The sequence below is a fragment of the Bos javanicus genome, chromosome 2 (genome assembly GCF_032452875.1).
Source record: "Bos javanicus breed banteng chromosome 2, ARS-OSU_banteng_1.0, whole genome shotgun sequence".
NCBI lineage: Eukaryota > Metazoa > Chordata > Mammalia > Artiodactyla > Bovidae > Bos > Bos javanicus.
In genome coordinates this window covers 9289791-9578148 of record NC_083869.1, presented here as the reverse complement: position 1 = coordinate 9578148, position 288358 = coordinate 9289791, and positions in this window count along the sequence as shown.

Below are 288358 nucleotides of genomic sequence, written 5' to 3'. Positions count from 1 at the left end.
GAACTCTAAACACTCAACCCCCAAAAAACTGTTAGAACTACCAAATGTATTCATTAAGGATACAAAAATCAATGTGCTGTAATTCTATATACTAAAAATGAACTATCAGAAAGAGAAATTAAGAAAACAATCTCATTTACAATTGCACCATAAGGAAAAAAAAATACTTAGGAATAAATTTAACCAAAGAAGTGAAAAGCATGTACATTGAAAAATGTAAGACACTGATGAAAGAAAGTGAAGAAGACACAAATGGAAAGATATCCTGTGCTCATGGATTGGAAGAATTGATACTGTTAAATATCCAAACTATCCAAAGTATTCTACAGATTCAGTACAGTCCCTATAAAAATTCCAGTGGCATTTTTCACAGAAATAGAACAAAGAATCCTAACATTTGTTTGGAACCATGAACCCCAAATAGCGAATCAAGCTTTAAACAGAAAAAAAAAGCTGGAGGCATCATGTTTCCTGATCATACGGTATTACCAAGCTATATAATTTTCAAAATACTATGGTATTGGTATAAAAACAGACACATTGATTAGTGGGACAGAATGGAGAGATTAGAATAAATACACATTTATGGTCAAATAATACACACAACAGAGAATATACAATGAGGAAAGGAAAGTCTCTTCAATACAGACTGGTGCTGGGAAAACTGGACCATCATGTGTAAAAGAATGAAGCAGGACAATTTTTACATCATGCATGCAATCAACTCAAATATATTAAATACTTATACATAAGACCTGAAACCATAAAACTCCTAATACAGAGTTTTAGGCCATGGCCTAAAATTTTAGTCTTCATGCCAAGAGGCACATGAAAAGATGCTCAACATCACTAATAATTAGAAAAGTGAAAATTAAAACTACAATGAGGTATTACTTCACACTGGTTAGAATGGCCATCACCAAAAAAATCTGTAAACAATAAATGGGAAATGGAGTGGAGAAAAGGACATCCTCTTAAACTGCTGATGGTAATGTAAATTGGTATAGCCACTATGGAGAATAGTATGGAGAATACTTAAAAAACGAATAATAGAGCAACATATGATCCAGCAATCCCACTCCTGGGCATACATCCAGAGGAAAAAAAGCATAAACCAGAAGGATACCTGCACCCCAATGTTCACTGCAGCACTGTTTACAACAGCCAAGACATGGAAGCAACCTAAATGTCCATCGACAGAGGAATGCATAAGGAAGATGTAGTACATATATATGATGGAATATTACCCAGTCATTAAAAAGAATGAAATAATGCCATTTGCAGCAACATGAATGGACCTAGAGAGTGTCATACTGAGTGAAGTAAGTCAGACAGAGAAGGAGAAATATTGTATAATATTGCTTATATGTGGAACCTAAAAAATGGTACAAATGAACCTGTATATTTACAAAACAAAAATTGAGTCACCAATGTAGAAAACAAACTTATGGTTTCCAAGGGGGAAAGGATAAACTGGGAGATTGGGATTGACTTATACATAATACTGTATATAAGAAAGATAACTAACAAGAACCTACTTTATTGCACAGAGAACTCTATTCAGTACTCTGTAGTCACCCTGCTTATTTAACTTACATGCAGAGTATATCATGAGAAACGTTGGGCTGGAAGAAGCACAAGCTGGAATCAAGATTGCTGGGAGAAATATCAATAACCTCAGATATGCAGATGACACCACCCTTATGGCAGAAAGTGAAGAGGAACTAAAAAGCCTCCTGATGAAAGTGAACGAGGAGAGTGAAAAAGTTGGCTCAACATTCAGAAAACCATGGCATCTGGTCCCATCACTTCATGGGAAATAGATGGGTAAACAGTGGAAATAGTGTCAGACTTTATTTTTTGGGCTCCAAAATCACTGCAGATAGTGATTGCAGCCATGACATTAAAAGACACTTACTCCTTGGAAGGAAAGCTATGACCAACCTAGATAGCATATTGAAAAGCAGAGACATTACTTTGTCAACAAAGGTCCGTCTAGTCAAGGCTATGGTTTTTTCAGTGGTCATGTATGGATGTGAGAGATGGACTGTGAAGAAAGCTGATCGCCGAAGAATTGATGCTTTTAAACTGTGGTGTTGGAGAGGACTCTTGAGAGTCCGTTGGACTGCAAGGATATCCAACCAGCCCATTCTGAAGGAGATCAGTCCTGGGTGTTCTTTGGAAGGTCTGATGCTAAAGCTGAAACTCCAGTACTTTGGCCACTTCATGCGAAGAGTCGACTCATTGGAAAAGACTCTGATGCTGGGAGGGATTGGGGGCAGGAGGAAAAGGGGACGACAGAGGATGAGATGGCTGGATGGCATCATTGACTCGATGGACGTGAGTCTGAGTGAACTCCAGGAGATGGTGATGGACAGGGAGGCCTGGTGTGCTGCGATTCATGGGGTCGCAAAGAGTCGGACACGACTGAGCAACTGAACTGAACTGAACTGAATGACCATTATGGGAACAGAATCTAAAAAGAGTGGATATATGTATAACTGATTCACTTTGCTGTACAGTATAAACTAACACAACATTGCAAATCAACTGTACTTCAATAGAAATTTAAATAAAAATAAAAATATATAGTAAGCTCCTTTATGGAAGTGCAAAAATGATTTTTTGGATCTGACACCAAAAGCAAAAGCAACAATATAAAAATCAACAAGTGGGACTACATCAAATGGAAAAGCTTTTATTCAGTGAAAGAAACAGTTAAAAAAAGGCAGCTGACTGAATGGGAGAAACTAGTTGCAAATCATATAACTATTCACAGTTAATATAAAAATATATAAAGTACTCATACAACTTGATAGCCAAAAACCAAATAATGCAATTAAACAATGGGTAGAGAATGTGATTAGACCTTTTTCCAACAAAGACATACAAATGACCAACAGGTTTATGAAAAGGTGTTTTATATCACTAACCACCAGGGAAATACAAGTGAAAGCCACAATGAGAGTGCGGAGGTCTAACCACTAGACAACCAAGGTCGGTGAAAACCACAATGAGCTATCACGACGTGTGTTAAAATGGGTATTATAAAAAAAGACAAAAAATAAGTGTTTGTGAGGATGTGGAGAAAAGGGAAAACTTTTACACTGCTGGTGGACTTGGAAATTGGTGCAGCCACTATGGAAAAAGTACAATGGTTCCTCAAAAAATTCAAACTAGAGCTACTATATGATCAAGCAATTCTACTTCTTTGGGTACTTATCCCAAAGAAAACCAGATAACTTATCATTTATCTTTAAATATTTGCACCCCTCATTTTCACTGAAGCATTATTTACAAGAGACAAGACATGGAAGATGATTGCCAGAAGTAGGTCATGAGGGATGGGTAAAACAGTTGAGTGTGGTCAAAAGTTACAAACTTCCAGTTAGAAGATTAAGTCCTGGGTATAAGGTACAACCTGGTGGCTATAGTTAATGATAGTGTGTTGTATATTTGAAAGTTTCCAGGAGACTAAATCTTAAAAATTCTAATCATAAGAAAAAAATGTAATGATGTATGGTTTATACACACATAAACCCATAACCATAAAACAAATACATACATAAAACAAATATAGCAAGCTTGAAAACTTATTGAGATAATCATTCTGTAATATATCAAATCACGAATCAAGATTGCCAGGAGAAATATCAATAACCTCAGATATGCAGATGACACCACCCTTATGGCAGAAAGTGAGGAGGAACTAAAAAGCCTCTTGATGAAAGTGAAAGAGGAGAGTGAAAAAGTTGACTTAAAGCTCAACATTCAGAAAATGAAGATCATGGCATCCGGTCCCATCACTTCATGGGAAATAGATGGGGAAACAGTGGAAACAGTGTCAGACTTTATTTTGGGGTGGGGCTCCAAAATCACTGCAGATGGTGACTGCAGCCATGAAATTAAAAGACGGTTACTCCTTGGAAGAAAAGTTATGACCAACCTAAATAGCATATTGAAAAGCAGAGGCATTACTTTGTCAACAAAGGTCTGTCTAGTCAAGGCTATGGTTTTTCCTGTGGTCATGTATGGATGTGAGAGTTGGACTGTGAAGAAAGCTGAGTGCTGAAGAATTGATGCTTTTGAACTGTGGTGGTGGAGAAGACTCTTGAGAGTCCCTTGGACTTCAAGGAGATCCAACCAGTCCCTTCTGAAGGAGATCAGCCCTGGGATTTCTTTGGAAGGAATGATGCTAAAGCTGAAACTCCAGTACTTTGGCCACCTCATGTGAAGAGTTGACTCATTGGAAAAGGCTCTGATGCTGGGAGGGATTGGGGGCAGGAGGAGAAGGGGACGACAGAGGATGAGATGTCTGGATGGCATCACTGACTCGATGAACGTGAGTCTGGGTGAACTCCGGGAGATGGTGATGGACAGGGAGGCCTGGTGTGCTGCGATTCATGGAGTCGTAAAGAGTCAGACACGACTGAGCGACTGAACTGAACTGAACTGAACTGAAGCTGTACATCTAAAACTAATACAATGCTTTGTGTCAATTATATCTAATTTCAATAAAAACAAAAAAGCATTAAAATACTTAGAGATAAATTTAACCAAGCAAGTAAGAGATTTGTACAATGGAAACTAAAAGGCCTTGATGAAAGAAATTAAAGACACAAATTAAAAGATATTCCATGTTCCTTGATTGGAAGAATTAATATTATAAAAATATCTATAATACCCAAAGCTATCTATAGACTTCATGCAATCTCTATCAGATTCAAATGGCATTTTTTCACAGAAATAGAGAAAACAATTGTAAATTTTATATGGAACCACAAAATAGTCTGAATAGGGAAATAAATCATTAGTAAGAATAACAAAGTCAGATGCACCATACTTTTGATTTCAAGCTATACTACAAAGCTATAGTAATCAAAATAGCATGATACTGGCATACAAATAGACACATAGGCCAAAGGAACAGAAAAGAGAGCCCAGAAATAAACCAACCATATATGCTCAACTAATATTTGGTAAGTGATCCAAGAATACTCAATGGGCAAAGAATAGTCTCTTCAACAAATGGTCGTTGGAAAACTAGATAACTACATACAGAAATATGAAATTTGACCCCTGTCTTAGCAATGGCACCCCACTCCAGTATTCTTGCCTGGAAAATCCCATGGACAGAGGAGCCTGGTAGGCTGCAGTCCGTGGGGTTACTAAGAGTCAGGCACAACTGAGTTACTTCACTTTCACTTTTCACTTTCATGCATTGAAGGAAATGGCAACCCACTCCAGTGTTCTTGCCTGGAGAATCCCAGGGACAGAGGAGCCTGGTGGGCTGCCGTCTATGGGGTCGCACAGAGTCGGACACGACTGAAGCGACTTAGCAGCAGCAGTAGCAGTTACTCTGCTCACAAAAATTAACTTGAAATGGATTGAGGACTTAAACATAAGACCTACATAAAACATAATACTGTAATACTCCTATGAGTAAACATATAAAAGAAGCTCCTTGACACTGGTCTGGGCAATGATTTTTTTTTTTTGATCTGACACCAAAAACTCAAGCAGCAACAAAAACAGAAATCAACAAAAGGGACTATGTCAAATACAAAACACAGCAAAAGAAACAATCAACAAAATAAAAATGCAATGTCTGGAATGGAAGAAAATGCTTGCAAACCTTATATTAGATAAATGGTTAATATCTAAAATAAATAAAGAACCCATACAACTCACTCAAATAGCCAACAGGTATGTGAAAAGCATTTTCCACAGTAGACAAATATGAAAACAGTCTAAGTCCTTGGCAACAGATGAATGAATAAAAGATGTGACATATATATACAAATGCAATAGAATATTATTTCATCATAAGAAAGAAGGAAACCCTGCCATTTGCAATAAGATGGATAGACCTTGAGGGTATTATGCTAAGTAAAATAAATTAGACAGAGAAGGACAAATATTGTATGATATCACTTACATGTGGAATCCTCAAAAGCCAAACATAAAAACAGAGCAGAACAGCAGTTACCAGGGGTTGTGGGGTGGTGGTTTGGGGATATGTTATTTAGGGGTACAAACTTGCAACTCATAGATAAATAAGTCCTGGAGAGCTACTGTACAGAATAGTGATTATAAATAACAATATTATGTTATAAACTTCAAAGTTACCGGGATATTAGAATTTAAGTATTCCCACCATGAAAAAGAGACATTAATTATCTAATGTGATTTACGCTATAGTGGTAATCATATTGCAATATATAAATGGATCAAATAAACATTTTGTATACTGTAAACTTACACAATGTTATATGTCAATTATATCTCAATAAAAATAAAATGTCATTTGCAGTAACTTGGATGGATCTAGAGATTATCGTAGTAAGTGAAGTAAGTCAGACAGAGAAAGACAAATATCACATGATATCACTTATATGTGGAATCTAATTAAAAAAGATACAGATGAGCTTATTTACAAAAAAGAGACTGATATCGAAAACAAACCTATGCTTATCAAAGGGGAAATGTAATGTGGCAGAGGGGAGGGATAAATCAGGAGCTTGGGAGGAACATACACATATTACTATATATAAGATAGATAACCAACAAGAACCTACTATGTAGCCCAGAGAACTCTGCTCAATATTCTATGATAACTTAATGAGAAAATAATCTAAAAAAGAATGAATATATATATATGTATAACTGAATCATTTTGCTGTACATCTGAAACTAATATAATACTGTAAATCAACTATACTCCAATAAAATTAAAATATTATATCTCAATGAAAATAAATTTAAAAAATAAAGAAAATGGAACTTAGATAAAATTTAACTGTGGATTAGAAGGTTTACTCAAGTTTAATCACATAGTGACCTTCTGTTCTCCTGTCTTAAAAACAAGCTGCTAAAGACATACATTAGTAAGAGAGTATGAATTTCACTATTTACTGTCTACTAAGAGCCTTTGGCAGAACAGCTTTTCATTTCACAATTCTATGATGAAATAATCTGATGCTATGCAACCTTTGGCATGACTCTAAATCCCAAGGGATGGAGATGTTGAATAAAATTAGTTTTTAGAAAATATAAAATGCTAGATATATATTTCTCTGACAGGAAAGTAAAAGATCTAAAGACTATCTAAACTCATGTCCTATATTGAACACATATTTAGTATGTCTAGATTGATCCCAAATGAGTGTTCATAGAAACTCTTAAGTAGTGATAGAAATGCAGGTATGTGAGAAAACAATATAGTCCTCAGATAATTAAAAATGAAGTTATTAGTTTGGATGATTTTGGCAGTAAATCATAGCTATAAAATTATTAAGTGAAATATTTTAAAGCTCTTTGGTATAGATGAAAAAGCTAAATATGGTATAGATGAAAAAGCTAAAAAGCTAATATAAATGATTACCAACTGTAACAAACAGCAGGAATCTGGCACTTTATCCTTTCAACTCTCTTTTTTTCTCAAACTTTAAACTTTTTACTTTGTGTTAGGGGTATAGCTTATTAACAATGTAGTTTCAGGTAAAGAGTGAAGGGACTCAGCCATTCATATATATATATCCATTCTTCCCTAAGATGCCCTCCCATCCAGGCTGCCACGTAACAGTAAGTAGAGTTTCATGTGCTATACAGTAGGTCCTTCTTGGCTGTCCATTTGGAATATAGCAGTGTGTACATTGCCTTCCCAAACTCCCTAACTATCCCTTATCCCTGGCAACTATAAGTTCATTTACTAAGTCTGTGCATCTCTTTCTGTTTTGTAAGTAAGTCATTTGGATCATTTCTTTTTAGAGTCCACATGTAAGGAATGTCATGCGATATTTCTCTTTCACTTTCTTTTAAAGTATGTATGGCCTACAAAAAGTTTTCTCATGATATTTAATAATAACCATCAGTTATTAAAAGTACCTACTCTGCCAGTAACTATTTTTAGTTATATGTTTAATCTTCATTAACTCCCTCATAGAAATTGCTATCAGCATTTCACAAATTGGCAATTGAGGATTATGTAGAACCCATAAAGCTAATAAAGAATGAACTGGTCATGAACTCAGGATTATCTGGCACCAAAACCTATGGCTTTTCCCTTTACACTGGAGCCTCAAGGGAATTTTCAGCTCACCCACTCTGCACCAGCCCTGCCTGTAATCCTCCCTTGATTACTCAGCAGCTTTGAGCATTCTTTACTTTCACACCCGATTTGGTCACAATTAAGTGGGAAATCTTCCTGCACTTTTAAAGGCACTAGCCTAAAGCCAGTGCTCTGGGACAACCCAGAGCAATAGGATGGGAGGGGAAGTGGAAGGAAGGTTCAGGAAATAGGGGACAAATGTATACCAGTGGCCGATTCATGTTGATGTAGGGCAAAAACCATCAAAATATTGTAAAGTAACTGTCCTCCAATTAAAATAAATAATTAAAAAATATAATCATATTATAGAAAAAAAAAAGGCACTGGCCTAGCCTCTGCTCTTTCTTGTTTTACATTTTATAAAGTTATATAATAATTATACCCTGAGTCAGTTTCCACTTTTCTCAATTTCCTTTATCCATAGAGCTAACTAGAGAGTAGAGAAGATTCCAGACTATATTCAGGTTTGTTTGTGAGTGGAGAGGATAGAGGCTGAAGATGATGGTAGAGAATACAAAGAGATTGTTGATGGACCTTCTGAGCACAGCACAGCATTGAGGATCTTGTACTTGCTATGATATTAACAAGTATCCTTTGATTCATTCTCCTTTTGGTCCCTGTGTTGATTCCCCATTCCCCTGTTTCCCAACAAATGGAGGATGGATGCTGTGCAATGCAGGGTTAATTTCTTCCTGGATATATGCCATTCAACAGTTCAGGAGCTCAGCTTGTCTGATTGTTTGCAACTCCATGGACTGCAGCACACCAGGCTTCCCCATCAATCACCAACTCCTGGAGTTTACTTAACCCCATCTCCATCGAGTCGGTGATGCCACCCAACCATCTCACCCTCTGTCATCCCCTTCTCCTCCTGCCTTCAATCTTTCCCAGCATCAGGGTCTTTTCAAATGAGTCAGTTCTTCCCATCAGGTGGCCAAAGTATTGGAGTTTCAGCGTTAACATCAGTCCTTTCAATAAATATTCACGACCAATTTCTTTTAGGATGGACTGGTTGGATCTCCTTGCTGTCCAAGGGACTCTCAAGAATCTACTTTAACACCACAGTTCAAAAGCATCAGTTCTTCCACACTCAGCTTGCCTTACAGTCCAACTCTCACATCCATACATGACTACTGGAAAAACCACAGCTTTGACTAGAAGGACCTTTGTTGGCAAAATAATGTGTCTGCTTTTTAATATGCTGTCTAAAGATGATGCTGTGAAAGTGCTGCACTCAATATGCCAGCAAATTTGGAAAACCCAGCAGTGGCCACAGGACTGGAAAAGGTCAGTTTTCATTCCGATCCCAAAGAAAGGCAATGCCAAAGAATGCTCAAACTACCACACAATTGCACTCATCTCACACGCTAGTACAGTAATGCTCAAAATTCTCCAAGCCAGGCTGCAGCAGTACATGAACTGTGAAATTCCAGATGTTCAAGCTGGTTTTAGGAAAGGCAGAGGAACCAAAGATAAAATTGCCAACATATGCTGGATCATCAAAAAAGCAAGAGAGTTCCAGAAAAACATCTATTTCTGCTTTATTGACTATGCCAAAGCCTTTGACTGTGTGGATCACAATAAACTGTGGAAAATTCTGAAAGAGATGGAAATACCAGAGCACCTGACCTGCCTCTTGAGAAACCTATATGCAGGTCAGGAAGCAACAGTTAGAACTGGACATGGAACAACAGGCTGTTTCCAAATAGGAAAAGGAGTATGTCAAGGCTATATATTGTCACCCTGCTTATTTAACTTATATGCAGAGTACATCATGAGAAACGCTGGGCTGGCAGAAGCACAAGTTGGAATCCAGATTGCCGGGAGAAATATCAATAACCTCAGATATGCAGATGACACCACCCTTATGGCAGAAAGTGAGGAGGAACTAAAAAGCCTCTTGATGAAAGTAAAAGAGGAGAGTCAAAAGGTTGGCTTAAAGCTCAACATTCAGAAAAAGAAGATCATGGCATCTGTTCCCATCACTTCATGGGAAATAGATGGGGAAACAGTGGAAACAGTGTCAGACTTTATTTGGGGGGGCTCCAAAATCACTGCAGATGGTGACTGCAGCCATGAAATTAAAAGACACTTACTCCTTGGAAGGAAAGTTATGACCAACCTAGATACAATATTCAAAAGCAGAGATATTACCTTGCCAACAAAGGTCTGTCTAGTCAAGGCTATGGTTTTTCCAGTGGTCATGTATGGATGTGACAGTTGGACTGTGAAGAAAGCTGAGTGCCGAAGAATTGATGCTTTTGAACTGTGATATTAGAAAGACTCTTGAGAGTCCCTTGGACTGCAAGGAGATCCAACCAGTCCATTCTAAAGATCAGTCCTGGGTGTTCATTGGAAGGACTGATGCTGAATCTGAAACTCCAATACTTTGGCCACCTCATGTGAAGAATAGCTCATTGGAAAAGACCCTGATGCTGGGAGGGACTGGGGGCAGGAGGAGAAGGAGATGACAGAGGATGAGATGCCTAGATGGCATCATCGACTCGATGGACATGAGTTTGAGTGAACTCCGGGAGCTGGTGATGGACAGGGAGGCCTGGTGTGCTGCGATTCATGGGGTCGCAGAGTCGGACATGACTGAGTGACTGAACTGAACTGAGTTTGGTCATAATTTTTTTCTGAGGAACAAGCATCTTTTAATTTCATGGCTGCAGTCACCATCTGCAGTGATTTTGGAGCCCCCAAAAATAAAGTCTCTTACTGTTTCCCCATCTTTTTGCCATAATGTGATGGGACTGGATGCCATGATCTTTTTTTTCTGAATGTTGAGTTTTAAGCCAACTTTTTCATTCTCCTCTTTCACTTTCATCAAGAGGCTCTTTAATTCTATTTTGCTTTCTGCCATAATGGTGGAGTCATCTGCTTGTCTGAGGTTATTGATATTTCTCCAGGCAATCTTCATTCCAGCTTGTGCGTCATCCAGTCCAGCATTTCTCATAAATAAACAGGGTGATAGTATTCAGCTTTGACTTACTCTTTCCCCTATTTGGGACCTGTCTGTTGTTCCATGTCCAGTTCTAACTGTTGCTTCCTGACCTGCATGCAGATTTCTCAGGAGGCAGGTCATGTGGTCTAGTATTCCCACCTCTTGAAGAATTTTCCAAACTTTGTGATCCACATAGTCAAAGGCTTTGGTGTAGTCAATAAAGCAGAAGTAGATGTTTTGCTGGAACTCTCTTGCTTTTTCAGTGATCCAGTGGATGTTGGAAAATTGATCTCTGGTCCTCTGCCTTTTCTAAAATCAGCTTGAACATCTGGAAGTTCATGGTTCACCTACTGCTGAAGCCTGGCCTGGAGAATTTTGAGCATTTCTTTGCTAATGTGTGAGAGGAGTGGAATTGTGCAGTAGTTTGAGCATTCTTTGGCATTACTTTTCTTTGGGATTGGAATGAAAACTGACCTTTTCCAGTCCTGTGGCCACTGCTGAGTTTTCCAAATTTGCTGGCATATTGAGTGCAACACTTTCACAGCATCATCTTGGAGGATTTGAAATAGCTCTACTGGAATTCCATCACCTCCACTAGCTTTTTTTGCAGTGATTCTTCTAAGGCCCACTTGACTTCACATTCCAGGATGTCTGGCCCTAGGTGAGTGACCATACCATTGTGATTATCCGGGTCATGGAGATCTTTCTTGTGTAGTTCTTTTGTGTATTGTTGCCACCTCTTCTTGATATCTTCTGCCTCTGTTAGGTCCATACCATTTCTGTCTTTATCATGCCCATCTTTACATGAAATGTTCCCTTAGTATCTCTAATTTTCTTGAAGAGATCTATAGTTTTTCCCATTCTATTGTTTTCCTCTATTTCTTTGCATTGGTCACTGAGGAAGGCTTTTTTACCTTTCTTGTCTTTGGAGCTCTTCATTCAAATGGGAATATCTTGCCTTTTCTCCTTTGCTTTTAGCTTCTTTTCTTTTCTCAGCTATTTGTAAGGCCTCCTCAGACAATCATTTTGCCTTTTTGCATTTCTTTTTCTTGGGGATGGTCTTAATCACTGCCTCCTGTACAGTGTCACGAATCTCTGCCCCTAGTTCTTCAGGTACTCTGTCTATCAGATCAAATCTCTTGATTCTGTTTGTTATTTCCACTGTATAGTTGTAAGGGATTTGATTAAGGTCATACCTGAATGGTGTAGTGGTTTTCCCTGCTTTCTTCAATTTAAGTCTGAATTTGGCAATAAGGAGTTCATGTTCTGAGCCAGAGTCAGCTCCTGTCTTCTTTTTGCTGACTGTATAGAGCTTCTCCATCTTGGCTGCAAAGAATATAATCAGTCTGATTTCGGTATTGACCATCTGATGATGTCCATGTGTAGAGTCTTCTCTTGTGTTGTTGGAAGAGGGTGTTTGCCATGACCAGTCCATTCTTTTGGCAAAATTATGTTAACCTTTGCCCTGCTTCATTTTGTACTCCAATGCCGGATTTGCCTATGACTCCAGGTATCTCTTGACTTCCTACTTTTCCATTCCAGTCCCCTTTAATGAAAAGGACATCTTTTTTGGGTGTTCGTTCTAGAAGGTCTTGTAGGTTCTCATAGAACCATTCAACTTCAGCTTCTTCAGCATTACTGGTTGGGGCATAGACTTGGATTACTATGATATTGAATGCATTGCCTTGGAAATGAACAGAGATCATACTGTCATTTTTGAGAATACATCCACATACTGAATTCTGGACCCTTTTGTTGACTATGATGGCTACTCCATTTCTTCCAAGGGATTCTTGCTCGCAGTAGTAGATATAATGGTCATCTGAGTTAAATTCACCCATTCCAGTCCATTTAGTTCACTGATTCCTAGAATGTCGATGATCACTCTTGCCATTTCCTGTTTGACCACTTCCAATTTACCTTGATTCATGGACCTAACATTCCAGGTTCTTATGCAATATTGTTTTTACAGCATTGGGCTTTATTTCCATCACCAGTCACATCCACAACTGGGTGCTGTTTTTCTTTTGGTTCCATCTCTTTATTCTTTCTGGAATTATTTCTCCACCATTCTCCAGTGGCATATTGGGCACCTACATACCTGGGGAGTTCATCTCTAAGTGTCCTATCTTTTCCCCTCTTCATACTGTTCATGGGGTTCTCAAGGCAAGAATACGGAAGTGTTTGCCATTCCCTTCTCCAGTGGACCACGCTTTGTCAGAACTCTCCACTATGACTCGTCCATCTTGGGTGGCCCTATACAGCATGACTCATAGTTTCATTGAATTAGACAAGGCTGTGGTCTATGTGATAAGTTTGATTAATTTTCTGTGATTGTGGTTTTCATTTTGTCTGCCCTCTAATGGATAAGGATAAGAGGCTCATGGAAGCTTCCTGATAGGAGTGACTGAGCAGAAACTGGGTCTTTTTCTGATGGGCAGAGCCATGCTCAGTATATCTTTAATCCAATTTTCTGTTGATGGGTGGGGCTGTGTTCCCTTCCTGTTGTTTGACCTGAGGCCGAACAGTCGTGGAGGTAATGAAGATAATGGAGACCTCCTTCAAAGGGTTCTGTGCGTGTACTGCCACACTCAGTGCTCCCAACCCTGCAGGCCCACCGCCAACCCACACCTCTGCTGGAGACTCTTGGACACTCATGGGCAATTCTAGGTCAGTCTCTTGTTGGGTGATGTTCCTTTCTCCTGAGTCCTGGTGCACACAAGTTTTTGTCTGTGCCCTCCAAGAGTCTGTTTCCCCAGTCCTGTGTAAGTTCTGGTGGTTCTATGGTGGGGTTAATGGCAAGCTCCTCCAAGAGGGCTTATGCCATACCCAGGTCTGCTGCACCCAGAGCCCCTGGTTCAGTGGCAGGCCACTGCTGATCTGTACCTCTGCAGGAGACACTCAAACACTCAAAGGCAGGTCTGGCTCAGTCTCTGTGGGGCCTCATGGTGTGCACAAGGTTTTGTTTGACCCTTGGAGCATATCTGGTGGGTATGGGGTTTGATTCTGAACATGATTTCATCCCTCCTACCGTCTTGCTGGGGCTTCTTTGCCTTTGGACGTGGGGGATCTTTTTTGGTGGGATCCAACATTCTTATGTTGATGGTTATTCAGCAGTGAGTTGTAATTTTGGAGTTCTCACCAGAGAAGATGAGTGCACATCCTTCTACTCCACCATCTTGTAGACAAGATATATGCTGTGATACCATTAAACACCTTAAAAATTGCTTTAAATATATTATATCATCTATACTTTTCTTCATCATGATTGAAATGGTTTTCATTTTAGAAAACACAGTATTCACTTACTGTAAAAACATTGCTACAATAAAAAATTAATATGTAGTTACAGTAATTTGGTTTTTTTTTTCTGTGTAGTTGAATCATGGAAAGAGAAAGTCTTGATGTAAATATTCAATTATATTGTTCATCCATTGATCACAATGAGACACTTTGACTGATAGAATAAGAGCCTGTTATTTGTATTGTATTTAATCTCTTATAAACAAAGAAGTCTATTGTAGAGATTTGGAAGTATTGAGGTTGGGAAAGCCAGTTGGTCAAATTTCAAGAGGCCAAAATGTTACACAAAGTAGACAACATTGGTGATTTCATCCTGGTTCAGCATAACAGATTCAGAGACTCAATCTTGTCAATACCCTACAATTAGTCAGATGTGTTGGATGACTCACACTGACTAAACTCACAAGAGACCAAAGTATATAAATCAGAAAGCCAGTGTATTATTTGACAATTGGAAATATAACAGATAACATAACCCAACACTCCTGTCTTTAGCCAGAGTGTTCTGTTTTACAAATAACCAGAAATGTGCTTGGTGCACATGGGAACATTATGAGTGACAAATTTGATCTGAGGGTTTAACAGAATTTCTACAATAGAAATAAATTCTACTCGACATTGCTTAGGTGGGCCAGTGCCAGTGTTTGTCTTTCAGGTCCTATTGGTGCTATACTCACAATTTATGAATTTGTTTTTCTTTCTATTTTTTAAAAATAAATTTACTCCTATTACTATCCGGTTTATTTTGGAACTTATTCAAATGATATTCTAAATTATGGTACATATAAAGACAAAAGTTGTATTTGACCACTGTAGGGGAAGATTTGCATTTACATAGTTCAACAACAACTATATTTACTCAGTGAAAACCTACTTGGGAAATCAGATTCTCCAAATATTGTCAAAGATGTGTTCCTAGCTAGTCAAGTCCATAGGCTATCAGTAGCTATTTAAATGTGTCAGAATTGACAAAACTATCAAAAAATTATAAATAAAAGGAAAAGAAGTTCATATTATGTTGGAAAACAAATGTAACATGTAGTTTAGAAAACAGATATGACATATCTACTATAATTCCAAAGCATACATGACATTAAAACTTAAAGAGAAAACTCCAAAATTGTCAATCACATAAATATTTTGGTGTAAGATAAATCAGTCTTAAGCTACAACCAAAGGAATTTATTTACTTAAATGCCCAATAAAGGAGCTCATTATGATTGTCTTACTGAATGGAATCATCCTACAAAGAGCCACATTATGTGTGTGCCTATGTGTGTGGGGTGTGTGTGTGTGTCTGTGTTAGTTGCTCAGTCATGTACAACTCTTTGCAACTCCATGGACTGTTGCCCACCAGGCTCTTCTGTCCATGGGATTCTCCAGGCAAGGATACTGGAGTGAGTAGCCATTCCCCTCTCCAGAAGATTTTCTAATACAGGGATCAAACCCATTCTACACTGCAGTCAGATCCTTTACTGTCTGAGCCACCAGGAAAATGCAAAGAGCCACGTAGTTATGCTGTAACTATAGGCTTCCCTGGTGGCTCAATTGGTAAAGAATCTGCACGTAATGTGGGAAACCCTGATTCGATCCCAGGTAAGGACAATTCATTGGAGAAGGAAATGGCAAACTCCTCCAGTATTCTTGCCTGGAGCATTCCATGGATAGAGGAGCCTGGAAGTATCTACAGTCCATAGGATCTCAACGAGTCAGACATGGCTGAGTGACTAATATACACTCTAACTATAAGCAGTTGCTATTGTAAAATAATATCTAGTGTTAAATAATTTTTCTCGATTCGACAAACTGGTGGAAACTAGAAGAATGTATTTTGGAACCAGGTAAAATTGTTGGAAATTTTCTGCCTTCCCTTCTTCTAACCCTGACAAGTGGCTTGAGTAGGTAAACTTTAGAGAAGAGGAATCAATTCAGTTCAGTTCAGTCCCTCAGTCATGTCTTACTCTTTGCAACCCCATGGACTGCAGCACACCAGGCCTCCCTGTCCATCACCAACTCCCGGAGTTTATTTAAACTCATGTCCATTGAGTTGGTGATGCCATTCAACCATCACATCCTCTGTCGTCCCCTTCTCCTCTCACCTTCAATCTTTCCCAATCAGGGTCTTTTCAAATCAGCTTTTCAAGTCAGCTCTTCCCATCAGGTGGCCAAAGTATTGGAGTTTCAGCTTTAGCATCAGTCCTTCAAATGAATATTCAGGACTGATTTCCTGAATGAACCAGGATGGACTGGTTGGCTCTCCTTGCAGTCCAACGGACTCTCAAGAGTCTTTCCAACATCACAGTTCAAAAGCATCAATTCTTCGGTGCTCAGCTTTCTTTATAGTCCAACTCTCACATCCATACATGACCACTGGAAAAACCATAGCCTTGACTAGACAGACCTTTGTTGGCAGAGTAATATCACTACATTTTAATATGCTGTCTAGGGTGGTCATAACTTTTCTTCCAAGGAGTAAGCATCTTTAAATTTCATGGCTGCAATCACCATCTGCAGTGATTTTGGAGCCCCCTCAAAATAAAGTCTGACACTGTTTCCACTGTTTCCCCATCTATTTCCCATGAAGTGATGGGAACAGATGCCATGATCTTCGTTTTCTGAATGTTGAGTTTTAAGACAACTTTTTCACTCTCCTCTTTCACTTTCATCAAGAGCTTTTTAGTTCCTCTTCACTTTCTGCCATAAGGGTGGTGTCATCTGCATATCTGAGGTTATTGATATTTCTCCCGGCAATCTTGATTCCAGCCTGTGCTTCTTCCAGCCCAGCGTTTCTCATGATGTACTCTGCATATAAGTTAAATAAGCAGGGTGACAATATACAGCCTTGACATACTCCTTTTCCTATTTGGAACCAGTCTGTTATTCTATGTCCAGTTCTAACTGTTGCTTCCTGACCTGCATATAGGTTTCTCAAGAGGCAGGTCAGGTGCTCTGGTATTTCCATCTTTTTCAGAATTTTCCACAGTTTATTGTGATCCACACAGTCAAAGGCTTTGGCATAGTCAATAAAGCAGAAATAGATGTTTTTCTGGAACTCTCTTGCTTTTCCCATGATCCAGCAGATGTTGGCAATTTGATCTCTGGTTCCTCTGCCTTTCCTAAAACCAGCTTGAACATCTGGAATTTCATGGTTAATGTATAGCTAAAGTCTGGCTTGGAGAATTTTGAGCATTACTGTACTAGCGTGTGAGATGAGTGCAATTGTGTGGTAGTTTGAGCATTCTTTGGCATTGCCTTTCTTTGGGATTGGAATGAAAACTGACCTTTTCCAGTCCTGTGGCCACTGCTGAGTTTTCCAAATGTGCTGGCATATTGAGTGCAGCCCTTTCACAGCATCATCTTTCAGGATTTGAAATAGCTCCACTGGAATTCCATCACCTCCACTAGCTTTTTCCTAGTGATGCTTTCTAAGGCCCACTTGACCTCACATTCTGAATATATGCACTGAAAAAAAGGGTAGAATTCATTTATTCGTGTTAAAATTCACACCCATAAAAGGATATTTGCCTGTACTGAAGCCTGCTTTTTTCTATATACTATGTTTTACAGGTCAGTGAAAAATAACCTATTTTTCCCCTGTGGAAAGGTCAATGAAGCCATCTTAATTTGTTTTATTAATGCCACTGGTTTACTCTTATAGATTATATTATTTTACATTTTATACATGAAAATGTGAAATATACCTTTTAAAAATACATATAAGATAATTTTTAGGTTTATTTCAAGAGTTATGTTGTATAATTTGTAAGCTGAATCATCAGTGCCTGGCTAGTTCTTGTCTTTTAAATATAAGATTATCTTAAATTAAGCATTTGACTCACAACTTTCTCTGCTCCAAGTTTTGCCATCTCCTTGGCTAACATTCGAGTCCATGTGGATGACCCATCTGGCTTTTGCTCAGGTCCTTGATTTCCACATCTTCAGTGACCTTTACTTCCACAGCACTGCAGCCAACCATTCCCTCAACCACACCCAGGACCTTTTCAATCACTCAATTACTTCCCCTTTAAAATGCTAAAATCAAACAACCAGGTCTCAACCGCATGTATTTATAGCTCACTCGTTCTCAGCCCAGACTATATATTAGAGAAACCCGAAAGATCCTGATGCCCAGGTGAGGCCATATCCCAGATTAATTCAATCAGAATTTCTGGACTTTCTGGAGGTATAATAGAAAAAGCTGCTGCTGCTGCTGCTGCTAAGTCGCGTCAGTCGTGTCCGACTCTGTGAGACCCCATAGACAGTAGCCCACCAGGTTCTCCTGTCCCTGGGATTCTCCAGGCAAGAACACTGGAGTGGGTTGCCATTTCCTTCTCCAAATAGAAAAAGCAGTAGATCTTAAAGTTCCTCAGGTTAGTAATATACCTCCAAGATTGAGAACCACAGTTTTAACACTTCCATTTTGTTGCTCACTATACCTGTTTGTGGAACACTGGTCCCGCAGCTGTTGCCAATCCACATTTCTCTCATTTTTGCTCCTCTGCCTTTGTTTCATTCCCCAGCAGGCTGTCAATCCTGGACCAACCTGATAGTCTCCTGCCTGGACATGTAGGTGGACGGCTGAGCACTGGTGGAAAAGAATCAAGTCATGTCACAGGACAGGGTCTTTCTTTTCAGTTGCCCCTAGGATCTCAGTCTGAGAAGGCAATGGCACCCCACTCCAGTACTCTTGCCTGGAAAATCCCATGGGTGGAGGAGCATGGTAGGCTGCAGTCCATGAGGTCACTAGGAGTTGGACACGACTGAGCAACTTCACTTTCACTTTTTACTTTCATGCATTGGAGAAGGAAATGGCAGCCCACTCCAGTGTTCTTGCCTGGAGAATCCCAGGGGTGGGGGAGCCTGGTGGGCTGCCATCTATGGGGTCACACAGAGTCAGACACGACTGAAGTGACTTTGCAGCAGCAGCAGCAGCAGCAGCAGGATCTCAATGATGCCAGACGAGCCTCATTTTGCCAGTTATTTTATGCTCCCTTTCTCCACAATATGTAAAATATGTCTCACTTTTCTTAAACTACAAACTATATGGAATTATGAGTTCAAACTAACTTCATTTCTCCTGAAATATCAAGCATTCTCATTTTTTCCCCTTCATCTTTCTTGTTTATTGTTTTGTATCTCACAAATGGTATTTTCATTTAATTGGCAGAAATACAAACATCTCCGGGGAATCCTTCTTGTTTCTCTCCCTCCTTATATCAAAATCCCCCAATCATGTGGCTTACATATTTTAAAATTTGTTCTGTTTCTCAGTATTGCTACTGTTATAACCTTACACTGGGTAAGCATGTACGCTTTTCTTGGATGCTGAAACAGACTCAGATCTGGTCTCTTTCCAAGCAGTTGTCTAGTGTGAGATGCCTAAATGTCTAGCAGTTCATCGGTCTTACCGTTAGAATATATTCCACATTTCAGAACTTAAAGGCCCTCCCAAATCCGTCCTTCATCTTTCTCTGCTGCCTCATATCATACATTTTACAAAATCCTATTGCTTATAAAACTTAAACATTTATCCAGTTTTCAGTGCTGTTCCCTCTGCTTGGAACGTTTTTTCTTCTTCTCTTTCACTGGCTCAGCTTGACATTATTTACCCTGGGAAGTTTTCTCTCACTCTGTCTGGGACTAGTGGCCTCTCTACTTTGTTTCATTCTTCCTTATTCTTTTACCTCTATCATAGCTCTTATGCATTGCTTTGAAACTAGTTTTTCCCTTTATGTTCATTTCCCAAGAAACTGTAAGGACAGGGACCATAATAGATTTTAATATAATGTAACATAAAATAATATAATGTAGGTTTTCATCATCATAATAAATAATTGGTCAAATTCAAGGGAATATTCAAATACTTTTAATGATATATAAAAAGCCTGGCTAGAACGCCACAGAATTTCATAGTATAATAAAACACTCAATAGAGGACTATAAATAATAATAATGAAAATCCTGGAACTCAAGTGAAAATTACTTTGGTGGTGGTTTAGCCACCAAGTCCTATCTGACTCTTGCAACCCCTTGGACTATAGCCTGCCAGGCTCCTCTGTCCATGGGAAGAATACTAGAGTGGGTTGCCATTTCCTTCTCCAGGGCATCTTTCCAACCCAGGAATTGAACTCGGGTCTCCTGCACTACAGGCAGATTCTTTACCAACTGAGCTACAAGGGAAGCCTGAAAATTAGTTTAGTGATCTCACATTCATGTTTAGTTTTGAGATCTTTTTCCATATTTAATCTACAGAGCATGATCTGCAACTCACCCAGATGATCACTAGACAGAGAGAGAGAAGACAGCAAAGTTTATTTGAGATCTGAAAATCACCTGAAAAAAATCCTCTGGGTCAATCTACGTCCTTATTTGCTAAATGTAAGCAACAAAGAGTTTGGAGCTAGATAAACCTGTATGTGAAACTTGGATCCACTATCAACCAATTGGATGAATTACTTAAATCTTAGTTTTTTCATCTGTAAGATAATTAAGATAATTAAGCTTGCATTACGGGGATGTCATGAAGGTTAAATTTAAAAATATATATATATATATATATATATATATATATATATATAAATGCCCAATATAGTACCTGCTAAAGCAGATACTTGCTCCATGCTTTTATTTTTACAACGGTGCCTCAAATACTATATTATTTTGGATTAAAGGATTATATCTCTAGGAATTCCCAGTTAAATGTAAATATAGGATATGAGGTAAACATTTTAGCTTCAATTAATGTATGTGTGTGTGTGTACTTACATATTCACCTCTGAGGTGGTAGGATACTGAGAATTAAACACTAAAGAAATGGATAGAGTACTTTATGGGCTTCTGACATGTATGAGGGATGATGTGATAAGTATGAAATGTAGGACACTGATTCAGGGAAGGTTTAAACATATTTTAGTCCTGCTGCTGCCAAGTCCCTTCAGTCGTGTCCGACTCCGTGCGACCTCATGGACTGCAGCCTACAAGGCTTCTCTGTCCATGGGATTATTCAGGCAAGAACACTGGAGTGGGTTGCCATTTCCTTCTCCAATTTTAGTCCTAGCCCCATAGAAAACTTTGGTTTCTTAGAAAGAAGCAAAATAAAGACTCAGTGCTGAGGCTTAGGAGCAATGCTGTTGGACAGGGAAGAGTATATCTAGATAATCCTCAACCTCCTTACATTAATTTCATTAATTTTTATTGAGGTATAGTTGATCCACAATGTGTTACTTCAAGTGTATAGCAAAGTGAATCTGTTACATACTTGTATCTATCTATCTGTGTATCTACCCAATCTTTTTTAGAGTCTTTTCCCATATAGGCTATTACACAGAACTGTATTGTATTGAGTAAAATTCTCTGTGCTATACAGTAGGTCTGTACTGGTTGTTGATTCTATATCCATTGTAGTTGTTCAGTTGCTACGTCGTGTCTGACTCTTTGCAACCCCATGGACTGTAGCACACCAGGCTCCTCTGGCCTCCATTATTTCCTGGAGTTTGCTCAAATTCATGTCCATTGAGTCGGTGATGCTATTTAACCATCTCAGGCACTGCTGCCCCTTCTCCTTTTGTCTTTGATCTTTCCCAGCATCAGAGTTTTTCCAGTGAGTCAGCTTTTCACATCAGGGGGCCAAAGTATTGGAGCTTCAGCATCAGTTCTTCCAATGAATATTCATGATTGATTTCCATTAGGATTGACTGGTTTGATCTTCTTGTAGTCAAAGAGACCCTCAAGAGTTTTCTCCAACACCATGATTTGAAAGCATCAATTCTTCAGCACTCAGCCTTCCTTAGGGTCCAACTTTCATATCCATACCTGACTACTGGAGAAACCATAGCTTTGACTATATGACCTTTGTCAGCAAAGTGATGTCAGCAAAGTGATGTCAGCAAAGTTTTTTAGCATGCTGTCTTGGTTTGTCATAGCTTTGCTTCCAAGGAGCAAGCATCTTTCAATTTTGTGACTGCTATCACTGTCACAAGCAGTGATCTGGAGCCCAAGAAAATAAAATCTGTCACTGCTTCCACTTTTTTCCCTTCTGTTTGCCATGAAGTGATGGGACTAGATGCCAGGACTTTTGTTTTTCTGATGTTGAGTTTTAAGCCAGCCTTTTCACTCTCTTCTTTCACTCTTGTCAAGAGTTTAGTTCCTCTTTACTTTCTGCCTTTAGAGTGGTATCCCCCGGCAGTTTTGATTCCAGTTTATGATTCATCCAGCCTGGCATTTCACATGATGTGCGTACATGTGTGTGTGTGCACAAACGTGTGTGTGTGTCAGTAGCTTCGGTTGTGTCCAACTCTTTGCAATCCTATGGACTGTAGCCCAGCAGACTCCTCTGTCCATGGGGTTCTCGAGGCAAGAATACTGGAGTGGGTTCCCATGTCCTCCTCCAGGGTATCTTCCTGACCCAGGGATCGAATCTGCATCTCTTAAGTCTCCTGCATTGGCAGATGGGTTCTTTCCACTAGTGCCATCTGGGAAGCCCATGGTGTACTCTGCATAAAAGGTAAATATGCAAGGTGACAATATACAGCCTTGTCGTATTCCTTTCCCAATTTTGAACCAGGCCATTGTTCCATGTCCAGTTCTGACTGTTGCTTCTTGACCCACATACAGGTTTTCAGGAGACAGGTAAGGAGGTCTGGTACTCCCATGTCTTTAAGAATTTTCCAGTTTGTTGTGATCCACACAGTCAAAGGCTTTAGCATACTCAATGAAGCAGAAGCAGATGTTTTTCTGGAACTCCCTTGCTTTCTCCATAGTAGTGTGTATATGTCAACTTCCTTAAATTTTTTTTTTTTATTTTTAAACTTTACAAATTGTATTAGTTTTGCCAAATATCAAAATGAATCTGCCACAGGTATACATGTGTTCCCCATCTTGAACCTTCCTCCCTTCTCCCTCCCCATACCATCCCTCTGGGTCGTCCCAGTGCACCAGCCCCAAGCATCCAGTATTGTGTATCGAACCTGGACTGGCAACTCATTTCATACATGATATTATACATGTTTCAATGCCATTCTCCCAAATCTTCCCACCCTCTCCCACTCCCACAGAGTCCATGAGACTGATCTATACATCAGTGTCTCTTTTGCTGTCTCGTACACAGGGTTATTGTTAGCATCTTTCTAAATTCCATATATATGCGTTAGTATACTGTATTGGTGTTTTTCTTTCTGGCTTACTTCACTCTGTATAATAGGCTCCAGTTTCATCCACCTCATTAGAACTGACTCAAATGTATTCTTTTTAATGGCTGAGTAATACTCCATTGTGTATATGTACCACAGCTTTCTTATCCATTCATCTGCTGACGGGCATCTAGGTTGCTTCCATGACCTGGCTATTATAAACAGTGCTGCGATGAACATTGGGGTACACGTGTCTCTTTCCCTTCTGGTTTCCTCAGTGTGTATGCCCAGCAGTGGGATTACTGGATCATAAGGCAGTTCTATTTCCAGTTTTTTAAGGAATCTCCACGCTGTTCTCCATAGTGGCTGTACTAGTTTGCATTCCCACCAACAGTGTAAGAGGGTTCCCTTTCCTCCACACCCTCTCCAGCATTTATTGCTTGTAGACTTTTGGATCGCACCCACCTCCCAGAATACTGGAAATAAAAGCAAAAATAAACAAATGGGACCTAATTAAACTTAAAAGCTTCTGCACATCAAAGGAAACTATTAGCAAGGTGAAAAGACAGCCTTCAGAATGGGAGAAAATAATAGCAAATGAAGCAACTGACAAACAACTAATCTCAAAAATATATAAGCAACTCCTACAGCTCAACTCCAGAAAAATAAATGACCCAATCAAAAAATGGGCCAACGAACTAAATAGACATTTCTCCAAAGAAGACATACAGATGGCTAACAAACACATGAAAAGATGCTCAATATCACTCATTATCAGAGAAATGCAAATCAAAACCACTATGAGGTACCATTTCACACCAGTCAGAATGGCTGCGATCCAAAAGTCTACAAACTTCCTTAAATTTTAACTTAGATGGTTTTAGCTGGTTTGTCTCAGTTGGTCTTTGAGAACCTGAAAGGAAACAGATTGAAGCTGCAGGTCTCTGTATCGTGGAACACTTCTGTGAGTCTGGGCCCTTTGATAGTTTTGTGACAATGATCTTTTCTCCTGCCCCCTTTCTTTGGGGATATCAAAGTACATATATCTGTGGAAATGACTCACTAAAAATGTGGGCCTTGGCTACAGGTCATTTCTAGTTAAATCCATCTGAAGAATTGTGTTGCCTCCTTTTTATCTTGCACCCTTATACCAAGAAATTTAGATATTTAAAAATATGCATCTTGAAAGGAAAAAGAGGAAACACAAAAGTAAATTTTTGATATTTTTATTGTTACAATGAATTTCTCTTTCAATGAATTCTTTTTAGATGTGTAGGTATTGATATTACATGAGTTCTAAGAAATAGTTATAATCTAGCTAGGTTTGGGAAATTTCATTAAAATCCTTGTTGACAATAAGGACCTACTATATAGCACAGAGAACTACATTTGATATCTAAATAACCTATAATGGAAAATAATTTGAAAAGAGAATATGTATATATATATGTACACACACACACACACACACACACACACACACACATGTATAGGGCTTCCTTGGTGGCTCAGCTGGTAAAGAACCTACCTGCCAATGCAGGAGACACAAGAGAAGCAGGTTTGATCCCTGGGTTGGGAAGATCCCTTGGAGGAGGGTATGGAAACCCACTCCAGTATTGTTGCCTAGGAAATCTCATGGATAGAGGAGCCTGGGAGGCTACAGTCCATGGGATCACAGAGTTGGACACGACTGAACTCACATGCATGCATACATATACATGTATAACTGAATCACTTTGCTCTATATCTGAAATTAAAACAACACTGTAAATCAACTATAAGTTTTTTTTTTTTTTTAATTCCTGTTGAAACTCCTATGTAACATTTACATTTCATTTATCTGTCACCAGAGGGAGTAAGAACTCTGCTAAATGTTACATATTTTCAAATTTTTCCAAGAACAGTTGTATGAAAAGTATCCCCTTGAGTTATGATAAAATGATTTCTCTTTTCCCTAATCCATCTAGGAACTCCTTTATTAGGTGTGATTTTGAACTGATATATCTGAATTATATAAGCTAATTCATAAAAATATTAGAATCTATAAAAGATAATTTTGTAAACAGTCTGAAAAGGTCTGAATGCAATTTTTATACTATTTGACTAATATGCCGAAGTTAGTCATCATGTTTGCAACATTTAAGAAATTGTAAACAAAGCTGTGACTTATTAATAGTGGTGCAATATAATAATGAAATATATTGCAAAAGTGAAAAATAATATTGAGGAAAATCTGAACTTTCTTTCCTAGAATGTCTGTAACCTATGACAATTTTCTGTTTTCTCATCTGTTTTCATTGCTTTTAAAAAAATGCTGTGTACTAAGACTCTTGAGAGTCCCTTGGACTGCAAGGAGATCCAACCAGTCCATTCCGAAGGAGATCAGCCCTGGGATTTCTTTGGAGGGAATGATGCTGAAGCTGAAACTCCAGTACTTTGGCCACCTCATGAGAAGAGTTGACTCATTGGAAAAGACTCTGATGCTGGGAGGGATTGGGGGCAGGAGGAGAAGGGGACGACAGAAGATGAAATGGCTGGATGGCATCACTGACTCCATGGATGTGAGTCTGAGTGAACTTGGGAGTTGGTGATGGACAGGGAGGCCTGGCGTGCTGCGATTCATGGGGTCGCGAAGAGTTGGACACGACTGAGCGACTGAACTGAACTGAACTGAATGTACACTCAGTCATTTCATGTACCTTGATACTCCACAGATTATTAGATAGTTTTTGGAGTAAAAGCTTAAAACATCTCCCATGAATAGTGCAACATTGCTGAACTTGAAAAAGTTTTTAACAAAATAAAAGTTTGCACAGTCTCCTTTTCAGAGTTTAGGTTTTAAAAAAAGTCACATGGATGTTTGTCTTATGTTCTTTGATAGAATGAATATAATTTCCCTTGAAATTATTGCTTCTTCTTGCTTAGGTATAAAGTAAAAATACCATCTAGTAGCTATTTAAGGAAAGATCTCCCAAACTTAATATTGAATGAGTCATATATATGCTCTGTTTTATGAGTATAGGATATAAATTATGAAGAAGTGATGCTACCTTTTTTTCAGGTTTATTATAAACTATAGATTTCCCCCCACTCAATTAGAAATTCTTAAGAGGCTAACACATGGAGAGTAAAATGTAGTGTGTTAGTCTCTCAGTCATCTCTGACTCTGTGATCCCAAGGGGTAGAGCCCACCAGGCTCCTCTGTCCATGGGGTTTTCCCGGCAAGAATACAGGAGAGTGTTGCCACTGCTTTCTCTAGGGGATCTTCTCCACCCAGGGACCTAACATGGGTCTCCTGGACCATCTGAGTCAACGGGGCATCTAGGATAACACACAGAGAGCAAGATATTCACTAATATGAAATAAATTATGTGGCTTAATATATTAATCCTTTCTTATTTTTTTGATTAAATATACAGACATTAAATGGCCTAGAAATTTTGTTTGTTGGAATATGTGTAAAAATTATTCAGTAAAAATGCAAGCCTTGGCTACAAGTCATTTCTTGTAAATCCATCTGAAAATTTTGCTGCTTATGTTTTATCTTTAAACTTTAGTTTTGCAGCAGGAACTATGATCTTCAAAAGAAGCACTTGTTATTGTTTGTAATGCCTTAGCTATGACACATGTCAGCGAACTCAGTGCAAACTTCTGGGAATCCTGAGAAACACAGTGCTTCCCCACTCCACCCACTACTCCTGGTTTCCCACAGTTTTTTTTTTTTTTTTCTTTCTTTCCCCTCATGTGGCTTAAATTGATGAGAATGTGAATACTAAGGATCATTTGTAATAAAAACTCGAAAGGAATGACTTTAAACATATAACCTCAGAGCAGTTAGATCACACTTATTTTACATGGAAAAATACAAGTATACTTTTATCTTAATAGCACAATTCTAAAGCCTCATGTTACTTAGTGAGTTACTGATGTACTAAAATTATCTTCTGGAGAGGATTTCATTACTTATACTATGTTATAAATGTAGGATAGAATACCTATATAGAGAGAGTAGCTATAGCACTTAGACTTTGTTATGTCTATAATTTTTGTTATTAAACTTGTAAATAACAAAGTTTGAGGTTAAAGAATATATGAGAATTTACCTCATGCAAGGCAAGAAAATTTTACAAAGAAAAGTATAAATGTAAATTCAATTTAATTTGAATTCAACAATTTATCCCATTTTTCAATTGTCAAAGAGGCATATTTGAACACCTACCTTTGCTTAATCATTTTAACCCAGTTTATTTAAGAGAAATTCAAGCTGATTTACATAAATATAAGTAATAGAAGAGAAAATCATTTGAAGTTAGTAGAAGAGAAGAAGCAAGGAAGCAAAAATAAGATGGAAAAATGAATTGAATATTTTATAGAAAATAAATGTCCTGGCATTTTATACAGTTGTTATTAGAGATTATAAATTGCTTTTTCATTTTCTAATAGCCAATGAGAAAGAAAGAAACAAAACAGAAAATTTTATTCCTTTAAGATAGAAATAACCCAATTTCTCTAGAAAAGCACAACTATTTATGATATTGAGAGCAAACAGTATTTCTCCTTTGGGTTCTCACCTTGTAAATTAATTAAATAAACCCCCCCAACAACATGTTTACAGTGAATTTCTACTCTCTTGCAGTCTCACACTAAGCACTAGGGATTCAAAGATGATTTGACTCAGTTCATGCTCTCAAGGGACTTGTGATCTAGCTAAGGGGATAGACACATAAATATATAATTAAAATACAACACGGTAAGTTTTATGATGCAGGTAAAAGTATTGCCAGAGAAAATATCTTCAATGAAGAATGAAATTTTTTTGTTCTTATTCAATAATATACAATGAGAAAAAGCTTTTTCTTCCCATGTGTAATATTTAATTCTACAGCTACATGCCCTCATTGCTTTATTCTTGAACTAGTATCATAGTCTGCTGACCTTGCCACCTTCAAACTATTTCCTATATTGCTTCTAGATATTCACTGGACTAAAGCTCATAAATGATTTGTGATTTAAAATTTGTTGCCAAATAAATTTCAAACTTTTACCTTGTTAATTCTTTATATGATCAGACCACAAATAATACCCCCATAAATTATTAACTTTGTTGAGAGTATTCAGTTCAGTTCAGTTCAGTCGCTCAGTCGTATCCGACTCTGCGACCCCATGAATCGCAGCACGCCAGGCCTCCCTGTCCATCACCAACTCCTGGAGTTCACTCAGACTCACATCCATTGAGTCAGTGATGCCATCCAGCCATCTCATTCTCTGTTGTCCCCTTCTCCTCCTGCCCCCAATCCCTCCCAGCATCAGGGTCTTTTCCAATGAGCAACTCTTCGCATGACGTGGCCAAAGTATTGGAGTTTCAGATTCAGCATCAGTCCTTCCAATGAACACCCAGGGCTGATCTCCTTCAGAATGGACTGGTTGGATCTCCTTGCAGTCCAACGGACTCTCAAGAGTCTTCTCCAACACCACAGTTCAAAAGCATCAATTCTTCGGCGCTCAGCCTTCTTCACAGTCCAACTCTCACATCCATACATGACCACTGGAAAAACCATAGCTTTGACTAGATGGACCTTTTTTGGCAAAGTAATGTCTCTGCTTTTGAATATGCTATCTAGGTTGGTCATAACTTTCCTTCCAAGGAGTAAGGAAAGTTAATTTTAATTTTAATTAAAAAACTTTAAATTCATAGCTTTTAATTTCATAGCTGCAATCACCATCTGCAGTGCTTGAGAGTATAAATAACTTCAAAAGATAGGTTTTGTATTTTTTCTGTTTCTTGTTGACTCCCACTGCATGGTATGTGATATGTGCTTGAATATATTTGTGAAAAGCAATGGATAAATGAATTCAGCTGGTTGAACAATGCAATGACTTTTTTAGTCTTTCTGTTATTAAGCATGTTAAAAATATCAAAATTCACTTATGTTTTTAAATTTTCTATTACAAAAATGTCTATTAAGTTTATAGTGAAATTCCCTTACTAATATTATATTTTGTGACTACTTATGAAAGAAATTCATGTTTAGATTTACTAGAAAAATTATATATTCTTTCACATATAAAAATACACTATAAGGTCCGTCATTTCTATGCCTATAACTATAGTGTGTTTGTAAGTACGTATGTATACAGACATTTTAAATATTATCAGCTTACTGTAAAATTAAGAGACTTCAGAATGATTTCAAACTCAGATCAATATTATTCTATGTATATCTTAATTTGTGTCTAAGTTAAACAATGGTTAGCAACTTGAAGATTTTTAGCACAGCAGCCAAGTAAAGATCACATCCATATATTTGATACATAAGACATTAAATATTGAATAACAGCAGTAATTTAATGCATTGTCTTTATTTTATAGCCCTTTTAAAACAATCATCTCCTTTTAAATGATATTAACCTCATAGATAGATTATTCAAGGAATACTGACCAAAACAGAAATAGTAAACCTTTACTTCACAGTTGGCTGTGATTAATTAAAGACTAGAGACCTATTTTCTGAAGCTGTTAAATCAGAATTCATGGATTTAACTGTGCTTTGTATTAGCAAGCTGTGATTTTGTGAAGAAACAAATTTTGTGAATTTTAGCTGATTTCTAACATTGATTAAGTGTTATATATGTGACATTTGGATTAGAATTACTCATTCATTACCTAACAACTATTGTGCACCTTCTGTGCGCTTGGCATGAGACAAGTGCTGGGAATAGGTACACGATTTATGATTTCATGTCATCTTCAGGTCAAGTATAAGGATTTCTCACAGGGTGTTTTGGGAGCCCAGATGAAGGGAGGAGGACTGGGGAACGATTCTAGGAAAAGCCAGTGTTCCAGCTGCTTAGGAAGTATAGGAGGTCACCAAAGAAGAGAGGGAAAGCACGATGGGGTAGAACAGCTTGGATTGGGTAGGGGAATTAGATGCCCTTTGACCTTGCTAGAGAACACACTGCTAAATGAGTGTCAGTAATGAGACAATGGTCATTTATTTATGTATTTATTTACTCAACAAAGTATTTAACTGAAATTTATTATTTAGTTTGTTATTGAGTGATGTCGATTATTCATCAGGAACTGCTGGGGATACCATGGAGAGCAAGATATACACAGTTTCTGCCATCATGGAGAGTCCTATCATGACTCTGGGATTAGATCATGGACGACTCTAGTGGGAAATCAGAGAGGCTGTAATTTATCTTGTCAGCAATGGGAAGCTGTTCACGTAAGTTTAGTCAGGAGTGTGAGTGGGTCAGACTTGTGTTTTAGATGAATTACTGTGGTACTGTGTAAAGTGGGCCTATTCAGAGGAAAAAATATTTACTTATGGGGCCACTGCTGTAATACAGTTAAGATGTGATAAAGACATTAACTTGGGCTTCCCTCATATCGCAGTCGGTAAAGAATCTGTCTGCAACACAGGAGACCCGGCTTCAATTCCTGGGTTGGAAAGATCTCCTGGGGAAGGAAATGGCAACCCACTCCAGTATTCTTGCCTGGAGAATCCCATGGACAGAGCAGCCTGGCAGGCTACAACCCATGGGGTCGCAAGAGTCGGACACGACTTAGCAACTAAACCACCACCAAAGACATTACCCAAGACAGTGGAAATCATGAGAGTTAGAGAGTAACCTATTTGGGAATTAGGATATAAAATGATAAACTGATGACTGCTTGGTGGGAGGTATGACGGAGAGGGAGGAGTTGATGACTCCTTTGTGTTTCTACCTTTTTTGATTAAATGGATTGATGATATCATCACCAACCAAGAATAGGAGAATTCAGTTTAGAAAATAAACAAAAAATTTTTTCCTGATAGTAAACCTCTGAAATTCAAAAGAATAGTCTGAAATCTATATAATATTTGTGATTTTCAAATATTTTTGACATTTTTACTTTTCTTCTCTAAGCAATGTGGAATAAAATGGTGAACATTGTATAAGAATAAACATAAGAGATTATTGGAGTGCTTAGACCTTCTATCACCACCCATAAACATCCATGAAATTATTTAACTGGGCCTTCAAAACAAATATCTGCTATCACATTGTAATTTGTTTATTGTATGTGAATTTTGCATTAAAATCATAAGACAATAATATTTAGTTCCTTTTAAATGGCAAAAAAATGGAGAGAAAAAAATGTATTTTTAGCTTAAGAAAGTGACACAGTTGGAATAAGAATCCAAGTGGTTTCTGCTTCACTGCTTTTTCCAAACAAAATTTCCTGCCTTACTACCTCATAAACTGCATATCTCCATTTCACATAATTTTTAATTAAGCTTTATAGCCAAGTTGGCACTTGTAATCCTTATATTCTGATAAGTGACATGGAATTGTCTAAAGTCCAATCCTGTTTTTTAATGACGTTAGTCTAAAACTTGAAACCTTATGCAGCTCTTCTAGTAGTTATTCTTTTAATCTATAATTAACCTGTTTCCATAGGAGAATTTATTTATATACTGTTCATACAATAACTTATTACTCTGGGTATCTTCTATTACATAAAATACTTTGAAATGTTTTTAATCCTTGAAAGAGTCCTAATAGTCTGGTTGCAGTTACTTAATAGAGTCAGGAGTTTAAATTTGAGATTGTAGTTACACATCCATCTTCCATATCTTGCTTCCTATCACAGAAATTTTTTTGAACGGGTTCCTGGTGCTATTTCTGCCATTTGCTTACATATATTCTGTTCCAAGAGGGCACACCCTGTGAGTGTGGGAATAAAACTTGTCTGGGCAGAGACTCCAGTGCTGCAATTATCTTACATGAAGCTATTGGCTTGCTTGATTTCTCCAGAGAGTTTGGTAATGTAGCTGAAGAATACTCCTCCTTCTGCTCTGCTCTCAGCCATGGTTGTTTTTTCAATGCGCCATTTTCCATCTTAGTGAAATTAGCTCACCTCTAACCTTGAATAACATGAGCCTTCTAATTCCGACCCATGGCTGAAATCAACTTCGGAAAGACTTTATAATAAGAATTTTAGAAGGGAAGTTGTGCTTTTCAAAACTGCCTTGTCAATTGGAGTGCTTCTGAAACTTCAAAATTCAAATTGTTACTACCAGAGAATACTTTTTTACCTTGTTACATTATAGAAAAGGGAAAACATTTGCTAACACAGAACTAATCTATATTTTTATTTATGTTTTTCATTTAAATTATTAAGGTTTAATTGAATGGAACTAACTGGACATGATTTTAATGCTGCGCATGCATGACTACTAAGCTTTTAGGGCTAGGTGAGTGTATCATAAGCGATTCCCAAATTGTCCATTTTTGGCATTCAATAAAATGCAAAATTATCAGTGCCTAGTATTGGAGCTTGGAGAAGGAAATGGCAACCCACTCCAGTGTTCTTGCCTGGAGAATCCCAGGGACGGGGGAGCCTGATGGGCTGCCGTCTATGGGGTCGCACAGAGTCGGACACGACTGAAATGACAGCAGCAGTATTGGAGCTAAAAAGCAAGACTGAATTATTACTATGACAGTAAGCACAGATGCTGGCTGCAGGTTCACTGTGTCCAAGTACCTGTACTATCTCCTTTAATCCTCAAATATGGCAATATTATGGTAGAGAGGCGGTATAAATTCATATTTAATTGATGAGCTCTGGAGGCAGGTTGTTTGAATTCTGACTCTGCAATTTTTAAGCCATGTGACCTTGGTCAAGTTACCTAACCTTTCTGTGCTTTAGTTTCCTCACCTGTAAAGAAAGGTGATGACACCTCACATATTTTGGGGAGGATTAAATAAGTTATTTATTGAATGAACGAGACCTGGAACATAGTAAATGTTCAATAACTGTCAGCTATTATTATTGTCCTATTAGGTACCTTACTTGAGATTTTATAACTTATAAATACTGGCATTATAATAGGAAATCTGAGCTCTTGAACATCACAGCCAGTGTGCTTGAACACTAGCCTTTGTTATCTCAGTAATAAAGAATACTGGCATAATTTTGAGAGCACCTTCAGGTACAAAATGATGCAGCAAAGTAATACAATGGATACACAAGACTGATCTTTTCCCGGTAAGAGCTGCCTGGCCTTTTCTGATCTCAAGGGCAATGGATATTTTTGTGAGCCAATGATGGGCAAACGTTCATTTAGGTCATGGGAACACAAAAGCAAATTCCCTATCCTCCAGGAGCTTATGGTGTAGTGGGAGAGACAGAGAGGCAAAAAAAAAAAAATTATTGTAATTCAGTAAAATAATGATACAATTACTGTTGTATCACTGACTCAATGGACATGAGTTTGAGCAAACTCCAGGAGATGGTGAAGGACAGGGAAGCCTGACGTGCTGCAGTCCATAGTGCTGCAAAGAGTTGGATACGACTGAGCAGCTGAACAATGATGACACGATAGGAACTGCACAGTATCCAGAAGGAGCGGCCTCTGCTGCTTAGTGAGCCATGGGATAAGTCACAGCATTGGAGCGGAATCTGAAGGATGAGCAGTGGCTTGTCAGGTGGAGCAGATAACGAAGGAATCTAGCAGATGCAGAACATGTGAAGCTGAGGAATGCGGAGAGAGCCTGGCATTGGGAACAATCCTTAGAACTGTTTAGAACTGTTATAGAGTAGAATGTTTTCTGGTGTGGAATGTGGGGCATGGCAGGAGTCAGATAGGCAGGCTGGTAGAAAGCTTCTATATGTCTCTAGCTATGTTGGGTTTTTACTGATAAAGGAGTTATCAAGTTCCAGGACCAAATCCTGCTGAAAGTAACTGCAGATACAAACCGAAGCTGGCAAATTCCCAGTAAATTTTTTTGTTTGTTCAATTAATAGATTTTATTTTATGTCATGTCACCTAAAAAGTTATTCACAACCTAAAAACTGAGAGTTGTTTTATTTGGCAGGAACTTTTAGGACTTTAAGTTAGAGAGGCAGCACCTCAAGTAACCCTGAGGGAACTACTCTGAGGAGGTGAGGGGGGAGCTAGAATTTATAGGAGATTTGCAACAAAGGGCAATAGCCAGAACATCAAAAGATTACTGTTAATGAAAGAAAACCAGATATGTCAAGTTAAGGAATTTAGCACTTTTCTATGTATGGGAAGATGTGAGAGTCTGGACTCACTGAAATTATTCCTGTAATATGCTCCTCAGCTATTTGGGGCCAGCATGCTACGTTTTCATAGCCTGAGTTTCCTCAGGTCTCACCATATTGCAGAATTTCCACTGTATTAGATGTCATATTTTCTTTATCCATTAATTCGTGGATTTACATTGTTTCCACATCTTGGTTAGTGTGAAAAGGGCTGCAATGAACATGGGAGTGTTAAAAGGCAATGTATGGAATGGAATAAAACACTTGCAAACAATATATCTGATAAGGGATTCATCTCCAAAATAGAGATGAGTCAACAGCAAAAAGACCCAAAAGTCAAAAGATAAAAAACCTTAACAAGGTGATTAAAAAATGGGTTAAGGATTGCATAGTCATTTCTAAAGATTTTTTGATGTGGACCATTTTTCACTTTCACTTTCACTTTCATGCATTGGAGAAGGAAATGGCAACCCACTCCAGTGTTCTTGCCTGGAGAATCCCAGGGACAGGGGAGCCTGGTGGGCTGCCATCTATGGGGTCACACAGAGTCGGACACGACTGAAGCGACTTAGCAGGAGCAGCAGCATTTTTCTAAAAGTCTTTATTAAATTAGTTACAGTATTGTTTCTGTTTTATGTTTTGGTTTCTTGGCAAGAGGCATGTGGGATCTTAGCTCCCCGACCAGGATGAAACCTGAACCCCTTGCACTGGAAGGTGAAGTCTTGACCACTGGACCATCAAAGAAGACAACAAATGGCATATGAACAGGTATATGAAAAGATGTTCAAAGTCATCAGTAAAATGCAAACTCAAACCATAACAAGATATCACCTCACACTGTTCACAATGGCTATTGTGAAAGAAAACAAAAAACAAAAAACATTAACTTATTCTAAGTGTCTCTTAGAATATAAGATTGTAAGCTCATTATGTGTGTTAATTTTCTTTTAGAAATTCTATCTCCCTCTACCCTCTTATTTTTCCCCTCTCCCCTTTCCCCACCCCTTACTAACTGGTATGATTATTTCCACTCATCTCTCAGGTTTTCAGTTCAGATTGGGATTATATCAAGGCATTCTGGGCTTTTGCTCTTGAGTGATGTTGAAGACATGATTGATCTACATGCAGAACAACTGGCTGACTTCAGTTCCATTTCTGTTGGCATTAAGTCTTTTCCCTCATCAGCTCCAAGCAGCAGAACCTTCCTCACAGCAACCCCCCCCCCCGCCCCCACCCTGCCCTCTTTCATTAATGGGCAGGGAAGCCACACTCAAGCCCCTACCTTCAGTGAGTTTGTTGATATTTTTCAGAGGTCACATTTTGTACTTCCTTCCTAGGAGACCTTAGCTCTGAGCTGCCACTTCCTGATTTTGATCAGTAGAATTATTGGGTTGGCCAAAAGTTTGTTTGGGTTTTCCATAACATCTTCTTGAAAAACCTGAACAAATGTTTTGGCCAATCCAGTATCTGTGTTACTTTAGTCCTAGAGATGTCTTCTTATTTTCTCTTTTGCATTTTATTTTATTTTACATATTTCTGATTACTTTTTAACAGAATTTATAATCAGTAATTATCTATTTATTTGTCTTGAAGATAAGCATAAAATTTTCATCATGATATCTTATTTACTATAGAAATATTAATGCTTGAAAACCATGTCACCCTTTAACAAGTTTTCTTGAGACATAATTTGATAGATTATATAATGATATATTAGTTTTAGGTATATAACGTAATGGTTCCATATTTGTGCATATTGTAAAATGATCACCACAATAAGTAAGTCACCACACATATTCACAAATTATTTCCTTTGATGAGAATTTTTAAGATTTACTCTCTGAGCAAATTTCAATATTATTTCAATAATGTGCTATACAATATTATTAACTATAGTCATCATGCTGCACACTGTACTAGTTATTTCTTTTATAACTGGAACTTTGTACCTTTTGATACCCTTCAGCCATTTCACTCACCATCCACACCTAAGCTCTGGCAACCACCATATTTGTTCTCTGTATCATGAGCTCACTTTTTTTTTTTTTTTAAATAATCCACTTATAAGTGAGATAATAAGGCACTGCTATTTGTCTTACTAATTAATTTCATTTAGCATAATGCCCTCAAGTTACATCCATGTTGTCACAGATGGCAAGATTTTCTTTCTTTAGTGGAAGAATAATAATCCATTATATGTGTATATTTATATGTATATGTATGAATTCAGTTCAGTTCAGTTGCTCAGTTGTGTCCGACTCTGCAACACCATGGACGGCAGCATGCCAGGCCTCCCTGTCTATCATCAACTTCTGGAGTCTACCCAAACTCATGTCCACTGAGTCAGTGATGCCATCCAACCATCTGATCCTCTGTTGTCCCCTTCTCCTCCTGCCCTCAATCTTTCCCAGCATCAAGGTCTTTTCCAATGAGTCAGCCCTTCTCATCAGGTGGCCAAAGTATTGGAGTTTCAGCTTCATCATCAGTCCTTACAATGGATATTCAGGACTGATTTCCTTTAGGATGGCTGCTTGGGTCTCCTTGCAGTCCAAGGGACTCTCAAGAGTCTTCTCCAACACCCCAGTTCAAAAGCATCAATTCTTCAGTGCTCAGCTTTCTTTAGAGTCCAACTTTCACATCCATACATGACTAATGGAAAAACCATAGGCTTGACTAGACGGACCTTTGTTGGCAAAATAATGTCTCTGCTTTTTAATATGCTGTCTAGGTTGGTCATAACTTTTCTTCCAAGGAGTGAGTGAAGTCGATCAGTCATGTCCGACTCTTTGCAACCCCATGGACTGTAGCCTACCAGGCTCCTCAGTTCATGGAATTTTCTAGGCAAGAGTATTGGAGTGGGTTGCCATTTCCTTCTCCAAGTAAGTGTCTTTTAATTTCATGGTTGCAGTCACCATCCACAGTGGTTTTGGAACCACCCCCACACACAAAAAATTCTGTCACTGTTTTCACTGTTTCCCTATCTATTTGCCATGAAGTGATGGGACCAGATGCCATGATCTTAGCTTTCTGAATGTTGAGTGTTAAGCCAAACTTTTCACTTTCATCAAGAGGCTCTTTAGTTCTTCTTCGGTTTCTGCCATAAGGGTGGTGCCATCTGCATATCTGAGGTTATTGGTATTTCTCCCGGCAATCTTGATTCCAGCTTGTGCTTCTTCCAGCCCAGCGTTTCTCATGATGTACTCTGTATATAAGTTAAATAAGCAGGGTGACAATATATAGCCTTGACATAACGCCTTTTCCTATTTGGAACCAGTCTGTTGTTCCATGTCCCGTTCTAATTGTTGCCTTCTGACCTGTATGCAGATTTCTCAAGAGGCAGGTCAGGTGTCTGGTATTCCCATCTCTTGAAGAATTTCCCCCAGTTTGTGGTGATCCACACAGTCAAAGACTTTGGCATAGTCAATAAAGCAGAAATAGATGTTTTTCTGGAACTCTCTTGCTTTTTCGATAATCCAGCAGATATTGGCAATTTGATCTCTTTTTCCTCTGCTTTTTCTAAATCCAGCTTGAACATCTGGAAGTTCATGGTATGTATTTGATTAATATATATACATATATATATTAAAGATTTATATATGTATATTGAAGATTTTAATGAATTTGCTAATGAGCATGGAAAGATTTATATATATATATATATATATATATACACACACACACACACATACACGCACCACATTTTCTTTATCCATTTATCCATCAATGGATGGTTAGGTTGTTTTCACATATTGGCTACTGAAAATAATGCTTCAATAAACATGGGGTGCATATGTCCTTTCAAGTTGGTGTTTGTGTTTTCTTCAGACCAATACCCAGAAGTGGAATTGCTGAATCATTTGTAGTAGTTCTATTTTTAATTTGTTGAGGAATCTCCATACTGTTTTCCATAGTGACTCCACCACTTTACTGAATGTAAGCTTCTTGATACAAGAACTTATTCATTTATATCTCACTGCTTTCTAGAATAGTTCCTTGGATATAATTGGATTCTGCAAACAAAATCCAATCCAATACCAGTTTCTTTATAAACTGAGTAAATAAATAAAAGTTTAATATACAAAAGGAATTTCTATATTTCAAAAGTTTTTAGGAGCTAATTTGAATAGTTTCCTCTTACTTCCTGTTATTCATTCTTATATCGTCAACCTCACCCTTCCTTCTGAATTGCCTCCTCATATTAGGAACATGATCAAGTAATTCCCATGTTAAAAAGAAAATCTCTGAGGATGCTTTAAAATGAATGGATTTTAAGTTGATGATAAAGCAAACTATAATACCACATATGTACATGTAGAGGTTTTAAGATAATTGAATTGATAATAAAAGTGCTAAAATTACTTAACATGTAAACTTAATAACAATCCATTTTTCTTGCCTGTTGATTCATTTTTTTGAGCCTATTAGTTTATGAATAGATCCATAAATTGGTAAAAAAAAATCACATTGCATATTTAACCCACATGGAAAATATCCATTTACTTTTACACTAAAGGATAAAAATTTATAGCCATGAGTTAAACCTCTTTATAGAAGTTGGGTACTGATATTTTTGTGAGTGGTTACTTTTTTCACGCTCACTCACAAATTAATTAAAATCTTTAATTCACATTTTAATTGAATTTCAGAATGACAGTTTGACTTTTGATTTATATATGTTTTGACTAAGAAATTTATTTTTGTTCATAAAATCTTTTCAGAATCACTGTAACTTAGGTGTCATATGAGGAAAATTAATTTAATTTAATAAAGCATCTCAGAAATAAGTATATATAAATTACTTTGTTGCTTTATAATCTTTAGAAACTTGTTCCTTTCACTTGAAAACAATTTTCTCCCAGAGAGTGTTATATCTTGGCAAGGATTAAATAAATTGAATCATCTGAGATTAGATTTTGTTGAAAGGTCAGGATGATTTTAGATTTTAAAAGTTATGAAGTTTCAGTCCTGATTCTATTATGAATTTATTAAAATTCTATTAGAAATTTATTAAGGTAAATCATGTTTGTCCTTTACCTGATGATAGAAGAGGTTACTTTTACATTAAATATTGTTTGTGTACAAGTAGGATATATTTTTAAAACATGCACACCAGACACACACCCCATTTTACAACTTTAAAGATTTGCTGTTTGGGTGAGTGTTAATCATTTCTAGGAAGAAACTGGCAGCTAAATAGACAATAGCAGCTACTTAGACAATATGTCTAAGTAGACAATAGATTTCCATTTTTCCATCCAGAAACATTTTTCCTACATAAATGTTTTTTGTTTTACTTTTTACAAATGCAATTTTTTGGTTAAAACATTATTTGAATGGGTTTTCCATTTCATATCCATATTCTTATCTGATTTGATTTTAATAATGACAGAATCTGAAAGATGTTTTTGTAGTTCATTATAATATTTTTTAAATGCTAAAAATACTTTTTATTCAGTTTTCAAAGTTAATATACTTTACTTATTATAGTGAAGTAATAAGGTGATTTGGGACAAAGTATTGCCTTATTTTAATAGAAAATAGAATTGAGAATTCACAAGGTTTATTGCTATGCTACTACCTTATTTTCAAGGACACATATACAGAAGTCACTCATTTATGTTGTATCCTTTAACATCCCTTGGTAATTCCTAGTTGTCCTTAAATCTCTCTCCATAGAACATCACTATTTTCCTACTGTTACCACATCCCATATGCTTATCTAAATAAAAGTAGAGAGTTTCTGGAAGTAGTAAAACCAATAATAAATTTTTGTCTAATAATCCAGTGCTGTTAGATAACAGCTTACCAATGATTAGAATAATTTTGTATAGAGGGCCATAGGGAGGATGATTGAAGGCAGGAAAAGAGGTTAAAGTTTGAATAAGGTTTAACTTTTTCTGGGTCTAAAATGAAAATAGAAGTGAACCAAAACAAAATTTCCTGCCTTAACTTGCCTGTGCAACATGTGACTATATTTACTTAATCTTTCATATGAGATTTTGTGGTCTTACTCTGTAGTTCTCAGTATGTTCTTAGAATTAGAGATATTATGATAACTGGTTATCAGAGTGATCAACTAATCATTCTTAGGCTTTTGTGTATTTGCCTGACATTTGCTAGCTGATGGTTTCATGTTTAATTGGATAAAAATGTGTTTTCCTGATAGACAGCTTTAGTTTGTATAAGCAGATTTCAAGATTTTTTTCTGAGTATTCAGTCAGACATCATTTCTTTCATCTTGGAGTCATATTCTTGAAAAGGTGGATGGAGCTGTAAAAGTTTTAGCCAGAAGAACAGATTTGAATGAAAAGGCAATTAAAGAACCCAGTGTTGCTCTGCCCTGAGAGGGAGGGGAAGCTTCTATCCTAAATAATGAAGAACTGCTCCTGATCACCATTTTTTCTTAAACAGAGAAGAGGACAGAGGCTGATAATATATTTCTGCCTGTAATATATTTCTGTAATATATGTCTTTTACACTTTTTAATATATGACTCAGAGTTAACAATACATGTTGTTGGTGTCAGAGCTGACATAGTAGAGGTGCAACGGTTTTTGTTCAATAATGCATTATAGTCTGCATGTATGTAGACAAAATTACCACATCATAATATGATGAGCATGGAGGAATCTCTTCTTTCTACAGAGCATAAAATTGCATATTCATTCCAGATATTCTTTCATATAGCTTGTTTGATGAAGAGCAAAGTACACTGATGCATGATGCTGAACCCAACACAGCAGTGGCTTTATGGGTTAGGACTGTGAGGAAAAGAATGGCTATGCTTGGCTGTTCTGAACACATTTATCTTCTAAAAAAGCTACAAGAATAGTACTGTTCTTCTAAAAGCACTTCTTTTATTTTTCACTTTTAAGGATTTAAAAAAAATTTTTTTTCTTCATTGTTTTACAATGAAGTTTTCATCTTAAATGAACACCAAATATTCCCTCATTGCTTGTTTATGAATGACTTGCCAGTGTCTCTGTCCAGTCAAGTTGCTTTATCCCAAAACAATGAAACATTTCTGCATTAGACTGTGTCTTCCTTAATAAAGAATCCAGCCTTAATATTGAAAAGATTCAGCATTAAAATGCATGCCAAATATACTGCAAGGCATCTGGCTTTATTATTATTAGTATTCTAAGTGCTATTTTATTGACCTTTAGGAGGCTTTTCTCTCCTTAGATTGCAAAAGAGGTTTTCTACATTTTGATCTAATTTCATTGGTTTTCTGACAATGTAGTGCCAGATTTTATAAGGTAATTCAGTTTTTCATGATGTAGTGATAAAGGAGTAATATACTCCCAGAACCACCTGAGAGGAAGCTAGATTTTAGAAGGATTGTACTGTAGTGTGGGGATGCCAGCAGACAAGATAAAAGGACAAATAGTATCAATTTCAATCTTTATCATCCTGATAGATAAAGAATGTTTTTGCTGTTCATTCACTCAGTTGTGTCTGAGTCTTTGTGGCCCCATGGACCGCAGGACACCAGGCTTCCCTGTCCTTCACGTTTCCTGGAGTTTGCTCAAATTCATATCCATTGAGTCAATGGGTTACATCTAACCATCTCCACCATCCCCTTCTCCTGCCCTCAATCTTTCCCAGCATCAGGGTCTTTTCCAGCGAGTCAGTTCTTTGCATCAGGTGGCCAAAGTATTGGAGCTTCAGCTTCAGCATCAGTCCTGCCAATTCAGGGTTGATATTCTTTAGGATTGGCTGGTTAGATCTCCTTGCAGTCCAAGGGACTCTCAAGAGTCTTCTCCAAGGTCAATGGTAGTAGCTAGTTAGCATTTCTCTTATCATGAACTGAGATGGATATCTTTTCCTACTTTTTATATTTAATTTTATGGGCAAACTGTATGTTCACAGCCTTTGCTTGTTTTTACATTGAAAAAATATATCAGTTTTTTTTCTTATTGAATATTAGGAGCTATTTTTATTTTAATAACATGCAAATTGCAAATTCTTTCCCCAGTCCCTTGTTTTTTGACTATCTCCATGGTACTTTTTGATATATATAATTTTTGAAGTCAGATCTTCTTGATTTTGACAGAGAATCAAAATGTGTCATAGTTTTGTGTCATAGTTTAAAAGGGCTTTCTGAGTTTAAAATAATCAATAATCAAGTGGATTCTTCTTGTAATTTTATAGTTTCACTTCCCTATTTAAATCATGTATTCATTTTGAATTTATCAATTTGAATATATACAATAGAATATTACTTAACTCATCAGTGGCCACATGATTGGAAAAGGTCAGTTTTCATTCCAGTCCCAAAGAAGGGCAATGCCAAAGTGCGGGGAGTGAGCTCCGCCCGTGGCAAAGGTCATGAGGAAGGAGGCTTGGCATGCGCAAAGGCGGGATCAAGCCTCAGGAGTCTCCCTGGAAATTCTCGAGCATCTACCCCCAAAACCAGAGTCTGCCTACTTTCTGCTTTCACCTACACCTCAGACTTTACGGGGGGGCTGTCCCCCACTACCTCTCTCTGAAACAAGAGTTAGCTTACAGCTCCAGTTAATAATTTCTGGGTGTGACAGTGTTTCAACCTACAAACTCCTTTGGAGATCCTCTAGCCTGCCTGAATAGGTTTTTCCAGCCACATGTGATTGCTCAGAGCCTCCCAACTGTGAGAGGCATGAGATGTTCTAAACTGTCTAAATACAGATTCCTTTGAGCAGTTAAAAGATTGATTAGAAATTGTATTGGTGAAGGGTTTTTCACTTGTTGGGCCAATGTTTGCTGCTAAGTCTCCATATCCCTTACCTGCTGTGTCCCTGGCAGTGTATTGATTAATATAATTGGTGTAAATAGTAGCTTTAGTGTTTGTAACCTGGGACCCTTGACTTAATTCTTTTTCTTGTTATAGCCCACCACACCTTTGCTCTGTAGGAATGCAACTTTATCTAATGCTTTTGGAGGGTGGCGCTTGACTTATCACCTTTAGAGAAAAATAAGTTTTCTGAAGAAAGGGTCTTAAAATGTTAACAGGCCTCCGGGCCAGAAGATGATGCAAATCACCTAAACTTTTGCATATCATATGTTTGCAGGAAGAAAGCCTAGCTTACTGCATGACTCTACCCCTTCCCCCATTATCCTCTATGCATAACTTAAGGTACAAAAACTACTTTGGAAAATAAAGTGCGGGCCTTGTTCACCGAAACTTGGTCTCCCCATGTCGTTCTTTCTCTCACCCTCTGGCTGAATTATTCAGCCTCTTTTCTTCACTGAATTTTCCTACTGAGCTATCCTTATTCTATTACTCTTTATATCCTTAATTAACGTTTAATTAAGCAGTTGTTTCCTGATCCTCGCCGACGCCGTCCCCGCTTCGAATTCCCTGGATCCACCGGGGCTGGACCCCGGCACCAAAGAATGTTCAAACTATGGAACACTTGTGCTCATTTCACATGTTAGCAAGATTATACTCAAAATCCTTCAAGCTAGGCTTCAGCAGTATGTGAACCGAGAACTTCCAGATGTACATACTTGGTTTCAAAGAAGCAGAGGAATCAGAGATCAAATTGACAACATCTGTGGATCATGGAGAAAGCAAGGAAGTTCCAGAAAAGCATCTGCTTCTACTTCATTGACTACACTAAAGCCTTTGACTGTGTGGATCACAACAAACTCTGCAAAATTCTTAAAGAGATGGGAGTACTAGATTACCTTACCTGTCTCCTGAGAAACCTGTATGTGGTTCAAGAAGTAACACTTAGAATTGGACATGAAACAACTGACTGGTTCAAAATTGGGGAAAGAATATGACAAGGCTGTGTATTGTCACCCTGCTTATTTAACTTTTATGCAGAGTACATTCTGTGAAATGTTGAGCTGGATGAATTACAAGTTGGAATCAAGATTGCTGGGAGAAATATCAACAACCGCAGATATGCAGATGACACCGCCCTTATGGCAGAAAACAAAGAGGAGCTAAAGAGCCTTTTGATGAAAGTGAAAAATGAGAGTAAAAGAGATGGCTTGAAATTCAACATTCAAAAATACTAAAATCATAGCATCCAGTCCCATCACTTCATGGAAAATAGATGGGGAAAAAGTGGAAGCAGTGACAGATTTTCTTGGGCTCCAAAATCACTGTGGATGGTGACTGCAGTCATGAAATTAAAAGATGCTTACTCCTTGGAAGGAAAGCTTTGACAAACCTAAACAGTGTATTAAAAAGCAGAGACATCACTTTGCCAACAAAAAAGGTCCATATAGTCAAATCTATAGTTTTTCCAATAGTAATGTGAAAGTTGGACTCTAAAGAAGGTTGAGTGCCAGAGAATTGATGCTTTTGAATTGTGGGGTTGGAGAAGACTCTTGAGAGTCCCTTGGACAGAAAGATCAAACCAGTCAGTCCTAAAGGAAATCAACCCTGAATATTCATTGGAAGTATTGATGCTGAAGTTGAAGCTCCAAATACTTTGGCCACCTGATACAAAGCACTGACTCATTGCAAAAGACCTTGATGCTGGTAAAGATTGAAGGCAAAAGGAGAAGGCGGCGGCAGCAGATGATGGTTAGATAGCATCACTGACTCAATGGACATGAGTTTGAATAAACTCTTGGAGAAAGTGGATAAAAAGGAGCCTGGTGTGCTGCAGTCTGTGGGGTCACAAAGAGTCAGACATGACTTAGTGACTGAACAGCAACAACAACAACATAAAAAGAATGAATTATTGCCCTTTGCAGCAATATGGACAGATCTAGAGATGATCCTACTAAGTGAGGTAAAGCTGAGAAAGAAATATACTATGATATCACTTATAAGTAGAATCTAAAAAGTTGATATAAATAATCTTGTCTACAAAATACAAATAAACTCACAGACATGTGGTTACAAAGGAGAAAAGGATAGGTGGAGAGATAAATTAGGAGTTTGGGATTAACATATACACAGTACTATATATAAAATGGACTTCCCTGGTGGCTCAGATGGTAAAGCATCTGCCTACAGTGTGGGAGACCTGGGTTCAATCTCTGGGTTGGGAAGATCTCCTGGAGAAGGAAACGGCAACTCACTCCAGTATTCTCTCCTGGAAAATCTCATGGACAGAGGAACCCGGTAGGCTACAATCCATGGCGTTGCAAAGAGTCGGACACGACTGAGTGACTTCAGTCACTCATGTATAAAATAGACAAACAACAAGGTCCTACTGTTTAGCACAGGAAACTGTATTCAATATCTTATAATAACCTAAAAAAGCTTCCCAGGTGGTTCAGTGGTAAAGCATCTGCCAATGCAGGAGATTAGGGTTCAATCCCTGGGTCAGGATAATCTGCTGGGGGAGGAAATGGCAACCCACTGCACTATTCTTGCCTGGAAAATCCCGTGGACAGAGGAGCCTGATGGGCTACTGTCCATAGGGTCACAAGAGTTGGACATGTCTTAGCAACTAGACAACAACAGAAATAACCTAAAATGTACAAAATGTGAAAAAGAATACATACATAAATATATATAATGGAATATCTTTTCTGTATACCTGAAAGTACCACAACATTGTGAATCAACCATAATTAAAAAGTAAAAATTTTACAATAAATTTTAAAAATTAAAAAATCATATCTATTTTGAATTTATCAAGGTATAGGATATGAGGCATGAATCCAGCTTAATTATTTTTTTCTAGATAGCTACTTAGTTGTCCTAAACCCGCTGTTGTATAAATCATATAGGTTCCCCAACTTGTTTGAGATATCCCTTTTATACACTAAATTTCCACATGCATCTAGGTATATTTCTTGACTTTCCATTCTATTATTTTTATTATCCTGTCTCCCACACTTAAAAAATGTGATGCTCTAAGATTTGCTTTAGTATAGGATAGTCAGTTGCCCACTGGAGTTTTCCTGAATAGAGATCAAACTGAGTAGTGGATTTGCTGAGTTGTAGATTCTGCTCACCTTCTGATATACTAGATAATTTCCAAAGAATTTGTACCAAATCAGCTGAACAGTAGTCTGTGAGATTTTGTAGTTTCACATATGGAGATTTATGACTTTAATGACAATCTAGTGGGAGTAAAATGATTTCTTATTGTGATTTTAACATATTTTAAAAATTGCTAATGAGATTATCTTTTTATAGGTTTTTTAAAAAGTGTTTCAGTTTCCTTTTTAATGAAATGTCTGTTTTGTTTCTTGCTCATTTTTCGCTTGAGTTTATTTTCTCTTCCTTATTGATTTTTAGGAGTTTTTTGGTATGATGTCATTTTAAGTAATGTTTTTTCTAGGAAATGGTCAGTTTCATTTTCCAATATTGTCAAAAGCTTTTAATAGTGTTCTTTTATTAGTCTTAAAAATTCTGCCACACTGTAGATTTATGCCTTTTATCTTAATCAGTTATGTTGGTGTATTGTCAATTTCATTAACTTTTCAAAGAATAAGGTTTTATTTTTGTTTACTATTACATTGAACTTTGTTTTCTGTATTATTAATTTCTGCTCTTTCCTTATATTGAATCATCTTCATAGTTTTTTATATTTTTTCTTTTTCTACTTTTAAAGTTCTATCTAAATTAGTTTTCAGTCTTTCTTCTGTTCTAATATCAAAATTTAAGACTGGGTTTACCCAATCCAAGTACTAACCATTCCTGACCCTGCTTAGCTTCCGAGATCAGACAAGATCACACATATTCAGGATAGTATGGTCGTAAAGTTGCTTTCTTATATAATTATTTTCAATACTTAAGTTATTCAGGTGGTACTTTTTTTTTTAATGGAAGCAATTTCATTTCTTTTCTGAGGGTCTAAATCACATCTTCACAGTAGTATTTTGCATATCTTTGCTACAATGACCACGTTTTGGGGGAATACTTATCTTTTCTTGGCTTTGATCTCAGTTGGTTAGTAGATTCTGATTTATAGGTGCATATGTTTACTTTTAAAAAATTATTTATTTATTTTTTTATGGCTGTGCTGGGTCTTCATTGCTGTGCAATCTTCTTTCTAGTTGTAGCGAGTGGGGGCTACTCTCTAGCTGTGGTGCACAGGCTTCTCATTGCGGCAGCATCTCTTGTTGCAGAGCAGGGGCTGTAGGGCAGGTGGGCTTCAGTAGTTGCAGCACGGTGCTCAGTAGTTGTGGCTCCTGGGCTTCAGAGCACAGGCTCAATTGTGGTGGTGCATGGGCTTAGTTGCTCCATGGCATGTGGGATCTTCCTGGATCAGGGATTAAATCCGTGTCTCCTGCACTGGCAGGCAGATTCTTCACCACGGAACCACCAGGGAAGCCCTCATGTGTTTACTTCTAATTTTGCTTAGGCTGACTGCTTTGTCTGATTCTATTTCCTGTTTCCACTTACTGGAAGGAAGTGGGCAGAACAACCCACCCTGAGGGATCTATTAGGAGATTCCCCTCTTTTCTTGTATGTTTCAGTCATGAAGCAACTGTCCTACCTCTCTGTCCTAAGATGCAAGGAATCTGTTGCTTCTCTTTGGGTAAGATGTAGGCATCGTGGAAAGGCTGATCATTATCCATGCTCCTTTGTTTGCCTCCTGGTCACTTCCGCATCTGAAATACTGGGTCTTTTTGTGTGCAAGTGTTTGAAGCTTCTCCCACCTTAAAACAAACAAAAAAAACACCAAACTTTCTTCTACAATTTTTTTTGGAATATAAGTGCTCAGTCATTTCAGTCAGTCTGACTCTGCAACTCATTGGACTGTAGCCCGCCAGGCTCCTCTGTCCACAGGATTCTCCGGGTAAGAATACTGGAGTGGGTTGCCATGCCCTTCTCCAGGGGAACTTCCCAACCCAGGGACTGAATCCACGTACCCTGTACCTCCTGCATCGCAGGCAGATTCTTTACTGCTGAGCCTCTGGGGAAGCCCATTTTGGAATCTAGTTTAATATATCTTAGTATTGTTTGTGTTCTACAGTGTTGTCCCTACAGACTATTTTATTCCCTTTACCCTAACAGGCAATATTCCTAAGGCCTCTTTACAGACTCCTTGAATGCACTGATTTTTAAGGAGACAATATAATAGTTGAGAATATAATGTTGCTACTTACTATGTGATTATGGAAAGTTGTTAATGTCAATTTCCTATTTGTCAATATTGGTATAATTACAAAATATAACTCATGAGTGTTAAATGGAATGTATCAGAGCCTGATACATAGGAGGCAGTCAGTACAATGTTTGTTATTAACAGTATCTTACACTTCTTCCTCAGGCTAGAAATAATTTGAATTGGAGTTGATAAAATTTGGTTAGAAAATAACTTGCTAGATTTAAGTAACTCTGATATGCAGGATTTTGAATAATGATTGGATTTACAGATTTTCTGGATTGTCTTTTCAGTACACTGTCTTTTCATTTTGTTGGCCATAAAATCATGGGTGAGATATATATATATATATACACACACACACATAGTATATGTATAATGTATATGTCTATTAATACATAATAACTATTTGAGTTTTTTTGGTTCTAAGTAGTAGAAACAGTCTTTGAAAAAGGACTTTTTTAAAGGATAAAACATCACTCACAGAACCAAAGGAAGAGATCAGTATTTTGCACCCTGTTCCATAAATATCAAATTTGGCCACTGTCAATATTCTATTCAATACTATAAAAGGAAAATGAAATGAGTGTTAACTTACACAATGCACATATGTACATATGATAATACATATTCAGAAAGTGGGAGAATAAACATATAGGCTAGAGTTCTCATTTTTGCAGATAGACAAGGTAAATTTCATTTTGCTTTTCCTCTACCTATTCCATGTTTCTCTTCCATTTGGACAGGATCCTGGTTTTCTTGGTAGATTTTTCTTAGTGATATGATCCAATCCTTCATTTTTAATAGGACTCAGTGGTCCTTTCTGTATATGCTTGAAGCACATTCACTGATTATCATTACTGTACAACAATCCCCCTGAGTTCTATCCTAATTCTTCCCAATCCCGACTATAGAGCAGAAATCCTGTTTATTCTTGATAGTCAATATCAAACAATAGCATAGCTGTAATTTTAAACTCTTTGCCTAGAGACAGGATAAAATCAAAATAATCAGGATACAGCCTCTGTTTCTCACTCAGAGAAACCATTATTGTGTTCATTAGTATACACATATCTTCCTTGGGTACTAAAACTTATAGAAAAGCAAATCTCTGGGCTCAAAAGCAAACAGTTGTCATGAAGAATACTAGATACAATTATAGGAGCCTTGTCTGCCCTGTTTCCCCTTCAAACTAAGACTTGCACATTTTTGAGAAACAGAACCATGTGTATCAGTCATTGATTTAGAGAAAATAACACATCCTGTAAGTCAGCATACCAAACTTACAAAAGTCTTGTCTGCAAATTGATAATGCAGCTAAGTTTCCAATAAGGCATTTGGCTATTCTATAGGATTATTTCCTGTGGACATCAGCTTGCTAATTTAAAAATGTGAAGCTGGTACTTTAGTTGAAGGCAGTATTTTATGGGTTGCTTCCTTGGCAATGAAAAAGTCACAGTTTAATTGAACAATTACCAGATAGCTGCTTGTTTCCTTAAGACATCATGTTTGGCCACTACTGCTGGTAAATTGGACATTAATAACAATGACTCACATTCACACTCAGCTTATACATCTGGGTTATTAAGGCTCCATTTATGGGGACTGATGTTAGAATGAGGTACAAATATTTTCATGATCTGGGCATTTTCCAAGTATTCTACTCACACACTTTTCTCCAAGCCTCCTTTCCTTCAATTTTTTAATCATCTCACCAATTCTTTACCATCTAGCCAGATATTGGCCTCTAACTGCCCAAGAATCGGAGTAAATTCTTGCCTTTATGGTAGAGTACCAGAAAGTATTCTGCCAAATGCTTTGTCCAGTGGGAGTATTTAAAGTGTTATTTGTAATAATTCAAAGGTATCAGTAATCTCTCTTAATATTGAGACTATGTGAACATACGGGTATGTCTCTGTATATGTCTGTGTATAAACATGCACCATTAGGATCTAAACAGAACATTATATAATTTAAGAAGAAAATCATAAAAAGGAATAGATTTGGGGCTATGGAATCAGAGCATCTAGTAGATTGTGTTTCTATTAGTAGAACCAGATGATTTACATATATAAGTAGATGATAGGAAGGCTACTGTTATATTAAAAAGTGAAGAGTAACCTTCTTTCACAGATAGCAAAGAGGCACATTTTGTATTAGCTCACCGGTCTGCCACTCAGTGCATTTTTGACAACTTAGGGTTAACACACCCGAAGGCAGTTTAAGTCCTAAGAACTACTGAATAAATTCTTTGAATTAATTTTATCCTCTATTCTGGTTCTTATTTTTGAGTTCACAATTGCTTTTAATTTTATTATATTTTTTCTTAAGCTCTAGACCCATTGGCAACTCTTACATGACATAAATGCTTCAAAAGGTTTTAACCTAGGGAAATTTTTTTTTTTTTCTTTTCATGTGAACATATTCTACCATTTTAAGATATTTTGTTTAGAGTAGATGCATTTCAGCTGCACATGTTCAGAAAACCTCTTGTGCCTATCGAAGGAAGAATTCCAGGGCAGAACGATAATACCTATGGTCTCGCTGAGGCTTAGAGTTTTCTTTCCCTTTGAGCTGCGCTTTGTTAAGAAATACTCTCCATATTACAGAAGAACAGGGCAAATGAGATCCCTAGTGAACAGTTTTTTTCTGGTAGCAACTTTATTGAGATAAATGATTTATATTCCATATAATTCATCCTTTCAAGTGTACAATTTAATGATTTTTTTCATATATTCCATACCAAACGTATTTCTATTATGATAGTTTTAAAAAATGAACCCAAGAAAATGGTGGAGTAGGAAGATGTTGAGCTCACCTCCTCTCCAGAGACACCAAAATTATAACTATTTACAGAGCAACTCTCATCTATGAGAATGAATTGAAAACTAGCAGAAAAGATTTTACACAACTGAAGAGATAAAGAAGGAATCACAATGAGATGGATTGGGGGGGTGGAGGTGTGGTATAGTCAAGACCCCAAATCCATATGTGATCTACAAAAGGAAGAATAATCACTATTGCAGAGTTTCTTTGTAAGGAGCAAGGAGTCCAAACCCAATATTAAGTTCCCAACCTGAAGGTCCTGCGCTGGGAAGATAGCCCCAGGACATTTGACTCTGAAGGTTAGCCAGAGGGCTATAGGAAACAGATTCAACCCCAAAAGGGCATGCACCCAGAGGCAGTAGTAGAAAAGGACCCTAGTCAGACCCACTTGCTGAACTTGAAGAGGTAGGAGGCAGCTGGGGATGTAGATGCATTTTGGGGAGATACCGTGAGGGCACTGCACTAGGAAGCACATTTTGGAGTTCTCCCTGCAGCCTTTTAGTGCTGGGGGATTACCCACATACCAGCGGGCCAGCCTCAGCCCTGGGTTCCCCTGGGGCTTGTATCCAGCTGCACAGGGATCCAACTCTACTCATTAGCAGGTCAGGAAACTGTGAGTAAAAATATTTAAACATTTGTTGGTGTCAAATGTCTGTAGACAGGAAAGTCTATCATTTCTATATTTCTATTATGTATGTAGTTTTTGAAAACAAAGCAAAAATACATTGTAGCACCCTGTCTACTCTAATTTTCACTTGATTCTACTGTTAAACTTTTAAGGACTTCCATGGGGGCCCAGTGGTTGAGACTCCATGCTCCCAATGCAGGGGCCCTGGTTCAATCCATGGTCAGGGAACAACTAGATCCCACAGGCGGCAACTAAGAGTTCTCATGAGGCAACTAACACCTAACACAGCCAAATAAATAAGTAAATATTTAAAAACTTTTAAACTAAATACTTTTGATTAGAGTGGTTAATATTAAAAGGTATTTTCATGTTAATGAATTAATAACTTAATTTCTAAGTCAATGTTTTAAGATTTCTAAAATGGAACATGATTTTATACCATTTTTTATTTAGAGAAACTGCTTTAATATTTAAGTTAAGCCAGAAAAATTAATTCAAATTCTAGAAAGTCAAGTACCTTAAGCTTTGTAAGGCAATTTTCTCTTAAAGGTTAATATAATTTAAAAGTTATTTTTTTTGTCCCTTAATTTTTTTTATTGTATTGTATTTTTTAACTTTACAATATTGTATTGATTTTGCCATATATCAACATGAATCTGCCACAGGTATACACGTGTTCCCCATCCTGAACCCTCCTCCCTGCTCCCTCCCCGTACCATCCCTCTGGGTCGTCCCAGTGCACCAGCCCCAAGCATCCAATATTGTATTTTAAATTATATTTTTAAGGTTATAATTTAACAATTTACATCTATCTACCAATATTTACTGACATATTTTACATTTATTTTGCTCATTAAGGCAGTAAAGTTACATAAATCTGGTGTTCATAAAAGTGTTGATATTTATAAAGCTCAAAGAAGTAATCAAAATGTGAAAGCAATGCAAGCAAATAAATTACAATGAAAAGAAAAAAAATTGTACAATTTGCTTATATAATAAAGTAAAATAGAAAATTCCACAGGTTATCTAGTTTAACTAATTTTTACAAGTGTGAATTATTTATGGTCTATGTAAGTAGACAAGCATACAGGGAACAGTAAAATCCTGACTTTATTTTGGACTGTTGCCTTAAGTAATAAATATGAAAGAAAACTGCTGTAGCTTTAAACAATTTACAGAGGCTCTCTGAGTAACTGTATCTCACTGCCTTCTTCCTCACTTGCTTGTTATCAATGAAGAGGGAAGTGTGGTCAGAATTCAGAGCTACATCAAGGTTGACAGGGAATGCCTCAGAGATCCAGCACTATGAGGCAGACATTTTTAAAAACATTCTTCTTTATAAAACAATCACAGTGCGTAGATAGTAGTCATCCAATAAATATTTCTAGTGATTAATGAATAGGTTGGGAGTGAACTCCAAGGACCCTTGACAATTAGATTATGAGTTGCCTCTAGCTCCCATCAAAGAGAAAGAGGCTTTGGAGCACATACTTGGCATTATCCCTGGTGAGAAGTTTATTTTAAAAATGCTTCCTTTTAATAAAAGAAAGTTTCAAATGAATTTTTTTATAGTTTGTCCCACACATGAATTTTTCTTTCAATGATTAAGTAGTAATATCAAGAGCAGTAAGGTTTATAACTTTTCTGACTTCAGAACAATTTAAAAAAGAAGCATATTTACTCATCCTCCTATTAAAATTTAGATCACTGCTGTAAAAAAGATGTATGCTCTGCATTTACGAATTAACAGCCCTCTCCTTAGACAAATAGTGCAACTGTACTTTATCATAATTTTACGAAGTTGAGTAATGAATAGACTTTTGTGTTTCTTTCCACTTCCTAAGGGTCTGTCCTTTCTTTTACAGTTTCTTATCAAGGCCAGCAGACATCCTACATCTGCCTTCAAACCCTTAACAGGGGTTTGAAGTTAAGAGGTGCTTCATATGGGGTTATCTCGCTCTGCTTCTTGCAGCCTAAGTCAAATAGTTCGACTGTAAAAAACACTAAAAATAAATAGTATATTGTCTCGTGCCTTCGCTTTCTCTTCCTTTTCTAAATAAGAGCTGCATTGTATGGCATGTCTGTGGAATTTATAGTTTCCTACCATGAAAGAAGTGCTAAGTAGATCTTTACTAGTCTTCAGATATCCTGGATAGTTCAAACAAATGTGGCATTTGTATTTGGAAGCAGCTACAACTTTAAGTGAGTGAAGTGATTTGGTAGAATATTTTGTAAAATTTCAAAAGTATTTTTTCATTCTTTGACATAAGTCATTCTGTCCACTCCTGAATTAAGACAGAAAACTGGGAAAACAGCATAGCTAAAAGCTCTTGTGTAGGACTACTCAGGGTTGGGAATTATCCCGAGAAGTTTTAAATCAGTCTACCTAGTTGAGTTCAATCCTGGAAATCATTCAGAAAAAAGATCAAAGAAATTATTGATTTTCCTAGCAAATGTTTTTTTCCTCTTTTACTTTTTTTTTTTAGTTTTTAGTGGTATTCTATTAATGCAAGCAGCATCTGTTTCTCTTAGTACAGGCATCTGTGACTAGCCTTAGGAGAGGTAGTCTGCATCAGGAGGGGTTTATATATGCTCTAGTTCTGGTTCCTTCCTGGCTAGCCATCATCCCCCAACCCCAGGGCACATTAGTGTCTCTTGCAGTCTGCTCTTCAGTGAGGTGAGAAGACAAATCTCTCTTCTGTCTGTATGAAACAGTTGTCGCCATGTATCTGTACATATTTTGAAGTGTAATTTTCTATATGAATATTAGTAAGTAAAGGTAATGGCAACCCTGAACAGTATGGTCATTGTTTTTGTCCATATGGATCTGCTGGTAAGGCACCAATATTTGGCAGGTCCTTTGAGGAAGGGTGTGATAAATGCAGCCCTAAGAAGAGTGCTGTCATATGTCATCCTGAAAAAAAAAAAAAAAAAAAAACAACCCTCTCCTCAGCAATCCAGGGCTGAAACTCATCCCTGACTTCAGGCACCTCAGAAGGAAAAGGTGCAATGGTGAATTAATGGGAAAAAAAAATCACAAGAAAGACTATGTGATAAGCGGCCTGATGTATACTTTTCTTCTTCCCCTTTTCTCGAAAGGCAGGTTGTATATAGACTCAAGCTTTCATAGCTTGTTCAAGTAGGAATTACCCCATTTGTAGCATATTTTGGTGCTGTATCTACATAGTATGCATTTAACTAGGTCAAGTGATTTCTCAGTGAACTCTTTATTCAAGAGTTAGATCCAAAGGGAGCCAAACAGATGGTATGTGTGCATCTGGCCTTCTCTTACAGGGTGGTAAACAATTACCAATCTTACCAAGTCTATCGTTGATTCTATCACTATTTTTAAAGCAAATGTCCTCAACCCATTTGTTATACATACATAATTTAAGTAAAAAAATTTTTTTTATAACTAAGATTTTAAAAAAGCTTCAGTGATAAGCAATTTTTTTTTTTTTTAAGGCAGGATCCAAGAGATTTAAAGTCTAGTTTAATGATCGTCATTTCCCTTAAGGTCTTCCTATGCAAGACAAAGGGATTGGATTAACTGATTTCTCCTTGAGACTTTTCTCCTATTAATTTTGCCTGAGTCTTTTAATTAGTTTCATGGTCTCTACTTTAAAACCTATATAGCTTGTAGGAGAAATTTTTATCCAATTAAGTAGTGGAAACTCTTACTAGGTGGGGAGGAGGGCAGGTGGGAAGAGCTCAGAGAAGGCAAGGGATATGGCAATGAATTTAGGGCAGTTCTATGGTTATTAAAAGGTCAATCTTATGGCTCTGGTAGAAAAAGTGATTTAAAAAATACAGAAATTTCTAAACAGAAAAGCTAAGTCAGAAAAATTTCGGTGCTAATGCTACTCCTGGTTTGTTCCTTTCCTAGGTTTATGACCTGTGTTAGTGATTTCTGATTTGTTGCTCAGCTTCTGCTTCCTCTCTGTTAGGGAAAGTAGAGCAGGATTTTTCAGAGACTCACATGGAATGTTCTCTGGCAGTATAGTGGAGGAAGCAAAGCAAAACTGATGTAACAGTAACTAAGTAGCCAGACAAAGGTGGTCCCTTTCTCCTGCGTCATCTCTCTTTATTTCCAGCCTATCTCAAAAGCTCTGTCCTGGATCACTCTCACTGTGAACCTCACTGATTTCCTTTGATGCCTAGGCTATTTCCTTTTCACTGACTTGGGAAGTTTTCTTCCTGTGAATCCCATTAGGATTACTAACCAATAGGATAGCAGGCGTGGCCTCTGCTTAGCTGCTCTTCAGGGCGTTTGCTCTTAGGCACTGCGGTTGGACCCTCTGGCCCTCAGAGAGTGAGTGCGCCTCCCTTACTGTTACTAGGACCCTAATTTTCCCACCCTAGGCTTCAGAGCCCTCACTCCCACGTGTGGACAAAGCAACAATTCAAGAATATCAAACAGTACTGCCACCAATGATGAAAATCAATAGCTATTCTGTAGAGGAGGAAGAGATATACTTGAAAAAATTCTTTGAGACCTAACAGCTGGAGCAGAGAGCTGGAGGATTTTTGAGATGGTGGTAAAAGGGAAGGGCTGCCACCGGGGTTCCAGGCAAGATTGTGTGTTGGAAAAATTTGACTTTGGTATGACCCCATTTATCTATTGGACTTGTCTTTATCAATTTTATATTTTTATTCCAAATCTTTCCTCCTCTCCCAATGACCAAGTCCTTTAGTTCTTTAAAATTTACTAATTTAATCATCAAAAAAATCTCTTATCACCTGTTTTCAGTTATAACTGTTTTCTTCCCTGTTTCATCAGTACTCCTATCTACAAGATTTGCTTATCTCAGTCATTCATTGAAGTTAAGATGGCAATAACTGGTAGAATTATTCTGCCAGAAGAATATTTCATTATAGAAGAGAACACTACCAATGTGAATAAGACTCTAATTTACAGATTTGTGTCCATAGGAGATTCTGGGTATGTGAAAGCTTTCTGTGCCTCTTTCCCTATCTCAGGGGGTTGGCCTATCCCTCTGGGTTGTATCCTCCTCAGGTAGTTTCCAAAGAAAGAAAATACATGAAATGGACATTGCTATGAAACATAACAGTTCACATGCATGCCTGACTCCTCTTCACATTTCCGGGTAGTTCCACACCCTTTCGTCATTAACCTTGCCAGTCTTGGCAGTTCTATTGGTAAGATAAAAGGAAATCATTCCAGACTTATTGCTCCTATTCTAAGATGTGGGTTAAATTGACATAAACTTTCCAATATTTATTTTGTGAATGAAGATTACTCGGTTAAGGTTTTATTCATAACTATTAATATTTACTTAGAATGGCCTGGAATCTGTACATTACTTTGTTTACAGTTTGAAAATTTGAGCATTTAACATTTCCTTTTATTTCCAAGTAGAGTCTTAGAGGGATTCTGACAATTTTTACTATAAAAATTTGGGCTATGCTATTTCTGGTAAAAATAATCCCACAATCTGCTATATACTTCACATGCTGCTGCTGCTGCTAAGTCGCTTCAGTTGTGTCCGACTCTGTGCAACCCCATAGACGGCAGCCCACCAGGCTCCCCCATCCCTGGGATTCTCCAGGCAAGAACACTGGAATGGGATGCCATTTCCTTCTCCAATGCATGAAAGTGAAAAGTGAAAGTGAAGTCACTCAGTCATGTCCGACTCCTAGTGACCCCATGGACTGCAGCCCACCAGGCCCCTCCGTCCATGGGATTTTCCAGGCAAGAGTACTGGCTTGGGGAATTTTGAGCATTACTTTGCTAGCATGTGAGATGAGTGTAACTGTGTGGTAGTTTGAACATTCTTTGGCATTTCTCTTCTTTGGGATTGGATTGAAAGCTTTTCCAGTCCTGTGGCCACTGCTGAGTTTTCCAAATTTGCTGGCATACTGAGTGCAGCACTTTCACAGCATCATCTTTTAGGATTTGAAATAGCTCAGCTGGAAATTCCATCACCTCCAAATAGCTTTGTTTGTAGTGATGCTTCCTAAGACCCACTTGACTTTGCACTCCAAGATGTTTAGCTCTAGGTGAGTGATCACACCATTTTGCTTATATATGTCATTAAGATCTTTTTTGTATAGTTCTTCTGTGTATTCTTGCCACCTCTTCTTAATATCTTCTGCTTCTGTCAGGTCCATACCATTTCTGTCCTTTATTGTTCCCATCTTTGCATGAAATGTTTCCTTGCTATCTCTAATTTTCTTGAAGAGCTCTCTAGTCTTTTCTGTTCTATTGTTTTCCTCTATTTCTTTGCATTGATCACTGAAAAAGGCTTTCTTATCTCTCCTTGCTATTCTGTGGAGCTCTGCATTCAGATGGGTATATCTTCCCTCTTCTCCTTTGCTTATCACTTCTCTTCCTTTCTCAGCTGTTTGTAAGGCCTCTTCAGACAACCATTTTGTCTTCTTGCATTTCTTTTTCTTGGGGATGGTTTTAATCACCACCTCTTGTACAATGTTATGAATATCCGTCCATAGTTCTTCAACCACTCTATCAGATCTAATCCCTTGAATCTATTTGTCACTTCCACTGTATAATCGTAAGGGATTTGATTTAGGTCATACATAAATGGTCTACTGGTTTTCCCTACTTTCTTCAATTTAAGTCTGAATTTTGCAATAAGGAGTTCATGATTTAGCCACAGTCAGCTCCTGGTCTTGTTTTTGCTGACTGTATAGAGCTTCTTCATCTTTGGCTGCAAAGAATATAATCAATCTGATTTTGGTATTGACTGAAATCAGTGATGTTCATGTGTAGAATCTTCTCTTGTGTTGTTGGAAGAGGGCTTTTGCTATGACCAGTCCATTCTCTTGGCAATACTGTTAGCCTTTGCCCTGCTTCATTTTATACTCTAAGGCCAAATTTGTCTGTTATTCCAGCTATCTCTGGACTTTCTACTTTTACATTCCAGTCTCCTATGATGAAAAGGACATTTTTTTTTAATTGATGTTAGTTCTAGAAGGTCTTGTAAGTCTCCATATAACTGTTCAACTTCAGCTTCTTTGGCTTAGTGGCTGCGGCATAGACTTGGATTACTGTGAATGGTTTGCCTTGGAAATTAACAGAGATTATTCTGTCATTTTTGAGATTGTACCCAAGCACTGCATTTCAGACTCTTTTGTTGACTGTAAGGACTACACCTTTTCTTCTAAGGATTCTGCCCACAGCAGTAGATATAAAGGACATCTGAATTAAATTCACCCACTCCAGTCCATTTTAGTTCACTGATTCCTAAAATGTTGATGTTTACTCTTGTTATCTCCTGTTTGACCACTTCCGATTTACCTTGATTCATGGACCTAACATTCCAAGTTCCTATGCAATACTGTTCCTTATAGCATCAGACTTTACTTTCACCATCAGAGACATCTACAACTGGGCATTGTTTCTGCTTTAGCTCAGCCTCTTCATTCCTTATGGAGCTATTTTTCTGCTTTTCTCCAGTAGTAGTAGCACCTATCAACCTGAGGAGTTCATCTTTCAATGTCATATCTTGCCGCCTTTTCTTTTTTTTATTTATTATTTTATTTTTAAACTTTACAATATTGTATTGGTTTTGCTATATATCAACATGAATCTGCCACAGATATACATGTGTTCCCCATTCCGAACCCTCCTCCTTCCTCCTTCCCCATACCATACCTCTGGGTCATCCCAGTGAACCAGCCCCAAGCATCCAGTATCGTGCATCGAACCTGGACTGGCAACTCGTTTCATATATGATATTATGCATGTTTCAATGTCATTCTCCCAAATCATCCCACCCTCTCCCTCTCCCACAGAGTCCAAAAGACTGTTCTATACATCGGTGTCTCTTTTGTTGTCTAATATACAGGGTTATTGTTACCATCTTTCTAAATTTCATATATATGCATTAATATTGGAGAAGGAAATGGCAACCCACTCCAGTGTTCTTGCCTGGAGAATCCCAGGGACAGTGGAGCCTGATGGGCTGCCGTCATGGAGTCGTACAGAGTTGGACACGACTGAAGTGACTTAGCAGCAGCAGCAGCATACTGTATTGGTGTTTTTCTTTCTGGCTTACTTCACTCTGTATAATAGGCTCCAGTTTCATCCACCTCATTAGAACTGATTCAAATGTATTCTTTTTAATGGCTGAGTAATACTCCATTGTGTATATGTACTACAGCTTTCTTATCCATTCATCTGCTGATGGGCATCTAGGTTGTTTCCATGTCCTGGCTATTATAAACAGTGCTGCGATGAACATTGGGGTACACGTATCTCTTTCAATTCTGGTTTCCTCAATGTGTATGCCCAGCAGTGGGATTGCTGGGTCATAAGCAAGTTCTATTTCCAGTTTTCTAAGGAATCTCCACACTGCTCTCCATAGTGGCTGTACTAGTTTGCATTCCCACCAACAGTGTAACAGGGTTCCCTTTTCTCCACACCTTCTCCAGCATTTATTGCTTGTAAACTTTTGGATTGCAGCCATTCTGACTGGCCTGAAATGGTACCTCATAGTGGTTTTGATTTGCATTTCTCTGATAATGAGTGATGTTGAGCATCTTTTCATGTGTTTGTTAGTCATCTGTATGTCTTCTTTGGAGAAATGTCCATTTAGTTCTTTGGCCTGTTTTTTGATTGGGTCATTTATTTTTCTGGAATTGAGCTGTAGGAGTTGCTTGTATATTTTTGAGATCAGTTGTTTGTCAGTTGCTTCATTTGCTATTATTTTCTCCCATTCTGAAGGCTGTCTTTTCACCTTGTTTATAGTTTCCTTTGTTGTCGAGAAGTTTTTAAGTTTAATTAGTTCCCATTTGTTTAGTTTTGCTTTTATTTCCAATATTCTGGGAAGTGGGTCATAGAGGATCCTGCTGTGATGTATGTTGGAGAGTGTTTTGTCTATGTTCTCCTCTAGGAGTTTTATAGTTTCTGGTCTTACATTTAGATCTTTAATCCATTTTGAGTTTATTTTTGTGTATGGTGTTAGAAAGTGCTCTAGTTTCATTCTTTTACAACTGGTTGACCAGTTTTCCCAGCACCACTTGTTAAAGAGATTGTCTTTAATCCATTGTATATTCTTGCCTCCTTTGTCAAAGATAAGGTGTCCATAGGTGCGTGGGTTTATCTCTAGGCTTTCTATTTTGTTCCATTGATCTATATTTCTGTCTTTGTGCCAGTACCATACTGTCTTGATGACTGTGGCTTTGTAGTAGAGCCTGAAGTCAGGCAGGTTGATTCCTCCAGTTCCATTCTTCTTTCTCAAGATTGCTTTGACTATTCGAGGTTTTTTGTATTTCCATACAAATTGTAAAATTATTTGTTCTAGCTCTGTGAAGAATACCATGGTAGCTTGATAGGGATTGCATGGAATCTATAGATTGCTTTGCATAGTATACTGATTTTCACTATACTGATTCTTCCGATCCATGAACATAGTATATTTCTCCATCTATTAGTGTCCTCTTTGATTTCTTTCACCAGTGTTTTATAGTTTTCTATATATAGGTCTTTAGTTTCTTTAGGTAGATATATTCCTAAGTATTTTATTCTTTTCATTGCAATGATGAATGGAATTGTTTCCTTAATTTCTCTTTCTATTTTCTCATTATTAGTGTATAGGAATGCAAGGGATTTCTGTGTGTTGATTTTATATCCTGCAACTTTACTATATTCATCGATTAGCTCTAGTAATTTTCTGGTGGAGTCTTTAGGGTTTTCTATGTAGAGGATCATGTAATCTGCAAACAGTGAGAGTTTTACTTCTTCTTTTCCAATCTGGATTCCTTTTATTTCTTTTTCTGCTCTGATTGCAGTGGCAAAAACTTCCAAAACTGTGTTGAATAGTAGTGGTGAAAGTGGGCACCCTTGTCTTGTTCCTGACTTTAGGGGAAATGCTTTCAATTTTTCACCATTGAGGATAATGTTTGCTGTGGGTTTGTCATATATAGCTTTTCTTATGTTGAGGTATGTTCCTTCTATTCCTGCTTTCTGGAGAGTTTTTATCATAAATGGATGTTGAATTTTGTCAAAGGCTTTCTCTGCATCTATTGAGATAATCATATGGTTTTTATTTTTCAATTGTTAATGTAGTGTATTACATTGATTGATTTGCGGATATTGAAGAATCCTTGCATCCCTGGGATAAAGCCCACTTGGTCATGGTGTATGATCTTTTTAATGTGTTGCTGGATTCTAATTGCTAGAATTTTGTTAAGGATTTTTGCATCATGTTCATCAGTGATATTGGCCTCTTGCTGCCTTTTCATACTGTTCATGGCATTCTCTAGGCAAGAATGCTGAAGTGGTTTGTCATTCCCTTCTCCAGTGGACCACATTTCATCCAAACCCTCCACCAGAACCCATCTGTCCTGAGTGACCCTACACGGCATGGCCCATAATTTCATTGAGGTAGACAAGGCTGTGATCCATGTGATCAGTTTGGTTAGTTTTCTGTGATTGTGGTTTTCATTCTGTCTACCCTCTGATGGATGAGGACAGGGGGCTTCTGGAAGCTTCCTGATGGGAGGGACTGGCTGTGGGGAAAACTGGGTCTTCCCCTGGTGGGCAAAGCCATGTTTAGTAAATCTTTAATAACATTTTCTCTTGGTGAGCAGGGACTATGTTCCCTCCCTGGCCTGAGGCCAAACTATGGTAGGGGTAATGGAGACCTCCTTTAAAAGGATTTATGCCAACAGCTCCCAGGACTGTTGTAGTCAGTACCCCAAAACCCGTGGCAGGCCATTCTCAACCACTCCTCCACCAGAAACTCCCTTGCACACACAGGCAATTCTGGCTCAGTCTCTTGTGGGGTTAAATATCAATAACCTCAGATATGCAGATGACACCACTCATTGCATAAAGTAAAAGGGACTAAAGTGCCTCTTGATGAAGGTGAAAGAGGTAAGTGAAAAGGCTGACTTAAGACTCAACATTCAAAAAAGGAAGATCATGGCATCCAGTCCCATCACGTTATGCCAAATAGATGGGGAAACAATGGAAACAGTGACAGACTTTATATTCTTGGGCTCCAATATCACTGCAGATGGTGACTGCAGCCATGAAAATAAAAGAGGCTTGCTTCTTGGGAGAAAAGCTATGATGAACCTAGAGAGCATATTAAAAAGCAGAGACATTATTTTGCCAACAAAGGTCAGTATAGTCAAAGCTATGGTTTTTCCAGTAGTCAAGTACAGAAGTGAGAGTTGGACCATAAAGAAGGGTGGGCGCCAAAGAATTGATGCTTTGAACTGTGGTGTTGGAGATGACTCTTAAATGTACCTTTAATTGCAAGGAGATCATATTATTCAATCCTAAATGGAATCAATCCTGAATATTCACTGGAAAGACTGATGCTGAAGCTCCAATACTTTGATCACCTGATGCGAAGAGCTGACTCATTGGAAAAAACCCTGTTGCTGGGAAAGATTGTGGGCAGGAGGGGAAGGGAACAACAGAGGATGAGGTGGTTTGATAGCACCATCAACTCAATGGGCATGAGTTTGGGCAGGCTCTGGTAGATAGTGAAGGACAGGGGGGCCTGGTGTGTTGTAGTCCATGGGGTCACAAAGAGTCAGACATGGCCAAGAGACTGAATAACAACAATGTAAATTTTACGATTAAATAAATCATATAATACAGATGCTGCAATACATCAACATTTTTAATACTTGTGCTATTGTTCAATGTGAATACATTTTAAGTATTTATCTAACTTATCCTCCCTTTTTGGATATTCGGGTTAATTTAATTTTCCTGGTATAAAGAAAAATCCATAAATTTTGCATTACTACTCTTATGTCCTTAAGATAAATTCCTGGAAATGGAATTTTGGGTCACATAGTAAGCCTATTTTTACATCTATACCTATATCATTATTATTAATATCTATTTCTGAATCTGTGCTTCCCAGGTGGTGCAGTGATAAAGAATGCACTTGCCAATGCAGGAGACTCGGGAAACAAGGGAAAATGCAAGGAAATTCCAGAGAAATATCTACTCCTGCATCATTGACTATGCTAAAGCCTTTGTGTGTGACTGTGTGTGTCACAATAAACTGTGGAAAATTCTTAAAAAGATGGGAATATTAGACAACCTTACCTGCCCCCTGAGAAACCTGCATGCAGATCAAGAAGCAACAGAACCAGACATGGAACAATAGGCTGGTTCCAAATGTCAAGGCTGTATATTGTCACCCTGCTTATTTAACTGCTATGCAAAGTACATCATGCAAAATGCTGGGCAGGATGAATCGCAAGCTGGAATCAAGATTGCCCGGAGAAATACCACAACCCCAGATATGCAGATACAACTCTAATGGGAAAGTGAAGAACAATTAATGAGCCTCTTGATAAAGATGAAAGAGGAGAGTGAAAAAGCTGGCTTAAAACTCACCATTCAAAGACTGAAGATCATGACATCTAGTCCCATCACTTCGTGGCCAAAAGATGGGGAAACAGTGGAAGCAATGACAGACTTTATATTCTTGAGCTCCAACATCACTGCAGACATTGACTGCAACCATGAAATTAAAAGAGACTTGCTCCTTGGAAGAGAAGCTATGAAAAACCTAGACAGCATATTGAAAAGCATAGACATTACTTTGCCAACAAAGGGCAGTATAGTCAAAGCTATGGTTGGACTAGTAGTCATGTATGGATGTGAGAACTGGACCATAAAGAAGGGTGGGTGCCAAAGAATTGATGCTTTGAACTGTGGTGTTGGGGAAGACTCTTGAGAGTCCAGTGGACTGCAAGGAGATGAAAACAGTCAATCCTAAATGAAGTCAACCCTGAATATTCATTGGAGAGACTGATGATAAAGCTGAAGCTCCAATATTTTGGCTACCTGATGCAAAGGACTGATTCACTGGAAGACTGATGTTGGGAAGGAGTAAGAGCAAGAGGAAGAGGGACTGACAGAGGATGAGATGGTTGGATGACAGCACCAATTCAATGAACATGAGTATGAGCAAATCTGGGAGATAGTGAAGAACAAGAAGCTGCAGTCCATGGGGTTGCAAAGAGTCAGACACAACTTAGAGACTAAACAACAACAACATGAGACATGGGTTCGATCCCTGGGTCAGGAAGATCCCATGGAGGAAATGATAACCCATCCCAATATTCCTCCCTGGAGAATTTCATGGACAAAGGGTCCTGGCAAAAATTTGGACATGACTGAGCACGTGTGTGTGAACATTTCTGAATCTATACCTAAATCTATAACTACATCAACATAAACAAACAATACTTCAAAAAAAATTACAGCATTTCTATACCCATCAATATAATATGACAAAGCAGTGGATACTTCCTTTTGGACCTAATTAATTAATTTTTTCTGTTCTGAAGTTTTAAATGTTTGTAACATTTCACCTATTTTTGTTTATCTTTATGGTTTCTGCCTTGGTATCATGCCTAGGAAAACTTCCCCTTACTTGACTGAACAATAATTCTATTTTCTTTACATGCAGAAAAACACTTTTCATGGCTTCCCCAGCATAACAAATTTAATTTGTATCACAGAAACAGCTAGGCATAGATGGAAATAGTACTCTTACTTTTTGGTAGATTAACTGGGGAATCTCCAGTTAGGAAATTTCAGTTCAATTGATGTAACATTTATCCATATATTTAAAAAAATACTAGGTGGATCAGAATACTTTAATTGGATGAGATAGTTCAGTGGGCGTAAATTATCTTACATGGTTTCCCCTACCCTAGACTCTACTCTTAATGGACAGTTTGGGTTTTGTGAGGTGGAGAAGAGGGAAGTTAATGTTAGGGACAGAGTAAAAGGATAGAAGAGTAGCATTCCGTACTGGGAGTAAAAACGTATATAAGGGAAAGGAAATGTTTAAGAAACATTTGATTTCATTAAAAAGGTATCAAATCTTGCATCATGACCTCAATCATTGAATTTTACCAGTTAATTTTTCATACTGTGTGACTGTTCAGATAACACATAGTCCTTCAATACTTGGACTTAGGAGTCCAGATACTCTGTCTCTCCCATTCCCTACTACTCTAAAGTTGAATGTGTGAATTTTTAAAAAATTGTGACTAAATACTCTCATTTTCTTAATTTGGAAAATTTAGAGTAGGTTAGGATTTAAAGTTCTCTTTTGAAGAAGAACAACTTTAAAATTTAAGAAAAATGTCAATGTTCATGCTCATTATCCTGAGCAAGTAGAAAAAAAATCATGAGGAAAATGCCCATTCTAACAAGAGATAAAAATTACCAAAAATATCTTATTTACAAAATCCCAAGTTGAAAGGTTACTGGTAAGTCACAATTAATGACACTAATTCTTCAGAACAGAATAATGTTAACATCATAGTTCTTAAGAAAACTCAGATACTAGTAATTGTAAACAAAAATAATCTAATAGCTACAAGGCCTGGTTCTAAAAGATCTTTTTCTGGCAATGGTATTTAAAGAGAGTAATAAAGAGGCTCCTCAAAAGATGGAAGCAAAGCTTAAACTATCCAAACAGAATTTTAACTAGTGGATGATTAACATAAAAATATGGTATTTTAATGATTTATTTGTTCATTCAATAAATATTTACAGGTTTTATATACTATGCCAAACCCATTTTAAGGATTTGGCCCCTATATCAGAGAAAAACATACTGACCATATTAAAATATCCATAACCTTTCCAGATAAGTTTTAATGGCCTTAAAATAATTGTTTTTCTCTTCAGATATCATTATTATATCTTGTTTTTTAACCCCAAATTTAATATAAATATTTATATTTATCATAACCCCCCTTCCCTTGTTATGAATATGTGTTTTTCAAATGAACTGAGATATTATCATAAATTATAGTTTAAAGTAGATTTTCTTTATTGACTCCCACCTCTCTTTAATAACATCTTGGCAATGTTGTTAATCTAAGGATGGAATTCTGTTGTTGGTGTTATATAAAATTACAGGACATCATAACAGTCCCACATTATACTTAAGAGTTATTCCATTCTCCCAAATGATTAGGGAGAATGGCATTAAAACATATATATATATATATATATATATATATATATATATATATAAAAGAGTTATTCCATTCATTGATTGCAGTTAAGAGGAGATACAAAAGAGAAGCCAGTTAGGCAACATATGTCTTTAAGTGGAATCCGCCTGCCACGCGAGAGACCTGGGTTCGATCCCTGGGTTGGAAAGATCCCCTGGAAGAGGGTATGGTAACCCACTCCAGTATTCTAGCGTGGAGAATCCCCATGAACAGAGGAGCCTTGCAGGCTACAGTCCATGGGGTCGCAAAGAGTCAGATAGAATGAGTGACTAAGCATAGCATAGCATAGCATAGTATAGCATAGCATAAGAATAAGATGGAGTCCAAAGTATCATAAATATGAAAGTATATACTTTAATTGAAATCTACTTTTTTTGTTGTTGTTCAGTCACCAAGTCGTGTCCAAATCTTCACGACCCCGTGGACTGCAGCACACCAGGCTTCCCTGTGCCATTTTTGGCACATAAGTGTAAAAGTATTTTGAATTCGTATATATTCAGATCAGATCAGATCAGATCAGTCACTCAGTCATGTCCGACTCTTTGCGACCCCATGAATCACAGCACGCCAGGCCTCCCTGTCCATCACCAACTCCCAGAGTTCACTCAGACTCATGTCCATCGAGTCAGTGACGCCATCCAGCCATCTCATCCTCTGTCGTCCCCTTCTCCTCCTGCCCCCAATCCCTCCCAGCATCAGAGTCTTTTCCAATGAGTCAACTCTTCACATGAGGTGGCCAAAGTACTGGAGTTTCAGCTTCAGCATCATTCCTTCCAAAGAAATCCCAGGGCTGATCTCCTTCAGAATGGACTGGTTGGATCTCCTTGCAGTCCAAGGGACTCTCAAGAGTCTTCTCCAACACCACAGTTCAAAAGCATCAATTCTTTGGTGCTCAGCCTTCTTTACAGTAACTAATTATATTTGATGATCACATATAAAATAGAAATAATTGATGGCAAGTTTCATAGTCACTGCAAAATTGTAGAAAAATAAAAACTTATTAAAAGCACTGTACTCAAAAGTGTAGGAGTTACAAGAAATTTGAAAAATTGGACTTTTATTAATAGTCTCACATACCTGAGATAAAAGATTATGAACTGAAAATAAATGTTTAACACTGTCAAACTCTATACTGTGAGTCCTTGTTTTCTGCTTTCTCTCAATTCGTTTTTTGAGCGAACTGTTCTTTTACCATTGTACACTCTGAATCAGCCCAAAACCTGGTTCATAGCAGGTGTGCAGTAAATATTTGCTAAATTAATGAAAGTGTGGGAAAATAAATGGAAATTAAAAAAACATAAGAATTGGCAATAGCTTTTTATTCTAAGTTGTAAAATGTGGATTAAAACACCCTTTTTGGTACAGCCATTTTCTAAGTAGCATATTATGTTCTTGATTTACTTCTTAAATTTATTGTTGATTAATTAAAATTAATTATCTGAAAAAAGATATTAGCTTTTCCCTTCATGGAAGGGCATGGATTTCTCTAAAGTTTTTTGCATGTATTTCTTTAATTTATTATCAAATAGATCACCATGCTTATTTAACTTATATGGCGAGCACATCATGAGAAACGCTGGGCTGGAAGAAGCACAAGCTGGAATCAAGATTGCTGGGAGAAGTGTCAATAACCTCAGATACACAGATGACACCACCCTTATGGCAGAAAATGAAGAAGAACTAAGGAGCCTCTTGATGAAAGTGAAAGAGGAGAGTGAAAAAGTTGGCTTAAAGCTCAACATTCAGAAAACAAAGATCGTGGCACCATCACTTCATGGCAAATAGATGGAGAAACAGTGGAAACAGTGACAGACTTTACTTTTTTGGGCTCCAAAATCACTATGGATGGTGGCTGCAGCCATGAAATTAAAAGATGCTTACTCCTTGGAAGGAAAGTTATGACCAATCTAGATAGCATATTAAAAAGCAGAGATATTACTTTGCCAACAAACGTTCATCTAGGCAAGGCTATGGTTTTTCCTGTGGTCATGTATGGATGTGAGAGTTGGACTGTGAAGAAAGCAGAGCACCGAAGAATTGATGCTTTTGAACTGTGGTGTTGGAGAAGACTCTTGAGAGTCCCTTGGACTGCAAGGAGATCCAACCAGTCCATCCTAAAGGAGATCAGTCCTGGATGTTCATTGCAAGGACTGATGTTGAAGCTGAAACTCCAATATTTTGGCCACCTGATGCTAAGAGCTAACTCATTTGAAAAGACCCTGATGCTGGGAAAGATTGAGAGTGGGAGGAGAAGGGGATGACAGAGGATGAGGTGGTTAGATGGCATCACTGGCTCAATAGCCATGAGTTTGAGTAAACTCCGGGAGTTGGTGATGGACAGGGAGGCCTGGTGTGATGCAGTCTATGGGGTCACAAAGAGTCGGACATGACTGAGCTAATGAACTGAACTGAGATATTAATAAAACTTGTTACTTATTAAAGTGTGTCTTAGTCATTCAGTAGTGCCTATTACTTATTGAAACAACACAGTAAAAAGTTATATTTTAAGAGGCTAGTGGTATAACTGTTTTATTAACTACCTTCAAATTAGATTTCAATGAAATCAAGTCTCGAAAGTGGTTTTCGATTAATACATTGTGGTTTAATCCCACAATTTCCTAACATCTATTCATTGTGGTTAAGTCGTTCTTAAATCTTTGAGAAGATGGCATAAAATAATGATGACTTATATTTACATTAAAATACATGAATAAATAGATGGATATATTTATATGCGTAATATAAATTTAATATCATCAATTTGGGTGATAATTCATTATAGCAGTCAGCACAGAAAATACCTTTTAATTCACCTAGGATCTAGATGATGTGTCTAGAAAAGGAAAATCTAAGAAACACTTTCTGCAAATAATGACCAAATAATAAAACATCTTATTTAAATATCTGATCAAATTTATAAAAGTACATTTCTCCCAGTAACCTTTTAATTTTTTTGTGTGTGTTAGTGAAAATCAATGAGCATTTTATTACCTACATGTGCCTTCATAAAATCAGCTTGGATATTTATAGAATGAACCAAACATTGACTGACCCAATCTCCTCATGACACATCTGCAGAAATAAAGAAAACACAAGGCCAACCGACAAGTGTAGTAAATATAACATGCATGTCCACCTATGACCCACCTGTTTTCTCATGCTGTGCAAAGTAGATGCCAATCTTGGGTCATAAGAAGCTGTTGCAGTATATATTCCACAAAAGCCTGAAGCACAGGCCTCCTTCTGGAGGCATAAACGTGTGTGACGATGTCATCATCTAATTGCTTTCCTCTGCAAAAAATAGATGATAACCTCAAATAATGTGACTAATTTTCTATTATTAACCTCAGATCATTTGGTTTAATTTCTTTATTCATGAAATGAAACTTGACATTCAAAATCTTTAGTTTCGTTATTTGCTCAGGTGTTTCCAATCAGGAGAGAAAAGATATTTTGTCAAATTCAAAAGAACTTGATTTATGAGATATGAAAACCCAAAACAGAAAGCAACTCAGTCACTCTGGCATTGTTTGCCATTCAGCTATTAATGCTTCTTATCATTGATTGCATTAGCATAAAAGTATCTTTAAGCTAGGATAAAATTGCTTAGAAATACACACACATGGAAATGAATGCACTTAAAAAGTGGTGAAATTGGATAGCATTTATAGTCTGCTGCTACTGCTAAGTTGCTTCAGTCGTGTCCGACTCTGTGTGACTCCATAGACGGCAGCCCACCAGGCTCCCCCATCCCTAGGATTCTCCAGGCAAGAACACTGGAGTGGGTTGCCATTTCCTTCTCCAATGCATGAGAGTGAAAATTGAAAGTGAAGTCGCTCAGTCTCTTCGCGACCCCATGGACTGCAGCCTACCAGGCTCCTCCACCCATGGGATTTTCCAGGCAAGAGTACTGGAGTGGGTTGCCATTGCCTTCTCCGATTTATAGTCTAGCTAACAGTATTAAATCAAGTTCAGTTTCCTGATTTTGATATTGTTCTATAGTTTTATATGATGAACTATTAGGCAAAGCTGGTTGAAGGGTATAAAAGACTCTGCGCATTATTATTTTTCTAATTCCTGTAACTGTGTAATTATTTCAAAGTGAAAAGCTTTAAGAAAAAGACATCTTCTTGGGAGGGAGCTTATTTGATGAAAATGTCCCTGGATCAAGAATTAGAAACACATAAGCCTTGAGCAAGTCACATAACCTCAGGTCTATGTTTCATTCTTTGTAAAAATGTAGTGAATGGATTAAAGTATTAGTGGGGATGCTTTAAATTTATAATTAAGATTCTAATTTGAACAGCAGAATTGATGAAAAACTTGTGGTCCAGAAAACCTTTTTCAGCTGATCAAAATTTTTCATAAAATAATTTTCTAAAGGTAAGAATATTTGAAACAAAACTGCTCTAAAAATATAGCCATTCAAGTGAATAATATTTCAGGAACTTTTACTATAGTGGCTGTCTATATAAGTGAGAATATCCTCTGGAGAAGGAAAGGGCAACCCACTTCAGTACTCTTGCCTGGAAAATCCCATGGATGGAGCAGCCTGGCGAGCTATAGTCCATGGGCTCGCAAAGAGTTGGACACGACTTCACTTTCATTTTCATGTCCAAACACACTCATTAAGCTATACTTGTCCTTACAGTCTGCTAATGTAGGTAATCTGTTAATGTTGTAGCCATGTTATTAAAATTACATGTGATAATAAAAATTTCACTAAATTTTAGCCCATATGAACACGAGAGATTAAAAAAAGGATGTCCTAAAAATGCACATTTTACAAAGTTCAAAATTTTCAATGTTTAATTTTTAGAATAAAAATTTTCCCATCATTTATTTTTGAAAGTCATTTTTAGAAATGACGCTCATAGCACTTTCTGAAAGTCAGTAACTGAATGTACATTGTGCCGTTTAATCCTCAACACAAAATAGGAAATAGGTTTTATTATTCCCCAAAGGATGCAAGCAGAGTTTACAACAGTGACGAAGATTTTTACAGCTGCTAAGTGGTGGAGCTGAGAGAAGACTTGTCTGACTCTCAGTGTGATGCTCTTTCCGCTGAGCCACTTTGTCCCTGAAGTATGAGGATATAAACTTGCCTTTGCTGCACAACTTTGTTCAATCTTTCAGGCATCTATTGTCTACTGTAAATATGTGCTCCTGAATCCCATGAATTCTTAACCTAGCCACACATCTTTCCAGTTTGTACTGTAACTTGTTTTCCAATTTTTGTTACTTCTTGTAGACATAGGATCAAGGTTAAATTTTCATGTATCAATTTTCAGATATTCAGTTTTAAATCCTCAAGTTGAGTTCATTTCCAGACACCGGTAAAGCATAGCATTTAATGGTGTAGGCTTTGGAGACGATAGACTTAGAATGAATTCCAACCAATGTTATTTATTGAAAACTTGTTAAAATGCTCAAAGTCCTAATTTCCTCATCTGTTATAGAAGGAATTGTATTTACCTCAAAGGGTTATTACGAGTTAAATGAGTTCACTTAAAAGGCTTTACATCCTGACTGGTTCATGCTACTCACTGATGGCTGTGATTATTGTTCTTAAATAATACATGAATAGTTAGATGGAAATGTGTGCCCTGTGAATCTATTATGTAATTGAAAAAATGTTATGTTGTATTAGTTTCAGGTGTACAGCAAAGAGATTCATTTATACATATACATGTATTTATTCCTTTTCAAATTCTTTTCCCATGTAGAATATTAGTGAATATTGAGCAGAGTTTCCTGTGTGATACAGTAGGACATCACTGATTATCTATTTTAAACATATCAGATATACATGTCAATCCCAAACTCCCAATCTATTATGTAATTTTATCACAGACTTGAAAGCAGAAAATGTATTAATAAAATAATTTCAGTTTTTGGAATCTCCCAACTTGGCCAAATCTGAAAATTTCCAACTATGTAGTGAATTATGGATAATAAATCTATTATTAGTGTTTTTTTAATGTGAAAAATATATGTCTTCAGGTGAAATTTCACCTCTAGATGATCCATAGCTTTCTGATCATTTAAGGGTTCGTTGCATAGGGCTTCCCTAGTAGCTCAGATGGTAAAGAATCTGCCTGCAATGCAGCAGACCCCTGTTCAATCTTGGGTCATAAAGATCTGCTGGAGAAGGGATAGGCTACCCACTCCTGTTTTCTTGGGCTTTCTGGTGGCTTAGCTGGTAAAGAATTTGCCTGCAATGTGGGAGACCTGGGTTCTATCCCTGGATTAAGAAGATCCCCTGGAGAAGGGAAAGATTACCCACTCCAGTATTCTGGCCTGGAGAATTCCATGGACTGTATAACCCATAGGGTTGCAAAAAGTCAGACACAGCTGAGTGACTTTTATAGGCTGAGCGACTTTCATAGGCCTAAGGTCAAATTATACTGCAAAAGGAGGGGCACGTTTGTATTACCAGCCTCCATGATTGTGGGGAGATGCTTTCTGTTCTTTAGTTTGCCTTAAGGAAGTCTCTATACCATTCTGTGGGATTCCCAATACATAGGACAAGCCAGAGAAAAATTCATATAAGGATTTGGATAGACTCTGTTTTGAAGACAGGGATGGTTCTAAAGCATCTGACACCCTGTTGGATTCAGTTCTGCAATGTTGTATTTCAAGACCATTACCTTTATAAAAGTCCACATTGCGATGTTATAGTTGGATATTATGTGGATGACACATAAGAACTGAATCATTTTCTATAACATCTTGGAGTCTTACAGAGCCAACTGAGTAAAATCATAACAAAGTGTCTCATAATAATAATATCTTAGAAAGATCAATATTTCAGTGATACTCACATTTTAAACAGGATATGAATTTCTATAGTGACATTCCAACTCAGTAGGAATTAAGATAAAGTGACGTTTGAGGTCAACCTCATCTTTTAGAATAAGTAGTGAAAATAAATAATCTGAATAAAAAAGACTTTCATATAATCTTTCTGTTCTAACAATTTCTGTTCTGTGTATGTGATGTATTTGCTAAAGAATTTGAAATTATAAGAAAGTTTCTCTGGTAATTGAAAATATTTTGAAATATTTGATGATAATGACACTAATGACAAAATGAAAAGTAAGCGAGGAGTTGATCCTTTCATCACACAGTTAGGTACTTCTCACTGTGATTTTGGATCTTAAATACAATCATTATATGATCAGAAACCAGAGGGAAGCAAGCAATACAAAACTGTATGCTAAGATTTTTGAATCAAGAAATATGACTTCAGTAATAATAGAAAATAAGAATATGTTGTTATATGAACTTCTGTGCATATCAAAGTTTTTTTGGGGGGGGTTACATAGAGAATATGCACACAGATATCTTGGGAAGAAAACTCTCTAATGTCTGCTAGAGTTATACTAGTAAGTGTTATCATAATCAAAGAAAACAATAACATTTTTGACAGATTTTAGTCATAAAAAGTTTTTGGTATATAAAATTTAACTATTGGAATTTAAACCTGGAAATTACCATAGAATTGTGATAGTACAAATTTAGTGCAAAATTTAAAAAAACACATCAAATTACATAGCAAAACATAGTTAGATGTGTTGCTAGGTTTTTAGAGTTAAGAGAGCTATTAAAGAGTAATGTATACATTTATATATATAAATGTATATAATATATACATTTACAAAAAGATGATGTAGGATAAATATCAACACAAAGAAGGAAAATCTCTTTAATAATGGGAACAAAGTAAACAAAAAAGAGAGATTATGTCACTATTTAGAAAAATTTCAGAGAGAAATCTCTAGCATAAAAATCCTAAAAAATATTTGTCTATTTTTATACATATAATAATGATGTATATATGTTCCTTAAAGATATCGTCTCATCCATTCAGTAGTTGCATGCTAATATCAGTAACATATTTTCCAAAACCACTAATTTGGAAAGAAGGGTGCACCCCAATGTTCACAGCAGCATTATTTACAATTGCCAAAGTATGGAAGCAACCTGTGTCCATCAAAAGATGAACAGAAGGTGTAGTTCATCAAAAGATGAATGTATATTTGTTGTATATATACAATATACACACACATGTGCACACACACACAATGGAATAATACTTAGCCATAAAAAAGAATGGAATTTGCAACAACATGGACAGACTTGGAGGGTCTTAAGCTAAGTGAGGTGTCAGGCAGAGAAAGATAAATACTGTATGATAACACTTTTATGTGGAATCTAAAAAATAAAACAATTTAGTAAATATAACAAAAAAGAAGCAGACTCACAGATCTAGAGAACAAACCAGTGGATACCAATGGGGTGAAGAGAGGGTGGAATGGGCAGAATAGGGGTAGTGGTTTAGAGGCATAAATGACTGTGTATAAAATAAATAAGCTATAGGGACGTAGTACACAACCCAGGGCAAATAGCCCATAGTTTCTAATAACTATAAATGGAACATAAGCTTAAAAGTGTGAATCACTGTGTTGTACACTTGAAACATGTATTTTACATCTACTACACCTTCTGTTTTATTGACTATCCCAAAGCCTTTGACTATGTGGATCACAATGAACTGTGGAAAATTATTGAAGAGATAGGAATATCAGACCACTTGACATGCCTCCTGAGAAATCTGTATGCAGGTCAAGAGCAACAGTTAGAACTGGATATGGAACAACAGACTGGTTCCAAATCGGGAAAGGAGTACATCAAGGCTGTATATTGTCATCCTGCTTATTTAATTTATATGCAGAGAACATCATGCGAAATGCCAGGCTGGATGAAGGATAAGCTGGAATCAAGATTGCAGGGAGAAATGTCAATAACCTGACATGCAGATGACATCACCCTTATGGCAGAAAGTGAAGAAGAACTAAAGAGTATCTTGATGAAAGTGAAAGAGGAGAGGGAAAAAGTTGGCTTAACACTCAACATTCAGAAAACTAAGATCATGGCCTCAGGTCCCATCACTTCTTGCAAATAGATGGGGAAACAATGGCAACACTGAGTGACTTTATTCTTTTGGGCTCCAAAATCACTGCAGATGGTGACTACAACCATGAAATTAAAAAGGTGCTTACAGCTATGACCAACCTAGACAGAATACTAAAAAGCAGAGACATTAGTTTGCCAACAAAGGTCCGTCTAGTCAAAGCTATGGTTTTTCCAGTAATGTATGGATGTGAGAGTTGGACTATAAAGAAAGCTGAGCGCCAAAGATTTGATGCCTTTGAACTATGGTGTTGTAGAAGACTCTTGAGAGTCCCTTGGACTGCAAACAGATCCAACCAGTGCATCCTAAAGGAAATCAATCTTGAATATTCATTGGAAGGACTGATGCTGAAGCTGAAACTCCCAACACTTTGGTCACCTGATGAGAAGAACTGACTCACTTGAAAAGATCCTGATGCTGGGAAAGATTGAAGGTGGGAGGAGGAGGGGACGACAGAGGATGAGATGGTTGGATGGCATCACTGACTCAATGCACATGAGTTTGAGTAGGCTTGGGAGTTGGTGATGGACAGCGAAGCCTGGCTTGCTATGGTCCATGGGGTCACAGAGTTGGACACAACTGAGCGACTGAACTGAACTGATACCTCAATAAATATACACCTGGGTTTCCTTGGAGACTCAAGATGGTAAAAAAAAATGTGTCTGCAATGCAGGAGACCTGGGTTTGATCCCTGTGTTGGGAAGATACCCTGGAGGAGGGAATGGCTACCCACTCCAGTATTTTTGCCTGGAGAATTCCATGGACAGAGGAGCCTGGAAGGGATACAGTCCATGGAGTTGCAAAGAGCTGGACATCACTGAATGACTAACACTTTCACATATCTCAATAAAAACAATAAAAGGAAGAATGATGTGTTTTCAATTAATGTTTCTAAACATCAAAACTGATATGCATTCCATTTTTACCAATTTCCTTAAAAAATTCTCCTCAGTGTTGGGGACTACTTCTGCCTGAGTTTAGTGATTCTCAGGATTTAGGGGAGAAAAAGCTAATTAATATTATATTTTATTCATATATTTAGGGATATATATCTATAGATTCTAAATATGTAAATAAAAGAATTTTTGCATTGTGTTATTATAATCATCTAAAATCATTTATGGAATTGGCAGGGAACATTGATAAATATATAAATTGAAACAATAGCAATCAGAGGAATGTTAGAAGAATGTTACATGAGACATTTAAGACATGGAAACTATAAGAAATTACACATAAATGTGATTGTTTTGACTTCTTAACTTATTCTAAATAACAATTTGAGTTAGCTAACATGGAACTGTGACTGACAAATTTTATTTTCAGCAGGAGGAGCAACACTGAACATTTGCCTTAAAGATGGCCCAGGTTGCTGCTGCTGCTGCTAAGTCGCTTCAGTCGTGTCTGACTCTATGCGACCCCATAGACAGCAGCCCACCAGGCTCCCCCATCCCTGAGATTCTCCAGGCAAGAACCAATACAATATTGTAAAGTAATTAGCCTCTAATTAAAATAAATAAATTTAATTAAAAAAAAATACTGGAGTGGGTTGCCATTTCCTTCTCCAGTGCATGAAAGTGAAAAGTGAAGGAGAAGTCGGTCAGTCGTGTCTGACTCTTCGCAACCCCATGGCCTGCAGCCCACTAGGCTTCTCTGTCCATGGGATTCTCCAGGCAAGAGTACTGAAGTGGGTTGCTATGCCCTTCTCCTCATTTTTTCTTTGTGGTGGGAGAGATTAGCTATATTGTTATTTTAGAAAAATTGCATTCCTTTTCTCTTTTGTCACACATACACACCCTATGTCTTCCTGTTCTCCCCCCCATATTTTTATATTATTTTTTGAATTCTTTTTAATATGCCATATATTTGGTTTATTTGTTTTATTACTATCTTTCTTATCTAGAATGTAAACTCCAGGTCCAAGGATCTTTATCTGTTTTGTTAATTGATGCATTCCAAATATCTAGATGATTTCTGTCTCATCATAATCATTTAATAAATGATTATGTTAATAAAATCTATTAACTATTTGAAGTGCAACAATGCTTTTGTTAATGTCTAGTTATTAAAATCTGTAAACTGAATTACTCTTGATGCATTACAATACATGTGGGAGTAATCAAATACTAATCAACAAATTGCATTTTTAACAGGGTGCGTTACTACTCATAAAGGCTTCTCCGGTGGCTCAGCAGTTAAGAATCTGCCTGCAAAGCAGGAGACCCAGGTTCACTCCCCAGGTTGGGAAGATCCCTTGGAGAAGGGAATGGCTACCCACTCCAGTGTTCTAGCCTGGAGAATTCCAGGGACAGAGGAGCCTGATAGGCTATAGTCCATGGCGTTGCAAAGAGTCAGATTGGACTCAGCAGCTGAGCACCACCAGCAACATTTCTATTAATAATGCAGAATCTTCTTTTCTGGTGTTCTGCCACAGCCTCTTTCCACCTTCTCCACAGAAGTAGCACATAACTGTTTTTCCTTCACTGATTTCTGTGTAACAAATCTCCCTCTGCTTTTCATTTATCCTTTTTTAAAGACCTATATGCTCCTCTTTTTGCACCAAAGTCTACTCTATGAGAGGGTAACGGTCTTAAAAAGGGAATTCCTAGTTACATTCCCTGACTCCCAGTTTTCCTTAAAAATGTCTGTGTATGAACTGAAAAATTCAAATAAAATTTTTTTACACTTCTGGAGGATTTGAAATGATATAGAAACATTGTTAAAATGTTGATTTAATTTTTGTATGGTTTTATTCGGACACAGAGTATCTTTCTCTTTAACAAAATTTTTTCCACCTCCAAATCTACTCTTCTGTTAATTCAAACACTAGATGTCTCTCTAGTGCCAGTCTCGTTTTGCTACCCACAGGGGCTAGCTTAGCCTAGAGTTACTTATGCAGGATTTCAGAGCAAGGAGACATTTATTACGAGAAGTCAGGGGCACTCGTGTCCTGTAATGTGTATCTTCTTAGATTCCATGTGTCCTTGTGGCTAAATTTTAGCTATGGACCTCTCTGACTTACAGATATGACTGATAATGCTATTTTCCATTTGCATTGAGGTAGAAAATACATGGAAGCCTCTCACAAGTATTATTTAATTTCATTCTGTTCTCACAGTAATCTTGAAAGCTAGATATTCTGATTATCTCAACTTTTACAACTAAAGAAACAGGACCACAAATGTTATAGAATATTTATAAGTTGTCATAGCAACCACTGACTGATCCCATGTATGTGTTAGTCGCTCAGTCTTGTCTGACTCTTTGCGACCACATGGACTCTACAGTGGGCTCCTCTGTCCATGGAATTCTCCAGGCAAGAATATTGGAGTGGATAGCCCTTTCCTTCTCTAGGGGATCTTCCCAACCTAGCGGTCGAACCTGGGTCTCCTGCATTGTAGGCAGGCTCTTTACCAGATATCTAAGCCACCAGGGAAGCCCTGAGAACTGACCCCATACTCACTCACTGATTCTGATTCGACATTTTTTGATCATTCCTCTGAATAAAACTGTGTTTGCCTAGATGAGCACTTTTAGAGGATTCTTTATTACATATATTTTGATGGACTGTGGGTCAAATATATCCCTCCATATACCATAGCTTTGAATATACAAAATATAATCTGGATCATCTTTCAAGGCAGATGCTAGTTTTTTCCTTTCCTTTAGTCATATGAAGGTGTTACAATTTATTGCATTTAATTCTTTCATAAAACCCTACTAGAAGAACAAATGTTTTCACTAATACTTCTAAATTGGTTTAAATGCTCAAATAATATCTAGGGGTAAAAATGCCCCCCCTCCCTTTAGTCTGAACCTTGAGTAACCCTGGTTTCTGATTAACTTTGAAGAGGTATACGTGTGAGGCTACATTCCTCTGTGTACTTTATTTGCTGCCAGGAGAAACATTTAATTTCCTGGTGGGAGAAAATTATCTTTAAAGGAAGAGTCCCATTCTTTCTATTGTTACTCTGAGGTTCCCTGGATGCTTTCAATCTCAGTAAAATACAAATAAGAACTCCATTAGGTTCTGGTTAAATAAATATATATAGGAAATGTTCCTTCTCACTAGTTTGTGTATTTTACATGATAATGAATCAGTCCTCTTCAGATATGTTAGTAACACCCGCCCATTTTGCAACTATATTTTAGGAAAGTTTTGGCTTTATTACTTTTCTTAAAAAGCACATTAAAATATAGAATGGTATAAAATTAACTGTAACCTTTGATCAGCAGTTCTATGTACTTTACAATTAAAGATTTAACAGTTACATATAAAACTCATAATTAATTTTAAAATCTTGTGCAAGGAATGAACAGGAGCCTGCTACTTACAAGAGTTTAAAGTCCTGAACACTCAGTAAATCTTCCAAATTTTCTTCTTTAATATGAGAGTAAATGTTGCTTTTAAATTAGAAAAGGAGAAATATGATCATTTTTTTGTCCTGAAAACATAAATAAAAGCTGTCCATTTCCATGAACAATTCTGATTTTTATTCATGTTTTACTTTTATGTACAAATTATTTTAGCCATTGGCCAAGAATTTAATGATATTATTTTTACAACATTCTTGGGAGTTTTGACTTATTTTTCAAGTATTCCATGATGTAGATTCCTATATCTTCTTTTTCCTCCTCCTTTTATATAATGGATTTAGGTCCCCAGAGTTGATAGGCAGTTTGCCTGGTAGTCAAGACAATGACTGGTATTTGGAGATAGACCAAACTGTTTGAATTGTTTGGAGACAGACAGTCATTGTTTGAATCCTCATTTATTGCTAATATGATCATGGAAAAATTACCTAGCTGATCTATGGCTGTGTTTCCTCATCTACTAAATTTTATTAAAAACACTCAGAATTACAAGACTGGTTGGAATGATGAAGTGCAGTAATGTGTGTGATGCATTTAGCTGAGAGCATCAAATATGGTGAGTATTTAATAAATGGCCTAACTGTCATTGGTGGCGCTTCTCTAGAAAATCATGTCAATTCCCATACCTGGTTGATCTCTTATCTAAACATTACATATTGTTACTTATTAGTCCATCAATAAAAAACATTTAAAATGTCTTTTCAGAGAATATCATAGTGAAGCTAAGATAAATGTGTTATTAATACACACCTATGATCTTCTCAGGGGAATACATTACAAAATTGTTAAATAGTTTGATCACTCTCGAAAGACCTTATTTTTAGGAATCTATAAAATTTAGTTTCATTAAAAAGTAATGCACATAACATTGTAAGTGAGCAATAATTTATTCAGCTTCACCCCAATCATAGCTGGAGTGGCATTTGCATATCCTCTATCAGTCACTTAATGGAAGTGCTTTTCTTTAAAAGAAGAGGAGTCTGTTAGAAAGACATTGTTGTGCAACACCATGATGCATCGGTCTTTAGCCTTCAAAATACTTGACTGAATAGGAAGAGATATAGAGGATAAAAAGGAAGGAAATGAAATACTCATCATATATATATAAGAGGCAACAGGGTTAAAAGACGAGAAAAGGAAGCATGAGGAAAAGAGCTTAAGTAAAGACTAGAATGGACAAACAGAATTGATTGTCCTACTAATGTTTTTAGTGGCAGCAAATTCAATAACTAAAGCTTATCTCTCCTCCTGAACACTAGCGGTTTTGTGTGCAGCAAACATAGAGAACATTCTCTGTTCCTCTATGAGTTGTCTTCTATGCTCCCAAGTAACTCATATGAAGCAAAGAACTGATATCAACAGTCTCCTGAATCTGAAGTGGAAATATTTGATAGTACCTGTTAACCATATTTTTTGAAATATATGATGTTAACAGACAAGTTATATCAGAGATTAATTAAATATTTTACTTTTCACAATAGTATTTTTGATAATATGCTACTGCTACTGCTAAGTCACTTCAGTCGTGTCCGACTCTGTGCAACCCCATGGACGGCAGCCCACCAGGCTCCCCCGTCCCTGGGATTCTCCAGGCAAAAACACTGGAGTGGGTTGCCATTTCCCTCTCCAATGCATGAAAGTAAAAAGTGAAAGTGAAGTCACTCAGTCGTATCCGATATCTAAAACCTATTTTCCAATAACACAATTGTCTACAACTTAAGAACATGAGGTTTTATCTAGAGAAAGAAGGATAGATAAATTTGAGTCTTTAATACTTTAGTTTTAGACTGCTGGAGTCATGAAGTGTTTTGAAGTCAGAAATGGAATATCAAAAAGATTTTAATAAATAAAATATTGCTTTTTATTTTAGAAATATGATTTAAAATATTTTAAAAGACGGCTGAGTAAGGCTGATGAATCATATGATCCTCTACTTTGAAATTATTTTTTTTTTAAATTATTTTGTATTGAGTATAGCTGATTAAAAATGTGATAGTTTCAGGTAAACAGTAAAGGCACTCGGCCGTACATATACATATATCCATTCTCTCCTAAATTCTCCTACCATACAGGCTGCCACATAGCAGTGAGTAAAGTTCCGTGTTAGGGAGTTTGAGATGGACATGTACACTCTGCTATATTTAAAATGGATCACCAACAAGGACCTACTGTATAGGTCCACATGAAATTATCTCCAAACGTATGATATAAAACAATTATTTTCAGCAACTTGGAAATATTCTGTTTAAAAATACTCATTTTTCTTTCTCTTCTTTCTCGACTTTGTCTCCCTTCTGATTCAAATCTTAAAAGAAACTGAAGCAAGTAACATTAGTTGATTTGCAGTACTTTATAACTAAATTTCCCCTCTAGAGATGTAGTTTCGAATGCACTTTAAGTCACAAGTGGAATGAGTCAGATGACCTCAATTTGTTCTTCTGTGACTTTCTGTGTTGATTTCAGAATGACCTTTGCCAAACTCAGTTTGGGATGAGTCCAGAGATGAAATAACAGGAGTTGAAACCTTTTTATTCAGATCATGGCTTTAGCTACTATTGATATTTTCAGAAAGTCAGTCAAAGCAAGAGAACAGGAATCCAATCATGGAGAAAACCAAGGTGTACCTGCAATCATAGTTTTTTTTGTGTGTGTGTGTGTGTGTGTGTGTGTGTGTGCGTGCATGTGCATGCATGCATGTGTGTGTTTACAAGATTACAAGTGATATTGAAAAAAATTTTTAACAAATTCATTTAACACCAAAATGGGATTTTGCATCCTAGACATTTAATAAGATTGGCTACAGAGGCTGTCTTGGTTAGTTTGGGCTGCTATAACAAAATGCCATACACTGGAGGCTTATAAACAATAGAAATTTATATCTTACAGTTCTGAAGGCTGAAATACAAGATCAGGGTACCGGCATGGTCAGGTGAGGGCCTCTTCAGGGTCACAGACTTCTCATTGTGTCCCCCATGGTGGAAGGTGGCAAGAGAGCTCTTTAATAAGAGATGGGGTTTCTTTAATAAGAGCACGAATTCCATTAATGAGGGCTCTATCCTCAGCACCTAAGTATCTCCCCTAAACCCACCTCTTACTATCATCACATTGGGTATCAGAATTTTAGCATATGAATTCTGGAGGGACACAAATATTCAGACCATAGCAGAACCTGACATTTGAATACATGTTTAAAATGTTATTTCAGATCATCAATAAAAAGTTAAATATGTGAATATTAAGTCATTTAAGTATATTGGTTTTACACTATATAAGGAGAATACAGGGAATTAACTGATAAAAGTCATACTTGGATATTTAGCATTTTGATCTGACACTACTAAAAAAACAAACTTTTATCAATGTATAACTAATTCATAGAAAGAGATTACTGAAGAATGTGTAGATATGAGGAGAAAATTTAAATCTGTGCCATATGAAGGAAGTAAAGTCATGGGAATATATATAGTAGTAAGTTTGAAATAGTATGTGGGCCTAAAAGACTGAAGACTGGAATTTTAGTGTCTAAGTGGGAATGTGGGGATAGAGCTTCAACAAAGACAGAATCTGTTAAGGTGTGCTTTATGTGAAAAGGGTCTCTCTAAGCTTTGTTACCAGTCTAAGGAAATAGTAAGGAATATCACTTTTTTTTTAAGTTTTGAATTATGGGTAAGAAGAAAAACCAAGTTACCCTAGAGAAACTGAAAACCCAACCCAAGGCCAGACTTTGACATTGACTTCTTATATGAGACATATATTTCTACTGGAACTCTAGTAGAAACAAAAATAGAATTGGTAATTCTATACCTTCCCAAACTATGATTTAGGTTTATTGGTTTATAGAGAAGCAACAGCTCATTGGGATATTATGATTTAATTTTTAATAATTGCCCTCATTGGATTCTGGAGATCCTCATTTGTATATCTTGGCTGAGACTGATGGCCTTCTAGTTTCTGTAGTTGCAACCATATAAATGAACCATTAATTGGCTCTCCCAAGAGTCCTGTGAGTGTCTTTCCCTTTTGTTATCTATGATGTGGGAATCTGTCTTTGGTTCTCTTTTATCCCACTCTTTAGCTCTTGCTTATAGTTCATAAGGTTCACATATAGTTCATATATACTGATAAGGCAGCTAAGGGCTTAAGAAAATTCTGAGACTCTCACTCACTCCCTATGAAGCCAAATAGTAGAAGTGTTATCTGCTTGATTGACATCTCTTAGTATTTTTCCTGTCCCTGTTTCCATATATAAGCAACTCCAGGCTCTCTCGCCAAGTGAATGAGTTGGATAAAATTATATAGAGATACTTATGATTACCTGACAGAGGAAAATTAGTGGTTTGAATGACCCCAGATTGTCTTAGTAATTTTCTTTGTTTCTCCCATTCTTGGTTTCAGAAAGAGAGAATACCACATTTCTTCCACATAAGGAGAAATAAAAACATTCTTCATGAATTGGGCATCCCACAAATTTCACCTTCCATTTTCCTAGATTTGCTTTTATAGTGAATGAGGAGTGGGTGTGGTAGTATTGGTTTTGCAGGAAAATTGACTTTTGGCAATCTTTCATGGGGGGGGGGTTATAAATAGCTAGAAAATTTGTGCATTTAGATTCGAGCTGCATAAGTGTTTTTTCCTTAACTGTGAGGCTTAGAGTCAATTTCTAGTACCCAGGACCAAAAAAACTTGTTGAAGAGTAGGAACAAAATAAAATCACTCAGAAAAATAAAGACTAAGAAGATTCTTACTCAGAATCACTAAAGGAAATATCAAACTATGCATTTAAAAAGGTAGGATAGGGAACACAGAAGAACAGGATGCAAAAATTTTTTAAAAAATGAAAAAGAAACAAGAGGAAATTCTTTGCAGATATGAAGACTAATCATAAAATTATAAGTATTACTCTATTTTTCTATTAAATGCTTTTTAATTTTTAATTGTGATCAGGACAAGATGGCAGAGTATTTTTAATTGGAAGACAATTTTTAATTGGAGGATAATTGCTTTACAATGTTGTGTTGGTTTTATTTCACTATTCATGGGGCTAGACAAAACAATCAATGGAAAGGAATAAAGATCCCTGAAAAAGGCTTATGCATATTGTTGTTGTTCAGTTGCTCAGCTGTGTCTGACTCCTTGTGACCCCATGGACTGTAACATGTCAGGTTTCCCTGTCCTTCACCATCTCCAGGAGTTTGCGCAAATTCATGTCCATTAAGTCCATGATGCCATCCAACCATCTCATCCTCTATCGTCTCCCTCTCCTCCTGCCTTCTATCTTTCCCAGCATCAGGGTCTTTTCTAATGAGTCAGCTCTTCGCATCAGGTGGCCAAAGTGTTGGAGCTTCAGCATTAGTCCTTCCAATGAATATTCAGGACTGATTTCCTTTAGGATTGACTGGTTTGATCTCCTTACAGGCCAAGGGACTCTGAAGAATCTTCTCCAACACTGCAGTTCAAAAGCATCAATTCTTCAACCCTCAGCCTTCTTTATGGTTGAACTCTCACATCAATACATGACTACTGGAAAAATCATAGCTTTGACTAGATGAACTTTTGTTGGCACAGAAATGTCTCTGCTTTTTAATATGCTGTCTAGGTTTGTCACATATTTTCTTTCAAAGAGGAATCAGTGACTCTTTGTGACCCCACGGACTGTAGCTCGCCAGTGTCCTCTGTCCATGGAATTCTCCAGGCAGGAATATTGAAGTGGGTAGTCATTCCCCTTCTCCAGCGGATCTTCCGGACCCAGGGATCAAACCTAGGTTTCTCACATTGCAGGTAGACTCTATCAACTGAGCCACCAGGGAAGCCCTATTCATATAAAAACCTCAAGAGTGGTATCTTTTAATAGAATAGTATCCTAGCAGTTAAAATATGGCTCAATTTGGATACATTTTGGAAGCATATGGTTAAATTATAAACCTAACTGCAAATATACATTATGCAAAATTGCAAATACAGTAAAATAATACCTATAATTTTAATGGCTCTATTCATATGTGGGAAAAGTAAAAAAAGCCATGATAGGAAGGCTGCCCAATCTATTCATATGTTGATTATTTCTGAAAAGGGAGGAAAGCAAATAGAAGGCAAAGAATACTTCAGGTTAAAAAACTCAGGAAGGGGTGAAAGAAGCTTTCTCTGTAGTTGCCAGTTTTCATTTCTTTGCAAAAGTTTCTGAAACTGTTAAAAAATTAACATTTGTAAAATCTAGGTGTTGGGTACAAATGTTTGAAACGTTTCATATAAAAGGGGGAAAAAGTAAAGTTGATGAACAAAAAGAAGCATAGCCATTTTCTATATATTCTGTGCTGAATGATGAACAGTTCTATTAGTTATAGTGCTGACCTGCAAAAAGTCTCAAATTTCTCCTGACTCTACATGTGAACCTGGGCTGAGCCTCACAGAGGGAATGCACAAATTAGAGAGGTCAAAGTTGAGTAGGAGGGAGACCACTGCTATTGTTAAATATTAAAAAGAAACGAGTCACAGGATTCCTCACACAAACTAGTGTAACTATAAAAATATCATGGAAATTAGTCACAAAATGCTATTTTTTAAAATACCTACTTCTCTCCTATGGGAAAGGGGAAAAGGTTTTGCAAAATATATTTAGGTGAAAAATGCTGTTGCTTTATTTCCTAGACAACCAAATGCTAATATACAGTCTTATGGAATAGTTTTATTTTCTCTTCCAGAATTAGTTTATTTAGTGTAACTTAAAGCATATGACAAAGGGAATATATAGATACTGGGTTTAAATCTTTAAATTTTTTGGCTTCTCTATATACATTTGACTTAGAGAGTTTCAAGATAAGTAAATGATAAATTGAATTGACTGCCAGTGCAGAATAATTTTTAGTTTCTTGTCAGATAAAATTTTAGTTTTTGTCAGGTAATAGTACTCTCTCTCTCTCTCACACACACACCCAGACACACCAAATTCCAAACCAAAAACTTCTACAGATCATTCTTTTGTTTTAAATAAAATTAAGTGATTATTGTTAAAAAAAATAGATACATATTGCCAAAATTAGTCATTCAGATCAATTAAAACAGTTACCATGATTGTGTATGTTACTCCGTGTTTGATATTTTTTAAAACTTATGTAATTCCATTAAATTAAATAATTAGTTTTCCTGTGAAAAGCAAAGTTATGGTTAGCTAGTATGATGAATAATCTTATGCGTTAACCTAGCTAGGATATGGTACTTAGTTGCTTGGTCAAACAGCAGTCTAGATGTTGCTATGAAGGTATTTTTCAGATGTGGTTAACATTTAAATCAATAGGCTTTGAGTAAAGCAGATGTGGGTTGGGCCTCTTTCAATTAGCTAATATCTTAAGAGCAAAGACTGAAGTTTCTTGAAAAAGAAGGAATTCTTCTCCAGACATCAACATAGAAATCCTACTTAAGTTTCCAGTCTGCTGAAATGTGAAATTCAGATTAAAGATTACAATATCAACCCTTACCCGAGTTTCCAGTCTGCTGGCCTGCCTTATAGATTTAGGACTTGACAGCTTTCACAATTCATAATTATGTGAGCCAATTCCTTAAAATCAATCAGTCTCTCTTGTTCAATCACTTTCCCTTTCTCTCCATCCTACTGATGTTATTTCTCTAGAGAACCATGATTAATCGCTATCAACCAGTTGAATTAGGTGAGCACCAATATCAGAATTCTCCAATTGTTTTAACACATCTTACATATACAAACTTTTACTAAATGCCTAGGACACATTGGCTTATTAGGACAATTTTTATGCCCCAAATAATCTAGCTCCACTTACAGCACAAACTGAAAAAGAGTTGCTCATCTTTGGGATTTAAAGCACAAACAATTCTGTAGGGCCTATGCTGAATCCCTTCATGTGACCCTCTCCCTGGAGCTTTTCATCCTTTTAGGACATATGGAAAGAAAGAGTAGGTCCTCTGTCCATATGGGCCATCCCAATGGAGGCAAAGTATGAAGATGTAGTGGTATGTGTCAGGCTATGTAATAGATTGGGAAGGAAAAAGCAAAACAGAAAAGTGAAGGGAAAAATGAATCTTTGAGGTCAGCTGTCAACCACCAACATGAAAAAACAGAAAAATTTTTAAAATTTCTGTAGGACCTGGAGATAAAATAATGTGGCTTCTACACATTTTCAGTCTGCTTTTAACCTACTAGAGAAAGAAGGAGGATGTTAAAACCTCCACCCTTTCCTCCTCCTTGTGCCTGAATCTTTCTTTGTGTTCTATTTTGTTATCTGAACACTTGGGAAATGAATTTTGTGGAAAGAACAATCAGAATGCTTGCAGAGGGGAGCAGAGGGGGAAGTTGAATAATACTTACAAATTTTACAAAGCAGAACACATTTACAAGGTTTACAAGGGTTTCCTACACACCCAGTTCTGCCAATAAGTAGATCAGTTTTTTCATGTCTTAAGGAAAGGAATTGGATGTCTCCAGTAGAGGATTTCTATAGTCTCTTTCAGTTTAAAAATTCTATGAAAATGAATAATGCAGAGGAAAAAAAATTCAGATCTCTTATTCCCCCCTCATCCACTGAACAAACAGAATTATAATTTGGCTTGTTTTTTTTTTTTCCCTTATGAAGAGTGATTGTTACATGAATAAAGAATAGAAAATAGTCTATTTCATAAAAATAAACTAACAATATGGAATTCCCAGTAGAATACAGGGTCAGCCAGAAGTTTAATATTTATCTGTACTTTTAGCTTTTTATCTGTACTATGTAAAACAAAGTTAAAGTCAAAGTGTGAGTTGTTCATTCACGTCAGACTCTTGGTGACCCCATGGAATGTAGCCTGCCAGGCTCCTCTGTCCATGGAATTCTCCAGCCAAGAATACTGGAGTAGGTAGCCATTCCTTTCTCCAGGGGATCTTCCCCACCCAGGGATAGAACCTGGGTCTCCTGCATTGCAGGCAGATTCTTTATCATCTGAGCCACCAGGGAGATCCATGTAAAGCAAGCTTCATGTTAATTAATGTAATGTAAAATATGTAATTCTAAAGTTTAAAAATCTTTCTCCATTATCTGCCTGTACAATTTTGAAAAGTACCATATTTTTGAGCCTTAATATCTTCATCTTTAAAGTTGAAACAATGACTTCCTATTTATAAAGGTGGTTATAGAGATTAAATGAAGCATTATGTGTGAAAACCCTTAACATATCCTGAATGTAAGCTGAACTTTTCACAACTTTCTCTTCTTTCCTTTTCCTATATTCCTTATCTTTATGATCTATCCATCAATTTTTCTCTGTTGCCAAGCTAGAAAGCTGGGAGTAACCCTAAATCAGTTATTTTCTAACTGTGATAATATCAAATTCTGCTGCCAATATTTAAAAATAGAAACAATAAAATATAAAAAATATTAGCATTGCACATAGTCAAGATATCTATTATCTTGTAAAAATTTTGCATCATTAAAATATATATTTGTGTATGGGAAGGCAGAAGGAAGGGAGGAAGGGTCTTCCTGGCATGGAATCTATTTCCTCATGCGGGTTATAGTAAAAAGTATTTAAGAAACACTGTCCACGGATATGCTGTTTCTTTCTTATGTTCTCCAGTTTATCAATCTTATCCTAAAGAAGCTTTCTGATCTGTACTCTTTTCTTCCCCTACTTTAGCATAAGCCCTAATCTCTTCAATTTCCTTGTCATCAAACTTTTCCATGCTGAAAACTGTTACTGAGTAGATGTTTTTAATATGTCAATTGAAACAAGTTAACCTTAAGACAGATAATAATTGTTAGGGTGAGAGGTCAGTGAGAGGGTCAGTTAAACCAGTAGCACAAGCATTGCGGAGCATTTCAAATACATGATTGTTAAATAAAAGAGTACCTCAGGCACTTCTAGATCTTCCTGTGTCCCTTCCAGCCTCCGATCTGATTCTAGCCTCAACTTGGACAGTTAGCCCCTTGCAGAATTCCACAGTTCATTCTGCAGTTGTGTTTTAGCTATGTTGTGTCTGACTCTTTTGTGACTCCATTCACTATAGCCCTGCAAACTCCTTTTTCCATGGGATTTCCCAGACAAAAATACTGGAGCCAGTTGCCATTTCCTTCTTCAGAGAAGCTTTCTGACCCAGGGACTGAATCAAGGTTTTCTGCGTTGTTAGGCAGATTCTTTACCAAAGAGCCACCAGTGAAGCCCTCAATTTCTGTTCTTTAAATCCTGTACTTTCTGCCCCACGGCGCCTCTCAGGTTGTGGCCTGCAAAACTGGGTGTGCCCTTTTGCCACACGTGTAGGCACCTTTTAGGATGCCTGCGTGCTGTGTGGGTGTGCTCTTGCGTGTGTGCGTGCACATACTGCACATGTGCAATCGTGCAGTAACATGAAGCTCCAATCAATACCGGATAGGAATTACTCGCAGAATGCGTTTCCCTTTCTGTTTTAGCGTGGAAGAGGTCTCTGAGCTCTTCTAAATGTTCCTCAGAAAACGTGGTCCTGAGGCCGCTACCTGCTAGGGGCGGTGATCAACCCAGTACAGCACTCTCAATTTGGCTCTTCCTGTTTGCCTCTGCCTTACCTGTCTTCAAAATAAACTAGCTGTACACATATAGTTTTATGCATTTTAATTTTGTATTTGCCCTTCTATTTTCTTCACTACTTTGCAGGGTCACACAAGGGATCTATAAATGAGCTGGGGTAGGCTCTGGCACATACAATTATGTTCATAATTTTAGAAATCTATATTATGATGTATATTTTCCCATGTTTATTACCCAGAAAAAAACTTCTCAGGCAATTGTCATGGATAACAGTCCTCTTCTTTAAATAGCACAAACAAATCCATTTTACAAAATGTTGCTTTATATCTGTGATCCTCTTAATTAACTTTGAAGCAATAATTTAATTCAAATATTTCTATTTGGTTGCCAGTATAAGGTTGAACTGTACCAAACAGATCTTTACGACCCAGATAATCACGATGGTGTGATCACTGACCTAGAGCCAGACATCCTGGAATGTGAAGTCAAGTGGGCCTTAGAAAGCATCACTGAACAAAGCTAGTGGAGGTGATGGAATTCCAGTTGAGCTATTCCAAATCCTGAAAGATGATGCTGTGAAAGTGCTGCACTCAATATGCCAGCAAATGTGGAAAACTCAGCAGTGGCCACAGGACTGGAAAAGGTCAGTTTCCATTCCAATCCCAAAGAAAGGCAATGCCAAAGAATGCTCAGACTACCACACAATTGCACTCATCTCACACACTAGTAAATAATGCTCAAAATTCTCCAAGCCAGGCTTCAGCAATACGTGAACCATGAACTTCCTGATGTTCAAGCTGGTTTTAGAAAAGGCAGAGGAACCAGAGATCAAATTGTCAACATCCGCTGGATCATGGAAAAAGCAAGAGAGTTCCAGAAAAGCATCTATTTCTGCTTTATTGACTATGCAAAAGCCTTTGACTGTGTGGATCACAATCAACTGTGGAAAATTCTGAAAGAGATGGGAATACCAGACCACCTGATCTGCCTCTTGAGAAATGTGTATGCAGGTCAGGAAGCAACAGTTAGAACTGGACATAGAATAACAGACTGGTTCCAAATAGGAAAATGAGTTCGTCAAGGCTGTATATTGTCACCCTGCTTATTTAACTTATATACAAAGTACATCATGAGAAACGCTGGACTGGAAGAAACACAAGCTGGAATCAAGATTGCTGGGAGATATATCTATAACCTCAGATACGCAGATGACAACACCCTTATGGCAGAAAGTGAAGAGGAACTCAAAAGCCTCTTGATGAAAGTGAAAGTGGAGAGTGAAAAAGTTGGCTTAAAGCTCAACATTCAGAAAACGAAGATCATGGCATCCGGTCCCATCACTTCATGGGAAATAGATGGGGAAACAGTGGAAACAGTGTCAGATTTTATTTTTCTGGGCTCCACAATCACTGCAGATGGTGACTGCAGCCACGAAATTAAAAGACGCTTACTCCTTGGAAGGAAAGTTATGACCAACCTAGATAGCATATTCAAAAGCAGAGACATTACTTTGCCAACAAAGATTCATCTAGCCAAGGCTATGGTTTTTCCAGTGGTCATGTATGGATTTGAGAGTTGGACTGTGAAGAAGGCTGAGCACCGAAAAATTGAAACTTTTGAACTGTGGTGTTGGAGAAGACTCTTGAGAGTCCCTTGGACTGCAAGGAGATTCAGCCAGTCCATTCTGAAGGAGATCAGCCCTGGGATTTCTTTGGAAGGAATGATGCTAAAGCTGAAACTCCAGTACTTTGGCCACCTCATGCAAAGAGTTGACTCATTGGAAAAGACTCTGATGCTGGGAGGGATTGGGGGCAAGAGGAGAAGGGGACAACAGAGGATGAGATGGCTGGATGGCATCACTGACTCGATGGACATGAGTCTGAGTGAACTCTGGGAGTTGGTGATGGACAGGGAGGCCTGGAGTGCTGCAATTCATGGGGTCGCAAAGAGTTGGACACGACTGAGTGACTGATCTGATCTGATTTAATAAGGTTGAAAGAGCTTCCCTGATGGTTCAGTGAGTAAAGAATCTGCCTGCAATGCAGGAGACACAGGAGACATGGGTTCGATTCCTGGGTTGGGAAGGTCCCTTGGTGAAGGAAATGGCAACCCACTCCAATATTCTTGCCTGGAAAATTGTCTGCCCACAGAGCCCTGCGGTCTACAGTCCAAAGAGTTGCAAAGAGTTGGACATGGCTGATGACTAATCACAGCATAAGGTTGAAAGGAGCTAGGTTGAAATTTCCAAAATTTCTTGGAAAGCGTGGACATACAGCTTGCCACAGTAGTATTGATAGGTACTAATCGAATTGTGAATATATAGTATAGGTAGGAAAACGAATGCATTAAAATTAGCCAGATGAAATCAAAGTAGTAGAATCAGCACATTTAGAAAAAAACTATGCAAGTAAATCCAGTCCTAATGAACCAGCCTGAAATTCAGGAGACACATGCAGGAGACAGGGGTTCAGTCCCTCTGTTGGGAAGATCCTCTGGAGAAGGAAATGGTAACCCACTCCAGTATTCTTGCCTGGGAAATCCCATGGACAGAGGAACCTTGCAGGATACAGTCCATGGGGTCACAAAAGTGTTGCATAGGACTTAGAGACTAAACAACAACAGCATGCAAGTAAATCAGATACTGAGAAGATGAAGAGAGCTGTTTGAGGCAGAGTTGCAAAGTAAGAAGAAAGAAGGATTTGGTTTCTAGCTAGAGTGAATATAGTCACAAGCATAGTGGGAGTCTGAACAGGTAGAGTTAAAGCTGACTTGCTCTAGGGAACTTTCTCTCTGACTTTAGTGAGAATGAGGTTAATAAATTAAGTAATTAAATCCACATTTACTGGAAAGAAATCTCATTAGTCAGAAACTAGGATTGAGGGTGGTCCTAAGATGGTGGAGGAATAGAACGGGGAGACAACTTTCTCCCCCATAAATTCATCAAAAGAACATTTAAACGCTGAGTAAAATCCACAAAACAACTTCTGAATGCTGGCAGAGGACATCAGGCACCCAGAAAAGCAGCCCATTGTCTTCGAAAGGAGGTAGGTAAAATATAAAAGACAAAAAAAGAGACAAAAGGGGTAGGGACGGAGCTCCGTCCCGGGAAGGGAGTCTTAAAAAGAGAGAAGTTTCCAAACACCAGGAAACACTCTCACTGCCAAGTCTGTGGCAAGCCTTGGAAGCACAGAGGGCAACATAATAGGAAGGAAAAATAAGTAAATAATTAAAACCCACAGATTACGAGCCCAACGGTAATTCCCCCAGGGGAGAAGCAACACAGACTCCTGCACCCGCCACTAGTAAGCACGGCTGGGCAGGGAGGCGCGGGCTGCAGTGCTTAGAGTAAGGATCAGGCCTGAATGCCCCCGAGGGTAATCAGAGCGAACTAATTTGGGCTAGCAAATCAGACTGTAGGATAGTTACCACGCGAAAAGCCCTAAGACACTGCCAGGCCCGAGCACAGAACAAAGGGCAGAACAGAACTAGCCGGCTGCAGACCATCCCCTTCAGGTGACAGGCAGCCAGAGCCGGAAGGGGGAAATCGCAGCCCCAGAGAGACGTTATCTACCAAACTGCAAGCAGGCTTCTTTGCTTACTAAGACTTCTTGGGGTTCTGGACAGTCATCCACCTGAGAAGGTGCACCGGTTGTACACCCAGAAAACCAAGCGGTAGGGACGAGAGAGGTGATAAGTTGCAGTGACTGCGCTCACCAAACACCTCATCACCCAAACTGCTTGGAGCTGGGAAGGGCACAAAACGCAGGCCCAATGGAGTCTGCGCCTCTGAGGACTACCGGAGTGCCTGAACCTGAGCGGCTTAGACCTGGGAGGTACATGTAGGCCAGGGCTGGCCTTGGATGGTTTCCCGGTGGAGCAACCTAGAGCCTGAGCTGTGTGGGCAGGGAGGGTGCACGCGCATGAGCAGGGGCAGGCCCAGTGCTGCTGAGACACTGCGATCACATGCCAGTGTTATTTCTTTGCAGCGTCCCTCCCTCCCCAAAGCGCGACTGAAAAAGTGAGCCTAAAAATGTGTCCACCACCGCCCCCTTGTGTCAGGGCAGAAATCAGACACTGAAGAGACCAGCAAACAGAAGCTAAAACCAAGGGAACCGCCTTGAAAGTGACAGGTGCAATAGATTAAAACCCTGTAGTTAGTACCGACTACATAGGAAGGGGCCTATGGATCCTGAGTAATATAAGCTGGACCAAGAAATTATCCGAAAATGAACTGACCCCACACTGCCCACAACACCACCAGAGAAAGTTCTAGATATATTTTTAATATTTTTACGATCATTCTTTTCTTTTTTTTCTTCTTTTTTTCTTTTCTTTTTACTTTTTTTAACTTAAAAAAAAATTTAAGTCCTCTATTACTCCTTTAATTTTCACTTTTATAACCTACTATTACTTTTTTAAAAAAAGACTATTTTTTTAAAGCAAACTTCATATATATATATTTAATAACTTTTGTGACTTTGTTTTTTTTTTCTTCTTCTTCTTTTCTTTAATATTGTATTTTTGAAAATCCAATCTCTACTCTAGAATTTCAATCTTTGCTTTTTGGTATTTGTTATCAATTTTGTACCTTTAAGAACCCAATCTTCAGTACCTATTTTTACTTGGGAGTGAGATTACTGACTGGACTGCTCTCTCCCCCTTTGGACTCTCCTTTCTCCCCACTAGGTCGCCTCTGTCTCCTCCCTCCCCCTTCTCTTCTCTACCCTACTCTCTGAATCTCTGAGTATTCCAGATGGTGGAGGACACTTAGGGAACTGATTACTGGCTGGGTCTGTCTCTCTCCTTTTCATTCCCCCCTTTTATCCTCCTGGCCACCTCTGTCTCCTTCCTCCTCCCTCTTCTCTTCTCTGTATAACTCCATGAACATCTCTGAGTGGTCCAGACTGTGGAGTGCACATAAGGAAGTGATTGCTGGCTAGCTTGCTCTCTCCTCTTTTGATTCTACCTGATCTCATTTGGGTCACCTCTAACTCTCTCCTCCCTCTTCTCTTCTCCATGTAATTCTGTGAACCTCTCTGGGTGTCCCTCACTGTGGAGAAACTTTTCATCTTTAACCTAGATGTTTTATCAATGGTGCTGTATAGAAGGAGAAATCTTGAGACTACTGTAAAACTAAGACTGAAAACCAGAAGCAGGAGGCTTAAGTCCCAATCCTGAGAACATCATAGAACACCTGACTCCAGGGAACATTAAGCAATAGGAGCTCATCAAACACCTCCATACCTACACTGAAACCAAACACCACGCAAGGGCCAACAAGTTCCAGAACAAAACATACCACCCAAATTCTCCAGCAACACAGGAACACAGCCCTGAGCTTCAATATACAGGCTGCCCAAAGTTACTCCAAATCCACTGACATCTCATAACTCGTTACTAGACACTTAATTGCACTCCAGAGAGACGAAATCCAGCTCCACCCACCAGAACACCAACACAAGCTTCCCTAACCAAGAAACCTTGACAAGCCACCGATACAACCCCACCCACAGCGAGGAAACTCCATAATAAAGAGAACTCCACAAACTGCCAGAATACAGAAAGGCCACCCCAAACTCAGCAATATAAACAATATGTAGAGATAGAGGAATACCCAGCAGGTAAAGGAACAGGATAAATGCCCACCAAACCAAACAAAAGAGGAAGAGATAGGGAATCTACCTGATAAAGAATTCCGAATAATGATAGTGAAATTGATCCAAATTCTTGAAATCAAAATGGAATCACAGATAAATAGCCTGGAGACAAGGATTGAGAAGATGCAAGAAAGTTTTAACAAGGACCTAGAAGAAATAAAAGAGTCAATATATAATGAATAATGCAATAAATGAGATCAAAAACACTTTGGAGGCAACAAATAGTAGAATAATGGAGGTAGAAGATAGGATTAGTGAAATAGAAGATAGAATGGTAGAAATAAATGAATCAAAGAGAAAAAAGAAAAACAAATTTTAAAAAATGAGGACAATCTCAGAGACCTCCAGGACAATATTAAATGCTATAAGATTCGAATCATAGGGGTCTCAGAAGAAGAAGACAAAAAGAAAGACCGTGAGAAAATACTTGAGGAGATAATAGTTGAAAACTTCCCTAAAATGGGGAAGGAAATAATCACCCAAGTCCAAGAAACCCAGAGAGTCCCAAACAGGATAAACCCAAGGCAAAACACCCCAAGACACATATTAATCAAATTAACAAAGATCAAACACAAAGAACAAATATTAAAAGCAGCAAGGGAAAAACAACAAATAACACACAAGGGGATTCCCATAAGGATAACAGCTGATCTTTCAATAGAAACTCTTTAGGCCAGGAAGGAATGGCAAGACATACTTAAAGTGATGAAAGAAAATAACCTATAGCCCAGATTACTGTACCCAGCAAGGATCTCATTCAAATATGAAGGAGAAATCAAAAGCTTTACAGACAAGCAAAAGCTGAGAGAATTCAGCACCACCAAACCAGCTCTCCAACAAATGCTAAAGGATATTCTCTAGACAGGAGACACAAAAACAGTGTATAAACTTGAACCCAAAACAATAAAGTAAAGGGCAACGGGATCATACTTGTCAATAATTACCTCAAATGTAAATGTGTTGAATGCCCCAACCAAAAGACAAAGACTGGCTGAATGGATACAAAAACAATACCCCTATGTATGTTGTCTACAAGAGACCCACCTCAAAATAGGGGACACATACAGACTGAAAGTGAAGGGCTGGGGAAAGATATTCCATGCAAATAGAGATCAAAAGAAAGCAGGAGTAGCAAGACTCATATCAGATAAAATAGACTTTAAAACAAAGGCTGTAAAAAGAGACAAAGAAGGACAGTACATAATGATCAAAGGATCAATCCAAGAAGCTGCTGCTGCTGCTGCTAAGTCGCTTCAGTCATGTCCGACTCTGTGCGACCCCATAGACAGCAGCCCACCAGGCTCCCCTGTCCCTGGGATTCTCCAGGAAAGAACACTGGAGTGGGTTGCCATTTCCTTCTCCAATGCATGAAAGTCAAAAGTGAAAGTCAAGTCACTCAGTCGTGTCCAACTCTTCGTGACCCCATGGACTGTAGCCCACCAGGCTCCTCCATCCATGGGATTTTCCAGGCAAGAGTACTGGAGTGGGGTGCCATTGCCTTATAACAAGTATGAAAGGGAAAATTAATAATAATGCAATAATAGTGGGAGACTTTAATAACCCACTCACATCTATGGATAGATCAACGAAATAGAAAATTAACAAAGAAGCACAAACTTTAACTGATACAATAGACCAGTTAGACCTAATTGATATATATAGGACATTTCACCCCAAAACAATGAATTTCACCTTTTTCTCAAGAGCACACGGAACCTTCTCCAGTTTAGATCACATCCTGGGCCATAAATCTAGCCTTGGTAAATTCAAAAAAATTGAAATCACTCCAAGCATCTTTTTTGACCACAATGCAGTAAGATTAGATCTCAATTACAGGAGAAAAAATATTAAAAATTCCAACATATGGAGGTTGAACAACATGCTGCTGAATAACCAACAAATCACAGAATAAATCAAAAAAGAAATCAAAATATGCATAGAAACAAATGAAAATGAAAACACAACAATCCAAAACCTATGGGACTCTGTAAAAGCAGTCCTAAGGGGAAAGTTCATAGCAATACAGGCATACCTCAAGAAACAAGAAAAAAGTCAAATAAATAACCTAACTCTACACCTAAAGGAACTAGAAAAGGAAGACATGAATAACCCCAGGGTTAGTAGAAGGAAAGAAATCTTAAAAATTAGGGCAGAAATAAATGCAAAAGAAACAAAGGAGACCATAGCAAAAATCAACAAAGCCAAAAGCTGGTTCTTTGAAAGGATAAATAAAATTGACAACCATTAGCCAGACTCATCAAGAAACAAAGGGAGAAAAATCAAATCAATAAAATTAGAAATGAAAATGGAGAGATCACAACAGACAACACAGAAATACAAAGGATCATAAGAGACTACTATCAGCAATTATATGCCAATAAAATGGACAACGTGGAAGAAATGGACAAATTCTTGGAAAAGTACGACTTTCCAGAACTGAACCAGGAAGAAATAGAAAATCTTAACAGACCCATCACAAGCACGGAAATTGAAACTGTAATCAGAAATCTTCCAGCAAACAAAAGCCCAGGTTCAGATGTCTTCACAGCTGAATTCTACCAAAAATGTAGAGAAGAGCTGATACTTATCCTACTCAAACTTTTCCAGAAAATTGCAGAGGAAGGTAGACTTCCAAACTCATTCTATGAAGCCACCATCACCCTAATACCAAAACCTAACAAAGATGCCACAAAAAAAGAAAGCTACAGACCAATATCACTGATGAACATAGATGCAAAAATCCTTAACAAAATTCTAGCAATCAGAATCCAACAACACATTAAAAAGATCATACACCATGACCAAGTGGGCTTTATCCCAGGGATGCAAGGATTCTTCAATATTTGCACGTCAATCAATGTAATACACCACATTAACAAATTGAAAAATAAAAGCCATATGATTATCTCAATAGATGCAGAGAAGGACTTTGATAAAATTCAACATCCATTTTTGATAAAAGCTCTCCAGAAAGCAGGAATAGAAGGAACATACCTCCACATAAGAAAAGCTATATATTACAAACCCACAGCAAACATTATCCTCAATGGTGAAAAATTGAAAGCATTTCCCCTAAAGTCAGGAACAAGACAAGGGTGCCACTCTCACCACTACTATTCAACATAGTTTTGGAAGTTTTGGCCACAGCAATCAGAGCAGAAAAAGAAATAAAAGGAATCCAAATTGGAAAAGAAGAAATAAAACTCTCACTGTTTGCAGATGACATGATCCTCTACATAGAAAACCCTAAAGACTCCACCAGAAAATTACTAGGACTAATCAATGAATATAGTAAAGTTGCAGGATATAAAATCAACACACAGAAATCCCTTGCATTCCTATACACTAATAATGAGAAAATAGAAAGAGAAATTAAGGAAACAATTCCATTCACCATTGCAACGAAAAGAATAAAACACTTAGGAATATATCTACCCAAAGAAAAAAAAGACCTATATATAGAAAACTATAAAACACTGATGAAAGAAATCAAAGAGGACACTAATAGATGGAGAAATATACTGTGTTCATGGATTGGAAGAATCAATATAGTGAAAATGAGTATACTACCCAAAGCAATCTATAGATTCAATGCAACCCCTATCAAGCTACCAACAGTATTTTTCACAGAGCTAGAACAAATAATTTCACAATTTGTATGGAAATACAAAACACCTCGAATAGCCAAAGCAATCTTGAGAAAGAAGAATGGAACTGGAGGAATCAACCTGCCTGACTTCAGGCTCTACTACAAAGCCACAGTCATCAAGACAGTATGGTACTGGCACAAAGACAGAAATATAGATAAATGGAACAAAATAGAAAGCCCAGAGATAAACCCACACACCTGTGGACTCCTTATCTTTGACAAAGGAGGTAAGAATATACAATGGAGAAAAGACAATCTCTTTAACAAGTAGTGCTGGGAAAACTGGTCAACCACTTGTAAAAGAATGAAACTAGAACACTTTCTAACATCATACACAAAAATAAACTCAAAATGGATTAAAGATGTAAACGTAAGACCAGAAACTATAAAACTCTTAGAGGAGAACATAGGCAAAACACTCTTCGACATACATCACAGCAGGATCCTCTATGACCCACCTCCCAGAATATTGGAAATAAAAGCAAAAATAAACAAGTGGGATCTAATTAAAATTAAAAGCTTCTGCACAACAAAAGAAGCTATAAGCAAGGTGAAAAGACAGCCTTCAGAATGGGAGGAAATAATAGCAAATGAAGCAACTGACAAACAACTAATTTCAAAAATATACAAGCAACTCCTGCAGTTCAATTCCAGAAAAATAAATGACCCAATCAAAAAATGGGCCAAAGAACTAAATGGACATTTCTCCAAAGAAGACATACAGATGGCTAACAAACACATGAAAAGATGATCAACATCACTCATTATCAAAGAAATGCAAATCAAATGTACTACAATGAGGTACCATTTCATGCCAGTCAGAATGGCTGTGATCCAAAAGTCTACAAGCAATAAATGCTGGAGAGGATGTGGAGAAAAGGGAAACCTCTTACACTGTTGGTGAGAATGCAAACTAGTACAGCCACTATGGAGAAAAGTGTAGAGATTCCTTAAAAAACTGGAAATAGAACTGCCATACGACCCAGCAATCCCACTCCTGGGCATACACACGGAGGAAACCAGAATTGAAAGAGACACATATACCCCAATGTTCATCGCAGCACTGTTTATAATAGTCAGGACATGGAAGCAACCTAGATGTCCATCAGCAGATAAATGGATAAGAAAACAATGGTACATATACACAATGGAATATTACTTAGTCATTAAAAAGAATACGTTTGAATCAGTTCCAATGAGGTGGATGAAACTGGAGCCTATTATACAAAGTGAAGTAAGCCAGAAAAAAAAAAAAGAACACCAATATATATGCATATATATGGAATTTAGAAAATTAATAACGACAACCCTGTATGTGAGACAGCAAAAGAGACACAGATGTATAGAACAGTCTTTTGGACTCTGTGGGAGGGTGTGGGGGGATGATTTGGCAGAATGGCATTAAAACATCTATAATATCATGTAAGAAACAAATCGCCAGCCCAGATTTGATGCAGGATACAGGAAGCTTGGGCCTCGTGCACTGGGATGACCCAGAGGGATGGTATGGGGAGGGAGGTGGTAGGGGGGTTCAGGATGGGGAACACGTGTACACCCGTGGTGGATGCATGTTGATGTATGGCAAAACCAAAACAATATTGTAAAGTAAAAAAAAAATAATAATAATAATAAAAAGAAACTAGGATTGATAAAAGGTGAAGACTCACTGTCTGATTGTGACTTTTCAGAGCATAAGACAGAAGCATGATCTTTTAAAACTTTCAGTCAGACTACTTCCTTCCTCTGTCCATCTCTGATTGGCTTACAAATCCCTACAGAATTGGCTCCCATGTCTTTATCTTTTATATATCAGTTTATCTTCCTCTCCCCCTTGGTCATTCTCCTGTCAAAGATACTGTCTTTGTATTCTAATTATTATTGCTTTACATTTAGAATTGAAAAGGGACCCAAGTATGACTTAGGATCTTTGGGAAGGGAGTATTTGAGCTTTAGTCACTCCTGTGACTTTATGCGATTACTCTGTAGAGTCAGCCTCACTCGATGGTCAGGATTTAGTTGACTGAGTGGCTGTTCGACTGTCCAGGGCTGAGACAGGTAGAATGAAGGTATCCTCATCAAAGTTTGAGTGAAGGTATCCTCTCAAACCTGTCTGATAATAAGTTGATCCTTGCCGAACACTGTCTTAGCAAATAGGATTCCTTTGCCATTAAAGTGATTATAGAAAGTGGGAAAAGGCTGAAGAATAGAATTATGACTGAAGAATAAATAAAGATTCAGAATGCAAAGAGCAGTAAAACATTTATTCACAATCCTGTGTCAGAGGGTTACATGACCTCATGAATTCAAATCAAACAGTTCAATTTTCTAAAAATGTCATGATAAACTTGGCCCATTTGTGATGACAGATATGCTTGCTTTGGCCAAATAAGCTAAACACTGAAACTTAGGAAAAAATAGGTAAATTTTTGATGCATTAAAAGAATCCCATAAAATTAATATTTTGGTATCTAATTTTAAAATTATTATGATAATGAGAACATACATTGATTAAGATATAGAAAACATTTAAAAGAATATGGCAGATAAGAAACATAGATATATTAGCTTTGTTAAGATTTTAATTTGAAATGTATATGAGAATTTTATTTGTCCTAAAGAAAAGAAAGCTATTCGCACTCATGCTTGATTATTAGATTTACAGATTTGCTTAAACACTTAAAAGTGATTTTCAAGTTAAGCATTTGGATTAGTCTGTTAGGGTTATTGCAATAAAGTGCTTCGGACTGGTGACTTAAACGACAGAAATTTATTTTCTCACAGATCAGGGGCTAGATGTCCAAGATTAAGAAGTCAACAGAGTTGGTTCCTTTGAAGTGTTGTGAGGGAGAAAATTGTTCTATACGTCTGTGTCAGCTCTGGTTGTTTGCCAGGGACACAATCTCTGGTGTCCCTTGATGTCCCCATGATTTCTGTCTTCATTTTCACATGGTGATCACTTTGTGTGCATAGCTGTCTACAATTCTCCTTTTAATAAGAACACTAGTAAGATTAGGGATTCGTGCTACTCAAGTATGACCTTATCTTAACTAATTACATCTGCAATGACCTTATATCCAGATAAAGTTGAATTCTGAGGTTCAGGAGATTTGAAGTTCAACATAACAATCTTGGAAGGGGACACAATTAAATCCATAATAGCATTTAAGTCTGACTTATCAGGAGCTTGAACTGATGAAAATCAGCTATATTTAACTTTAAGATGAGCAAGTAAAACTTGTCATTCTTATTTTATATAGATTTAATATTTTTATTTTGCACTGACATGAAGGATTAGAAGACACTTGGGTTGAAGATTTTAAATTTTAATTAATAAGCTAAAACAAAGACAGTTTAAAGTTTTGCTTTTCACACATAAATCCTCCCAGATATTACTCAACTGAAGCTCTTTACCAACTAAAGGCCAGGCAAGCATAATACCATATAATAGATTTTTATATGCATTCAACCTGCTTCTAAAGAATAAAGACATACTCGGGGTTTCTAGTTCACCCTAGATAAATCCAAATCAATGTGGATTTATCTTTATTTTGTAATAAACCTAATTGAAATCATTAACCAAACTAGCTTGAGGTAACATTTCCACAATGGAGCCCAGAACTTGTGAATTAGTCTTTGCCATTATTGTGGCATAAAACAATCTGGGGCTTGAGGTAAATTGTCTGACAATCTATACAGAGTTGATAAAGTCAATATAGATACAGTTCATTTTATAGGATTGATGGTAATTATTCCAATTACCCTGTGTACCAGATACTCAAATATTTAGTTTTTTAAAAAATTTATATAATTTTTCATTAGCAATTTTTGCATATTCTGCCAAACATTTCATAAGTTGATGTTCCAAAGTAAACAGAATGATGTGATTAAATGCTGTATGCCCAGGTTTATCGTCAATGCTGTACTACTACTACTTTTAAGTGTGTATTGTGTCTATTCAACAGAAAATATATTTATGCTTGTTTTTAAAGGGACTAGGCAATGGCACCCCACTCCAGTACTCTTGCCTGGAAAATCCCATGGATGGAGGAGCCTGGTAGGCTGCAGTCCATGGGGTAGCTAGAGTCGGACAGGACTGAGCGACTTCACTTTCACTTTTCACTTCCATGCATTGGAGAAGGAAATGGCAACCCACTCCAGTGTTCTTGCCTGGAGAATCCCAGGGACGGGGAGCCTGGTGGGCTGCCGTCTATGGGGTCGCACAGAGTCGGACACGGCTGAAGCGACTTAGCAGCAGCAGCAGGTATATTTTACGCTGAGTAATAATGTTTTATGGTAGCTCAGCTGGTAAAGAATCCGCCTGCAATGCAGGAGACCCTGGTTCAGATCTTGGGCTGGGAAGTTCCCCTGGAGAAAGGATCAGCTACCCACTCCAGTATTCTTTGGCTTCCTGGTGGCTCAGATGGTAAAGAATCCACCTGCAATGCAGGAGACCTAGGTTCGATCCCTGGGTTTGGGAAGATCCCCTGGAAGAGGGCATGGCAACCCACTCCAGTATTCTTGCCTAGAGAACCTCCATAGACAGAGGAGCCTGGTGGGGGCTGCAGACATGGGATTGCAAAGAGCTGTACAAGACTGAGCAACTAAACACATGCCATAAATTATGTGTGTTGAGTATTTGTGAAGAGGGCTTTTCTCTTTTAGAACACTAAAACGTGGTCCTCTGTCTCTTCATGTATTATGTTCCTGAACTATTCACTAGAAAAAAGAAATAATGATTCAAGTATTCAGTTAGTTCAATATTCTCACACTAAAACCCCACAACTATTCCTTTAATATCATTTGCAGTCTCAAAATTAAATATTATCACTAAAATTTTTAATATTAAAAACCTTTTCAAATTTAATATTAGATATGCTTTTTCAAATATCACTGTTGAACATAGCCTTTAAACCTTCTGCATACTCCTCCTGAGTATATATATACATGTGCGGAATGAAGAAGCATAGTCACACTTTCTTTCTCTTTATTTCTTCTCCCAGATTGAAACTCAGTTATTTAGTTGCTAAGTTGTGTCTGACTCTTTGTGACCTCATGGACTGTAACCTGCCATATTACTTGGTCCGTGGAATTTTCCAGGCAAGTATACTGGAGTGGGTTACCATTTCCTTCTCCAGAGGATCTTCCTGACCAAGGGCTAAATCTGAGTCTCCTGAATTGGCAGGCAGATTCTTTACCACTGGGTCATCAAGGAAGTCCAAAAAGGCAAGCAGAGGTGGGCTAAAGTATCCTGATTTAGATGCATGTAGGTGTAAAACTTTGGTTAGAGTGGACTATAATAATCATTTGTTGTCTTTTAGTCACTCAGGCATGTCTGATTCTTTGTGATCCCATGGACTATAGTCCACCAAACCCCTCTGTCCATGGGATTTCCCAGGCAAGATTACCGGAGTGGGTATCTATTTCTTTCTCCAGGGGATCTTCTCAAAGCCAGGGATTGAACCTGTGTCTCTTGCATTGCAGGCAGATTCTTTACTACTGAACCACAAGGGAAGCCCATAATACTACGTGTAAATATACAATATAATTTCTATGAGAAGAGTGTTTCATCAGATATTGTAGACTCTGATGTATTTTTAGACTACTTCTTTATTTTCATCGCTTTACTCAGTACAATTTATTGTATAAAGTGTTCGTGAGATGCAATTAGTATTTGCTCAGCAAACTATATCCTTGCAGTCTAACCTAGAGAAGTCATTCAGGGAAGCTGAACAGTTCCATAACTTTCCAATGTTTAATTTAAATAATTATTACAAGGCAAGAAAAAATCATTTAAAGAATAAGCTTGGCCTTTCTTGGTCTTTTCTGATCTCAATAAATCCTTCAGGAGTAGTTTTTTTTTCTTTTTTTTTAGGGCTCATCTCTAGAATTTTATAGCTTAAGGTTTCATTCTAAAGTGCATGAAACTTATAAATAAAATATTGTTTAATTCAGGGTTAGGATGAGTAATTCTGTCAACTAGTTAGCTATCTGGGTGAGTCTTCAATGTAATCTTTCATCAGCATCTTTTAATTAGCAAAAGATGCTAATGAAACTATAGATTGATTATCTTCATAATAATTTGAAGGTTTTAGAGCTGAAGGTTTAAAAATCCCACAAATTTATAGATTAAAAAATGAAATCACAGGAAAGCCATGAATAAAATTTCCTTATCAGGAAGCTTACTACCATCTAAGCCAGAACAAATATTCAGTTGAATCTCCTTTTCACAGCAACTGTCAGGTATACATTATCTTTATTTAACAAACAAGAGGTCTGACAGGTATACATTATCTTTATTTAACAAACAAGAATTCTGAAGCCCAGAAAAGTGATGGAATAGGACAGAGACATAGAGTCGGTTAAGGGAAAACTCAGTCCTCATTTCAAAACCCCACTGTTTCAGATACACCATGCTATCTCCCAAAGGCAATACTTAAAATGAGAAAATATTGTTCTTCAATCCCTTGATAACTGAGTGATCATTGTTTGATAAGTAAGAAAAAGCCAGAACAAATAAAACAAAGATTTCTTTTCTTTTTTTTCCTGTGTTTTGTCAGCTGATGTAAAGTTGTGATGTTAAAAGTAAAAATGAAGTTTCCATTAAATAGAAAACTCAGCAGAAAACCAAATGTTCTTCAAGGGAATCTCATTTATTTATTTTTTCTCTAGCCGTGTGCACTAACTCAAAATGTAGTCTTCATCTCCCCCATTTTTTTTTTTTTCTGACAAACATCGATAGGGTAAAGTTAAAAGAAAAAAAACAAAGTAAAAAAAAAAACAAACAGAAAACCCCCAAACAATTGCTTTATTAAAAACTGCCAACTATGAAGAATGTGAAAGCTTAACTTTACCTTTCAGATAAAGTTTACTTCTTGACAGCTCTCATTAGCCCCTTCAGTTAAACAAGTTAAGTATGGGAAATATACAACCATTGCTTGTGGAAAAGTTTGAAGTAACTTGAATACATACGTATTTCATTCTGAAAAACTAAGATTTCTGATGACAATAGGATTTGTTGAGTGTGTACTTTAGCCAGTGTCATAACTCATAAGAGTTGTTACTTCTTTGTGAGAATATTTCCTTTCTTTGTACTGCTTTTTTTTTTTTTTTGGTATGTGTGTGGAGATGTGAATGTTGTTTTTGTTCAGTCTGAGGGATAGGCTAAAACTCGTCCTAGCTACAATAACTGAGGTTCTTTATAAAACAACTATTATGCAATAGGAGTAAACAGGTTATACTGCTCCACTAATCTGCTTGGGTAAATCGCTTAGACAAAGTCTTTATAGTGCATTGCTAAAGCCATGCTCTTGCTAATGTGTTGAAGATGGAGAGCCATTCTACTGGCCAACACTTTAATACATAAACAGAAAACTGGGCATGAAATCAAATACAGAAGACTAAGGATTATGGTATCGCTCAGAGCAGCTGGTGACAAGCTGTCCCTCCATGCAGAGATGAGATTTAAGGCCACAGTATTCCCAAGCAGTTTTTATATTCTAGGTGGACCATTTAGTACTTAACTGTTAGAGGTAGGACAAATAGTTTGAGTTAGGTAAGTCCTCAAGTTTGGACTCGGACACTGACTGCTGCCTAGCAACAGTTTATAAATATGCTCACGCTTAGAAGTACTATTGTCACTTGAAATATCTTAATAACTAAGGCAACCTGTGGCTAACAATGATGAGAAGTTGAGACAGAAGTCTCTGGGAATGTCTAGCAGACATGACTTCATGCTTTAAGAGAGACTCTAAAAATAAATTTGAATTGGACTTGTCATTTCTCAATGTGTATAGGGTGACTGATGCCCTGACTTATAGTATTATTTAAAACCAAATAATCTACATGTACTGATGTTGGGTTTTCATGTTCACATGTGAATTTCCTATTGGACAAGAGTGCAAAGCCATACACAATGACTTCCGGTTTTTTTCTGAAGGCAGATCTTGCCACTCTTAAACATCTTGTAACATGGCTCATTTTGAATTGGGAATATAAAGAATGGGGAGAAAGAACTTAAAGTATAGGGTTATTTTATTTGCTCTAAGAGGTTGTTGTGTCTGGAACTTATGGTGTGGGGAGATTTATACTGTGCCTGCTCTGATTGAGATTGAGCTTGCTACCTGAAAGTAGGGATCTTATCTGTTTTATTTACCATTTGTTCATTAGAGCAACTTCTCTGTATAATCCTCCCCCAACCAAACAGGTATAATTTACATAATGACATACATAGATTTTAAGAGTAGAGTTTGACGGGTTTTGACAAATTTATACATCTCTGTAGCATCATCCTGGTCAAGATGTAGAACATTTCCATCACTCTAGAAAGTATCTTCATGCCTCCCTACAGTCGATGCACCTCCATCCCCTATCCAGGCAACCACTCTCTGTTTTCCTTCCACCTTGAGATAATAACAATACAATATATATTCCTGTTATTGCCTTCTTTCACTCAGCACAACATTTTTTTTGAGACTCATCCACATTACTGTCAAATAATAGTGTGTTCCTTTTTATTTCTGAGTAGTACTTCAATATTATGAATCCACCAGAATTTTGTTAATCCATTTATCTGTTGAATTTTGGATGGTTCTGATTTGGGGCTATAATGAATAAAAATACCATAAACATTTTTGCACCAGTATTATTATTGGAATATGTTTCATTTATCTTGGGTAAATATCTAGGAGTAAATTGCTAGATAATTTGAGTAGTTTTACATTTCCCTTTATAACATACTTCTGTTTTCCTGAAACGATTGATAATTTCACATTATCACTCAGCAATGTATGAGAGCTGCAATTACTCCACACTCTTGCCAAAAGTTGAATTTTAGCCTTTTTCATTTTAGCTATACTTTAAAATGTGAACTGTTAGCTCATTGTGAGTTTAATTTACATTTCTCTAATGACTAATGATATTGTACAAGTTTTTTATGTGTTTATGATGAAAGTGAAAGTGGAGAGTGAAAAAGTTGGCTTAAAGCTCAACATTCAGAAAACGAAGATCATGGCATCCGGTCCCACCACTTCATGGGAAACAGATGGGGAATCAGTGGAACCAGTGTCAGACTTTATTTTTCTGGGCTCCAAAATCACTGCAGATGGTGACTGCAGCCATAAAATGAAAAGACGCTTACTCCTTGGAAGGAAAGTTATGACCAACCTAGATAGCATGTTCAAAAGCAGAGACATTACTTTGCCAACAAAGGTTCGTCTAGTCAAGGCTATGGTTTTTCCTGTGGTCATGTATGGATGTGAGAGTTGGACTGTGAAGAAGGCTGAGCGCCGAAGAATTGATGCTTTTGAACTGTGGTGTTGGAGAGTCCCTTGGACTGCAAGGAGATCCAACCAGTCCATTCTGAAGGAGATCAGCCTGGGATTTCTTTGGAAGGAATAATGCTAAAGCTGGAACTCCAGTACTTTGGCCACCTCATGAGAAGAGTTGACTCACTGGAAAAGACTCTGATGCTGGGAGGGATTGTGGGCAGGAGGAGAAGGGGACAACAGAGGATGAGATGGTTGGATGGCATCACTGACTCGACGGACATGAGTCTGAGTGAACTCCGGGAGTTGGTGATGGACAGGGAGGCCTGGCATGCTGTGATTCGAGCAACTGATCTGATCTGATTTGTTATTCATGTATCTTTTTTTGGTGAAATGTCTTTTAAGAGTTTTTCCATTTAAAAATAACCCCCCTAAAATTATTTGACTTTTTATTATTAAGTTATAGTAATTCCAGATATATTTTGAATAAATTCATTTGCCAGATATCTATGCTACACATGTTTTCTTCCAGTCTGTGACTGGCTTTTTAATTTTCTTAACAGTTTTATTTTCTTATGAATGGAAATTTTTAAAATTTTTATAAGGTCCAATTTATCTTTTTCCCAACAATTTTGCTTATGTTCTCTTTAAACAGTTTTTCAGTATTACAGGTTTGCAAAAATAAGTCTATATATTTTCTTTAAAAATCTTCATAGTTTTAGCTTTTATATTAGATATATACAGAGTGAAGTAAGCCAGAAAGAAAAACACCGGTACAGTATAATAACGCATATATATGGAATTTAGAAAGATTGTAACAATAACCCTGTGTACGAGACAGCAAAAGAGACACTGATGTATAGAACAGTCTTATGGACTCTGTTGCAGAGGGAGAGGGTGGGAAGACTTGGGAGAATGGCATTGAAACATGTATAATATCATGTATGAAACGAGTTGCCAGTCCAGGTTCGATGCACGATACTGGATGCTTGGGGCTAGTGCACTGGGACGACCCAGAGGGATGGTATGGGGAGGGAGGAGGGAGGAGGGTTCAGGATGGGGAACACATGTATACCTGTGGCGGATTCATTTTGATATTTGGCAAAACTAATACAATTTGTAAAATTTAAAAATAAAATAAAAATTAAAAAAAAAGAAAAAAAATAGATATATACCATATCAAATTAATTTTGTGTATGGTATAATGTAGGGGTCAAACCTATTAGAAATAGACTTAAAAGTAGACAAGGAATGTCTGAAGAAATCCAAGGATGTAATGTAACCTGTAAGCTCTAAGAATAACCATAAGGTAGCAATGTAAGTTATTCTTCACATTGACTGGCTTCTTTTATAACAGAAAATTCAGTATGATCTTGTTAAAGATAAAGATTTGTTTCTTAGCTGCTGCTGCATAATAAGGCATTAAGCAATAAAAGGAGAGTATTACCTTCTTCCTGCCAACCAACAGTGCAATGGTAGATTGATATCTCTGGAGAATAGCATGGTGGGAGCAGCAGCATCTTAAGGGAGATCAGTAGTCTCACAGCTGTTGAAACAAGAGATAATGGTTCATGTCATGTCTTAAGACTGGAACAAATGTGGTCGAATGGCTCCTATTCTTTTTTGCTTTTTAACTGGAGGCTAATTGCTTTACAATATTGTGTTGGTACAACAATGTGAATCAGTTTTAAATATACATATATCCCCTCTTGAGCCTCCCTTCCAGTCCCCTGTGACCTCTCTAGGTTTCACCATACAGCACTGAGCTGAGTTCCCTGTGCTATTAATATATATTTGTCTCCCACTAGCTATCTATTTTACACTTGATGCCATTGATATGTCAACGCTACTCTCTCAACGTGTCCCATCCTCTACTTCCTCTGCTGTGCCACATGTCCATTCTCTACATCTGCATCTCTATTCCTGCCCTGCAAATAGGTTCATTGTACCATTTTTCTAGATTCCATACATAAGTGTGATATGTTCTTCTCCTTCTGCCTTACTTCACTCTGTATAACTGGCTCTAGGTTCATTCACCTCACTATAACTGATTCAAATTCATTCCTTTTTATGGCGAGTCATATTCCATTGTATATATGTACCACAGCTGCTTTATCCATTCACCTGTCGATGGACATCTAGGTTGCTTCCAAGTCCTGACTATTGTAAATAGTTCTGCTATGAATATTGGGGTACATGTGTCTTTTTGAATTATGGTTTTCACATCCTCAGTAGTGGGATTGCTGGCTCATATGGTAGTTTTATTCCTAGCTTTTAAAGAAATCTCCATGCTATTCTCCATAACGGCTGTATCAATTTATATTTCCCCAGACAGTGCAGGAGGGTTCCCTTTTCTCCACATCCTCTCCAGCATCTATTGTTTGTAGTTTTTTTTTTTTTTTGATGATGGCCATTCTGACTAGTGTGAAGTGATATCTCACTGTAGCTTTGATTTCTTTTCTCTAATAATGAGGGATGTTGAACATCTTTTCATGCATTTATTGGCCATCTGTATGTCTTCTTTGGAAAATGTCTCTTTAGGTGTTCCTAAATGTCTGTTTAGGTGTTCCTTTGGCTTCTATTCTTAAGTACAAGGGGAAAGGATATTCAAAACCTCTAGAAACATTTAGGAGATATTATAAAGAATTAATTTTTATATTTAGATTGTGGGTACTCCAAGTTGTTGTAGTTTGAATTTTAGTGGAATGTGGCCTTATGTTTTTACTCTCTAGCCAATAAGGCCTGAAGATCCCTTTCTACATATACTAAGAAATATATAGAAATTTACATATATAGTCATATGTGTGACTGAAGTAGAAGTTTATCTTCATTTAATATTAACATTTGGGAAAAATGTAATGAGGATAATTTCTGGTATCTTAAATAAAAGCAAATTGATTATGAGTGGCACCAAATCCAACTGGAGAACTTCAAAAAGTGTCTGTTTGTTCAACAAATCAAGCTTCAAGGGAAAAAAGAGAGACAAAATTATGAGGTGGAATAAAATTGTATAAATGAATAGGACTTGTTATGATGTAGAAGTACAGGGAGAGAGATGGGTCAAAAATGACTGAGTTTTCAGCTTTGAGAAGCTCTATGGATAGAGAGATTCCATTTACAGTGAGGGGAAACTGGAGGAAACACAGACTTGACATAATTTCAGTTATTGAGAGTGAAAAACCTGTGAAAAATCCTATGACTGGATAGTGCCCAATCATGCATTAAAATCTATGGCATATTATAGCAAATTTTCAATACATGTTTGTTGAATTAACATCCATTGCTGCTGTTGCTAAGTGGCTTCAGTCGTGTCCGACTCTTTGCGACCCCATAGGCTGCAGCCCACCAGGCTCCGCCGTCCCTGGGATTCTTCAGGCAAGAATACTGGAGTGGGTTGCCATTTCCTTCTCCAATGCATGAAAGTCAAAAGTGAAAGTCAAGTCACTCAGTTGTGTCTGACTCCTAGTGACCCCATGGACTGCAGCCTACCAGGCTCCTCCGTCCATGGGATTTTCCAGGCAAGAGTACTGGAGTGGGGTGCCATTGCCTTCTCCATAACATACACTAGGTATACCTGATTAAAAATTGGATACATGAAACTGGAATGCCAGAGGCAAATTTTGGATATATTATAGAATATATGATTATTGGAAAAATGAAACAGCCCCCACAGAAAATGTAGCTTTTAAAGGGAAGGACAGCTCTTGAAGAGTCTCATTTAAACAATGAATAGAAGAAGATATCATGGAAAGGAGCCTGAAAAGAAGTGAGATAAGGTGGACTAAAACTAGGAGAGGGTGTTAAGATGAAATGAAAATTTAAAAAGTCTTTCAAAAAGAGGGCATGCTTAATATCATCTCAGGTCTTTAATATTCAATAATGACCAAGTGAATGCTGACTGGCTTTCAGGTTACAGAGTTTATTCATGACCCAAATGAGGGTATTTTCAGAAGAATAGTGAAGGCAGAAATCAGATTAAGTTTGAGGATTCAGTCAGAGATGGAATTCATGGAGAGAGCATCTGAGCATAACCCATTAAAGAAACTTGAAAAGGAGAAAGAAAAAAAGATAGAGGGTAATAGCAGGAGATTTTCAGGCTGGGGTTTAAGTCCTAGATTTTCCAATTATTTTTTATATTATTTCTAATACATTACCAAATATTTACATAGGGAAAAATTTAAGACTTTGCAATTTGCAAAAAAGATTACTGAATATCTTTCACAGGAATGCTTGAGCTCTGGAAATTACCTGATCCTGTACGGATATGTACGTTTGTCACTGACTAGCCAGTGATGGCACCCCACTCCAGTATTCTTGCCTGGAAAATCCCATGGACAGAGGAGCCTGGTGGGCTGCCGTCCATGGGGTCACTAGGAGTCGGACACGACTGAGCGACTTCACTTTTACTTTTCCCTTTCATGCGTTGGAGAAGGAAATGGCACCCACTCCAGTATTCTTGCCTGGAGAATCCCAGGGACAGAGGGGCCTGGTGGGCTGTCATCTATGGGGTTGCACAGAGTCAGACATGACTGAAGTGACTTAGCAGCAGCAGCAGCAGCAGTCTATTTTATAGCTCTCTTAACAATAAAAGTTTACTTGTAGAACACTGACAGTAATGCAAATAATTCTTACTTACAAACATGCAAGTAAATTCAGTCTAGTAGACAGCCAAGCTTTTCCTCTTCCCTATTGTCAAAAAACTCACTTTTCAACCCATCTCAAGATGCATTTCATCATTCCTCCACTCCCTATAAATTTGTGGGGATTTGGACTTCTGTCTTATCCTTTCACTTAATTTATGAGTTAAATAAACATTGATACATGCTTATTTTATATTGGTATGAGAATCATGGTTTTAACACTTTTGAAAAATGATTATCATTTTTTATAAGTTTCAGGTTGCCAATCTGGGCAATGAGTTGTTAAGAGATTTAACTAAGATATGCTAAGATACTCCAAATTAAAAACACTCTCTGACCCTGAAAAGAAATGCAAAGTGGTGTTGGGAAAGCAGTGTTGGGCTAGGTGAGGTAGTTTATTCTTAAATAATGTGAGAGGGAAAGTTAATTTATCAGGATCTGATGGATGGTGGGAAGGGAAGGAAGCTGGAGCATTGGGCAGATATTGAAATTGGATAGGACAATTCCTCTCTTGTGAATAGAGAATGGAGGGAAGGATGATGTAGGTACAGGTGTGCTTACAGATTTGGTGGCCAGAAGGTGAGGGGGTTGCTATCTGATGTGGCTAATTTCTGAGAAGGAAAAAGTGATGAGGTTGGTAGTTTGAGGACAGTGAGAAAGTTGAAATGATCATAGTATAGAGACAGGGGTCATGCTGGCTAAACAAATGTAACAAATATAACAGGATCACCAGACTGGGCTTAGGGCTCAAGGGGGTGCTGATCATATGGCAGTTTTATTGATACCACATGGTTTAGTCATTTATTGACATCAAGTTTGGTTACAGGCATGGTGAAAGCATCATGAAGTTTTGACAGGTGAATATTATGTAAGGGGACAAAGAGATTTAGAAACTGAACTGAAGTAGATAAATTGAAATGAGGACTCATGAAATATAAACTGTGTAGGGAAGAATTTGGCCACCCAATGTGCAGAACTGACTCATTTGAAAAGACCCTGATGCTGGGAATGATTGAAGGCAGGAGGAGAAGGGGATGACAGAGGATGAGATGGTTGGATGGCATCACCGACTCAATGGACATGAGTTTGAATAAGCTCTGGGAGTTGGTGATGGACAGGGAGGCCTGGTGTACTGCAGTTCATGGGGTTGCAGAGTCAGACACGACTGAGCGACTGAACTGAACTGAACTGAGGGAAGAATTGGCTTCTTCCCTTTAGTGTTTTCTTTAAGCTTCAGTGACTTAAAGAATAAAGAGAAAGGTGAAATCAGTATTTTCATAGGTTACAGAATTTCTTACATACTCTCAACAGCGTATTTTTTCCTTAAAGTGTTAATTTATTTATTTTGCTATAGTTTTTACTTCTTCACCTGCAATGTTAAACATTTTACACATGCTCTTAGTTTTTCTGTCTCTCTGTTCAACTTTTTTCTTTCTATTTCTCTAATTGAATACCTATACATATAAATACATGCATATATGTATATTCAGTAACACACATAAATATACAATATGTGCATTAAATAAGACTGAATTAGGGTAATATTATTTTGTAATCATACATCATGAACATTTTCCATGTCATTTTTCATGAGATCATTTTTAAATAGCTGCATAATATTCTCCAAAAAATTATCATAATGATTGACCAGTACCTTTCTAAATGAATGTTTTCCCCACTTTTTATTATCATTTGTAACATTGCAAAGAAAATTGCATATAAATCTTTGTACAAAATTTCAGGTATTTCTTAAGGAATGCTTTAGTGGCTAAGATGAGCTGGTGTTAATCTTTATGATTCTTAATAAGGAAAAGTATGCAATAAAAAGCTAAACACTTCAGTATACTAATGTGTGTGAGTTAAGAAGAGAAACTAGGAAAATGAGACAAACTTCTGTTTGGGATTGGTTCATGTTACAGCTGTGTATCATAACTCTTCATGCTGAGGAATGATACAATTTCTTTCATTGTGTATTGAACATATAATACAGTATTTAAGATCTATAAAATGGAATAGTTCCTATGGTGCTATGCAAGTATAACCCTTGATGACATAGGCATATTGTTAACTAATTTTACTCTGTATATAAATAAACTTAATTGTGTGCTTTTAAAATAATGTTTTGAAAATTTAAAATTATAAATATATACTTAGTGTTAAAACTCAAGTACAAATTATATTACTGTGGGGAAGCTTTCCTCCTGTAGATTCAGCTTTATTTTTTTCTTGTAATTATTCTTATCCATGTGATATTCAGCTTTTAAAATCTTGCTGAATTACTTATTTGCTATTACTTGCCTTGTTCTCTTTGTCTTTATAAGTTGATGATGCAAAAAAAAAAATCCTTTATGTCTCTTTAATGGGATTTTGGAAGGAGTAGACATGTTCTTCTCTCATTTTAAAAATTATTGTGTCTCTTTTCTCCATTTCTTTTACTTCTTCGAGAAAAGAGTAACTGTAAGATTTAGCTTCCAACACTCTTTTTCAGTTTCTTTGCTTACTTGTGGGCAGGAATCCCTCAGAAGAAATGGAGTAGCCATCATGGTCATCAAAAGAGTCCAAAATGCAGTACTTGGGAGTCCAAAATGCAGTACTTGGATGCAATCTCAAAAACAACAGAATGATCTCTGTTCGTTTCCAAGGCAAACCATTCAATATCACAGTAATCCAAGTCTATGCCCCAACCAGTAACACTGAAGAAGCTGAAGTTGAACGGTTCTATGAAGACCTACAAGACCTTTTAGAACTAACACCCAAAAAAGATGTCCTTTTCATTATAAGGGACTGGAATGCAAAAGTAGGAAGTCAAGAAACACCTGGAGTAACAGGCAAATTTGGCCTTGGAATACGGAATGAGGCAGGGCAAAGACTAATAGAGTTTTGCCAAGAAAATGCACTGGTCATAACAAACACCCTCTTCCAACAACACAAGAGAAGACTCTATACATGGACATCACCAGATGGTCAAAACTGAAATCAGATTGATTATATTCTTTGCAGCCAAAGATGGAGAAGCTTTATACAGTCATCAAAAACAAGACCAGGAGCTGACTGTGGCTCAGACCACAAACTCCTTATTGACAAATTCAGACCTAAATTGAAGAAAGTAGGGAAAACCACGATACCATTCAGGTAAATCAAATTCCTTACGATTATACAGTGGAAGTGAGAAATAGATTTAAGGGCCTAGATCTGATAGATAGAGTGCCTGATGAACTATGGAATGAGGTTCGTGACATTGTACAGGAGACAGGAATCAAGACCATACCCATGGAAAAGAAATGCAAAAAAGCAAAATGGCTGTCTGGGGAGGCCTTACAAATAGCTGTGAAAAGAAGAGAAGCGAAAAGCAAAGGAGAAAAGGAAAGATATAAACATCTGAATGCAGAGTTCCAAAGAATAGCAAGAAGAGATAAGAAAGCCTTCTTCAGCGATCAATGCAAAGAAATAGAGGAAAACAACAGAATGGGAAAGACTAGAGATCTCTTCAAGAAAATCAGAGATACCAAAGGAACATTTCATGCAAAGATGGGCTCGATAAAGGACAGAAATGATATGGACCTAACAGAAGCAGAAGATATTAAGAAGAGATGGCAAGAATACACAGAAGAACTGTACAAAAAAGATCTTCACGACCCAGATAATCACGATGGTGTGATCACTCACCTAGAGCCAGACATCCTGGAATGTGAAGTCAAGTGGGCCTTAGAAAGCATCACTACGAACAAAGCTAGTGGAGGTGAAGGAATTCCAGTTGAGCTATTTCAAATCCTGAAAGATGATGCTGTGAAAGTGCTGCACTCAATATGCCAACAAATTTGGAAAACTCAGCAGAGGCCACAGGACTGGAAAAGATCAGTTTTCATTCCAATCCCAAAGAAAGGCAATGTCAAAGAATGCTCAAACTACCACACAATTGCACTCATCTCACATGCTAGTAAAGTAATGCTCAAAATTCTCCAAGCCAGGAGTCAGCAATACGTCAACCGTCAACTTCCTGATGTTTAAGCTGGTTTTAGAAAAGGCAGAGGAACCAGAGATCAAATTGCCAACATCCTCTGGATCATCAAAAAAGCAAGAGAGTTCCAGAAAAACATTTATTTCTGCTTTACTGACTATGCCAAAGCCTTTGACTGTGTGGATCACAATAAACTGTGGAAAATTCTGAAAGAGATGGGAATACCAGAGCACCTGACCTGCCTCTTGAGAAATCTGTATGCAGGTCAGGAAGCAACAGTTAGAACTGGACATGGAACAACAGACTGGTTCCAAATAGGAAAAGGAGTACGTCAAGGCTGTATATTGTCACCCTGCTTATTTAACTTATATGCAGAGTACATCACGAGAAATGCTGGACTGGAAGAAACACAAGCTGGAATCAAGATTGCTGGGAGAAATATCAATAGCCTCAGATATGCAGATGACACCACTCTTATGGCAGAAAGTGAAGAGGAACTAAAAAGCCTCTTGATAAAAGTGAAAGTGGAGAGTGAAAAAGTTGGCTTAAAGCTCAACATTCAGAAAACGAAGATCATGGCATCCGGTCCCATCACTTCATGGGAAATAGATGGGGAAACAGTGGAAACAGTGTCAGACTTTATTTTTCTGGGCTCCACAATCACTGCAGATGGTGACTGCAGCCATGAAATTAAAATATGCTTACTCCTTGGAAGGAAAGTTATGACCAACCTAGATAGCATATTCAAAATCAGAGACATTACTTTGCCAACAAAGGTTCGTCTAATCAAGGCCATGGTTTTTCCTGTGGTCATGTATGGATTTGAGAGTTGGACTGTGAAGAAAGCTAAGCACTGAAGAATTGATGCTTTTGAACTGTGGTGTTGGAGAAGACTCTTGAGAGTCCCTGGGACTGAAAGGAGATCCAACCAGTCCATTCTGAAGGAGATCAGCCCTGGGATTTCTTTGGAAGGAATGATGCTAAAGCTGAAACTCCAGTACTTTGGCCACCTCATGCGAAGAGTTGACTCATTGGAAAAGACTCTGATGCTGGGAGGGATTGGGGGCAAGAGGAGAAGGGGACGACAGAAGATGAGATGGCTGGATGGCATCACTGACTCAATGGACATGAGTCTGGGTGAACTCCAGGAGTTGGTGATGGACAGGGAGGCCTGGCGTGCTTCGATTCATGGGGTCGCAAAGAGTCGGACACGACTGAGTGACTGATCTGATCTGACCTGATCTCATTGCTTACTTGGGTGGTTTTGTGAGCTGGTTCCATGGTTACATCGTGGAATCTGCATACATCAGTACTATAGTTTTACACTGTATTCATCCTATTTCCTATTTAGTCTGTTTACTTTTAGAATTCAGAAATCATAACTTTGGTTCTAGAAAGTCATTTTCTTCCATAAGGTAATTAATTTCCTCAAGACTTCACTGTACTATTTATTTAAAACCTATTTTCTTCCTTCCTCCCTCTCATTCTCCCCTTGCCACCCCACTCCCATCTTCTAATATGTGCAATAGGAGCCATCTGTTGAAGGAAGAGCCTGCTGCTTAGGATCTAAAACAGAAAGCTGTTTTTATTCCTTGCTAATCATGAGGGAGCTGTGCTTGTAGTACACAGTCTCATTGAACAAAGCATAGAGGCGTGTGAACTGATGTGAAGCTGTTATTAATCACTTGGATCAATGGTTGCTTGTTTTTATGACCAAAGGACGGTCAGACTTTTTCTAAGAGAACAGAAACCGTTCATTCTTACTTTTGTCAGTGTGTATTTCTTCCGTACCCATATAGGCCATATTGGTGGACAGGCAGGTAGTGAAAATAGAGTAGGCTGGCAAACGAAAGCATATCTGTGGAGGCAAGGGCCAGATCATCTTAGTTCTTAATTTTTTTTGGTGTATGTGATGGGAAGTAATCCTTTCCTCAACTTTTCAACTATTCCTGACACAATAATGTCATTTAAAAACTATAGCTACAGTGATTTTCTTATGTATTTTCATTTTGTGAGTCTTTCCCCCAAATAGTTAAATGCTTTTCCAAAACATGATCTTAAATGATTGTGTATTTAAATAAAATATTTATTTGAATGTTGCTTTGTAACCATGGGTCTGAGAAAAATTGTACCAGTGTATCAACATTATTTATTAATAACATTGAGACTGGTGGTTTGTATCTGGTCTTAGTGAGATCACTATGAGTGTCTGCTATTATGGCTGGTTGTATAGCAAGTATGTGCTTACATGGTCAGCAAAGTATACGGAACCTGGGATGAGTCACCCACTGGGCTCCCTAGTTTGGGAGTGTTCCACATATATTACTGGTGTTACCTGATGTGAGAGTAAAAAGACATCTGCTGTGGCCTTTCGGAGGAAGAACAATTGGAGCCCCTGCCTGGATACCCTGTTCTGAGGTAGCCTTTGGCTGTGGTGCATATCCTTGCTTTATGCTGCTGTTATATTGTGTTCTTTCTTGTATATTTGAAAGCATTGCCATTTGGTGTCCTGTGAGTCTTCTTTAGCAATCAGCTCTTCTTTAACTGCCCCTGTACACTTGAAGGTCAGGTCATGTTCTACCTCAAATATGCTTATACTCAAGAAAGGCTTTAACAAAGAGTTTATTAGGTTCAGCAGAAGAATAATCTCAGAAGTTCATGGCAACTTAATAAAAAAAAAATCACCTATATCTGTAAAGGGTGGGTACAAAATCTTTGCAGGGAAAGAACCAAATAAACTTGTTTATTGCTGATATTTTTACCCTTATGCAGAGACATTTTTGGAGAAGGAAATGGTAACCCACTCCGGTATTCTTGCCTAGAGAGTCTTGTGGACGGAGCAGCTTGGTGGACTGCCGTCTATGGGGTTGCAGAGAATCGGACACGACTATAGTGACTTAGCAGCAGCAGCAGAGACATTTTGCATCTCAAAATGTCCAAAGGTATGGTGTTAGGTTTTTGCCACAGCAATCAGAGCAGAAAAAGAAATAAAAGGAATCCAAATTGGAAAAGAAGAAATAAAACTCTCACTGTTTACAGATGACATGATCCTCTACATAGAAAACTGTAAAGACTACCACCAGAAAATTACTAGAGCTAATCAATGAATATAGTAAAGTTGCAGGATATAAAATCAACACAGAGAAATCCCTTGCATTCCTATACACTAATAATGAGAAAATAGAGAAATTAAGGAAACAATTCCATTCACCATTGCAACGAAAAGAATAAAATCTTAGGAATATATCTACCTAAAGAAACAAAAGACCTATATTTAGAAAACTATAAAATACTGATGAAAGAAATCAAAGAGGACACTAATAGATGGAGAAATGTACTGTGTTCATGGATTGGAAGAATCAATATAGTGAAAATGAGTATACTACCCAAAGCAATCTATAGATTAAATGCAATCCCTATCAAGCTACCAACAGTATTCTTCACAGAGCTAGAACAAATAATTTTACAATTTGTATGGAAATACAAAAAACCTCGAATAGCCAAAGCAATCTTGAGAAAGAAGAATGGAACTAGAGGAATCAAGCTGCCTGACTTCAGCTCTACTACAAAGCCACAGTCATCAAGACAGCATGGTACTGGCACAGAGTCAGAAATATAGATCAATGGAACAAAATAGAAAGCCCAGAGATAAATCCACGCACCTATGGACACCTTATCTTTGACAAAGGAGACAAGAATATACAATGGAGAAAAGGCAATCTCTTTAACAAGTGGTGCTAGGAAAACTGGTCCACTACTTGTAAAAGAATGAAACTAGAACACTTTCTAACACCATACTACTACTACTAAGTCGCTTCAGTCGTGTCTGACTCTGTGTGACCCCATAGACGGCAGCCCACTAGGCTCCCCCGTCCCTGGGATTCTCCAGGCAAGAAAACTGGAGTGGGTTGCCATTTCCTTCTCCAATGCATGAAAGTGAGAAGTGAAAGTGAAATCGCTCAGTTGTGTCCAACTCTTAGTGACCCCATGGACGGCAGCCCACCAGGCTCCTCCATCCATGGGGTTTTCCACGCAAGACTACTGGACTGGGGTGCCATTGACCTCTCCATTCTAACACCATACACAAAAATAAACTCAAAATGGATTAAAGATCTAAATGTAAGACCAGAAACTCTAAAACTCCTAGAGGAGAACATAGGTAAAACACTCTCCAACATAAACACAGCAGGGTCCTCTATGACCCACCTCCCAGAATATTGGAAATAAAAGCAAAAATAAACAAATGGGACCTAAGTAAAATTAAAAGCTTCTGAACAACAAAGGAAACTCTAAGCAAAGTGAAAAGACAGCCTTCAAAATGGGAGAAAATAATAGCAAATGAAGCAACTGACAAAGAATTAATCTCAAAAATATACAAGCAGCTCCTGCAGCCGAATTTCAGAAAAATAAATGACCCAATCAAAAAAGGAGCCAAAGAACTAAACAGGCATTTCTCCAAAGAAGACATACAGATGGCTAACAAACACATGAAAAGATGCTCAACATCACTCATTATCAGAGAAATGCAAATCAAAACCACTATGAGGTACCGTTTCACACCAGTCAGAATGGCTGCGATCCAAAAGTCTATAAGCAATAAATGTTGGAGAGGGTGTGGAGAAAAGGGAACCCTCTTACACTGTTGGTCGGAATGCAAACTAGTACAGCCACTATGGAGAACAGTGTGGAGATTCCTTAAAAAACTGGAAATAGAACTGCCATATGACCCAGCAATCCCACTGCTGGGCATACACACCAAGGAAACCAGAATTGAAAGAGACATGTGTACCCCAATGTTCATCGCAGCACTATTTATAATAGCCAGGACATGAAAGCAACCTAGATGTCCATCAGCAGGTGAATGGATAAGAAAGCAGTGGTACATATACACAATGGAATATTACTCAGCTATTAAAAAGAATACATTTGAATCAGTTCTAATGAGGTGGATGAAACTGGAGCCTATTATACAGAGTGAAGTAAGCCAGAAAGAAAAACACCAATACAGTATACTAATGCATATGTAGTATATGGCTTCCCTGGTGGCTCAGAGGATAAAGCATCTGCCTGTAATACAGGAGACCCGGGTTCGATCCCTGGGTTGGGAAGATCCCCTGGAGAAGGAAATGGCAACCCACTCCAGTATTCTTGCCTGGAGAATACCATGGACAGAGGAGCCTGGCGGGCTACAGTCCACGGGGTCGCAGAGTCGGACATGACTGAGAGATTTCACACACACACACACAACATATATATATGGAATTTAGAAATTTGGTAACTATAACCCTGTATATGAGACAGCAAAAGAGACACAGATATATAGAACAGTCTTTTGGACTCTGGGAGAGGGCGAGCGTGGGATGATTTGGGAGAATAGCATTGAAACATGTATAATATCATATATGAAACGAATCAACAGTCCAGGTTTGATTCATGATACAGGATGCTTGTGGCTGGTGCACTGGGATGACCCAGAGGGATGGTATGGAGAGGGAGCTGGGAGAGGGATTCAGGATGGGGAATACATGTACACCCGTGGTGGATTCATGTTGATGTATGGCAAAACCAATACAATATTGTAATTAGTCTCCAATTAAAATAAATAAATTTATATTAAAGTGGGTTTCCAGAAACAAACAAACAAAAAATTATATTTCAATTAAGCTTTGGATGCATATGGTGGTCATGGAGATGTGCCATTAAGATCTCCTATGTGAGAAACTTCCATGGGAGAATAATTGACTGACACTTTTGAGCTACCACTCCTGTGAATCTGAGACCAAGCTGTCCCCAGACTGCTTCAAGGCAATAACTGAGCATGGCAGGGTATTAGTGACAACCCATTTCTGCCTGATGCAGGATTCCTCTAATATCCATAGGATATGCCAATATCTGATCAAATTTGGGCCACGATACAAATCTTAATAGAATGGATAAATTAGTAACATTAAAGCACAATTTGTTGACCTCATTACAGAAACTTTAAAATTAATACTAGACTTAGAGAAAGTTCAGAAAATAGATAATAAAAACATTCTACCAAAGTGACAAAAATATCTAAAACTTGAAAATTAAGAAAAATCATGTATTATTATCAACTAAATTAAGCTAGTTAGAAAGATTGAAGTTTGTCTCTCTCCCCAAATCATAGCATCATAAACAAGAAAAAATGAAAATGAATCATTCAATTGAAGAGTATTTTAGAAGACAAAAAAATAAGGAGAACAGAAAGAGAAAACCATTAAAGATAAATGGAGAAATTAGAAGGAAAAAAGACAAATAATAAATATAATCAAGAGCTGTATATTTGAAAAACAAAAAAATAGATGAATCGTTAACCTAACAAAAGCAACTTAAAAAGAGATTCAATGACTAGAAATGGTGACTCCATATGAGTGTTTCTCATGTTTCTTCTACCCTGAAGGTTAATATATCTGCTCCTTCAGAATATCTGGAGACGGCTAGCAGCTGGACTGCATGTGAGCTTTGGGCCATGGGAGAGGTCTGAAAGGCAGAGCCAGCCTAAAGCTTGGGCTAAGACCAACATGGATCCCAAAGCAAAAATTGTTATATCTAATCAATGAATTCAGTAAAATGGCATATACACATACATACATACAATGTAATACTGTTCAGTCATAAAAAATAGAAAATCTTGCTATTTTTAACAACATGGATGGAACTCGAGAGCTTTAGGCCAAGTGAAATAAATTGGACAGAGACAAACAAATGCTGTATGATATTGCTTGTACATGGAATCTCTGTTGGGGTCTTGGGCCCAATTCCAATGTGTGTGTGTGTGTGTGTGGTTTCCCACACTACCAACAAGGAATTCTTACATACCAGTAAGGTGTCTAAGAATTCAACTGGATTCTGGAGGTAGCATTAGATCCCACAGGTTAAAGGTTCACTTCTTCAAGACTACTCCACCTTCCCCCATCCAAAGCCACCTCATTCACATAACAAGACATCTTTGTTGCTCTCATCACTTAGGAAATCCCAAGGGTTTTAAGAGCCAAATCCCAGAAACAAGGTTAAAGACCAAATACTAAATATATATTTCCTACTATAAATAACAATATTGTAGAATCTTAAAAAAACAAACTTAGAGAAAAAAGTGATCAGATTTGTGATTGCCAGAGGCAGGAGGTGAGGGGTGGGGAAAATAGTTCATGAAAGTGGTCAAAAACACAGACTTACAGATATAAGATAAGTACTGAGGATGGAATGTACAGCAGGGTGACAGTAGTTAACACTGCTGTATAGTATATTTGAAAATTGCTTAGAGAATAAATTCTAAAAGTCCACATCACAAGGAAATTTTTTTGGTGTATAACTATGAGGTGATGCATGTCAATTTACCGTGGCAATCATTTTGCAATATATATATGTTGAGTAGTTGTACTTAATGCCTTAAACTTGAATGGTATTATATGACAATGATATCTCAATAAAACTGGGAAAAAAAGAATTTGAGACTATAAAAATATTCGGACTGTGCATCATCCATATAAATCATGTGAAGCAACCTGCCAAGAAAATAGCTTTAATTAAAAAACAAATGAATCAAAACATCTTCCTATCAAGGTTGAAGGGGATGAGTAGAGGAAACAAGCATTAGATAATGAACTTAAAAGTATATATATGCATAAAGTTACACTGAATGTTATGTATTGGGAATGAATAATATAAGGTCAGGGCTTCTCCAGTGGCTCAGATGGTAAACAATCTGCCTGCACTGCACGAGACCTGGGTTCAATCCCTGTGCTGGGAAAATCCCCTGGAGAAGGAATGGCAACCCACTCCAGTATTCTTGTCTGGAGAATTCCATGGACAGAGGAGACTGGCTGGCTACAGTCCATGGGGTGGCAAAGAGTCAGACATAACACACACAATACACAGTCAAATAATGATCCTTAAAATGGAGGGGACAGTTGCAAGGAATACTATAATATTACAGAAAAAATAGTAACGAAAAGGTTTAGAAAGTTTTCTAAGGGTTTCATCTCATTGAGGTGTAGCAAGTAGGAAGTTATAGAGAAAAGAGAGTTTGTTAGTGGAGAAAATAGTTTTTTTTTTTTTTTGCTTTCAAGTAGTAGTACAAAAATATGCTTCTAATTATGTTGCTAGGAGAAAGAAATGAGAGGAACTGATAAAAGTGTAGCAATCTATTTAAATTGCATTTAAAAAGAACAAAACAAAATGAAATTAGATAAGTAACAAAATGAAATAATTAGATAAATCAGCAAAATTAAGGAAAAGGAAAACATGAATACAATAAAAAAACAGGAAACAAAGTTTGATGGAATGAATAAAATACATACATTAGTCACTATGCTATATATGAATGAATCGAGTTCACTCACTGAAATATAGATTGGCTCAAAAAACAAAACTGACATATGACATTTCAAAGGAAAAAATAAGTGGTAAGAGCAAGGGCAAAGAGATGATAGGCATACATAAGACAAGTAAATTAAGAATGACTTGATGGATATAAGAAAGGGTATAATTTATTATAACAGCAAAAATAAGGCTAAAGATGGACATTATACCATAATGAAAGATGCAGTTTATGATAAATGTAACAATAAAGCTAGAAAACCCTTAAATAGTAGCTAAAGACAAAAATCAATATATTTAGGGATACGATGATAAGTTAGAAGAATTTTATTTCAGTCTTTTTGAGAATTGGACATGACTAGTAGACAAAAATTAGAAAGGAAATTAATTAAATTATCTTTAAAACTTGACTTAGTGATTATATAAGATCCTTATATCCCTAGATATTATGACTTTTTTCATTTTTTCTGTCAATTGGTTAAAATTAATCATATATTGTCTACAAAAGTGCATTTTAAAGTGTGGAAAGTCTTACTAAGCAATTTTCTGATCATATTCACATAAAGTTAGAAATAAAGCATCATTGAAATATTAACTACCTGAAAATCAATAATTACTTTGTTAAATAATCCTTTGATAAGAAAGGAAATTAACTGAGGAATTATAAATGATCTAGTAAACAAGGAAGAAAAAAAACAATGCTTCCTACTCAAGCCTACCAAAGAAACTCACTTTTATTAGAAGCACACACACACACACACACATCCACAGAAGAATAGAAGGAAGCTGTCAATGAAGGTAAAAGTAGAAGTTAATGAAATAAAAGACAAGGATAATAATAAATTGATTCAGAAATTTGTACTTAGAAGACATTAATATAGTAGACAAATCTCTTGGAAATTTGAAAAGAAAGAAACAGAAGAGGTGCATAGTCACAGTTATTAAAGGAATCTTGAGATGGTAAAATATATAAATCTATGGGAACTAATTTAAAAAGTATGAAATTGTTTACTAGCAAGATATAAACTAACAAAGGAATAAAGTGAAAATCTTGAATAAATCAATTAATGCTGACAAGATTTAAAGATTGCTTAATTTACCACTGGAAATGGAATAAGGACCAGATGGTTCTATTAACTCTAAAGAAATGAAGAATTTCAACATTATTTAAACTATTTATAAGTGCAGAAAAATCTGGAACTTAATTTATTTATGCTGTCAAAGTAGTTTCAAAGACTCCTATGTTAAATGTGTGAATTGTAGTACACACACACAAAAAGAAAAACTACTGATCAAATGCCATTGAGTAAAGAGGCAGAAAGTTTCAATAACGTATTTATAAATAGCTCCAGCAGTGTGAGATGAGTGCAATTGTGGGGTAGTTTGAACATTTTTTGGCTTTGCCTTTCTTTGGGATTGGAATGAAAACTCACCTTTCCCATTCTGTGACCATGGCTGAGTTTTCCAAATTTGCTGGTATATTGAGTGCAGCACTTTCATAGCATCATCTTTTAAGACTTGATATAGCTCAACTGGAATTCCATACCTCCACTAGTAGTGATGCTGTGCTAGCAAAGTAGTGCTCAAAATTCTCTAAGCTGCTGCTAAGTCACTTCAGTCGTGTCCAACTCTGTGCGACCCCATAGACGGCAGCCCACCAGGCTCCCCCGTCCCTGGGATTCTCCAGGCAAGAACACTGGAGTGGGTGGCCATTGCCTTCTCTAAGCTAGGCTTCAACAATATGTGCACCGAGAATGTCCAGATGCTCAAGCTGGATTTAGAAGAGGCAGAGGAACCAGAGATCAAATTGCTAACATCTGCTGGATCATAGAAAAAGCAAGAGAGTTCCAGAAAACCATCTACTTCTGTTTCATTGACTACGCTAAAGCCTTTGACTGTGTGGATCAAAACAAACTGTGGAAAATTCTTAAAGACATGGGAATACCAGACCACCTGACCTGCCTCCTGAGAAATCTGTATGCAGGTCAAGAAACAATAGTTAGAACCGGATATGGAACAATGGACTGGTTCCAAATTGGGAAAGGAGCACATCAAGGATGTATTTTGTCACCCTGCTTATTTAACTTATATGCAGAGTACATCATTTGAAATGCTGGGCTGGATGAAGCACAAGCTGGAATCAAGATTGCTGGGAGGAATATCAATAACCTCAGATATGCAGATGACACCACCCTTATGGCAGAAAGTGAAGAACTAGAGCCTCTTGATGAAAGAGGAAAGTGAAAAAGCTGGCTTAAAATTCAACATTCAAACACCAAAATCATGGCATCTGGTCCCATCACTTCATGGCAAATAGATGGGGAAACAATGGAAACAGTGACAGACTTTATTTTCTTGGGCTCCAAAATCACTGCAGATGGTGACTGCAGCCATGAAATTAAAAGATGCTCATTCCTTGGAAGAAAGGCTATGACCAACCTAGACAGCATATTAAAAAGCAGGGACATTACTTTGTCAACAAATCTCCATCTAGTCAAAACTGTGGTTTTTCCAGTAGTCATGTATGGATGTGAGAGTTGAACTATAAAGAAAGCTGAGCACTGAAGAATTGATGCTTTTGAACTGTGGTATTGGAGAAGACTCTCCAGAGTTCCTAGGGCTGCAAGATCAAACCAGTCCGTCCCAAAGGAAATCAGTCCTGAATATTCATTGGAAGGACTAATGCTGAAGCTAAAGTTCCAACTTTGGCCACCTGATGTGAAGAAGTGAGTCATTAGAAAAGACCCTGATTTGGGGAAAGATTGAAGGCAGGAAGAGAAGGGGATGACAGAAGATGAGATGGTTGGATGGCATCACTGACTCGATGGACATGAGTTTGAGCACATTTTGGGAGCTGATGATAGACAGGGAAGCCTGGTGTGCTACAGCCCATGGGGTCGCATACAACTGAGTGACTGAACTGAACCTAACTAGAACTGTACCTGCAAATGTATAATGAATAGTTATTGAGGCCAGTAAGGGCATTTCAATATGAGGAAGTTATCAAGGAGAATAAGAGGGGTATTGGGAAAAAACTAGAAGCAAAGTTAGTTTCCATTGAATGGGGAATGTTTTAAAAATAAAATTGTAACTAACTAATCATATATAGTGATTTAAAAAATCGAGTTAAACAGCTAAATATTTATGTATAATTATATGGACATGATGAACATTACAGATATATATGAGATTGTTAATTTGGGTCCTTGCCTTTGTGAAGGACCATGTGAGGGCCACGTGAAGGTGGGGAAGGGGAAAGGCTGCCCTGGGTGAAAGAGTGTAAGAGGGGCAGGCAGTAATGGCAAGTAAAATGAAAATGAAGAGATGGTACTCCAAAGCTTCACATGCAGTATATCATTTCAGTTATTCATGTAAAATTATATACATAAAATACAAATATTTGTTGTTCAATTGCTAAGTCGTGTCTGCCTCTTTGTGACCCTATAGATTACAGCATTCCAGGCTCCTCTATCCTCCATTATCTTCCAGAGTTTGCTCAAGATCATGTCCAGTGAGTCAATAATGCTACCTAATTATCTCATCCTCTGCCACCCTCTTCTCCTTTTCTTTTCAGTCTTTCTCAATTTCAGGGTCTTTTCCAATGAGTCACTCTTTGCATCAGGTGGCTAAAGTTTCAGCTTTAGCAATAGTCCTTTCAATGAATATTCAGGATTGATTTCCTTTAGGACTGACTGGTCTGATCTCCTTGCAGTCTAAGGGTTTCTCAAGAGTCCTTTCCAGCACCACAGTTTGAAAGAAAAATTAAAAATACACTATAGCATTAAAAATAAATAACAATCGAAATGAATAAAAATGAAAGGAAAAATGCCTCTGAAAGACAATGGTTATATAGTTATAGATATTGAAAAAATGAAAAGAATTATAATAAATTTGAGAAGTCTTCCAGTCAGGAGACAGAACCAGTGTTATTCTAACAGAGAACATTTAATATAAAGAACTGTAAATCAGGCATTAGAGTCCTGGAATCAAAAACAGGTCATTGAAGTATCATAGAGGTATTAAACACAGGAAACAATTATCACCCTGAGGGTGGAGAGACAAAGGGAAAATCTGATGTTGGTAAAATGTCGAAGCTTGAAGAAGGAAAACCCATCATGGAAGATCCAGAAATCTGAGCTGCGGTGCTAGTAGACCAGTGTTGGTACGTGTCAAGGGGTATACCAAGACTGGTTTGGGAGATTTGGGAAAATGCAAACTGGAGCCAACTGTTATTGCTATGGCTTAAATCAAACAAACAAACAAAAACCAACCTACTGCTATAGTGGTACTGATAGGAGCAGGAAGAAAAAGAAAAACAGGGACATTTTTCCATTGTTTTCTCCAGCTTTCTAGTTTCCCTCCAGGAAACTCTCCTTGTTGGCACAGCCTTAAAGGGAGCTGTCCGGCACAGGGGAAATGGGTTTGATATATCCCATGTCATGTTGCAAAGAATAGAACAGTAAGTTTTAAGATGTCGGACACCAGGAGATTTATGTCAATACATATGGAAGTTGAGATGGAAGACATGATTTTTTTTTTGAAAAGTATAAATTACAAAAGGACCTCAGAAGTGGAATAAGAATTTAACAAGGTTAAGTGACATTAAGAAATTGAGTAAGTGCTTAAAGACTAACAGTTTGACACAACACACACACACACACAAACCAAAAGAAAACACAGCTAACAGTTTGACACAACACACACACACACACACACACACACACACACAGACAAAACACAGCTCAGATGGTAAAGCATTTGCCTGCAATGCAGGAGACCTGGGTTCAATCCCTGGGTGGGGAAGATCCCCTGGAGAAGGAAATGGCAACCCACCCCAGTATTCTTGCCTAGAGAATCCCATGGACAGAGGAGCCTGGCAGGTCACAGTCCATGGGGTCACAGAGTCTGACACGACTGAGTGACAAAAGACGCAAAACACACACATCTACAGTCAGGAACTCTATTAAACCTTCTAAGCATATAAAAATCTGATGCTCTTTAAGTTACTCCAAAGCATAAATGGAAGAGGAAATTCTTCCCTGTTCCCTGTTTCCCTTCCTTCCATAGTGTAGCCCTAGGCACTGGTTCTGATGTTCAGATCCAGCCATACCATCTCCTCCTCACAGCCCTCTGTGGCTCCCTATTGCCCTCAGGAGAGTTTCAGCTCGTCAGCGTGTGATTCAGGACCTGCACACTTCCTCCAAGTTACCCTCATGTTCCAGCCATGAAATTACTTGCCAAAACACACAAGACCTTTCCCATTTTTGATCTTTGAGCAAAATGTTTTCCTTGCCCCAAAGACCACCCTTTCTTCAAGCACCAGTTACAATGCCCTCACCTCCCCCAAAGTCTTACCTTGCCAAGCAGAGCCTGGCTCCTTCCATGGATTCCTCCAACCCAGGTCCTGTCCTGTACTCCACAAAGCTCTGCCTCACTATTCCTCAACCCTTCCTCAACCTCCTTCAGGATCCCAGCAAATAACATACGGCTGGGCAGTGAGGGGGTCAGAGTGAATCAGTAACGTCCTGCATTGTGACCGCCTATGTTTATCATCCAACTCAAAGGGGTCTTGGATCAAACCAGTTTGTAGAAAATGTGAATTGTCTAGATTCTAGCCGCAGCTCCACTAGGTACTCATCAAAATATTTGGTCAGCTGCATTCCAACAACATCTGCTCTTCCTCTGTTGTTACTAGATACATTTATATTGATAAGTAAAGTAAGATTTCTATTCTCTTTTCTTTGCTAAGATACTACTACTATAAACTTGTATTAATAATGGGTTATGCATACCTAGGCTGGATTGATTAACTATCAAGCATGCAGCAGTTCTAAATTCTGGCTGCACATTAGCTTCATGTGTGGAACTTTAGAAAATGCTGAACTCCAGTGTGTGTACAAGACCAATTAAATCAGAAGTTCTAGGGGTGAGACCCAGGCCTCAGTATCTGCAGTAAATGCCTGTGAAGCCAAGGTTGCAGCTACTAAGTATAATCTTACCATAGGAGGATTTTCAACTTTAGAAGTTTAGTGACTATCAGCCAAAGATCAGCAATTGAGCTAGAAATAAATATTTTTAATAGTAGTCACTTAATATTTTAACAATTTTAAATTATTTTCTTAATGCAGGATCTGTTAATAGCTTGAAACTTAACTGAACCAAACACAGATGCCACAATAGGTATTTTGTGAAGGGAATATTTTAGTATTGAAATGAAACTTTGTTTCCAAATTTTGAGTTAAGTTTATAAGATATCAGTTCAGTCCCTCAGTCAGGTCGGATTCGTTGCTACTCCATGGACCGCAGCATGCCAGGCCTCTCTGTCCATCACCAACTCCTGGAGTTTACTCAAACTCGTGTCTGTTGAGTCGGTGATGCCCTCCATCCATTTCATCCTCTGTCATCCCCTTCTCCTCCCACCTTCAATCTTTCCCCAAATCAGGGTCTTTTCTAATGACTCAGCTCTTTACATCAGGTGGTCAAAGTATTGGAGTTTCAATTTCAGCATCAGTCCTTCCAATAAATATTCAGGACTGATTTCCTTTAGGATGGACTTGTTGGATCTCCTTGCAGTCCAAGGGACTTTAAAGAGTCTTCTTCAACACCACAGTTCAAAAGCATCAATTTTTCGGCTCTCAGCTTTCTTTATAGCCCAACTCTCACATCCATACACCACTAATGGAAAAACCACAGTTTTGACTAGATGGAGATTTGTTGACAAAGTAATGTCCCTGCTTTTTAATATGCTGTCTAGGTTGGTTATAGCTTTTCTTCCAAGGAGTAAACATCTTTTAGTTTCATGGCTGCAGTCACCATCTGCAGTGATTTTGGAGCCCAAGAAAATAAAGTCTCATTTTTTCCATTGTTTCCCCATCGATTTCCCATGAAGTGATGGGACCAGATGCCATGATCTTCGTTTTCTGAATGTTGAGCTTTAAGCCAACTTTTTCACTCTCCTCTTTCACTTTCATCAAAAGGCTCTTTAGTTCTTCTTCACTTTCTGCCATAAGGGTGGTGTCATCTGCATATCTGAGGTTGTTACTGATATTTCTCCCGGCAATCTTGATTCCAGCTTGTGCTTCATCCAGTCTGGCATTTTGAATGAGGTACTTTGCATATAAGTTAAATAAGCAGGGTGACAATACACAGCCTTGACATACTCCTTTTCCTATTTGGGACCAGTCTGTTGTTTCATGTCTAGTTCTAACTGTTGCTTCTTGACCCGCATACAGATTTCTCAGGAGACAGGTCAGGTGGTCTGCAATTCCCATGTCTTTCAGAATTTTCCACAGTTTGTTGTGATGCACATAGTCAAAGGCTTTGGCATAGTCAATAAAGCAGAAATAGATGTTTTCCTGGAACTCTCTTGCTTTAAAAAAATTTATTTATTTTAATTGGAGGCTAATTACTTTACAATATTGTGGTGGTTTTTGCCATACATGGACATGAATCAACCATGGGTGTACATGTGTGCCCCATCCTGAACCCCCTCCCACCTCCCTCCCCCACCCCCCAGGGTCATCCCAGTACACCAGCCCTGAGCACCCTGTCTCATGCATCGAACCTGGACTGGTGATCTATTTCACATATGGTAATTTACATGTTTCAATGGTGTTCTCTCAAATCATTCTACCCCCACCTTCTCCCACAGAGTCCAAACAATTAAAAATCTAAATGTAAGACCAGAAACTATAAAACTCTTAGAGGAAAAACATAGACAAAACACTCTCTGGCTTTTTCTATGATCCAACAGATGTTGGCAATTTGATCTCTGGTTCCTCTGCCTTTTCTAAAACCATCTGGAAGTTCACGGTTCACATACTGTTGAAGCCTGGCTTGGAGAATTTTGAGCATTACTTTACTAGCCTGTGAGATGAGTGCAATTGTGCGGTAGATTGAGCATTCTTTGGCATTACCTTGCTTTGAGATTGGAATGAAACTGAATTTTTACAGTCCTGTGGCCACTGTTGAGTTTTCCAAATTTGCTGGTATATTGAGTTCAGCCCTTTCACAACATCATCTTTTAGGATTTGAAATGGCTCAACTGGAATTCCATCACCTCCACTAGCTTTGTTCATAGTTATACTTCCTAAGGCCCATTTGACTTCATATTCTAGGATGTCTGGCACTAGGTGAGTGATCACACCATCGTGATTATCTGGGTCATGAAGATCTTTTTTGTATAGTTCCTCTGTGTATTCTTTCCACCTGTTCTTAATATCTTCTGCTTCTGTTAGGTCCATACCATTTCTGTACTTTATTGTGCCCATCTTTGTATAGTGTTTTTATTAAACACTTTAAATGAGCATTAAAAATATTATTTTTCTCTGATTTTAGTCAAATCCTTAGGATCACAAAAAGTGCCTGGTGGCTTAGTGGTAAAGATCCACCTACCAATGCAGGAAACACAGCAGATGAAGGCCCCTCCCTGGTTTGGGAAGATCCCCCTGGAGGAGGAGATGGCAACCCACTCTGGTATTCTTGCCTGGGAAATCCCATGAACAGAGGAGCCTGGTGGTCTATAGTCTGTGGGGTTGCAAGAGTCAGACACAACTTAGTGATTAAACAAATTATAAGTATACACAATAGTTAATTTTGTGTGTAAACTTGGCTAGGCCACAGTATCCAGATACCTGATCATACACATACAGTCTAGATGCTACTGTGAAGGTATTTTTCAGATGAGATTGACATTTATTTAATAGACTTTGAGTAAAACAGATTACCCTCCATTATATGGGTGGGCCTCATCCAATTAGCTTAAGGCCTTAAGAGAAAAAATATGGTGTCTTGAGGAAGAGCAAATTCTGCCTCCACACTCTTCAGTCTTAGCCATAACATCAGCTTTTTTCTGGGTCCCCAGTCTGACAGTCTGTGCTGCAGATTTTGGATTTTCCATCCTCTACAATTATGTGAGCCTATTCCTAAAGATAAATCTCTCTCTTTATGTTACATACACATCATACTAGTTGTGTTTCTCTGGAGAACTCTTTATAATGCAGTATATTTAAATGGGAGGCAATTGTTACTATAGCTCAGTTGACAAGTTGTGTCTGACTCTTTCAGACTCCATGGACTGCAACAAGCCAGGCTTTCCTGTCCTTCATCATCTCCAAGAGTTTGCTCAAACTCATGTCCATTGAGTTGGTGAAAGTGAAAGTGAAAGCTGACTCCCCAAGGACTATGCAGTCCACAGAATTCTCTAGGTCAGAACACTGGAGTGGATAGCTTTTCTCTTCTCCAGGCTTCCCTGATAGCTCAGTTAGTAAAGAATCCACTTGCAGGAGACCCCAGTTCTATTCCTGGGTCAGGAAGATCCCCTGGAGAAGGGATAGGCTACCCACTCCAGTATTCTTGGGCTTCCCTCTTGGATCAGCTGGTAAAGAATCCACCTGCAATGTGGGAGACCTGGCTACCCACTCCAGTATTCTGGCCTAGAGAATTCCATGGACTGTATGGTCCATGGGGTCGCAAAGAGTTGGACATGGCTGAGCGACATTCACTTCCCTTCTCCAGGGGATTTTCCCAACCCAGGGAATACTGGGTGGGTAGCCGATCCCTTCTGCAGGAGATCTTCCTGACCCAGGAATCGAACCAGAGTCTCCTGCATTGCAGGTGGATTCTTTACCAACTGAATCATCAGGGAAACCCCTGAGTAGATGATGCTGACTGCTGGAAAAACCATAGCTTTGACTATACAGACCTTTGCAGGCAAAGCAATGTCTCTGCTTTTTAATACACTGTCTAGATTTGTCATTGCAATTTTTCCAAGGAGCGAGTGTCTTTTAATTTATTGGCTGCAGTCACCGTGCAAAGTGATTTTGGAGCCCAAGGGAAAAAACATAGGTTTGACTACAGGGACTTTTGTCAGCAAAGTGACATCTCTGATTTTTAATATGCTGTCTATGTTTGTCATAGCTTTCTTTCCAAGGAGTAAATACCACCAGACAGATCCATAAGTGACTATTGTTTCTGTTTTGGCCCAGGTGCTTCATTCTTTCTGGAGTTATTGCCCTGCACTCTTTCCCGATAGCATATTGGACACTTTTTGCCTTGGGGTGCTCATCATCTGACGTCATATCTTTTTGCCTTTTCATATCGTCCATGGGGTTTTTGCAGCAAGAATACTGGTTTGTATTCCCTCCTCCTGTGGACCATATTTTGTCAGAACTCTTCACTATGACCCATCCATCTTGGGTGGCCCTGCATGGCATGGCTCACAGCTTCATTGGCTTATGCAAGTCCCTTTGCCATGGACAAGGCTGTGATCCATGAAGCGGGGAGAGGCAATTAATCAACTCTAAATGTTATTCTCATTCTCAACCCAAACCCTATCCCTAATGTTTTCCAGTATAACTACAAATTAAAATTGGTAGACTTTTTTTCTCTTGTCAAAAGTATGAGATCAGTGTCTCTAATTCAGGATGTTTGATGTTTTGGGCTACATATAAGGCCCGATTCTCAAGGTATTAGTTTTGCCATCAAGGACAGCTCCTGGTTTTAGAAAGTTTGTGGCTCTGAGTGTTTTTTTCTGAGAGGGGAATTTTCAAGGCTTGACATAAATATTCTGATGCATTTTAGGAAGAGAATAGGAGTCAGGGATTGCTTAAGTTTGTTTTGCTTTTTAAATATTTGTGTGTATTTTGTATTTTCTTGTTGTGTACTCAAAAAGTTTCCAGTTATTCACTATTCTGTTTATCTTAAAAGGAATGCAAAACTATTCCAGTTACAAAGGTAATTACACTTCTGTTTACACAAAACAGTAAAAAGGATGAAGCAAATTTACATGAGGACGTGAAGTGGGGAAATGAATATACTTTGAGTTGAATCTGTTTTTTAAATTTGAGATCTTCTGAATGAAAGTTTTGGGGCCTTTGGCCAATCACTTAACTAACTACTTCCATTTTTCAGTCCAGTTTGTTTTCTTTCAAGGAGCGTTTCTCAAACTGGTTGAACTATACCTTCTTTTGATATCTTAGGTGGTTTGGGATGCTATAACAGAATACCATAGAAGGATGGCTTATAAACAACAGGAATCTATTTATCATTGTTCTGGAGGCTGGAAGTCTAAGATCAGGTTTGCCAGTATGGTTGGATTCTGATGAGGGCCCACTTCCTGGCTCATGGAGAGCTGTCTGCTTCCCTAGTGGCTCAGAGGTTAAAGCGTCTGCCTGCAATAAGGGAGACCTGGGTTCGATCCCTGGGTCGGTAAGATCCCCTGGAGAAGGAAATGGCAATCCACTCCAGTATTCTTGCCTGGAGAATCCCATGGACGGAGGAGCCTGGTGGGCTACAGTCCACGGTGTCGCAAAGAGTTGGAGATGACTAAGCGACTTTACTTTCACTTTCACATGTCAGGAGGGACAATGGAGTTCTCTGGGTTCTCTTTTATAAAGGAATTAATCCTATTCATGAGGGCTTCAAGCTCATATCCTACCATTTTCACAAGGCTCACGTCCTATCACCTAATACCATTAGGTTAGGATTTCAACATATGAATTTTAGGGTGCATAAATATTCAGCCTATAACACATACTCTCTTTTGCTCAGTATTGTAAATCTGACAAACCACTCTATTTCATTCCACCTGCTTCTTCTGGGGCTATACTTCACAAGTTGACAATCTCTCTGGTTGGGGGAGAGAGAAAGACGATAAAATCAAGATAAATCTGGGAATTTTGTCAACCATTATTTCCTGTAGCTTGTATTAAAAAGAAAACGAATCATTTTCAGATGGACATGTTTTGGGGATGTCCATCACTTCCCAAAGCCTGATACCTATTATGTTTAAAATTACAGAAGAAAGATTTCCTAATAATCTCAGCCTAGGATAGAAGCCAGTAATTCTTTCAGCATGTTTAGATAGAAAATATTTGCTAGCAATAGATTAGATTGATCTTTCTCTGGACAAAGATTTTACACGCCAAGACAGAACACAATAGTTTTGTCTCCCTCTCTTCTCCACCTTTAGGATAGGAGGTTTTTCCCTCCTTTCTTATCCAGTCCCATATCCAGCTACAGTACCTGGCAAAAGAGAAGGTCCACACAGCACTAGCTTAAGTTCTTATGTTAAAGGAAGAGGAATATTATTGGGAAGTGCCTAATAGATCTCAGAACTGGGGAGGGCAGAGGGAGGAAAGAGAATCAAGAAGAAAACTCTGTGGAGAGCTGGGGCTAGGAGTTGTGTTTCCCTGGTTCTGAACCATCTGCGCGAATTTGTTGACCATGCAGGTTCCAAAGCCTTGGGTCCAGGCCTTCTAAACCCGAGTTTCTGAGGAGGCTTAGAAATCTACATTTTATGAAAGTGTTATTTAAGAAATATTTGTCTAAGAGTAAAGCAAGGTAGAACTCAGCATATGTCGATTAAACTAGATAAATCACTCCTTTCTGAAGATTATGATTCTTTGAAGTTAAAGTCTCATCAAACATCTTCCTAATTCCACTTGTACGAACAACTAAAAGTCTTTGCGTGTGTGTGTGTATTAAATAACCCTCTTTTCTATGCTATGCTATATGTGGCATAGTAGGAAAATAACTTCTAATTATGTGAGAAGTTGAGTCTTGATGCCCTAAAGTCAGAAACTTTGCATATATTCAACATTCTTTGTTGGTTTTATTTTCTCAAATACTGTCTAATAATCTTATTTCCCTTATTTAGCTCTTCCTGAGAATCATAGGGAATGGATAAAGCAGATGTGTCTTGTTTTTTTCTTCATAAATTTATGCATTTTGTGCTCTCCAGTTTCAATGCTAATGCTGACTTTTTTGCAAGTAAAATAATTCATTTAAAAATATTTTAAAAATTTTACTTTGACTTGTTTTCACCATGACTGATGCCATTTCTGTGTTAACAATTGCCAAACATCTCTTTACAGAAAACATTTAAGCAGCACACATTAAACTGTTTCTTTAAAAATTTTAAGTAATATTTTTCCTTTCATAAAATCCTGGTATTATAGTTATTTAAAAAATCTGAAAAGCATAAAGAAGTAAATTAAAATGACCTGTAAATTACATCATAGGCTTTCAACATGTATTTTTATTTGTATGTCTATTCATATACATATATGCATACATTATCCATAAATATTCCCATATTACCAAACATATATAGTAAGGTTGTAATGTACTATAAAAAATTCTGATTCTTTTAAACTATCAGGTAATGGGCGTTTTTACATGCCACTTAAAGTCCTCCTAAAGTTCTATCTTTGTGTGTGCATGCTCAGTTGCTCAGTCATGTCTGACACTTTGTGACCTCATGCATTGCAGCCCACCAAGTTCCTCTATCCATGGAATTTTCAAGACAAGAATATTGGAGTAGGTTGCCATTTTCTATTTCAGGGAAACTTCCCAGCCCAGGGATAAAAACCTTATCTCTTGCGTCTTCTGCATTGGCAGGTGGATTCTCTACCCCTCATCGCCTGGGAAGCCCACAGTCTCACATTTAGTGACTATATAATATTCCATCACATGGTTTTTTTTTTTAACACATTTCCATAAAAATATACAATTAGAGTTCTCAATATAGTAACAATTAAAAAATGTATTAGATTCAGTTCAGTCAGTTCAGTTGCTCAGTCGTATCCAACTCTTTGCGACCCCATGGATGGCAGCACACCAGGCTTCCACGTCCATCATCAACTCCTGAAGCCTATTAAAACTCATCCATTGAGTCGGTGATGCCATCCAACCATCTCATCCTCAGTTGTCCTCTTCTCCTCCCACCTTCAATCTTTCCCAGCATCATGATCTTTTCAAATGAGTTGGTTCTTCGTGTCAGTGGCCAAAGCATTGGAGTTTCAGGTTCAGCATCAGTCCCTCCAATAAACACCCAGGACTGATCTCCTTTAGGGTGGACTGGTTTGATCTCCTTGCAGTCCAAGGGACTCACAAGAGTCTTCTCCAACACCACAGGTAAAAAGCATCAATTCTTTGGTGCTCAGCTTTTCTTATAGTCTAACTCTCACATCCATACACGACTACTGGAAAAACCATAGCTTTGACTAGATGAAGCTTTGTTGACAAAGTAATGCCTCTGCTTTTTAATATGCTGTCTAGGATGGTCATAGCTTTTCCTCCAAGGAATAAGTGTCTTATAATTTCATGGCTCCAATCAATATCCACAGTGATTTTGGAGCTCCCAAAATAAAGTCTCTATTTCTGTTGTTTCCCCATCTATTTGCTATGAAGTGATGGGACCAGATGCCATAATCTCAGTTTTCTGAATGTTGAGTTTTAAGCCAACTTTTTCACTCTCCTCTTTCACTATCATCAAGAGGCTCTTTAGTTCTTCACTTTCTGCCATTAAGGGTGGTGTCCTCTTCATATCTGAGGTTATTGATATTCCTCCCAGCAATCTTGATTCCAGCTTGTGCTTCATCCAGCCCGGCATTTCACATGATGTGCTCTGCATATAAGTTAAACAAGCAGGGTGACAATATATAGCCTTAACGTACTCCTTTCCCTATTTGGAACCAGTCTGTTGTTCCATGTCCAGTTCTAACCGTTGCTTCTTGACCTGCATACAGATTTCTTAGGAGGCAGGTCAGGTGGTTTGGTATTCCTATCTCTTTAAGAATTTTCCACAGTCTGTTGTGATCCACACAGTCAAAGGCTTTGGCATAGTCAATAAAGCAAAAGTAGATGTTTTTTTGGAACTCTCTTGCCTTTTCTATGATTCAACAGATGTTGGCAATTTGATCTCTGGTTCCTCTCCTTTTTCTAAATCCAGCTTGAACATCTGGAAGTTCACCTTTCACATACAGTTGAAGCCTGGCTTGGAGAATTTTGAGCATTATTTTACTAGTGTGTGAGATGAGTGCAGTAACCGCTCCTTGGATGTGGGGTTGCTCCTCTTGGCCGCCATCCCTGGCCTCGGGCATGGGGTAGCTCCTCCCGGCCACCGCCCCTGACCTCGGATGTGGGGTAGCTCCTCTCGGCCGCTCCTGTGCCATCCCAGCCTGGCACTCTCGGCCGCCGCCCCTACCTCGGACCTGGGAAAGATTAGAGATTTCTTTAAGAAAATTAGAGCTACCAAGGGAAAATTTCATGCAAAGATGCCCTGATAAAGGATAGAAATGATATGGACCTAACAGAAGCAGAAGATCTTAAGAAAAGGTGGCAAGAATACACAGAAAAACTGTACAAAAAAGATCTTCATGACCCAGATAATCACGATGGTGTGATCACTCACCTAGAGCCAGACATCCTGGAATGTGAAGTCAAGTGGGCTTTAGAAAGCATCACTATGAACAAAGATAGAGGAGGTGATGGAATTCCAGTTGAGCTATTTCAAATCCTGAAAGATGATGCTGTGAAAGTGCTGCACTCAATATGCCAGCAAATTTGGAAAAATCAGCAGTGGCCACAGAACTGGAAAAGTTCAGTTTTCATTCCAATCCCAAAGAAAGGCAATGCCAAAAAATGCTCAGACTACCACACAATTGCACTCATCTCACATACTAGTAAAGTAATGCTCAAAATTCTCCAAGCCAGGCTTCAGCAATACGTGAACCGTGAACTTCCAGATGTTCCAGCTGGCTTTAGAAAAGGCAGAGGAACCAGAGATGAAATTGCCAACATCCTCTGGATCATCAAAAAAGCAAGAGAGTTCCAGAAAAACATCTGTTTCTGCTTTATTGACTATGCCAAAGCCGTTGACTGTGTGGATCACAATAAACTGTGGGAAATTCTGAAAGAGATGGGAATACCAGACCACCTGACCTGCCTCTTGAGAAATCTATATGCAGGTCAGGAAGCAACAGTTAGAACTGGACATGGAACAACAGACTGGTTCCAAATAGGAAAAGGAGTACATCAAGGCTGTATATTGTCACTCTGCTTATTTACCTTATATGCAGAGTACATCATGAGAAACGCTGGGCTGGAAGAAGCACAAGCTGGAATCAAGATTGCTGGGAGAAATATCAATAACCTCGGAAATGCAGATGACACCACCCTTAATGGCAGAAAGTGAAGAGGAACGAAAAAGCCTCTTGATGATAGTGAAAGAGGAGAGTGAAAAAGTTGGCTTAAAGCTCAACATTCAGAAAACTAATATCATGGCATCTGGTCCCATGGGAAATAGATAGGGAAGCAGTGGAAACAGTGGCCGACTTTATTTTCTTGGGCTCCAAAATCACTGCAGATGGTGATTGCAGCCATGAAATTAAAAGACGCTTACTCCTTGGAAGGAAAGTTATGACCAACCTAGATAGTATATTCAAAAGCAGAGACATTACTTTGCCAACAAAGGTCCATCTAGTCAAGGCTATGGTTTTTCCATTGGTCATGTATGGATGTGAGAGTTGGACTGTGAAGAAAGCTGAGCGCCAAAGAATTGATGCTTTTGAACTGTGGTGTTGGAGAAGACTCTTGAGAATCCTTTGGACTGCAAGGAGATCCAACCAGTCCATTCTAAAGATCAGTCCTGGGATTTCTTTGGATGGAATGATGCTAAAGCTGAAACTCCAGTACTTTGGCCACCTCATGCAAAGAGTTGACTCATTGGAAAAGAGTCTGATGCTAGGAGGGATTGGGGGCAGGAGGAGAAGGGGATGACAGAGGATGAGATGGCTGGATGGCATCACTGACTCGATGGACGTGAGTCTCAGTGAACTCTGGGAGTTGGTGATGGACAGGGAGGCCTTGTGTGCTGCAATTCATGGGGTCGCAAAGAGTTTGACACTACTGAGCAACTGAACTGAACTCAACTGAGAATAGTGCAATTGTGCAGTAGTTTCAACTTTCTTTGGCATTGTCTTTCTTTGAGATTGGAATGAAAACTGATCTTTTCCAGTCCTGTGGCCACTGCTGAGCTTTCCAGAATGCTGGCATATTGAGTGCAGTGCTTTCATAGCATCATCTTTTAGGATTTGAAATAGTTCAACTGGAATTACATTACCTCCATTAGCTTTGTTCATAGTGATGCTTCCTAAGGCCCACTTACTTCACATTCCAGGATGTCTTCCTCTAGGTGAGTGATCATTCTGTCATGATTATCTTGGTTGTGAAGATCTTTTTTGTATAGTTCTTTGTATTCTTGTCACCTCTTAATATCTTCTGCTTCTGTTAGGTCCTTTTCTGTCCTTTATTGTGCTCATCTTTGTATTAGGTGGTTGGTTCAAAGGCCTCTGTGAGTCCATATCTATTATCACATATGTGTTAGAATTGTTTCCTCTGTTTTCCAGAAATAGCAGTCTGTGGAAGGCAAAAGCCATTAGTAAGTTTATCTCTAAAGCAGAGTCTCAGCCTGTGCACTGCTGACATTTTTGGCTTTATGGCTGGATAAGTCTTTATTGTGGAGTGCTGTCTCATGCATTGTAGGATATTTGGCACCATCCTTTGCCTCTACTCTGATGTCAGTAAGCACCACCCATTTTCTATTCAGTGTGGGGGAACTATATACAGTAGGTTGAGAACCATTGTTCAAAGCAGTTGGTGTTGAGCTGTCTGTATTCATGAATCCATGCAAGCTGTGTAAATGAGTTTATCTGTCAAGTGGGTCCTTGAAAGATGAAACAATAAGTTGGAGAACTACTGTTAATGAAGTTAAACTCATATTTATGAGATCTCTTTGAGCAAGGCCATTATCTATATATGTTATGTACCACATAAATCCAGGCTCTGCCATTCAAAGCACTTCTGAAACTGATATCAGCTGGAGTTGGGCAGAATTCTGCTATAGCCCTGGGACAGTCACCTGAACTGTAGTCTCTCATCTTTTGACACTGCTGTATCTAAGTGTTCTAATTTCAGTGACTCTTTTTCTTGAAAATTTATTAATACTGACCAAAATTTCCTTTCACATTTTAATGTGTGATTTTTTTTTTCACCATGTCTCACATAGGATGTGCCTAGTTAAAAAATTATTCCCTGGGTATAGTTCTTGATGCATCTTAGGAGCCTTCCTTTTAACAAGTGCCTATTAAGATGTGTGAACCAGTATTGGAGGCACTGGAAATACTGGAAATAAGATAATGTAGTTTTAGAGATGGTTGGATAGTTTCACCAACTCAATGAACATGAGTTTGAGCAAACTCTGGGAGACTGTGAAGGACAAGGAAGCCAGGCATGCTACAGTCCATGGGGTTGCAAAGAGTTGTACATGACTTAGGGACTAAAAATCAACAACTTGAAATATGGGTCATGGAAGCTGGCAGAAGTTAAATAAACAACATATACATTGTCCAATTAAATAACTTACTAATAAAAGGACAAACCGTTAAGGGAGGGAAGAATTCTGACAGATATGGTTAGAAAATGAGTCTTAGGATTGGTATTTGAATAGAAATTACAAGATGATTAGAAATTAAAAAAAAAAAAACATTTTGATAGTTTGGAATGTTTGTGTAAAATTTGGGGGAAGGTAAAGAAAAGCTGAGGGAATGCTATGGTAATAGAAACTTGATGATTGGCAACAGTACCGATTCTTATCTGGGAATCTCTGTCTTCAGTCCTTAAGACTGGTGGGACTCCAGCCTGGTCCAGAGTGAGGCATAAGATCCAACCCCTCATAATCCCTGCATTGCATTTTCCTATAGTGATAAGTTGAGGACTGACATGGGACTCAATCAAAACCATCCAGAGGCAATGAAACTTTTGCTAACTTATATATTTTATGATGAGGGGAACCTAGATACAAAGCTACAGAGCATGTTCCAGGAACTAGAATGTGGTTGGTGAAGAGATGAATTATAAGAATGATGATTCACTGTAGATATTAAAAATTGTTACACAGATCCATTTTCTCCCACTCCTGTTCATTGTCCTGACTTACTATGTACCTACTGAGTATATGATTTTAGCACGAATGTTCAAATTGTTAAAAGGTGAACTGAGGCATATTGAAAACTTTAAGAGTCTATTTGGGCAAAAGTTGATTCAAAGTGGGCAACGTTGAAAAGGTGGTTAGGAAGGTTATACCCATAGTAGCTCAGGGAAGGACTTCTGTAGAGAAAAAGTAGAAGCAAAGCAATGAAATTATTCAAAGCTTCAATTAAGCTATGGCTTAAGTGTTTGTCTTAGTTGGAAAACTTTATTTGGCTCTTTGTGATTGGTTGTCCTTAGGTTTTGATTTCTTAACCTGGAGGCATTTACAGGATTAAGACTTTATTTTGCTTATTTGGCCATTAAAGTGAATTAGAACTGCCTCCATGTAATGGCCTCCTTGTTTAATTTAACAATATTTATCAGATAATTAAGTGAAAGATAAATCTTTTTAACAATAATTTTTTACAATATTAAATTTGATTCAGGTGTATGTAAGTCAAAATGGAAAAGTACAGTGGCCCTGGTTTAATTTGAAGATCTTAGCATTAATGGGAAATGTCATTTGGGCTTATGCCTTTTAGTAAGAATTTACCATCTTCATGATTCTTATTTTCACTTTTAATCAAATGAGTGATGGGAAGATTAAGATTGAAGGGAGTCCAGTGATTGTCAAAGGTAAGCAAGATGACAAAGATGAATGCACGGTATCTCAGAACTTAAGACTATTTGATGATATTTTCCCATCCAGCTCCATGGGTGATAATGCAGCATGAATTTATAGTTCACTCGTGACAATACAGTAGACTTAAGAACAATAAAAATATTTGTAAAACTTTTAACTTTTCTGATTGAATGTCAGCATAATAATATGGATTTGGATAATAATAATAATAATTTGGATTAATTGCTTGATGCCAGTGAAATCTATGTAGCACATGATTTCACTGTAATGAACTATACAACTATACAACCAAAACTGTAATGAACTATACAACCAAACTGTAGCTCGTGATGAAAGGGTGTGTGCTACAGTATGAAGAGCATAGGAATCTGGAATCCTAGCTCCCAATTTTGATTTCACTACCAACACACTAGCTGATATTGGTTCTTTATTCCTGAATACACATGTAAAATATAGATAAAAATATCCAAGAATTTTTATGTGAAGAAAATATATGCAATGTTGGTTAAGAAATGTGAGCTACATAGAATTATAATTATTATGAATTATTTTTTACATCAGTAAAAGGAAATAAGTGACCAGTTAAGAGAATCTCTAAATAACTTTTCCCATACATTATGTATTGTGACAATTTGATGTAGTGATTACAGAAAGAATTTTTTTCATGAGACTTCTCAGCCCCATTAGAAGGGCCCATTTGTTTTACATTATTCTTTTATTTCAGAATGGAAACAACCAAAGTATCATGCAGCCAAAGAATGCTGTCATAACTCTGAGTATTGCTCTGTACACTATTTCAAATTAGAATTAGCCATTTAATCACAGAATTTCAATTCTGGAAGGCAATCTTTAGATCATTTTGTTAAGCAATTTACAAATGAGGAAACAAAAGATGAAAGAAGATTTAATAATTTGTTATAGATCTTCCAGATATCCTTGATTTACAATTTGTTTTTTTTTAATTGTAAAATAAAGGTTAATTATATTTTGAGTTTATTATCCACCAAATTTAAAGATACTTAGATTCAATTTTTTGGATAGCTAAAAAAAGTGCTCAGAATTTGGTGATATCCTGTAGTCAACTTAGATATATATGCCTTTTAGTAGAATATTTACAGTTCATTACAACAACTCTCAGGCTTCCCTGGTATCTCAGTTGGTAAATAATCTACCTGCAAAGCAGAAGACCCTGGTTCAATTCCTGAGTTGGCAAGATCCCCTGGAAAAGGGATAGGATACTCACTCCAGTATTCTTGGGCTTTCTTGATGACTCAGATAGTAAAGAATCTGCCTGCAATGTGGGAGACCTAGGTTCAATCCCTGGGTTGGGAAGATCCCCTAGAAAAGGAAATGGCAACCCAATCTGGTATTCTTGCCTGGGAAATCCCCATGGACAAAGGAACCTGACAGGCTACAGCCCATGGGGTTGCAAAGAGTCAGACATGACCGAGCAACTTTCACAAACACACACCACAACTCTCAGGCGATTATATCATCAATGGTCTGTCAATTTTGTACTGTGGTTTCAGTGAAAGGAACAGATTTGAGATAGCATTTCACTGATTCCTAGAATCTAGTATATTGATTGGAGAAGGCAATGGCAACCCACTCCAGTACTCTTTTATGGAAAATCCCATGGACGGAGGTGCCTGGTGGGCTGCAGTCCATGGGGTCGCTAGGAGTCGGACACGACTGAGTGACTTCACTTTGTTTTTTCACTTTCATGTATTGGAGAAGGAAATTGCAACCCACTCCAGTGTTCTTACCTGGAGAATCCCAGGGACAGGGGAGCCTGGTGGGCTGCTGTCCATGGGGTCGCACAGAGTCGGACACGACTGAAGCGACTTAGCAGCAGCAGTATATTGATTGGACAGAAATCATAGATGTAACAGGCTACTTTTCAGGGGTTTATTCCTTGGAAGAAAAGCTATGACCAACCTAGATAGCATATTCAAAAGCAGAGACATTACTTTGCCAACAAAGGTTCATCTAGTCAAGGCTATGGTTTTTCCTGTGGTCATGTATGGATGTGAGAGTTGGACTGTGAAGAAAGCTGAGCGCTGAAGAATTGATGCTTTTGAACTGTGGTGTTGGAGAAGACTCTTGAGAGTCCCTTGGACTGCAAGGAGATTCAACCAGTCCATTCTGAAGGAGATCATCCCTGGGGTTTCTTTGGAAGGAATGATGCTAAAGCTAAAACTCCAGTACTTTGGCCACATCATGTGAAGAGTTGACTCATTGGAAAACACTCCGATGCTGGGAGGGATTGGGGGCAGGAGGAGAAGGGGACGACAGAGGGTGAGATGGCTGGATGGCATCACTGATTCAATGGACATGAGTCTGAGTGAACTGTGGGAGTTGGTGATGGACAGGGAGGCCTGGCGTGCTGCTATTCATGGGGTCACAAAGAGTCGGACACGTCTGAGCAACTGAACTGAACTGACTGATGCTTATCTTACTCAGATCTGATTCTAATTTAAAAAAATGTGTAGTGAATGTTGAGAAAAGGGTTTCCTTGTGCAATGTTGGTGGGAATGTAAATTGGTGCAGCCACTATGGAAAACAGAATGAATATTCCTCAGAAAGCTAAAAATATGGCCCAGCAATTTTACTCCTGGGTATTTATCCAAAAAAGCAAAACACTAATTAGAAAAGATATATGCACCCCTATGTTCATATTGCAGCACTACTCACAATAGTAAAGACATGGAAACAACCTAAATACCTATCAATAGAAGAAAAGGAAGATGTGGTATACCTACAGAATGGACCATTCAGTTCAGTTCAGTCGCTCAGTCATGTCCGACACTTTGCGACCCCATGAACTGCAGCACGCCAGGCCTCCCTGTCCATCACCAACTCCCGGAGCCCACCCAAACCCATGTCCCTTGAGTCGGTGAGGCCATCCAACCATTTCATCTTCTGTGGTCCCCTTCTTGTCCTGCCCTCAATCTTTCCCAGCATCAGGGTCTTTTCAATTGAGTCAGCTCTTCACATCAGGTGGCCAAAGTGTTGGAGTTTCAGCTTCAACATTCCTCCAATGAACACCCAGGACTGATCTCCTTTAGGATGGACTGGTTGGATCTCCATGCAGTCCTAGGGACTCTCAAGAGTCTTCTCCAACACCACAGTTCAAAAGCATCAATTCTTTGGTGCTCAGCTTTCTTTATGATCTGACTCTTATATCCATACATAACTACTGGAAAAACCAGAGCCTTGACTAAACAGACGGACCTTTGTTGGCAAAGTAACGTCTCTGCTTTTGAATATGCTATCTAGGTTGGTCATAACTTTCCTTCCAAGGAGTAAGCATCTTTTAATTTCATGGCTACAATCACCATCTGCAGTGATTTTGGAGCCCAAGAAAATAAAGTCTGACACGGTTTCCACTGTTTCCCCCTCTATTTCTCATGAAGTGATGGGACCAGATGCCATCATCTTAGTATTCTGAATGTTGAGCTTTTAGCTAACTTTTTCACTCTCCCCTTTCACCTTCATCAAGAGGCTTTTTAGTTCCTTTTCACTTTCTGCCATAAGGGTGGTATCATCTGGATATCTGAGGTTATTGATATTTCTCCCGGCAATCTTGATTCCAGCTTGTGCTTCTTCCAGCCCCACATTTCTCATGATGTACTCTGCATATAAGTTAAATAAGCAGGGTGACAATATGCAACCTTGACGTACTCCTTTTCATATTTGGAACCAGTCTGTTTACTCTATGTCAATTATGTCCTAAAAATTGGAAGAAAAACTTATAAATTTAAAATATGAGTCCAAGTTTTGCAGTAATTAATTAGGGGTCTTTTCAGAGGTCAGAAACCATGGTAATCAGCTTTACGCAAAAACTCACTGCATTTCCCATTGCTTAAAAATTATGGGTGAACCAGAAAATTACTAGAGCTAATCAATGAATATGGGAAAGTTGCAGGATATAAAATTAGTACGCAGAAATCTCTTGCATTCCTATACACTAACAGTGAGAAAATAGAAAGAGAAATTAAGGAAACAATGCCATTCACCATTGCAATGAAAAGAATAAAACACTTAGGAATAAATCTACCTAAAGAAACAAAAGACCTATATTTAGAAAACTATAAAACACAGATGAAATAAATTAAAAATGACACAAATAGATGGAGAAATATACCATGTTCATGAATCAGAAGAATCAATATAGTGAAAATGAGTATACCTTCTCCCACATAGTGCAAGAGTCTTCTTTATATCTGCATCTCTTTTGCTGTTTCATACTAAAACAATCTACAGATTCAGTACAATCCCTATCAATCTACGAATGGTATTTTTCACAGAGCTAGAACAAATAATTTCACAATTTGTATGGAAATACACAAACTTCAAATAGCCAAAGCAATCTTGAGAAAGAGGAATGGAACTGGAGGAATCAACCTGCCTGACTTCAGAGTATACTATACTATAAAGCTACAGTCATTAAGACAGTATGGTACTGGCACAAAGAGAGAAATATAAATCAAAGAAACAAAATAAAAAGCCCAAAGGTAAATCCACGCACCTATGGACACCTTATCTTTGACAAAGGAGACAAAAATACACAATGGAGAAAAGACAGTCTCTTTAACAAGTGGTGCTGGGAAAACTGATCAACCACCTGTAAAAGAATGGCACTAGAATACTTTCTAACACCATACACAGAAATAAACTAAAAATGGATTAAAGATCTAAATGTGAGACCAGAAACTATAAAACTCTTAGAGGAAAACATAGGCAAAACACTCTCTGACATAAATCACAGCAGGATCCTCTGTGACCCACCTCCCAGAGTAATGGAAATAAAAGAAGAAATAAACAGATGGGACCTAATTAAACTTAAAAGCTTTTTCACAATGAAGGAAACTATAAGCAAGGTGAAAAGACAGCCTTCAGAATGGGATAAAATAATAGCAAATGAAGCAATTGATGAAAAATTAATCTCAAAAATATACAAGCAGCTCATGCAGCTCAATACCAGAAAAATAAACTACCCAATCAAAAAATGGTCCAAAGAACTAAACAGACATATCTCCAAAGAAGACATACAGATGCCTAACAAACATGTGAAAAGATGCTCAACATCATTTATTATCAGAGAAATGCAAATCAAAACCCCAATGAGGTACCATCTCACGCTTGTCAAAATCACTGCTATCAAAAAGTCTACAAATAATAAATGCTAGAGAGGGTGTGGAGAAAAGGGAACCCTCTTACACTGTTGGTGGGAATGCAAACTAGTATAGCCACTATGGAGAACAGTGTGGAGATTCCTTAAAAAACTGGAAATAAAACTGCCTTATGACCCAATAATCCCACTGCTGGGCATAGACACCGAGGAAACCAGAATTGAAAGAGACACGTGTACCCCAATGTTCATCACAGCACTGTTTATAATAGCCAGGACATGGCAGCAACCTAGATGTTCATTAGCAGACAAATGGATAAGAAAGCAATGGTACATATACACAATGAAATATTCAGTTCAGTTCAGTCACTCAGTCGTGTCTTACTCTTTGTGACCCCATGAATGGCAGCATGCCAGGCCTCCCTGTCCATCACCAACTCCCAGCGTTCACTCAGACTCATGTCCACCGAGTCGGTGATGCTATCCAGCCATCTCATCCTCTGTCGTCCCCTTCTCCTCCTGCCCCCAATCCCTCCCAGCATCGGAGTGTTTTCCAATGAGTCAACTCTTCGCATGATGTGGCCAAAGTACTGGAGTTTTAGCTTTAGCGTCATTCCTTCCAAAGAAATCCCAGGGCTGATCTCCTTCAGAATGGACTGGTTGGATCTCCTTGCAGTCCAAGGGACTTTCAAGAGTCTTCTCCAACACCACAGTTCAAAAGCATCAATTCTTCGGTGCTCAGCTTTCTTCACAGTCCAACTCTCACATCCATATACGACCACTGGAAAAACCATAGCCTTGACTAGACGGACCTTTGTTGGCAAAGTAATGTCTCTGCTTTTCAATATGCTACTCAGCCATTAAAAAGAATACATTTGAATCAGTTCTAATGAGGTGGATGAAACTGGAGCCTATTATACAGAGTGAAGTAAGTCAGAAAGAAAAAACACCAATACAGTATCTTAATGCATATATATGGAATTTAGAATGATGGTAACAATGATTCTATACACGAAACAGCAAAAGAGATGCAGATATAAAGAAGGCTCTTGCACTATGTGGGAGAAGGCAAGGGTGGGATGATTTGAAAGAATAGCACTGAAACATGTATATTACCATATGTGAAACAGATCACCAGTCCAAGTTTGATGCATGAAACAGGGCACTCAAAGCTGGTGCACTGGGACAACCCAGAGGGATGGGATAGAGAGGGAGGTGGGAGGGGGATCAGGGTGGGGGACACATGTACACCCGTGGCTGATTCATGTCAGTGTATGGCAAAAACTACCACAGTAATGTAAAGTAATTTGCCTTGAGTTAAAAAAAAAAAAAGTTATGGGTGAATATTTACAATAAAGCCCTGGTAAAACCTTGATGCTGGGAAAGACTGAAGGCAGAAGGACAAGAGGATGACAGAGGATGCGATGTTTGAATAGCATCACCAATTCAATGAACATGAACTTAGGCAAACTCCAGGAGATGGTGAGGGACAGGGAGGCCTGGTGTGCTGCAGTTCATGATGTCACTAAGAATCACATACTACTTAGTACTGAACAACAAGAACGACAATTTTCAGTAAGATCTGAAGTTTTGAAAATACAGCAGTGTGGAGGAGAGCAAGATTTAAAGGGAACAGAGGAAGGAAGGAAGCAAGTAAAGAGAGATTGAAGGCAAAAGGAAGGAATGATACAGATGATGTTCTTGTTCTCCTCCCAGATCCTTTTTCCTTGATCAGGAAGCCATCCTCCAGCTGTGTAAGCATCTATGGAGAATTGTCCTTCACTGACCTGCTAATACTTGATGTTACATGTCTCCTCATCCCTGGGGCAGATAATCACTGACTGATACAAGGTACAAAACCTCAGTCATCTTGCTTCAAGGTAAGACAACTCTATCCGTGCAATATATAGTCCAGACTAGCCTCTAGCTGAGGTCATGGGCTTGCTCGCTTTTTGTCATTTTCTAGCCTTCCCTCTTTCTCATAATAGGTTTTTCCTAAAGAGAACTTTCAAAATATCTCATATGTGCTTGAAATCCTGTTTCAGGCCCTGCTTCTAGGGAATTCTACTTGAGATGTGTGCATGGGTGCTTAATCGTGTCTACTCTGCAATCCCATGGATATAGCCACCCAGACTCTTCCGTCCATGGATTTTCCAGGCCAAAATACTGAAGCAGGTTGTTATTTCCTCCTCCAGGTGAATCTTACCAACAAAGGATTGGATCCGCATCTCCTGCAGTGGCAGGCAGATTCTTTACCACTGCTCCAGCTAGAAATTCCTCTACTTAAGATAAAGGAAGAAAAAAAAAGTAGAAAAAGAAAGCAACAACTCAACCTTGCTAATCAACCCTGAGAGCCTCTTATGATACCATTAACCCTAAACTGCAATACCTGATTTGTCTTTCACCCTAGTTTACTAGTGAACCTAGGCTTGTCCCAACCACCTTTTAAATTTTTCACTGAAAACTCCATGAGTCCAAGCACCAACCTGTAGCAAATATGTTGAGTTCAGTTCTACTGTCAACTATAGATTTTTCATGAAAATCAGACAAAGGAGAAGGAACAAGGGAAAGAACAAACTTGATTTCCTTGTTGAAGCACATTGATTTCATTTGTAGGGATTAGCGTTAGAATAAATAGAGGTTGTTTTTACTTTACCCAGTGCATTTGAATTAATACAATTATACTTGTCATTCATGAAGGTTAAAAAAAACTCAGAGTGTTTATCCAGACAAATGGTATTCATGCTGATTAATAAAAGGAAGTTATAGGGTCTAACATGCTTAAGCATTATCTGACATTCTAAGGACACTTATCAAACTTTTTCCACTAAACAGAGAAACGATAGCATGTGTGTGTATGTATGGGAGATGGCAGTGGTGATAGTAATGGTGGAGCAGGCAGAAAAATGGCTTCATGGCCAGAACCTGTGAATAGGCTGTTACTAGGCAAAGGGGGTCTTACCAGCCAATCAGTTACTTGGAAACTATGTATGTGCAGATTATCCAGGTGGGCCCAAAATAATCACACGTGTCCTTCCAAGAGGAAGCAGGAGGCAAAACAGGGTTAGAGTGATGTTATATGAGAAAGAATTGGCTGTCCAGGGCACTGCTACCGTGAAGAAAGAATGAGGTCATGAGCTAAGGAATGCTGGCAGTTTGTACAAACTGGAAAAAAGCAAGGAAATAGATTTTCACATACGACTTCAGACGGAAAGGCCTCCATCAGATTTCTGACCTACAGAACTGTAAGGTAATAAATTTGTGTTGCTTTAAACTGAATTTGTTGTAATTTGTCACAGCCATATATCATTAAATATCTGTTTTATTTAGGATATCAGCTACTGATATGAAAGGACAAAAAAACAACACAAAACAATCCTGACAGTATTTTCTTCTTTTACCCCAAGCTCATTTTACTGAAATGGACATTTAAAAAGCAGAGAATACTCTTTGAATTAAGGGAAGCAAGCAAACGAAAAGAGAACAAAGCAAAACCCCAAACAAACAGAAACAAAAGCAAAGAGCCTTTATCTTCTGAAATGATTACCTGAGAATATAGCTTGAATTATCAGTTATGTGTTTTCTAAACACATGTCACTAGTTTGTTTCTTCAGTTACAAACAGGGTTCAATTATAAGACATGCTGATATCTCAATGGAAGTGAGGAGTAATGGGAGTACAAAGTTTAGGAATACAAGGCTTCCCCACTAGAAAAGTTGTTAAACATGTTAAAAATCCAAAAAAAAAAAAAAGCAAATTTAATTGTCTCTGATGCAGAGAGTAAGATATGGTCCCCACAAAACTTGGAAGGGTAGGTAATACTTGTTGATGGTATAATATGTGGAATAACATGGTTGGCTTAGAAACTGATTTTAACTTTTATTGTCTTATTTTTTTTTTTTTTGGTCAAATTTCTTCTGTTGATCAGTCACTAAGTCATGTCCAACCCCATGGACTGCAGCATGCCAGTCTTCCCTGCCCTTCACTATCTCCCAAAGTTTGCAGATTTTTTTCTATCCCATGATAATTCTCCTGTTCCTGGATGAGGTCTCTGATAGGCCAAAGGGAGGAGAAGTAAGAGGCAGGAAAACTCTTATGTGAGCTCAGGTGGCATCTGATGTTGATTTTCTTGGTCCTCTCCTATTGTTTGAAGTGATTCCTCTCTGCGTGTTTAGTGAACTACTCCATTATTTTTTGGAGGCCCCCTTCACATGAGTAGTAAGTCTCCCTCATCTGTCCAGTTGTAATTCCCATTTAGCTTCTGCACCTGCCTCTATACCTTCAGCCTCCCTGGATGAGATTGTCTCCATCATTGTAGAAAGCCCTCTTGGACATGATTCAAACATCTATGGGTTACCTCTCTTTCCCAGGTGGCTCATGCCTTGTTCTTGGGAAATCTGGTCCCATGTCCCATTGTGCGATGTTCAGTAGCTTCCCTAACTAGTTATCTTTGTCACTACAGGCTGTTTAGTCCAGATTCCTACTGCTTATACAATCAGGCTTGAGTTGGAAATTAGATTGCATGTCCTCAAACTCCAGGGGAATTATGTCTGACTCCTTAAGAAATTGTCTCCTTGAAACCCTGTTCACTTCACTTGGGATCAGGGGCAAATTCTCCACGTGCCCCCACATGCCTCCTTCAGCTCACTAGCAATGGTCCCCAAAGAAATCCTCTTCCTATTTTCTGATGTATGTATCACTCCCACTCCCTGTAAAAGCCAGAGATGAGTGAGATCGAAGGTTAGTTAAAACTGATACACAAACAGTTCTCTTGCAGTCCTGCACAGGTGCTGTCACATCTCACCTGGGAATATGAAAGTCATTGACAACCACTGTCGGGGACCTCAGTAGAGACTGAGACAGAAACAGTCCCATTCAATATTCTATTACTATGATAAAACTCGTAGATCCTGGAGACTGCACAGCCAGTGGCTAAAGCTGTAAAAAATGAGAGCCAGGTCCTGGAGGTGAGGCAGCTGATAGGAATAAAGCAAAATATTGGAAATAAAATATTGGAATAAAGTCAAAATAGGTTGACTTTCAATGTAGGATTTCAGTGTCAAAAGAGGTCATATAGTTAGACATGTAGAGTGAAAACTAGTTCTAAGTCTTGGACAAAGAGAAGATCTGGAAGGGAAAAGTCTGTAGACTGATATCCAGGCTGCTGATGGCAACACTTCTCACTGGTTGTTAATTTATTACATGTGTTCTTATTGCTTCAAGCTGGGTTTGCTCATATAGTATTAATGAAATGTATTGAGCACCTTAATTTTGCCAAGATGCTGTGCTGGGGAAAGAGTTAAGTGCTCCTAAGTGAGGTATCTCTGAGGCCAGGAAGAAGTAGATGACATTTCTGCTCTTTCATCCTTACCTTCTTGGATTCCTCCTTGGATTTGTTCTTGTCATATTTATAAGTATTTACACTTTAAAGGGAGCAAAAGCAGACAAAAGCGTTTAAACCAAATTATGACACTTGTAAAAACTTAGATAAGATTTGTGTAAGAATTTGGAAACAAAATGGGGAAACTAGACTTATCTTGGAATATAAATTGCCAGTGCTTTTATATGTATGAATAATCAAATGTTTTCCAAATTATTTTTTTAAATTATTGAATCAGAAAACAATGAGTTTATTTGCTTTCTCAAGAATCTCAGGCACTAAGAGAAAAGAATTCTTTCTTGCCTTAGCCTTCTTAGATTTCTTCCTATATTGTTTTAGTGTTAGCTTTATTTCTAGACTAGCCTGAGGCAGAAGGCCAACTGTAATCTGAAAGAGATCAGTCACAGTCTTTGGTGTATTAAGAATATGTTCATACTAATAGATTTCCTCTCAGGATATCTCACATCACCAGTCCTGAGCCAAGTTTAAAACAATATGTATAATACTTTGAATACTGAGATTTCATGGAAGCAAATGTGCCAATCCATGTACGTGTATGTTTTTGATTGCTGTTATTAAGTGGGTTTAATTTCATTGAGTACAAAGGTGGCTGTTTTTGAGTGTCTATGAATTGAAATACTGCTGAGCAACTAAGCCTCTGATAATTTTCACTTTTTGTTGCTGTAGGCATATTGCACATCAACGTATTTTTTTTTTTCCTAAGCTAAGTTTTCAGGGGTGAAAAGAGACAAAAGAACACTAGGTAATTCAGTGCTGAGATCTGAGATAGAGGTTGGATTTCTTTACATCCATTCTTGGAAACAAAACATAAATGTTTAAGATTGGATGGGACTTTAGAGATCATGTAATCTGATCATCTAATTTTACAGATGAGGAAATTACAGTATTTCCAGTATAATGAGAAATTGACCTTGATTTGCCCAAATACAGTTTGGAATATTATTAAGACTCAGAATCACTTTTAAAATGGTGAAAGCTAGAGATTGTCATAAATAACAAAGCTTATTTGAAAAAGTGTCATTGTTTAAATGTGATTAGGGTCACATACAAAGATCAAATTTTAGATTAACAGTAGTTTATGAGTTATTTAGTTGATGATGTTAGATCCAAAGTAGTGAGTTTGAAATTGGCAACTGGCTCAAAGCTGTCGGTTTTCTTTATCCTCTGTAGAATAATTTTAAACTGAACATTTCTAAAGGCAACCACACAATCTAATTATTTGAGCTCTGGAATAAGAATCAAGGATATGACATTACATGTATAAGTTTGACAAAGACTGCTATTTGACTGATAACATTATTACGTGAATGGGGGCAATTCACTGTCTTGGACCCTCTTTGTTTGGACTGAGATGGTTTGTAATACCAGGAAGCTGTCTGGGTAGCTGTACAAATCACTTATGGTCCAACTGAGGTACCATTAACAAGGAAGGCAGACAATCAAGGCAAGATACTGTTTACCTTATCCTGGGAATTGACACCTGGATACTTACAAGTGGAAACTGAGCCTAATCATTTTATCATATCCTATCTTTTACAGTTACCATTTTTATGGAATTATAGCTAATTTGCAATGTTAGTTTCAGGTGTACAACATAGGGATTTGATATTTTTATAGATTATACTCCACTTAAAGTTATCACGGGGCTTTCCTAGTGGCTGAGTTTGTAAAGAATCTGCCTACTATGCAGGAGACCTGAGTTCGATCCCTGGGTCAAGAAGATCCCTTGGAGAAGGAATGGCAACCCACTCCAGTACTTTTGTCTGGAGAATTCCATGGACAGAGGAGCCAGGCAAGCTACAGTCCATGGGATCACAGAGTCGGACACGACTATGCAACTAACTTTCACTTTTCACTTTTCAAAGTTATTATGAAATATTTACTATATTCACTGTGCTGAATATTACTTACTCGTATATAGATTTTATACCTATTAGTTTGTACTTCTTAATCCCTTTCCCCTATCTTGTCCTTCTCTCCAGCCCTCTCTCCACTGGTAACCACTGGGTTTGTTCTCTGTACCTGCCAGTCTGTTTTGTTGCATTCATTTATTTTTTTTTCCATATGTGAGTGAAAACACACAATATTTGTCTTTTTCTGACTGACTTCAGTTAGCATAAACCCTCCAAGTCCATCCATGTTACTGAAAATGCAAAATTTCATTCTTTTTTTTTTTTTGACTGAGTAGTATTCCATTGTGTATGTATTACACATTTTCTTTATCACTTCATCTATATATGGACACTTAGGTTGTTTCCATATCTTGGCAACTGTAAATAATGGTATTATAAACATTAGGGTGCATGTATCTTTTAAAATTAAGATTTTCAAAATATTTTTGGGTGTATACCCAGGAGTGGAGTTGCTGGGTCATATGGTAGCATTATTTTTAGTGTTTTGAGAAACCTCCATACTGCTTCCCATAGTGGCTACACCAGTTGGTACTCCACGGGCACTGTATGAGGGTTCCCTTTTTTCCACATCCTTGTCAACATTTGTTACTTGTGTTCTTGTTGATGATAGCCTCAGGCGTGGGGTCATATCTCACTGTGCTTTTGATTTGCATTTCCCTGACGATTAATGATCATTAATTGAGCATCTTTTCATGTTTCTGTTGGGCATTTGTATGTCTTCTTTGGAAAATTGTCTATTCAATCTTCTGTTCAATTTATAATCAAATTTTTTTTGATGTTAAGTTATATGAGCTGTTTATATGTTTTGAATATTAACTCCTTATCAATCATATCATTGACAAGTATTTTCTCCCATTCAGAAGGTTTTCTTGTTTTGTGGATAGCTTCCTTTGCTGTGTAGAATCTTTTAAGTTTAATTAGATGCTATTTATTTATTTTTGCTTCTGTATCCTTTGCTTTAGGAAATTGATCCAAAGAAATATTGCTACAAGTTATGACAAAATAGTGTTTCACCTATATTTTCTTCTAGGTGTTTTGTGATTTTGGTCTTACATTTAATTCTTTTGAATTTTGAGTTTATTTTTGTATGTGGTGTTAGAGAATGTTCTAATTTCATTCTTTTACATGTGGCCTGGCTGGTTCCTTTTTTATATTTCCTTGTTCTTCACTGAAATTTTCACTATGTTCATCTATTCTGTCTCCATGTTCAGTTAGCAGTCTTATTACCATTGTTTTGACCTTTTCTTCAGGCAAATTATTAGATATGAGCTGGGACTTCTGTGTTCAACAGCAGTCACCTCCCTATCAGGGTGGAGTATGGCCCATGGAGTTGGAGCAAGAGGCCATGAGGGAGCCGGGTTTCTTCAGGCTGTGATGGCATTCTTTGCTTTGGCTGGGGGCATGGCTGGGGTCTGAGGCCTGGTGGCTGCACTTCTGTGATGATTTCACTTTTCCCCCACTGTATGTCCCTGTTTAGAGGCTAGGTGCAGCCAGAGGGGTTGGAGCCACACTGTTGAACTGGCTTCCCTCCCTCCCAAGTACGCACATGGACATTTGTGCTGGCAATGGTAGTCTCTGCCCTGGTCAGAGGCAGTGCTAGGGCCACAGCTCACTCTGTTCCCTTCACCTTAGTGGGGAGCAATGTTGGAACAAGAGGTGCTGGACCAGGTGCCTGGTCTGTTTGCAAGTCTGTGCACATGCCCTTCAAGCTTGGAGTCTCAATTTCTTATAGCTCTCTAGTTAGCTCCACCAGTTTTCAAACCAGCCAAGGAGACTCATCTTCTAGGAGCTGGACACCAGGGCTGGGAGGTCTAATACGTACATTGAACCCCTTGCTCCCCAGGGAGGATACCCGAGCGTGTGATATCCCCTTCTTCCTCTGGGTTCCTGGCCAGGGGTGCAGATACTGACTAAAACACTTCTCTTCTCTTACCAAACTCCATATGTATCTTTCTTTAGAAAGATTTAAAGCCTTGTTTGTATCGAATAGAAGAGCACTTATGCTAGTCATCAGGTGGATTTCGGCAATAGTTAGTCTAAGTGTAGGTGCAGTTTAGCGGTTCTCATTTCGGGGGGTGAGCTCAGCGTCCTCCTCCTCTGTCATCTTGATCCTGAGATCTCAGTTACCTTTCGATTTCTCTAAATCAAGAATTGCCTTCTGCAAAAGAGAAAAGTGTTTACCTACTTTGTGTTTAGCTACTGTGTTTATCATTTCTTTTTATCACAATGGTAATCATTCTTCTGATTTTACTCTGACACCTCAGATGTCCCAAAGCATAAAGATTTTTAACTTGTTGTATGGACATGTGGCAGTTTTGTAATTCTATTCAAGATTTTATGAGCAATGAAAGATCCTAAAACATTTCAGCTCCTACTATTGTACATGCTGTCATCTGAGCTATTATACCCTTGTGACAGATGCTAGGACTATTTGCTTTGTGCTAGCGTAGATTGATTTTCTTTCAGGCCCCTACCAGTTCCAAGGAATGAATACTGTACTAAAAATATAAGTACATTGGGAGTATTTATAACCTGACAAATTCATAAACAGATAAAATAATGAATATATCTAAGAAGGAACTGAAACTGCCTTCTTTTAAGATATTTTATTGAAATATTTGATATTACCAAGGCAATTTTGTACTTCTTGTGACATTTAATAATCAGTACAATGCAAAAATATGTGAATATATCTTGACAGTCTGTTGTGCCTTAAAATCATTATTTGAAGCAGTTGCCAGTATATCTTTTAGTTTTTTAAGACTTATAACAATAGACTGACTACAGGATTTTTCTAAGCATGTACTTGCTTAACTATCAGTTCATGGTCTTGCTTGGGGAGATGAAACTCACAGTACATGCATACATAATGATGCAAAAAGAGTTTTTAAAGAAACATTTACAACAGACAAGAATTATAAATCTGAGTACTTTTCATATGCAAGGAAAGTACTATGTATTTTCTTCATGAAGTAGTATGTTCTTCATGTATATTGTCTCTTTTAAATTTGACAACACCCTTGAACATAGGAAATTTACACTTGGCTTTCAGACGAGGAATTTGAGAAACAGAAATGAAATAGCTTGACTAGCTAAGTCATATGGCATGTAAAGGCATAGACAGATTTATAGTTCAAGTTTACCTGACAAGAAGATTGAGAGTTGCGTGCAGGGAGATAGACATGGGACTATTTTTTTTTCTCTCACTTCAAGAAAAGTGTTGACTACATATCCTGACAATTCCTCCTGATATTTAGATTTTTTTTCCCTGTCTATTGGTGTAGCTTATAGGTAAGCCACATGCACAGGTCCTACATAAAGCTTAATGGGAACAATTACTAATAGTATGGGATCTAATTTGACACATTTCTCTCCTTTAAACCTCCATCCATTCCATTATCAAGACCTCTCCATTCTTGAGAAAGTACACTTCAGGTGTTTCTATGTCTCTACTCTTCTATCTCTGTGACTCTGGTTCAAATTAATCATCTTTTGCCTCGCCATCCACAATATTCTCCTCATTCTTCTGTTTCTCTTCTTGCCACCTCCAGTGTATTCTCCTAAGGCTAGCAGGAGAAATTTTTTAAAGTGTAAATTAGACTATCAATTTCCTGGTTCAGTTTTTTGATATCTTTCCAATGTCTTTAAAGTAAAATCAACATTTCTTACTTTGGTGGACAAATTCCTCAATTATATAGGTTTTGGCTACCTCTCCATTCCTTCGTCTCCTCAGATAGTCCCGATTTTAACCATGTTTGTTCTCTACCCTGTATACTCAGCTTTATTTTGTCTTAGGATTTTGTGTATGTTGTTATTTCTTCTTGGAAATTTCTACCCAGTTCTTTACATAACTTAAAAAAAGTTGTTTTCCCCATGAGTTCATAGCTAAAGTGTCAACTACTCAGAAAGGCTTTGTTTGACTTATCTAAACTATTACTAATTTGTGCTTTTTCTAAACAATTAAAAACAATTTGCCATTTTATACAGGGTTTTTGTTTGTTTGTTTGTTTTACTTGCATATGATGCTATCTAACTTAACTCTTAAGTTCTATAAAGGGTTTGCCATAGTATACTCTGCTTTTAGTTTTAAAGTAGGCACAAAATTGGTATTCTGTTGAGCAAATTAAACAAAATCGCTATAATGTTATGCTTTTTTCTTTTCTTGTTAATAAAATGGACGTGTGAATTGATTTCTAAATGCATTTACATTATGCCCATTCTATTGGGATAAAATTATGAAGGAAGATCAGTTATAATATACCATTAAAATGTAAGTGCTTTTTCAGAGTTAAAGATAACATAAGGAACATAAGAGAATGGAGCTTCAGGAAAGAATTCACAGATATGGTAAGCTGTGCACCAGGCCAATGATGTTACAATTTTGCACATTCAGAAGGCTTGGGTATGGAGGATATTTGAGGAAATGGGAAGGTATTTTTTCTTTTTCTTTTTTTTTTACAAAAGGCTTTGGATGTGTGGCAGGAACATTGAGTACATGGAATGATTGTGGCAGAGGGGCCCGAAAGTACCAGACTATGGAGTTTTTTTGTTTGTTTTGGAGAAGGCAATGGCAACCCACTCCATTACTCTTGCCTGTAAAATCCCATGGACGGAGGAGCCTGGTAGGCTGCAGTCCATGGGGTCGCTAAGAGTCGGAGACGACTGAGTGACTTCACTTTCACTTTTCACTTTTATGCAATGGAGAAGGAAATGGCAACCCACTCCAGTGTTCTTGCCTGGAGAATCTCAGGGATGGGAGAGCCTGGTGGGCTGCCATCTATAGGGTCATACAGAGTCAGACACGACTGAAGTGACTTAGCAGCAGCAGCATGGAGTTTTTAATAGGGAAGTGACATGATTCATATTATTTTATAGAAAGGTTTTGTAAGTAAAATCCGTTGACACTAGGAGATACTGTTAAAAATGGTTAGGGTGGTATTGTGATATTCTAGCCAAAAAATTCTGAAAGCCTTAATTCATACATTAGTTAACTTTTAGTTATGCAACAGGCATTGTGATATTTGTTGGGGATTTGAACCATTGACCTAAAGAAGAGCGGTAATTAGACCTATGTTTGTTATTTGTCTGGGTTTCTTCCATTTTATTTGACTTTTCCACATTTGACTTTAGTATACATTTTCTAAGGTAACATTACATTTGAAAATAGGGTATTTCTCCAGCAGAAATATATACATTTTATTAAATGTACATATTTATTAAAATATATACATTTTACCATTTGGGGTTTTTATTTGAGCATGTGGTCATGTAATAGATTGTGGCCATAAATGAGGGAGTTACATGTGCTATTTAACTGTAGCTGGATTCTCATCACTCCTAATGATGTTCTGAATGTTCATCTTTACTCATCACAGTGGCTGTTTTAAATGCTTCCACTTTTCTTAAACTCCAATCTTGCCTGGCCTAATCTCTTGTAATTATGACTTTGAAGTGGGAGCCATCTGACAAAGGATAATGTATCTTCTTATCTCCTAGCTTCAAGGCTCCTCTTCCCTTTGCCTATCTACTTCCCATTCCACATTCTCCTTTTGATCTATTACTCCATGAAACCACTCTTTGGAAAAAAGAAATTTGCTGTCACCAGTTTTTACCTTTTCACCCTTGACCTCTTGTAATCTAGTTACTCTTTTACTGCTATTTTGAAATTAATGTTTTGGTAAATTCCAGGGTGAGTGAATTTTTTCAGTCCTTCTAATTTTTAGCTCCACTTTCTTGACTCTTCCTTCTCCCTTAGCTTTCACAAAACACAACCTGCTTATTCTCTGATTATTCCTCTTTTGACATTGCATCTTTTCTTTTTATACAGATTCATTCTCAAAGTTATTTCCTTAAGCAAATCTCTTTCTATAGTTTTTCTTCTAAACTATTTTTGCATTATTGATGTCTACCAAATCAGGATCTCCTAGTGTCCAGATCCACAGCTCTAAGCTGCTTCTTATACAGTGAAAACAACAATAATGATAAAAAAAACTTCCAGATACTGTTAGATCTTTTACATATAAGCAATATTTAAGATTCTGCTCTCTTCATCCTATTAGAGGACCAGCACCTTCCCAGTTATCCATACCTAATAAGGTATGGATTAGGTACATTAGGTACATTCTCCTTCCTTAATGTCCTACACTTAATACTACCAATTGAATGGAGAGACAATCTCTCCCATTGAACTTATTTTCTCTTTTCATTCTTATTGTTCTACATTGGCTCAAGCTCTCATTTTTCCTTGTATATAAAAGCATAATGACATTCTAACTGTTCTCACCTTTATCCTTTTGATATAATAAAACCAGACTAATTTTAAACCAGTAGGAAAATAATCCCACCACTTCCTTGGTAATAAAATCTACAATGGCTCCCTATTTCCTACCAAATTTAGAAGAAAAACCTTCAGACTATAATTGAAAGTCCTCTATTATATTTTATACTCTCCTATACAAAGTAAATTTTCCACTTTATTATTTTTAAAGTAGACCCTTTATTCAGCTCATAGATAATATAATACTAATCTATTGATGCATAGCAAGTCATAAACAGCATAAAATAGCATACATATATTACCTTTCAATTTGTATGGTTTAGGAATCTGGGCATAGTTTAGCTAAGTCTGCTCCATCAGACTTTTTTTATAAGACTGCAAATATTGTCCAAGACTAGAGTCTCATCTGAAGGCTCAGTTGGGGAAGGATCCCTTTCAAAGTTCATTTGTTTGTGTTTTTAGGTATAATTTAGGTTAGCAGATTGTTGAAATGAGGGCCTCAGTTCTTTGCTGGTTGTTGCCTGGGGGCTACCCTCATTCCTTACCATGGGAGCTTCTTGAACATGGCATTTTTCTTTTTTCAATCAAAGCCAGAAAAAGAGAGAATCTTCTCTTTAATACATTCTAATCATAGAAGCGTCCTAGCATCACATCACATTTGTCATATTCTATTGACTAGAAGCAATAGTTCATACTCATAATCAAGAACACACACGTTGCAGGGGAGGTAGGGATTGCACAAGAGTGTGAATATCAGTAGACAGAGATCACTCAAGATCATCTTAGAGGTATCCTGCCTCAAAGAGATTGGATTAGGATATGAATGTAAGCTACAAATGGATAGCAACAGTACTTTAGCACCAGTGAGAGGTCATCTTGACAGACAGTGGATAGGGAAAAAAACCTTTCAATATATAGAGGTTTGGATGGTGCATCTGGTTATCCAGTCTGTATTAAAGAAATGGCCTGAGAATAGGTAAGTATAGGCTCATACATACTCATATACATGCTGCTGCTAAGTCACTTCAGTCGTGTCTGACCCTGTGCAACCCATAGACGGCAGCCCACCAGGCTCCCCCGTCTCTGGGATTCTCAAGGCAAGAACACTGGAGTGGGTTGCCATTTCCTTCTCCAATGCACGCAAGTGAAAAGTGAAAGTGAAGTCACTCAGTCGTGTCCGACTCTAGCGACCCCATGGACTGCAGCCTACCAGGCTCCTCCATCCATGGGATTTTCCAGGCAAGAGTACTGGAGTGGGATGCCATTGCCTTCTCTGACTCATATACATAGATATGTATATATTCATACAGATGTATGTCTGGCTAGTGGCAAATGACTTGACCAGCTATTCAGGAACCTGGAAGGAAGGTTGGAATAATGAAGACAAAGATCTGGGGCAGAGACATTTGCTTGTACATATGAAAGTAGATATGAAGTTTGAAAATCTTCATACCAAATGTTAATGCCAATCAGAGAGCACCTAAGGCTAAGAAACACTGAAGAACAAAGTAAATGAAAATACTTGGCTAAGCCAGAATTTGCAACTGTCCATCTTGGTGCTGGCATGATGAATAGATGAGTGAAGTGGCATGATGGTAGGATGGAGGCTCTGTATGAATCCAACAACATGGGTTCCAATCCACTGACACTGGTCTACCTACCATTGCCACAAAATATCAACCCTGTCAGTGACAGAGGTCAAGACTAAGTTCTTTATATGGCATCATCCCTTGAGAAGAACTAACTGGCCACTTGGTGACAAGTAGATAATACCAATACTATCTTTCCTTCTTGGAAAGGCCAGTGATTAGCTCTGATAATAATAACAGACATTTCAAAAATAGATTTTCATTTCCTATCAGTTGGATCTCAGCCAGCACTATTATTGAAGTTAGGTTTACACAGTGTTTGACCCACCAACGAGGAATCTTGATAACATTGTGTCCAGAAAACCTATTTCTATAGCAGTATTGCAGCTCAACTTCTTCTTTTGTCTAAACCTGCTGTGACCTTCCCATCTCTGCACAAGTATTAGTTCCAAGAACACTTCTTATTAGGCATTCTGCATGCTAAAGTTTATCTCAGAGTCTGCTTTATAGGAAATCCAATCTAGGCAGCCAACATGCTGGAAAAGATTTTATACTAAAAAGAAAATAACAATAGGGGACAAAGTCTTATTTCCAAAGTATATGCTGGTATAAAAAGGTTCAAGGAAATATTTAAATCAATATCTTATGGAAACATTTATAAGATGAATGGGTTTATTAAATTATAGCTTTAACTTACAATTAGAGTTCTAAAATAAATTGAGTAACTGAAGTGAGATTTAGTTCCATTAATAGGCAAACCATTTCACTGACTTTGAGTAGATTTTTCTCAGTAAAAACTGCCAGCTATTGGAATCTTTAAAATTCCAGAACTGACTATAGTTGGTTATGGATGAATTTGTTTGAATGGAAATCAAAGAACTGATAAAATTCACAGTGGGGTATTGTAAACATATAAGCACTTTGTTTTTTGAAAAACATAATTATTTGTGAGGTTTTTAGTTGATAAAAATGTAAGTCTCATTTCAAATAATGTGAAATAAAAATCTAGAAAGTCTATTCAGTCTTTTCACTTGATCTATCATCACTTTATATTTTGAATACTTGCTTTTCTATTATATTTGTCAAAATCTTTTCTATTTATCTCTTTCCTGATGCTAAGATAATAAATGGCCAACTTTGATAGCATTATTTTCTAGGCTGAAAGAAAAGTTTATTATTACTCACATCCCTCAATACACTTTCCCTGTTACAATCCAGTGAGTAAAAATATCTAAATCCCCCTGCAAAAGCTCTTTTGAAATTATCTTATTTTATTTATTTGTGAATAGGGTGGTTAATTGTTTATATTTTAGGTATAATCTAGAATCAGGGGAAAAAGTCCCTTAAGGTGTCTGGGGTCATTTACATGCCTATACTGAGAAAGAAATCTCTTTGGGACTGGACTATGTAAGACAGCAACGCACACACGTATGCACACGTATCCATTAGGGATTGGTACTGACTGTTGGCTATGGTAACTCAGTTCTCCATTGGCCTCTCCATGGAGTCTTTCATAATTCAGTTTTCTAGACTGAGAAATTTTTTACATGGTGACTGGCTTCCAAGGGAGCCAAAAGACAAGCTCCTAAGACTAGGCCTGGAAATCACACAGTGTAACTTCCATCATACTACCAGTTAGGGCAAGTCACAAGGCTAGTCCAGATTTCTAGGGAGGGGACACAGATTTTATCCCTTGACTAGAAGAGTGGTGACTAAAGGGAAGATTTCACAGGAGGAATTATTCTATCCATCTTTGGAAACAATCTAATCCTTTAAGATTGTAGAGAGTGGCAGGATTTGCTGTGATAGAGTTGTCAGGAGAAGGACTGTCTGAGCAGGTGAAATTAGACTAAGAAGTTGAATGAAATGAGGGAATGAGAATATAAGAGAAGAAAGAATATTCTTGCTAAAGGAATACTGATCGCAAAAGGCCTTGAAGTGGGAACAAGCCTGGTGTGTATTTGGGGACTAAGTTCTGGAGCATTTCAGTATGTAGAGGTTAGGAAGAGCAGGAGGATCTAGCAAAGAAGACTCACAAAGGAAGTAGCTGGTGCAGACTATTGACTAGGGAAAGAGTGGTAGGAAAGCACAGGAGTGGGGGAACAGCACGAAGGGAATTAACAGTGATGACAAGCAATGTTGAGAAGTTAAGGAGGATGAATACTGAGGTTTGACTATTGGATGAGTAAGATCTTGAACCCAAGCAGGGCTGTTTCAGTGGAGTGGTGCTTCTAGGAGAGGAAGTGAAAATAGTGTATATCAGTAATACTTTTTTCCCCCCTGAAAACTAGAGCAAAGAAATGGGGCATGTTTTTTGTATATGGGAATGATCCATAGGGAGGAAAAAATGATGGTGTGGGGTGAGGAGGGTGGGATGATGGCAAGAAGCAGTACTTGAGATTGTAAGACAAATGAGTACAAACACTCAGGCAGACTGTTGGGTCTTAGGGATAAAGGCTTTGTCTACTCTAGTAAAGTGAAAATTATAATTTGGGTTTAAAACATTTAAGTTGGTCAATTTAATGGTGAAAGAGATAAAATTTTCTACCTTAAAAATTTTTTTTTCTAAAAGTGAAAATAAAAGCAAGGTGCTCAGCTGAGAGTAAAGTAGTAGCATAGGGTTTTGAAATTTTGAGAGATTAAATGAGTACAATAATTTTGGATTAATGAAATGCAAATTGAACTAAATTAGGAGTCACGAGGCAGCACTAACAGGCCATTTGAGACTTAGTGGTAACAAATTTAAGTAGGCCTGTATAGTTTTCTTCAGCTATGCGCACAATTACCTAGGTGTAACTAGCAGGGTTAGAATGGGTGGCTTTTCACAACTGGGGTTTATCCAGGTGAGACGGAATGAAGGTAAGATGAGGGAGATGAAAACCTCAAGGATATGCAAAAAATAGTTAAAATGATGAATCATGTAATGTAAGCAAGGTCAGGGTGGAGGTAATGAAATCAGGACGGTGTTGGAAAGTGTAAAGAAATAGAGTTGGCCAACTTTAAAATCTGATTGGAATGAGACTTTCAATGTTGTAAGAATCCACAATTTATTCCTTCAGAACTCTGAAGATGTGGCAGTCCTTGGAGGGGGCTACCATGAAAAATGAGTGTGGCAACAGGAACCAAATGAGGCAAGAGTCCTAGGATGGGAATGAGGTGGACAATCCTCATTACCAGGATTAAACAAATTTTCAGCGTAAATAAGTGAAAGGATTATGGTTTAATTTAATTTCAGGGAAAGAAACCAATGTAGAATTTCTTACACACATAAATACACATGTGTGTATATATATGTCTCTACATTTCTGGGAAGGGCAGTGAAATTTTGAAAGGGTATGAGGGAATTTTCCCTTTTAAAACCGTTCATGTAAAGCTTAGGCAATTTACAAAATAATTAAAAAGCACAAAATAAACAAGGCTTTACTGGCTGTATAATGAGTGTAATTTGATACAGAGCATTAAGATATCCAAAGAAAGAATGTCTCAATTTGATGTATGTTGGTTAGTCATGGGAGCCTTTTAAAAAAGTCGTAAAGGCATATTTGGCAATTTCCATCCAAGCGTTGCCCAGGAGAAAGGACATGAGGCCAACAGACTGAGTATATTGACTCCTTTGGCAAGCCCATTCCTATTTTAAGATGAATTCATCAGCTGTCTGAGTCTACTGCCATTAAAATGTTGGATTCAACTAACTTCTTTGTTTTGATTCCCCATTTACTAAACAACCTTCTGATCATAATTTGTCTTTTCCATGTTTGTGCCTACAAGGACAAAATGTGTTGCTCATATGAGCTTCAAGTATTTTAGTCCCTGTAACAATTATTTCACAATGTAAATTAAGTCACATTCTGGTTTCATTTATCTACCTCAGGAGCTAGGATAATGTGAGTTTGTTCTTGAGAAGTGGATTTGCTTTTGGGATGCAGACAAAATAAAGTTACTAGGCATGTAAAGCTGCAGGCCAATAAATCTACTCAGGTAAAGAATATCACTCTGTGAGGCCTTTTGGGAGGCAGCCAGCTTTTCACTGGCAAACTCCACTGCAATCACTATGGACCTCATGAACATTCGGAACTCTGGTTCAAATTTGCCCCTTCTGTGATGCCTTCTGTGGGCACTCCATCTACTTTTAACTGTCTGGTAGTGCATTTTATGGATCACACAACCTACTGGATTCACAGAGAGGCTTGCCTATTCACAAGTATAAGCTCCTGAGAAGCACTTTAGATTTCTTCTAATAGGAAGGATATGTGACTGATGTCTATCCTTAGAATTGCCCAAGTTATATCTTCATACTTTTGGTCCAGAAGAAAAGGCTTTAACCATATTTTTCTTCAAAAATAGTATTCCAGGATTCTTACAGACCCCATGTGCAAATTTTCTACTTTTGTGCAGAGGTAGAATGATTTAGGATATGGGCAAGAATGCTCATCAAGATTTCTGATGTTAATGAAAACAGAAAGTTTGATTCCTGGCATGTGCTAGAAGGCTAAAATGGAAATATTCATCATCCAGTTCTTAATGAGAAAAACCTATGGTAGTTGATATTCCACAAGAATCACTTTTGTAATTGTATATGAAAGTCTTGGAAACAACGTAATTTATTATTTAATTCGGACACCTGAGACTGAAAATGTATATTATTAATTATTCCAGGAGAATAGGTATAAATTACAATGGTCTTGAGTAGACGGAGTTGTATGATTACTCTTCCTAGAGGCTCTACTGATAATGAGCCAGAATGGTCAGCACGGTTGTACTCTTCAATAGCCATCATGTGCTGTGGTTGGTCAGTGCCTTCATTTCATGTTATGTGCTGTACTGTTTGAAAAACGTTTAAAAAATATCACCCTGGCATATAAGGATAAAGAATTTATAAATAAAAAAAATGTATACCTGACAGCTTGCTTAAGTAGTGAGTGAATGAAATTCATGATAGATATTTTAAACAATGAAGCACAGGAGAAATAAAGTTTACCGGCAATAAAATTGGTTTGGCTATAAATAATATAATATTATATTCCATAATATATTTTATAACATTTTTAGTTTGTAGAAGAGAGATTCTACTACCCAAAGAGGTTACATTGAACATATGGTGCTTTGAAGGGAAGGGCTTTTTTGTGTGTGTATATATATATATATATATATATATATATATATGTATTATTCTCAAGGTAAACAAAGTTATAATAAAAATTTCCAAAGTAGCATCATAAATATATTTCATGTAGTGACATTTTTTCAGTCATAATTTTAAACAAATAGAATCTCATCAAGAAAGTTATAAATAGGTGCTACATTATTCCTTCACATTGAGTAAAGGAATACTTTACTTACATTATTTTTCTAATTTTTTGATATTGATAACAACAAAATAGTTACTGCTAAAATAGTGTCCTCATAGTAAATTTATGAGTGGAATTAGTGAGTAAAATGGAGGTTACCCTTGTGGCTCCGTGGTATAAAGTCAATGCAGGAGACATGGATTCGATCCCTGGTCTGGGAAGATCCCACATGCCGCAGGACAACTAAGTTCTGTGCGTCACAACTCCTGAGCCTGTGCTCTAGAGGTCACAGGCACAGCTGAACCCATGTGCTGCCACTGCTGAAGCCTGCAGGCCCTAGAGCCTGTGCTCCTTTTAAGAGAAGCCTCTACAATGACAAGCCTGTGCAATGCAACAAGAGAATAGCCCCTGTTCGCAGCAACTAGAGAAAACTCTGTATAGCAACAAAGACACAGCACAACCAGATAAATAAATAAAATAATTAAAAAATGAGTAAAGTGAATAAAAACACTTTGGACTTTTAATACACCTTATAAAAATGTTTATAAGAGATCATATTATAATTAAAAAATTTATAGTTAAATTATTATAGTTGTATATAAAAAAGATCACTTAAAATGAGAAATCATTTATAAGATGATATTTGCTTTTTTCAGTATAAATCTTAGGTTATGCCTATGTACTAGACTTTTCATGATTGAACAAACTGCTTTAAAGTTTTAATCAAAATAGTACATACATATTGCTTAAATTAAGCAGATACTGATTTAAACCAGTGCTTTATATTTCTGTTATGATTTTATTAATATCATTTAAAAATAAGGAATCGACTGAATAATATTTTCTTTATTCTATCTTTTTTTCCTTGAAATAATAATTATACTAGTTTGCTTTCATTTCTTTGTATTTCTTTCACTGAATCATCCCTAAACACTGCCAGAAGTATACATTTGTCATTATATTAAAATACATTCATTTATCCATAAGTCTATCCTGTGAGTTTCCAGGGGTCTCTGGAGGAGGCCTGTGATGACAGTGGCTTATTTCAAGGTAAGTGGCACTGAATACAACAGTGTATGCACAAGACCTTTGAAGGAGGTCTCTATTATTTTCATTCAGTTCAGTTCAGTGGCTCAGTTGTGTCCAACTCTTGGCCACCCCATGAACTGCAGCATGCCAGGCTTCCCTGTCCATCACCACTCCTGGAATTTACTCAAACTCATGTCTATTGAGTCGGTGATGCCATCCAACAATTTCATTCTCTGTTGTCCCCTTTTCCTCCTGCCTTCAATCTTCTCCCAAATCAGGATCTTTTCAATGAGTCATTTCTTCACATCAGGTGGCCAAAGTATTGGAGTTTCAGCTTCAGCATCAGTCCTTCCAATGAACACCCAGGACTGATCTCCTTTAGGATGGACTGGTTGGATCTCCTTGCTGTCCAAGGGCCTCTCAAGAGTCTTCTCCAACACCACAGTTCAAGCGCATCAATTCTTCAGTGCTCAGCTTTCTTTATACTCCAATTCTCATATCCACACATGACCACTGGAAAAACCGTAGCTTTGACAAGATGGACCTTTGTTGGCAAAAAATGTCTCTGCTTTTTAAAATGCTGTCTAGGTTGGTCATAACTTTCCTTCCAAGGAGTAAGTGTCTTTTAATTTCATGGCTGCAGTGACCATCTGCAGTGATTTGGGAGCCCAAAAGAATAAAGTCAGCCACTGTTTCTACTGTTTCCCCATCTATTTGCCATGAAGTGACAGAACCAGATCCCGTGATCTTAGTTTTCTAAATGTTGAGCCTTAAGCCAACTTTTTCACTCTACTCTTCACTTTCATCAAGAGGCTTTTTAGTTCCTCTTCACTTTCTGCCATAAGGGTGGTGTGATCTGCATATCTCACGTTATTGATATTTCTTCTGGCAATCTTGATTCCAGCTTGTGCTTCATCCAGTCCAGCATTTCCCTGCAGTACTCTGCATATAAGTTAAATAAGCAGGGTGACAATATACAGCCTTGACGTACTCCTTTCCCAATTTGGAACCAGTCTGTTGCCCCATGTCCAGTTCTAACAGTTGCTTCCTGACCTGGATACAGATGTCTCAGGAGGCAGATCAGGTGGTTTGGCATTCCCATCTCTTTCAGGATTTCCACAGTTTGTTGTGATCCCCACAGTCAAAGGTTTTGGCATAGTCAATAAAACAGAAGTATGTTTTTCTGGAACTTGCTTGCTTCTGCTATGATTCAGCAGATGTTGGCACTTTGGTCTCTGGTTCCTCTGCTTTTTCTTAATCCTGCTGAAACATCTGGAAGATCAAGGTCCACTTAGTGTTGAAGCCTGGCTTAGAGAATTTTGAGCATTACTTTTTTAGTGTGTGAGATGAGTGTAATCGTGCGGTAGTTTGAGCATTCTATGGCATTGCCCTTCCTTGGAATTGGAATGAAAACTAACCTTTTCCAGTCCTGTGGCCACTGCTGAGTATTCCAAATTTGCTGGCATAATGAGTGTAGCACTTTCACAGCATCATCTTTTAAGATTTGAAATAGCTCAACTGGTATTCCATCCCCTCCACTAGCTTTTTCACTGTGATGCTTCCTAAGGCCCACTTGACTTTGCATTCAAGGATGTCTGGCTCTAGATGAGTGCTCACACCATCGTGATTATCTGGGTCATGAGGAACTTTTTTTGTATATTCTTGCCATTTCTTCTTAATATCTTCTGCTTCTGTTAGGGCCATGACATTTCTGTACTTTATTGTGCCCATCTTCGCATGAAATGTTCCCTTGGTATCTCGAATTTTCTTGAAGAGATCACTAGTCTTTCCCATTCTGTTGTTCTCCTCTACTTCTTTGCATTGATGACTGAGGAAGGCTGTCTTATCTCTCCTTGTTATTCTTTGGAAATCTGTATTCAAATGGGTATATCTTTCTTTTTCTCCTTTGCCTTTTGCTTCTCTTTTTTTCACAGCTATTTGTAAGGCTTCCTCAGACAACCATTTTGCCTTTTTGCATTTCTTTTTCTTGGGGATGATCTTGATCACTGCCTCCTATACAATGTCATGAATCCCCGTCCATAGTTCTTTAGGCACTCTATCAGATCTAATCCCTTGAATCTGTTTGTCACTTCCACTGTATAATCCTAAGGGTTTTGATTTGGGTCATAGCTGAGTGGTATAGTGTTTTTCCCCACTTTCTTCAATTTAAGTCTGACTGTGGCAATAGGGAGTTCATGACCTGAGCCATAGTCAGCTCTTGGTATTGTTTTTGCTGACTGTATAGAGCTGCTCCTTCTTTGGCTGCAAAGAATATAATCAATCTGATTTTGATATTGACCATATGATGATGTTCATGTGTAGACTCTTCTCTTGTGTTGCTATAACAGGTGCCTTCTCTTGGCAAAACTCTATTAGCCTTTGCCCTGCTTCATTCTGTACTCCAAGGCCAATTTTGTCTGTCACTCCAGGTATTTTTTGACTTCCTACTTCTGCATTCCCCTCCCCTATGATGAAAAGAATTTCTTTTTTGGGTGTTAGTTCTACAAGTAAACAGAGATCATTCTGTTGTTTTTGAGATTGCATCCAAGTATTGCATTTCAGACTCTTTTGTTGACTATGATGGTTACTCCATTTCTTCTAAAGGATTCTTGCCCACAAGAGTAGATATAATGGTCATCTGAGTTAAACTCACCGATTCCAGTCCATTTTAGATTGCTGATTCCTAAAACGTCAATGTTCACTCTTGCTGTCTCCCGTTTGACCTCTTCCAATTTGCCTTGATTCATGGACCTAACATTCCATGTTCCTGTGTAATATTGCTCTTTACAGCATGGGACTTTACTTCCATCACCAGTAACATCCGCAACTGGGTGTTGTTTTTGCTTTGGCTCCGTTTCTTGATTCTGGAGTTATTTCTCCATTGATCTCCAGTAGCATTTCTCCACTGACCTACCGACCTGGGGAGTCCTTCTTTCAGTGTCCTATCTTTTCACCTTTCATACTGTTCATGGGGTTCTCAAGGCAAGAATAATGAAGTGGTTTGCCATTCCCTTCTCCAGCCGACCACATTTTGCCAGAACTCTCCACCATGACCCATCTGTCTTGGATGCCCTACATGGTATGTCTGATAGTTTCACTGAGGTAGACAAGGCTGTTGTCCATGTGATCAGATTGGTTACTTTTCTCTGATTGTGGTTTTCCTTCTGTCTGCCATCTGATGGAGAAAGATAAGGGGCTTATGGAAGCTTCCTAATGGGAGAGACTGACTGACAGGGAAACTGGGTCTTGTTCTGATGGACAGGGCCATGCTCAGTAAGTGTTTAATCTAATTTTCTGTTGATGGGTGGAGCTATATTCCTTCCTTGTTAGTTGACCTGAGGCCAAATTATGGTGGAGGTAATGAAGACAATGACAACCTCCTTCAAAAGGTCCCATCCATGCACTCCTACACTCAGTGCCCCCAACCCTGCAGCAGGCCACTGCTGACCCACGCCTCCACCAGAGACTCCTGAACACTCATGGGCAAGTAGGGTCAGTCTCTTGTAGAGTCACTGTTCCTTTCTCCTGGGTCTGGTGCACAGAAAGTTTTGTTTGTACCCTCCAAGAGTCTGTTTCCTCAGTCCTGTGTAAGTTCTGCTGGCTCTCTGGTGGGGTTAATGGCAACCTTCTCCAAGAGGGTTTATGCCATACCCGGGTCCACTGCACCTGGAGCTCCTGCCCCGGCAGCAGTCCACTGTTGACCTGTACCTCCACAGGAGCCTCTCAAACACAATTCTGGCTCAGTCTCTGTGGGGTCTCAGGGTTCTGGTGTGCACAAGGTTTGCTTGAGTCCCCTGAGTGTCTCTGGCAGGTATGGGGTTTGATTCTAAATGGATTTTGCCCCTCCTACCATCTTTCTGGGGCTTCTCCTTTGCCCTTGGACATGGGGTATTTCCTCAAAGTTGCTCTAGCGCCACGCAGCCACTGCTCTGTGAACAGTATGAAAAAGCAAAAAGATATGACACTGAAAGATGAACTCCCCAGATCTGTAAGTGCCCAATATGCTACTGGAAAGAGTGGAGAAATAACCCCAGAAAGAATGATGAGACAGAACCAAAGTGAAAACAACACCCAGTTGTGGATGTGACTGGTGATGTAAGTAAAGTCCGATGCTGTAAAGAACAATACTATAGGAACCTGGAATGCTAGGTCCATGAATTAAGGTAAATTAGAAGTGGTCAAACAGGAGGTGGCAAGAGTGAAAATCGACATTTTAGGAATCAGTGAAGGAAAATGGATTGCAATGGGAGAATTTAATTCAGATGATCATTATATCTACTACTGTGGGCGAGAATCCCTTAGAAGAAATGAAGTAGCCATCATAGTCAACAGGAGTCCAAAATGCAGTACTTGGGTGGAATCTCAAAAATGACAGAATGATCTCTGTTCATTTCTAAGACAAACTGTTCAATATCACAGTAATCCAAGTCTATGCCCCAAGCAGTGATGCTGAAGAAACTGAAGTTGAACAGCTCTATAAAGATGTACAAGACCTTCTAGAACTAACTGCCAAAAAAGATGTCCTTTTCATCATAGAGGACTGAAATAAAAAATAGAAAGTCAAGTGATACCTGGAGTGACAGGCAAATTTCACTTTGAGGTACAAAATGAAGCAGGGCAGGGGCTAACAGAATTATGGCCAGAAACTGCATTGGTTATAGCAAACACCCATTCCAACATGAAAAGACAACTCTACACATAGACATCACCAGAAGGTCAATACTGAAATCAGATTGATTATATTCTTTGCAGCCAAAAATGGAGAAGCTCTATACAGTCAGCAAAAACAAGACTGGGAGCTGACTGTGGCTCATATCATGAACTCCTTATTGCCACATTCAGACTTAAATTGAAGAAAGTGGGGGAAAAACACTATACCACTCAGCTATGACCCAATCAAAACCCTTAAGATTATACAGTGGAAGTGACAAACAGATTCAAGGGATTAGATCTTATAGACAGAGTGCCTGAAGAACTATGGATGGGGGTCCGTGACATTGTACAGGAGGCGTGATTAAGACCATCCCCAAGTAAAAAAAATGCAAAAAGGCAAAATAGTTGTCTGAGGAAGCCTTACAAATAGCTGTGAAAAGAAGAGAAGCAAAAGGCAAAGGAGAAAAAGAAAGATATACCCATTTGAATACAGATTTACAAAGAATAACAAGGAGAGACAAGACAGTCTTCCTCAGTCATCAATGCAAAGAAGCAGAGGAGAACAACAGAATGGGAAAGACTAGTGATCTCTTCAAGAAAATTCAAGACACCAAGGGAACATTTCATGCAAAGATGGGCTTGATGAAGTACAGAAATGGCATGGCCCTAAGAGAAGCAGAAGATATTAAGAAGAGGTGGCAAGAATGCACAAAAGAACTGTACAAAAAGATCTTCATGACCCAGATAATCACGATGGTGTGAGCACTCATCTAGAGCCAGACATCCTTGAATGCAAAGTCAAGTGGGCCTTAGGAAGCATCACAACGAAAAAGCTGGTGGAGGGGATGGAATTCCAGTTGAGCTATTTCAAATCTTAAAAGATGATGCTGTGAAAGTGCTACACTCATTATGCCAGCAAATTTGGAAAACTCAGCAGTGGCCACAGGACTGGAAAAGGTTAGTTTTCATTCCAATTCCAAGGAAGGGCAATACCAAAGAATGTTCAAACTACCACACAATCGCACATGCTAGCAAAGTAATGCTCAAAATTCTCTAAGCCAGACTTCAACACTAAGTGAACCTTGAACTTCCAGATGTTCCAGCAGAATTAGAAAAAGCAGAGCAACCAGAGACGAAAGTGCCAACATCTGTTGGATCATAGCAGAAGCAAGCAAGTTCCATAAAAAACATATACTTCTGTTTTATTGACTATGCCAAAGCCTTTGACTGTGGGGATCACAACAAACTGTGGAAAATTCTGAAAGAGATGGGAATACCAAACCACATGACCTGCCTCCTGAGACATCTGTATGCAGGTCAGGAAGCAACAGTTAGAACTAGATGTGAAACAACAGACTGGTTCCAAATTGGGAAAGGAGTACGTCAAGGCTGTATATTGTCACCCTGCTTATTTAACTTATTTGCAGAGTACATCATGAGAAACGCCAGGCTGGAAGAAGAACAGGCTGATATCAAGATTGCCAGGAGAAATATCAGTATCATGAGATATGCAGATGACACCACTGTTATGGCAGAAAGTGAAGAGGAACTAAAGAGCCTTTTGATGGAGGTGAAGGAGGAGTGTGAAAAAGCTGGCTTAAAGCTCAACATTTAGAAAACTGAGATCATGGCATCCGGTTCTGTCACTTCATGGCAAATAGATGGGGAAACAGTGGAAACAGTGGCTGACTTTATTCTTTTGGGCTCCCAAATCACTGCAGGTGGTCACTGCAGCCATGAAATTAGATGCTTACTCCTTGGAAGGAAAGTTATGAGCATTCTAGACAGCATATTAAAAAGTGGAGGTGTTACTTTGCCAAAAATGGTCCATCTAGTCAAAGCTATGGTTTTTTCAGTAGTCATGTATGGATGTGAGATTTGGACTATACTGTGGCGGATTCATTTTGATATTTGGCAAAACTAATACAATTATAAAGAAAGCTGCATGCCGAAGAATTGATGCTTTTGAACTGTGGTGTTGGAGAAGACTCTTGAGAGGCCCTTGGACAGCAAGGAGATCCAACCAGTCCATCCTAAAGGAGATCAGTCCTGGGTGTTCATTGGAAGGGCTGATGCTGAAGCTGAAACTCCAATACTTTGGCCACCTGATGTGAACAGCTGACTCATTTGAAAAGACCCTGATGCTGGGAAAGATTGAAGGCAGGAGAAGAAGGGGACAACAGACGATGAGATGGTTAGATGGCATCACCGACTCAATGGACATGAGTTTGAGTAAATTCCAGGAGTTGGTGATGGACAGGGAGGCCTGGCGTGCTGCAGTCCATAGGGTTGCAAAGAGTCGGACATGACTGAGTGACTGACCTGAACTGAAATTGATTCCATTTTTTTTGTGTGTGCTGTCATTTATCACTTATTGATCTTTTTTCCAGCTACTAAAATGTTATTCACAATTCTTATTTTCCATATGTTTAGATTTTTTATGCCTTTGAACAATTTTTTTATACTTGTGAGTTTTGGACCCAGCAGTTTATGGAGACGTTTAAGATGTTTTCATATGAGAGATAGTTAAAGCTTTTCAGGAAAAAAAAATATCCTTTTTATTTATTCTGAGAGCATTATAATATGCTATCCTTCTGTGTTTTAGGAAGAAAAATAAACTAGGATAATAATTCTTCATGTGTATGGCAAATAAAAACTCCTTTGGGAGATTTAGTTGCAAAAGAGTGAGAGACAACTTAGCAACTAACAACAACAACAGCAGGGAGGTTTTAAAAAAAGAGTGGAATTTTACACCCTATTTCTGTAGTTTCTGATTTAGTAGGTCTGAGACAGGCACCTGAGTTATTTATTTTCTAAACAATAATCCCAGAATAATTCTGACGCTGCTATTTTACAAATTCCAGTTGAGATGTAATGAACTATGGGTAGATTTTTTAACAAAAATAAATGAAAACCATATCTATATGTCTGTGAAGTTTATTGATAATTGAAATTATATTGCTGAGCTTTATATATGTATGTGTAATAAATATATTTACGAATACTTTATATATATTATACATATTAATATATTTACACATACATGTTTTGAACAACCTACTTTCTGTCAACCTTACTTCCATTTTAAGAGTCTGCGGGAGAACAGCTTTAGCCCCTCAGTGGTTGGTCCTACTCCTTCAGTGGTCGGAGCTGTGGAGCCACAGACAGTCATTGCTGACGCTGAGGCTTGTCTCCAGTGGGGAGCTGTGGGTGGGCACAGAGGATACCTGCTCCTTCAGACCTGTCTGTGACCTCGGGTGCAATAGCAGTGACCTGGGAAGCTAACAATAACCCCCAGTAACAGCCTTTCCAGACCGGCCTGCTCTTCCTTTCCATTTCTTCCAGGTCTCTGTGGAAGTGGTGATCCAACTGACCTCTCAGGCTTAGCGATAAGACATCCTTCCGCGCACACACAGAACTTTCTTGGCTGGCTTCCCTCATGTCGTCAGACCTCCAAGAGAGCGCCCCTCTCCACCTGCTGTTATTGTCTGGGGATGATGGCTGTATCCACATGGCGCTGAGGGGAGTTTGTGTCACAAAGGGTGAGGTGGGCGGGTTAAATAAGAACCTCATACAGTGGAAGTGAGATTTAAGGTCCTAGATCTTGTCATATCTATCTATCGATAGAGTGCCTCATGAACTATGGAATGAGGTTCGTGACATTGTACAGGAGACAGGGATCAAGACCATCCCCATGGAAAAGAAATGCAAAGAAGCAAAATGGCTGTCTGGGGAGGCCTTACAAATAGCTGTGAAAGAAGAGAAGTGAAAAGCAAAGGAGAAAAGGAAAGATATAAGCATCTGAATGCAGAGTTCCAAAGAATAGCAAGAAGAGATAAGAAAGCCTTCCTCAGCAATAAATGGAAAGAAATAGAGGAAAACAACAGAACGGGAAAGACTAGAGATCTCTTCAAGAAAATTAGAGATACCAAGGGAACATTTCATGCAAAGATGGGCTCGATAAAGGACAGAAATGGTATGGACCTAACAGAAGCAGAAGATATTAAGAAGAGGTGGCAAGAATACACAGAAGAACTGTACAAAATAGATCTTCATGACCAAGATAATCATGATGGTGTGATCATTGACCTAGAGCCAGACATCCTGGAATGTGAAATCAAGTGGGCCTTAGAAAGCATCACTACGAACAAAGCTAGTGGAGGTGATGGAAGTCCAGTTGAACTATTTCAAATCCTGAAAGATGATTCCGTGAAAGTGCTGCACTCAATATGCCAGCAAATTTGGAAAACTCAGCAGTGGCCACGGGACAGGAAAAGGTCAGTTTTCATTCCAATCCCAAAGAAAGGCAATGCCAAAGAATGCTTAAACTACTGCACAATTGCACTCATCTCACATGCTAGTAAAGTAATGCTCAAAATTCCCCAAGCCAGGCTTCAGCAATACGTGAACCATGAACTTCTGATGTTCAAGCTGGTTTTAGAAAAGGCTGAGGAACCAAAGATGTAATTGCGAACATCCTCTGGATCATCAAAAAAGCAAAAGAGTTCCAGAAAAACATCTACTTCTGCTTTGTTGACTATGCCAAAGCCTTTGACTGTGTGGATCACAATAAACTGTGGAAAATTCTGAAAGAGATGGGAATACCAGACCACCTGACCTGCCTCTTGAGAAATCGGTATGCAGGTCAGGAAGCAACAGTTAGAACTGGACATGGAACAACAGACTGGTTCCACATAGGAAAAGGAGTATGTCAAGGCTGTATATTGTCACCCTGCTTATTTACCTTATATGCAGATTGCATCATGAGAAACGCTGGACTGGAAGAAGCACAAGCTGGGATCAAGATTGCCTGGAGAAATGTCAATAACCTCAGATATGCAGATGACACCACCCTTATGGCAGAAAGTGAAGAGGAACTAAAAAGCCTCTTGATGAAAGTGAAAGTGGAGAGTGAAAAAGTTGGCTTAAAGCTCAACATTCAGAAAACGAAGATCATGGCATCCGGTCCCATCACTTCATGGGAAATAGATGAGGAAACAGTGGAAACAGTGTCAGACTTTATTTTTTTGGGCTCCACAATCACTGCAGATGGTGACTGCAGCCATGAAATTAAAAGATGCTTACTCCTTGGAAGGAAAATTATGACCAACCTAGATAGCATGTTGAAAAGCAGAGACATTACTTTGCCAACAAAGGTCTGTCTAGTCAAGGCTATGGTTTTTCCTGTGGTCATGTATGGATGTGAGAGTTGGACTGTGAAGAAGGCTGAGTGCCGAAGAATTGATGCTTTTGAACTGTGGTGTTGGAGAAGACTCTTGAGAGTTCCTTGGACTGCAAGGAGATCCAACCAGTCCATTCTGAAGGAGATCAGCCCTGGGATTTCTTTGGAAGGAATGATGCTAAAGCTGAAACTCCAGTACTTTGGCCACCTCATGCGAAGAGTTGACTTATTGGAAAAGACTTTGATGCTGGGAGGGATTGGGGGCAGGAGGAGAAGGGGACGACAGAGGGTGAGATGGCTGGATGGCATCACTGACTCGATGGATGTGAGTCTGAGTGAACTCCAGGAGTTGGTGATGGACAGGGAGGCCTGGCGTGCTGCGATTCATGGGGTCGCAAAGAGTCGGACACGACTGAGTTACTGAACTGAACTGAACTGTGAGAAGCTGGTGGTCAGCCTTTGGATTGGTAGCTGCCTGTATCTGGGGCTCCAGAATGGTTGCCTGTATCTTGTTAGTGAAGGTTCTAGAAGTGAGGCGGCCAGTAATAGGAGCAGCAAACTTCAGCACAGCTCGCTGGCCGGTATCCTGAAGTATATATGATACTGGCATCAGCTGTTTTTAAATGGCAACAATGCATAAACTGCTGGAAGAAGCCTGTTTGTGTTCTCTTCAGATTTATGAAGTAGATATCCTCACTTTTCCTTTTGTAGATGATTGTTCCATTTAAAAATCAAGGTAGGTGCCACCTCAGTAGCTTCCTGCTGCAAAATTTGAGGACTTCCTGCTCCTTTATTTGCAGGGTATCAGGAGCTCAGGACATTGAGAAAATTTTCATTTACATTATGGCAGGAGTCTGGAACAATGCCTTCTTTCTCCATTCTGGGTGGTATGCAAAGGCTTGGCCACATTTATCTTGAAGCTTGGCTGTGGCAATTATTTTGTTCATCAATATTCACTTCTCTACTGCTGGGTTAGAGGAGAATTGTATTTATACAGCCCTCTTAGTGTTAAACGTGACCTTTAGCAAAATAATAATAATGACGTTAATGAGGTTAAAATAAGGGTTCAGTTCTGTTCAGTTCAGTTCAGTCACTCAGTCGTGTCTGACTCTTTGTGACCCAATGAATCATAGCACGCCAGACCTCCCTGTCGATCACCAGCTCCCAGAATCCACCCAAACTCATGTACATCCAGTCGGTGATGCCATCCAGCCGGTGATGCCATCCAGCCATCTTATCCTCTGTCATCCCCTTCTCCTCCTGCCCCCAATCCCTCCCAGCATCAGGGTCTTTTCCAGTGAGTCAACTCTTTGCATGAGGTGACCAAAGTATTGGAGTTTCAGCCTCTGCATCAGTCCTTCCAGTGAACACCCAGGACTGGTCTCCTTTAGGATGGACTGGTTGGATTTCCTTGCAGTCCAAGGGACTCTTAAGAGTCTTCTCCAACACCACAGTTCAAAAGCATCAATTCTTCGGTGCTCAGCTTTCTTCACAGTCCAACTCTCACATCCATACATGACCACTGGAAAAACCAAAGCCTTGACTAGATAGACCTTTGTTGGCAAAGCAAAGCCTCTGCCTCTAAATATGCTGTCTAGGTTGGTCATAACTTTCCTTCTAAGGAGTAAGCGTCTTTTAATTTCATGGCTGCAATCACTATCTGCAGTGATTTTGGAGCCCCCAAAATAAAGTCTGACACTGTTTCCACTGTTTCCTCATCTATTTGCCATAAAGTGATGGGACCATATGCCATGATCTTCATTTTCTGAATGTTGAGCTTTAAGCCAACTTTTTCACTCTCCTCTTTCACTTTCATCAAAAGGCTTTTTAGTTCCTCTACACTTTCTGCCATAAGGGTGGTGTCATCTGCATATCTGAGGTTATTGATATTTCTCCTGGCATTCTTGATTCCAGCTGTGCTTCTTCCAGCCCAGCACTTCTCATGATGCACTCTGCATATAAGTTAAATAAGCAGGGTGACAATATACAGCCTTGACATACTCCTTTTCCTATGTGGAACCAGTCTGTTGTTCCATTACCAGTTCTAACTGTTGCTTCCTGACCTGCATATAGGTTTCCCAAGAGGCAGGTCGGGTAGTCTGGTATTCCCATCTCTTTCAGAATTTTCCACAGTTGATTGTGATCCACACAGTCAAAAGCTTTGGCATAGTCAATAAAGCAGAAATAGATGTTTTTCTGGAAACGTCTTGCTTTTTCGTCGGCAATTTGATCTCTGGTTCCTTTGCCCTTTCTAAAACCAGCTTGAACATCTGGAAGTTCACAGTTCATGTATTGCTGAAGCCTGGCTTGGAGAATTTTGAGCATTACTAGCCTGTGAGATAAGTGCAATTGTGCAGTTTTGAGCATTCTTTGGCATTGCCTTTCTTTGGGATTGGAATGAAAACTGACCTTTTCCTGTCCTGTGGCCACTGTTGAGTTTTCCAAATTTGCTGGCATATTGAGTGCAGCACTTTCACAGCATCATCTTTTAGAATTTGAAATAGCTCAACTGGAATTCCATCACCTCCACTAGCTTTATTCGTAGTGATGCTTTCTACGCCCATTTGACTTCACATTCCAGGATGTCTGGCTCTAGGTGAGTGATCACACTATCCTGAATATCTGGGTCATGAAGATCTTTTTTGTACAATTCTTCTGTGTAGTCTTGCCACCTCTTCTTAATATCTTCTGCTTCTGTTAGGGCCATAGCATTTTTGTCCTTTATCGAGCCCGTCTTTGCTTGAAATGTCCCTTGGTATCTCTAATTTTCTTGAAGTGATCTCTAGTCTTTCCCATTCTGTTGTTTTCCTCTATTTCTTTGCATTGATCACTGAGGAAGGTTTTCTTATCTCTCCTTGTACTCTTTGGAACTCTGCATTCAATTGGGAATATCTTTCCTTTTCTCCTTTGCTTTTGACTTCTCTTGTTTTCACAGTATTTGTAAGGCCTCCTCGGACAGCCATTTTGCTTTTTTGAATTCTTTTCCATGGGGATGGTCTTGATCCCTGTCTCCTGTATAATGTCATGAACCTCTGTCCATAGTTTATCAGGCACTCTGTCTATCAGATCCGGTCCCTTAAGTCTTTCTCACTTCCACTGTATACTCATAAGGGATTTGATTTAGATCATACCTGAATGGTCTAGTGGTTTTCCCTACTTTCTCAATTTAAGTCTGAATTGGGCAATAAGGAGTTCATGATCTGAGCCACAGTCAGCTCCCAATCTTGTTTTTGCTGACTGTAGTGTCTATTTCAATTGTTGGTTAATTTTTGTAACACAATAGGAACTGTGAAAAGGTAGATAAATCCTCGTTAGTATTCAACCTGAAGGATGACATGTCCATGACAGCTCTAGAATAGCCAGCATTTTGAATTTTGAGTGTTTGTTCTTTTGCCTTTTATACTTGAAACCATTCATTGGTTTCTATTTTTGTGGCATTTTACTTTAATCGCATTTTACTCCTACAGCAGTCATGGAGTCTCCTTATAAACCACTGTGGTTGCTTTGGATGATGAACGACAATCTCTTTGAGGAGATTTCAAGCTTTTCTATTTCCCTAGTAAATATGAAATACTCTACATATGCTAAGTCTGTCAATTTCAAACATCTTCAATTCAGTTAAGATCTATCTAGGTCTGGCTGCTATAACAAAGTACCATAGGCTGAGCAACTTTTGAACAACATCAGTTTGCTTCTCACAGTTCTGAAGGCTCAAAATCCAACATAAGGGTGCCAGTGTTGTTGAATTCTCGTGAGGACCCTCTTTCAGGTTGCAGACAGCTAGCTTATATCTTCACATCATAGAAAGAAAGTGAGCTAGCTCTCTGAGCATCTTTTAGTAAAGACACTAATTCGATTTATGAAGGCTTCACCCAGTACCCTGATTACCTTCTAAAGGTCCCCTTCTAAATACTGTCACATTGGAATTAGGGTTTCAGCAGATAAACTTTGGGGGACACAAATATCCAGTCCATTGAAAGATCCATTTAGACATTTTCGCTTGATGAAATAATAAACAGACATGTCACTAGAAGCAAATATGTGCTTTTTTCCCCTTAACATAAAAGTAAACATAATCTTTGTACTTTATTCAGTACTTTAAAAAGAATGAGAAATAAAGTGTGATCTTCAACGATGAAAGACAATTGCTCTAGAAATTTACATAGTGTATTGAAAACCAGACATTGCTATTTGAACTCAGAGTAAATTTTATTAAACTTTGTCCATATAGAAAAATACTATTTAGTTACACTTGGCAGGAAATGACTTTAAACTTTGTATTCCAACAGTTCTTATAACACTTGTGCCCAAAAAAGCTAGTTTTGTTCAATAATTTTTATTGAGAACTTATTATTTGCTAAACACTGTTCTGATGCTCTGCATGTAAAAATTCAGTACTTATTACAATGCTTTGATGTAGGTTGTTATTATCTTAAGTTTTATTATATTAATTTTAGAAGACAACTTGAAGGACAAGAAAATTAAGGAATTTGTCTCTGATTGCTTAGTTAATAATTGGAACTGAGATTTGTGCCTTGTGTCTTTCTTCAGAACTTAACCATCACACTATGGTTATGTTTTAAATTTGTGGCAAATGGCAACATGGATCCATGTGATATTCGGAGTTTCAATGTGGCTTTTCACACAAAGCCCGTCTAATATTTGTTTGCTGTGTCCTTATGTTTAAACAGGGCTTTCTAGGTAAAGAATTTTCCAGGGAAGAATACTGGAGTGGGTTGCTATTTCCTTCTCAAGAGACACAGATGTGATCCCCTATAGAAGGAAAAAAGCAACCCACTCCAGTATTCTTCCCTGGAAAATTCCATGGATGGAGGAGCTTGGTGGGTTACAGTCCATGGGGACACAAAGAGTCAGACCCAACTAAGCATACACACATACTGTGTTTTAACAGAGCACAGTCATACTCTTTACTAATCAAAAGTCACATAGAAAGAAGAAAAATATATTTTGCCTCCTTTATTTGGGGGTAACTTTAAAACCAATAGAATTTTTGTTCACCCAGAAAGAAAATTGGAAATTATCTAAAATTAGGAAGCAACAGTTAGGTATCAGTATAGCCCATCTTAACCTATTTTCAAAGTCATGAATATTTCAAGAGAGGAAAATAATATTCTCAAGGACACTATGCTCTGTATTCTGTGTGTGTTGCTATATATGCTTTTCTTACTCTTCCTAATATTTCTCAAGCGGTACACTTCTATAAACTGTGAAGCAAACAATACCTATTGTGTAATAGAGAGATGGGCAGTGGTCAAGACTTTATTGTGTTTCACAGTGTATTTTGAGATTAAAGTGGAAAAAATCCAGATGGCTGATATAATTTGTCTTGGGTGATTTTTCACTTCTTGAATAGACATCACTGACATGCAATATTGAAAGCCAATTTTTAAAGGAAATTTGGAACAGTCTCTCCCAATGGGAATTGTACCATAGCTAGTTCATTCTCCCAGAGAAAACAAGATGTAATCAGAATGTGTTCTGTTTTACTGGTTTTTTTCATTTGCTTGGGATGCATATAGCCTCCCCCAACCCCCGCCCCCTCAGCTTTACTAACGCATAATTGACAAATAAAAATTGTATATCTTTAGCATGTATAATGTGATGATTTGATATACATTGTAAAATATTAGCACAGTCTATCTAATTAACATAACCATCACCTCATATAGTTACTATTTTGTGTGTGTGCATGTGTTATAACAAAGATCTTCTTTCTTAGCAAATCATAAGTCTACAAAACAGTATTATTAATTATATTCACTGTGCTGCACAGTAGATCCCCAGAATCTATTCCTTTTAAAATGGAAAGTTTTTGCACTTCGACCAACATCTTTCCAATTCCCCCTCCCCTGAGTCTCTGGCAACAACCTTTCTACTCTCTGGTTCTATGAATTCAGCTTGTTTAGATTCTATGTGAGATTATATAGTGTACATGTAGCTTTTAAAACTATATACTACTAATTGTGGGGCAACAATATAAAAACAAAATGGGCATTAATAATTGAGGGACAAATAGTTTTATCTCCTTTACATAATTTTTATCTCCTTTAAACAGCTGTCAAGTAGAAACTGAATTCTAGGTTAAAACATTTGTTTCAGATAACAACTTGTAGAATCATGTATATACCTCATATGATAGTCAATATCGATTTTGAGGCTAATTTTTTTTTGTGCATGTGTGCAATATTTCTGAATCCTTGGCTTAAAAAGGGATGCAAGGTTGTGTAAACATTATTGTCAGTGACAAAAACTCTTTTCAAATAAAGAGTGCCTCTTGTTCTTTTGCGTCCCCAGCATCTACATTAGTACCTGGCACAGAGCAGGCAACTGATGCACACAATTAATGCATATCTGTAGAGTGAATAAGTTAAACAATAATAATATTTGTCTCTTTTGGATGGTTTAAGTTTTTTTATTTCCATGCAGGGGCCCAATTTTATTTTCCTATATGTTGCAGTGTGTGTTTATTATTCCTCCTGGTCAGTGAAACTATCATAGATCTAAATTATCTAAATCTGACTTTTTGGGGCAAAGAGAATGTTCTAGAATTATAATAAGATATGGCGTGAAGAAGTATGAGTTGTCAATTGATAGAAATTCTTGAATTCCATAATAGAGTATGTGGCTTACATTTAATAAGCCATCATCAGAATCTGAGGGAGTGAGTTTAAATATTAGTTTTAGATTTGTATGCAAAAGGGAGAATTAGTCTAGAGACTATAGAAGCAAAGAGACAAACAACAATGCCTGTCAGTAGATACATGTTACTTGTTTAACAAAGTAGAAAAGGAACATATATTTTAATTGTACACATTTTCTTTGTATTTAACTTAAACCAGGACTTCTTCAGACCTGCTTTAGAGGATTCTGGATGTAACAGCTTGCTACTTTATTCATTGGTCCCAAGACAAAACGAAAGTACAGTGACAAGTAATAAGAGGTCGGCCCAATGTGGTTGGAGCAGGACTTTGCTTTTGCTTGGGAGTACAGCATAGCCTGAGCATAGAGTGATCCGTGGTGGAGCAAGTACTTAATAAGTGGGGTTGAGAGGCCAACAAGAGGAATATCTCTTGATTTTTTCCATCTTTATAAAATTAAAATGCTGCAAGTTCTTACCAATATTGAATAAGAATTATAATAATATTACATGAATGCCAGAAAGTTAAGTTGACCCTAGATAGTATAAAAGAGGTAATAATGATCAGCATCAAATAGAGGATGAAAAGAGAATTTTTGTCTGCACTAGACAGTTTGAAGTACTGAGAATTTCTAGAACTCTGGACAAGCCATTATTAATTTTCTAGAGCCAAGACATACCAAAAGTCAAGCATTAATTATTTTTGAATTGATTAAATCTTTTTTTTTTTTACATTATTTCCCAATGCTTTCCACTTACATCATGAACTTACTAACCAAGATGTCCTCTCATTGTTTTATCAATTTTATCATACACGTCCATAGAAACAATAAAGCTTCCTGATATGTGATCTCTGAAGACCAATACTTGAGTTAATTATATTTGTTTTAATACATCATTGTTATGCTTATAATTAACTCTCATTGTTATGAATATAGATTCTTGTTTATGTTTGAAATCCAGTTTCACACATTTTCTCTTTGGGTTTCAAAAATATTGACAAATTATCAGCATATATCATTTTGAACTCTGCTGATTGAACCACCCTCTTTCTCAGCAGTTAGCAAAATCTAACCTTATGTGATCAGCCAAACTGGCCCTGTTGCTGTCTCTTAACTCTGACTTTTAACAAGTGCCAAAATACTTAGGGAAAATTGCAAATGGGAGAAATATGAGAATTTGTTGAGATTCTCTACTATCTGATTAGAATATTATGTTTCTTGTCCCTTCTGAAGTAGAATTCTCACTTTAAGAAATTTTCTCCATCCAATAATTTTTTAAGGGCTCCAGGAGAATCCCTGGCAATTAAAACTGAGGAATCTGTTACAAAATCTTCTTAAAGTCCAGAACTTGCAGAATGTTTGGATAAAGAATAACATGCCAAAATACATGTTTTTTGTCATTCAGAACAATAAAATCCACAAAAACTGAAAGCAATTATAGTCAAAGATTTTTATATATGTATTCAACTTTGTAAATGCAGCAATTTATTTACATTAGCAAATTAATTTTAAAAATGTAATTTGCTTTCATTCTTTAAACATTCATTCCTGTGAAAGACTTAACACTTATGGGCCCAGCTGTCATCAATGCTGAAAATATTCCTATATTTACATCTCTAGTCCTGGTCATGTTAGCATATTCTACCAATCCTTATGATATTATAAGACTATAAAATGGAATCTAATAATAATAACAACTGTGGAATATGCAGGAGACTTAAAAGAGGCAGGATCGATCCTTGGGTCAGGAAGGTCCCTTGGAGGAAGGCATGGCAACTCACCTGGAAAATTTCATGGACGGAGGAGTCTGGAGGGCTAGACTCCATGGGGTCACAAAGAGTTGAACAGAGCTGAAGTGGTTTGGTATTCATGCATGCTTTTTATTTACACAGTGTTTTTAACTTTAGAAACACGTTTTTTACCTTCAGTTCAGTTCAGTCGCTCAGTCGTGTCTGACTCTTTGCGACCCCATGAATCGCAGCATGCCAGGCCTCCCTGTCCGGGAGTTGGTGATCAACTCCCGGAATTCACCCATACTCACGTCCATCGAGTCAGTGATGCCATCCAGCCATCTCATCCTCTGTCGTCCCCTTCTCTTCCTGCCCCCAATCCCTCCCAGCATCAAAGTCTTTTCCAATGAGTCAACTCTTTGCATGAGGTGGCCAAAGTACTGGAGTTTCAGTTTTAGCATCATTCCTTCCAAAGAAATCCCAGGGCTGATCTCCTTCAGAATGGACTGGCTGGATCTCCTTGCAGTCCAAGGGGCTCTCAAGAGTCTTCTCCAACACCACAGTTCAAAAGCATCAATTCTTTGGCGCTCAGCCTTCTTCACAGTCCAACTCTCACATCCATACATGACCACAGGAAAAACCATAGCCTTGACTAGACAGACCTTTGTTGGCAAAGTAATGTCTCTGCTTTTCAACATGCTATCTAGGTTGGTCATAATTTTCCTTCCAAGGAGTAAGCGTCTTTTAATTTCATGGCTGCAGTCACCATCTGCAGTGATTGTGGAGCCCCAAAAATAAAGTCTGACACTGTTTCCACTGTTTCCTCATCTATTTCCCATGAAGTGATGGGACCGGATGCCATGATCTTCGTTTTCTGAATGTTGAGCTTTAAGCCAACTTTTTCACTCTCCACTTTCACTTTCATCAAGAGGCTTTTTAGTTCCTCTTCAACTTTCTGCCATAAGGGTGGTGTCATCTGCATATCTGAGGTTATTGACATTTCTCCAGGCAATCTTGATCCCAGCTTGTGCTTCTTCCAGTCCAGCGTTTCTCATGATGTATTCTGCATATAGGTTAAATAAGCAGGGTGACAATATAGAGCCTTGACGTACTCCTTTTCCTATTTGGAACCAGTCTGTTGTTCCATGTCCAGTTCTAACTGTTGCTTCCTGACCCGAATACAAATTTCTCAAGCGGCAGATCAGGTGGTCTGGTATTCCCATCTCTTTCAGAATTTTCCACAGTTGATTGTGATCCACACAGTCAAAGGCTTTGGCATAGTCAATAAAGCAGAGATGTTTTTCCGAAACTCTCTTGCTTTTTCAATGATCCAGTGGATGTTGGCAATTTGATCTCTGGTTCCTCTGCCTTTTCTAAAACCAGCTTGAACATCAGAAGTTCATGGTTCACATATTGCTGAAGCCTGGCTTGGAGAATTTTGAGCATTACTTTACTAGCATGTGAGATGAGTGCAATTGTGCAGTAGTTTGAGCATTCTTTGGCATTGCCTTTCTTTGGGATTGGAATGAAAACTGACCTTTTCCAGTCCTGTGGCCACTGCTGAGTTTTCCAAATTTGCTGGCATATTGAGTGCAGCCCTTTCACAGCATCATCTTTCAGGATTTGAAAGAGCTCAACTGGAATTCTGTCACCTCCACTAGCTCTGTTCATAGTGGTGCTTTCTAAGGCCCACTTGACTTCACATTCCAGGATGTCTGGCTCTAGGTCAGTGATCACACCATCGTGAATTATCTGGGTCGTGAAGATCTTTTTTGTTAGGTTTGCTTAATATTGGGATTATGTCTTATAATTGCATGCATGCTAAGTCACTTCAGTCATGTCTGACTTCTGTATGGTACTGTAAGAATTAAGACTAGTAAATGGAAGTTAAGGAGAGATGGAATTGAGCCCAGTTTAAGGAATGTATATATTATACATGTTTGTGTCTCTGATGCTTAGAGTTGTATCTGGCAAGTGAGAGTTCACAGGAAATGTTTGTTGTGGTAGATAATTAAAGATGGATATTGAGATTCCTATTAAATGGAGTGAGCTCATTGTCATCGTGTATATCAGGCAGAAACTGTATAAACTTTGGTTGAAAATGTTGAAAGAATTCCTGCATTGGGAGTGAGGTTGGACATGTTCCACCTCTTGGTTTCTTTCCATATTTATGTGTTTATAATTCTATAAATTCTTACCATATTAAATAGCCCTATATAACTGTCTCTACACTAAATATAACATTTGCAAGGTAAAAGTTTTCTTTTAATGTGAAAGATTTTTCCTTGACTTTGTTGATTTGAAAGCTTAGACTTTTAATAGACTGAGCATCTTAGGAATTCAAGCCTCGCTTACTCAATAGTATCACAACATCAAAATCACCAGTTTCAGACCATAGAATTCAAATAAGTTGTTTTCTTGCTAGTTTAGTTCAGTTCTGTCACTCAGTCATGTCCAACTCTTTGCGACCCCATGAACTGCAGCACTCCAGGTCTCCCTGTCCATAACCAACTCCCAGAGTTTACCCAAACTCATGTCCATTGAGTTGGTGATGCCATCTAACCACCTCAGCCTCTGTCATCCCCTTCTCCTTCTGCCTCCAAACTTTCCCAACATCAGGGTCTTTTCAAATGAGCCAGCTCTTTGCATCAGGTGGCCAAAATATTGGAGTTTCAGCTTCATTGACACCCAGGACTGATCTCCTTTAGGATGAACTGGTTGGATCTCCTTGCAGTCCAAGGGACTCTCAAGAGTCTTCTCCAACACCACAGTTCAAAAGCATCAATTCTTCGGTGCTCAGCTTTCTTTATAGTTCAACTCTCACATCCATACGTGACTACTGGAAAAACCATAGCCTTGACTAAACGGACCTTTGTTGACAAAGTAATGCCTCTGCTTTTTAATATGTTACCTAGTTTGGTTATAACTTTCCTCCCAAGGACTAAGTGTCTTTTAATTTCATGGCTGCAATCACCATCTTCAGTGATTTTGGAGCCCCCCAAAATAAAATCAGCCACTGTTTCCACTGTTTCCCCATCTATTTGTCATGAAGTGATCGGACCGGATGCCATGATCTTCGTTTTCTGAATGTTGAGCTTTAAGCCAACTTTTTCACTCTCCACTTTCACTTTCATCAAGAGGCTTTTTAGTTCCTCTTCACTTTCTGCCATAAGGGTGGTGTCATCTGCGTATCTCAGGTTATTGATATTTCTCCTGGCAATCTTGATTCCAGCTTGTGCTTCATCCAGCCCAGCATTTCTCATGAGGTACTCTACATATAAGTTAAATAAGCAGGGTGACAATATACAGCCTTGACGTACCCCTTTTCCTATTTGGAACCAGTCTGTTGTTCCATGTCCAATTCTAACTGTTGCTTCTTGACATTAGTCAATTCAGGATTCTAGTTTTTGACTGGAAAAGTCCTTAATTCTGATGAGAATTTTGACTCTCAACTCCATTTCCGGTTTCTGATCTGGTTTTACCTTGGTAATTGATGTCAGAACCCTAATCTGATGCCATGTGGAGCAACAATGGTGGTCAATCTTGATTCTTACCTTGACTTGATTTATACTTCACACTCTCTTTCCCTGCTTTAGCAATCTGTAATACCTCATTAAACACAGACACTCAATTAATATCTATTACTTTTGTTTTACTGGTATAAGAGTGATTATTGATGAGACAGAAGGGCATTAGGAAGGGAGTGGAGTGGTGTGGAGTGAGACTGGGTTCTTCAGCACCATACCTTTCTTGTGCTTTATTTTCAGTCCCTTGCCCTTATCCTTCTGCCTACCTTGAGAAATCTTTTATAAGGCCATTGAGACAACACAGTCCTGGATGCAGAAATACCATATTAATAGATGTTTCTGTAATATATTCGCCAAGGCAACACGGGTGTTTCCAAGTCACTTGATTTATGACATTCTAGCTTTTGTTCATCCCATATTTGCAAGTGTGGGAAGTTCAGTTTCTCCATGCAAAAATGCCTGTGTATTTTTTTAAGGACCTTATTTTTATTTTTAGAGCAGTTTTTAAGTTCACAGCAAAAATTTAGTGGAAAATACAGAGATTTCTCTTATACCTCCTGTCCCTATACATCTATAGCCTTTCCCATAATCAATATCACCCATAAGAGTGGCCCATTTGTTGTCATTGATGAACCTCCCTTGACACATAATTATCATGCAATGTCCATAGTTTACACTGGGGTTCATTCTTGGTATACATTCTATAGGTTTGGACAAATTTATAATGACATGTGTCCACCATTATAATATACAGAATAGTTATGTATGATAAAAATCCTTAAAAATCCTCTGTATTCCACCTATTTATTTCTCTCTCTTCCTAAAACCCCAGTAACCTGGTTTTTTCCCCTGCTATCTCCATACTTTTATTTTTCCAGAATATAAACTAGTTGCAATAATACCTTATGTGTTCTTTTCAGACTGGCTTTTACTTCACTTCAGTTCAGTTCAGTCGCTCAGTCTCAGTCATGTCTGACACTCTGTGACCCCATGAACTGCAGCACGCTAGGCCTCCTTGTCCATCACCAACTCCCAGAGTTTACCCAAACTCATGTCCGTTGAGTTGGTGATGCCATCCAACCATCTCATCCTCTGTCATCCCCTTCTCCTCTTGCCTTCAATCTTTCCCAACATCAGGGTCTTTTCAACTTAGTCAGCTCTTCATATCAGGTGGCCAAAATATTGGAGTTTCAGCCTCAACATCCCTCCTTGTCTTTTCATGAATTGAAAGCTCATTTTTTAATGCTGAATAATATTCCATTGTCTAGGTATACCACAGTTTGGTTATCCATTACCTTATGTGAAGACATCTTGGTTGCTTTCAAGTTTGGCAATTATGAATACAGCTTCTATAAATATATGTGTACAGATTTTTGTGTGGATATGTTTTTCAGCTCATTTGAAAAAATTCCAATGAGAATGATTGTATGATTATACTGTGTTTAGTTTTGTAAGGAAGTACCAAATTCTCAATTCAGGTCATTTCAGTTGCTCAGTTGTGTCTGACTCTTTCAGACTCCATGGACTGTAGCAAGCCAGGCTTCCCTGTCCATCACCAACTCTCAGAGCTTGCTCAAACTCAAGTCCATTGAGTCAGTGATACCATCAAACCATCTCATCCTCTGTTGTCCCTTTCTCCTCCTGCCTTTAATCTTTCCCAGCATCAGGGGCTTCTCCAATGAGTCAGTTATGTGCATCATGTGGCCAAAGTATTGGAGCTTCAGCTTCAGCATCAGCATCAGTCCTTCCAATGAATACTCAGGACTGATTTCCTTTAGGATGGACTGGTTTGGTCTCCTTGAAGTCCAAGGGACTCTCAGGAGTTTTTTCCAAAACCACAGTTAAAAAGCATCAATTTTTGGGCACGCAGCTTTCTTTATAGTTCAACTCTCACATCCATACATGAATACAGGAAAAACCAGAGACTTGACTAGATGGACCTTTGTTGGCAAAGTATGTCCTTGCTTTTTAATAAGTTGTCTAGGTTTGTCCTAGCTTTTCTTCCAAGGAGCCAGTGTCTTTTAATTCCATGGCTGCAATCACCATCTGCAGTGATTTTGGAACACCCAAAAACAAAGTATCTGTTTCCATTGTTTCCCCATCTATATGCTGTGGAGAGATGGGACCAGATGCCATGATCTTAGTTTTCTAAATGTTGAGTTTTAATCCAGCCCTTTCACTCTCCCCTTTCATATTCATCAAGAGGCTCTTAAGTTCCTCTTCAGTTTCTGCCATTAGGGTGGTATCATCTACTTATCTGAGGTTATTGATATTTCTCCTGGCAATCTTGATTCCAGCTTGTGCTTCATCCAGCCCAGCATTTCGTACGATGTACTCTGCATGTAAATTAAATAGGCAGGGTGACAGTAGACAGCCTTGACATACTCCTCTCCCAGTTTGGAACCAGTCTGTTGTTCCATGCCTGGTTCTAACTATTGCTTCTTGACCTGCATGCAGATTACTCAGGAGGCAGGTCAGGTGATCTGGTATTCCCATCTCTTTCAGAATTTCCCACAGTTTGTGGTGATCTACACAGTCAAAGACTTTGGCATAATCTATAAAGCAGAAGTAGATGATTTTCTGGAACTCTCTTGCTTTTTCTAGGATCAAATGGATTTTAGCAACTTGTTCTCTGGTTACTCTTCCTTTTCTAAATCCAGTTAGAACATCTGGAAGTTCATGGTTCACGTACTGTTGAAGCCTGGCTTAGAGAATTTTGAGCATTACTTTGCTAAGATGAGATGAGTGCAATTGTCTGGTAGTTTGAACACTCTTTGGCATTGCCCTTCGTTGGGATTGGAATGAACACTGACATTTTCCAGTCCTGTGGCCACTTCTGAGTTATCCAAATTTGCTGGCATAATGAGTGTAGCACTTTCACAGCATCATCTTTTAAGATTTGAAATAGCTCAACTGGAATTCCATCACCTGCACTAGCTTTGTTCATAGTCATGCTTCCTATGACCCACTTGACTTCAGACTCCAGGATGTCTGGTTCTAGGTGAGTGATCACACCATCGTGGTTATCTAAGTCATGAAGATCTTTTTTGTATAGTTTTTCTGTGTGTTCTTACCACCTCTTGTTAATATATTCTGCTTCTGTTAGGTCCATGCCATTTCTGTCCTTTTTGTGCCTATCTTTGCATGAAACTTTCCCTTGGTATCTCTAATTTCCTTGAAGCGATCTCTTGTCTTTCCCATTCTATTGTTTCCCTCTATTTCTTTGCATTTATCGCTGAAGAAGGCTTTCTTATCTCTCCTTGCTATTCTTTGGAACTCTGAATTCAAACAGATATGTCTTTTCTCTTATCCTATGCCTTTCACTTCTCTTCTTTTATCAGCTATTTGTCAGGTCTCCTCAGACAACCATTTTGTCTTTTTGCATTTCCTTTTCTTGAGATGGTCTTGATCACTGCCTCCTGTACAATGTCACGAACCTCCATCCATAGTTCTTCAGGCACTCTTTCTATCAGATCTAATCCTTTGAATTTATTTGTCACTTCCACTGTATAATCGTAAGGGATTTGATTTAGGTCATACCAAATGGTCTAGTGTTTTCTGTTCCTTTCTTGAATATAAGTCTGAATTTTGCAATAAGAAGTTCATGATCTGAGCCACAGTCAGCTCCTGGTATGTCTTTGCTGACTGTATAAAGCTTTTTGATCTTTGGTTGCAAAGAATACAATTAATCTGATATAGGCATTGATGTCCCTGTAAAGAGTTGTCTGTTGTGTTATTTGAAAAGGGTGTTTGCTGTGACCAGTGTGTTCTCTTTGCAAAACTCTGTTAGCCTTTTCCCTGCAACATTTTGTACTCCAAGGCCAAGTTGCCTGTTACTCCAGGTTTCTCTTGACTGCCTACTTTTACATTCCAGTCTCCTATGATGAAAAGGATATCTTTTTTGGGTGTTAGTTCTAGAAGTTCTTGTAGGTCTTCATCAGTTCAGTTCAGTTTAGTCACTCAGTCGTGTCTGACTCTTTATGACACCATGGACTGCAGCAAGCCAGGCCTCCCTGTCCATCACCAACTCCCAGAGTTTACTCAAACTTATGTCCGTGGAGTCGGTGATGCCATCCAACCATCTCATCCTCTGTTATCCCCTTCTCCTCCTGCCTTCAATCTTTTTAGCATCAGGGTCTTTTCAAATAAGTCAGTTTTTCACATCAGGTGATCAAAGTATTGGAGTTTCAGCTTCAGCATCAGTCCTTCCAATGAATATTCAGGAATGATTTCCTTTAGATGGACTGGTTGGATCTCCTTGCAGTCCAAGGGACTCTCAATAGTCTTCTCCAATACCACAGTTCAAAAGCATCAATTCTTTGGTGCTCAGCTTTGTTTATAGTCCAAATCTCACATCCGTACACGACTACTGGAAAACCATAGCTTTGACTAGCTGGACCTTTGTCAGCAATGTAATGTCTCTGCTTTTAAATATGCTGTCTAGTTTGGTCATAACTTTTCTTCCAAAGAGCAAGCATCTTTTGATTTCATGGTTGTAGTCACCATTTGCAGTGATTTTGGAGCCCCCCAAATTAAAGTCTGTCACTGTTTCCACTGTTTACCCATCTATTTGCCATTAAATGATGGGACCAGAAGCCATGATCTTAGTATTCTGAATGTTGAGCTTTAAGACAACTTTTTCCACTCTCCTCTTTCACTTTCATCAAAACCATTCAATTTCAGCTTCTTCAGCGTTACTGATTGGGGCATACACTTGGCTTACTGTGTTATTCAATGGTTTGCCTTGGAAACGAACAGAGATCATTCTGTCATTTTTGAGATTGCACTCACTTACTGCATTTTGGACTCTTTTGTTGATATGAGGGTTACTCCAATTCTTCTAAGGGATTCTTGCCCACAGTAGTAGACATAAAGGTCACCTGAATTAAATTCGCCCATTGCAGTCCATTTTCCTTCACTGATTCCTAAAATCTCAATGTTCACTCTTGCCATCTCTTGTCAACCACTTCTAATTTACCTTGATTCATGGACCTAGCATGCCAGGTTCCTGAACAATTTTGTTCTTTATAGCATTGGACTTTACTTCCATCACCAGTCACATCCACAACTGGGTGTTGTTTTTACTTTGGCTCTGTCTCTTCATTCTTTCTGGAGTTATTGCTCTACTCTTCTCCAGTAGCATATTGGGCACCTACTGACCTGGGAAGTTCATCTTTCAGCGTCATATCTTTTTGCCTTTTCATACTGTTATTGGGATTCTCAAGGCAAGAACACTGAAGTGGTTTGCCATTACTTTCTCCAGTGGGCCACGTTTTGTTAGAACTCTCCACCATGACACATCTGTCCTTGGTGGCCTTACGTGGCTTGGCTCATAGTTCCATTGATGTAGACAAGACTGTGATGATGTGATCAGTTTGACTAGTTATCTCTGATTGTGTTTTTCATTCTGTCTGCCCTCTCAAGGATGAGGATGGGAGTATTCTGGAAGCTTCCTGATGGGAGAGACTGGCTGTGGGCAAAACTGCATCTTGTTCTGATGGGCGGTCTTGTTCTGATGTTGCTCAGTAAATCTTTAGTCTAATTTTATGTTGATGTGTGGGGCTGTGTTCCCTCCCTGTTGACCTGAGACCAAATTATGGTGGAGGTAGTGAAGATAATGGCAACCTCCTTCAAAGGTTCCATGCAGACATTGTCACACTCAATGCCCCTGACCCTGCAGCAGGTCAGCATCAGCCCACACCTCCACTGGAGACTCATGGACACTCACAGGCAAGTCTGGGTCAGTCTTTTGTGGGATTTCTGCTCCTTTCTCCTGCGTCCTGGTGGGCACAACAGATTTCCCAATCTGGGGATTTGGCTAAGGGACTGAGAATCCCCTGGGAATTTGAATTTGGAGGCCATTGTGATTTGATTACAGAGCTTACACAGGACTGGGGAAATAGACTCTTAGAGGGCACAAACAATTCCTTGTGTGCACCAGGACACAGGAGTACCAAATACTCTTCTATACTAAATGGGAAATGCAAAATGGTTATATGTTATTAGGTCTTATTTGCTAATGTTTTGTTGAGGATTTAGCATCTATTTTCATGATAAACATTGTTTCATATTCCTTTTTTCTTTAATGTCATTGGATAGTTTTGGTGTTAGGGAAATGCTGGCCCCATTGGTTGAGTTAAGAAGTACCCCCTGAATTCATCTGCTTCTATCTTTTAAAAGAGATTGTAGAGAATTTATATAAACTCTTTCTTACATGTTTGGTAGAATTTACCAGTGAACCCATCTGGGCCTGGTGCTTTCTATTTTGGACACTTATTGATTCAATTTTTTTCAATGGAAATTGGCCTATTCATATAGTCTTTTCCTCCTTATATGAGTTTTGGCAGATCATGTGTTTCAAGAAATTGACTTCATCTTGGAGAAGAATGAGAAAGCAAATTTGGAGTAGAAGGTAATGAATTCAATTTTTGGCATAGTGAGCTTGAGGTATTTAAGATCATAGTCATATGGACACATCCAGAAGACTTATGCATCCTTATTCTAGAAAACAAGTTCTTGGGTAGAGTTACGGAAGTCAAAGCACATAAGACAGCTGAAATCACCAGTGTGTGTACTGAGAAGAGAAAGTGTGCAGGTTAGCACCATAAGTAACATTAAAAATTAAAGGAAAATATCACTGAAAAGAGGGAGTTGTGACAGTAGGAAAAGGAAAGAAAAAGCAGTGTCATGGAAGCCATGAATAAAAAAGACATACAGGAATTTGGAGTGGTTAATACTATGAGATACTGTATTCAGATCTAGGAACATAAAGGTTTAAAGGAATTCTTTGGATTTATCCTTTAAAATTATTGATGTCTTTAATAAGAGATTATTACAGTGGAATGGAAATCAAAACACATTTTGAATAATCTGTCAGTTAAGTGTAATAGAGTCCTGACAAGTTTATTAAAAGATATCATTGTTTATCTTTCTTATCTCCCTTTTTCTTTTCTACATCAGAGAACTAGAACAGCCAGTGGTACAGCTAGTGCTTTGGTGCAGTGTATCTTATCCTTTATTTCTATTTGTTTAAAAAAAAGTAATAGCACATAATGTAACCAGACTTCTATTTTCCCAGCCTAGGACTAAGACAGTAACTGTCATTTCTGTGTTCAAGTAGCTAACAAGTCTAAAATGGAAGTAGAAGCCAAGCATAATGCACAACTGTTTATTTCTATCTAAATGCATTTGATTTCTTAATTCTCTTTGGTTTATATTTGGAGAATAGATTTTTTCCAATTAAAAGTTATTACTTTACATAACTGAAAGTATAAATCCAGATGACTTACTATGAAAAAAGAGGTATTTTATCCTGTGACAATATTTGAACATAGTAGAAAGGTTTTAAGTAGAGTAATATCTACTAATTGACTTTAAAATCAACATTTAAAGATATAAACAAGCAGAAATTAGGGAGTAAGAGGAGATATTTGCAAGAATTTATGGAAAACCTTTGATCTGGTTCTTAGTCTTTCTATATAAAAATTCATTTTTATGTTTATGTCTGCTATAGAATCTTTGTAACCTTATATTTTAAAAAAGAATTAGTGGTCACTAAAATAAAATTTCTGAATGTTATAGGCTACTATTTCTGACTGTCAGGTAGTGGAAAAATTCTCAGTTTTTCATTTAAATTTATCATATTTTCTTGCCCTGCATTCCCCTAACTGTAAAAATATTACTTTGTAAAATACTGTGATTAAGAATGAAAGGGCATAAATTTGATTTGAATGGTGGTTTTTTGTTTGTATGTTGTGAATTGTATTTGTTTCTTGATACTTTATCTTAACTTTTTTTCAGTAATTCTGTTTTATAAAAGTACTTCTATGGTTTTTAAAATATATCTTCAAAATAACATCTCAAGGTTTTAAACAGATTGATAAATGCTATTTTTCTTTCCTAGAATTTGGTTCCATGAACTTTAATCTCAACTTTCATTATTAAATCTAGAACTTACCTTTGTCACCTTCCTCAGAATTTATTTCTTTTGATCCTTAGTGGACTTTGGAGTATAGATATTTGGAAAACTGTTCTGCATATTATTCAACAGTCAGAATATGAATTGTGCTGGTAAATTGTGTCTAATTTCAACTGGGATACTTAGAGACTGTATTTTGTATTTTATTTCCTAATAGAATTTCCATCTGATGGTGAAAAAAGAGAAAATAATAGATGTCTTTCAGGAAGCAAACAAAACAATGTTCTTCATTGGTCATTGGAAGAGTGTCTTTTGGATAATAAGGAATGCAGATTATTTGTTAAAATTCAAAAGTGTAGAAAGCATATATAGCAGTGAATTCTATAATCAAAATATATTCTGAGATATTTTTATAACTTCAGTTGAACAGTTTTCTGCTAATATAAAAGCACATTTATATTCTTTCTTTTTTGGGATTTAATTATCAGTCAAGTGAATTAATATTTAATATTACAGACAAACTAATTTTTTAAATAATTTTTAAGTCATAACATAATATCTTTATTTGAGGTGATTAAAGACAGTGAAACATGGAGTAAAACCTGAACCTGAAATAAAGTCAAAGAAATCACAAATTATTTTTACTTCTACTTTGTTTTACTTTGTAATACTTTTTGCCTATGTGTGAGGTATGATAGAGTAAATATGTCTTGCTCAGATAATTTTCAATTAACAAATGTTCACTGAGTCCTTATTACGTACAAGGTACTTTACTAAGTACAGAGTAAACCAAGAAACATGGAAAATAGCAATGAACCAAAGAAACATAGGAAATATCAAAATCATTAATCTTTTCATATTATTATCATATACTACTGTCTGCTCTAGGCAATTTGTGCATTTGAAAAAGGCAAATATTTTAGATATGCATGGTAAAAAGTTAAATTCACAAGATGTAATTGACTACAGCTGTGTTTGGGCTATATTTTATAGTTAAAGTAAGAAACCTGCAGAGGATTGCTTCAAAAAAATTCTTATCATGTCTATTTCTATAGTCATTGGAAAAGAATATATGAAAATAAAGGACTGAACAAAGTAGATCAAGCTGTATTTGAAGAGCAAACAATAAAATCGGTGGTTGTTCTGTCAGTGCTGTCAAATGAAACTTTTTTCCAGTTATACTCAAAATAAGTGGTTCTCTCCTGTTTGGGAATTTGATATACAGATCGTTTGCCACAAGCCCATGGTTGTATTGAATAGGCAACTGAAGGTAGAAAAGCCAGAAAACTTTTAAACAGTATTTATGTGTTCTTTAGATTCCCTCACTTATAAATTCTAAGTTCTACTGGTGTAGTAGGAATATTTTTAAACAAAGACATTCAGGAAAGCCAGAGAATTAAGAGTACAGTTTTCCCCGCTCATGTTTATTTGCTTGTTTCTTTTGACAAGCTCTCAAAAGCACTCTTCTGGCAGTACTAAATTTATTATATTTATTGTCATGACCTACTGTTGAGATGACTAGGATTATTCTCAGTTTAATCATGAACTGCTTTACTTTACTGGAGTCAAGAGAAGAAGAGACAAAATTGCAGATTTATTGCAATTAATTTTAAAAAATGACAAAGTCCCAAGTAGAAGGCCTGCTCTAAATGAGATTGACATAATCATTTGGAAGAGTTTCTTTTTTTGTTGTTGTTGTTTTTTATTTTTTTTTTTTTTCTAATTTTATTTTATTTTTAAACTTTACATAATTGTATTAGTTTTGCCAAATATCAAAATGAATCCACCACAGGTATACATGTGTTCCCCATCCCGAACCCTCCTCCCTCCTCCCTCCCCATACCATCCCTCTGGGCCGTCCCAGTGCACCAGCCCCAAGCATCCAGCATCGTGCATCGAACCTGGACTGGCAACTCGTTTCCTACATGATATTTTACATGTTTCAATGCCATTCTCCCAAATCTTCCCACCCTCTCCCTCTCCCACAGAGTCCATAAGACTGTTCTATACATCAGTGTCTCTTTTGCTGTCTCGTATACAGAGTTATTGTTACCATCTTTCTAAATTCCATATATATGCGTTAGTATACTGTATTTATGTTTTTCCTTCTGGCTTACTTCACTCTGTATAATAGGCTCCAGTTTCATCCACCTCATTAGAACTGATTCAAATGTATTCTTTTTAATGGCTGAGTAATACTCCATTGTGTATATGTACCACAGCTTTCTTATCCATTCATCTGCTGATGGGCATCTAGGTTGCTTCCATGTCCTGGCTATTATAAACAGTGCTGCGATGAACATTGGGGTACATGTGTCTCTTTCCCTTCTGGTTTCCTCAGTGTGTATGCCCAGCAGTGGGATTGCTGGATCATAAGGCAGTTCTATTTCCAGTTTTTTAAGGAATCTCCACACTGTTCTCCATAGTGGCTGTACTAGGTTGCATTCCCACCAACAGTGTAAGAGGGTTCCCTTTTCTCCACACCCTCTCCAGCATTTATTATTTGTAGACTTTTGGATCGCAGCCATTCTGACTGGTGTGAAATGGTACCTCATAGTGGTTTTGATTTGCATTTCTCTGATAATAGTGATGTTGAGCATCTTTTCATGTGTTTGTTAGCCATCTGTATGTCTTCTTTGGAGAAATGTCTATTTAGTTCTTTGGCCCATTTTTTGATTGGGTCGTTTATTTTTCTGGAGTTGAGCTGTAGGAGTTGCTTGTATATTTTTGAGATTAGTTGTTTGTCAGTTGCTTCATTTGCTATTATTTTCTCCCATTCTGAATTTGTATGGAAATACAAAAAACCTCGAATAGCCAAAGCGATCTTGAGAAAGAAGAATGGAACTGGAGGAATCAACCTACCTGACTTCAGGCTCTACTACAAAGCCACCGTTATCAAGACAGTATGGTACTGGCACAAAGACAGAAATATTGATCAATGGAATAAAATAGAAAGCCCAGAGATAAATCCACGCACATATGGACACCTTATCTTTGACAAAGGAGGCAAGAATATACAATGGATTAAAGACAATCTCTTTAACAAGTGGTGCTGGGAAATCTGGTCAACCACTTGTAAAAGAATGAAACTGGACCACTTTCTAACACCATACACAAAAATAAACTCAAAATGGATTAAAGATCTAAACGTAAGACCAGAAACTATAAAACTCCTAGAGGAGAACATAGGCAAAACACTCTCCGACATACATCACAGCAGGATCCTCTATGACCCACCTCCCAGAATATTGGAAATAAAAGCAAAAATAAACAAATGGGACCTAATTAACCTTAAAAGCTTCTGCACATCAAAGGAAACTATTAGCAAGGTGAAAAGACAGCCTTCAGAATGGAAGAGTTTCTTAATTTAATTATTTGAAAATAATTCAAAGAATCTTATCCAAAACCCAGTGAAGTTTATTAAGACGTTACTGGGTTTTTCCAAGGAAAATTTAAATAACTAGTCTTTTCCACTACTGGCACCCCACTCCAGTACGCTTGCCTGGACAATCCTGTGGACGGAGGAGCGTGGTAGGCTGCAGTCCACGGGGTCGCGAAGAGTCAGACATGACTGAGCAACTTCACTCTCACTTTTCACTTTCATGCATTGGAGAAGGAAATGGCAACCCACTCCAGTTTCTTGCCTGGAGAATCCCAGGGACCGGAGAGCCTGGTGGGCTGCCGTCTATGGGGTCACACAGAGTCGGACACGACTGAAGCGACAGCAGCAGCAGCAGCAGTGGGAGCAAAAACCAGATAGTGCTGTGACTCTTATCAGCCATAATATATTCAAGAGCTTCTTGTGGATGGCAGTTGGGGCATGGATCTGGAAAGAACACTAGAGACCCAAATATTTTCCTTGCATTTGTGACCCATAGTTCATCCTACTACCATATCAAGAGGGAGGGTTTTCAGGGCATTTCTCCTTTTAGGCTGTTCTCCCTTTCAGAATCTTAACATAAAATTGACACTACAAATTATTATGAAGGTAAGGAAAAATAAATTCAAAGGAACACTGTCCAATGTCCAGAGTACAGATAGTCTAAGCTCTACATCCAGGTTTATCCTAGATGAGGTGTATCTTATTCATGAAAGTCTAGCTCTTGGCTCTTTGATCCCTAAACTGTCCTTGAGCTTCATCCATCTCAGTTAACACACTAATCCTAAGAAGTGGGAGTGGGGATGATGGTTTAGAAAGTCTTTATCTCATTAGAGGCCAACTTTTTAAGAATCAAAACTTCATATTTTGAGAGGATGATAAAATGAATTTCTTTTATTTTTTAAGCACCATTGCTTGATAAGTGTGTGCACTATGTTCTGTTTTTGTTTTCATTAAGGAATTTACAAGCTTTTTGAGTTCTACATAACTTTTTCCCTTTGAATTGTTAGGATCGCACATACAATGGTCACTAGCATTCTTGCATTCATTTCTTTTATTTTTGGCTATGCAGTGTCTTCATTGCTGCACAGGCTTTCTCTAGTTGCCACAGCTGGGGCTTCTCTCTAGTTGCCATGTGTGAGCTTCTCATTGCAGTGGCTTCTCTTGTGGAGAATGGGCTCTGGAGTGCCTGGGCTTCAATATTTGCTGCATGTGGGCTTCAGTGGTTGTGGCTCCTGGGCTCTAGAGCACAGGCACAGTAGTTGTGGTCCATGGCTTGATTGCTCTGTGGCATTGTGGGATCTTCCCAGACCAGGGATCGAACCATGTCTCCTGCATTGGCAGGTGGATTCTTTACCACTGAGCCACGAGGAAAGCCCCATCTCTGCATTTTTGAAAATAATCTCTTTTCTCCTGTCATGTCCCAACTGCTTCTGATATAATATTTTCACCATGACCTTATACCCAAGTCATTGTTCTGCCCTCATTTGTTATTCTACCATTTACCACCAACCCTCATTCTTTGGCTTCCCTGGTGGCTCAGATGGTAAAGAATCTGCCTGCAATACAGGAGTCCCAGGTTCAATCCCTGGGTCAGTAAGATCCCTGGAAAAGGAAATGGCAACCCTCTCCAGTATTCTTTCCTAGAAAATTCCATGGACAGAGGAACCTGGAGGGATACAGTCCATGGGATCACAGAGTCGGACACGACTAACACTTTCACTCTCATTCTTTAGTTTTTCCTCTTGGTCTGATTTCTTGACTTTGAACATGGCTTTACTTTTCTGTTACAACATGATCACAGTTATTTTTCCTTAGGATATTTAGAATAATCATTCCCCCACCCTAGCAAAATCCCTTTAGGTAATGTTCTCACTAACATTACCCTAAATATAGAAGTGGAATCAATAAAGGAATTGACAGGTCTAGAGGGGACTTCTTCATGAAATATAGTTTAAAAAAATAGATCAAGAGTTACTGTAAGACAAGAATATGATTTGTTTTTAAATATGTAGATATTATCTGATAAAATACAACAAATTAAAAAATATCTTTGTAATCAGCTATCTAAATGATTTGCATATAGCACATTCGTATCTAAATGTGTATATAGATTTGAACATCTCATGATCAGTGACAGAATTCACATCCAAATTATTTGGAATTAGTCTTTAAAATCTTTAAAATTTCTACTTACTATGAACTATTCTAGTGATTTGGTTGCATCCTTAGTACTTGAGATTTAATTGGTCATTGATAGGATTTATAGTTCTTATGAATTATCAGTATATTCAAAATTTACATTTAACTTAGGACTACTGTATGAAAATGGGCACTATAGTGTATTTTCTTAAGCTGTTTTGAAACTTGTTATTTCAAGTATATTTTATTAATCATACTTTTGAAAGCATGAAGTTACTTAGTTACAAAATCTACTCCCAAGTGGTACACTGGTAAAATAATCTGCCTGCTAAGGCAAGAGAGGCAAAGAGACCCAGTTTCAATCCCTGGGTCGAGAAGATCCCCTGGAGTAGGAAATAGCAACCCACTCTAGTATTCTTGCCTGGAAAATTCCATGAACAGAGAACCCTGGTGGGCTACTGTCCATGGGGTCACAAAAAAAGGGAATAAGCTTTATTATCAGTTCCCAAGAAAGCAGCTTATTTCTCCTAAAAATATTAAATTTGGCTATTAAAAATGAAGATTATTTTGTATCCAATTCCACTGTTAAAAAGATGAACCTAAAATACAGACTTGGTAGATAATGTTCTAAAAATGGTTATTTATAATAATTTCTCTTTGATTTACTGATATCTCCAATATTTATGCTTATCATGTAACAGAAGGCAAGCACCACCAGCTCATCTCTAGCCATCTGGCTCTTAGATGGGTGGTAGTAGGTAACTAGAATTTCCTCTGCTTCATCTGCTTGGGGATACAGATGAAGTCTCAGCAGCTCATATAGGAGTTCCCATTTTTTATACAAGACTTCATACTAATTGCTCCTGATGGCCTAAGGAAATCTCAATGGGGGGAATCAAAGTTACTGAGAAATGAATCCACTCATTTTGAGCATTGTTGCACTACTCCTGGCACTCTGTTTTTCCTGGCCACTACGTTTATTTCATAGAACACAATGGTTTTTAGGGCTCCGGTGGATGGCAATATATTTCACAGGAGTTATTAGGTTTCTCTCCATTCTCCTGGGCACTACTGCCCTAAGGCTAATACACTGAAGTCTCCTAATGGCTTTCCCATGTTTCCATGATCACTGACTATTCTAGAGCTGCCTCAGGGTCTAGAGGAAAGTGGAAGATGAATCTCTATTTACATTACACCATCTGTATGTTTTTGATACAGCCTTAAGAAATAGAGTAGGGGCTAGATTTCACCATCCAATCACTTTCATAGCTGGGAGTTCTTGTGCCCAGCAGCAAGGAAGGCAGGAATGATGCTGAACATTGCACCAAGGGAACCAAATGCACCAATGATGTGAAAACTCAAGCCTATCAGCACAGAAAATTAGCGTCAGATAGAACAGACTGAAATACTAACAGAAGAAAATAATGTTTTAATATTTTTCTTCACATCCTCAATAGGAGTGAAACTAGTACCTAGAAAAGGAAAAAGAGATGTCTCTGAGTCAGGCCAAACCTCCCACTTTTAACAAGTAGGACTCACTTTTACTCAATGTGGGGTTGGGGGATGGGACGATACAAACATGGAATCAAGTTTAAAAGTGGACTTTTAAACAAGAGCAGAACTGAGTCTTTAAAATGAGACAGTTATAATAGCCAAATGTAACAAGATAGAGAATTTAGCCAAAATATCATTCAGTTCAGGTCAGTTCAGGGGCTCAGTCCTGTCTGACTCTTTGTGACCCCATGAACCACAGCACGCCAGGCCTCCCTGTCCATCACCAACTCCCGGAGTTCACCCAAACCCATGTCCATCGATCAGTGATGCCATCCAACCATCTCATCCTCTGTCATCCCCTTCTCCTGCCCCTAATCTTTCCCAGCATCAGGGTCTTTTCAAATGAGTCAGCTCTTCACATCAGGTGGCCAAAGGATTGGAGTTTCAGTGTCAACATCAGTCCTTCATCAGACTAGAAACACTTCAGTAAATTGGTTACATATTGCACTGTGAGAACTCCAATAATAATGAAAAGGAAATATAAGCCAAAATAAATTGCTTTACCTTATTTATAAATTACTCAGCTATTACAACCTCTATTCTTCTGCCTCCATCTTACTTTTATTTCTAACTCAGCAGTTTAGTAGATATTATGAGCAATAGTCATACTTTTTGCCTTTTCATACTGTTCAAGGGTTCTTAAGGAAGGAATACGGAAAGGGTTTGCCATTCCCTTTTCCAGTGGAACACATTTTGTCAGAACTCTTCACCATGACCCATCCATCTTAGGTGGCCCTACACAGCATGGCTCATAGTTTCCTTGAGTTAGACAAGGCTATGGTCCACGTGATCAGTTTGATTCGTTTTCTGTGATTGTGGTTTTCATTCTGTCTGCCCTCTGAGAGCTAAGGATAAGACTGACTGTGTACCAACAAAGGTCTGTCTAGTCAAAGCTATGGTTTTTCCAGTAGTCATGTATGGATGTGAGAGTTGGACTATAAAGAAAGCTGAGCGCCAAAGAATTGATGCTCTTGAACTGTGGAGTTGGAGAAGACTCTTGAAAGTTCCTTGGACTTCAAGGGGATCAAACCAGTCAATCCTAAAGGAAATCAGTTCAGTTCAGTTGCTCAGTAGTGTCTGACTCTTTGCGACCCCGTGGACTGCAGCACGCCAGGCCTCCCTGTCCATCACCAACTCCTGGAGTCCACCCAAACTCATGTCCATTAAGTCAGTGATGCCATACAACCATCTCATTCTCCTACCTTCAATCTTTCCCAGCATCAGGGTCTTTTCAAATGAGTCAGCTCTTCACATCAGGTGGCCAAACAAAGTATTGGGGTTTCAGCTTCAACATCAGTCCTTCCAATGAACACACAGGACTGATCTCATTTAGGATGGACTGGTTGGATCTCCTTGCAGTCCAAGGGACTCCCAAGAGTCTTCTCCCACACTACAGTTCAAAAGCATTGATTCTTTGGCTCTCAGCCTTCTTCACAGTCAACTCTCACATCCATACATGACCACTGGAAAAACCACAGCCTTGACTAGACGGACCTTTGTTGGCAAAGTAATGTCTCTGCTTTTGAATATGCTATCTAGGTTGGTCATAACTTTCATTCCAAGGAGTAAGCATCTTTTCGTTTCATGGCTGCAGTCACCATCTGCAGTGATTTTTGAGCCCAAAAGAATAAAGTCAGCCACTGTTTCCACTGTTTTCCCATTTATTTGCCATGAAGTGGTGGGACTGGATGCCATGATCTTCGTTTTCTGAATGTTGAGCTTTAAGCCAACTTTTTCACTCTCCTCTTCACCTTCATCAAGAGGCTCTTTAGTTCTTCACTTTCTGCCATAAGGGTGGTGTCATCTGCACATCTGAGGTTATTGATATTTCTCCCGGCAATCTTGATTCCAGCTTGTGCTTCTTCCAGCCCAGCATTTCTCATGACGTACTCTGCATATAAGTTAAATAAGGGTGACAATATACAGCCTTGACATGCTCCTTTTCCTATTTGGAACCAGTCTGTTGTTCCATGTCTGGTTCTAACTGTTGCTTCCTGACCTGCATACAGATTTTCAAGAGGCAGGTAAGGTGGTCTGGTATTTCCATCTCTTTCAGAAATTTCCACAGTATTGTGATCCGCACAGTCAAACACTTTGGCATAGTAAATAAAACAGAAATAGATGTTTTTCTGGAACTCTCTTGCTTTTCCCATGATCCAGCAGATGTTGGCAATTTGATGTCTGGTTCCTCTGCCTTTTCTGAAACCAGTTTGAACATCTAGAAGTTCACGGTTCACATATTGCTGAAGCCTGGCTTGGAAAATTTTGAGCATTACTTTGCTACTGTGTGAGATGAGTGCAATTGTGTGGTAGTTTAAGCATTCTTTGGCATTGCCTTTCTTTGGGATTGGAATGAAAACTGACCTTTTCTAGTCCTGTGGCCACTGCTGAGTTTTCCAAATTTGCTGGCATATTGAGTGCAGGACTTTCACAGCATCATCTTTCAGGATTTGAAATAGCTCAACTGGAATTCCATCACCTCCACTAGCTTTGTTCATAGTGATTCTTCCTAAGGCCCACTTGACTTCACATTCCAGGATTTCTGGATCTAGGTGAGTGATTACACCATCACAGAGCTCTAGTGCCACGCAAAAGGAAATCAGTTATGAATATTCATTGGAAGGACTGATGCTGAAGCTAAAACTCCAATACTTTGGCCACCTGATGCAAAGAACTGACTCTTTGATAAAGACCCTGATGCTGGGAAAGATATTGGGCAGGAGGAGATGAGGACAACAGAGGATGAGATGGTTGAATTGCATCATTGTCTCAATGGACATGAGTTTGAGCAAGCTCTGGGAGTTGATGATGGACAGGGAGGCCTGACATACTGCAGTCCGTGGGGTTGTAAAGAGTCAGACACAGCTGAGCAACTGAACTGAGCCACACTTTGCATATCTACATTGCCAAGTTTCATGTTCTTTTTTTTAAATTTAAATTTATTTATTTTAATTAGAGGCTAATTACTTTACAATATTGTGTTGATTTTGCTTTACATCAACATGAATATGCCACGGGTGTACACGTGTTCCCAATCCTGAACCCCCTCCGACCTTTCTCCCCATACCATCCCTCTGGGTCATCCCAGAGCACCAGCCCCAAGCTTCCTGTATCCTGCATCAAACCTGGACTGGCGATTCATTTCTTATATGATATTATACATGTTTCAATGCCATTGTCCCAAATCATCCCCCCAACACACACACAGAGTCCAAAAGACTGTTCTATACATCTGTGTCTCTTTTGCTGTCTCGCATACAGGGTTATCGTTACCAACTTTCTAAATTCCATATATATGTGTTAGTATACTGTATTGGTGTTTTTCTTTCTGGTTTACTTTGTATAATTGGCTCCAGTTTCATCACCTCATTAGAACTAATTCAAATATATTCTTTTAAATGGCTGAGTAATATTCCATTGTGTATATGTACCACTGCTCTCTTATCCAATCGTCTGCTGATGGACATCTAGGTTGCTTCCATGTCCTGGCTATTATAAACAGTGCTGCGATGAACATTGGGGTACACATGTCTCTTTCAATTCTGGTTTCCTCACTGTGTATGCCCAGCAGTGGGATTGCTGGGTTGTATGGCAGTTCTTTACTAGCGTGTGAGATGAGTGCAATTGTGTGGTTTTGAGCATTCTTTGGCATTGCCTTTCTTTGGGATTGGAATGAAAACTGACCTTTTCCAGTCCTGTGGCCATGGCTGAGTTTTCCAAATTTGCTGGCATATTGAGTGCAGCACTTTCACAGCATCATCTTTCAGGATTTGAAATAGTTCAACTGGAATTCCATCACCTCCACTAGCTTTGTTCATAGTGATGCTTTCTAAGGTCCACTTGACTTCACATTCCAGGATGTCTGGCTCTAGGTCAGTGATCACACCATCGTGATTATCTTGGTCATGAAGATCTTTTTTGTATAGTTCTTCTGTGTATTCTTGCCACCTCTTCTTAATATCTCTGCTTCTGTTAGGTCCATACCATTTCTGTCCTTTATCAAGCCCATCTTTGCATGACATGTTCCTTTGGTATCTCTGATTTTCTGGAAGAGATCCCTAGTCTTTCCCATTCTGTTGCTTTCCTCTATTTCTTTGCATTGATCGCTGAAGAAGGCTTTCTTATCTCTTCTTGCTATTCTTTGAAACTCTGCATTCAGATGTTTATATCTTTCCTTTTCTCCTTTGCTTCTCTTCTTTTCACAGCTATTTGTAAGGCCTCCCCAGACAGCCATTTTGCTTTTTTTGCATTTCTTTTCCATGGGGATGGTCTTGATCCCTGTCTCCTGTACAATGTCAAGAACCTCATTCCATAGTTCATCAGGCACTCTATCTATCAGATCTAGGCCCTTAAATCTATTTCTCACTTCCACTGTATAATCATAAGGGATTTGATTTAGGTCATACCTGAATGGTCTAGTGGTTTTCCCTACTTTCTTCAATTTAAGTCTGAATTTGGCAATAAGGAGTTCATGGTCTGAGCCACAGTCAGCTCCTGGTCTTGTTTTTGCTGACTGTATAGAGCTTCTCCATCTTTGGCTGCAAAGAATACAATCAATCTGATTTTGGTGTTGACCATCTGGTGATGTCCATGTATAGAGTCTTCTCTTGTGTTGTTGGAAGAGGGTGTTTGCTATGACCAGTGCATTTTCTTGGCAAAACTCTATTAGTCTTTGCCCTGCCTCATTCCGTATTCCAAGGCCAAATTTGCCTGTTACTCCAGATGTTTCTTGACTTCCTACTTCTGCATTCCAGTCCCCTATAATGAAAAAGACATCTTTTTTGGGTGTTAGTTCTAAAAGGTCTTGGAGGTCTTCATAGAACCGTTCAACTTCAGCTTCTTCAGCATTACTGGTTGGGGCATAGACTTGGATTACTGTGATATTGAATGGTTTGCCTTGGAAACGAACAGAGATCATTCTGTCATTTTAGAGATTTCATCCAAGTACTGCATTTCAGACTCTTTTGTTGACCATGATGGCTACTCCATTTCTTCTGAGGGATTCCTGCCTGCAGTAGTAGATATAATAGTCATCTGAGTTAAATTCACCCATTCCAGTCCATTTCAGTTCACTGATTCCTAGAATGTCGATGTTCACTCTTGCCATCTCTTGTTTGACCACTTCCAATTTGCCTTGATTCATGGACCTGACATTCCAGGTTCCTATGTAATACTGCTCTTTACAGCATCGGACCTTGCTTCTATCACCAGTCACATCCACAGTTTTGTATTCTTTTTGCTTTGGCTCCATCCCTTCATTCTTTCTGGAGTTATTTCTCCACTGATCTTCAGTAGCATATTGGGCACCTACTGACCTGGGGAGTTTCTCTTTCAGTATCCTATCATTTTGCCTTTTCATACTGTTCATGGGGTTCTCAAGGCAAGAATACTGAAGTGGTTTGCCATTCCCTTACTCCCTGGAAAGAAAGTTATGACCAACCTAGATAGCATATTCAAAAGCAGAGACATTACTTTGCCAACAAAGGTTCGTCTAGTCAAGGCCATGGTTTTTCCTGTGGTCATGTATGGATGTGAGAGTTGGACTGTGAAGAAAGTTGAGCGCCGAAGAATTGATGGTTTTGAACTGTGGTGTTGGAGAAGACTCTTGAGAGTCCCTTGGACTGCAAGGAGATCCAACCAGTCCATTCTGAAGGAGATCAGCCCTGCGATTTCTTTGGAAGGAATGATACTGAAGCTGAAACTCCAGTTCTTTGGCCACCTCATGCGAAGGGTTGACTCATTGGAAAAGACTCTGATGCTGGGAGGGATTGGGGGCAGGAGGAGAAGGGGACGACAGAGGATGAGATGGCTGGATGGCATCACTGACTCGATGGACGTGAGTCTGAGTGAACTTCGGGAGTTGGTGATGGACAGGAAGGCCTGGTGTGCTTCGATTCATGGGGTTGCAAAGAGTCGGACACGACTGAGCGACTGATCTGATCTGATCTGATGGCAGTTCTATTTCCAGTTTTTTAAAGGAATCTCCACACTGTTCTCCATATGGCTGTACTAGTTTGCATTCCCACCAACAGTGTAAGAGGGTTCCCTTTTCTCCACATCCTCTGCAGCATTTATTGCTTGTAGACTTTTGGATCGCAGCCATTCTGACTGGCGTGAAATGGTACATCATTGTGATTTCGATTTGCATTTCTCTGATAATAAGTGATGTTGAGCATATTTTCATGTGTTTGTTAGCCATTTGTATGTTTTCTTTGGAGAAATGTCTGTTTAATTCTTGGCCCATTTTTTGATTGGTTCGTTTATTTTTCTGGAATTCAGCTACAAGAGTTGCTTGTATATTTTTGAGATCAGTTGTTTGTCAGTTGCTTCATTTGCTATCATTTTCTCCCATTTTGAAGACTGTCTTTTCACCTTGCTTATAGTTTCTTTTGTTCTGCAGAAGCTTTTTTTTTTCTAATTTTATTTTATTTTTAAACTTTACATAATTGTATTAGTTTTGCCAAATATCAAAATGAATCCGCCACAGGTATATATGTGTTCCCCATCCCGAACCCTCCTTTAATTAGGCCCCATTTGTTTATTTTTGCTTTTATTTCCAATATTCTTGGAGGTGGGTCATAGAGGATCCTTCTGTGATGTATGTCGGAGAGTGTTTTGCCTATGTTCTCCTCTAAGAGTTTTATAGTTTCTGGTATTATGTTTAGATCTTTAATCCATTTTGAGTTTATTTTTGTGTATGGTGTTAGAAAGTGTTCTAGTTTCATTCTTTTACAAATGGTTGACCAGTTTTCTCAGCACCACTTGTTAAAGAGATTGTCTTTAATCCACTGTATATTCTTGCCTCCTTTGTCAAAGATAAGGTGTCCATAGGTGTGTGGGTTTATCTCTGGGCTTTCTATTTTGTTCCATTGATCTATATTTCTGTCTCTGTGCCAGTACCGTACTGTCTTGATGACTGTGGCTTTGTAGTAGAGCCCGAAGTCAGACAGGTTGACTCCTCCAGTTTCATTCTTCTTTCTCAAGATTGCTTTGGCTATTCGAAATTTTTTGTATTTCCATACAAATTGTGAAATTATTTGTTCTAGCTCTGTGAAAAATACTGTTGGTAGCTTGATAGGGATTGCATTGAATCTATAGGTTGCTTTGGGTAGTATACTCATTTTCACTCTATTGATTCTTCCAATCCATGAACATGGTATATTTCTCCATCTGTTAGTGTCCTCTTTGATTTCTTTCACCAGTGTTCTTATATTTTTCCATTAAGAACTTTGCAGCATACTCAATCTCTGCCTCAGTCTCTGAAATCTGGTCATTTTAACTCTCGATGGCACTATCTTTTAATAAAAAGGAACATAGTTTTCCTTACACATAGTATAAAGAAAAGCTATTTACATGTGCATTTTGATGACCCTCAGCTTCTCTAGTGACACATTTTCTAATGCCATTTCTTTTTATTGCTTGCTTTTGGTTTCAGATGGGTGTTGAAAATGACTCTATTTAAGGTAACTGAAAAATGCATCTAAACTTTTTAGTGAATTTTATTTTGTGAAAATAATTTTTCTTTTTGTCATTTTTATTTGTATTTTATATTATAAAATACGAATTCCTTAACTTAGTAAATCTAATTCTTAGTTAAGAATTCCTTAACTTTGTACTTGGCCAATGTCCAACTTGGTTTTTGGACACTGTATATTGCAATATCATTGCCAATATAGTGTTAACACTTCTATCACATAACATGATTATCATTACTTTTTTGTTAGGAATAATTAAGACTTAGTCTCAGTAAACTTGATTGTAATATAATCTTGTTGTCTATAGATTCACTCTACTGTACATTAGATATCTAGGGCTTATTTACTACATGTTGTAAATTTGTTTGCTTTATTTGTACCCTTGAACAGCATATCTGTCCCTCCACCCACCAGCTAAAATGAGTAACCATCATTTTATGCTCTTTTTATGAGTTTCATTTTTTTTAGGTACTATGTATAAATGACATCACACAGTCTTTGTCTTTTTCTGTTTGACATCTCACTCAGCCTAACGTCCTCAAGTCCATCCATGTTGTCACAAATGATAGGATTTCTTTCCTTCTCATGGCTAAATAATATTCCTCTGTGTGTGTGTGTGTGTGTGTGAGTGAGAGAGACATCTTTATCCATTCATGTGTTGACAGACAGTTTATTTTCATATCCTGGCTATTAAAAGTAATGCTGCAATAAACATGAGAATGCATATATCTCATCAATATTCTGTTTTCATTTCCTCTGGGTATATACTAAGAAATGGAATTGCTGGATCATATGGTAGTTCTGTTTTTAATTTTTTAAAGAACTTCATACTATTTTCCATAGTGGCTGCACCAATTCATATTCCTACCAACAGTGTATGAGTGTTCCCTTTTCTCCAAGTCCTCACCAGCACTCATTATTATTATTATTTTTTATAATAGCCAGTAAAATAACTAATGCGAGGTAATATGTCATTGTGCTTTTGATTTGCATTTTCTTGTAATTAGTGATGCCAAACATCTTTTTATGTACCTTTCTCCACTCTTTAACTTTGCTTCTGCCTCCTCCCATATTTCCCTGTGCTTTTGTAATTTCTGCATAGTTCTAGTTTCCTAAACTTACTTTCCTCTGTAAACTTTATAAATGTTAGTCTCTCTGTCATCCCCTAGCTCATCTTTAAATATTCAGCTCAAGTGAGTGCCACTCTGTGAAATTGTAGCTTTCTGTATAATCCTTCATTTGATAATTTTCAAGTGATTTTAAGCTGTCTTCTCCAATGCTAAGTGTGGAGCACATTTTTAATCCCTTTTCCTGTGAGACATCTGATGCTTACTTTTTGCTCATAAAATAATTCTTCCATGAATAAATAAATGATACTAGCTTTAAGAAATTCAGATGGATAAAAGCAGTGCATATATGCCCAGTTACAAGCTATTTCACTTTTCTAGTAGATAAGGCCTTGTCTACCTGTTATGAACCTATCTTGTTCTTTTTCTTTGAAATATTCTCCTAGAAGAAAAATTAGTACTGTGAAAATGTTCTTGAGTCCACACATTATTCAGAAAAATGTGTCATTTAGAGAACTGAGATGTTTTTTAGTATACCCAGTGATATCATCTAGGTTCACCTCTGATATCAGTGAGTTTATTAGAATTCATTTCTTCATGGATGGATCAGTTTACAATATTAAAGACTCATGAGTAGTACAGATATTTTAGCTAAACAGATGAAAGAGAATCAGAGGGTCTCACATCAGTTAACGTACTCTGTATTCCAACAAATGAATTTCAACTGCCTCAGTAAAATTGGAATTTGCTTACAATAAAATCAGGAAGGAGACTGAAAATCCAGACAAATGTTTACAATGGACTAACTCCTCAATGTAATAATCAGAGTTCTCAGACCTTTAAATTTTAGCTTTATTAAAATTATTAGACATACACAATACCTCTATTTCATGGACTTTTTCTTTCTAGTCAATCATTCTACTTACAAAAGAAGGCAAGAATTTTTTTTCATATTAATATTTAACTAAAAAACACATGTTCTCTATTTTCATTGGAAAAAACATTTCTCGCCTTTCTGGGATTGATTTTTTTTCATTTGTATTTTACTCACAAAAGTGGAATTATAAATTCTTGGCAAAGTTGTTGGGTGTTCAGTCTCTCAGTCATGTCCAACTCTTTGCAACCCCATGTACTACATGTAGCCCATCGGGCTCCTCTCTACATCGGATTTTCCAGGCGAGGATACTGGAGTGGGTTGCCATTTCCTCCTCCAAGGGATCATCCCCACCCAGGGACTGAACCCGTGACTTCTGAATCTCCTGTATTGGCAGGTGGATTCTTTACTATGAGCTACCTGGGGAGCCCTCAATATGCTGATTTTAATTTTCTTCACAATATCTTCAATGCTCTCTTACCTGTGCATTTCAGTTTGCCTTCAATTTTCCTTAGATGACAGTCTTTCAGGTAAGTAGTAGAGATGCTTACATTTTAAATAGAAGAAAAGAACTCAAAGCAAGACACCTTCAACAGCTAGAATAGTCTCAAATATATAAAATAAAAAGATCATTATTTTTTTTCCATTAGTCTTAATTATATTTTGCTTTTAATTGGTGAATTTTGCCTTTTTAGGAAAACTATTATATTCTATATTAAGCTTGATTCCTCTTCTTTATTTTGACCCAATGAGCTTAAAAGTAAGACACACAACCTCTTTGTTTGCTCTGATGTTGTCAACCTCGTCTTACAAATTTCTGGGAGTAGTTCCCATGAGTCACTGCAGACTCAAAGCAATTTATTATTTTTTAGTTCTGAGGCAAATCTTTCTTTCAAATGTAAAGTTAATTTAATTCTAAACTTGAAAATCAAATTCCACAGCTAATGAACCACATATAATGGGCTCATTTTAGGACCATCTGAGTGTAGATCTGTCAAACTAGAATGCCACACTCAATGTCAATCCTATTATCTTTCACCTTCCCTACACACACACGATTAGTCACCAATTCCCATCCATTTTGTACATCTATTTACAATATATATCCTCTGCTTTCTATTTCCTTTGCTATGGCCTTCATTCAGTTCAGTTCAGTCGCTCAGTCCTGTCCAACTCTTTGCGACCCCTTGAACTGCAGAGTGCCAGGCCTCCATGTCCATCACCAACTCCCAGACTTTCCCCAAACTCATGTCCACTGAGTTGGTGATGCCATCCAGCCATCTCATTCTCTGTCATCTCCTCCTCCTCCTGCCTTCAATCTTTCCCAGCATCAGGATCTTTTCAAATGAGTCAGCTCTTCACATCAGGTGGCCAAAGTATTGGAGTTTCAGCTTCAACATCAGTCCTTTCAGTAAACACTCAGGACTGATCTCCTTAGGATGGACTGGTTGTCTCCTTGCAGTCCAAGGGACTCTCAAGAGTCTACTCCAACACCACAATTCAAAAGCATCAATTCTTTGGTGCTCAGCTTTCTTTGTAGTCCAACTCTCACATCCATACATGACTACTAGAAAAACCATAGCCTTGATTAGACACACCTTTGTTGGCAAAGTGTCTCTGCTTTTGAATATGCTGTCTAGGTTGGTCATAACTTTCCTTCCAAGGAGTAAGCATCTTTTAGTTTCATGGCTGCAGTCACCATCTGCAGTGATTTTGGAGCCCAAGAAAATAAAGTCAATCCACTGTTTCCACTGTTTCCCCATCTATTTCCCACGAAGTGATGGGACTGGATGCAATGACCTCAGTTTTCTGAATGTTGAAAAAGCCAACATTTCACTCTCCCCTTTCATTTTCATCAAGAGACTCTTTAGTTCCTCTTCATTTTCTGCCATAAGGGTGGTGTCATCTGCATATCTGAGGTTATTGATATTTCTCCCGGCAATCTTTATTCCAGCTTGAGCTTCATCCAGCCCAGCATATCTCATGATGTACTCTGCATATAAGTTAAATAATCAGGGTGAGAATATACAGCCTTGACATATTCCTTTTCCTATTTGGAATCAGTCTGTTATTCCATGTCCCTTTCTAACTGTTGCTTCCTGACCTGAATTCAGATTTCTCAAGAGGCAGTCAGGTGGAATGGTATTCACTCTCTTTCAGAATATTCCATAGTTTATTGTGATCCACATAATCAAAGGCTTCATCATAGTCAATAAAGCAGAAATAGATGTTTTTCTGGAACTCTCTTGCTTTTTCAATGACCCAGCAGATGTTGGCAATTTGATGTCTGATTCCTCTGCCTTTTCTAAAACTAGGTTGAACATCTGGAAGTTCATGGTTCACATATTGCTGAAGCCTGCCTTGGAGAATTTTGAGCATTACTTTACTAGCATGTGAGATGAGTGCAATTGTGCGGTAGTTTGAGCATCCTTTAGCATTGCTCTTCTTTGGGATTGGAATGAAAACTGACCTTTTCCAGTCCTGTGGCCACTGCTGAGTTTTCCAAATTTGTTGGCATATTGAGTGCAGGACTTTCACGGCATCATCTTTCAGGATTTGAAATAGCTCAACTGGAATTCCATCACCTCCACTAGCTTTGTTCATAGTGATGCTTCGTAAGGCCCACTTGACTTCATATTCCAGGATGTCTGGCTCTAGGTGAGTAATCATTCAGGCATTTATAATTTCCATCTTAAATTATTAATGTCCTTCCAACCAGTCACCCTGATGCCAGTCCTTTTTATCCTAGATCAGACATACACTCATCCCACGGCCATATTCTTAAATGGACAAAGCTGAATTTTCTACACACTGACTTAAAATCCTCTGAAGGCTCTGTTGATTCTTAACATGAGCTCTTGTGTTAAGTAGACTTAGATTTTAATATGTTTATCATTTCGTGCTTAATTTCTCTTGTCTCCCACCATGACCTCCCATGATCTGGAAAATGATTACTCTTTATTCAAGACCTGATTCAAATGTCACCACTGAGGGAGAAGGTAAATACTTCTTACACATGTTGACTCTTTCCAGGTAGAAGGATCTCTGTAAGTATGACTTTTCTGTGCTCCCCTGACTAGTCTTCTCAGGAGAAGTGGAACAACTCTTAGATTGGTAAGTTTTGGAGAAAAACATGGGCATGGATGGTTCTGCTCCCTGTTCTCATCTTCTTCTTGGACTCTGGCTTATAGAAAGAATGCGCTTGCACTTTTTCTGCCAGGTGGTCAGAGGGCCTGCTTTCATCTTCCTAATTTTGAGGCTCAGTATTACTAAGACCCTTGTCACTGCATATATAATGCACCTGGCATAGATGAGATGCTCAGCAAATGATTATTAAATAGATATTAAATGTATAATGAGTGAAATTCGTTCTTCAACCTGTAGCACTCTGACAGAGAAAAGCAGAAGCAGGGTTTTTGTGTACTGTTTCTGAGTTCAATAGTCAACTCCTTGAAGAAGCCTTCTCCAACATCTTCAGAGAACATTGATTACCCTCCAGTGAACCTTGATTATCTGTATATTAAAAATCACCTTGGGGTGCTTGCAAAACTCCCTGCAAGTTCTTGGTGCACCTTCAAGATTATGATTCAGTAGGTTTTAAGTCTAGACCAAGAGCTGATCATTTTAAAAAGTACCATGGAAGACCCTTCAAAGGCACCTTGGGTACTGTCTTTAGGTTCTTAAAAAACTTTGTTTATATCTCATCACTGGATTTTATTTAATACATACCTGTTTCTCCCAGGAAAAGTTCCCAATGACCTCATTGGGAGTATTTGTCTCAGCATTTCAAACACATAACATATAACCTGGGACCTGGCAGCTAGATAATACATGTTTGTTGAATATATGTTTGTTGATAAAGACGTGCTTGAAGCTTATGCTTCCTCTTTTATTTATAAAGCCAGAATTTGGGGGTATTAAAAAAGAACACAATTAAGACATCATTATTCCATTAAATGAGCTCACCATTAGCTCATGAACAGTCCAAAATACATGTTTTTCAAACACTGTGACTTTTAGCATTTAAAAAAATACTAAACATTTTCCCATGCATAATTCAGAATTCTACATTAACTGTCACAGTCATTCCTAAAGTATTGTAAAATATCTATTCATAAAAAAATCTATATTATATACAATGCATTTTCTTTATTGCATATTGAGGTTTGGTCATATCATAAATACATCAAGTGTTCTCAGTTTACTTGCATACATTTTCTATCTAACTACAACACTATGTTTGCTAGGCAACAGAATGAAAAAAAAAAAAACTTTCAAAACATAAATCCATGAATTCCTCTCCAGAGAGAAAAAGGCAATATTTGCCACATTACTTAGAGAGTGAAAGGAAAGAGAAAAAAATTAGATCAACTTTGCAGCTGTGTTTCAGTATTCAAGGCCACACCTGGACTGGGTAAATCTTCGCTGATTATAAACCTTTGGCTAAAAGGAAAAGTTGCAGCCTGAAAAAGCAGACTGTGTCTTTGGGGATTCCTTTTGGCTATTTCAGTATTTAACAGATGTACTAGCTTAAACTTCATATTCTGAAAATAGCACGGAGCATGTAATTCTTCCTGAAAATTCCCACAGTGAATTTGGGTGTTTAAAATGTATTTAAAAGTTGGCATTGTGTTAATTAGAAACATCTCCCTAAATCTCTTTGTTTTATCTTTGCATAGGTATGTTATGAATATGGTGTATATATATTCTAGTTACGTAGCATATATAATTTTGCAAATGTTTTATAGTTACAGATTGAGATATACACATATGATTTTCTAGTCTGAATTATCAAATGGCAAATATTTATTGTAATAATCTGCCTCATTATATGTAAGGTATATCCTAAAGAGAAACACCAAAACACACACACACATTATTGGCTTTCTTAAAATAAGTCCTCACGTCAATAAGATAACATTGTCTTCTGCATATTATCGTTTTAATATAACTGGTAAATATTTTGTGGCATTGTATTTTATAGTTACCATTGCTAAGATCAAGTTAAGCAGTAAACTGAACTACCTTCTTTCCATAAACATGCATCATCTTCACATGAAGTTTAAATATGATTTAGATCAAAATGTTCTAGTAACACAGGAGTAACAAAACATGTCTGATAATAAATGCTATTTTAAGGGGTTTGTGTCCAGTTATGGGAACTCGTTTTATATCAATGGCCATATTAGGATCTTTCATTAAAGTCACAGATATTCATTCCCATGAGACTTATTTTGTAAAGAAAAGCATTACCTTTAAAAAACCACACAAGAAGTCCCAAAGTGCTTATACTTATATTGCCAATTCAGTTCAGTTCAGTCACTCAGTTGTGTCCAACTCTTCGTGACCCCATGGACTGCAGCATGCCAGGCCTCCCTGTCTATCACCAACTCCTGGACTTTACTCAGACTCATGTCCATTGAGTTGGTGACGCCATCCAACCATCTCATCCTCTGTCGTCACCTTCTCCTCCCATCTTCAGTCTTTCCCAGCATCAGGATCTTTTCAAATGAGTCAGTTCTTTGTATCAGGTGGCCAAAGTATTGGAGTTTCAAGCTTCAGCATCAATCCTTCCAATGGATATTCAGGACTGATTTCCTTTAGGATGGACTGGTTGGATCTTCTTGCTGTCCAAGGGACTCCCAAGAGTCTTCTCCAACACCACAGTTCAAAAGCATCAATTCTTCAGTGCTCAGCTTTCTTTATAGTCCAACTCTCACATCCATACATGACTACTGGAAAAACCATAGCTTTGACTAGATGGACATTTGTTGGCAAAGTAATGTCTCTGCTTTTTAATAAGCTGTCTAGGTTGGCATAGCTTTTCTTCCAAGGAGTAAGCGTCTTTTAATTTCATGGTTGCAGTCACCATCTGCAGTGATTTTGGAGCCCCCAAAACTAAAGTCTGTCACTGTTTCCATTGTTTCCCCATCTATTTGCCATGAAGTGATGGGATCCGATGCCATGATCTTAGTTTTCTGAATGTTGAGTTCTAAGCCAACTTTTTCACTCTCCTCTTTCACTTTCATCAAGAGGCTCTTTAATTATTTGCTCTCTGCCATAAGGGTGGTATCATCTGCATATCTGAGGTTATTGATATTTCTCCCGGCAATCTTAATTCTAGCTTGTGCTTCCTCCAGCCAGGGTTTCCCATGATGTATCTGCATATAAGTTATTGTTAACTATATTGTCAATTAGTTTGTCCTGGAATTCGAAGTAAAAAGAACACCTATTGAATTGGGAGAAAAACTATTATTTTGAGTTTACTAGTAAAGACTAAATAAAAACTTAAAGATATTTTGTGTTCTGTCACTCAGTTGCGTCTGACTTTGTGACCCAATGGACTGTAGCCCACCAGGCTCCTCTGTCCATGGGATTCTCCAGGCAAGAATACTGCAAAGGGTTGCCATTTCCTCTTCCAGGGGATCTTCCCAACCCAAGGGTTGAAACAATGTCTCCTGCATCTCCTTGCATTGACAGGTAGGTTCTTTACCACTGAGCCATGTGGGAAGCCCCTAAAGAAATTGGGAATGTGTCAACTCATCATTATTAACTGTAATTTAGAATGAAGAGTATTTGAAAATTTGAGAGATATGCTTTCTAAATCATGGAACCATTCCTTTTAGTTTTCAAGTAGATTTATTTTGGTGGTTATAACAGAATATAAAAATAAATAGTCACATAAATGGATTTCATAAGATGTTTATAGGTAATGTCACAGATTTGATAATAATAGATACATGGACCATTTATTAAGGAATAAAAAACAATAATAGAGATTCCTGTTAGCCATGTTGAACAATACCTGAGATATAATTGTGCTAACTGTTGTTAACTTCCCAAATTCAAAGTATTTTATTTAAAATAGGTTAAATCAAAGGTTTATTTAACATACACTGGTAGGTATCAGGTCATTTTTTTTAAGAGCACTTTACAAAGTTCTGTAGTATTAAGTGCCATTTTTTACAATCTCCACAGTTATATTGACTCTTTTTATTTATCTTGTATTACTTTAATTTGAAAGTATAAACTGCTAACAGTATAAAAAACTTCAGTAAGAAAATCAGAGGACTTGAGTTTATGTGCTGATTTTGCCAGTAACCAGATAATGACTCTAGGAATGAATATGAGAAGGACGCATACAAAGACCTGGGTAAGAGTTTTCCTTTCAGAGACAAGAGAAAGTGTCAAAAGTTATATGAGTGAACTTGAACCAAGAAATAAGTCCAGTATTGATAGAACATGGTGAACAAAAAGGAATTTTGGTAAAGAGGAGTAGTTGGAGTCAAATAATGTGTTAGGCATTATAAAGAATTGGATTTTATTTTAAATTTCAAAAAAGTCATTGTAAAGTCTAAATATGTCTGATGTGACTTGTCTAACAAGAAGAATAATATGATGACTTTGTGGAGAGGAATATTTTGTCCTAAGTGTTGTGGCCAAACTGTATGCATATGTTTATGCACGTATATGGATATGAATGTGAATGTGTATATCAATGGGCTTCCCAGGTGGCTCTAGTAGTGAAAAACCTGCTTAACAATGCAGGAGGCCTAAGAGATGTGGGTTTGATCCCTGAGTCAGAAAGATCCCCTGGATGTAGGGCAGGTCAACTCAGTCCAGTATTCTTTCCTGGAGAATCCCATGGACAGAGGAGTCTGGTGGGCTACAGTCCATATAGTCACAAAGAGTCAGACATGACTGAAGAAACTTAAGCAGTATGTATATCAATACATGATGAAATGACCTGATGAATGATTGAATCAAATTTGATTTGTTGAATTAAATAAAAATGGTTCAGCAAAGGTTTCTCTATAATTGAAAAATGCATTTTGTAAAAATATAATTGAAAAATAAGAATATTCGATGACAGGCTTGTGTGGTATAGGAAGATGATATGACTAATACCTGGATGTTGGATATCACTGGAACCAGGAGTTAGCAACAGTAGGAGGCTATGCTTCCCCTAGGTGTGAAGGAGAAAGGGGAGGGAACCATGGTAGTAGAGCTAGGTGGGAGCTGGTCTCTGGAAGAGAGGTTTCTGGAAAGGAGCTTTAGAAGTGGAGAAATCTTTTTCTGTCTGACTATGATTTCAAAACCCAAAACTCAGGGGAAGCAAAGTAGAAAGCAATATCCTGACCTCTGTTTCCATTGTTTTCCCATCTGTTTGCCATGAAGTGATGGGACCAGATGCCATGATTTTTGCTTTTTGAATGTTGAGGCTTTTTTTAAATTTAAATTTATTTATTTTAATTGGAAGCTAATTACTTTACAATATTGTATTGGAATGTCATGAACGTTGAGTTTTAAGCAGCATTTTCACTCTCCTCTTTCACCTTCTGTAGGCTCTTTAGTTCCTCTTCACTTTCTGCCATAAGGCTGGTATCATCTGCATATCTGAGGTTATTGATATTTCTCCCATCTGATATTGCTACAGTCTGTAGAAGTGATCCTCCCAGGGCACAGAGCTGGGCAGACAAAAGTGGAAATGTATCTGGATGAACAAAAGGTGAAACATGCACATTTTTTTTACATAGTTAATTCTCACAACAATACTGTATAGTAGGTACATATAACTCAGTTCAGTCAGTTCAGTCACTCAGTTGTGTCCGACTATTTGCGATCCCATGAATCGCAGCACGCCAGGCCTCCCTGTCCATCACCAACTCCCGAAGTTCACTCAGACTCACATCCATCGAGTCAGTGATGCCATCCAGCCATCTCATCCTCTGTCGTCCCCTTCTCCTCTTGCCCCCAATCCCTCCCAGCATCCGAGTCTTTTCCAATGAGTCAGCTCTTCGCATGAGGTGGCCAAAGTACTGGAGTTTCAGCTTTAGCACCCACAGTTCAAAAGCATCAATTCTTCGGCGCTCAGCCTTCTTCACAGTCCAACTCTCACATCCATGCATAACCGCAGGAAAAACCATAGCCTTGACTAGACGGACCTTTGTTGGCAAAGTAATGTCTCTGCTTTTGAATATGCTATCTAGGTTGGTCATAACTATCCTTCTATGGAGTAAGCATCTTTTAATTTCATGGCTGCAGTCACTATCTGCAGTGATTTTGGAGCCCAAAAAATAAAGTCTGACACTCTTTCCACTGTTTCCCCAACTATTTCCCATGAAGTGATGGGACTAGATGCCATGATCTTCGTTTTCTGAATGTTGAGTTCTAAGCCAACTTTTTCACTCTCCTCTTTCACTTTCATCAAGAAGCTTTTTAGTTCCTCCTCACTTTCTGCCATAAGGGTGGTATCATCTACATATCTGAGGTTATTGATATTTCTCCCGGCAATCTTGATTCCAGCTTGTGTTTCTTCCAGTCTAGTGTTTCTCGTGATGTACTTACTCTGAATATAAGTTAAATAATCAGGGTGATAATATACAGCCTTGACGTACTCCTTTTCCTATTTGAAACCAGTCTGTTGTCCCATGTCCATTTCTAACTGTTGCTTCCTGACCTGCATACAGATTTCTCAAGAGGCAGGTCAGGTGGTCTGGCATTCCCATCTCTTTCAGAATTTTCCACAGTTGATTGTGATCCACACAGTCAAAGGCTTTGGCATAGTCAATAAAGCAGAAATAGATGTTTTTCTGGAACTCTCTTGCTTTTCCCATGATCCAGCAGATGTTGGCAATTTGATCTCTGGTTCCTCTGCCTTTTCTAAAACCAGCTTGAACATCAGGAAGTTGACGGTTCACTTATTGCTGAAGCCTGGCTTGGAAAATTTTGAGCATTACTTTACTAGCATGTGAGATGAGTGCAATTGTGCGGTAGTTTGAGCATTCTTTGGCATTGCCTTTCTTTGGGATTGGAATGAAAACTGAATTTTTCCAGTCCTGTGGCCACTGCTGAGTTTTCCAAATTTGCTAGCATATTGAGTGCAGCACTTTCACGGCATCATCTTTCAGGATTTGAAATAGCTCAACTGGAATTCCATCACCTCCACTAGCTTTGTTCGTAATGATGCTTTCTAAGGCCCACTTGACTTCACATTCCAGGATGTCTGGCTCTAGGTCAGTGATCACACCATTGTAATTATCTGGGTCATGAAGATCTCTTTTGTACAGTTCTTCTGTGTATTCTTGCCATCTCTTCCTAATATCTTCTGCTTCTGTTAGGTCCATACCATTTCTGTCCTTTATCAAGCCCATCTTTGCATGAAATGTTCCCTTGGTATCTCTAATTTTCTTGAAGAGATCTCTAGTCTTTCCCATTCTGTTGTTTTCCTCTATTTCTTTGCATTGATCACTGAGGAAGGCTTCCTTATCTCTTCTTGCTATTCTTTGAAACTCTGCATTCAGATGTTTATATCTTTCCTTTTCTCCTTTGGTTTTTGCTTCTCTTCTGTTCACAGCTATTTGTAAGGCCTTTCCAGACAGTCATTTTGCTTTTTTGCATTTCTTTTCCATGGGAATGATCTTGATCCCTGTCTCCTGTACAATGTCATGAACCTCATTCCATAGTTCATCAGGCACTCTATCTATCAGATCTAGGCCCTTAAATCTATTTCTCACTTCCACTGTATAATCATAATGGATTTGATTTAGGTCATACCTGAATGATTTAGTGGTTTTCCCTACTTTCTTCAATTTAAGTCTGAATTTGGTAATAAGGAGTTCATGATCTGAGCCACAGTCAGCTCCCAGTCTTGTTTTTTGTTTACTGTATCTAGTAGGTATTATTATCTCAGTTTTACAGATAAGAAATAATCCTATTTAACAAATCACAGAGACTTTAATGAATTTGCAGGATTAAGTGTTCAAGTAAAGATTTAATCCCAGGTGGTCTCCAGGGCAATTTGAGAGCAATGTTTCCCATTTCTCTGTGACTGAGGTCAAAGAGGGCTCACTTTTAAGCATAAGACTTATCAAGTCTCTTGGGGGAGGAGAGAGGCCACCTTTGGCAGCATTTACCATTTAGATATGGGGCTTCCCAGGTGGCTCAGTGGTAAGAAAAGAGGGAAAGTTGCTCAGTCGTGTCAACTCTTTGCAACTCCATGGACTACACATTCCGTGTCAGTAAAGAATCTGCCTGCCAATGCAGGAGATGCAGGTTTGATCCCTGGGTGAGGAAGATCCCCCAGAGGAGGAAATGGCAATCCATTCCAGTATTCTTACCTGGGAAATCCCATGGACAGAAGAGCCTGGTGGGCTACAGTCCATGGAGTCACAAACAGTTGGACATGACTGAGCACACAAGCACCCCATCTAGAGATAAGAGAGGAAGACAGCCTTTCAGGGTATTTTCATGTCTGGGAATGTAAGTTATTCCTTAGTCCTCAGTTCAAAGATCTTCCCCTCAAAGCACATTTAAACTGTGCAAGAGACTGACATCTCTTCCACTTGAATCACTACTAAGCTCCTGAGATTTCTTACCTATCTCATCTTGTCAGAGCCTTGAGGATATGGTGCTGCATCTTGATAGAGTAAGTCAAGGCCCGTTCTCTCCCTTAAATTCCTTATTCCTTACTTGCTTTTGTTGTTCAGTTGCATAGTCATGCTCAACTCTATGACCCCTGGACTGCAGCATGCCAGGCCTCTCTGTCCTTCACATCTCCCAAAGTTTGCCCAAGTTCACGTCCATTGCATCGGTGATGCCATCTGGCCATCTCACACTCTGATACCCTCTTCTCCTTCTGCCCTCAATCTTTTCCAGCATCAGGGACTTTTCCAATGAGTCGGCTGTTCTCATCAGATGACCAAAATACTGGTGCTTCAGTATCAGTCCTTCCAATAAGTAATTAGGGTTGATTTCCTTTAAGATTAACTGGTTTGATCTCCTTCCTGTCCAGGGGATTCTCGGGAGTCTTCTCCAGCACCACAGTTAGAAGACATCAATTCTTCAGCACTCTGCCTTCTTTATTGTCCAACTCTGATAACTGTAGGTGAACCCTGGGAAGACCATAGCCTTGATTATATGTACCTTTATTGGCAAAGTAATGTCTGATTTTCAACACACTGTCTGGGTTTGTCGTAGCTTTCCTGCCAAGAACCAAATGTCTTCTGATTTCATGGATGCAGTCACCATATGCAGTAGTTTTAGAGCCCCCAAAGAGGAAATCTGTCACTACTTCCACCTTTCCCTTTCTACTTGCCATGCAGTAATGGGGCCAGTTGCCACGATCTTAGTTTTAATACTTAGTTTTAAACCAACTCTTTCACTCTCCTCCTTCACCCTCATCACGTGGCTTTTTAGTTCCCCTTATCTTTGCACCATTAAGTTGTATCATCCACATACTGAGATTGTTGATGCTTCTCCTGCCTATCTTGATTCCAACTTGTAACTCATCCAGTTGGCATTTCTCATGATGTGTTCAGCATATAGATTAAACCAGCAGGGTGATAGTAGACAACCCTGTCATACTCCTTTCTCAACCTTCAATCAATCAGTTGTTCCAATCAGGGTTCTAACTGTTGCTTCTTAACCCGCATAGTCGTTTCTCAGGAGATAGGTAAGACGGTCTGGTATTACTATCTCTTTAAGAGCTTTCCACAGTTTATTATGATCCACACAATCAAAGGCTTTAGTATAGTCAATGAAATGGATTTTTTTCTGGAGTTCTCTAGCTTTCTCTATGATCCAGCAAATGTTGGCAATTTGATCTCTCGTTCCTCTTCCTTCTCTAAACTCAGCTTGGACATCTGAAAGTGCTTGATTCATGTAATGCTGAAGCCTAGCATGCAAGATTTTAAGCATGACCTTACTAGTACAGGAGATGAGTCTGAAGGTTAGCACATTCTTTAGTACTACCCTGTTTGGGAACTGGAATGAGGATTGACCTTCTCGAGTCTTGTGGCCACTGCTGGGTCTTCTAGATTTGCTGACATATTGAATGCAACACCTTGATGGCATCATCCTTTAGGGTTTTGAATAGTTCTACTGGAATTCTGTCACATCCACTAGCTTTATTAACAGCAGTGCTTCCTAAGGCCCACTTGACTTCACTCTCCACAATGTGTGGCTCTGGGTGGCTCACCACACAATCACAGTAATCCGGTTCATTTAGATCTTTTCTATACAGTTCTTCTGTGTACTTCTTCCATCTCTTCTTAATCTCTTCATCATCTAGTAGGTCTCTACAATTTCCGTCCTTTATTGTGCCCAACTTCGGGCAAAATGTTCCCTTGATATCTCCAATTTTCCTGATGAGATCTCTAGTCTTTCCCCTTCTGTTGTTTTCGTCTAGTTTTTTTATACACTGTTCATTGAAGAAGACCTTCTTGTCTCTCCACGCTGTTCTTTGGAAACCTGCGTTTAGTTGGATATGACTTTCACTTTCCTTAATTGTATAGAAGATAAATCATACCAATTCACAGAAAAGCTACACATTGAACATTAGAAACAAGGAAACTTAAACATAAGAATTTGTGTGGTGTCAAAAACTGGGCATCATTTTTAATAAGGAATATTCCATTTGTGTGTGTATATATTGGAAAAGGCGATGGCACCCCACTCCAGTACTCTTGCCTGGAAAATCCCATGGATGGAGGAGCCTGGTAGGCTGCAGTCCATGGGGTTGCAAAGAGTTGGACACGACTGAGCGGCTCCCCTTTCACTTTTGACTTTCATGCATTGGAGAAGGAAATGGCAACCCACTCCAGTGTTCTTGCCTGGAGAATCCCTGATGGGCTGCCATCTATGGGGTCACACTGAGTTGGACACGGCTGAAGTGACTTAGAAGTATGTATATATACCACATCCTTCTTAACTATTTATTAATGGAGACTTAGATTGTTTCCATATCTTGGCTATTATAAATAAGGTTGTAATGGGCATTGAGGTACATACATCTTTTTGAATTAGTGTTTTTGTTTTATTTGCATAAATACTTAAAAGTAAAATTGCTGGATCATATGGCATTTCTATTTTTAATTTTTTGATGAGCCTCCATAATGCTTTCCACAGTGGCTGCACAAAATTACAATTTTATTAACAGTGCACAAGACTTCCCTTTTCTCTAAATCCTTGCCAACACTTATTTCTTGTCTTTTTGATGATGGCCATTCTGACAGGGGTGAGGTGATATATCATTGTGGTTTTAATTTTCATTTTCCTGATGATTAGTGATATTAAGCATATTTTCATGTGTCTGTTCACCATTTGTTATGTCTTCTTTGAAAACATATCTATTTGCTCCTCTGCCCATTTCTTAATTGGTTGTTATTTTGTTTCTCATTTTTTGATGTTGGGTTACTTGAGCTCTTTTTATATTTAAGATATTAACCCCTTACCAGATATATTATTTAAAAACATCTCCTGTTTTATTAGGCTGCCTTTTCATTTCGTTGATGGTTTCCTTTGCTGTGCCAAAGCTTTTTAGCTTGATATAGTTCCATATGTTTATTTTTGCTTTTGTTTTTCTTGCCTGAAGAGACATATCCAAAAAATTGTGTTGCTAAGATTGATGTTAAAGAATGTACTGCCTATGTTTTCTTCTAGTTTTATGGTTTCTGGTCTTATTTTTACATTTCTAATCCATTTTGAATTTATTCTTGTATATGTTTTGAGAAAGTAGTTGAGTTTCATTCACTGCCATGGAGCTGTCCAGTTTTCCCAGCACCATTTATTGAAGATTTATCTTTTACTCACAGTACATTCCTGCCTTTTTTGTTGTCTATTACTTGATCATGTAAGTGGGTTTAATCTGGGCTCTCCAATCTGTTCCATTGCTTTGTGTGTCTTTGCACCTATATCATAATGTTCTGATTACTCTAGCCTTATAGTATAGCTTGAAAAAAAGCATGTGATACCTCCAAACTTTATTCTTCTTTCCCAACATTGTTTTGGCTATTTGGGGGCTTTCATGTTTCCATACAAAATTTAGAATTATTTTTTCTAGTTCTGTGAAAAAAATTGATATGGATTGCATTAAATCTTTAGATTGCCATGGATTATATGGTTATTTTAACAATATTCATTCTTCCAATCCATGGGCATGGTATATATTTACATCTGTATGCATCATTTTCAATTTCTTTCATTACTGACTTCAGAGTTTTCAGAGTACTAGTCTTTTATTCCCTTGGTTAGATATTTTTTGAGGTATTTTATTCTTTTTTTAATGTAATTGTAAATGGGATGTTTTCCTAGTTTCTCTTTTAGTTTGTTATTATTGTATAAATAATATAACAGTTTTCAGTGTATTAATTTTGTATCCTGCAACTTTATTGAATCATTTATTCTAGTAGTGTTTGCTGGCATTTTTACAATTTTTATATATAAAAATTGATATAGTGCATTGACATAGTATCATGCAAACAGTGACAATTTTATTTCTGCCTTTGACATTTGTATTTCTTTTATTTCCTTTTTCGTCTGATTGCTATAGTTAGAACTGCCTGTACTATGTAGAATAAAATTGGTGAGAGTGGGCACATTTTTCTTGTTCCTGATCTTAGAGGAAATGCTTTCAGCTTTTCATCATTGAGTATGATTTTTGCTGTAGGTTGTCATACATGGCCTTTATTATTTTGGGTATGTTCCCTCTAAACATATTTTGTTGAGAGATTTTATTGTAAATGGATATCCAGTTTGGTCAAAAGTTTTTTCTACACCCATTGAGATTATTATATGATTTTTATTCTTCAATTTGATAATGTTGTGTATCACACGGAATGATTTTAAGATATTAAATCATTCTTGCATCCCTGGGACAAATCCCACTTGATCATGGTGTTTGTGCCTTTTAATGAATTGTTGAATTCAGTCTGCTAAATTTTGTTGAATTTTTTTTGCATCTAAATTCATCAGTAATGTTGGTCTGTACTAAGCACTCTGTGTAATATTATTTCTCACTTAATTTAATCATAATTAATTAGGACCATATTATACCTATGCTACAGTTTATGTAATAGTTGGAGAAGTTAAGTAACCCGTTTGAAGACATAGAGAGCTTTTGGGACTAAGATTCAAAGGTATTTTATTTGACTAAAGTACTACTCTTAACTATTATACTATAAATCTTAGACTATATGTAGTAATATTACATGTAACCTACACATGGAATGCTGTGTAATGCTGAGAAATGATGAAAGAGATCTGAATATATTTGAGTTACACCAGGCTTAAAAAAGACAAATCATTTTCTGTCTGAAAGTGTCTAGTGTTATCTTACAATAGCAGTAAAGTTAAGGATACTTCCTGGGGATTAGGTACTGGCTAGAATTAAAGGCCAAGTTCTTTCAACAAGTTCTCCTAATCAAAGATAAATCCTCAGGAAATGCCTTGTATCCTCATCATCATTGTTTAATTCAAAGTTCCTTACTTTAGTCTGCTACCTCCTTAACCTTTTGTTAATTATTAATACTGAAGCTTGAATAATAAATAGCCTTTTTCTGTTAATTAATATCCATATACTCTTCCCACTTCCCAACACATGTTCTGAAGAAAAACTCACTTAATCTTAAGATACCTTACAAAATATATATATTAATTTATTTCTTAATTATAAAATATGACAAGAGTAATTTATTATCATGGTATTAAAGCAAAATTCAATTTAAACTCTCCCCACTTTCATCCTGTAAATTAAATCCTTGCCTAGTATAATGACAACCACAAAAATGACTTAATTTTCAAGTCATCTTGAATTCAAATCACTTCTCATATATAATCTTATTTGTAAGACAAAAGCTTAAAAAGGACAGCTGACACAATTTGCTTTTACTTTTCAGGGACATGGAAGTCTTGATAATGAATAATTTGCTTTCATTTGAACAGTGACTGAAAATTCCATTTAAGAGAAATGGGAATGCTTTATTGTCAAACTGTAGATAGTCAGTCTCTTTTCTCTTTTAGTCTCTCAGCAGCTCATTTTTTGGGAGGAGGGGGTGCATTTTAAAATGCAAGGCCATATTTAAGCTGTTTCCTCTGCAGCTTGTCCTCATGTAATAAATGCTAACCCTAGGAAAAGTTGTGTACATCCACGATCTCTTGCTTCAGAAAATTATTATTAGTGGCTGCTTTTTATATGTATTTAAAAAAAAATGCAGATCACAATCCCTTTCATGAATCCTGGGAGTAGATAAATAATGAGGCAAAGCTCAGGAAATGTCAGAGGAAGGTGCATCCTGGGAGTGTGTTAGGCCACCACCTTCAGGAAGCGACAATCTAGTCCTCTGTCAAGGTTGTCTGTTCGGGCCTTCTCAATGTGGCCGGTTTCCTCCGATTCATGCCTCTGTAAGTAGTTATGGCTCAAATAGGAGTGGCTCGTCTAGGCTTCAAACTCCACTTCTAGGAAAAAGTTTCCATCATTCACCATTTCCTACAATTGTTATACCTCAAGCTGAAAAAGCTGTGCCTAGCTGGGAAAAGGCGGGATTCTGGAACTCTCCTTTTCCTGTCTATCACCTGAATTAAAGCCAGAGGGAGGGGAAAGGGATATAGCACATGGTGACATCTCTGCTGAAAATGGAATTTTACACAAAAGGTTTAAAAGTTTAGAGCTAATTATGAGGGCCTGTATTTGCATAGATGTAGAACCAACTAGGGAATGAAATATTTCTAAAGTAAAGTTTCTATTTTCCTTGAAAGGTTCTTCTCCCACACCCATCTTTTTACATATCATGTTGTTATAAGCTATTCTTCTTGAAAGTGATTAAACAGAGCTGGAAAGAAATCACATTCTTTATGTTTCCTCCTGGTTTCCTATCGCCAAGTGGAAGCCATTCTCAATGGCTGTCAAGCTGATGGGCCACAGAGTATAGTCTGGGTTGGACAGTTCCAGAGTCTTTGCACATTTCTGAGGCACTCTGTGAACCCACTTCTTTCTAAAGTATTTACTGATCAAATAGAGGTTAAAAAAAAAATAAGAGTCTAAATTTTTCCCAGTGATGTGCTATGACAGGAAATTGAACAGACCACTTTGTGAGCCTTTTTCAAACCTCTATGCACCACCTGCTGTATAGAAAGCACACTATTGTCTTACCCAAGAGAAAAGAACTCCTATTTTCTATCAGTATGAAAATTGTCTTATATCACAGATGACCTTACTTGTCTTTAAGTCTAGTGCTAACATAAATGTATAGCATCCATGCCTTCTACCCAGCATAAAACTGAAAAATAAATGAGATTAAAGATTTTCTCTTTATTATCCTATCAAGTGGGGATTTACTCTTGTTAAAATAAGTTTTTAATCAGCAGTTTTCATATGTGCATTAAGCTTTAAGAGTGATATTCTTATGTTTATAACATCGACGACATAGACCATTAAACAAAGTGGAGACACGTGTGTAACACTGGAAGTTTCATGTAAAATTCTAACAAAGATAAATTGCCTATAATTTTTATGACCCTTTTTTAAAACCAAGGAGAAAAAGATCCTTCTTTCTGACATATTCATCCAATCAGTGTTGAGGGAATGAAAATTATCAGCTGTGCAAAAAATATCAGAGGGAAACAAACTTACTTTTATTCCAGGCATTCTTCAGACTGTCTTTAGTTAAATATGGAATCAAAATTAATGAATACTTAACAGAAGTATTGGAGTTATTTTTTTTTTCCTTTTCCCCTCCTTCCATCTTCATTTTCTTGGTGCAGAGAGGATTTTTTTTTTTTTAATGTTATTTGCCATTTCTCTTATTTGCTTTCTTTCTTTGCAAAATGAACTGTTTCCCACACAGTTACTTTGTTTAAACCATTCTGGAGGGAATGTCAGTGGCTGTGATGTGATTCTAATACACAGTGGTAGCCCCTTGGAAGTTTCTTTAGCCACCAGGGAGATCCTCCCCAGTAAGGACTGTGCCTGTTCTCCTGAGTCCTCCGTGTCCTGACCAGCAGAGTGAGTGGTTTTCCTGGCTTTTGCTTTATTTCTCAGGATATTTCCTGGCCTTATTGTAGTCACTTTTTCATTGTCAGCCAGCTCGTGAACTCTCAGAAACAGACATCCTCACAAACAAAATGATATTATGAAAAACAGACCCCAGATATTGGCATATCAGCAAAACAGATGGGGATTTGGGAAAGGGGCAAAAAAAAAAAAAAAAGTAAAAGACTTTGGAAAGATTTGCATGGCTCCACTATATACAAAATGTTTCTTCATTCTCTACCATGCAAAGCGTACAAATTTTAACTTAAACAAGGGAATTCTAATGTAATTACATTAAGAGAGAACACATTGGGTGAGTCAATAGAAGGAATTCAATTGTAGGATTTTAAAGAAGTTGCTTGGCAAATCTCTGGGTTACTGGCAATAAACTTATATTTAAGAATTTCAGAAGCTCAGTAAATTGAAATAATCAAACTAAGGGTTGTATAAGATTGTTTTACATAATATTAAGTATTGATTTAGGGTAAAATCCTTAGTCTTCTTCATTAACCCAAATTCAAAGTTTAGTTTTGCTTGACTAAAGATTGTGAAATAATTTTTTTTCTAAATTGAAATCTAACATTTATTGAGAATTTGCAATGGATTAGGCACTATATTTTTTTTTAAATTCTGCATTATTTTATTTGAGCTTCATAGTAACCCTAAATGAAGAGAATTTTATTGTCTCATTATTTAAAAATGAAGAAACTGATGATTGGACAGCTTGGTATAGATCTCACAGTTGGCACACTGTGGAGCTGAGACTGGACCCCTGGCTGTCTGATTTCAGAGCATTGCTCTCATCTACTATACCCTACTAAATAACTATCCATTCATTCAATCATTTTTGATGCCTGTGTTTCTCAACTTTGGTTAGGCACAGTGTGGAGAGTTAAAAAAATAAATACTAATGCCCAGATCTCATCTCAAAGCAGGTAAATCAGAATTTCTCTAGTGGGGATATTTGGTCTGAACATTAGTAATTTGTTAAAGATTTTTGTGTTATTCTGAACTGAAATCAAGATTTAGAACCACTATTCTAAGCCAACAGTGTTCCAGGTGATAGGACTGCAAGATGAAAATGATTAAGTTCCTTTCCTGATAGGGGACTATATAAGTTACCTATGTCTGGTTTAACAAATTACCAAAAACTTGGTGGCTTAAAATAACAAAAATTTCTTTTCTCATAATTTTGGAGGCCAGGAGTCTGACATCAAGGTTATGGCAAGACATCCTCCTTCCAGCAGCTATTGGGGAGCATCCATTCCTTGTCTCTTCCAATTTCTGGGCTGCCAGCATTCCCAGGCTTATCTGCACATGTGATTACATGTAGGGTCTACTTGGATAATCCAGGATAATCTTCCCATTTCAAGATCCTAATTTAAGCACATCTGCAGAGGTCTTTTTTTCCAAAAAAGGAAACATTTGTAAATTCTAGGAATTAGGATATGTCATCTTTGGGTCATCATTATACAACCTACTAAAAGGAATCAAACAACTGAAGATAGAATTCAAATACAAAAAAAGAAAGGAAGTCTTTACATTGATTTTATAATGGGTTCAGAGAAATAATGGAGATCAAAGAAAGTATTTAAAGTAATCTTAGATCAAGGAAAGAAATTAAAAGTAAATTTTAAGCTATTTACACTCTCTTAAATATAGTTTACTCTGTATGCAAAGGCTACTCTTTAAGTGACAATCACTTTCCAGATTTAACTTTAAGACAGTTTTTTTTTGTGTGAATTAGGATCAGTAGGGGAACTTACTAAAGTATGTGTTTGTGGAGGACCACCTATTTCAGTGGAGAAGGAAATGGCAACCCAAGCCAGTATTCTTGCCTGGAAAATCCCATCGACGGAGGAGCCTGCCGGGCTACAGTACATGGGGTCACAAAGAGTCGGACACAGTTGAGTGACTAAACAACCACAACAACTATTTCCAAATCTCTAAAGGTGGATTCAGGACTTCTGCCTTTGCTATTTCCCCCACTGATGGGAAAAAAGTTTGAGTTTCTGGAAATGTTGTACTTCTTTTCTTTAAAAAAAAATCGATTATTTTTCTTGTCATTTTAAGTCTTTCCAAAAATCTTGACTTGTAGAGAACTAGCTTACACTTGGCATTTAAATTTTTATTAGAAGCTTTGTTTTGGTAGAAACAAATCTGATAGGATAAAAGGAGAGAAGAAAAGACATTGACCTGGATATGGTCACTTAATTTAATGATCTGGAAAAGAGAGTAAGGAAATGTAGATATATATGATGTTGCTTATGAAGTATACTTCTTAGAGTTAATGATATTCAAATTTTTGATAATGTTCTTTAACCCTTAAAAAACTAGCACTCCTTAAGAAAGAATATAGGTATACTATAGAATGTTTAGTACAAGTGCTTTCTACAGGTTAAACAATATATATTTCTATTTCTATGTGTTTGTTTGTTTATCCACTAAAACAACACAAAAGTGCCATTCTAATAGCCAGTTTCTGGTAGTTTCTGAAATACTGCCCAAGATATTGTGTACATTTGCAATTGCCCAGTAACTAACAATAGATTTCCCTGCTACAGATGTGACTAATGATGTAAAACCTTTCCCCTCCTTATGAAGTTCATCTTTAGTTCAAGGGTAAAGACCATTGATTTTAGAAATAGTACAGCTCTGCAACTTGTCAGCCAAGTGATCTGAACACTTTTATTATCTTTAATACAGGGTTATTAATTAATGTTGTGAGAATTAAATGATAACATATACTTAAAATTTATAGCACTTAACCTAACATGAATTAGATTCTTTTAAAAAGTTATTTGTCAGTTGCCAAAAAGTCCAATAGCTAAACGATAACAGGAAAAATACTAAATTCCAAGATGTTCATTTCTTATTGGAATTCTTGGTATCTCACAGAAGCTTAGAGGCCTCCAAGCAGATATCAACACAGTTGAGATAATAATTTCTTAAATTCTTGGTATCTCACAGAAGCTTAGAGGCCTCCAAGCAGATATCAACACAGTTGAGATAATAATTATAATTAGGTCCTAAATAAAGAACATCAGAAGAATGAAGTCATTGGTTTTATAAAAATTTACTTCCTGTTGAATTTAGATTCAATTTGACTATGTTTAACATAGAAATCCCAAGTATATGCTGTGTATATACAGTATGTATTCAATTACTCTTCCTTACTGAATTTCATTGATGCAGATTTTTTAATCAACTCTCCATGGTCATTTTGAATCCTAAATTCATGCTCTTAGGCATTAGTTAGAATCTAAATTTAATCACAATAATGAACATAAAAACATAACATGCTTCAATTTCATTACCCATGTCATCCAAAAACACTCACCGTAGCAGATTTAATTTTATTTTTCAAGTAAATGTATTTGATTGGCAAAATCAAATATGTTTGGAAGTACCAACTTCATAAACATAAAAATGAACTTTAATCTATGCTCAAAGCGTTTTATTTCCCGAGAATTATTGAACAATGTCTTCAGGCAAAGTTAAACAGATTAGCTTTCTGATACATTGCACCTAGATTCTTTTTTAGTTTGCATAGGTTATATATTCTTATGGAAAAATGATACTGTTTTAATGCATTTCATTTCAAGATTAATTAGCTCAGTAACTTTATATTGGACTACCTACATTTCTAACATCAAATACAGAGAAGATAATTGAAGGTCCACTAGGAGAGATATTTAAGGATCTAAATTTTAATTTTATTGTTAAAACCATGGGTTTAATGATTTGTTCCAAAAAAGGAAAAGTATAGATTTATAAAAGTAAAGGTGCAAAATTCTCTCTGGGAGGAAAACTTCAGGAGATTTAGAAGAGTTTCAAATATCTGTATCAGGATCTAAACCTCAATACTTACATATAGTAACACAGTTTAGCTGTTAAAACATGAAGAAAAGTTCAGGGATAATGATCAGTTAAGATTCACAGTCAAGCATTGAACCACAAAATCAGTTAATATGTAGTAATATGGAATTGATTGTAGGAAAGTTTGGGTGAAAGAGTTTAGGCTTCAGTAGAAATTCATTATTGTTATTGTGAGAGAATAAACCAACTAATGAATGTATCTTAGATTTCAACAGTATTGTTTTGTAACTTCAGATCCCTTGGTAATAACTTTGCATTAGTAACATTCCAAGTTTTCTCAGTCAGTTTTAGGTCTTAGCAACTTCCCCAGCATAATAGTCTGATCTTCGCAATCCGAGTTTTAAAACAGAACTCATTCAACATGTTTTGCTCTGCACCTAGAATTTGGGGGGTGATATTAGGTAACACCAAATAGAATTATGATTGTAGGTGAGAAAATCAAATGTGGAAATACACATCTGTCTTTTCATTTCCCTCAAACACTCTAGTTAAAAAATGTTATCACTACTCAGTAAATATTTATTGAGCACCTTTTGGGGCCAGGCACTATGATAAACAATAAATCAGTTGTAAACCACAGAAATGTGTAGTTTGGATATAACACAGCAAATAAAGCTAAGAACCATAAGTTTACCGTGACACCAAATGTAAACAAAAACCTAAAATGTTGCAGGACACGGAGGACAGCCTGTTAATTCCCATTTAAACATTCTATATTTATCTTTAGCCATTTGAAAACAGCTTCTCATCCAGAGAGGTTATCATGACTGGTTCATTTAATAATACTGAAGTATAAGTATATATTCGGAGAAGGCAATGGCACCCCACTCCAGTACTCTTGCCTCGAAAATCCCATGGATGGAGGACCCTGGTAGGCTGCAGTCCATGGGGTCTCTAAGAGTTGGACACGACTGAGCGACTTCACTTTCACTTTTCACTTTCATGCATTGGAGAAGGAAATGGCAACCCACTCCAGTGTTCTTGCCTGGAGAATCCCAGGGATGGGGGAGCCTGGTGGGCTGCCGTCTCTGGGGTCGCACAGAGTTGGACATGACTGAAGCGACTTAGCAGCAGCAGCATAAGTATATATTATGTTAGCAAGAACTCTTACATCATATTTATTTTCTCATTTAATCCTTGCAACAATCCTCAGATGCTCTATTACTATCCTTATTTTAAAGCTCTTTAAGCCGAATCACATAGAAATAAAATAACTGCCCAAGCTCATTCACTGGAAGGAACAGGATCAGGATCCAATCACACTTTCAACTCGGAGGAGTAGGCTCTTAACTAATTTATTCTATCACTTCTCCTTTTATTTAATTTCTTCAACTTGTAACATTTAACAAATTTTCATCATATTTTTATATTAATAATATATATAATTGATTTCCTTGGTTTTCCCTTTATATTTTACCTCCTTCTTGCATTTCTACTTCACTTACCTTAAAACTTCTTTCATATTTGTTCATTTTTCATTTCTACCATAATGAGGCTTTGGAAATAAATCTCATATGATGCACTGGTGAACATTAATAGCTATTTAATGATAATGAAAGTGGAGCTCTGAACGACAAATATGTGGGGTTTTAATATATGAAATATAAGAAATGACAAATATATTCTGTTTCTTTTATAAGTATAGCTAAGGCACAAAAGGGGTTTGATTAATAACTTTTTGCTTAGGGAAGCACCAAGGAAAAATTTAGGAAGTAAAGGAAATGAACACAGAAAAAAATCTATGTAAACTGTATCATGGGAATAAAATTTAAAAATTTAAAAAGATGACCATGAGGAAATAGAATGCATTTTCAGCTAAAAACTAGCTGAATGTTTTCTGACTTCTGAGCTAACCTACCTCATGCTTACTGGTCCAACAGGCAAATGAAGAAATACAGTGTAATAATAAGCATATTAGAAAAGGTTAAGTTTCACAGATAAATAAATTACTATGAAAACAAGATTTTAGTTAATTCTATCAAATACACAAAGATTAAAGTAAATGACAAGATGCAGAGTATCTAGTTAGGGTAGTTTAAATAAAATAAATATTTAAAAGTTCACTCTTTGTTCATCCTTTTTACACTTTACCTTTCGGTAGTAATGTTATTGGTATAAATTAGGGGGCAAAGCAGTAATGTATATTTGTAGGGGAGGAAAGAATTCTCCTCTACTCTCTTTGGGTCCCTGGTTTCATCTAACAATTAAGTTGAAATAAGCAGATTAACAAGAGAAAAGCAGTACAGGAACACGGCAGACTTCACAAGAGAATGAATACCAGAAGTGACCAAAATTAGAAGCTTTTATACCTTTCAGGCAACTTTGAGTAATTCTGTTTGTTCACTCTTTTATCTCTGCTATTGCAATGAAGCAAAGTAGATCACTCCAGCTGAACTCAACCTAGATCCAAAGACCTTCAGCTGACTTCCAGAAGAATGTGAAAGCTAAGATGAGATCAGAAGAGCTGTCCAGACTTGAGGCTCTGAACTGAGATACACAAGAAATAAATGTTTATTATGTAATTATACTGAGTTTCTGAGTGGTTTCATTATACAGTGAAAGCTAAAGCATATAGACACATATTAATAAAAGAGAGTGTCCATACATTCAAGCAGGACAAAGCATCTTTGGGGGCACAAAACAAATAATTAACTGTGGTTGTCTTAGCTTTATGAATATAAGCAACTTTATAATTTGTTTCTTTATAGTTGTGTATGTTACTTATATGATTAGCATTTATTATTTGCCATAATTAGCATTTTAAATAAAAATAATCAGTGAAATAATTATCTTCTGTTTTAAAGAGAATAACATGCATTTGAAACTTTATTGTTAATCTAAGGAGAAAAGGAAAGATATACCGATTGAATGCAGAGTTCCAAAGAATAGCAAGGAGAGATAAGAAAGCCTTCCTCAGTGATCAATGCAAAGAAATAGAGGAAAATAATAGAATAGGAAAGACTAGAGATCTCTTCAAGAAAATTAGAGATAGCAAGGGAATATTTCATGCAAAGATGGGCACAATAAAGGACAGAAATGGTATGCACCTAACAGAAGCAGAAGAGATTAAGAAGAGGTGGCAAGAATACACAGAAGAACTATACAAAAAAGATCTTCATGACCCAGATAATCATGATGGTGTGATCACTCACCTAGAGCCAGACATCCTGGAATGTGAAGTCAAATGGGTCTTAGGAAGCATCACTATGAACAAAGCTAGTGGAGGTGATGGAATTCCAGTTGAGCTATTTCAAATCCTAAAAGATGATGCTGTAAAACTGCTGCACTCAATATGCCAACAAATTTGGAAAACTCAGCCATGGCCACAGGACTGGAAAAGGTCAGTTTTCATTCCAATCCCAAGGAAGGGCAATGCCGAAAATGTTCAAACTACTGCACAATTGCACTCACCTCACACGCTAGTAAGGCAATGCTCAAAATTCTCCAAGCCAGGCTTCAGCAATATGTGATTGTGAACTTCTAGATGTTCAAGCTGGATTTAGAAAAGGCAGAGGAACCAGAGATCAAATTGCCAACATTCGCTGGATCATCGAAAAAGCAAGAGAGTTCCAGAACAACATTTATTTCTGCTTTATTGACTATGCCAAAGCCTTTGACTGTGTGGATCACAATCAACTGTGGAAAATTCTGAATTTTCTAGATGGGAATGCCAGACCACTTGACCTGCCTCTTGAGAAACCTGTATGCAGGTCAGGAAGCAACAGTTAGAACTGGACATGGAACAACGGACTGGTTCCAAATTGGAAAAGGAGTATGTCAAGGCTGTATATTGTCACCCTACATATTTAACATATGCAGAGTACATCATGAGAAACGCTGGTCTGGATGAAGCACAAGCTGGAATCAAGATTGCTGGGAGAAATATCAATAACCTCAGATATGCAGATGATACCACCCTTACAGCAGAAAGTGAAGAAGAATTAAAGAGCCTCTTGAAGAAAGTGAAAGAGGAGAGTGAAAATGTTGGCTTAAAGCTCAACATATAGAAAACTAAGATCATGGCATCTGCTACCATCACTTCATGGCAGATAGGTGGGAAAACAGTGGAAAGAGTGTCAGACTTTATTTTTGGGGCTCAAAAATCACTGCAGATGGTGACTGCAGCCATGAAATTAAAAGATGCTTACTCCTTGGAAGGAAAGTTATGACCAACCTAGATAGCATATTGAAAAGCAGAGACATCACTTTGTCAACAAAGGTCCATCTAGTCAAGGCTATGGTTTTTCCAGTGGTCATGTATCGATGTGAGAGTTGGACTATAAAGAAAGCTGAGCGCTGAAGAATTGATGCTTTTGAACTGTGGTGTTGGAGAAGACTCTTAAGAGTCCCTTGGACTGCATGGAGATCCAACCAGTCCATCCTAAAGGAAATCAGCCCTGGCTGTTCATTGGAAGGACTGATGTTGAAGCTGAAACTCCAATATTTTGGCCACCTCATGTGAAGAGCTGACTCATTTGAAAAGACCCTGATGTTGGGAAAGATTGAGGGCAGGAGGAGAAGGGGACGACAGAGGATTAGATGGTTGGATGGCATCACCGACTCAATGGACATGAGTTTGGGTGAACTCTGGGCATTGGTGATGGACAGGGAGGCCTGGCGTGCTTGGTCCATGGGGTTGCAAAGAGTGGGACACAACGGAGTGACTGAATTGACTGAAATAATTTTTTCCCATAGAAAATAAGATTGACTTCTGAAGAGGGATAGAAATAAAGATATAGGAATTGGAATAAACATATGAATAAGCTAGTCGATATTATAATCTCTAGTTTTAAGGACATTTACTGATTAGATTTGTGGACTATAAAAATCTTAATGCTATATATAATTTAAAAACAGATGTTAGTTTGCTCTTTCTCTTTTTTAGGCAAAATTTGAGTAGTGTAGTGATTTTTGTGATTAAAGATTTTATCCAACTTTTTCATTTCAAAAAGATAATTTTCCCAGGGCTATTCTTTTCACAGATGTTAAAATAATGTTCTTAATGAGCCTACAGTACTTGCTGAATGATATTTGAGACAAAGGCAGAGACTCCTTGCTTTTGATCTAAAAGAGGTGAGATTAATTCATCCACAGCCTTAGAATTTACCCTGGGAGACTTTTAGGTTTTATGATGCTATTTTCACAAATGATTGTTTCAGTCGGAGAAAATTTGAAAGCTATATTTCGTCTTTCTCTTTCCCTCAGTTCTCAAATCCAATCCATCAGTAAGTCTTGACACTACTTTTTTGCACCTCCATTTTTATAATTGTACTTGTCAAAGTATAATTTTTAAAGTTAGAAATAGCACTTTTTTTTTTTACACAAATATCAAGTGAGCAAATGCCATATATCTATTTAAATCATTAATGAGGGAATCATCAAGAAGATGAAGTTAGTTCAAGGAGCATTTGAAGAACAGAGATTGATGAAGTCTGTTAAGAAAGATTGCTGAAATAAATTTACCAATTTAGGAATAAAACTGGGAACTTTAGGAATAAATCCTACAGGGCAATAAGATTACAACCTTTAAGATTGCCTTTCTTCTGGATAGGGAAGAAGGTAGTTGGGGGAAAAACTGCCTTTTCATCTCCAGTGGAGAAAACTGCAAGTGAATGGCTAGCTCACTGATTCTCAGCCTGTGCGTTCAGTCACAGTCCAACTCAGCTGGTTCAGTGTTCAGTGAGTTCATCACAGTCTCAGTCATCCAGTCACGTCCAACTCTCTGCGACCCTGTGGGCTGTAGCCTGCCAGGCTTCGCTGTCCATGGGGATTCTCCAGGATACTGTAGTGGGTTGCCATGCCCTCTTCCAGGGGATCTTCCCAACCCAGGGATCTAATCCAGGTCTGCATTGCAGGAGGATTCTTTACCATCTGAGCTACCAGGGAAGCCCTAATGAAAGTAAATAAAGGAAAGGGAGATACCTACTCCAGGGAATTAAATTTTTCTTGGGTGATCCTGTTCATTAATGCCCTGGTATAATATTGAAATTATATGTAGATATTCTACTGGCTTAATAGCCATTTTGGATAATTTTCTTAACAATTACCCCTTGTGATTATAAATAATCCCCAAAGAATATTCTTTGTCACAAAAAAAATTTTGTGTTTTGGCCTGCTTAATTTTCATAGGTTATTAAAAGGCATTGATTAAACATATTAGCTTCTTTATAGTGTAGTCAGAAAGTCTAGAATCAATTTTGAGCAACTATTATTGACAAAATTAAATTCTTTCTGGAGATTACTTAAGGAAAACTTTCAAAAAAGTAAGAATATATCAAAATAAATTGTGTTGGATAAAATATCACAAATTATTTTCTGCTTTTTCCATCAAGACTAATTTCCTCTTTTTAATCTTGCCTTGTTCTTATGACTTTCCTTAACCAGTAAAATTCAGAAATGGGCTGTTGTATGTCTTTTCACCATTGTATTACATGGGGATGACATCTAATACACTTCATCTCAGTAAATATTTGCTTCATAAATGAATGGAAACTTGAAGAAATTTGTCAAGACATGATTTGTCCAGTTGACAAATAAAGTATCAAGACATATTATTTTTTCCAAAAAAGAAGCTATGTTTTGCATTATACTAAGGAGTTTCCTCAGTAAACTTCTGGACTGAGAACTTTGTCTTCATCCTCCTGTATTTCTGAGGCATGATCTCTCCCCGAGTTCAGAATTTCTGTGCTGGCTGTTTTAGCATCATTGTAGCAGCCCATATTGAGTTCTTTACTAGTGGTGTCCTGCGTGCGTGCTACGTCACTTCACTTGTGTCCTGTGACCCTATGGACTGTAGCCCGCCAGGCTCCTCTGTCCATGAGATTCTCCAGGCAAGAATACTGCAGGGGGTTGCCATTCCCTCTTCCAGAGTGGTGAAAGATACCACTCTTCAGCTAATAATAATGTGAATTTAAACCACTTATTTTATTTCTCAGGCTTCCAACTTCCCATTTGTAAATTGGGGAATGTAACATCACCTAGGATGAGGATTAAAAAGAACTTTGAATACTTTGTTCTGATTATATAGTAAAGGATTAAGTAATTGTGACTACTGGAAGGAGTCATTCTCCCCCTCAAATGTCATACTGCCTTTCACTAGCTGTCCTCAGAAGAAGTTGAGGATTTTAGTGTTGAGAGAGGGGAGTGATCTTGGTTATGTGCCTTCTTCCTACACAATCATCTCTATTCTCCTAGGGCAAACACTGCTTACTTTGGAAGAAGACAGTTCAAGGCATAAATGATGAATTGTTCCTTTGAGGTTGACTAATCCTAGCCAAGCAATCAGGAGGAATTGTAACTACCTCTCCAAGCATACCTGTGATTTTCACATCTGCAGTAATTATGAATTATATAAAATTTAAAATTATATTTAAGGTAGATACTTTACAGTTCTGTTTATATCACATAAGCAGATAGAATCTCTTAACGTGATTTTTTTCCCTGCTCCCTTACCTCTTACAGAATTGCTTATTACTGTACTATGACAGTTTATGTGTCTATAAATGTTAAGTACACGTTGCATTTATAGTGCACTTATTTAGCAGTAGTCTTTCCTATTCTAGCTGACAGACAGCTTTCTTCCCGAGGTCACTCAGAAGTGGAATCTTAACAGGCCACCTTGAGTGTATGAGGTGAAAGTGAAATACCAGATAAGGAGTAATTTAATGCATGTTGAATGAAGGAATATCAACACAGGACAGACAGATTTCTTTTTTTTTTCCCCTTTGCTCCTTGGGAAAATGTAATTATAAAATTTTTTAGCAGATTAACTCCTGACTGATACAGACCTACACTCATAATTAGATTTCCTTTGGTCAAAGTCAGCTTCTACAGATTTACAACAAATTACTTTATCTCTTATTACTGTAGTGTTCAATGAAGAGCTTAATTTTAGGATTAGGCTTTATTTATTTACATTTTAACTTATTTCAGTACATAATTCCACAGCACATTTGAGATGCTTATTGTTGAAGTATATTTGCTTTAAAAGAGTGCTTTAGGCCCTTGTTTTCCTGGTTTATTTGTGGCATGAAGGTTATGCTTTAGTGAAGTAAGAAATTCTAATTAGTATTTGAGTGAATATGGTCAATGTTGGTACTCAGATTCAGTTTAAATTCTCATCCTCAATAACTGTTTGCAGGGGCCAAGTGTGATTATGTTATCCTGGAAATCATTTTAATTCATTCCCTCTATTTGGTTTAGAAACAGCCTGACATTGTTTAAAAGAGCACAACTTTAGAGTACTCAGATTTTCCATGAAACTCTCTGGTCCATTTAAAAGTGTCAGCTCTTCTATCTTTGTTTTAGCCATCTTCTGCTATGCTTACTCTGGTGGCAGGAATCACCTTTCAAAGGTCACTCAGAGCCAGTAAAAGCCATTCAGTCAGTGCCAGCGGTATTTTGGTTCCTCTGTGAACTAGCCCATCATTATTCAGTGCTATATTCTTGAAATCTATTATCCATTCAGTAATAGCATAATGCTGGGTGTGGGGGAGTATTTCCTTTTGGCTTTAGACATGCACAGATTAAAGTTCCTGGTTTTATATGTACCTGAAAGATATTCTAAGAGGTTCATCTAACTAAATCAGCTTTGTATCACCAACCAATGGCTAGTCTTCATAGATTTGCAACATTTGTAGCTTTTTCTCATTGTTTATAGTTTAACCAGATTTTAAATTTGTTAATGTTTAGAAAGTTATTTTGCTTCATTTGTCTTTAGTAAAGATACTAATATTATGGTTTTCTGATACTTAAAAGCCTGTTACAATGAAAATGAAATTCTGAAGTTGTTTTCAAAATCAAGCCAAAATGAAAGGATCCACTAAAGAGAAATTTAAGGTGGTTGTTGCTGTTCAGTGGCTCAGTTGTGTCTGACTCTGCAAACCCCTGGACTGCAACATGCCAGGCTTCCCTGTCCTTCACCATCTCCCGGAACCTGCTCAAACTCTTGTCTATTGAATTGGTGATGCCATCCAACCATCTTGTCCTCTGTCACCCCTTTCTCTTCCTGCCTTTAATCTTGCCCAGAATCAGGGTCTTTCCTAATCAGGTGGCTTTTCACATCAAGTGGTGAAAGTACTGAAGCTTCAGCTTCAGCATCAGTCCTTCCAAAGAATATTCAGGATTGATTTCCTTTAAGAGTGATAGTTTGATCTCCTCGCAGTCCAAGTGATTCTCAAGGGTCTTCTCCAACACCACAGTTCAAAAGCATCAATTCTTTGATGCTCAGCCTCTTTAATGGTCCAACTTTCACATTCACATATGACCACTGGAAAAACCATAGCTTTGACTAATTCAAACTTTTGTTGGCAAAGTAATGTCTCTGCTTTTTAATATGCTGTCTAGGTTTGTCATAGCTTTTCTTCCAAGGAGCAAGTGTCTTTTAATTTCATGGCTGCAGTCACCATCTACAGTGATTTTGGAACCTCCCAAAATAAAGTCTGTCACTGTTTCCATTGTTTCTTCATCTCTTTGCCATATGATGGGACTGGATGGCATGATCTTTGTTTTTTGAATGTTGAGTTTTAACTCAGGCTTTTCACTCTCCTCTTTCACCTTCATCAAGAGGCTTTTTAGTTCCTTTTTGCTTTCTATCACAAGGGTGGTGTCTTCTACCATAAGGGTGGTGTCATCTGCATATGTGAGGTTATTGACATTTCTCCTGGCAGTCTTGATTCTAGCTTGTGCTTCATGCAGCCCAGCATTTCACATGATGTACTCTGCATGTAAGTTAAATAAGCAAGGTGACAGAATACAGCCTTGACGTACTCCTTTCCCAATTTGGAACCAGTCCATGGTTCCATGTCTGGTTCTAACTGTTGCTTCTTGGCCTGTATACAGGTTTCTGAGGAGGTAGGTAAGGTGGTCTGCTATTCCTGTCTCATTAAGAATTTTCCACATTTTTCTGTGATCCATATAGTCAAAGAATTTAGTATGGTCAATAAAGCAGAAGTAAATGTTTTTCTGGAATTATCTTGCTTTTTCTGTGATCCAGCGGATGTTGTCAATTTGATCTCTGATTCTCCAGCCTTCTCTAAATCCAGATTGAACATCTGGAAGTTCTTGGTTCACATACTCTTGAACCCTAGCTTGGAGAATTTTGAGTATTAGTTTGTTGTATGTGAAATGAGTGTAATTGTGTGGTAGTTTGAACATTCTTTGGCACTGTCTTTCTTTGGAATTTTAATGTCTACCTAATTTTCATTGTTACTACTACTTCCACCCCATCCATGAACATAGACATGTATATGCAGAAGGTACTTAATCAATAAGGGAAATTGACATTTCCTTATCTTTTGTAAAATAATATGCAAATTCAGCATTAAAGTTAGTCTCCTAATCTCATTCCCTGAGTCTCTTCTCTATGAAAATCTGGCAACTGCCATTGATACCATCTTCAATTTCTTGTATGTGTTCTGAAGACATTTAACTAGATAATATATGATTTCTTGCATATTTAAGCTTTTATACTAAATATCTTCAGCCAGTAGTATGTTCATATGAATGAGACTGAAGAGACTTAAATAGTAAACTATAATATTTTCAACAACTAGCATATTTTGGTGATATGTTAGACTGATATTATTTCAATGGTTTCTCATCATTGAAGTTGGCAGAAGTCCATTCCTAGATCCTGAATACAAACTAGTCAATGATTGTAATTAAATGAACATAGGCAACATGTTGGCTATCACTCTGTACTGGAGGAGAAAGGACAAATAAAAACACTATACATTAGAATTATGGGATGGCAGACAAATAGGCTGTTATGCATAAAACATAGCTCCTGTTACATAACAGACACTTCATATGTTTTTGTTGAATTACTTAACATTTTTTATCTTATCAAATTTAAAAAAATTGAGACATAATTGACATATGGCATTATATTACTTTCAGATACACAACTTAATAATTTGAAATATTTTGAGATCATCCTAATGTTTAATTAACATCTATCACCACACATAGTTATAACTTTTTTTATTTTGCTGAAAGCTTTTAAGATTTACTCTCTTAGTAACTTTTAAAAATACAAAGCAGTATTGTTAACTGTAGTTACCATGCCCTGTATTACATCCTTAGGGTTTACTTATTTTGTAACTGAAATTACCTAATATTTTTAAGGGCATGAAGTTTGATAGTTCCTTCTGTGTTCCTTATATCAGAAAAATATCATGACTACCTAGAGCTATCTTTTATTTTCCCTATCCATCCAATTATCTATTCAACTTCCCCATGGGAGATTACACAATCCCTTGAAATCTGCTTTTAACATATTATGTGTAGCATATCTGTGTGTACATATACAAAAGATATATATGTATATACAAATATATATACAAAAGAACCTATTGGTTCTTTTTCTCTGGAGAACAATAATACAAAACATCACACCCAGTGCCCAGTCACCAAGATAATGTTACATGTTTTATGTATTTTCTTATGGTAGCATCTCAGTTCCAGTACCAACTTCTGTTTTATGTATCAACTGCTATGTAACAAACCATCTCAAAATTTAGGTTAAAACCATTTTCTTTTTTTTTTTTTTTTGCTAATGATTTTGTGCATTAACAATTTGGACAGGGCAAAAACATCTGCTCCATGATATCTGGGACCTCAGCTGGGGTGGATCAAGTGGCTGGAAGATGAGAGGGATGGTTTGATTGGGGCCTTCTGTCTGTGGCCTCAGTTCCGAATGTTTGCTGAGTTTCCTGGTTCTGTTCCACATGCGGTCTGCCAGACTTGAACTTCTCCACAACCTAGTGGTTTCAGTTTCTCAAGGAGGTTCCAGGATGCAAGCATGCATGCCCAGCTTATGTCATATCAGTTGCAATAATTGGCTGGAGTTGTATAACAAAATGCCCTAAAACGTGGCTTCAAAAAATTATTTTCTCATGGTTCTAGAAGCCTTTTATGTCTAACCTCGAGGTTGCTTTCTCATAACCCCTCTCTCCTTGATTTACAGACGCTGACTTCTCACTGTGTTCTTACGTGGCATTTTCTCTGTGCACACGCATCCCTGGTGCCTCTTCCTTTCCTTCCATTGACTCCAATCCTATTGAACTTAAGCCCTGTACTTATAAGCTCATTTAACTTCAGTTATCTCCTTAAAGGCCCCCTCTCCATGTACAATCACATCGGGGTTTAGTACTTCAACCTTTGCATTTCGTGGAGTACACAGTTCAATACAGAACATTTGCTAATGTCCCATTGGGCAAAGCAAAATACATGGCTAAGCCCAGAGTCAAAATAAAAAAGAACGACATTAGAGCATGAACATTGTAGGCATGGTTCAGTGGGGCTCCATCAGTAGTCTGCAAATTGGGAAAAGAAAAACAGCTACTCTCTGACAATTACTTCTTCTATCTTTTAGAGAATTCTTTTCTATGACAGAAGTCAGCATGTGAAGGTTATTTACCTTTTTAACTGCTTCCCAAGGTACACATTAACCTTCTATTCAGAGGTCAAAATGCAGCAATCAAGAAATTAATTTATAAAAAAGAGAAATAAGGTGGCTAAAAGTTGTTTAAGGCCAAATAAAAGCTCTGTTGTTGCCATCATAGTATTACTGAGATTAAATAAGGCCTCACATTTCAATAGCAGTAATCATTATCAATAATCTAATTTTTTTTTAAATTTCAGTTATTCTTGTCAGTGTCCTAGACAGAGACCACCAGCGACACATCTGCCATTGAGAAACTTGGGCTTGTTACTCATTACAGTGAGGGGGAATATACACCATGAAGTATTACAGGCTAGCTTAGTAGTATGATCTTAGAACTTAAAGCATTTTGGCTTTGGTTGGACAATTTGGGGATGAGTCCAAGGAATTGAGATGTTTGCTATAGATTGCTCATTGTCTATGATTGGGTAAATCAATTTTTAGGGAGTGTAGACTAGAGCAAGGCTAAAGCAGAGATTGGTAAAGCACCCGTGGACTGAGAATGGGGACCATTTTGAATTTTGTACTTGAGCAATATTCCTGTTTTCTGTGTGTTCAAACATGATTATGGAATAAGTTTTGTCTTTGCCTCGATCCAGCATGGACATAAAGTCACCTGTCTGATACTGATATTCTGTGTGATTGTGTTAGGGAGGAGACCACCAAAGCCTTGCTGTAAGTGCCCCTCCTGGATATCCAGGGCTGCCTTTTTTTCTAATTCTTCCTTTGTCCCACCTGGGAACATAATACTTGAAACAAGCTTCTGTTTCAGTGTGTTTGATGTAAATATGTGTCACATGACAAATAAGCTCCCTGAAGATTATCCATATTAGTTCCAAATTTTATTCTTTTAATTTCCTGGCCTAGATGTGAAGTGAACTTCATGGAATCCACAGAGGAACTCCGTGTATCTCTCTCTCTCATTTTGCAAGCACCCCCGCCTCATGTCTCCCCAGTTTCCAGAATCCAAAGTTAAAGCACCACCCTCAGCCTGTCCTTTTTAGCTGACTGCGTGGGGCCTTTCCTCCTTAATTACCCATCAGGATATACTTGCCCTGCCTCATTTCCTCAGTTCCCACAGCTGTATTAAGAATTTGGCTAACAAATCCTTGTTAATGCTTTATTACTTTTTTAACACTTTATGGCAAATCCTGTTTTATTGTGGCTTCCTGGAAATAATCCTTGACTTAAAAATACCAAGACTTTTTGGACTGGAAATGCAAGAGTTATTCAGGCTAGACAGAGCACTTTCCCCCCCGCAAATTTCCCAAACAAAGTGAGTGGTTTTCTATCCTGTTGGTCCTGGTTACAGACTATTCCCCTTATTAAGTCAGAGAGTGAGAAGATTTGCTTATTAATGTTCTGCCAGGTCTTCAGAAGTATAAGCCCTAACAGCCTCATTCTGGGAGGGGTGTGAGGACACTCTGTACTTTTGAGTGCCAATTTCTGATAAAAGAGGAAAGAATGTTTCATTATTTCATTTGCTGATTTTCCAACAATAGGCTAGCTCTCTCTAAGTCATACCTTTGATGTATTTGAGATATGGCATTATTCTGATTTTAGTGTGAAGTCCAAATAGTTACTTAACTCAACAGATGGTTATTATCATTCTCCTCAACAAAAATCTGATTTCCCTTATCAAAAAGTAAGTGTTCTATGGAGAGGATTCAAAGAATAAAATCATAATATTTGTAGCACAATTAATTATTTTTATCAACATGCCTTACATCAAAGAGGATTTTACACTCATCCTAAGAGCACCACATGGTCTTTCTCCATAATTGTCAGATTTCTTTCCAGGGATGAAAAATTTAAATAGTTTTACTACTGAGTAATGTATTTAGCATGTGTGCTAGAATGACTTTCAGTGGTTATTGGAAGTCATGTCTTTGCAACACTGATTGCAGAAAAAGGCTTTCTGCTACTACTGCAGCAAAACAGATGCTCTGGTTCCCATCACTGGCAATGTTGCCTCTATAAATGGTAAGTATCAAAGGGTATATTGAAACATTCATGTAAGTTCTGACATTCCTAGAAAAGAAATATACCTTTACTATGACTTTAAAAAGAAACTTCCAATAAATATAAATGGAGACTACAGGAGAGACACTGAAATTTATTTAGTTTCAAATATTTTATTATTACCTAATGCAATAAATTGGGACAACTTATTTTAGAGTGAGAAAATACAAACTTCAAAATGCATTGGATACAATATGAGCTCAGAACTAGCCTACTTAGAAGAATGATGTCAGGAAAAATATGCACCCAATGAATGGAGAAAGTAGCAGCAACATGTATACACTATCACGTGTAAAATAGATAGCTGATGAGAAGTTGCTATATAACAGGGAGACCAGCCTGGTGCTCTATGATGACCTAGAAGAGTGGGATGAGCAGAGGGGAGGGAGGTGCAAGAAGGAGGGGATATATATATATATATAATTATTGCTGACTTGGGTTATTGTACGGCAGAAACCAACAATATTGTAAAACAATTTTCCTCCAATTAAAAAATAAATTAAAAACTAATGACCCTAATTCACTAGCGTCCCTGCATTTTTTATTGCTTTCAGCAACATCAGTAATTCAGAGAAAAGTCTGATAAGCCTAAGAACCTCCAACATGTCTTCTGTTTGATCTTTATAAATAAATAAACCTAACTCACGGTAATTGTTATTAATGGTTGAATTTTGTCTTCCTATGATTCTTATGTTGAAGTCCTAACATCTATTATCTCAGAATGTGACCGTTTTTAAGACAGAGGGTCACTGTAGACATAATTAGTTAAGATGAGGTCATAGTAGGGTGGACCCCTAATCCAATATAATAATCCAATATCCCTATTAAAAGAGGAAATTTGGACACAAACACACACACAAGGAGAATGCTGTGTGAAGTCAAGAAATGCCAAAAATTTTCAGCAAACTACTAGTAGCTAGGAGAGAGAGAGGCAAGGAAAAGATTCTATCTCAGTTCTCGGAAGGAAGCCACCCTGTGACACCTTGATCTCAGACTTCTAACCTTCAGAGCTCTGAGATATAAACCCAAGCCCTTAGTCTGTAGTACTTTGTTATGGTAGGCATAGCAAACTAACAGAGCAATGCATACATCTCATTTATATTTTTTATATTAAATAATTGAGTTTATGGATTAAGAAACTGAGTATAAGAATTTTATATAACTTTCCAAGGGCCAAGTAAGTGGCTTTTAAGAACATTTAGCTTTTAGCATGTGTTATGTTGTTATTTACCATAGAAAAAGTACCGGTGGGATAAATTGACTTCTTGTTATTTTAATGTAAATTTTATAGAATTATAACATACTTTAACAAAGGAAAAATTATAGGTGTACAGCTTGATGAATCTTGAGCAAGTGTATCTATATGGGAATATATGTACATACATACATAAAATATGTGTATACACTTACATACATATTTATGTCTTTAGCTTCTTGATCAAGAAATATATTAGTAGAAACAAGTGCCCACTTTTTTATTTTGGAAAAATTATATAATGTAATATTTATCATTGTAATCTTTCTTAAGTGTATATATAGTGGCATTAAATACATTCAAGACATTGTGTAAACATTACCATAGTCTGTACCCAAAACTTTTTAATAATTCCCATCAGTACACATTAAACAGTAACCCAGCTTCCTCTCTTCCCCTAATTCTTGGAAACCTCTATTTTACTTTCTGCTTTATGAATTTGCCTATTCTTGGTACTACATACAAGAGGAATTATACTTGTATACTTGTGTCTGGCTTATTTCATTATACATAATGTTTCCATAGTGCATTCATTTTGTAGCATATATAAAAACGTCATTACTTTTTATGGCAGAGTAATGTATGTATTCAGAAAATGAAGATCATGGCATTTGGTCCCATCACTTCATGGGAAATAGATGGGGAAACAGTGGAAACAGTGGCAGACTTTATTTTTGGGGGGCTCCAAAATCACCGCAGATGGTGACTGCAGCCATGAAATGAAAAGATGCTTACTCCTTGGAAGGAAAGTTATATCCAACCTAGATAGCATATTCAAAAGCAGAGACATTACTTTGCCAGCAAAGCTTCGTCTAGTCAAGGCTATGATTTTTCCAGTGGTCATGTATGGATGTGAGAGTTGGACTGTGAAGAAGGCTGAGCGCCGAAGAATTGATGCTTTTGAACTGTGGTGTTGGAGAAGACTCTTGAGAGTCCCTTGGACTGCAAGGAGATCCAGCCAGTCCATTCTGAAGGAGATCAGCCCTGGGATTTCTTTGGAAGGAATGATGCTGAGCTGAAACTCCAGTACTTTGGCCACCTCATGCGAAGAGTTGACTCATTGGAAAAGACTCTGATGCTGGGAGGGATTGGGGGCAGGAGGAGAAGGGGAGGACAGAGGATGAGATGGCTGGATGGCATCACTGACTCCATGGATGTGAGTCTGAGTGAACTCTGGGAGTTGGTGATGGACAGGGAGGCCTGGCGTGCTGCGATTCATGGGGTCGCAAAGAGTCGGACACGACTGAGCGACTGAACTGAACTGAATGTATGTATATTGGAGAAGGAAATGAGAACCAATCCAGTATTCTTGCCTGGAAAATCCAGCCAGTCTGTCCAATCCATGGACAGATGAGCTTGGTGGGCTACAGCCCATTGGGTTGCAAAGACTCAGACACACACACACACAATGTATGTATATGCCATATTTTGTTTGTCTATTCATCTGATAATGAGCATCTGGATTGTTCCCAGTTTTGGCTATTGTGAATAATGCTGCTGTAAACATATCTTTTCATATCTCTGCTTTCAGTTCTTTTGGGTGTAATGGCTGGGTTGTATGAAAATTTGTGTTTAATCTTTTGAGAAAGTGTTAAACTGTTTTCCACATCACTTGCATCATTTCACCTTACCATCAGAAATGCAGGAGGGTTCCAATTTCTCCACTTCCTTGCTATCACTTGGTATTTTCCATTCTTTTTGAGCTATCCAAGTAGGTGTAAAATGGTATCTCATTGTGGTTTTTATTTGCATTTTCCTAATGAGTAACAATGTTAAACATCTTTTCATGTGTTTATCAGCCATTTGTATATTTTATTTGAAGAAATGCTTTTTCAAGTCCCTTGCCCATTTTTGAACTGGGTTGGTTTTTTGTTGAGTTTTAGGAGTTCTTTGAATGTTCTGGATCTTAGTGACTTGTTAGACATATTATATTTTCCTGTAGGTTGTCTTTTCACTTTTTTGATAGTATCCCTTAACACACAAAATGCTTAATTTTGAAATTTTAGACCAATTTATCCACTTCTTTTGTTTCCTCCACTTTTAGGTGTCATATCCATGTAATTTTTGCCAAATCCAATGTCATGAAGATTTTCCACAAAATTTCCTTCCACCAGCTTTATAGTTTTAGCTCTTATGTTTAGGTCTTTGGTGCATTTTGCATTAAGTTCTGTGGATAATGCAAGATAAAGGTCCAACATCATTCTTTTGAATGTGGATATGCAGCTTTCCTAATATATTGAAAAGACTGTCCTTTCTCCAATAAATGGTCTTGGCACCCTTATGAAATTTAATTAACGATATATGTGAGCGTGTATTGGGGGGCTCCCTATGCGATCCATTTGTCTATATGTCTGCACTTATGCCAGCACTATATTGTTTTAAATTACTATAGCTTTGCAGTAAGTTTTGAAGTCAGGAAGTATCAGTCCTCCAATTGTATTCTTCTTTTCAAGACTGCTTTGGCTCTTCAGGACACCTTGGAATTCTTTATGAATTTGAAAATTGGCCTTTCCAATTCTGCAAAAAAAAAAAAGAGAAAAAGCTATTGGAATTTTGACAGGGATTATGGTGAATCTGAGAAGTCCTGTTTTGCCAGCTCTCACTTTCTTCAATTGTCAAGGGTCTGATCACTATTCTGACTTCTAACATGAAATATTAGTTCTGCCTGTGTTAGCTCTATTTTATGTCAGGAAAATATAATCCTTATTTTTTTTAAAGAAAATATAGGGGCTTCCCTGGTGGCTCAGTGGTCAATAGTCTGCCTATCAATATAGGAGACACCGGTTCAATCTATGGTCTGGGAATATCCAACATGCCGCAGAGCAACCGAGCCCATGCGTCACAACTATTGAGCCTGTGCTCTAGAACCAGGAAACTGCAACTGCTCAGCCCACATGCCACAGGTACTGAGCCGGTGTGCCCTAGAGCCTGTGCTATGCAACAAGGCAGCCACTGCAATAAGAAGCCCACAGGCTATGACTGGACAGTAGCCCCTGCTCACCACAACTAGAGAAACGCCCAGGCAGCAACAAAGACCCAACACAGCCAAAAATAAATAAATATATAAAATTAATTTAAAAAAGCAAATATAAGATTTCTTTGTAGAATATTTTGGCAATAGTTTAGCCACAAATTTTCCTAATTTTGATTTTACCCGTGAGTTCAAACATTCTGTATTTACTAGATTTCAAATAAAGTCAAACTGACAGAAAATTCACATGAATGGTATAAAAGATTTTTTCCTCACCTATTTTTAGAGTAGTTAACATGATGCTCTATCATCCAACAATATTTGGTGTGTAATTCCTATTAAAAAAGATCATTTTGCTACATAACCTAATCCAATCATCAAAACCAGGAAATGAAGAATACACTGAAAATTATTATCATCAAATGCTCAGACTCAATTAAATTTTCACCAGATTTCCTAACAATATCACTTATGCTGAAACCATCCAGCCAGGATTACATGTGGCAGTATTGGAAATGTCTCTTTAGACACTTTAAACCTGACATGGTTCCCCAGTGTTTCCTTGACTTTACATCCATGCAACTTTTGAACATTACTAATCTGGTTATTTTATAGAATGTCTCTCACTGTGGTTTAATCTAACAGTTCCTCATTGTAGATTCAGGGTATTTTTTGACAGGAATATCATTAACATGATGCCAGTTTATCCTTGTATTTGTTCAGATGGTACACAGTTTTGATTTGTTTCTTTCCTGATTCCATCACTTCATTAATTTGTCAGACTTCTTCTGTATTTTTTTCCCTTTTTCATTTTATAATTTATAATGAATTTGTGGGGATAGTCCTTTCAGTTCAGTCGCTCAGTCATGTCCGACTCTTAGCAACCCCATGAATCACAGCACGCCAGGCCTCCCTGTCCATCACCAACTCCCAGAGTTCACTCAGACTCACATCCATTGAGTCAGTGATGCCATCCAGCCATCTCATCCTCTGTCATCCCCTTCTCCTCCTGCCTCCAATCCCTCCCAGAATCAGAGTCTTTTCCAATGAGTTAACTCTTCGCATCAGGTGGCCAAAGTACTGGAGTTTCAACTTCAGCATCATTCCTACCAAAGAAATCCCAGGGCTTATCTCCTTCAGAATGGACTGGTTGGATCTCCTTGCAGTCCAAGGGACTCTCAAGAGTCTTCTCCAACACCACACTTCAAAAGCATCAATTCTTTGGCGCTCAGCCTTCTTCACAGTCCAACTCTCACATCTATACATGACCACTGGAAAAACCATAGCCTTGACTAGACGAACCTTTGTTGGCAAAGTAATGTCTCTGCTTTTGAATGTGCTATCTAGGTTGGACATAACTTTCCTTCCAAGGAGTAAGCATCTTTTAATTTCATGGCTGCAGTCACTACCTGCAGTGATTTTGGAGCCCCCCAAAAATAAAGTCTGCCACTGTTTCCACTGTTTCCCCATCTATTTCCCAAGAAGTGATGGGACCGGGTGCCATGATCTTCGTTTTCTGAATGTTGAGTTTTAAGCCAACTTTTTCACTTTCCACTTTCTCTTTCATCAAGAGGCTTTTGAGTTCCTCTTCACTTTCTGCCATAAGCGTGGTGTGATCTGCATATCTGAGGTTACTGATATTTCTCCTGGTAATCTTGATTCCAGCTTGTGCTTCTTCCAGTCCAGTGTTTCTCATGATGTACTCTGCATATAAGTTAAATCAGCAGGGTGACAATATACAGCCTTGATGTACTCCTTTTCCTATTTGGAACAAGTCTGTTGTTCCATGTCCAGTTCTAACTGTTGCTTCCTGACCTGCATACAAATTTCTCAAGAGGCAGGTCAGGTGGTCTGGTATTCCTATCTCTTTCAGAATTTTCCACAGTTGATTGTGATCCACACAGTCAAAGGCTTTGGCATAGTCAATAAAGCAGAAATAGATGTTTTTCTGGTACTCTCTTCCTTTTCTGATGATCCAGCGGATGTTGGCAATTTGATCTCTGGTTCCTCTTCCTTTTTTAAAACCAGCTTGAACATCAGGAAGTTCACAGTTCACATATTGCTGAAGCCTGGCTTGGAGAATTTTGAGCATTACTGTACTAGCGTGGGAGATGAGTGCAATTGTGCGGTAGTTTGAGCATTCTTTGGCATTGCCTTTCTTTGGGATTGGAATGAAAACTGACCTTTTCCAGTCCTGTGGCCACTGCTGAGTTTTCCAAATGTGCTGGCATATTGAGTGCAGCACTTTGACAGCATCATCTTTCAGGATTTGAAATAGCTCAACTGGAATTCCATCACTTCCATTAGCTTTGTTCATAGTGATGCTTTCTAAGGCCCAAATATCCCATTCCTCAGCAATCTTTCACAAACTTGTTTTAGCAGCCACTGATGCTTCTCAGCTGAATTAACTATTATGATGCTTGCCACATGGTTGTTTTTAATGCCATCATTCCTTCTATAGTTATTGGTTGAAGTAAGGAGTCATAGATTTTCTATTTTAGTCAATGGGTTGTAATCCATTTCTATCATTGTTTCTTTTGATGCTCAAGTTTTCTCTGACTTGGCCTAGTTAGAGCTCCTTCACAATTGTTTCTGCATCCTTTTGATACAACTTCATCTTTTGAGCAAGTCCTTTACTTCTAAAGATGCTCTGGGTTTATCTTGCACTTTCCCTGTCCCAGTCCTGGAATTCACCATTTATGTAAAGAGCCCTGGATCCTTTTAGGAAAAAAGGTATCTGAAAAGGTTGGATGTCAAGTGAGTTTATGACTATTGGGATATTGCTGCTCTTAGGCCTCTGAGTGGACATAACAAGGGAGTAGGTTATATTTTTAATAAAATTATATGTATGCATATACAAATATATACATAAATATGTTTTAAAATATATATTACATGAAAGAAAACAGTATATGCACATATGTAGACACACAAATTTATCTACCTACTTATCTCCCTATCTCTCTCTCTCTCTCTGTTATCTAGCTAACACTGTGAGTCCACATCAGTCCCAATAATTTAACCACCAATGGTTTTCAAGATTTCAAAATTCTTGAAAATTGAACAGATCAGCAAGTTGGCATGATCTCAGCCCGGGACAACACTGGGTGCTGCCCTTCCTCATCCCTGGGGCCATGATGGCTCACCAGCAGGGCCACATCACAGCCAGAGGAAAAGGACACTTCTCTCAGTAGTGTGACTTCATGTTGCACACATCTTTTCTATTTCTGCTCCACTAGCCAGAAGTTAACCACATGCCTAAACTTAGTAGACAGGCTAAGAAATGTCTTTATTCTATTTAGTTGATTATGCATCTAGCTAAAAACTGGGATTTGGTTCTCATGGGAAAAGGGAAGAATGGCATTAGTGAGTAACAGAATAACAGCAGATTTTGCCACAGATTTGCATGAAAAATATCAGTGGCAGTAATTTAGAGTCATGACTATAAGAATGACAATAATGACTATAATGTAGAAAGCTTATGAGTAAATAGTATAGCACAGTTGTCAATTTGAAGAGTTAGTTGTCAATTTCAACTAACAAAGAAATGAGTAATAACCAAAGTGTCGTATTAGTCATAGGCAAACAACAATGCAATGGTAAGCTAAAACAATGCTAAGAATCACTGAGATATATTCCAAAGTTAAATATGGTCTTTGTACTAATCCAATATCCTTGCGCTCTTTTTACAAGGTACCCTGATGAAGTTTTTTGAAAAGTTATTTATAATCACATAATAATAGAATGGATTAAGAAAGAAATTGGACTTTGAGAAGTTTTCCCCCCTCTCCAACCGTTGATCACTGAAAATAAAACAACAGCAGCATTACATTTGAGAAGTTCATATTCTTAAGGGTTCAGATTAAAGAATGAGTAAGAGAGGTTATCTGTACATCACAGTTGAACAACTGGGCTGGGGTTGTTTATAAAGAAAAATAAAGATGTCCATGACAACCATTACGTTTCACATAAGCTCACATTAAGAGCGTATTTATTTTATGCTCTTAGACATGCAGATAAAAATATCATCTCTGTTCTAATCAGTGATCCTCCCTACAGAGTGCTGCACCACCCACTTCCTGCATCACATCATCTACCAGCCCTCCTTGTATTTCTTCAGACAGTGAAGTGTAACCTGAAGGGTGATTTCACTGTTCTTTCCTGAGAGGTTCTAAATCACATCAAATACTTGTTAATTTATATGTTTCAGATTTTTCCCAGCTTTATTGAAGTATAATTGACAAAACTATATATATTTGATATGTGCAGTGTGATGGTTTGATAGAAGTATACCTTGTAGAATAATTATCACAATCAGGGTAATTAATACCTCCAATACCTCACATAGTTACCTTTTTGTTGTGGTGAGAACACTTAAGCTCTATCTCTTAGCAATATAAAGTATACAATACAGTGTTATTAACTATAGTCAGCTTCATGCTGTACATTGAATCTGGGGAGAACTTATTCATCTCAAAACGATCTTTCAATTCTTTGTCGCTTAAAAAAATTTTCATAAAAGAGAATTTTTTAGATATTTCCTTTACTTCTTTCTGAATAAATTAAAGGAAAACTCTTGTTGCTAATATAAATGATTTATCCTAGGATAATTTTTATGTAAATAAATCTGTTTTTTGCATATGAATTTTCTACATTCTTAGTTGTCTTATTACTCTTATTTTTCCACTCTGAATCACCAAACGCTTGTGACTACTATTTTCTCTTTTAAAAACAACTATTTTTAATCTTCCTTCAGGGATATTTTCTCTGATTTCAAGATCCTAAGTATGTTCATATTTGTTCACTCATTCATTTATGCAGCCTATGTTTATTAAATATATCCAGTGTAATTATGCAAGGTTTCCATAGAGAAACAATATTCACTTTCTGGAATACACTATGGAGTCTCCAAATTTTTAGAAAGATTCAATGTCTTATTTTCAAGGATTTTATAATCCAGTGAAAGAATAAACTTGTACTTAGAAGAGAAAATGTACAAACTAAAGAGTATAGATGGACAAAGAAGGGAGGGGCCACTTGAGGAACATTCAGTGGGTTTGGAATGGGCACCATGAAGACAGGATCGCAGTGAAGATGGTGGCTTGGCACTCAACATCTATTCCACTCCTCTACTAGTGTCCTTCCTATAATTAAGAGGCTGGAAGGCTAAAAATGACATTTCTCAGAAACCTGTGCAACTGGTGGAATGAATGAATGAATCTACAAGCAAATGAACAAATATGAACATATTTAGGGCTGTGGAAGCAGGGAAAAAGTCCCTGGAGAAAGAAATGTAATAGTGGTTTTTTAAAAGAGAAAGTAGTTACCACAAGGGTTTAGTGACTCAGGGTGGAAAAACAGTAGACTTAGGGTGATAAAACAGTACAATTTACCCTTGACCGATGATGTGCTTGCATGTAAGATTTGGAAGACAGAACTGAAATGAAGGCCTGATTCTGCTGTTTTGGGTGCCAAGTTCAGTCATGAAGCAAATTTCCTCCCTCCTTCCTTCCTTGATAGTGGTGGCAGAGATCCCAGTATCTTGCCAGTAGCCTCAAGGGTGTTGAGGGAGAGAGCATGGGGAATAAATTTTGATTCCAGCAGTCTCAGTATAGTGCTGAAGCTTGCAGTGATGGTGGTGGCTTCTTGACAGCGACTTTCTCGACTTTGGAAGTTTTCTATGCAGTCTTCTCCACTTCAAAGAGGTGACTGATGGTCTCCTTTAGTGGTATTGGTTTGAGTATCAACTTGGACCCTCTTCCTTCAGCATCCCTGAGAATACTGCAAGCTATTGAGAACCCTGTAATCAAATCCCTGTGGATTTAAACTAGCTAGACTTTTATCTCTGCAACTGATCACTGACAAGTACAGAAATATTGTAAAATCTCCTTCTTTATTTCATAAGAAAAAATGATGAGTAGAACATTCCAGAGAGAATGAGTAGCACATGCAGAAGTGGAAAATGCCGTATTTGTGTAGGAATTCCCTCTTAGAACTAAGCAGGTGGAGCTAAAATGTAGGGCCCTATGGAGACTTGGTGGGAAGTGCTGTTTGAAGAGGATGTGATCAGCAGTCTGAGGAGGCTGTCTTATTGGCCAGGCAGTGAAGAATTAGGCAATTTGGGAATATGAGTCTGGAAGTTGGATGTGGAACAAATTTGAGGAAATGGAGACTGAAAAGGTCCTGATCCATTAGAAAAAAAATATACAATTAGTCATGACAAAAAGGATAGAATAAATAGGAGAATAATCTCATAGGAAACTACTGGGTAAGTTTTGGTATTCGTTTTAATTGTCATATTCCAAACAAATGTGCCCTGTACTTCCAAGTTGTCTGAATAATGGGTGAGACCATGGTATGCAGGCAGGGGAAATGACTGATGTATATGATGGTGTTGCCAAAATCGCAAGTTCCTATGGCCAATGCACAGAGAGGCCCATCAATACTAAACAGAGTTTCGAACAGAGAAAGGTTTATTACAGATTCATACATGGAGATGGGTGGCTCATGCCCTGAGAACCCCAAAGTTACTGAAAGCTTTCAGCAAGTCCCTTTAAAAACAAAAGGTGAAGGATGGGTGCGATTAATTGTTGCAGACTTCTCAGTGTCAGATTCTTTGTTCTTGAGGTCAGGTCATTATCAGGTAAGATGCTCCTGTAAATCTCTACTGGATGGATGTTATTCTCTGTCCTGACCAGAAAGGCCAAAATCCCAGGGCACAACTTTTACCCTTCAAGGTCCCAGTTTTGGCTAAGAGAAGGCAGATCTCAGTTGGTAGCTTCTTAGGGCCAGGTTCTCACATCCTGCCCGGCTGTCATCTCTGAGGGAGCCAGGCCTCCAACCCACCAGCTCTCAGTCTCCTCAGGTCACTCAAATGGGGAGACCAGGTCTCACAGACTGTTACCCAGACAGACAGTCACTGCGAGTGGGTCAGAGACAGGGACGGGGGAGACTCCACTGCTCCTCAAGGCATGGCCACAGCTAGTAGAGGGCCTTAGTGCGGGCTCTGGAATGCAGTCCCCAGTCTGTTCCTTGGACCTTCCAGCTCAACCACTAGCCCAAGGCTGGGTAAGCTGGAGGGCCTCCAGGAAAAGGTCTGAATCTGCCTCTTACCTCACTTTCCACCTAATGACCACCACACCACTGACACGTGGCTGAATCATTTCCCCAATGGTTCCTTATTGACAGTTACCAGTGGGCAGGGGCCACTGCAATCCTGACCAATAGCCAAGCAGGACCACTAAGGGTCGCTCACTGACAGTAGGTTGCTTGCGGGCAGGGCCCACTGAGGCACGGAGCAATGGCTGAGCAAGACCTGTTGCCTAGTAACAGGGAGCAGAGAAATGAGGCACAGCAATGGCCACTGCTAGGGGCTTCCCTGGGGGCTCAGATGGTAAAGCGTCTGCCTACAATGCGGAAGACCCGGGTTCAATCCCTGGGATGGGAAGAGCTCCTGGAGAAGGACATGGCAACCCACTTCAGTATTCTTGCCTGGAAAATCCCATGGAGGGAGGGGCCTGGTAGGCTACAGTCCACTGGGTCGTAAAGAGTCATGCAAAACTGAGCTATTTCACTCACTTTAATGGCTACTGTTAAGGGCTGTGCTCATCCTGCTCTCTAACAATAGGAGAGGAAGTAGGGCAGGGTAAAATGGTATTGAATGCAGTGAGCTAGTGGGACTTCCATGGTGGTCCACTGATTAAGACTCTATGCTTCCAAGCAGGGGGCCCATGCTTGGGGAACTGAGATCCCACATGCTGCAGGGTATGGCACCCCACTCCAGTACTCTTGCCTGGAAAATCCCATGGATGGAGGAGCCTGGTGGGCTATAGTCCATGGGGTCGCTAAAAGTCGGACATGAGTGAGTGACTTCACTTTCACTTTTCACTTTCATGCACTGGAGAAGGAAACGGCAACCCACTCCAGTGTTCTTGCCTGGAGAATCCCAGGGACAGGGGAGCCTGGTGGGCTGCCGTCTGTGGGGTCACACAGAGTTGGGCATGACTGAAGTGACTTAGCAGCAGCAGCAGCAGCAGGGAATTCAGAAGTTCCTACAAGTGCAAACTATCGATTTGACAATGTTGTTGGTTTCAAGTTGCATTTATGGAAAACTAATCAGTTGCCACAGGACTGTAAAAGGTCAGTTTTCATTCCAATCCCTAAGAAAGGCAATGCCAAAGAATACTCAAACTACTGCACAATTGCACTCATCTCACACGCTAGGAAAGTAATGCTCAAAATTCTCCAAGCCAGGCTTCAGTAACATGTGAATCGTAAACTTCCAGATGTTCAAGCTGGTTTTAAAAGGCAGAGGAACCAGAGATCAAATTGCCAACATCTGCTGGATCATCAAAAAAGCAAGAGAGTTCCAGAAAAAACATCTATTTCTGCTTTATTGACTATGCCAAAGCCTTTGACTGTATGGATCACAATCAACTGTGGAAAATTCTGAAAGAGATGGGAATACCAGACCACCTAATCTGCCTCTTGAGAAACCTATATGCAGGTCAGAAAGCAACCGTTAGAACTGGACATGGAACAACAGACTGGTTCCAAATAGGAAAAGGAGTCAAGGCTGTATATTGTCACCCTGCTTATTTAACTTATATGCAGAATACATCATGAGAAATGCTGGGCTGGAAGAAGCACAAGCTGGAATCAAGATTGCTGGGAGAAATATCAATAACCTCATATATGCAGATGACACCACCCTTATGGCAGAAAGTGAAGAGGAACTAAAAAGCTTCTTGATGAAAGTGAAAGAGGAGAGAGAAAAAGTTGGCTTAAAGCTCAACATTCAGAAAACGAAGATCATGGCATCTGGTCCCATCACTTCATGGGAAATAGATCGGGAAACAGTGGAAACAGTGTCAGATTTTATTTTGGGGGGCTCCAAAATCACTGCAGATGGTGACTGCAGCCATGAAATAAAAAGATGCTTACTCCTTGGAAGGAAAGTTATGACCAACCTAGATAGCATGTTCAAAAGCAGAGACATTACTTTGGCAACAAAGGTCCACCTAGTCAAGGCTATGGTTTTTCCAGTGGTCATGTATGGATGTGAGAGTTGGACTGTGAAGAAGGCTGAGGGCTGAAGAATTGATGCTTTTGAAGTGTGGTATTGGAGAAGACTCTTGAGAGTCCCTTGTACTGCAAGGAGATCCAACCAGTCCATCCTAATTGAGATCAATCCCGGGTGTTCATTGGAAGTACTGATGCTAAAGCTGAAACTCCAATACTTTGGCCACCTCATGCGAAGAGTTGACTCACTGTAAAAGACTCTGATGCTGGGAGGTATTGGGGGCAGGAGGAGAAGGGGATGACAGAGAATGAGATGGCTGGATGGCATCACCGACTTGATAGACATGAGTTTGTGTAGACTCCGGGAGTTGGTGATGGACAGGGAGGCCTGGCATACTACAATTCATGGAGTCCCACAGAGTCAGACACGACTGAGTGCCTGAACTGAATTGAACTGAATCAGTTGTAGATACATTCTTCTTATATCATAATAATTTATTTAGTAGTTAGATCTTAGTTAAATATCAATGTACTTAGTTATGTGTATACGTAAAGACCACTGAGCTTATTTGGATGTGTTCTGCTATGACGTATTGTGCTTTCTGAAGTATTTATTGGTTTTTAAAAATTTGTGACTATTATCTGTTAAAATATTGCCTCTGTCTGATCCTTCTTCTCCTCTCCTTTAGCAACTCCAAATACATATTGGTTGACTCTTTCACAGTGACTCATATATTTTTATACATTTTTATTATTTACAATTTTTTTCTATTTGTGCATCAAATTAAGTTAAAAAATTTATTTTTCTGAGCCACCTTGCAGTTTACTGCTTCTCTTTTCAGAGCTCTCCAATCCTCTAGCTGTCCAATCCCTATCTATTGCAATACTTTTATTCTTCAATTCTAGAATTACTATTTGATTCTTTTGTATAGTTCCAAATAGTTCTTGGCTGAAATCATTCATTTTGTCACTTACTATTTGTACATGGTTATCTCTATTGTTTGAAATTGTTTTCTCAACATTCTAACATCTTGATCTCTGCTCAGTCTTTTTCTATTGGTTGATTTTTCTCTTTATTTCATTTTTAGTCAATTATTTATTTTCTTTCCTTTTTTATCCCTCCTAATTCTTCCTCTTTAGATTGAGTATGATTTATTACATATAAAAAATCTCAGATACGATACTGTTTTTAGATTACATTATTGTTCTACAGAGATCATTTTTTATTTTGCTTCTTGTAGTTAAATTGCAGCTGGTTCAGCTTAACCTAATTAGGCTTTGAGCTAATTCAAAGCTTGTCTTGAATCTTTCAAGAGCTAGTTTATTTGTAGCTCACATTTACTCCTAGAAATACAAGCTATTTATTTGTTTAGTATACAAACTAAATACTCAAGGTCTACAATAGTATCCCTCATCTTGTTTGATTCTGGGACCTAATATTTGATTTTACCATTATAAAATAATCAGAAGCCAGTTTTTGGTTCTTAAAAGACTAGATATCTCTTTAAGAAAATGAGAGATACCAAGGGAACATTTCATGCAAAGATGGGCTCGATAAAGGACAGAAATGGTACGGACCTAACAGAAGCAGAAGATATTAAGAAGAGGTGGCAAGAATACACAGAAGAACTGTACAAAAAAGATCTTCACGACCCAAATAATCACAATGGTGTGATCACTCACCTAGAGCCAGATATCCTGGAATGTGAAGTCAAGTGGGCCTTAGAAAGCATCACTACGAACAAAGCTAGTGGAGGTGATGGAATTCCAGTTGAACTATTTCAAATCCTGAAAGATGATGCTTCAAAGTGCTGCACTCAATACGTCAGCAAATATGGAAAACTCAGCAGTGGCCACAGGACTGGAAAAGTTCAGTTTTCATTCCAATCCCAAAGAAAGGTAATGCCAAAGAATGCTCAAACTACTGCACAATTGCACTCATCTCACACCCTAGGAAAGTAATGCTCAAAATTCTCCAAGCTAGGCTTCAGCAATACGCGAACCGTGAACTTCCAGATGTTCAAGCTGGTTTTAGAAAAGGCAGAGGAACCAGAGATCAAATTGCCAACATCCGCTGAATCATTGAAAAATGAAGAGAGTTCCAGAAAAAACGTCTATTTCTGTTTTATTGACTATGCCAAAGCCTTTGACTGTGTGGATCACAATCAACTGTGGAAAATTCTGAAAGAGATGGGAATACCAGACCACCTGACCTGCCTCTTGAGAAATCGGTATGCAGGTCAGGAAGCAACAGTTAGAACTGGACATGGAACAACAGACTGGTTCCAAATAGGAAAAGGAGTACATCAAGGCTCTATATTGTCACCCTGCTGATTTAACTTATATGCAGAGTACATCATAAGAACGCTGGGCTAGAAGAAGCACAAGCTGGAATCAAGATTGTCAGGAGAAATATCAATAACCTCAGATATGCAGATGACACCACCCTTATGGCAGAAAGTGAAGAGGAACTAAAAAGCCTCTTGATGAAAGTGAAAGAGGAGAGTGAAAAAGTTGGCTTAAAGCTCAACATTCAGAAAACGAAGATCATGGCATCCGGTCCCATCACTTCATGGGAAATAGATGGGGAAACAGTGGAAACAGTGTCAGACTTTATTTTTCTGGCTCCAAAATCATTGCAGATGGTGACTGCAGCCATGAAATTAAAAGATGCTTACTCCTTGGAAGGAAAGTCATGACCAACCTAGATAGCATATTCAAAAGCAGAGACATTACTTTGGCAACAAAGGTCCATCTAGTCAAGGTTATGGTTTTTCCAGTAATCATGTATGGATGTGAAACTTGGACTGTGAGGAAAGCTGAGTGCCAAAGAATTGATGCTTTTGAAGTGTGGTGTTGGAGAAGACTCTTGAAAGGCTCTTGGACAGCAAGGAGATCCAACCAGTCCATCCTAATTGAGATCAGTCCTGGGTGTTCATTGGAAGTACTGATGCTAAAGCTGAAACTCCAATACTTTGGCCACCTCATGTGAAGAGTTGACTCATGAAAAGACTCTGATGCTGGGAGGGTTTGGGCGCAGGAGGAGAAGGGGACGACAGAGGATGAGATGGCTGGATGGCATCACCGACTCAATGGACATGAGTTTGGGTGAACTCTGGGAGTTGGTGATGGACAGGGAGGCCTGGCATGATGGGATTCACGGGGTCACAAAGAGTTAGACACGATTGAGTGACTGAATTGAACTGAACTTTGTAATGTATTACTTTTTTAGCTTCTAAGACTCGCAAATGTTCTTCTCTTATTCTCAGACACTGTTATAGAACTAACAAATACGTCCGTGGGATATTTCATCCTCCTCAAGCTAACCTCAACACATCTGCTGCCCATTAATTCTCTCAGCCATTCTGTGCTTTCATTATGGTGATGTGTGTGTGGAGGGGTGAGAAGGGCTTTTAGGGAAAGAATCAGGAAATCTCAGCCACTTTTCTTTGCTACCTGGACAGTGTGAAACCCTTTGAAGTCTTACATTTTATACTTCTCTAAGACTAATCATAATTTAAATGGTGGTTGTCTGTAAGACTGCAGTCTCTTGAGATTTTGGTGATGTTAGGCTACAGTTCTTCTGCTGTGGATTCTTCCAACCTATGAGAGAGATCTATGCATAATGGTTTCTATTGTTTTGGTTAATTGCCAGAGCTTAGCCTGCAGTTCCGTAGAAGGCGATGGCACCCCACTCCAGTACTCTTGCCTGGAAAATCCATGGACAGAGGAGCCTGGTAGGCTGCAGTCCATGGGGTCGCTAAGAGTCAGACACGACTGAGTGACTTCACTTTCACTTTTCACTTTCATGCATTGGAGAAGGAAATGGCAACCCACTCCAGTGTTCTTGCCTGGAGAATCCCAGGGATGGCAGAGCCTGGTGGGCTGCTGTCTATGGGGTGGCACAGAGTTGGACACGACTGAAGTGACTTAGCAGCAGCAGTAGCCTGCAGTTCAGATCGTTAGGCTCATTCTCAGAGACTCATCAGCATTTAAGTTCAGTCATGTTCTTTCTGATTTTCCCTTCCTTGCTCATTGTTTTCAAATATTACCATTTTATATAACAGATCTTGTCTCCTCACTTATTCTTCCTACTTGATAGAGTATTATGAACTATATCTATGTTATATTCACACATATTTTCTCTCTTGATATTTAAAGTCAAGGTTTTAAAACTACTAACAATATGCAAACAATTCCTTTCTCTCTCAAATATCTACTCTTTTAATTGGAACCCAGGAATTTCACAATTATAGTATGCTATAGTTTTATATAAGCCAACTTAGGGGTTGGCTTATATAGTGATCCACTGCTTGTTAAGTGATCCACTGCTTGTTAAGAACTCTAGTCCCATAATCCATCAGTTATTTTCCCTTGAATACAGAACATCAAACTCCTTACTAAACTTGTAATTTTGTCCCTTACAGGTTTGGCAATGAGATGAGACCTTAAGACAGCTGTTAAAGATTCTGGGATGGCTCCTAGATGCAGGTGAAGGCACCCTTTGGGTTTGCTGCCTCTCTCCGGAATCTCTGGTAAGCTTCTCTTGGATCAAGTTCTGCTTGTTTCATGTTTTGAGATCTTGAGTTAGTTTGTTCAAACCCTTCTGTGTGGAAAACTGAGGTATGAGAGACTGTATTTCTCACAGGGTGAAAATGGGGGTGTCACAGATTTGAGAGTTTCATGGTAAGATTTACTGGGAAACATTTGAGTCTGTGGCTGACCTTGTCTTCAAAGTAAGTGCCTTTATAACTGTGGCTTTGTAATAGAGCCTGAAGTCAGGCAGGTTGACTCCTCCAGTTCCATTCTTCTTTCTTAAGATAGCTTTGGCTATTCAAGGTTCTTTGTATTTCCATACAAACTGTGATTCAGGCTCTATTACAAAGCCACAGTTATCAAGACAGTATGGCACTGGCACAAAGACAGAAATATTGATCAATGGAACAAAATAGAAAGCCCAGAGATAAATCCACGCACATATGGACACCTTATCTTTGACAAGGGAGGCAAGAATATACAATGGATTAAAGACAACCTCTTTAACAAGTGGTGCTGGGAAAACTGGTCAACCACTTATAAAAGAATGAAACTAGACCACTTTCTAACACCATACACAAAAATAAACTCAAAATGGATTAAAGATCTCAATGTAAGACCAGAAACTATAAAACTCCTAGAGGAGAACATAGGCAAAACACTCTCCGACATACATCACAGCAGGATCCTCTATGACCCACCTCCCAGAATACTGGAAATAAAAGCAAAAATAAACAAATGGGACCTAAGTAAACTTAAAAGCTTCTGCACAACAAAGGAAACTATTAACAAGGTGAAAAGGCAGCCTTCAGAATGGGAGAAAATAATAGCAAATGAAGCAACTGACAAACAACTAATCTCAAAAATATACAAGCAACTCCTACAGCTCAACTCCAGAAAAATAAATGACCCAATCAAAAAATGAGCCAAAGAACTAAATAGACATTTCTCCAAAGAAGACATACAGATGGCTAACAAACACATGAAAAGATGCTCAACATCACTCATTATCAGAGAAATGCAAATCAAAACCACTATGAGGTACCATTTCACGCCAGTCAGAATGGCTGCAATCCATAAGTCTACAAGCAATAAATGCTGGAGAGGGTGTGGAGAGAAGGGAACTCTCTTGCACTGTTGGTGGGAATGCAAACTAGTACAGCCACTATGGAGAACAGTGTGGAGATTCCTTAAAAAACTGGAAATAGAACTGCCTTATGATCCAGCAACCCCACTGCTGGGCATACACACTGAGGAAACCAGAAGGGAAAGAGACACGTGTACCCCAATGTTCATCGCAGCACTGTTTATAATAGCCAGGACATGGAAGCAACCTAGATGCCCATCAGCAGATGAATGGATAAGAAAGCAGTGGTACATATACACAATGGAGTATTACTCAGCCATTAAAAAGAATACATTTGAATCAGTTCTAATGAGATGGATGAAACTGGAACCTATTATACAGAGTGAAGTAAGCCAGAAAGAAAAACACCAATACAGTATACTAACGCATATATATGGAACTTAGAAAGATGGAAACAATAACCCTGTATACGAGACAGCAAAAGAGACACCGATGTATAGATCAGTCTCATGGACTCTGTGGGAGTGGGAGAGGGAGAGGGTGGGAAGATTTGGGAAAATAGCATTGAAACATGTATAATATCATGTATGAAACGAGTCGCCAGTCCAGGTTCGATGCACGGTACTGGATGCTTGGGGCTGGTGCACTGGGACGACCCAGAGGGAGGGGAGGGGAGGGAGGAGGGTGGAGGGTTCAGGATGGGGAACACCTGTATACCTGTGGCGGATTCATTTCGATATTTGGCAAAACTAATACAATATTGTAAAGTTTAAAAATAAAATAAAATTAAAAAAAAAAAAAAAAGTAAGTGCCTTTAGAAGGTCTTAACCAATCTCAGGAGGCATGCCCAGGCAGCCAGAAACAGTAAGTTCGCTTGAATTTTGGAGGTTATTTCAAGGAAAAATAATGGGTACCCCTCAATCTAAAAAAAAGCAGGATGGCAGACAGTAAGGGACCCACAAGGCCTCAAGGTAAGGTCATAGCATAGACCACTGGGCACTTGGGGAAATAAGATAAGAAATACAGAGGTTTTTTGGACCAATGGCCCATCAAAATTTATGTAGGCACAAGTGAAACCATTAAAAGCCATTATAGTGTCTGTCACTATAAAGAAGTCTCTTCTTGAAAATAATAATAAATTTATTGCTACCGGAAATCTCAGAAGCCAAGGCTGCAAAATTGGTTAGAACTGGTAAAGCATTTAATAGCTAATAGAGCACTTGTCACCTAATGTCAAGACTCATATACCAGGATAAGCTGGTTATGGAATGGGTGAGATCAAAGGAACCCACCAATCTCAAGAAAAATTCTGTGTGATGAGGTACATTGTAAAACACCACAAAATTTCCACCCAGCTGCATATCTTTTTTAGATGGTAATTTAGCTCCCAGAGACTCCAGGCTTAGCGAAAGAAATGGGATCTCAGGTTTCAAAGACTTGAGTGCACCGCCTTCCAGCACACCTGTTTATTTTATGTCTAAGAACAGTAGTCCTGGAAGCTGTAGATATCTATAAGAATGTTGAAAGCTTGCTAAGATAACCTAGAATTACAAAGGCCTTTATGAGAATTGGCCACTGCTTATTAACAAAATTTTCAACACTGGAAAACAGTCAATTTAAATGTAAATGCTTTGAATCTTTGTTTTCACTACACTCACTTAAAGGTCATGCACACAAAGACCCTCACTGAAGCTTGGGTGATCAGAGGAGGCAAGATTAAGAGTAATCTTTAAATTAAATTAAGTTCAGTGCTAAGTATGTGGTATTATAAAATAAGTAGTATAGCTAGAGTGACAATGATTATGTCAGTCATTTATTAGGGCTTTGCTTCTTAAGTGTCCAAAATGTTTTATGAATTCGTATGATTTCCTTAAAAACACTGTGAATATAATTACATACGGAAACAAAATCTTAGACAAGTAGCTTTCTCATCTCTCTTGTGTATGTAAATGGTAGTTCTGAGATTTGAACTTAGGTTTGTCTGAATCCAAAGCTCTGAGCTTTCAGTCTCTATGTTTCCAGTGTAAAATCTCTATAACTTAATTTATTAGTGGAAAAAAGGAATGTGTACTCAGTACTTGATATTACCTAATTTTATCCAGGTCTCTTTTTGCTGCTACATCCTCAGGATAATAATTTGACCTTCCTCTTGAACTTTGATTTTTTCTTTTTTCATGTATTTTTAGATTTCTGAATTAACAGGAAAAAAAAAATTAGCACCATTTTCTCCTATTCACAGTTCTCATTTTGTTCGTATTTCCTCTTCTACCACCCATCTCCCTAGGCAACAAAACAAACAAAGGAAAACCTTTTATTTTCAAAAAATTAAAACAAAAAATTAAGATTAAGATTGAGAAATAAATGAGGATTGCTTTTTCAGATGCTTATGCAAGTAAGAAGAAAAGCAAAAAGTATCTCTCACTTAAATTCTTACATTTATATACCAGCTGCTTGCTTCACTAGGAACCCTCTACTTGATGCTGACCCCAAAGATCTCACAGGTGAGGGAATGTGAAATAGCATTTAACTTTTGATCTTAAACATCTCCCTGTTACACACTTGTTTATCTCTGTTTTTTCTTTTCTTTATGTGAAGCCATATATGCTGTCAGGATAAAATTATTTCACATGTTCAAAGAAAACAAAATTGCTCCTTCTGGTCAAACATTTCTCTGAAGTTTATTCCAGGGACACTCCAAACCAGACAAAACCTTTTTGTTGACTTTTCAAAGCATAGCTTGAATATATTTGAAAGTGATTTATTTTTTAATGCTGCTATAATTTTGTTTGGAAATTATTTAACTGGAGAAAACCCTGTTACAATTTTAAAAGGAAAGAAACAAAAGAAATACACGTGAAATCTGTTGTCAGATAACCAGTTCTGGACTAAATACTTAGTGAAAAGTCCTCAGCATATTTAGTTTGTAAAGCATGGTTACTGGTGTTGGGGGATGTGGCTAGGGCATCTGGAGTTATCTGAAAAGGCTTCTGCAATCTACCCTCAAATTACAGCAATATTTCTTAATATCCTGAGGAAGTATTTTTTGACCCTTGTATACTATTAGGAACCTTTAGCTATTTCAAACTGAAATTGGCAAAAAGAAGCCAAGTAAACAGCAAGGCCATGGTTGCTCTTTCATAGTAGGATAGTGGCCCACATATTTTAGGATTACACAAAAATTTTTTGGTATAGAATAATAAATCCAAAAGCTACGTGATCAATTACAGATTTCAGGTCAGGAGCTTTAGAAATTAACTGTGATGATTCCATAATTTCATCACACAATATATTTTTCCATCCCCCCAATATTTTAACTGTTGGAGAAGGCAATGGCACCCCACTCCAGTACTCTTGCCTGGAAAATCCCATGGACAGAGGAGCCTGGTAGGCTGCAGTCCATGGGGTCGCTAAGAGTCGGACACGACTGAGCGACCTCACTTTCACTTTTCACTGTCATGCATTTGAGAAGGAAATGGCAGCCCACTCCAGTGTTCTTGCCTGGAGAATCCCAGGGACGGGGGAGCCTGATGGGCTGCCGTCTATGGGGTCGCACACAGTCAGACACGACTGAAGTGACTTAGAAGCAGCAGCAGCAGCAGCTGCAGCAGCAGCATCATCCATATTTTACCTTATTCATCACTCCGACTAATATAGAAGGACTTCCTCTGGCAACCATCATGTAATTATGTGACAGAATGAGTACCCTGTCTGTGGTCAGATTACATCTTACTCATATCTGAAGCTGCCAGATAAGCTTCTGATTATACTAATGTGTCCTGCCTTAAACCACAAGCTTCTGTGTCACTCTGGCTGCTGTAGGCTAGACTAGTATGCTTTGATAGACTAACACTTGAGATGACTGCTATTTAATGAGTACCTATTATATGGCTTGTCGGCTTCCCTGGTGGCTCAGACGGTAAAGCGTCTGACTGCAATGAGGGAGCTGCTGCTGCTGCTGCTGCTAAGTCGCTTCAGTCATGTCCGACTCTGTGCCACCCCATAGACAGCAGCCCACCAGGCTCCCCCGTCCCTGGGATTCTCCAGGCAAGAACACTGGAGTGGGTTGCCATTTCCTTCTCCAATGCATAAAAGTAAAAAGTGAAAGTGAAGTCGCTCAGTCGTGTTCCACTCGTAGTGACCCCATGGACTGCAGCCTACCAGGCTCCTTTATCCATGGGATTTTCCAGGCAAGAGTACTGGAGTGGGGTGCCATCGCCTTCTCTGGCAATGAGGGAGACCCGAGTTCAATCCTTGGGTCAGGAAGAACCCCTGGAGAAGTAAATGGCAACCCACTCCAGTACTCTTGCCTGGAAAATTCCATGGATAGAGTAGCCCTGTGGGCTACAGTCCATGGGGCCACAAAGAGTCGGACATGACTGAGAAACTTTACTTTCACTTTAAGTCAGGCTCTGTGTTAGATGGTTTAAAACATTTCTGATTAACCTTGGACATTTAGTATTGTCTTTTTAGTATATATACACAAGAAAACGAAAACTTGGAAGTGTTAAAATAGTTTTCCAAGAATGTGTGGCCATTAAGTGGTAATTCTGGAATTTCATCCCAAATCGATGATATTTCTACTACAGTTTACTGTGCACAGAGGTGATTAACAGAATGAAAGCATCACTGAGGATGGGGCAGATAGAAATGACTTTATTTCGTACTCTAAATATTATGACATTCATTTCTGGTAAATTAGTACAAGACAGTCATTTATTTCATTATTATCAACTCTCCTAATATTACTACTATATTTCTGGCTTGTGTGAATGACAGGGCAACATATTTGTGGAAAAATAGTTCATTCTGTTTAAACATGTTTGAATATACTGAACTCATGATACTTGTAGGATATCCAGTTTACCTTTTTCAATTCAGTGGGCAGGAAATTCTGCAAGTAAGCAATAGCCCCAGGTGCAGTGAGGGGATTGTGCCGTTTGACTGTACTCTCTATGTAAACAGAAATACTATGATGGCCTTTTTATGTCCTTTGAGTATCAGAATGAATCACTGTAAAGGGACAAACAATCATTTTCCAAAGTTGCCAGCTGGAATCTCAACTGGAAATTCTGCAGGAAGACAATGCCTGTTAATGCTTTCAGTTGTTTATGAGTGCAAAAAAAATTGCTGGATCATTCATTCTTAAAAGATTATTATTGTAACTATGTTTTTTGGTGGTGTGAAGGTACATTTCCTATTAGTTGTGATTTATATTCTTATGAATATTAACCATTTTCCATACAACTGTGCAGTGAAAGGATTGAAAGGTAGTTGACCCCACATCCATAGAATAGTTTTTATCTCTTGAGACTGCGTTTTTTCTTTCTTTTTTGATTATTTTACTCACCTGCTTCTATACTGTTGTGTAATGGACTGATGTTTTTCCTACCGTGCCTGATACTATACAAGGCAATTATCTAGAATACAGAGTGTGATTCATTAAAAAGTCAATACAAACTTATTATGGTCTATAAGTTATCCAAATTTTAAAACATAGATATCTGGTTTTTAAATTTTAAGTAAAAGACATCTGTATATCTCTGATGTTTTATAATTTACTTTGAAAATATATATTTAATAATACTTCTTTGGAGGGTAATAAAATATGAATTACAGTTGTATTTTTCTGAATTGCCAAAAGGCAGAGCATAGAATCTATACAATTCTATAAATTTTCCTTAAACATTTAAGCACAAATGAACAGTTTAGTTTTTATTATAACTATTATAGCAGGTATAGAGACTAAATTTTTAGTGAGACATTTTAATATCTCATATATACATATTTTTTAAAAATGAGGCCTTCTCAACTCTAATGGAAGACCAATTTTATCCTATTGAAAGTAAATTTTTATTCTTTATACTCAAAAAATTCTGTCCAAATTAAATATTTTTTCCTTTTCTTTCACCATAGCAAATACATACCCAGTCATCAACTTTTCATACTGACTCACAACATGATTTCCTTAACAAGTTCATTTGAAGGTCATTGATGTTTTGCTTTCCAAGTATTACAATCTCAACTGAGTTTTGTACATTGTAACAGAAGCTTAATGAGAGATGATGAAAATCTTGCATAAAACTACAGGCAATTTTATCTGGCAGAAAATATATGTCATATTAAATACAGTGGTGTTATGTTTTCTATATTTTATTCTATATGCCAATTGTGAAGCATTGCATTTCAGGTGGTATTATTAAAACATTCTCTTAAAAATAGAAAACAGAGAGAGTACACATAGTGTGAAATATTCAAAATGAAGTGATCCGTGAATTATCTGATTGGGTGACTCTCCCAGTAGCAAAGTTTCTGTGTGTTTTGTAGGACATAACACTTTATTAACATCCTCCTGTGGTAAATGAGCCCAATCCCCCTGAAATTTACCTTTAAGGGTTAAAAGCACTTGGGTCTTTACATTTTCTGGGTCACAGATGCCTTTAAGTTTCTGAAAGTACCATTCTCATACACAGGCACCATCTTATGTATAATGGCAAAGATTCCTAGACCACTTGAAGCCTATAGACCATCATGATGCCTACTTATGTGTTTGAATAAAGAAGATGATATCTCCTGGGATACTTTAAGTTTTTGCTAAAGGCTTTGTAGTCTCAGCTGCAAAAAAGTCTCCAGAAAAATAGAAGCAACTTGGAGGCACTTTATGCTTCATGGGATTGATCATATTTAGCCTCCCTCTTCAACTTTCATTTCTTCATGCCAGTCTTTTGGAAACAACAATAATTGCTTGTTTACAGAATGTGTGGTAGACTTCTAGGTTACCAGATGATGCTGCACGTTTAGCTATATCATGCGCCATAAACCAGAAGAGTTCCATTTTCATCTTAGAATGAAAAAGAAGAAATGGGGAAGTATGTGGTGGTTTAGTCACTCAGTTGTGTCCGACTCTTGTGACCCCATGGACTGTAGCCCTCCAGGCTCTTCTGCCCATAGGATTTTCCAAGCAAGAATATTGGAGTGGGTTGCCATTTCCTTCTCCAGGGGATCTTCCTGACCCAGGAATCGAACCCGGGTTTCCTACACTGCAGGCAGATTCTTTACCGACTGAGCTGCCAGGGAAGCCCTACAGTATATTGCCATCAAATAACAAAATAATTTGTATTTGAATTTAAAAACACAAATGAGAAAATAACTCATTTTTTTTGGTATTGCTTAAAATTTTTTATTTTATTGTGCTAAGAGCACTTAAATGAGATCTCCTTTCTTAATTTTTTGTGTATTGTACATGTTATTGACTAGCTGAACCTGTTGTACAGTACATCTCTAGGGCTTATTCATCTTGCTAAATGGAGCCTGTCTGCTGTTGATTCCTCTGCAATTCTCCTTTACCAAGCCACTAGTAATCATAATTTTATTCTTTGATGCAATGAATTTGACTGTTTTTGAACTCATTTTTAAAACTTCACCCAAAATTGCCATTTAAAAATTTTAAAGCAATATAAATACATTCTAGAATGATAGGAATAAGTTATATTAGTAAGACTAGTTCCAATTTTTCTAGCATTGTTTTAATGTAGCCAAATGGCTCGATTTAAATGTCTTTATCACTCAGTAAGTTATAGAGATCAAAACTTTGGATTACAACTACTTCCTTAAATGAGTTTAAGTGATTTTTTCATTGTTAATTAAGGGAATAGAATGTGTCAGAGAATGAGATATTGTTTCAACTTTCAGAGATCTTGCTCCTATACTTACTTAAAATATGCATATAGTAAAATTTACTAAACTATAAAACTGCAAATCCACAACCGTCTCATCTTGCTTGAGACATAACTCTAAAGTGAGGTGGGTTGTTAAATGGGGAAAATTAAAAAAAATAATAAAATGTGTGCATATGTGGTATGTGTTTGGTTTAGTATGTGAGCTACTTTATATTTGGAATCATTTACTGAATAAAAAATCAAGTAAAAATAGAGCTTCAACATATTGTAAAACAGTAAGTATGACTCATTAGTATATGTCAAATGTATTACCTATTACATATACTCAGTACTTTTTAGGTTTTTAACTGAGGCCAAAGTTGATCTTCTGCGTACCTGTAAACTTACTGAAATTTTAATAAAAACTGTTTTATGTCCATTAAAAATAGATTTTCCTGGGAAAAAGGTCTTTAGATTTTATCAGCTTGAAAAAAAGTTTAGCGGTTACTACATTCTCTGTCCTGACTGTTCAATATCAATTAAAAAAAAAAAAAAAAAGCTAAAACATTGATGTGATCATTTCCAGAAAGTTAGTATTAAATAATAAGCTAATTAGAGTCTTTTTAAAACTGGAATGGAATTACTGAAATGTGCAATATAGAAGCAAATATTAGCCCATAGCAACATGGATAAAGTTTTCCCAGGAACCTAATAACCAAGGAGAAAAGGAATGTGATCATAAATTGAAAATGATTAAAGTGGTGGTCTCCAATGGAAAGAGACTCATTTTTACAATATTTTGTACAATCTCTATTTCTACTGGAATTCTGCCCAGTTTAATGTTGTGTTAGTTGTGGTGACCCAAGGACGAAAGAGCAGATAAAACCCAGGAGGGTCTTGGAATTCAGGAACAGAAAAAACAGAACCTTATTGTCCTTCCCTCCCCCATGTTGTAACTATTAATGGATTTCAGGTCCTCCTGAGCAGTATAACCTGTCTCCCCTCCTACCCCATAGGGAGAAGGTTATTCCCTTACTCTTCCCTCCACCCAGTATACGTGCCTCATCCAATCAGCAAATGACCTGCAAGACCCTATCCCACTCCTTGTACCCTGGGTATAAAAGTGGACTAGTTCAACTCAGTTCTCCCTTGAGCTGGCCTGCTGTTCTAACAGTGTTTCCCACTCTAATAAACTTTATTCTCCTTTCATTCTGCCTCATGTCTAGAAATTCTTTTCCAACCCACTCCTGGACCACGACATTAATTTGTTGCACGACCAGTATAATCTGGAAGGAATTTAAATGTGAAATTGTTGGTGATGATTAATTAGGTAGAGGTTGTCCTTTATTTGTTAGACTATTAAAATATGGAAACAAAGTTATGTTTTAAAAATGTGATTTATGGTTGCCAAATATGTTATAGGATGCTTAGTTAAATTTGAATTTCAGATAAATGGTGAATATTCCTTAGTACAACTATGTTCTAAGTATTGCATGGGACATACTTATACTAAAAACTTACATGCTGTTTATCTAAAATTGAGATATAACTGTGTGTACTGTATTTTTATTTGCTAAATATAATAACCCTATATGTATATTAAATACTAAAAATCTTTTCAGAGGCAAAAGTAAATAACTTTATTGTATTAAATCTTAAGCAGTATAAAGAAGAAATTCCCTTGAGAGTTAATATTCTTTTATCAAAATATAAAAGTAAATGCTTTCTATCTGTCTAAAACAGTACATTAATATATCCAGTAAAAAAAGTAACAACAAATTTAGTTTTTAAATAGAGATGTATTATTATGTTTGGGGAAGGAAGGATTCAAATGTTACATTTCATAGGACTCTACATCTTTTGCATTGTAAAAAGATGCCCTCTAAAACTGAAATTGATTTGAGGATTGGAGTTTTGTGTCCAGAAATGTTTCTGGTAGGTAGAATGCAAGAAAAGATGAATAAAATGTTGGACCTTTACTAAATAAGGATTGTCATGATTATATTTAAATTAGTGGTCATAGAGCTTTACATAGAACATGTAAAGAAAGGGAAGAAAAATGCATTGGAAGAGGAAAATATTGATGGGTACTTGAAAATTGAAGGAGAGAGAAGCTAAAGGAGCAAAAGAAAATCTTGGCATTGAAAGGGCAAGGAAAAAGGAATTGCAAACTCAAAGTTTAACAAGAAGTTAAATTAGAAAGTTGGATTGAGAATGTTTTATTTGAGAAAGAAGAGGAAATACATTTATGGAATTGCTCAAGTTTGAAGAGCCAGTTGAGAAAGACAGGCAGAAATGTGGGGGAGGGTCGGCAGCAATATTCATGCAGATTCCAGATGGGTTGTGTCAGATAGCAGCACAATGTGTAATTGCAGATCATACAGTTGAGGCTATAGTTGTTAGGAGGTGGGTTTTAAGTGAGTAATGTGATGAGCTGAATGTATCGTACATGCATGGCCTTAGTTGTTAGCAATAGTTTTAGTAAGAGTATGTGATTATTATGGCCAGTTAGCGGTTGCTATGTGTGTATACCAAATAAAGCTGTTTTTATTGGATAACATAATATGAGATGTCTAAATTGCATGCTTGGCCAACTCTTTTGCACCTTGTTTGGGTGAAAGAAGGCGTGAGGGAGTTTCGTTCTTCTACACACAGAAGAGGGACCCTATTTAGTGAAAAAAATGTGGTGAACTCCTTAAAATTCTATGTGAAATAAAAGTTTTTTTTTTTAAAATAAAGAACTGATATAATTTAAAAAATGAAACAGGCTTATAGAAACTCATGCTGAGGTAATTCTAAAGAAAACACAAATCATTTGGAATAAGAAATTATTGAAGAGCTTATATATTTTGAAGAATTTGAAAGTAAATTAAGCTCTTCAATAATTTATTATTCCTTCACCTATGTTCCCAGAACTATCCAGCTGGTTGTAACTCAGCTAGCTGTAACACATATTCATTTAAATTTGATGTTTTTGAAGATATTCTTATCATTTTCTAGATGCTATCTTTGTTAGGAGTGCCTTGATTCTAATTTAACTCATTTATACCTAATATTGATGTACAAGGAAAAAATAAAATAAGATGCAAGGATATATATTTTTATGTTCTTTAGATGAGGAAACTTTTAAATGTCTGACAATATCAAATGTTGGCAGATTGTTGGTGGATCAAAATTGCTGTTGCGAGTCAAAATTTGTTCAACTATTTTCAAAGCAGTCGAGCTCCATTGTAAAAATATCTTTTGTACTTGTTCCTAGAAAAACCTTTGTACAAGTGCACTGTAAAACATGTACAAGAATATTTTAGCTGCATAATTTGCAAATGGAAAGCACTGGAAGCAAACCAAATGTGCACTGACAAAATTAATCTTAAAAATTATAATGTTTTCACAAAACGGAGCACTTAACAAAATGAATGAACTGTAGTGTTATGTGTAGTATGCCACCAGATTCTCTCATTCACTGAGGCACTCATTCTTCCAGCTTCTAGGAGTATTGATTGCTCATGGATAATACCTGTATTGCTTCCAGGAAATCACCCTGGGTCGAAGATGGCTGCCTCCCCAGAGGCAGTTCATACCAAGAGGCTATAAAGACCCGGCAATCTTGTTTCCATTTGGGACTTTTCTCAAGGGCCACCCTAACTTCAGAGCTTCCCTTGGGTTTACCCAGCATCTCTGTTGCAACTGCATTGCAGTTCAATTTCTCTCTTACCCAATTCTCCTTTCCTCATATCTTACAGATGTGATTCTTGAAAGCATTCCCCAATATACCATTTTCACATAAATTTTTCTCAGTCTGTTTTCTAGGAACTTGAACTATGGTAGATGGTATCAAGAGTAGTGTTGGAGACATACACTAAATGGGAATTCTGTAGCTGGATCACTAGTTGGCCAGTTGGCAATGAGGACCTCGTACTGGTAGTAGATGGAATACTTATACATCAGGCATGATACAGTGCTAAAATTGTTAGGTTTCACTGGCTTTGAATAGAAAATATGGGTAACAGTGTATGAAATGTACTACAAATATAATATCTCAGTACCGAAAAGGTTCAGAGGAAGTATGAGTGAGTGTTAGTTGCTCAATGATGACTCTTTGTGACCTAATGAACCATAGGCCCCCAGGTTTCCCTGTCCGTGGAATTCTCCAGGCAAGAATACTAGAGTGGGTAGGCTTTCCCTTCTCCGGGGGAATCTTCCTGATTCAGGGATCAAACCTAGGTCTCCCGCATTGCAGGCAGACTCTTTACCATCTGAGCCACCAGGGAAGCACTCAGAGGAAGTATAATAAATAACAACTATGGAATGAGAAGCCTGTTGAGGCAGGGAGTGATTGGTGGAAATCAGTGCATGGGAGGAAGAATACATTTATCCTTGAAAACTAAGACATTGATGAAAGAAATTGACAAAGACAAATGGAAAGATGCCTTGTGTCTTTGGATTGAACAAGTTAATATTGTGAAAATGTTCATACTACACAAAGCATTCTAGAGGTTCAATGCAATCCCTAAAATTCCAATGGCATTTTTCACAGAAATATAAAAAAATCCTAAAATTTATGTGGAACCACAAAAACCCAATAGCCAAAATAATCTTAAGAACAAAGCAAGAGGGATCACACTTCCTGATTTCAAACTTTATTACAAAGCTATAACAATAAAAACAATATGGTCCCAGTATAAAGTAGACACATAGAGGAATGGAATAGAAGAGAGAGCCTAGAAATAAACACACATATATGGTCAATTAATCTATGACAAGGATGCCAACAATGAACAACAGGGCATTCAATAAATGGTTCTGGGGAAAGTGAATATCCACATGCAAAAGAAGGAAATTGGACATTTGTACCATATATAAAAATAGACTCAAAATTGATTAAAAATTTAAATGTAAGACTTGAATCTGTGAGGACTTATATGAAAACATAAAGATAGAACCCCTTGATATTCATCTTGGCAATGAGTTTTTGGATATGACACCAAAATCAAAAGCGAAAAAAGAAAAAATAAACAAGTTGAACTTCCATAAACGAAAAGCTCCAGCACAGCAAAAGAAACAATCAAGAAAATGAAAACAGAGCCTATGAAATGAGAGAAAATATCTAGCAACCATATATCTCATCAGGATTTAATATCCAAAATATGTAAGGAACTTATACAACTAATAGCAAAAAAAGCAAATAACCAAATTAAAAATGGACGGAAGAACCTAGTAGACATTTTTCCAAAGAAGAGAAAAATGAATGGCCAACAGTTACATATGAAGATGTGCTCAACAACATAAAATGTAAATCAAACCATAATTAGATATCACCTCAAACTCGTTAGAATGGCTTTTCTCAAAAAGACAAGATATTACAAGTGTTGCTGAGAGTATGGGGGAAGAAAGGAACAATGGTACATCATTGATGAGAATGAAATTGGTATAGCCAATTTGGAAAACAGTACAGGGCTTCCTCAAAAAAAGAGGAACTACCAAATGATCCAGCAATATCAATACTGGTCATATATCCAAAGAAAATGAAATCAGTATCTCAAAGAGATATTTGTACTCCCATATTCATTGCAGCATTATTTATAATAGTCAAAATATGGATGTCCTTTGTTGTATGAGTCCATAAGTAAAATGTGGTATATATGGAATCTAAGTAAGTCAAACTCATAGAACTAGAGAGTATAATAGTAGCTACTAGGGGCTGGGTAGTGGGGAAAATGGGAAGATGTTTACGAAAAGGGTGCAAACTTTCAGTTGCAAGATGTGTAAGCCTTGCATATTTAATAGTAAGGTAACTATGGTTAATAATACTGTATTTTGTAATTGAAATTTGCTGAGAGTAGATCATAAGTGTTCTTACCACAATGAAGGGGGGAAAATAGATGTGTGAATTAACTTGATTGTGGTAATCATTTCACAATGTATGCATATGTCAATCAATCATGTTGTACATCAAATATGTACAAATTTTGTCAGCTTTACCTCAACAAAGCTGGAAAAATTTTAAATAAATTTACAGTCTTACCCCAGGACTATTTTAAATTTTTATATCCT